Source organism: Ahaetulla prasina, chromosome 1 (assembly GCF_028640845.1).
Source record: "Ahaetulla prasina isolate Xishuangbanna chromosome 1, ASM2864084v1, whole genome shotgun sequence".
Taxonomy (NCBI): Eukaryota; Metazoa; Chordata; class Lepidosauria; order Squamata; family Colubridae; genus Ahaetulla; species Ahaetulla prasina.
In genome coordinates this window covers 338,051,158-338,301,715 of record NC_080539.1, presented here as the reverse complement: position 1 = coordinate 338,301,715, position 250,558 = coordinate 338,051,158, and the positions used below count along the sequence as shown (strand labels likewise).

Genomic DNA, 250,558 nt, shown 5'->3' with positions numbered 1-250,558 from the left:
AACCTTTGAAAGGCTGGTGCTTTCCTACTTGAAAACCATCACGGATCCGCTATTAGACCCCTTGCAATTTGCATACCGAGCAAACAGATCAACAGATGATGCTGTTAATATGGCTCTGCACTACATCCTACAGCATCTTGAGTCTCCAAAGACCTATGCAAGGGTCCTTTTTGTAGACTTTAGTTCAGCATTCAATACCATCATTCCAGACATTCTTCTAACTAAGCTAAACCAGCTACAGGTACCGGAACAGACTTGTAAGTGGATCACAAGCTTCCTAACAAACAGGAAGCAGCAGGTGAAGCTAAGCAAGATCACATCAAATACCTGTACAATTAGCACAGGGGCCCCCCAAGGCTGTGTGCTCTCCCCACTTCTCTCTGTATACCAATGACTGCATCTCCAATGATCCATCTGTTAAGCTACTGAAGTTCGCAGATGACACAACAGTGATTGGTCTCATTCGAGACAATGACGAATCCGCATATAGACGAGAGGTTGAACAACTAGCCTTGTGGTGCAGCCAAAACAATCTGGAACTGAACACACTCAAAACCGTAGAAATGGTGGTAGACTTTAGGAGAAACCCTTCTATACTTCCACTTCTCACAATACTAGACAACACAGTATCAACAGTAGAAACCTTCAAATTTCTAGGTTCTATCATATCGCAAGATCTAAAATGGACAGCTAACATCAAAAACATCAAAAAAGGACAGCAAAGAATGTTCTTTCTCGCCAACTCAGTAGCTCAAACTGCCCAAGGAGCTGCTGATTCAGTTCTATAGAGGAATTATTGAGTCTGTCATTTGCACCTCTATAACTGTCTGGTTGGTTCTGCAACCCAACAAGAAAAACATAGACTTCAGAGGATAATTAGAACTGCAGAAAAATAATTGCTACCAACCTGCCTTCCATTGAGGACCTGTATACTGCACGAATCAAGAAGAGGGCTGTGAAAATATTTATATCCTGGACATAAACTGTTTCAACTCCTACCCTCAAAGCAGCTATAGAGCACTGCACACCAGAACAACTAGACACAAGAACAGTTTTTCCCGAAGGCCATCACTCTGCTAAACAAATAATTCCATCAACACTGTCAGACTATTTACTGAATCTGCACTACTATTAATCTTCTCATAGTTTCCATCACCAATCTCTTTCCATTTATGACTGTATGACTGTAACTTTGTTGCTGGCAATCCTTATGATTTATATTGATATATTGACCATCAATTGTGTTGTAAATGTTGTACCTTGATGAACGTATCTTTTCTTTTATGTACACTGAGAGCATATACACCAAGACAAATTCCTTGTGTGTCCAATCACACTTGGCCAATAAAATTCTATTCTATTCTATTCTATTCTATTCTATTCTATTCTATTCTATTCTATTCTATTCTATTCTAACAGAAGAGAATACTGGTTTCAGTTCTGGATGTCTTTAAGATTGTTCAGGGAGAAATAAGATGCCCACATATTTTCCTTGCATACATCTTCAGGTAGTCCTTGAGTTATGACCATAGCTGAGCCCAACATTTTTGTTGCTAAGCAAAACATTTGTTAAGAAAATTTTGCCCCATTTTACTTTCTTGTCACAGTTGTTTAGTGAATCGCTAACCCCTGTCTAACAACTTTGACATCAACACACACCCACATGGTGTCTGCCAGGACTCACTGTTCAAGTGGGGTCTTCTCTCTACTCCTCAGTGTGACTGTGGTGCTCCTCGATAAAATATCCATCACATTGTGTCCGAATGTCCATCAAGAGCCTTCACCGGCCCAATGTCTGATTTTTTCAGTTGAACTACTATAAGTCCATGTATTTACCATATGCTAAATAAATAAATAAATAGTGAATCACTGCAGGTATTAAATTAGTAACATGGTTGTTAAATGAATCTGGCTTCCCAATTGACTTTGCTTGTCAGGAAGTAGCAAAAGATGATCACATGACCCCAGGACACTGCAACAGTCATAAATGTGAGTCAGTTGCCATGAATTTTGATCACATGATCATGGGGATGCTGCAATAGTTGTGTGAAAAAAGGTCATAAGTCACTTTTTTCAGTCCCGTTATAACTTTGAACAGTCACTAAATGAATTGTTGTAAGTTGAGGACTACCTGTTTCGCATTCCTTTCCTGGCGAAACTGCTTGGAATATATGTTTTTCAGAAAAGGCATTGAATATCTTCACTGAAAATTCATGATATTTCAAATCTATTTCTATGGAACAGAAATAGCCTATTAAGAATATAGCAAGTAACATCAGATCAAAGCAGCTTGTATAATGAGAACCAGTGTCTAAGGAAGAGATTGTAATTTTTAAAATAAAGTAAAATCTGGAAAGATTTCTGGCCAGGATAATATATACATCAATCTTCCTAAACAAAGCCTAGATTGGTGGGTCTCTATTAGCAGCTTTGTTTACTAAAATAGATAATCTTGCTTTAATCTCCGTGGAGTGAGTGAGTGGAGGCTAATAATACTTTCTCTATATATGAAGGGGAATATGGAAAACCCTATAGCCTGATTTACTTTCTATCAGTTTTGGGAAATTCTATGCTAGGTATTTAGAATGAAAATTAACTTCTTTGTCTTGGGGGTTTAAAATAACCTCCCAAACAAGTCCAGAATTCAAAGTCTTCTGTATCTTATGTAGTTTGGTTCAGAAACATTTGTTCATGCTTGGAGATTAAGTCCTTCTTGAGAGAATTTGGGATATAATTGCTACAACAGCAATTGTTTTACAGTGGTGGGATAAATTATATACCACTGTCATCATGAAATACAGTGCAATTCCCTGAACAATCTAGTGGATAATATTCTGCAATATCCCCAGGAAAAATAGCAAAACAGGCAATCTTCTCCGGTTGGATATCCTTTATTTATGGGGGGACTGCAGTGGCTCGAAAATCTTTCTACTGGTATAATCCTCACATATAAGGAAGATGCCAGATTTTAGAAAGCTGGTGCAAGAAATTTCTGTCCCATTGAGTTAAATGGAGAAAAACAATGCAAAAATATCCCACTCTTCCATGACAACTCATAATGACCTAACGGGGTATAGCATATGGCACAAAACATTGCTGAATCATTATCTCTTTAAATACTGTAGCCTGTTGTTAAAAGGTATGCTTTGGCAGAGAAAATAAAGGTCACGGTACACATGAAACTAAATGCATCTTGTGACATATTTTGCCCTGAGGTGGATCTCAAGATTCTAACACAATTTATCCCAACGTGAATTCAAAAGTCTTCAGGGAGAGAAATCACTTGACCCTGTGAATCACTTGACCCTCTGCATGTATAAACGTACAAAAATCCATTTGTGCATTTATCTGGTGTTTAGCAAACTGATAACAGGAGACATATTTTGAGAAATCAATCACATTTTCAAAGAGCAACTAGACATCAAAGATGCATCAACTCTATACCCAAGTCTTTCTGCTTATAATTTCTATCTTTTATAAAGCATTGACATTTAATGTAAGAGTAGAGAATAGTAATTCTCTACTCTTTAATTTAATGTAATTTAATTAATTTAATTTAATGTAAGAGTAGTGACTCACTGGAGAAGAGCCTAATGCTGGGAAAGACTGAGGGCAAAAGAAGAACGGGACGACAGAGAACGAGGTGGCTGGATGGAGTCACTGAAGCAGTAGGCATGAGTTTAAATGGACTCCAGAGGATGGTAGAGGACAGGAAGGCCTGGAGGAATGTTGTCCATGGGGTTGCGATGGGTCGGACACGACTTCGCAACTAACAACAACAAGAGAATGGGTCTTGCAACTCTCATAGCATTGTTTTCAAAATCAGATACAACAATTTTATTATTTCTGTATAGAAACAGCAATACCATGTAACAGATGAGAGACCAAACAGCAAGGAACATGGACAAACAACTAAGAATGTATAGGATTGATTCTACTTTCTCTTAATTCTGCTCCCATCCTTAGGAAATAAACTTTAATGTATGGGCATAATCCATAATCCTCAGGGGGGAAATTTAAAAATTTTCCCTACCGGTTCTGTGGGCGTGGCTTAATTGGTGGGCGTGGCTTGGTGGTCAGATGGCTTGGTGGGCGTGCCAATAACAATAAATAATAAAAATAATAAACAAAGTATAAAAAACAATAAGAAGTACCAAAAACCAACTTTCACACTTTACATACACACAACACAACTGACTCACACACAATGTAAAAGCAGCTGCAATTCACACTTCAATAGCCACAAAAAGCTCAAAAACCAACTTTCACACTTTACACACACACACCACAACACAACACAACTGACTCACACACAGTGTAAAAGCAGCTGCCCTTAATAATAATAATAATAATAATAATAATAATAATAATAATAATAATAATAATAATAATAATAATAATAATAATATTTTAATTGGTATACCGCCCTTCTCCCGAAGGACTCAGGCGGTGAACAATAAGTAAAATACAACCACAGTCAAATACAATATTAAAATTAGCCCTTAAAAACTTATTCAATTCTGAAAAATTTAAAATACAAATTACACCCATAAAATTACAGAAATTTAAAACCCAATTAAATAAATTAAAATTTAAAATCAAGCCAGTCCAGCCATACGAAATAAATAGGTTTTAAGTTCAGCGAAGGTCCTAAGGTCAGGCAATTGTTGGAGTACAGGGGAAGCTCGTTCCACAGGGTAGGAGCCCCACAGAGAAGCCCTCCCCTGGGGCCGCCAGTCGACATTGTTTGGCTGGCGGCACCCTAAGAGTCCTCTCTGTGGAGCACTGGGCGCTGGGAGATAGAAGACGGCAGTAGACGGTCCCGTAAGTAACCCGGTCCTAAGCCATGGAGCACTTTGAAGGTGGTAACCAATACCTTGAAGCGCACCCGGAAGGCAACAGGTAGCCAGTGCAGTCTGCGCAGGATCGGTGTTATGTGGGAGCTCCGACCCGCTCCCTCAATAACCCGCGCAGCCGCATTCTGGACTAGCTGAAGTCTCCGAGTGCTCTTCAAGGGGAGCCCCATGCATTGCAATAGTCCAAGCGAGAAGTAACGAGAGCACTTCATACTTCACATAACCACAAAAAGGTCAAAAACCAACTTTCACACTTTACACACACACACACACACACACACACACAATATGCCACATACAGCTTTCTGAGATTTTGTGTGTTTGTGTAGTTAGAGTGAAACACTACAGAAACACACCAAATCTCAGAAAGCTGCACAAATATTTTATTTTATTTTATTTTATTGTGGAATTCAAATCCCAGAGTTCCTCAGCAAAGCCAGCCAGTTGATCACCGAGGAAATAGATTAGCTGAGCGATTGATGCTGTCTGACTGAAAGTGAAACTAGAGCTTTGGGGCTGGAAAGAGAGCCATGCGTTCCTCAGTAATCAGGTAAGTGCCTTAAAATCTCTACTTTTACTTGTAGAAAGCATGTAAGGTTCTGCTGTTTTTTACTTTTAAAGACCTGTTTCGGCTGAAGCAAAACCGGCTTTTAAAAGTAAAAAAACCAAACCTCTGCAGACGGTGCGGTTCAGCAGAGGCAGGGAGGGCGGGGCCAGGGATTTTTGCTACCTGTTGGATTCGGGCAAAAACGAGGCAGGAGACCAGGATAGTGACAACAGCTCTTTACTATATGGTGAACCCAGCAGCCCGGGCTGGGAAAACCCTCTCTTTATATACAGTTTAGCCGGAGGCTTCATCCAATCAGCAACGTGCTTTTTCCCGCTCAGTTTTCCCTCCACAACTTTTAAAGATACATTACACTCCTTCCCTCCCAGAGAGCACTTTACCAATATATACATAGAATTAACATCTTATTTTTCAACGTAATCACGCAAGTAGACTGGGCGTCTCCTGACTCTTTCGGACCTGCGCAATTCATTTTCTGGGAGTGAGTCGAGCTGACCGGAGGGACTGTTTGTTCCTCTCAGCTCCTCCTCTAGGCCATCCGGCCCTGGATTATTTGCAGCGTCATCCCTCTTGTTTTCAGGAGGAACCGGTTGGCGTCGCTGGACTCCTTGGAACTCAGATAAGTCCCGCGTTTGCCCCGGGTTTGAGTCAGCTGTGGATTCAAACGTGGAATAGTCAGGGCCTGTTTCGTCTGATTCTGATTTACCGGTTATGCGTTTCCTTATTTGGTCTATGTGGCGCTTCCATACCCGGCCATCCTCTATCTCTACTAGATATGATTTTGGTCCTGTTATCTCTAGGATTTTTCCTGCTAACCAGATCGGGCCCTCGCTGTAGTTGTGTGCCCACACTAGGTCGCCTACTGCCATCCCTCTTGTTTTTCCGTGTGCCCCTTTGTAACCGTCTGGTGTGTAGTTTGGGTTTAACCGGTCTAGTGGGCACCTAAGCTTCCGACCCATTAATAGTTCTGCCGGGCTGCGGCCCGTTGTTACACAGGGGGTTCTGTGTTGGACTGCTAGGAATGTATCGATTTTTGTTTGCCAATCGCCTGGCCTGATTCTGGACAATGCTTCCTTTGCGCTCCGAGCAAGCGTTCTGCAAGGCCGTTCGTCGCAGGGTGGAAAGGCGCCGAGAGGACATGTCGGATGCCCTCCTCTGCCAAGTACCCCTCAAACTGGGTTGCCGTGAATTGCGGGCCGTTATCGGAGACTAACGTGTCGGGCAACCCGTGGGTTACAAATAGGTGCCGTAGGACTGAAATCACGGCCTCGGCTGTCATGGATCTCATGAGAATGATTTCCAGCCATTTGGAGTAGGCATCGACTACTACCAGAAAGGTTTGGCCGTGGAAGGGGCCGGCAAAATCGATATGGATCCTAGACCAAGGGCCCTGGGGTCTTTCCCATTCCCGAATCGGGGCCGTTGGGGGTAGCGGTCTGGACTCCTGGCAGGCCTGGCATTTCCCTACCCTTTCAGCAATTTCCATGTCCATTAAGGGCCACCACACATAGCTTCTCGCTAGACCCTTCATTCTCACGATCCCTGGGTGGCCTTCGTGAAGGAGCTCCAATACCTTTTTCCTCAATTTCTCCGGGATCACCACTCGATCCCCCCATAGCAGGCACCCCCCTTGAGCTGAGAGTTCCCCATGTTTTTTCACAAATTCTTTAAACCGCTCGCCCGGCGCAGCGGGCCAACCTCTTTGTACCCAACCCATTACAGTCCTTATTGTAATGTCCTTGTACGAAGCCCGAGCCACCTCTTTGGATGTGACTGGGCCAGAGTCCAAAGAGTCAATTAGCAGAACTGGTATCCCGGGTGGGGTCTTGATAGTCTCTGGTAGCGGGCATCTGCTCAGGCGTCTGCATGCCTAATTCCTTCCCTGGCCGGTGTAGTAGTTTGTAAGAATCGCGCTAGGAAGATAGTCCATCGGGTCAGTCTGGGCGAGAGTGCCACGGGCGTTGGGCGGTCGCCTGCTAACAGCCCTAGCAAGGGTCTGTGGTCCGTGATGATTTCAAAATCACGGCCAAAGACATATTCATGGAATTTCTTTACTCCGGAGACTATAGCCAGGGCTTCCCTATCAAGCTGGCTATAATTCCTTTCAGCTGATGACATGGTTCGGGAGTAATATGCAATAGGGGCTTCTGTGCCGTTTGGCAACCGGTGGCTGAGCACAGCCCCCACCCCGTAGGGAGATGCATCGCAGCTTAATACTAATGGCAACGTGCCATTGTACTGAATAAGGAGGCTGTCGCTAGATAGGAGATTCTTTACCCTTGAATGCCCTAGCTTCCGCCTTTCCCCAAGACCATGCAGCCGTCTTTGCTAGTAGTTTATGAGCGGCTCGGCTACTGTTGCCTTATTCTTAAGAATACCGCGTGAAATTGACCAGACCTAAGAATGCCTGCAACTCCGTTTTGTTCTTTGGAACCGGGGCCTTCCTGATGGCCCGTACCTTGCTTTCAGTGGGGTGAATCCTTCCCTGTCTATCCGGTAGCCCAGGAATTCCACAGACTCAACCCCGATCTGGCATTTGTTCAGTTTAACTTTGAGACCGGCAGACCGGAAAATGCCCAAAACTTTTCCGCAGCCTTACCCTAATTCCTCTAGATTCTCAGCGGATACCAGTACATCGTCAAAGTATGGTACCACCCTGGTAGTCCCTGCAATAGCCGCTCCATTAGGTTCTGAAATAACCCTGGAGCCACACTAACCCCAAACTGTAACCGGGTACACTTAAAAGCCCTCTGTGAGTCACAATTGTCTGCGCTTGGCTGTGCTGCTATCTACGGGCAGCTGTTGATAGGCTTGGGCCAAGTCTAGCTTGGCAAAAACCTGCCCTTGCCCCATTGAGTGCAGTAAGTGCTGTACCACGGGCGGGTAAGCACTCTTTGCAACGCTTTGTTAAGCGTTGCCTTATAGTCAGCGCAAATCCGGACCGACCCGTCCGGTTTGACTGGGGTGACTATAGGGTCTCCCACTTAGCATGGTCAACTGGCACTAGAATTCCCTGGTTTACTAGTTGTCCAGTTCCCGGTCAATCCTGGGCTTTAGGGCGAACAGGACCCTCCTAGCCTTTAAGCGGATAGGGGCAACTTGGGGTCTAAGTTAAAGAAATAGGGGTCCCGTGTACTTGCCCAGGCAGTCTCTGAAAACGTCCCCAAATTCCTTCATGAGTGCGTCTTTGAGGTTGACTTCGTTTCTGAAGATTCCAGTCACTCCCATGCCCAATGCTCGGAACCAGTCCAGTCCCAACAAGCTTGGCAGGGTCCCATCGACTATGGTGATGGGCAGAGTTTTCTTGTATTGTCCATACTCGGCGTGGACGGACGTTACCCCTCGGACAGGGATGCGATTCCCTTGGTAGTCTTGGACCTTTAATTTCTGTGGTCTCAGCTTGCGCTTTGCGATGGCGGGTAAGGCTTTCACGAGTGTCCCAGGACATGATCGTGATCGCTGAGCCGTGTCCACCTCCAATCGGCACGGCACCCCTCAATCTTTGTTTTGTAAAGATTTTTTTTCTAGGCGTGTTGTTGCGTGACCCACTCTCACGACAGTCTGATTCAACCGCGCCTTTTTGAATCGACCAATCACGGGCTGCCGCGTTCCGCTCTGGTTGGTCAGTTTGAATTTTGGCGGGAAGGTTGGGGTGCTCGACAGACCTGTGCTAGGTGCCCTTCCTTTCGCACCGCCGACAAGTCGCATCCTTAAATTTGCATTGTTGTCGTTGGTGTTGCCCTCCACAACTCGCGCAGTCACCCGGTCTTCTTTCTCCGGCCTCCCGGTGTGGAAGACTCCTTCCTCCTCCTCACCGTCCGACTCGGCCTGGACCTCTTCATTGTGGACGGGGTTGATTTCGCACCAGCCGTTGGTGCGACCTGCTTTTGTAGGGTTTCCGCCGCTTGGGTAGACATCTCGTGAGCCCTGGCTTCATCCAAGGCGTTTGCCAGCGTTAAGTTGCTTTTGGACAGCAGCCGCCGCAAACGGATGTCCCTGACCCCACGGATGAGTTGCTCCAGCAATGCCTCTTCCAAGTCTCGGAACTCGCAATGGTTCATGGCTTTCCTCAGGGCTGCCATGTATACGCTGATGGACTCGCCTCTTGCTGCCTCGCTCCTGAATAACCCGCGCAGCCACATTCTGGACTAGCTGAAGTCTCCGAGTGCTCTTCAAGGGGAGCCCCATGCATTGCAATAGTCCAAGCGAGAAGTAACGAGAGCACTTCACACTTCACATAGCCACAAAAAGGTCAAAAACCAACTTTCACACTTTACACACACACAACTAACACACACACACACACACACACACACACACATACACAATATGCCACATACAGCTTTCTGAGATTTTGTGTGTTTGTGTAGTTAGAGTGAAACACTACAGAAACACACCAAATCTTAGAAAGCTGCACAAATATTTTATTTTATTTTATTTTATTGTGGACTTCAAATCCCAGAGTTCCTCAGCAAAGCCAGCCAGTTGATCACCGAGGAAATAGATTAGCTGAGCGATTGATGCTGTCTGACTGAAAGTGAAACTAGAGCTTTGGGGCTGGAAAGAGAGCCATGCATTCCTCAGTAATCAGGTAAGTGCCTTAAAATCTCTACTTTTACTTGTAGAAAGCATGTAAGGTTCTGCTGTTTTTTACTTTTAAAGATACATTACACTACCGGTCCTCCGAACCAGCCGCTGCCATCGCTACCGGATCGCGCGATCCCCTCCGATCCGGTAGCATTTCACCCCTGATCCTCCTCCTTTATAAGGCCATTCTAGATTCAGCTGTTAGTCACACTACATGGTGGCAGATGATTAGAAAAATGTTTATAAGCCCTCCTCCCACGTGCACACACACACACACACACACTCACACACAAACGCACTTCTATCATCTAAAATAGTTTGAGGTTTGAAGGGATATTATGCATCTCTTCATTATCTGTTTAAGCATACCATTTTAGTATGAAAATCGACAGTAATACCATGTAATAGCAATACCACTTGGACTTATATACCTCTTCATAGTGCTTTTACAGCCCTCACTAAGCAATTTACAGAGTCGGCATCTTGCCCCCAACAATCTGGCTCCACATTTTACCCACCTCAGAAGGATGGAAGGCTGAGTCAACCTTGAGCCTGGTGAGATCTGAACTGCTGAACTGCAGCTAGTGGTCAGCTGAAGTAGCCTGCAGTACTGCACTCTAACCATTGCGCCCGCTCGGCTCTTATTAACCAAGAGGAATAATCTTTACTTGTTTAATAATAATTATTATAATAATACATTTACATGCCACCTGATTTCCAGAGACTCTGAGCAGTTTACAGGTGTTAAAATGTTTAAAAAATGGAGAACAAAACAAAAACAGCATGAGACAAAATAATAATGATGGTAAAGAATCTGCTATTCCCAGAGAAAAGAAAGGAGCCAATGAGAGATCAAGGAGAACATGGAACAGAATCCTGGCTCTGCCATAGTCATTTCCCTGGCCATTTTCATAACCCAGGAAGGACCCTGATCCAGTAAAAAGTAACCAAACTAACAGAAGAGAGAGCCTTGTCCCCTTTTTCAAGAATCACTGACTCAAACTCCTAGATCATACCACCAGACCAAACCCTAGGCCTGATTCTCTACATCTGAGGTGTCAAACTGGCGGCCCACAGGCCTGATGCATCATGTGCAGGCCATGCCCTCCCCAGCTCCAGGAAGGGGAAAAACATCATGAAACATCACATGCCAGCAATGTGATGTGGCGAGTTTGATAACCTGTGCTCTAGGTTATCACCACAGATCTGAGATGTGCCATTTTGAGTTTTAGATTAACCTTAGCAGAGACCGAGCTGAAGGAAGAACTCATTGAATGTGATCACTATGCTGCTACTGTTCATGACTGTGACTTAGTTCTGAATAATGGACCTTCGGTTACCAACTTCCAGCTGCGATCTGGTTTATACTTCACACTACCAGAACCATTTCATCAGTGGTGAAATGTAAAATTTGTTACTACCGGTTCTGGGGGTGCGGCTTGGTGGTGGTGGGGTAATGTGACTGGGTGGGCGTGGCCAACTTTTTTTTTACTTTTAAAAGCATTTTTCTCCATAAAAAATGCTTTTAAATAGTTCTGACAATCCCAGCTGAGTTGCCTGATCATCAAAGGCCTTTCTTTTCTTTTAAAAGCATTTTTTTTGCCGTCAGAGGAGCCTTTTAAACACATTTTTCTACAAGTTCTTCAGCTGAAGAGGTTGAAAAAAAATGCTTTTAAAAGTAAAAAAAACCAAACCCTCTGATGATCGTGCAGCTCAGCTGGGCATGGGGGGGCAGGGATTTTTGCTACCGGTTCTCCGAACCACCCACCGCCATTGCTACCAGATCAGGTGATCAAGTCCGAAACGGGAGCATTTCACCCCTGCATTTCATGGCTTCTTTGGTTTAAGCATGCTATGTCAATCCAGACAATTGTGGTTTATTCTACAAACAAGAATTAAGATTTGTTCTGATATCCTTATTTCTAAAATCAGATCTCTGAGGATCTAAGCACTCCCATTCTACAACACCTTCTCAGTGGTGATAAGGAGGCAAGATTACTCAGAGACAATGATCCTGTTATGATATTTTGGCAGGTCAACAGCAGATGACATACCGTATATTAGAGTGGAGCCACTATAGGACATAATAGAATATTACAGTTGAATAAAATATAATTTATTCAGGCCAACCAATGAATGTTGAAGGCGTGTTCTCCACTCTTCTTTTCTGCAGGAGTTATAAGATGATAATGCATGTTTATTTCTACTCCTGATTATACATTCACAGCATGAAATGCAAAGAAAATGGATATTTTATGTGTTGCTAGGACATCATGCAAAGCATTTATTTTTATTTTCAGGCAATGGGTAATAGTGTTATTGTTTTAAAGATGTTTGAAATATTAAACACCCATAACATATATAGATGAGAAAAATGAGTAAGCAGCTGTGTAGAACCAAAACGATTTGTCTAAAAAATGAGATTGGTTTGCAAACTGCAAATGAATTATTGATGCCGTTTTATTCTTGGATCTGCAAATCAGACCTCAAGAGAATGCTAGATAATGGATACAGAGATTTCTGTCTCTAAGTAACTAGCTCATGAAACTGACTTTATGACAGCAGGCCATGTAAAATTAACTATCTCACAGTTTCATTCACAAATCAGTCCAACTGCGGTGAGATTTCATACTGACCGAAAGAAGGTATAGAGCTGTTAAGACGCAGTATATAAGAGTTGGATATAAATATATACCTATTTGAATAATATTTACATTAGGTAAAGATAAATACGGAATTGAAACTATTATAACATTCTACTTTGTTTCATTAAAAAATATTTTTATGTTTTTTCTTGAAAATGAAAGTATTAGCATAATAATTTTCTTTATTTTGTTCTTTTTTCCTATTACAGATAATCCTTCTGTTACAGGTAATCCTCAAGTTACGACCACAATTGAGCCCAAAATGTCTGTTGCTGAGTGAGACATTTGTTAAGGGAGTTTTGCCCCATTTTATGATTCTTATTGACATAGTTGTTAAGTGAATCACTGCGGTTGTTAAATTAGTAATTGTTGTGGTCTGTCAGCAGCCTATGAAGCTGGCAATGGAGTTGGACAGCGATGAGGCTGAGGTGAGGCCAGGGCCATCGGGAAGTGAGGTGTGGACTCCAGAGCCTCCAGAGACTGATAGTAGTGAGGCAGAGAAACAGGAGGAGCCTGTTCCTAATGCATGCATGAGAAGAGCTGCCAGAAGGCAAGAGCAGCTCAAGCAGAGAGGACAACTTGGGAGTAGGGCCAAGAGATGATTGGCCCCTCCCTTAAGGCAAAAAACAGACCAGCATTGGCGTTTCAGCTTTGCCGGAAAACAACGTTGTAGCTGCGTCTTCTGCTCCGTCTTCTGCTCCGTTTTTGTTTTTGTGGCTTCTGAATGTTTACCAGGAAGGGCCTTTGGCAGTTTGCCTAATTGGACTATGGTTTGTGAGATAACGGAGGAATTTGTGTTGGGAGGCATTTGTTTTACTTTGCATTTGAATGACGCTGGGAATGAAGTAATTCTCAGCTGTTCGAATAAAGTTTGTTTTTTCATGGACTGAGTTTCTTACTACCTACTTGGGCCTGGGTCACAACAGTAATATAGTTGTTAAGTGAATCTGGCTTCCCCATTGACTTTGCTTGTCAGAAAGACTCAAAAGATGATTACACAACCCCAGGATACTGCAACTGCCATAAAGATGAATCAGTTGCCAAGCATCTGGATTTTGATTACGTGATCATGGGGAAGCTGCAATGTTGTAAGTGTGAAAAGGGTCATAAGTCATTTTTTCCAGTGCTATTGTAAATTCAAATGGTCACCAAATGAACTGCTGTAAGTTGAGGACTATCTGTACTATTTAATTTAAAATAGAATAAAAATAATAATAAAAAAGACATTGAATGGTCTGAGATCAAGGGAGTGCAGAACAAGCTGAGCTGAAGAATACTCTCACTCTCATCAGGAAAAAAAATTCCTATGGCAAATACTGTTCAAAAATAGAACTTGCTGCCTTTGGTAGATGGATAAACTTTCCTTGGTTGGATGTGTTTAAACAGAATTTAGTTTATCATCTTTTTAAGGGATGTAGTAGTGGATCCCAGCACTGAGCAGCAGATTGGATCAGATGAGTATCAAGATGCTGTCAACACTCACATTTTATGATTCTATATTATAGAACAGGGGTCTCCAACCTTGGTCCCTTTAAGACTTGTGGACTTCAACTGCCAGAGTTCAACTTTAAGACTTATGGACTTCAGCTCCCAGAATTCCTCAGCCAGCTTTGCTGGCTGAGGGATTCTGGGAGCTAATCTAAGTCTTAAAGTTGCCAAGGTTGGAGACCCCTGGTTTAATAAATAAAATAAAATAGCTATGTTGCACGTTTACAAAATAAAAAAGGAAAAAGATATAATAATACTAAAAGTCTGTAGAGATTCTCAGTCATCCAGATCATGGTTGTCCCAAAGGTGCTTTTTCAGGAGGTAACTGGACTTTCTTCTTTTTTCTTTGAAGACATTTCGCTTCTCATCCAAGAGGCTTCTTCAGCTCTTCCATTCCCCACTATTCTGTCAGAGCTGAAGAAGTTTTTTGGATGAGAAGCGAAATGTCTTCAAAGAAAAAAGAAGAAAGTCCAGTTGCCTCCTGAAAAAGCACCTTTGGGATATAATAATGTTCTAACTACGAGGATAGAAGTCAACTGTATATCAAAAAGTGTTGATATGTGTCATCTAAGTTATTATGAGCACAGACATTGCAAAAGTATGACTCCATAGATTGGCAATAGTGTGGCATCTAGCACTTCAGCAGGAAAGAAGCAAAATCTTCAGAAATGTTTGTGTTACATTCTGAGGGGAAAATATTCTGTTGGATGACATGAATCAAGGGTGAAATCCAGCAGGTTCTGGAGAACCGGTAGTGGAAATTTTGAGTAGTTCGGAGAACCAGCAAATACTACCTCTGACTGGCCCCAGAGTGAGGTGGGAATGGAGATTTTGCAGTATCCTTCCCCTGGAGCGGGGTGGGAATGGAGATTTTGCAGTATCCTTCCCCTGCCATGCCCACCAAGCCACGCCCACAGAACCGGTAGTAAAAAAAAATGGATTTCACCACCGACATGAATGGATGGGTGGGAACATGACAAGAGAGTACAGGGAGTCCTTGCTTACTGAATGCCTGTTCAGTGAGTATTCAGAGTTGCAACAGTGCTGAAAATGGAGATGTATGATTGGTCCTTGAAGTTGCAACTGTTGCAATGTCCCATAGTCATCGGATTGCAATTTGGGCAATGGCAACTGACTTGCAATTATGATGCTTGCAACATTCTGCAGTCATGTGATCTCTATTTGCAACCTACACAGCTGGCTTCCCACAAGCAAAGTCAGTGAGAAAGCCAACAGGAAGCCGTGGACATGTGACATTACACTTAAAGACCCTGGGTGATTTGCTTAATGACCACGGTTGGAACAGATGATATAAGTTGGTGTGGTCATGTGACATTTTACTTTACAACCAGGTAGCTCAGTGGATGAAGTTGCTGGTTGATAAGTGGCGGTTGATAAGTGAGGACTATTGTTCCGAAAAAGTAATTAGGCAACTGGGGACCCCAAAATGAATGACAATGGTAATTGTTCAGTCACTATTTTCTTAGAAAAATATCTTTTTCTTTGGAATTTGAAATTTATGCCTGAATCTATTCATCACGTAAGATGAGAAAGAAATGAATATTAAAGAGCATGATTAATTTGACTAATTATGGTAAAAGAGAAAGAGGCCATTTTTGGTATTGTCAAAAGTAGATCTTGGGAAAGAGTGTACATAAAAGAAGAAAAATAGAAGTGAAATAAATAAGATTCAACCAGACAGCTAATCAAAATTTCAGACTTCAGTAGGAAGGGAGTAGAATCCATATTGAATGCAAAACTCAAGTTGGGATTGGGTGGGAGTGGGGGAGGTGGAGAAACTTCTCCAGGTTTGACCAATAGAATGTCCCAAGAGCAAGTTTGACCAATAGGTTGTCCTAAGTCCTATCCTTACAAGCAAAACATTGTCTTTAGACATAGTATAGGAGCAAAATTGAGTTTCCCTGGGACTAGAAGTGAGGAAGAGTGGGATTCAGATCTAACAAAATCTTCAAGGAACAGAGAATAAAGCCTATTTCCATACAGAGGAGGCAAAGATCCTAGATCAGTGATGGCTAACCTTTTTATCATTATGTGATGAATGTGCATGTATGCGCAGGCAATAGCACATGTGTGTGCCTGCACCCATAATGCAATGCATGCATGGATTCCCTGCCCCCCATGCATGCGTGCATGACCCCCACATTTTCCCGCCTCCTGCGCATGCATGCATTATTGTTTTTGATCCCAGGAGGCTGCAGGGAGGCCTGCTAAGCCCAAAATGGGCCACGGGGGTGTCACACCCCCTGGTCCCCCCGCCCCCCGAGCATATGTGCATGTCTCCTGCATGCGCGACAGAGATCCAAAAATTAGCTCACTGGCAGAAGTCATGCATGCATGCAGGGTGGAGTTGAGCTGGGCTATGGCTCGCGTGCCCATAGAGAGGGTTCCATGTACCACCTGTGGCATGTATGCCATAAATTTGCCATCACGATCCTAGGTGGGCAGAATGAATTGCATGGAGCTCAAGTTAAGGGAAAGCTAAATGTCCCTAGTATGAGGGAGAAGGCATCAACAAAATCTCTCAGGAGTCAAAAGGACCTAAGGAAGAATAACTTAGAAAGTTTTGATTGAAGATTGTAGCCAATGGTATCCTCAAAAGGAAGTGCTAAGAAATTTAATGAACAAAATGCAATCAGTAGTAAGTACACATTCATATTTGCAGAAAAATATTACACTACAATATGTAGAGGTTGTGCTATTGTTTGTTCTGTTAGGGATTAATTGAAGCACAGCATTTGACTGGAGTAGAGGCACTTTTCCATAAGACTGTGATGGAAGCAGGACTGGTATGCAGGACAGGAAAATATTGACAAATATATTGAACAGTGTTGTAAATTAGATCAGATATTTATCAGATTATAATAAGCTAGGTTAGACAAACTATTTCATGCTCAGGTTTGTAATTTCTCCAGATTACTATTTCTTACTCTCTCCCAGCAATTTGCATAACATTGTTCACCTCCAAAGAAAGGCAAGATAGGCACGTATGGAAAACTGTGTGGAAACGTATGTGCGGAAATGGGTGTGTTGAACTCATTTAGAAGAAGCATTATTTCATGTGATGTTTTCCTTTTCAGGAAAAGTAAACATACTTGAAGCTAAATCAGAACAGCATACAGAAATTCCTATTGAGGCTGAATATGCATGTGTCCAAGGAAAAAGTAACATACTACAGACTACAGTAATTTCCTTGCTGAGGAATGTCAAATATCTCTTGATAACAATCTTTTCTAAACAAATATTTTCTGCATATTTTACTACAATAACTATTCCTCCCACTAGCCTATGTAGTTCAACTTATTTGAAGGAAAAAATATTCTTTCTGCTAAAATTAATTATTAAGACTTCAAAACTCACATACACACTCTCTCTCCCTCTCCCCCTCCCTCCCTCCCTCTTTCTCCCTCTCTCCCTCCCCCCCACACTCTCTCTCCTTCTCTCTCTCTCTCTCTCTCTCCTTCCCCATCTCCCCCTCTTCGTGTAAAATTTGTCTGAATTTCCATCAGACAAAATAGTTAGTAGATATTATTTGCCATATAGCTCATCCAGAGGATTTAATCAAAGAGTAGCTAATGCTTCAGCTTTGACTGAGAAACTCAACTTTAACAAAATAACATTTAACTTAAATATAGCAGAAGCAATTTTAATATAGAGGATGACTCACATGCCATTGTGATGTGGCATGTGTCATTCATGTTTTTAGATTAAAATATTTTAATTTCTGCTATATTTGACATATTTCCATTAACGAATGAGTTTCAGTGTCATTGTGTTAAATGGTAAGTTACCAATTCCTTGGATTTATGGATATATGCTGACAGCCAATGTGTTGTACAATACTAAGATTGTGGAGTCCTTGGTTCTCTCTGAGTTTGGCAACTAAATGTTTGCAAGCAAACAACCAAACTCAGAAAGCAGAGACTCCAACACGGAGCTTCATATATTCTCTTCTTCTGTTGCTACGACTAATATTTCATAACACCGACCTCTAGCGACAAGTGCTTGTTCTTACAAAATTCAAACTTTTTTTTTTGGTGCATAAAAGACCCATCTAATTTCTAGTCCTCACAGCTATATTAAAGTTCATTCTTCCCAACCCCAAGTCAACAGGAAAGTATGTTGCCATAATATCCAATTTGCTGCTCAGATAGCCAAATTCTATCCTGTGACGAGATTGGCAAATGATTTGTTTGTTTGTTTATCTAATTTATATATAGTCACCCATCTCACAGAACAAGTGACTCTGGGTGGCTTGCAACAAGTTAAAACAATCAATAAATACCCAAAATCATTACAATTATTAACAATTAAAACATCTAAAACTATTAAAAAACTGAACTAAAGTAACAAGTAGACAAAGGGAAGTTAACAATAGTGGAGCCACCTTATTAACTCACTGGTCCTCTGGCGTTCCCAGATCTACTGCCAAACCAAGCCTTGAGGGCTCTTCGGAAGCTCAGAAGAGATGAGGCCAGAGGAGACAAGATTCACAGAGCACCTCAGAGAAGGCCCAATGCTTAGAGTTTGCTAAATGTAGCCTCCAAGATGATGGAACCTGTAATATGCCCTGTCTGTTGAACCTGTAGAGATGGATAATTGAAGCTGAGAACAGGCAGCCCCTCAAATAACCTGATCCCATGCCATGAAATGCTTTAGAGATCAACATCAGCACCTTGAATTGGACTCAGAAACAAATTAGTAACCAATGCACCTTGCGGAGCAGAGGTGTAATGTCTGGCCTGAAGGAAACACTAACTGCATTTTGTATCAGTTGAAGTTTCCTGATATACTTCCAGGGAGATGAACGGGGCATGAGAAACCATGAGTAAGGCCCCTCAGTCAAGGAATGGGTGCAACTTGCACACAATACAAATTTGTGCAAAGATCCTTCTAGCCACAACTGTCACTGCTCATCAAGCAGGAATTATGAGTCCAGGAGGAACCCTCCCACCCCCCGGAGATTGCACACAGAGTATGCTTAGGGGACTGCAACTCCATCCATCCACTACCAAAGATGGTGGTCTCAAAACTCAAAGCTGCTCAGTCTTGCCAAGTTTAAGTTGAAACCTGTTGTTCCCCATCCAAACCCTCACAGCCTTCAGATATAGGGATAAGGTGTCCATAGCATTGCTTAATTTGCCAGGGATAGAGATGTACAATTGGGTATCACAGCATATAGGAGATCATCAACATACAGCATATAAGACCTCACCCCATGGCAATGGATAAGCTTACTCAACAATCTCATGTAGAAGTAAATAGCAGAGGGGAGATCACCCACCCCTGCAACAGGGGTGGTATTCACTTACCTTCCCTACTGGTTTGCAAATGTGCCTGCATGTGCATATGTGCTTGCTAGGCTCGCGTGTGCTGCCTCCGCATATGCACAAGGCCTTCCACACATGTGCAGAGCCTAGAAAATGTGAAAAAATGGGACGTCATGACGTCTGCATAGGTGAGCGGGGCATCCCTCAGTTACCCCTACCAGTTTGCCCGATCCGAATAGAACCGGCTGAATACCATCACTGCCCTGCAGCATCCCATACAATAGGGGCTGGAGACCAGATGAGATCTCTCTTTTTCAATCACCACTGACTGAAGTTGTCCCTGGAGAAAGAAAGTGATCAAGCTCAGCACTGTACTGCCTACTCTCAATCCTCTGAGTCAATTCAGAAGGATACCATGGTTGATAGCATTGAAAGCCATGAGAAATCAAGTAAGGCAAGGCAGGATGCACAACCATCCATGCTAAAGATCATTAAGTGTCATTTCAATTCCATATTCAGGATTGACTCCTGACTGAAAATGATCTAGGTAATCTGCTTGATCCAAGGTCCTCTGAAACTGTTGCACAATCATATTCTAAATCACTGTTTCCAAAAATGGGGATTTGGATACTGGGCAAAAAATTGTTTAAGATCCTGGGTTCCAGCAATGGCTTTGATCTTCTTAAGTGGTAAAGGAACAGTCCCCTCACTAAAATAAGAATTCATCATCACCAGAACCAATTCACATGACATGCTCTCTGGCCTGCTTTCACAAGCTAGGTAGGGTATGGATCTCAGAAGCATCGGTCTATCGGTCAACATCGGTAAATAAACAGGGGTCCAATGGGGCTGTTCAGCGGGCGGTCCAAACCTTCCTCCCTACTATCTGTTGTGTCTGCGCCCCCCTGAGCTGGGCCCCCTGCCAGAAAGTGACTCAGAAAGTGAGGGGGAAGGGCCATCAGGACTTACCTCTGGAGATTCAGCGTTCCATCCGGCCATTAACGGAGCAGTTGAAAGAACCAAAGTCTTGGTGGAATGCTACCTGAGATGCTATGTCAACCATCAGCAAATGGATTGGGTGGACCTACTCCTGTATGCGGAAGTAGCATATAATAACGCTGTCCCTAGCAGTATGGGATTTACCCCATTTCAGGTAGTCACAGGCCGGGGGTTTGTGCCAATACCAGAATGTCGCAGCATAGAGCCGACCAATGTGGGGCTCAAAGAATGGACAAAACGAATGAGAGGCGTGTGGGGGATGGTAAAAAAAGCCCTGAATCAAAAGCCCTGGTTCTTTCAACTGCTCCGTTAATGGCGGGATGGAACGCTGAATCTCCAGAGGTAAGTCTTGATGGCCCTTCCCCCTCACTTTCTGAGTCACTTTCTGGCAGTAGAATACAAGAAGCCAGCGGACAAAAAGAGATGTGCCCCACCAACGTTCAGGGTGGGTCAATCAGTATACCTTTCGACTAAGTACTTGAGACTACACCTACCTTGTAAGAAACTAGGTCCTAAATATATAGGCCCATGATGGTGAACCTATGGCAATGTGCCACAGGTGGTACACGTAGCCATATTTTTGTTCAAAAAAGTTTTATTTTGACATTCTTATCCAATAACATATCCAATAACATATTTAATGTACCATCATATACAATTAATCGGATCTGCCCAGTCACCACCCCCTTCCTTTTCCCTTTACTCTCCTTCTCTACCTTTTTCTACTTTCCATACCATCCTCCCCCTCTCTTATCTACATCCTCTCCTCTTTCCTCCCTACTCCTTTCTTCTCCCTCTTCCTCTCTTCCTTCCTTTCCTCCTCCTCCTCTTCTCTTTCCTCCTTCTCTCTTCTACTTCCTTCTTTCCCATCATTCTAAAGTAGTAGCCAGGCAGGTCCGATCTTACATTAATTATACATCTTCAATCATCTTTGTACATTAACTATCAATCCATTTTCTGCCCCTCCCCTCCTTCCCTTCCTCCCCACCCCCAGGACTTCCGAGAACCGAATACAGGGTATAAAACTAACAACAAAAATTAAAATCTAGCACAAATCATAATCCATAGTCATTCCTTAAAACCTCCACTCCCCTTCCAAAGACAAAGAAGATACTTTTCTTCCAATCCATTATATATCAGACCATTCCACTCCTAGAGTTCTCAGAAGTTTCCGATTGAGTTAGTGTTTATTCTTGAATAAAGTACATAGTTTTAATTATCCAACCTTCATGAATCAATATCAAAACAACGTTCCATCTTCCAATATTCACCAAGGGCTCTTCTAAAATGTCTTTCTTTCCTAAGCAGTCTCTCAAAAATAGTTCATATTTCCAACTTAGTTTCTTTAATTTTTCTGTCCAACCTTCAAGGGTAAGCAATAGTCCATCTTTTCACATCTTTAACATTTATATATACGACAAATAATATTACAAATATCCAAAGTATCAATTGTAGTAGTTAAAATCTTCACTTTACCTTACTTATATCAAATAACATTATTAAAATTACACCTATAACTTATCCAAAATATATCTATTATAACAATTACATTCTAATTAACATTACATCCATCTCTTAAATATAATATTTAATCCAAATTCCTAAATTTTACTATCTATCCTCCAAAATTAAACAATATTCCATCTTCCTATTCCTTTATACCTTAAATATATCAAATAGTACCCCTAAAATTACACATTTATATCCACAATAAATCATTTACAAAAATTAACCATAATCATATATAATAAAGTTAAACATTCTCCCTCCCCTTCTTCTGTCTTACACATTTTCAACCATCTATTCACCATTCAACTTAACATCTGTTAACAAAGGATTCCCAATCTTTAATACATTAGTATAAAAATCTCGTGCTTTACAAATTGTGTTGAGAAAATACTTTCTTCCTTTATAATTCAGTGTTAAACCAGCTGGAACCTCCCATCTAAAATATATCTGATGTTTCTTAAGCTCATCCACCAGAAAGGCAAATTCTTTTCTCTTTCTTAACATTTTAGGAGGAATTTCCTTCATCATTATTATATCTTGTCCTAATATTTGAAATTTATTTTTATAAAATGCTCGCAAAATTCCATACCTAATCCTCTTATTTGTAAAATAAATAACCACATCTCTCGGTAAGCACTTCTGCCTTGCCCACCAAGAATTATACACGTAGCCATATTTGTGGGCACGTGAGCTCAGCTCCGCCAGCTGATTTTTGGGCATTCTGGGCCCACCTGCAATAGGGAAACAGGCTGTTTCCTTCCTCCAGAGGGCCTGGTGAGGGTGGGGAAGGCCTGTTTTTTTGCTCTCCTCAGGCTTCAGAGCCTTTCTAGGAGCCTAGGGGTGGTGGTGAAAACGGCCTTCCCCACCCCCCTGGAGGCCCTCTGAAGGATGAAAATGGCCCATTTGCCAACTTCTGCTCCCACAGGTAGGCCTGTTTTTCACTCTCCTCAGGCTCCAGAGCCTTTCTAGGAGGCTGGGGAGGGTGAAAACGGCCTTCCCCACCCCCCAGAGGCCCTCCAGAGGCCGAAAATGGCCCGTTTGCCAATTTCCAGTAGGACTGGAAGGCTGCCAACCCCCAGATGCACAGTGGGAAGGCCCGCTTTCACAAGTTAGGTAGGGTATGGATCTCAGAAGCAGGTGGCTGAGCTTACAATCCTAAGGATTGTTCCTCAAATCCAACAGGTTCAAACATTCCCAGATAACAGGACAAGACTCACTTTAGGCATGTCATTATGTTTGCCAGAAATTATGGTTACTGTTAACTCAATAAAATGAGCCTATAAACTGGAGTAAGAATCAATTAACAGATACTTTCATACCCATCAAAATTAGAAAGAATCATGGTTACTCTTAATTTCAGAAATGACATGTTTGTAGACATCCTACTGTATTGGTTTATTGGAAGGCATGTTGGTCTTCTTTTTGCAAATCTCCTTAGCTTGTCTGCCTAGGATGATATTTACTGAGTTAAATAAATAAAGCCTTCATCTGAAGGAAAGCCAAATTTTCAATGGAAAAGGATTTTAAAAGGTAGAGGAACTTTTTCATAATACACAGCACTGACAATTTAATTTTACAGAATGTATAATCAATTAATTAGATAGATAGAAACCTACTTTTACCAAAAAAAAAAAAAAAATTAGAATTGCCATCCTTTGGAAATTCAAACTCAAAATAAACGGCTCAGACTGGTAAGACAGTCTGTTATTAACAGCAGCTGCTTGCAATTACTGCAGGTTCAAGCCCCACCAGGCCCAAGGTTGACTCAGCCTTCCATCCTTTATAAGGTAGGTAAAATGAGGACCCAGATTGTTAGGGGCAATAAGTTGACTTTGTATATAATATACAAATGGATGAAGACTATTGCTTGACATAGTGTAAGCCGCCCTGAGTCTTTGGAGAAGGGCGGGATATAAATGCAAATTAAAAAAAAAAATACAGGAACTTCAGGAAATCTAAAATATACCTGTAAGGTTCTGGCTGATTCTATCATGCCAGGGCTTTGTCTGTTTCTGGGCTGAAGTCAAGCACAGGTTTTAAAAACTATGAATGACTCAGATTATCTCTAGGAATACTTTCCTGGTGCCATCTTCAGAGGTGATATCAAATAAGATGAGTTGGCAGGCTACAAGAGAATGGGCTTCTCAGCTGTAGGGTTCCACCAAGGGGAAGTCTTTGGTATGGTAGGATTGTGTAGGGTAGGATAGGGTGTGGTAGGATAGGGTAGGGTCGGATAGGATAGGATAGGATAGGATAGGGTAGGGCAGGGGTGAAATCCAGCAGGTTCTGACAGGTTCTGGAGAACTGGTAGTGGAAATTTTGAGCAGTTTGGAGAACCAGCAAATACCACCTCTGGCTGGCCCCAGAGTGGGGTGGGAATGGAGATTTTGCAGTATCTTTCCCTGGGAATGGGGATTTTGCAGTATCCTTCCCCTGGAGTGGGGTGGAAACGGAGATATTGCTGTATCCTTCCCCTGCCACGCCCACCAAGCCACAACCTGCCCACCAAGCCACGCCCTCAGACCCGGGAGTAAAAAAATTGGATTTCGCCATTGGGGTAGGGTATGGTTTGGTATTAATTATAAATAATAGTAACAATATAATTTTAAACCCCCTAAACCTCCCAGTCATTTTGCAATTGTGTTGATTAGTTTTTTTTAAATGAGCAAACAAATATTATTTTTAAACTGAATTGCTCTGTCAACTTTTGGCCATTTTGGTATGTACACCTAAACTTCCCACATGCAGTGTTTCTGCTAGAAGAGATGATACCCCAAGCAACCCTAAGTCTTTAATGTTCCCTTCTTTTGGTAACTGTTGGGTGGTTTTTTTTAAAAAAGTGCAATTGTAACTATTGCAGTTCCTATATATGGCTTGTGCTCATAAGATTGACCCCTGTAAGCATTAAATTATTGTGTATTCATACTATCTGTTGAACGTGCAATATCAAAAAGTCTTGTAGTGATATAATAAGAATTAGCAAGACATTCATTTTTGCTGCCAAATTTACACATGGAGATGAGACTTCTGTGCTCTTTCTTTCAGCTGTTGTTTAGCTAGTAGCAGATGAGTTTATATCAAATATGTAGGGGCATTCTCCCTGGAATGAAGCAGAGTAACTCCATAACTTAAAAAATCCTCACATGGAAGTCCTTCAAAATCCTATCCTGTCTGTCTTTTCCATTCTGACCACCTGGCCACCAAATCTCTTTAAAGTCGGTTATCTTAAATTTTCATGATACCACCTACCTTGTCTCTTCTACTTGATCCTCAAAGTATGCATTTGAAAATCGTGTGTGTGTGTGTGTGTGTGTGTGTGTGTGTGTCATTGTGTATGCTCCAGCACCTTGATATTTGCCCACCCTCTAAAAATATCATTGTGAACTTCTAAGCTAAATTCCCATAGGATTTAAAAATGTGACTCACTAATCTCGTGTAAGGAGGTATTAACCACACTAGTCGCAGAGCTCTCTACATTTTACCGAATAACCTGCCTTCAGACAAACCCTCATATTTTTTTCTTGAGTTATTAGCAATGTTAGTCTCAAGACTGATGGTGAAAGTTCATTTGAGGCTAAGAAGTTCTCTGTCTCTGTCTCTCTCTCCCTCTCTCCTTAAATAATTCCAGTCGTATTCACAACTCTTCCGCTAGAAGAGTTTGGCAATGTTTAAATTGTAGCGTGATGCCCAGAAATATTAGTTTTTTGAAGAGGCCAGCCATACTTTGTTTTAAGCTAGATTTTTTTTCTCACATTCTCTTTGGAATGAAAGACTCGTCTTGATTCCAATTTCAGAATTTACCATAATCTATTCTCAAATGGGAGAGCAAAATACTGGAAATCATATTAGAAGTGTAACTTAATGAATGAATGAATGGATACACATAGCAATCATACGCCTATATGTCTTTGGTACTAACATTTCTTCTCCAAGCTGGCACCTTTTAAATTGATTGGGAGTCATGCCGGCTAGGAATTCTGGAAATTTTCAGAAATCCTATCAGCATGACTAGACTGAGTTATGATACATAACAGCAATTTTGAAAAACAATTTACAGTAAAACCTGAGGGCACTTCCAATACGGATACATGTTCTCTTAGCACAGCACAGCTTCTTTAAAATCCAATAGACATTCTAGCAAGGGATTGTCCACATGAGCAAAAGTCAGTGGTTTCAAAAGAATACTTGCTTGTTTTTAAATGATCACACCAGTGGTGGGCTGCCCCCGGTTGGGACCGGTTCTATAGAACCGGTAGTAAAACTGGCGGGAGGCTCTGCCCACTGACGCGAACATCATCAAAAGTGATCTGCGCATGCACAGAAGAGCACGCGCACGCGCAAGCGGACCAAGCATGCACATGGGCACGACGCAAACTGGTAGTAAAGGTAAGTAGAACCCACCCCTGGATTACACCCAGGTTTTATCATATATTGTAATTAGTGAGATAAAATATCACTATCCTTTCTGTCTCAGAATGGATTATTTTTTCATGGGAAGGACCAGTGATGGGTTTCAAATTTTTTTAATACTGGTTCTGTGGGTGTGATTTGGTGGGTGTGGCATGGCATGGCTTGGTGGACGTGGCTTGGTGGGCATGGCAGGGGAAGGGTACAGTAAAATTTCCATTCCCACTCCACTCCAGGGGAAGGTTACTGCAAAATCTCCATTTCCTCCCGATCAGCTGGGACTCGGGAGGTGGAGAATAGATGGGGGGGGGCAGTCAGAGGTGGTATTTAGTGGTTCTCCGAACTACTCACAATATCTGCTACCGGTTCTCCAGAACTGGTCAGAACCTGCTGAAACCCACCTCTGGGAAGGACTATAGGGAAAAAACTTATCTCAGTTTTTTAAATATGTCAGCCAAAGTTAACCTCTCATAATATTGCTGTGAAAATAAAATAGAAAAGGAAGAGAAGAACGATCACACTTAGATATAAGCATAATATAAATAGTTTTTAAAAATCTGCTAAAAGTATACAAAGGTTAATATTTGTTGATGTTCAGTCACTAAGTTGTGTGTGATTCTTCATGACCCCAAGGACCATAGCATACCAGCCTCCTCCTGTCCTCCGCTAACCCCCAGAGTTTGTTGACATCAGTGGTGAGTTTCAAAATTTTTTACTACCAGTTCTGTGGATGTGGCTTGGTGGACGTGGCATGACTTGGTGGGCATGGCTTGGTGGGCGTGACATGGCTTGATGGGCATGGCAGGGGAAGGATACTGTAAAATCCCCACTTCCTCCTGATCAGCTGGGACTTGGGAGACAGAGAATAGATGGTGGCGGGGCCAGTCAGAATTTTTACTACTGGTTCTCCGAACTACTCAAAATGTCCACTACCGGTTCTCAGAACTGGCCAGAACTTGCTGAAACCCACTTTTGGTTGACATTATCTAATCATCTCATCCTCTGCCACCTCCTTCTCCTTTTATCTTCAATCTTTCCCAACATCGGGTCTTTTCCAATGAGTCCTCTCTTATTAGGCGGACAAAGTATTTGAGCTTCAGTATCTGTTCTTCCAAAAAATAGTCAGAGTTGAATTTTAATATTAAAAGAGAATAAATGAGTATAATGGTTACAAATGTTGGATTAAGACTAGGAAATTCAGATTCTACTTTCCACTCTCTCCAGTAAGTCATGGTTTATTTAAAAGATGATTGTTGAGTGGCTTCCCACAATATTCTGAAACAAACAGTATATCTATAATCCATGTTTTACAAACTACAGTGGTTGAATTCAGGCAATGTGCTAAAACAAAACCAAATAGACCACATGATGGCTTACTTTATGCAAATCCTGTTTTATTTCTCATCCAAACTTAACTTCTCTCACAGTGTTGCTTTGAAGATAAAATGGAAAAAGAAGAAAGAATTACAAATACAGCTTATTATTTAGGTCAACAGAGCAAATAAATGGAAGATTTCACAGAAATTGAATTTTTTGTTTGTTTATTTCCACTGCATGAGAAATAGAGCAAATACTAATGTCCTGATCTGGTATCATCAGCAAAGGAGTCTACAACAATTTCTGGCTAAAAGGTTTTTGCTTCTTATGTTGTTAAAAGTTAAAGTTCCGGATTTGGTAGTGAACTGGTAGTGGTGCGGCAGCAGCAGGAGGCTCTGCCACCCACCCGGACGCTTCTGCGCATGCAGAAGGGTTGTTTTTTCTGTAATAATTCCTGCCTTTTGGAACATCCTTCCCTCTGAAATCCAGCAGGCCCTGGCTAGATTCTGCATGTGCAGAAATGCGCGCGCGCCCTCACAAGCAAACCAGTAGTGACTGGTTTTGAAACCCATCCGAGTCATATATATTTTAAATACTGATTACAGTTGTCCATATTTAAACAATTTGAACACAACGGCTCTCTGCTATTCATTACAAAGCCAGTCTTTTTCTGGCTTCCATCTAGCCCTGAAAACAAGGTTCCATGGTTTCAGGAATCTATTAAAATTCATGCAACTGTTAAAGCAGTAGTGCTCATTTTAAGCCCACAATGAATCTTTAAAAAAGGCTAAATCTCCTTTAATGAATAGCAGAAAGATGCTGCAATTGCATGAGGTCCAAAGCATTTCTTCCAAATCTTTTTCATGATTATCACAAACTTTTATGGAACACAGTTTGGTTCTCAGGACTATATTCTATGCATCTGTGATCCACATAAGCGTATAAATAAAGCTTTGTTGCCTTTGAAATGGCACAAATCTTTTCTGCTATTTATACTATTGAGTCCTTTGGAGCAGGGGTCTCCAACTTTGGCAACTTTAAGTCTGGTGGACTTCAACTCCCAGAATTCCCCAGCCAGTCCACCAGGCTTAAAGTTGCCGAGGTCGGAGACCCCTGCTTTGGAGGACCTTCATGTACTAATCTAGATAACTTCACATTCTGGTTTTTTTAAAAAACCTGTGTGAAGTAGCTTTCACATACCTAGGCACACAGAGGCAGAGTTCCAGCGTTCCTTTTTACACACTGTGTGAAATATAACAGTGAAACTGCAGCTGGAATATATTCCGTTATAGCTTTTCTGTGAATTCCAAGTTGTGATTTTTCCAGAAGAAATTAGTCATCCCATTGTTTTTGCAAAACCCATTTACTGGTTTTTATTGTTGCAACAAATTCTCACTATTCATATGATTATCTTAATGAAGAAGCATTCCTTCCCCAATATAGCGCATCAAATATCAGGCTGATTTTAACAAAGTTCTGAAAACAGCACCAACAACTAGTTATCCTAGTAATATAACTGTATCAGCTGCATGCAGAAATGGAAGAGCAGTATGGCCCTGCACAGCTCCTCGCAAGAAAATATGTCATAATGTGCCATATGGCACATGGAAATGCACATTATAAAGCACAAATTAAAAAAACAATCAGAAAAAAATTATTCCAGGGTTAACATACTCTCACAACTTTTCCAAACCAGAAATCTGACCAGTTATGAAAGCTTAATCACTCTTCTGCAGACATGTTTTTTAAGATTCTTGACTTGTATTTATGAGAATTTAGCAAAATTTTTGTAAACTTTCCTCCAAGAGAAAAAAGTTCCTTCTGTTATTAGTTTAATATAAAATTCAAAAGCCTCCTAAGTGGTAAGCTGAGATGCCTTTCTTTGTAGTCTTAAAAATACATACTTGCTCTAGGACTTGCTGAAAGAATAATTTAATGGAATGCCTAGAGAGCTGCAATACTTGGAACCAAAAGACTACAATCCTTCCATCCAGCATCATAAATTATGCAGCTAAGTACTAGAAATTTTTAAAACCAATATTATTATTACTCATAATGTTTTTTAAAATTCCACATTCTCTTGCAAAGAGAAGAAAAGAAGAGCATCAATAATTTTTACTCACTCTCTTTATATTTGCAACTTCCCTTTCAGAGGTGTTCTTCCAAGTAATAATAAGCTCTAACATGAAGTTTTGAAACATGGCAACCAATGCAGATTAGAATTCTAGTCCTCCTGGTCCTACCCAGCAATAAATAGGTGGTTTCATTGGGATACTGGAGCATCTTATTTTGCCTAATGGAGTCTGTAGCCAGATCAAGATGTCTCAGTGGTAAAACTAGGTTGGATTGTAACCACAGGGAGGCTGTGTGGGGTTGCCCAAGAGGTGCCCCACAGGTCAGAGATATATGGGGGGTGCTGAATTGGGAGGGTGTAGGTGTGTAACAGTGCCATGTGGGTTGGGGAACACGGGGAGAGTGGTGTGGGCTGGGGGAGTATACAGGAGGGTGGAGAAGGGTGCTGTTGTGACTCCAGCCCCCGAACCTGGCCCCATGCCCGAAAGTGACTCCGAGAGTGAGGGGGAAGGGCTGGTAAGGCTTACCTTGGGAGCACCGACGCCTTTGGCCCAGCTCCAGGAGCCAGAACCAGGCCAGTCAGAGGACGTAATAAGACCTTCATCCCCTGATTCCTCCCTTCCTCAGGCTACGCCTTCAGACCCAGCTGATAATAATAATAATAATCAAGTTTGGATTAACCCACGCTTCAGAAGATTAGAGAGGCGGCGTCAAAGGGAAGGATATATAAGGAGCTTTGGGACTGCTCGCACTCCACGGGGAGCAAAAGATTAGCTGAACCGTTTCAAAGAGAGCTGAAGTCTTACTTTGCAAATCATTTGTTTGAACTTTGGCAAGCAGCTGCAATTTCTCTGCCAGGACTGATAAGAGCCATGAATCCACTGGCTGAAGGCCAGCTCATTGCTCCGAAATGGGGAAGGAGACAGAACAGGTGCATGGAGTGGGTGGGTTCCTTCCAGTGGTGGATTGCTACCGGTTCCGCCCGGTTTGGGAGATCCAGTAGTGGAGATGTTGAAGTGACGGATGACGGTTTGCTCTATCTCCCATCGTCCGGTACGCTCCCACAGAGAGGGACTCCTCAGGGTGCCGTCAGCCAAACAGTGTCGACTGGCGGCCCCCAGGGGGAGGGCCTTCTCTGTGGGAGCTCCGACCCTGTGGAACGAACTTCCCCTCGGACTTCGACAATTACCTGACCTTAGGACCTTTCGCCGCGAACTTAAAACTTATTTATTTCATATGGCTGGACTAGCCTGATTCTTATTTTTATTGGATGGGTTTTTAAAATTGTGTTATTTTACAGGGGAGTATGTTTTTTAACATTTTGGGCATTTAAATTAGTTCTTTAAGGGTTGTTTTAAATTATTGTGTGTATTTATATTTTATCTGCCTGTTCACCGCCCTGAGTCCTTCGGGAGAAGGGCGGTATACAAATTAAAATATTATTATTATTATTATTATTATTATTATTATTATTATTATTATTATTATTATTATTATTATTATTATTATTATTATCTGGGTCATCTGGGTCCACCTGCCCAGATGACGGTCACCCTGCGCTATACCTATCTTTATTCCTCCATTTTTAACCCACCTAAAAGGCGTGGCAGAGCGGATTGCATTGCCTCAGCAGTTCAGCCAGTCAATGCGCTTGCGCAAAGTACAAGTTTGGCATGCATGCGAGCGAAGCGAACTTGTGGTAACACCAATTAGAACTCACCATTGGGTCCTTCCTCCTATTTCCTCCCAGAAATGGATTTCTGCTTGCGAGATGTGACTTTCTTGATTCTTCCTTTCTGTGACTACTCAAGTGCATATTAGGCTACTGTCTAAGAAAATTTCTAGAGTAGCTTGAGGCAGAATATTTGAGCCAATGCCAGGACAAGACAATTAGTTGATTCTTATTGAGGGGGAATTTGAATTTGAAAATTGGGATGCCATTTAAAATAAGTAAACAACCTTTTGTGATCTCACCAAGCACTTATCTCTTGATCCCTTAGCATTAATGTTTTTTGACTCTAAACTGTTGAAGACATGTAGAAAATCACCAGTACATTAAAAGGGCCCAGGAAAAAAAAATCTGTTCAATCATTATTAATGTGACCTTGAGAATCGGAAAGGAAGTTGGCAGTATTTCAGCGTTCCAGAAATCCCCCTTCCCAAGTAAAAACTATTTTGCAATACTGTACTTTCCAAATGATTGCTATTACACGTTAGACTCTAATTAGGCAGTGAGCAAGGCATCTATCAGATTAGGTGGTAGTGAGACAGCTGATCTATCAGCTTCTAGAGTCACCTGAGCATCTGGAAGTAATGTTGGATCCAAGAAGCTTGCCAAAGTGACTTCCTCTTACACAAGGCGATGTATCTTCTACTTACCCAAGGTATGCATACTTTCCTATACCTAAAGTCAGTGGTGAAATTCAATTTTTTTTACTACCGGTTCTTTGGGCGTGGTTTGATGAGCCTGGCAGGTGAAGGATACTGCAAAATCTCCATTCCCACCCTACTCCTGGGTGAAGCATATTGCAAAATATCCATTCCCACTCCACTCTGGGACCAGCCAGAGGTGGTATTTGCCGGTTTTCCGAACTACTCAAAATTTCTGCTACCGGTTCTCCAGAACCTGTCAGAACCTGCTGGAATTCACCCCTGCCTAAAGTTCACAATTCAGACAAATGTAGGGACTTTTGAACCGTTTGAAATCAAGGACACTCTAAAATAATTAGGATTATGCTCTCAGACACATTATTTAGATTTTCCTTTTCCCTTTTTAGCACACTTAGAATTACTTCTAAATGAAAGCAATCCTTTCCCCCTTCAAAATCATAGAAATAGAATAGAATAGAATAGAATAGAATTTTTATTGGCCAAGTGTGATTGGACACACAAGGAATTTGTCTTGGTGTCCCTCTGTCTGTGTAAGTATATGAAAACATACAAAGAAGTAGTTTTTGAGAGCTTGTATGTATTACGTATAAAAATTGAGTAGTGGAACTTTTTTCCTACTTGTCTCTTTTGAAGGGAAAAAGAAAAATGCCAACAAAAAGAATTTAAAGTGTTTAAGAATGTCAGCGTCAGATAGTAAAGGCCAGAGAAATGCATTATCAACTTTTTAAAGTATTACAATTTTGACAGTCTCTTAATCCTTTGACTATGTGAAAAAGAGACACTCTTTGACGTCTTACATAATTTAAAATACAAGCTTTTTCAGGGCAATTGGTGCTCTATTCTCAGTTGCTTATTAAAAACCTCAAGTTCTACACAAATCTGTTTTTGATCTTTCTCCCTCGCTACTACAGAAAATTGACAGAAATCCTTAAGAATTATACTTTTTTGCAACGTTAGTATTCTGAAACAAGGAGATGGGAAAGTGACCAATGCATTTTTTTTTATTTGGCAGCAGTGGTATTGTAAATCATAAAGAGCTCTTTTGATTTTCATGTCATTCTGTCATGCATAATGCACCATTTTAATAAAATAGTAACTAGCATCCTATTGCCATTATATGGACTACTATTTATGCTGACAGAATGGCACTATCCAAAAAGAAGATACAGTTGTTCCTTATGTCTTACAACCTAGGATAGTATTTCTCAGTCTTGTGAACTTTATGAAGTATGAACCAAAGGTGGATTTCAGCAGGTTCTGACCAGTTCTGGAGAACTGGTAGCGGAAATTTTGAGTAGTTCAGAGAACCAATAGTAAAAATTCTGACTGGCCCCACCACCATCTATTCTCTGCCTCCCAAGTCCCAGATGATGGGGAGGAAATGGGGATTTTGCAGTAACCTTCCCCGGAGTGATGTGGGAATGGAGATTTTACAGTATCCTTCAGCTGCCACGTCCACCAAGCCATGTCCACCAAGCCACGCCAGCCAAGTCATGCCACATCCACCAAGCCACACCCATAGAACCGGTAGTAAAAATTCTTGCAACTCACCACTGATATGAACCTCAACTCCCAAAATTTTGGGAGTTGAAGTCCGCTCATCTTAAAGTTGCTAAGATTGAGATTTACTAGTCTTTGGGATCCTGAATTTGATTTTGTTACAGGTTTTGAAAAGAGCAATAACGGCAATAAAGAGGATGATTCAGTTGGACAAATGAACATTCTGTTACAACTTCAGAAGCCAGAATGAATCAAGTTGTTCAAACCACATTGCTTTCCAACATCCTACTTACTGTAGCTGGAATGTAGTCAATTATACCATTTAAAAATATGTCATATCCTCTAGGATATGTTAGATGCCCCACACCACACAGATTAGGTTCAAAAGAAGAATGAAACTTTCAGCTAGGGGGGCTATTAATTATCACGAACAGATGAGTGAATAAAGAGAAGAGTTCCAACATATGAATGAAGGATAAACAAGCCTGTTTTGAAACAAAATATTTTCCAACATTTTCCATAAAAGGATAGATAGACTTTAAAGAGTCCAGTAAAAATAAAGATTCTTATTTTTAATGCTAAATATAGACAGTTCTATAGTTTCTAAACCAGAAATCTAGGCACTAAGAGTAGAAACATTATGATGGGTACTTATACAGTTGTTGAAATTGGTGAATAGTACAGTCTTATTTTCGGGGAAACACAGTAACTACATAAACATCATAACTTTTTAACATTTTGTTTGTTTCATGCATATTTTTTAAAGTAAATTTACTGCTGGGCACCTACCTTTTAATGCCCAAGCAATCTGCCTTTTCTCCCAGACAAGTTCATTTATTGTCTCAATTATGGGAGAAGAAAGACCAACAGGGTAAGAAGGCACGCAAGCAGAGGTGTTTAGCATTGCTTTTCCTCTTGTTTAGTCAGCTTCTTTTTGCTAGATGTGTTTAAGTACATAATGGATCATTTTTAACATAACATAACATAACATAACAACAGAGTTGGAAGGGACCTTGGAGGCCTTCTAGTCCAACCCCCTGCCCAGGCAGGAAACTTTTTTTTTGAAGAATTCTTAAATCTGAATTCATACACTGAGCACAGTGTTAAATTTGATGGCCAATAGCTTCTTCCAGTCCTGATTCACTTACATTAATTAGTTAGACACATCTTTCTATCTATTCAAAGTGGCTTATACAAAATATTATCTATATAAAAAATACACTCTAAGAGTAATTTTAAAATAGCAATTAGAAAAACAGCAACATAAATAATAAAATAAAACATTTGAAACATGTTGGAGAAGAAAATCCCAAAGACAAAAGATGACTCAACCATTAGTTTGTTGCAGGGGTGAAATGCTCCGGGTTCGGACTGGATCAGCCAATCCAATAACGATGGCGGTGGGTGGTTCGGAGGACCGCTAGCAAAAATCCCTGTCCCCCCATCCACCCATCCCCACCTAATCGCCCGGTCGCCCCCTTCCCCACTTGCCACTTCTTTTGAAAAATGCTTTTAAAAGGTAAAAAAAGAGAGGCTCTGACGATCACAGCTGAGCCGCATGATCATCAGAGCCTTTTTTTAAAAAATTTTAAAAGCATTTTTTTCACAACCTATTCGGCCAAATAGGTTGTAAAAAAAGTGCTTTTAAAAGTAAAAAAAGATTGCATGCCACAGCTGATCACCTACCTTTAATGCCCAAGCAATCTGCCTTTTCTCCCAGACAAGTTCATTTATTGTCTCAATTATGGGAGAAGAAAGACCAACAGGGTAAGAAGGCACGCAAGCAGAGGTGTTTAGCATTGCTTTTCCTCTTGTTTAGTCAGCTTCTTTTTGCTAGATGTGTTTAAGTACATAATGGATCATTTTTAACATAACATAACATAACAACAGAGTTGGAAGGGACCTTGGAGGCCTTCTAGTCCAACCCCCTGCCCAGGCAGGAAACTTTTTTTTTGAAGAATTCTTAAATCTGAATTCATACACTGAGCACAGTGTTAAATTTGATGGCCAATAGCTTCTTCCAGTCCTGATTCACTTACATTAATTAGTTAGACACATCTTTCTATCTATTCAAAGTGGCTTATACAAAATATTATCTATATAAAAAATACACTCTAAGAGTAATTTTAAAATAGCAATTAGAAAAACAGCAACATAAATAATAAAATAAAACATTTGAAACATGTTGGAGAAGAAAATCCCAAAGACAAAAGATGACTCAACCATTAGTTTGTTGCAGGGGTGAAATGCTCCGGGTTCGGACTGGATCAGCCAATCCAATAACGATGGCGGTGGGTGGTTCGGAGGACCGCTAGCAAAAATCCCTGTCCCCCCATCCACCCATCCCCACCTAATCGCCCGGTCGCCCCCTTGCCCCCTTGCCTCTTCTTTTAAAAAATGCTTTTAAAAGGTAAAAAAAGAGGTTCTGACGATCACAGCTGAGCCGCATGATCATCAGAGCCTTTTTTTTAATTTTAAAAGCATTTTTTAACAACCTATTTGGCCGAATAGGTTGTAAAAAATGCTTTTAAAAGTAAAAAAAAAAGATTGCATGCCACAGCTGATCACACACCACCCCCATGTGTACCCCATGCCTCCTTTTGGCATGCACTGCACGGGCGCACACCTTGCATTTGGTCTCCTAATGGTGACTTTCTCGTGGAAGGATGATTTTTTTTTTTTGCATTTATATCCCGCCTTTCTCCGAAGACTCAGGGCGGCTTACACTATGTTAGCAATAGTCTTCATCCTATTTGTATATTATATACAAAGTCAACTTATTGCCCCCAACAATCTGGGTCCTCATTTTACCTACCTTATAAAGGATGGAAGGCTGAGTCAACCTTGGGCCTGGTGGGACTAGAACCTGCAGTAATTGGAAGCAGCTGTGTTAATAACAGACTGTCTTAGCAGCCTGAGCCACAGAGGCCCCTGTGATTTGAGATAAGCTCCCTCTGATTCATCTGTTCAAACTAATTGAGAGGATGGACCTTTTGTCTTTTGCATGCCTTTGAAGGAAGAACCACATAATGAGCATAAATAAGAATTTGAAAAGTGAGAGCAATTTGAAAACCGGAAATGACTTTACCAAGAATGTCATCTTGCAAATCTTAGAGTCAAAATCTTACAATATCTGGTTTGATTTTGGTGGGGCTCCATCTAGATATTAGCATGTTTGAAGTTAGAAGAGAAAACTAGTAGAGGGAGCTTTTTCAGGTGTTATGCCTCTCATGGAGCATGGGTTGGGGACAGAATTTTTCCCTCCAAGGTTTTATTTTTAGACACATGGTGGTTTATCTTGTCTTGGCCACAAGTGGGAGCCCACGGGGCATGATGAACGACTAATTGTGGCTTAATTAGGCTGGAATTGAAGAACCTTGGAGAGCACCAAGTACAATAGTTGTCATAAGATTTGCAGTTTAACAAAGGCTTTTTATCCCTCTTGGGCTAGACTAAATATAATTTCCAGGCTCCATTCTTCTCTTCAAGAATGAAGAATTTGAAATATATAGTTTGCATGCTTAAATTACAGCACTGCCCTAGATTTTTTTTTTCTAGGGGCTCATCTGAAAAGGGCACCTACAAACTTGAGGCACAGTCTAGCTTACATTGTAGGAGGACATTTAAGTTACTTAATGGCAGGTTCAAATTAGGAATCTGGAAGCACCTTTTCCAACCAACAGCTTGTGCTGTTTCAATAAAAGGCTTATGTCTTTCAATAAAAAGTTTTTGGAAAAAGTGTCAGCAGAGTTTAGTTTAAATTTAGGATTGCGAATTGGGGTTTAACACTACTTAAGGTTGTTTTTCCTGTTTCAGCTGCTGCCCCCTAGTTGATACCCAGGATTAGGATTGTACAATATTTGTGCTATTAATATTTTATTGCTCACTTCAACTCCAAATACGTTGGAAGGGTCAGAATTCCAGAGTGGAATAACCATATATTTGACAGTTTGAGGAAATTATACCTCCAATTTATTCCAAATATATCTGATTGGGAAAGGTTATTGCATATGATCTTAGACTTTTGTCAGAATGCTAATTCTTTTTTTAAAATGTTATTTGCCAATATCGAAAGAATAAAGGTCTAGCCATTAAAACATCCGATCCTTAATAAGAGATTTTCATTTATCTCATAACCTTTTTTGACCAACTCCTGCAAGATGTCCTTGCTTTTATTGAAGCCAAAACTGCAATTCACATCAGTATGGGATGCTAGCAAGAGGAGTTATTTAGAGAGCTCATCCTGGTAGGCAAAGAGCAGAAAATTACTGTGAGGGGAAAATAATTTGGGAGCGACTCTGAAAGAGACAGAAAGAGAAATGAACACAGTAATGCAACAAGGAGGCAAAATGGGATGAATGCAAACTGTATGTCCCAGCCCTTTCACCAATGGAGAGCTTCCATGGCAGATCTTCAGATGCTTCTTGGTGGACAAGTCAAGTGCTTAATAGAAAAGTATTCCTGGCTATAAAGATAAAATATTTGATGTTACATATATTAACTGTGGCAAGGATTGCTTTTGCGCAGTATTGGAAGAAAGATAATATATTGCCAGACAGATTAGTTATTCAAAAAATATTTGATTGCGTGGAAATGAATAAGCTCACATTAAAGTTAAAGGGAAAGGATGACTCGGAATATTATGCGGTATAGGAGAAATGGTATGAATAGAAATAAGGAATGGAAATGTACATAACGGTATAAAAAGTTTAGAAATAGAATGTAAATAATGTACTGAATATTGGTTCTAGTTGTATGAATAATGTCATAGAACTGTTAAATATATAATAAAGATAAGTAAAGAGAAAAAATGCAATAAAAAATATTTTAAAAAAGTGTTCCTGGAAGAATTTTTTTTAAAGGAAAAATATATTTCTAGGAAATGTGAAATTTGGGGCAGCAATTTTACTTATTTAAAATTTTAGTAATGGCAACACAAAAAACTCAAAGTAATTGTATGTTTAAGTAAATGTATTTTTGAAAATATGGTGCATTAATATGTATTACTAGTATTACGGTATTTCATAGTAAGCTACTTACAATAGTATATACTTAATGTACAAAAATATGGTACTTTAAAAGCAAAACATGGTTTTGGCAGGCAAGAACCTCAGGTCTTTGAACCTGAGTTTGTTCATTGCCTTCATTTCTAAGCCTTGCAAAGAATGCAAAAGAGGCTTGACCTTCAAATACCTGTGGCTTGTATGAGATTTGCATTTCTATCATGGGCATCAAGTGGGCGTTGAGGGAAATGACATTTGCATGATGACCTCATCATGCAAATGCTGCTACTGTATGTTGCAATGCCTTATACAAATACATAAGTACGTAATTATGACATTTGTGTAACAACATCACGTTCTCTTACCACAGTTTGTTATGGATGCCACTGTTCCTTATGTTTTTCTTTTTCTGCGTTTTTGTTTCCCTTTCCTCTTCCACAAACACTTTCTGGCATAAAACAAAATCTTCTGTGATTTTTTTTTTTTAAAAATCCTGCATGATAATTGCAAGAAATAACTCTTTTAAATTCCCTGAGTAAATGCCACTGAAAAGTTGATTGAATTGTTTAAAAGGAGAACTAAATGGACTTGGAGGAAATGTTCTTTGCCTTCCTTGAATAGCTTTACAGTTTCTCTAGACTTACTATGAGAGGCTTGCCCCTTCACAAAATATCTGCAACACTGATGTAGCCAATTTCAGTTCATTGACTGGTTATGTGTTATCAAGTTGTTTTGGATTTCTATCAACCACAGAGATAGATTTTCTTCATGACATCTGGCCAGTAAAGAACACCACTTGATCTGAAGGTGAAATGCTTATTCCGTGCTATATTTTAGTCCCCCCAAAACATTTCCTATCAAATCCATCTTTTTTCTTGGCAGGTAGGCACAAATAATTCATTGAATGACAGTCAATCAATGCTCTTCCTAGTCTGTGATGTCCAGACCAATCCAATCAAGATGATATCATTTGACTATGAAAGTTTTCTCTTTTCTCTTTCTCTTTGCACTGTTGGCTAATGTTCAGTTTGTGAGCCATAAAGAAATCTGTATTCTTTTTGCATGTACAATTGCTTGATACTGTATGATTTTTTTCTATCTGTGCTCGTGTCTTTTATTTTTTTCTACCCAAATTTAGGACTGCATTTATTTCTGTTGACATTCATCTTGATAGATTTTGTTCTATATTCTAGTTCATGAAGATTATCTGAATATTTTGATACTTCAAATACTTCTAAAGTATTTGACATATGTCCCTCCCTCCCTCCCTCCCTTCCCAATGTATACCCAATGTGGAGACTAAATTTAAAAAACTTGAGTCTCCATTCAAATGTCAATAAATGAGTCACTTTGTTCTGCATGGACTTGCAAAATATTACTAGTATACAAGACAGCTAAAACTTTCTGAACACTTCATGGTTTAAAGATTGGTAATACTTGACTTAAGCACCTTTTATTAAAGGCAATCATTGTAAGCTGGGAGAAAGTAATGCTAATAGCAAATTATTATTTTGGAACTAATGAACACACACGGAGGCCACCAAAGTTTCAAATCCCTCCTGTCTGCTACTTTACTTACTGCCCCCGTGAAATCTGATAAATTTAAATTCATCAGCTCTAGATTAGACAACTGAACAAAACTGACAAGTTCTTCAGTGGAGCTTAGTACCTACTACTCTGATGGCATTCAAGGGGATTTGACATATTTTTGTTTTAATTGAAAAATAGTCCAATTATGGCAAAATTAAATCTGGATTAAGAGACCTGATTTTGAGTTATCTCAAGCTTCAAAATATTTTCTTTCTTGATAGTTAGAACTAGCGTTTTCATTCCAATGAGGCCATAAGAACAACTGCATTTTCTCCAGCTGATGCCATCTCAGCAAAGATTTTATAGTTAAGGCACAGGGTTGTTGTTGTTTTAAAAACAAAAGTTAGAGCAATACTTCATTGTTACGTATAAAAAAGAAATTTTAGCCTACAATTCTAACCCTAGAATACAATTCTAATGAATTGTAGCAATTATAATGAAAGAGTTGCTAGGCTGGAGCCTAGATGAACCATTAATTTTTACTGAACAATTAATAAGAAGGTAAACTAGTCAGTTAGAAGCTGAGAATCTACCTCAAGAACCAGCAGAGAGAAAAAAAATAAACCAAAGCCCTGCCACATTTCATCCTGTTGTAAAAGATTCAGAGCTCGAAATGGAACCGAGGGCACCAGTCCTGCTCCAACTAATTTTTTACTATTCACAGATTCTGTATTTCAACCTGCCTTTTTACTTCTCTCTCTGCCCAGCTAAGCATGAACATTTTGTCTTGGAAGTACTCTTTAATTCTATTGGATTAAGGCCCTTTAAATTTAAGAGTTTAAGAAACCCGTGGCAGAATATAAGCTTTCTCCTTCTTCTCAGTGTGATGATGCAACTTTCCCCCTTTATTTGCATTGGTTGTTGAAATTAACTATATGTAAGTAACTTTCAGAGGGACATGGTGGTTCAGGGGCTAGGACGTTGAGTTTGTCAATCAAAAGGTCCACAGCTCAGCGGTTCAAATCCCTAGTGCTGCCCTGTAACGGGGTGAGCTCCCGTTACTTGTCCCAGCTTCTGCCAACCTAGCAGTTTTGAAAGCACATAAAAATGCAAGTAGAAAAAATAGGGACCACCTTGGTGGGAAGGTAACAGTGTTCCATGTGCCTTTGGCGTTGAGTCATGCCGGCCACATGATCATGGAGACGTCTTCAGACAGCGCTGGCTCTTCGGCTTTGAAATGGAGATGAGCACTGCCCCCTAGAGTTGGCAGCACGTATGTGCGAGGGGAACCTTTATCTTTACCTAAGTAACTTCCAGACTTATAAGATTCTGTTAATGTAAGCTAGTAGTGCTGGTTGTTTTTATTATATGGAATACATTGGAAAGCTCACAACAGTCTTGCAAATCTTAAAGTACTTCGCCCTTCCTTTATTTTTACTTTTCTGAGATGCTTTCACCATCCTTCCTCCTTCAGGTTCTGATTTTGTTTATCAGACTTATCTAGGCTGCAGCTCTTCCTCCTGCCTCTCGAGTCATTCCTATATACATTACACCCATGGGCAGATGGATGCTTGCCATGAAGTTTTGTACAATAAATAGACTAATTAGGATGCTCTTCTCCGGGTTCTTTATGGATACGGATGATTTCTGGCATGTAGTTAGAGGCCTTCACCCTAATCTTGTAGGCAGTTCTGTTGAGTGTCTGGTTGTTGGCAGTTGCAAGATTGCCCCATAATGTCCTCTTTCTGTTGGTTCAAGGATGGGCTGCTTCCCTATTTATTGGGGATCTCCAAGATAAGAAGTGGCAAATGAAATACCTGGCATGTCCATGGAGTAAAGTGGGATACCAAACTGACAAGCCATGGGCATGAGGAATTTGTACTGCAGGCTACCTCTGCTGATTGCCAGCTGTCTGCAATTTGGCAGTTCGAATCTCACCAGGCTCAAGGTTGACTCAGCCTTTCATCCTTCCGAGGTGGGTAAAATGAGGACCTAGATTGTTGGGTGCAATATGCTGACTCTGTAAACCACTTAGAGAGTATATAATCCTGAGATTGATACAGAGCTGAGAGTACAGGACAGGTTGAACTGGATTTGATTGACATGATGGAAGACTTTAAATATTAGAAGGACCATCAAGTTCAAGGCAGAATGAAACGGCTCTTTGCTCTATGTCAAAATTAAAATTTATTTTGTCATCTCCCAACTTCAGAAGATGGATGTTCATCTCAGGAATGTAGATTCTGCTGTCAATAGAAAGTTTGATTATAGTAAATAATTTTCAAATTTTCTTCAGTTCTATAGATTGGTGATTCTAATGCATGGATAAATCATGTTATAACTACAGTAATGAAACATACTTTAATTCTTATCACTCTCTAATATCCCTTCTTATTGAGTGTTTGCTTGGGTAGACCTGCTAATCTTTACATTTACTTTTAGAGAAAAAAGATCCATTTTTCAGATTAGCCCATTTTTTTGGAAGAATATCATGGAACTCGTATTTAATGTAAGAGATTCTGGAAAATTTCATTTATTGCAAATTTAAAAGTGCACAGGTGTTTTGTTAAAAGATCTTGGAATGAGAAGGGACTGAAATAAGTAATGCTGTCCTTATACTATAAATTTAATGCTTGTTTTGTAGGCTTGATTCCAATGATTGTCTCACATACTTTCTGATAATCTGATGATCATTGGACTCATACTTATTAGCAGAGATCCAATGAAGCAAGGATGCTCTTCAATCAAGTATTGATTGATCAATCTCATTTAAACCTTGCCACAGTCATACATAGATTCTCAGCTACTCACAATGTAAAAAAAAGAAGAAGCAACAATTGCGCCCCATAACAATTGTCTATTGGTAGTAATTAAAAAGAAGAGCAATTAAAAAGAAGATAAATGGGAGAGGAAGGAGAGAAAGAAAAAAAGATAGGTAGGTAGGTAAGTAAAATAGAATATTAGATAGGAAGATAAATAGGTAGGCAGGTAGATATGGATGATAGCCATTTGTGTAAAGGAAAAACTGATTACTTTCATTCTTGATGTATCCTGTCAAATTTGAGTCAGATTTTTTCAGGTGCAAAGAGGGGGCATAACAGGAATTTTGAGAAAAAGAGCTTGTCCAAAGACTGCTATGATAGGTATGATCAAGCAAACAACACTCTTACCTGAAGGCAAACTAGTACCCCACACTGGATCCATCTATCTCAGTACAACCTTCACAAGAACCAAGGGCATTGCTAAAAAATATGATGCTCTAAATTGATGTAAGCTGGTACTTGACTTTGCAGCCTATCAGCTTCCTATTTCACATTTTATTAAAAGACTCTTTTAAAAAGCCTTTTAGAAATAATCAACTAGGGCAGGGGTCTGCAACCTCAAACACTCAAAGAGCCATTTCGACCCATTTCCCACTGTAGGAATTTAGCACCTACTCCCCTCCTAGAAGAATGAAATATTTTAGAAAATATTTAAAAAGGCAGAATATTATATTTCCCTGGATGAGAAATGGAGAAACATGTTTTAAAGACAAAGCAGCTTCCTGCAACTTCCTGCCACCCCCCACCTTTGTCAATGGGCCATTAAAGCCTCAACCAAGCTCACTCAATCCCCCCACCTTTGTCAATGGACCATCATTTGCAACACAATACAACAGAAACTCACCACATGGCAAGGCTCAGGCAAGCTTGAGGGACAACCTACAATGTTAGCTAAGACCCCTAGACCACCTGGGAGTCTGACAACCAATCAGGATACTCTTCCTGTGCCCCAGGAAATTCAAAGCTCAGAAAAAGCATAAAGCCAGGGAGCGCACAGGATCTCGCCCTTTTCTGTTCAGGATCTCAAGCCATGTGATCCTGGCCACCATTAAACCATCTTTCCAAGCAGCCTCCATGTTTCCAGTGTCTTTGTCCCCACTTGGAACTGAACCCAGATGGATATTTCTTTCAACACCACAGAAAACACCCCGAGCCACAAAACTCTTCCCGTGCCTGACTATTTCTTGAGCGGCCACAAAACTAGCATTTGTAGTTAAATTAAACGTTCTGTTTTCTTCTGAAATTTTTCTTTTCTTGGTTGGCTTATTGGGGATTGAAAAGCTCAATAAATCACATGCCAGTGGGTGTCGCACATTGGTGGTTGTGACGCATATTTTGAGTGACAGGGAGCTGCAGCAGAAAGAGCCACATGTGGCTCCAGGTTGCTGATCCCTGAACTAGGGACAATCCTCATAAGCATCAAAGGAGGTAGGTATGTGAGGAGTAACTGGTTCTCATGGAAGTAGGTTGCCTATTTTTGGTTATTATAGAACTTTGACTGAAGTAATGTTTCAGAAAGAAATCAGATAATTCTAGCTCTTTTGAACTTTTATAAAAATCAACTTTTTACCAGCCTTGGGAAGGTGATACCCTATATATGTTAATAGATTGAATATTTTATAATTCTCAAGTAGAATGACCATTTACCCTGCTTAACTGAAAATCAAGAGAACATCAAACTGAAAAAAACTAGCTCCCAATAATAAAAATTCATTCTTCCGTTTAAAGGTTTTACGGTAATTCAAGGAAAAAGGAGAACAGTAATATAGGCCTAATTCTCCTCAATTGGAGAGCAGTTGTTGTTTTCCCAAATAAATTGTTCCTTTTGTAACAAGCATAACTTCCTCCGCTTTTCCTACTTTTGGACTTATTTTGATTGCTGTTTGGAATTGTATTCATGTGTCTGAGGTACAAGCTGTTCTCTATCATCCACGTGCTGCGAATCTGGCTGACAACAGCCTTGCACTTCCTGCTAGTCCTTCATAACAACCGTGAAATCAAATAGCTTGAGATTTTTGAAGAACTTCTTTTCCTCCTTCAATCTAACATCATTTCTAGGACAGCTTTATCTGTTGCTATGGGCCTAGTAAGTCAGAGGGAAAGAAACTCACCTCAAACTACCCAGTGGTTCAGTTTTGGAGGCAGCAGATAAAAATCCACGATTCTGGAAAACATTTAGGTTTAAGATCGCTAGTAATAGCCAAGTTGCATAGATGTCAGAGAAACCATAAGTAATGTTATGGAACCTGTCAGGAACTGCTGACCACTGACACTTGTGGAAAGTAAAGTCACTGTAGATGATCAAGGCATGCCAGTGTTTTTTATTTTTCTTTCAAAGTTTTTTAAATGTCCCTACTCCCCATGGATACAATGCAGTATTCAGTAAGTATGGCTAAATAAGTCTTTGCCTCTAATCTTCTCCTTTTTTAACTTTGCTCTTTGTGATCTTCCCCAGGGCTAAATGCAGACTGTAAGATCCTCAGAGCAAGCATATTCTTTTGTTGGCATATAGAATGGTATTATAATAATTAATAGTTTTTAATGTTTACCCAGAAATAAGCCCCATTGTGCTCAATAGAATGAAAGGTAAATAGGCTTATACTGCAGTCGTACACATATTTTGGGCAAAACTTACAGAACTGAATTTTTCTGTCTGCATGACCTCATAGCAAAATACAGTTATACTGTATTGGAAGAAGCCAGTTATTCCTGTTCAGAGTAGAAATTCAAATCAAAGCATTCCCACTAGCTTCCACTTGAACACATCTAGTGAAGAGAAACACATTGTTTCTCTGGATAATTGGCAATTCAAATGATTTTATTATTAGGTCATTATTTTCTAACATTCAACTGGAATTGGCTTTCTTATAACAAATGTCCCTCATTGCATGTTCTTCTTCTTTATGAAACAATGGATTATAAGTCTTGACTTTCTTCTGATGATACCGTTTCAGGTATTTCAGAAGTGCTTTTTCTACCTTGCGTCTAACTCTTCACTTCTCAATGCTAAAAATATTCAGCTCCTTCTTCATAGGATTCATTGAGTCTTAAACCCTTTGTTCATAGATCTTAATTTCTAATCTCCCTAGTAAATTCTTTAAGGAATAAATGTCTTGACTACTTACTCTTCTAATCATCTTTACTGCCCTTCTCCAAAGCTATTCCATTTTGGCTATATCCTTAAGCTACAGTGCCATGAACTGCCACAATGCTGACCTTCGGTGGGATATTGCTTCCCTTGATTTGGAAACCGCATTGTATCTGTTGAATGAGGCTAGAATTGCATTCCTTTATTCTGCAGTTATTTAACAGTGCTGAATTACATTCGGCCTACAGTTAATTACTAATCCAAAATCCTTTTTATGACTGCTTCTATCGAATCATACATCCCCATCAGAGGTGAAATCCAGCAGGTTCTGACAGGTTCTGAAGAACCGGTAGCAGAAATTTTGAGTAGTTCGGAGAACCGGCAAATACCACCTCTGGCTGGCCCAAGAGTGGGGTGGGAATGGGGATTTTACAGTATCCTTCCCCTGGAGTGGGATGGAAATGGAGATTTTGCAGTATCTTTCCCCTGCCACGCCCACCAAGCCATGCCCACCAAGCCACGCCACACCCACCAAGCCACGTCCACAGAACTGGTAGTAAAAAAATTTGGATTTCACCACTGATCCCCATCCTATACCTCCCCACTGAATTCTCTTTAGTGAATAACTTTGCCTTTGTCTTAGTTAAGTTGCCATCTGTAATTTTCTGCCATTTCTCTAAGCTGTCAAGATCCAGTTGAACGTTATTTTTATCTTCTAAGATATTAGTTATTCCCTCTATATTTGATAAGCATTCCTTCTACCTCATCCTAATAAAAATGGTGACAAATATTAAGTAGGGTGCCAGTTGTTGCACCCCACTTAACACCTCATTCCAGTTTGATGAGAAATATTGATGAACATTTTTAAATATTTCTAAATAACAACTAACAAGCTTGACTATCAGGTTACTATGAGGTATCTGACACTTTGATGACTTCAGATTTATTTCATGTAGTCAACATTCCCCTAGAAGTTACCCATTCAAAAAAGCTGAAATCAGGCTAGTTTGTCAAGATCTATTCTTGATAAATCCATGCTGATTACTGACAGTTAACAGGTTGCTTTCAAGATGCTTGTACAGCAATATTTTTATGATCTAACTTTACAGACTTCTCAGGTATTGATATCAGATGAAGAGTATTGTTTTTCTCCAAATTTTCCTTTCTCCTGCCTTTTGAAGGTGCAGATACAAAGTTTTCTTCTTCCAATCACTTGGCATTACCAGTTCCCCTGCATTTTTCAAATATAATACATATAGAGTTGTTGGGATCATGAGAATGCTCTTCTTTATCTAGCTCTGGGGAGATTTAAATTAACTCAGATAAGACCTGAGCATGGTTCTGTTAACCTCCGGCTTCAGAACTGGTTCATCTTGCCTTCATGGTTGTTTAGGTGAAATGTACCTTTTTGTTGGAGCAAAGCAGAAATAAGAGTTCAGCAATTCTTCCTGTTTATCATTGCCTGCTAGCATTCTTCTCTCTTCATTGAACAGCTGATATAGAGATTCTTTCTATTGGGTTAATTTTTAATTAGCCCTTTAAATAAAAAATTACACCATTACATGAATTTTTTTAAAAAAAAGCTTTAATATATATATGAAAAAAAATGCAGAAACAAAACAAACAGCAAACAATGTAGCTGAAACGTGCAACCCCCTTTACCAGCAGTTACCATAGGAAGTATCATTTTAAAAAAATTTTGTGCAATGAATAAATATGAAATAAATATGACATATATTAGTTTGTACCGTATAATTGCCTTGCGTTGCATAGGTGTTTATGTATGCACACATTACAAATGCCAAAGATGTGTGCATTACTTGGAGTCAGATGACCAGAGTGTTTAAAATGGAACATTCCCAACTGCTGCTCAACTGTGTCTCCCATAGAAATGTCCCAAAGGTGCTTTTCCAAAAGGCAATTGGACTGGGGTTTTTTCCCTTGAAAATGTTTCACTTCTCATCCAAGACGCTTTTTCGGTTCTGAACAATGAACTAAGGAAGCTTCTTGGATGAGAAGCAAAACATTTTGAAGGGGAGAAAAACCCAAGTCCAGTTGCCTCTTGGAAAAGCACCTTTGGGACAACCATGACCTGGATCATTGACATTCTTCATAGAAATTCTTCCATAGAAATGCATTCTGGATTTTTTCACCCCTCCTCTGCAGTCAATGGCTTGATCTGGCTTATTTTCAGGCTCTACATTTCTTTTGTTGTCTTCTTCTGCCATATCTAATTCCTCTCACTCTGTGGTTTTCGGAAAGTTATCCTGCTGATAGACAGAAAGACAGAGATAATAAACAAATGAAATTTCTCTCCAACATTCCAAGGAAGTGGAAAGAATAACAAAATAGAGAAAGCATGCAGAATAGGCTTCTAGGATTATTTCCAAATCCTTTACCACAGTGGACATCGGAGGCATCTGTATTTTTTTAAACATAAGAACATAAGCATTGCCTCGGAGCCATGGCCTATCTAGTCCAGCAGGGGCCAACCAATTGCACAATAAATGTCAGATGGCATTAAAGCTAATAACCATTGATCCCCATGACCTCCAGGAAATGGTCCAATCCCACCCCCCCTTTTTTGTTAAGTCAGAGGAATTGGCATCCAACACCAGCACCTGATTCTCTACGTAACAAAGTAATTTATTGCTTCTCTGTGTGTGAGAAGGAAGGAAAGAGGAAGATTTACTTATTTACGTATATGCTGCCCTTCTCTGCTTATGGCTTGCCTCTAATGCACATTTAATCAGGGTGCAAATGTGTTGCTTCTTCACTGTGGATCATATCACAATGGAGGAAAACCTGGAGTAAGACTGAACCGTTAGCACAGGGGTTTCAAACTCAAGGCCCGTGGGTTGGATCCAGCCCTCAGGGTGCTTAGATCTGGCCCGCAGGCCTGCCCTGGAAATAGCAAAGGACTGGCCCACGGTGCCTCTGCCAGTGGAAACTGAGTTCGGGAGTGCAATGCACGGTCCTCCCGGGCTTCATTTTTGGCCGCAAAGGCCTCCTGCAACCCTCTGCCAGTGAAAATGGAGCTTGGGGAGTCTGCATGCGGCCCACCCGGGCTCTGTTTTCACTGGCAGAGGGCTGCAGGAGGCCGTCGTGGCCAAAAACAGAATCTCAATGAGTGACGGTTGAATTGGTGAAACAAAACCCTGATGCAGCCCTCAATGAAATTGAGTTTGACTCCCCTGTGTTAGCAATATAACAAACTCCGCTGGTCTGCTCTAGTGGTTAAGGCACCGCGCTAGAAAGCAGGAAACTGTGAGGAGCGTTAAGTAGGATTGCCGCATTGAGTTATTTATAAAAAATAATAAAGGCAGGAGAAAAAAAATCTTTAAAAAATCTCATACCAAGCTAGTACCAAACTGTTTTCCTCTTAAGGATGTGGAGGGGTATATTTTCCTCCAGGAATTTTTTCCTCTGCACTTTCAGCCATATCCGGGGTCAATTTTGACCATTCTATTTCTTTTGCTGGCTTTCACACCACACCGAATTTGATCCTGTTGTGTTCCATTTGTGGAGACTAACCTTGCTGATGGATTATTCGTGATTTTCATGATTTCTTTCCAACATTATGTTGTACTGAAAATACTATAAAAGGAGAAAAAAAAAAAGAAATCGTTACCGGACAAAAAAAATACATATGCTGATTCAGTTCTACAGAGGAATTATTGAGTCTGTCATTTGCACCTCTATAACTGTCTGATTCGGTTCTGCAACCAACAAGAAAAACACAGACTTCAGAGGATAATTAGAACTGCAGAAAAAATAATTGCTACCAACCTGCCTTCCATTGAGGACCTGTATACTGCACGAATCAAGAAGAGGGTCGTGAAAATATTTACAGACCCCTCGCATCCTGGACATAAACTATTTCAACTCCTATCCTCAAAACGACGCTATAGAGCACTGCAGACCAGAACAACTAGACACAAGAACAGTTTTTTCCTGAAGGGCATCACTCTGCTAAACAAATAATTCCCTCAACACTGTCAAACTATTTACCAAATCTGCACTACTATTAATCTTCTCATCGTTCCCATCACCAATCTCTTTCCACTTATGACTATATGACTGTAACTTTGTTCCTGGTAATCATTATGATTTATACTGATATATTGACCATCATTTGTGTTGTAAATGTTGTACCTTGATGAAGGTATCTTTTCTTTTATTACACTGAGAGCATATGCACCAAGACAAATTCCTTGTGTGTCCAATCACACTTGGCCAATAAAAAATTCCATTCTATTCTATTCTATTCTATTCTATTCTATTCTATTCTATTCTATTCTATTCTATTCTATTCTATTCTATTCTATTCTATTGTGTTCTGTTCTATTGTGTTCTGTTCTGTTCTGTTCTATATAAAAAACAGCTTTTAGATGTTTAATCAGTGTGTTAAACCTTGGTCAAAATCATTAGTATTGATCAGTCTTTCCATTACATCCATAAAAAGCCAGTTTGCAAGCATGGCATGAATACCAGAGGTGGGTTTCAGCAGGTTAAGACCAGTTCTGGAGAACCTGTAGCGGACATTTTGAGTAGTTCGGAGAACCGTTATTAAAAATTCTGACTGGCCCCACCCCCAAGTCCCAGCTGAACGGGAGGAAATGGGGATTTTGCAGTAACCTTCCCTTGGATTGGGGAGGGAATGGAGATTTTACAATATCCTTCCCTGCCACGCTCACCAAGGCACAGCCACCAAGCCATGCCACGCCCACCAAGCCACACCCAAAAAAACAGTAGTAAATTTTTTTGAAACCCATCACTGATGAATACATCAATCCAAAATTATAGCAGTGTCTTTCCATTATAAAACAGTAAACTCTGAAATGTCTTTAAATGATATAGGGTCTCCTGTTTGAGCAGACCTAGAAGACCTCCAAGGTCCCTCCCAATTCTGTTATTATCAAGTGAACATTTTGTTAGTTTGTTCTGTTATTATCATTTTCTCTATACTTCATGCTTGATAGATCCATAGTTATCTATCACATTCACATCTTAAAATATATTACTTTTTGCAAAATATTAAGGAACTTATGGCTATGAAACCAAAATGGGACCATAGTATGGCAAGTCCATAGAATATGCACAAGCATCCTCATTTCTACTTCCAGTATAAGTGAGTCCTTTTAAAACATCTTCTGAATTGTTCAATAAATATGAGAAAATATTTTTTGATTTAATGTCATCTTCAGATAATAGGAAACATACATTTGTCAGGAATTTTAATCCCTGTTTGTTATTATCAGGATTTCCAATTTTTTATTCAAAAAATTCTTACAAATACCATGTCCATTTTAACAATACTTTTTAATTTGGAATAATCTTGAACACATTTCAGTGCTTACAGTAGTCAGGAGTTTTAGATCCTGCTAATGCAATTGGATTAACCTCTGAAATCCAAAGTTGTTATGATTGGATAGATTACGATCCCTTAATCTTAGATATCTCAATTCCTCTTGCAATAATTTGAGTGTTTAAAAAACTTGATTGGGAATTAGCATAATCGCAGTACTCCTCCTCCTATTTAGTCTATGAATCAAAAAAATAATTTTATCTGTAGTTTCTAGATTATGATTATTCTGAAACATGTTTATGATATGAATAAAAGTCAATGTTACACTTCTATTCTGAATTCTTTTAAATATGACCTGTAGTCTTTAATATTGCAAATATGGCATTGACTAAACTACTCAGTTATAGTCTGGCTAGAATACAAGTCTTTTAAATAAATAAATAACCAAATCTCAGTGCCAAGATATAAAATCACTTTTTAATTGCACCTATAATGGTTTGGGACTTCTTCAGTTGGATTAAATAAAGAAATGAAGTTAAAATACTTTCCAGTGATAAAGCCAAAAGTTATGAACATCATAACTCTGTTGTCATAATTTAAAGAATATTTTCAGATTCATCTTTCCCATAAAAATTTTCTTACAAAATCATTTTTTGCCACATATTTCTGCTACTTCCATTCCCTTGATTAAAACCTCCCCTTTTCATTTTCATTGCCTTATTTATTTGGCAATGAAATAGGGAAAATAATGTCCCCAGTAAAATGTGTGAATTTAATGAATGAAACCATAATAGAAGATTAGAGCGATATATATAACCTTGTTTTATGGCACTTTGCTTTAATACACTTCTCAGATATTTCATTTTTTTACAGGACCCTACACCAGCAAAAAGATTATAATTTATTGAAGGTTCAGATGATGATTGGCATTTTTTTAGTAATAAAGTGTTTTTTAAAATTAATGTACATTGATTTTTTTTTAGACATAATTTTTTTTGTTTGTTTACATTTATATCTCGCCCTTCTCTGAAGACTCAGGGCGGCTTACAGTGTGTAAGGCAATAGTCTCATTCTATTTGTATATTTACAAAATCAACTTATTGCCCCCCCAACAATCTGGGTCCTCATTTTACCTACTTTATAAAGGATGGAAGGCTGAGTCAACCTTGGGCCTGGTGGGATTCGAGCCTGCAGTAATTGCAGGCTGCTGTGTTTTAATAACAGGTTATCTTACAGCCTGAGCCACCACGGCTATTAATACAAATTAATTAAAACAAATTATTAATACAAATTAATACAAATAGTATAAACATAATTTTATATGTATTTGGAAACACAAAAATTATGTAACTTGCTTTATTTATTGTATAGTCATTTATTGCTCTGGCCAGGAACTAAACCCGCAGTATCTCTAAGACATGCTTATTATACATATTATCTCACCCCCTTCTTTACGTGTGGTGATATTTGGGAACAATCCAGTATAAGCTGTGAGAATGTATCTGTGCATTTACCTGGAAAATAAAACCAAGCACTGTAGGCTCCTATCTGTTACCTCTCATGTAGATTACAGGTAGTCCTCAAGCTATGACCGATCATTTAATGGTTGTTCAAAGTTACGACAGAAAACACCCCCTCCCCAAAGTTCAGCTCTTAAAAAAAAAGTAGCTTAGAAACCTTTTTGTTGCCTGCCTGCCTGCCTTTAGGATTCAGCTTCTGCATTTGGTGAAAAATTGTGCTGTGGCCGCTTTTGCTTTTGGTCTGAACCTTTTTATTTTATTTTATTTTATTTTATTTTATTTTATTTTATTTTATTTTATTATTTTATTTTATTTTATTTTATTTTATTTTATTTTATTTTATTTATTTATTTATTTATTTATTTTTATTTATTTATTTATTTATTCATTCATTCATTCATTCATTCATTCACTTTTTATACTGCCCTTCTCCCGAAGGACTCAGGGCAGTTAACAGCCAAAATAAAAACAACATAGACATAAACAAAAATTAAAAACATATTAAAAAACTGATTCTAAAATTTGGCCAAATAAAATTAAAACTATCGTAAACCTTCATAAAAAAACCCATTAAAATTTTGTTAGGCTAGCCCCGCACGGCGGAATAAAAAGGTCTTGAGCTCGCGTTTGAAGGTCCGGAGGTCGGGGAGTTGAAGTCTTCAACTTCTCAACTGCAAACAGCCTGCAAAGAGATTTCCTTAGCTTGTTGGCTTCCTTTCTTCTACTGTACTCAGCCTGGTTGCTCATCAAGGCAAGTTATGTCACCCTCTTTCCATGCGGGCAGCTGTCTTCCCCAAAGGCTAGCAAGAGCCAGGGGAGATTTGCAGTCTCCCAATGGCCAGCTGATTGGGGTAGAGACCCATCATACAAGCTTGGCATCATCGGTCAAGCATGGAAGCTTATTTGGAAGCCTCTCCGGCATTGCAACGCAGTCCTGAGCCCTAATCTACAGTAGTGGCCAAAATTGTAGAAATCTTTTTGGGAAAAGTGTCTAAAACTAGCTAATAACACCACTTTTTTTTTTTGGAGTAGTACCATAAAATTATATATCAATGGAAAGATAATTTAATAAAGAATGTAATGCAATAATTTTTATGAAGGATTTGTTATTAGAACAGCAATTACAATATAAAGAAGACAAATGAAAGTTTTTCATGTAGAAAAAAATGAGATATACAAAAATTATCATCGTAGAAAAAAATGAGATATACAAAAATTATCACCATAGAAAAAAGGAGATATACAAAAATTATCACATCAGTTAACTTTTAGTTGGGTAACCTTTACCATGAATTACGGCCTTACAAGATATTCCCATGGAGTGAACCAAATCTTTTAGTTCTGCAGCTGTTATAATGTGAAACGAAGATTGAATGATTGCTTCTATTAACTGGATTTTATTGCTGGGTCATTTCTGACTAACAAGTTTCTTTAGTCTAAGCTACACTTGATCTTAGCCAAAAGGCCGAGAAGCAAACTCAAAATGTGTAATTAGAAGTTATTGGTTAAAGGGATTAAGTAAAATGTGGAATAAATTTGTTAAAATTTTAATTCCGGATATAATCTTTTTGGGGGAGACAATTGGAAATTGGCCGATTAAAAATAATATAAAACGTAATGAAGTGATTAAAGAGGAAAATATAGAAATTATTAGAGATTGGATAAAAGTTATGGAAAATGAAAGGAGGAATAAAGAAATTATTGAAAAATTAGGGTTAAATTGGTTTGAAAAATACAGATAGAAAAATGGACAAAAATTAAGGAAAATTATTGATAAGTAGATGTGAAACTGAATTTGAATATTTAGTATCTCGGATTATGAAAGATGAAATTGGGCTAAAGGGACTCGTTAGTAGGGTTTATAAGATTATAAATTCTGATGAAAAATTACAAAGAGTGATGAGGACAAATTGGGAAAAAGATCTTAATATTGAAATACCAGAGTCAGATTGGAATGTGAATTGGAATAGTAGAATTATGAGAACTTTATCTATAAGGATTAAAGAGCATAATTATAAAGTTGTTTGGAAATGGTATTTGACTCCAGTAAGATTGTCACAAATGGATAAAAAAATTAGTAAAAAATGTTGGAGATGTGAGATGGAATTGGGGACTTATGAACATATGTGGTATAAATGTGATAAGGTTAAAAAGTTTTGGCAACAATTGGAGAAAATGATATTTGAAATGATGGGAAAGTAATAATATTGAGAGTGGAAACTATATTATTGTTGGTAATTAAGGAAATAGAATTAACAAAATATGAAAAAGAATTGATTAGAATTATGATTATAATAGGTAGAATTATAATAGCTAGATATTGGAAATTAGATGTGATTTTTAGAATAGAAGAGTGGAATTCTGAAATGTGGAAATTAGCTTTAAATGATAAAATGACATGTGATATTAAAATTAGAAGTGGTGTGTATAAAGAAGATATTTTCTGGAAGACTTGGAAACCATTCGTGGACTATGCGCTTGGAAAATTGGATGCTTCGGTACCTGTACCTCGAGAACGTGGATTTTGGCAATCATGAGGACATATCCGAAGACCCAAATCTTCCTTTTTTTTATGTATAGCACAAGGGTGTAATAATGTATTTTCTTTTTGTATTGCTGGGTCATTTCTGACTAACAAGTTTCTTTAGTCGGCTCCATAGATTTTCAACTGGGTTAAGGTCTGTGCTATTCCCAGGCCATTCCAGCTGTAGAATATGATTATCTTAAAACTCCCAAAAAAAATATTTTTTTTTATGGCATTATTAGCCATCAAACCTCAAAAATACACTTTTCCCAAAAGGTTTCCACAATTTTGGCCACTACTGTAGCGTCCCTTCTTTCTTTCTTTCTTTCTTTCTTTCTTTCTTTCTTTCTTTCTTTCTTTCTTTCTTTCTTTCTTTCTTTCTTTCTTTCTTTCTTTCCTTCCTTCCTTCCTTCCTTCCTTCCTTCCTTCCTTCCTTCCTTCCTTCCTTCCTTTCTTCCTTTCTCAAGTGTGATTGGACACACAAGGAATTTGTCTTTGGTGCACATGCTCTCAGTGTATATAAAAGAAAAAAAAATACACTCATCAAGAATCATAAGATACAATACCTAGTGATAGTCATAGGTTACTAATAAGCAATCAAATCATACTAGGAAACAAACAGAACAATATAAATCGTAAAGATACAAGCTACATGGTTATAGTCATTAAGTGGGAGGAGATAGGTAATTGGAAGGATGAGAAAAAATATAATAGTAATACAGTCTTAGTAATAGTTGAAAGTGTTGTGGGAATTAATTGTTTAGCAGAATGATGGCATTGTGGAAAAAAAACTGTCCTTGTCTAATTGTTCTGGTGTGCAGTGCCCTATAGAGTCATTTTGAGGGTAGGAGTTGAAACAATTTATGTCCAGGATGTGAGGGGTCTGTAGACATTTTCACAGTATACATCTGACTTGTCAAGTAGTATTTGTTTTAACTTTCCATATGCCTTACATAGAGATGTTGAGGGTTTCCTCTGTGGGAGATTAAGTGTAGGGAAGAAGTAATATTTCTCAGCGATGGCTCCGATGCTGTGAAACAACCTTCACCTTCTGGTAGAAATTTATGCCATTTCATTTCAATCCTGCCTTATTATTTTTATAAACAACTCAAGGTGGCAAACGTATCTAACGTTCCCTCCTCCTCCTATTTTCCTCACAATAACCCTGTGATGTGAGTTGGGGTGAGAGAGAGTGAAGGGACCAAATGCCTTCTCTCTGATATTCAGGAAGGCAAAGCAAGTTCGTCAACAGAACTTCCAATACTTTGTGGGAAGGAGGGGCCTCCTTATGATGGTTTGTTGTTATGTATATGTTGTTTAATTTGGTAGTGCAGTATAAAATAAGAAAAGCAATAAATAAATGTAAGTAATTGGTTTGATCTTTTCTTTAAAAAAGTGATTTATTCTAAATAGACATGCATAGAATCATGCCGAAACATGACACAGTGTTAATTATCAATAACTATCTGATTGATACTGTTTGGTATTCCTTGCATGGTCTATATTTTAGCACATTTTGTTTAATGACCGATTGAAGTTACAACAGTATTGAAAAAAAGTGACTTATGACAATTTTTCACATTATGACTGTTGTAGCATCCCCATGGCCAGGTGATATGCATTTGGATGCTTGAAAACTGGTTCATATTTATGATGGTTGCAGTATCAAAAGGTCATGTGATTAACTTTTTGCAAACTTCAGGCAAGCAAAGTCAATAGGGAAGCCAGATTCACTTAACAACCATGTTACTAACTTAACAACTGCAGTGATTCACTTAACAAATGTGGCAAGGTAAAATGGGACAAAAGTCACTTAACAAATTTCTCGCTTAGCAACATAAATTTTGGGGTGATTTGTGGTTGTATATTGAGGACTACCAGTATATAGATGTAAATTATTCTGTATCTATTAAAATAGCAGAATGTAAAAATTATACATGTTATTTTAAGCTTGTGTCGATTTAAGCCAACAAATCGATTCATTGGTTCCGACCCAAGCGCCTGATAGACCCGAAGAGGTTTCTGACGGAGCTTGGGCCACTTTCTGAGGACCTGGCTCACGGCTCGGCGGAAGAACTAGTTGCTGCCTGGGAAAGGTCGGTGGCTGGGGCTTTGGCTGAGCCGTGCCTTTGCGGCCTCTGACCCGGCGCCGATCCCGACCAGCTCCCTGGTATTCCGAGGAGCTGAGAGAGATGAAGCGCCGGAAAAGATGCCTAGAGAGTGATTGGAGGGCTAGCCGTTCTGAACCTGATCGAACACTAGTTAGGTCCTATATTCAGACCTACCTGTTGGCGATAAGAGTGGCAAAACGTGAGTATTTTTCCACTTTTATTGCATCGGCAGATAACCTCCCAGCCTCCCTGTTTAGGGTGATTCGCTCCCTACTTCATCAGGGGGCGCGGGAGGACCCCTTGCAGGGTTGTGCTGAGGATTTTGGTCATTATCTGCATGATAAAATCGCTCAGATTCGGGATGGGCTGGACTCTGATTGGGTGGATTCAGGTGGGATGACGGAGGCTGTTCTTGGTGATGTTATCTGGGATGAGTTTGATCCTGTGGCTCCCGAGGACATGGACAGGATACTGTGGAGGCTGAATGCGACCACATGTTTATTGGACCTGTGTCCCTCCTGGTTGGTATTGGCCACACAGGAGGTTACATGAGGCTGGCTACAGGGAATTGTTAACGCTTCTTTGAGGGAGGGTGTCTTCCCGTCCACCTGCCTGGATCCAACTGTTTTATCAAATTACCGTCTTGTCTCCAACCTTCGTTTTTTGGCGAAGGTTGTGGAGAGTGTGGTCACACGACAGCTCCCTCAGTACCTGGATGAAACTGTCTATTGAGACCCGTTCCAGTCCGGCTTCCGACCTGGGTACAGCACGGAGACGGCTTTGGTCGCATTGGTGGATGATCTCTGGAGGGCTCAGGATAGGGGCTGTTCCTCTGTTCTGGTCCTATTAGACCTCTCAGCGGCTTTTGATACCATCGACCATGGTATCCTGCTGCGATGATTGGAGAGACTGGGAGTGGGGGGCACCGTTTTTCAGTGGTTCTCCTCCTATCTCTCTGACCGGTCCCAAACGGTGTTGGCAGGGGAGCAGAGGTCGACCGTGAGGCGCCTCATGTGTGGGGTGCCGCAGGGGTCGATTCTCTCGCCTCTCCTGTTCAACATCTATTGAAGCCGCTGGGTGAGATCATCCGTGGTTTTGGGGTGCAGTATCACCAGTAAGCTGATGACACTCAGCTGTACATTTCCACCCCTGACCACCCCAATGAGGCCATCAAAGTGATGTCCCGGTGTCTGGAGGCCGTACGGGTCTGGATGGGGAGGAATGGGCTCCGACTCAATCCCTCCAAGACTGAGTGGCTGTGGATACCGGCGTCCCGGTACAGTCAGATGGTTCCATCGCTGACTGTGGGAGGCGAGTCATTGGCCCTTATGGAGAGGGTTCGCAACTTGGGTGTTCTCCTGGACGCTCGGCTGTCATTAGAAGAACATTTGACGGCCGTCGCCAGGGGACCCTTTTATCAGGTGTGCATGATTCACCAGTTGCACCCCTTCATAGACTGGGATGCCTTGTGCACGGTCACTCATGCCCTCGTCACTTCCTGCCTGGACTACTGTAACGCTCTCTACATGGGGCTCCCCTTGAAGGGCACCCGGAGGCTCCAACTGGTCCAGAATGCAGCTGCGCGGGTGATAGAGGGAGCCACAGGTATCACACCTCTCATGCGCAAGCTGCACTGGTTGCGGTGGTCTTCCGGGTGCAATTCAAGGTGTTGGTAACCACCTTTAAAGCGCTCCATGGCTTAGGATCGGGCTATTTACGGGACTGCCTGCTGCCACCAATAGCCTCCCATCGACCTGTGCGCTCCCACAGGGAGGGTCTCCTCAGGGTGCCGTCAGCCAAACAATGCCGGCTGGCGACCCCCAGGGGGAGAGCCTTCTCTATGGGGGCACCTACCCTCTGGAATGAGCTTCCTCCGGGGTTATGATCACTCCCCGACCTCCGGGCCTTCCGACGCGAACTCAAGACCCTTTTATTTCATCGCACGGGGCTGGCCTAATGGGTTATGGTTTTTAATTGGGGTTTTACTATTGATTTTTAATAGTTTAATGTTTAGCCAAATTTGAATTAGATTTTTATAGTGTTTTTTAATCTATTTATGTATATTGTTTTATGTTGGCTGTAAACCGCCCTGAGTCCTTTGGGAGAAGGGCGGTCTAGAAATTTAATAAACTAAACTAAACTGAAATAAACTAAACTTGTGTGAAGACAGTTGTACAAGGGAGAGAAAGACAAGAAAAGAAGAAATAAAACATAATTTTGATACTGAGACATTTTAATATTGCCTTATTTGCAGAAAGACTTTGCAATGTGAGCAGAACTTTGTCAGGCCTAGAGTCCTTCATTCTAATCATGTTGAAAACTGATCTCTAAAAATGCCCAATGCCTAGTGAAATTGCTCTGATGATTCATCTGGAGAAGAAGCCGAGATAAGGCTGGGGTCAGATAACTCCGATTTGCGTAGAGAAGGGAATTTCCCAAGTTTTTTAGCTAATTCTTTTTCATGGACGGGAAACATTTTATAGTCAATAAAATCAAAATATTTGACTCTTAAGGAATCTGTTAACAGGATTAGACCAGCAGTGAGCTTCAGGCTATACAAAACTGCTGTTTTTCATAGACCTACTAAATATGATGCAAAACATGATGAAAAATGCACCCAATGTTTTTTTCTGGACGAACGTCAGTATTTTAAATTTGCAAGAGACTGGGTATGGCTTAACACAATGCACTATTCTGAAACATGGTTGCCTTGGTTTTGGCCTAAAGGACCAACCTGGGCTTAATGATTCCTGGATGTTGGACTGGATGTTACATTTGTAAATCAATAAATAGGCCTCTCTATTTATATTATGCATCATCATGAAAGGATGAAAGGAGAGAAAATGCAGAAAGGTAGAATATAAATGCTATATTAGCAAATGAAATGGCTTCCAGATTTCGGGCAAAGCCATTATTGTTTACAACTGTATCAATCAGCCTGTAGATAATGTGTTTGTTTAAAAGAAGTGATGACCTCATTTTTCTTATAGCCATTCACGTGGAGGTGCTACTATCCTCTCCAATGAAATTATCTTCCTAGGATTTGGAAGGCTATTGTTCCAGCATGCTTCCAAGGTCTTTATATAATTGTGTGACAGCATACATCCTTCCTATGCTGAGGTTTCAGGTTCAGTCCTAGCCATTTTTGGACAGAAACCCTGAATGATTGATTGTCAGTACTGGTTGAGGATGGGCAAACTTCTCTCTCTCTCTAAGGGTCACATTTCTTTTGCAGGAAGATGCAAGGTAGGTCACAGGGAAGCCAAAAATACCTCTGGTGCTCTTCCCCCTCCCTCTTCTGGAACTCCTCTTACTCTATGCTCTTCTCTGTTACTTGTGGAAAACAAGCTCTTCCTGAGTATTTGGAATTGCTCGCTTGCAGAGCCCATCTGAAAGTAGGTCAAGGAGCACCAACTTTGCTGGGATTGCTCATTCCTGCGGTAGACAGGAGGGAGCTGGACTAATAATCTGACTTGAGATAAGCAACTTTCTGCAAGACCAAAGAAAAGTACAAATTATGGCCATCCCCAATATTACCGTAATGCACATTCTTATTTAGGTATCTTTACCTAATTCTCCCTGTGTAGTTCCAGTAATACTTTTACCTGGTGCTTTCCTGACAAAGAGTCAACAAATACTTGCTATATTTTAATTTAGAAGGCAATGGATTTTTTTTAAGTCAGCTGTCAAACCTTTTGAGTACTTTTTGAGTAATTTTGGACATAGAAAATATATGTAATTCAGTCTGATTATTATGTTTACTGTTATTTTAACTCTCTGCTATGAGAAAGTTAAAGTTTGCAGATAAAATGGGGCATAACTCACTTAACAAATGTCTCATAGCAACAGAAATGTTGGGCTCAATTGTGGTCGTAGGTTGAGGACTACATCTATGTGGTGAGATTTCCTTTTCAATAAATTGCCATTTGTAAAAAAAAATACGCATTAAAGATGAAGTTGCAATGCATTATTAAGTTTTCAAATTACCAAATTATTTATTACATTCATACTCCATGTATCTGTTTATACAATGTTCAAGAAAGACTGCATATTTTAAAAATGATAAAACATAATAAAAAGAATGAAATCACAAGTAGTTTAACAATAACAAGTTTGATGAAAGATATGAGTTTTCATAATTTTCCTAAATACTGGAAGAGTGTGGACCAAATATACTTCCTTGGGAGTGTTTCCCTTATCCTGAAGGCCACAGGAAAACCTTTTCTTGTTAAGTGAGCTTTAAACAAAACAAATATACGAACACTATTTATTTGTTTGTTTATACAAACACTCTTGGTTTATTTGTTGCTTGTTTCTTCCATGATTTTTTCTTAATTTTTTTAAAAACAGTTTAAATATGCTTTTAAACATCATTTCTTTGGAAAAACTTTCTTTAAGATAGCTGGTTACATATTATTCACTAAGTGATATTCAGACCTAAAACAACGAGTGGCAATTTTGCCTTACATATGTGAATAAAATACAAATGCTTCGAATCTTCCATGTCAAGGTGCCTTAAGTTTGTATAAAACTCCTGCTTCTCTTTTCTGCTGACTTAACTCACTGTGTGGCCTTGGTTAATCCATCCTTCCCTTAGTCTTATCTTTGCATCAACAATATGAAATTGATCCAATTATTTTTTTTAATGTTGCAGAATTCATTGAAATCATGTATTTGGCAGCCAATTTGTTAATCTGATTTATATATCAATCTAAGGCAGGGTTTAATTTGCTGCGAACTGATTACAGTACAATTGGTTGGCTATATAAATGTGAGGAATAAAATAAATTCACATGTCACACTCAGCCATATACTGCACAATGGCTCTGGTAACATAAAACCAAACATATAATGGTCTGCCAGATTGTGTAAACCATATAGCAGAATTCCCTTGGGATAATTTATTAATTGGACTTAGTCTTAAACACAGTTTATAAATCTAGTCTCTCAATCTAATTTAAGTTGTTTCTATTCAGGTTGATGATTAAGATAAATTGGGGGAGGACAGCACTTGCCACATCTGGCCTCATTAAAATCCATCCAGCCACCCATAATGGATGGGTATTCATTAAATGCATCCGATGCTTAGAAATATGCTATATAAATCTTATGTTTAAGTACTTTAGTTCCATTCTTCATCTCAAAACAGATACTGTAGTCTGCAACTCACAACAGCTTCTTCAGTGACCATTCAAAGTTATTAACAGCACCGAGAAAAGTAACAGGGGCCTCTGGTGGCTCAACAGATTAAGTCTGTCTGTTATTAACACAGCTGCTTGTAATTACTGCAAGTTTAAGTCCCACCAGGCCCAAGGTTGACTCAGCCTTCCATCCTTTATAAGGCAGGTAAAATGAGGACCCAGATTGTTGGGGACAATAAAAAGTTGACTTTGTATATAATATACAAATGGATGAAGACTATTGCTTAACACTGTGTAAGCCGCCCTGAGTCTTCGGAGAAGGGCGGGATATAAATTCAAATAAAAAACAAAACAAAAAAACAACAACTTATTTTTCAGTTATGACCACTGCAGCATTCCCATGGTTATGTGATCAAAATTCAGAAGCTTGGCAACTGACTCATATTTATGACCATTGCAGTGTCCCAAGTTCATCTGATCACCTTGTGCCATCTTCTGACAAGCCAAGTCAATGGAACAATCAGATTCACTTAACAACGATGTTACTAACTTCACAATTGCAGTGATTCGCTGCAAACTGTGGCAAGAAAGGTCATAAAATGGGACAAAATTAAGAAATGTTTCACTTAGCAACAGAAATGTTGGGCTCAGTTGAAGACATAAGTCAAAGACTTCGTGTATTTAGAGACTGTCAGACTGCCTCTGATTATATTTAGGAAAGAATACACCTTGACTTCATTTGAAAATAAAGAAAAGTACTTTTACTAAATACATCCGGACAACAGCAGTGTAAAGTTGGATCTGAGACAAAATATGGCTAACATCCCATATCCCCTCGTTAGTCCCTCCTTCCCACAAAAGGTCAGGCAGGCCTGGTCCAATGCCAGCTCCTTCTCGCCCCCCCCCCCCGCGTGGTAATTTTCTTCCGAAGGTCTCCGGCAGTTTCTTATCTCAGGAATGCAGGGTACGTTGGAAAGCCCGCGCGTCTGCCGTTTATGCTGATTCAAACATTTGCTGCCCTCTCCCCTCCTTTTATGTCAGACGACACTCTTAAAGAGCCCTTTTTAATCTGAATAGGATAGTATACATCTTAGGTTCATGGCTATTTTACATTTTTTTTTTGTTTGAATTTATACCCCGCCCTTCTCCAAAGACTCAGGGCGGCTTACAATGTGTTAAGCAATAGTCTTCATCCATTTTTGTATATTATATACAAAGTCAACTTATTGCCCCCAACAATCTGGGTCCTCATTTTACCTACCTTATAAAGGATGGAAGGCTGAGTCAACCTTGGGCCTGGTGGGACTTGAACTTGCAGTAATTACAAGCAGCTGTGTTAATAACAGTAGTCTGCTGAGCCACCAGAGGCCCTTTAACATACTGACACTGCAATCTAACTACTGAATACAATTTGCACACATATAACACAAATAGAGTGAAACTTGGAGTGGAGGCTGACAGAGACCATGTTTTTAATATCTCTACCAGGAGCAAGAAACTGCTATTTTTTTTGTTTCAGGAAAACAAGGCTTAATGCTGATGTTTTATTGTGCTCATTGGATGTGTGTGCTGTCAATAAAAGACCGAAATGCACCAACGAGGCACATGTTTGTTGTGTTGAAACCACTGGCTTTTATCCATATATACATGTGCTAAGCTGGTGCTTTTTGCTTATGCTTGCTTCTCTAGCAGATTCCAAAAATGAAGTGAAGGCGTTTTGAAAGTTTTATGTAAAGGAGGCAGAACTTCTAATGTCTTTTTCTAGCAGAGGCTTGCTGTACTAAAATAAAAAAGGTTAGACGCTTCCTGGTAACTGGGTTCATAAATCACAGTAAGTGATGTGGTCTGTTCTTCATTTAGTGCAAAGATTATACACTAAGCAAGACACGACTTTGTGCGATATACGAAACTAGCTAGTATAATATTAAATTGCAAAAGTAATTAGTAGGATTGCTGTGTTGGAATTTCTCAATTGTTGTATGGTATTATGGCTGAGTGTCATGGTGAATAGCTTATACCCCAGTGCATTATTAGAAATTATTGCTTAGGCATGACACTCTACACATGAATTAACATTAATCATGATTTAGCAAATGTGCCAGGGATATCACACCACAACTCATGACAAACTGACACTATTTCGCTTTTAAATATATCTCCAAACTAAAATAACAATGTGGCCTGATCAAGACAGGATAATCACATGGTTTTGGAAGTGTTAATACCCAACCTTCTATATTCTACATCCGTGATGGCGAACCTATGGCATGTGTGCCAGAGGTGGCATGCAGCTCCCTCTCTAATGGCATGCGAGCCGTCGCCCCAGTTCAGCACTGCTGCGCATGTGTGCGCACCTCCTACCAGCCAGCTAGTCTTCCGGTCTCTGCTGCGCATGCATGAGGGGACGGGGCACGGGTGGGGGGGCATGTGCACATGTGTGGGGATTGGGCGCATGCAGGGGCAGCGTGCACATGCATGGGGCATGTGTGGAGGCGCCACATATGCATGCGTGGGGTGCATACAAGTCGAGAGCATGTATGTGTGGGGATGCACGGTGCATTGCATTTTGGGAGTTCGGGCGCGTGCTTAGGGCACTTGGTCTGGAAAAGGTTAGCCATCACTGTTCTATATAAAATACATTCTATGCTCAAAATGAAGAAGTCCAGACTTATTATCTTTGCTAGTCTTAAGCGAGGCCTAAACTAAAATAATTCCCATGCCACACAATGCAAGACTGCTGATGTTGCTCACACAGCCATCATTTCTACATTGCCCTGATGGTTGGGATCCTTACCAGTAGTAAACCAAACGTTTGCAAACACCAGGTTGTAAAATGCTATTTTATTTGGCATTGCTAAAATATAAAGTCATTGCAACAAAACATGAGTGTGTTGCAAGCCTTTTGGATGAAATGTTTATTCCATCAATCTTTCAACATGATGGAACTGAGTAGCTCTACTAAATCCAAATAAATAATGCTGCTTTGAGGGCTAAAACAGATATAGTATCTTTCATGCAATTAATAGTTCATGAATGTTTTAAAACAATAGATTCAGGCTAGATTAGAAACAGGGGTCATAAGTCACATTACATATGTTTATTTAATATCAAGTATTCATGTATTTGCTAAATATATATCTATACTGGAAGTAGGTCTATGTCCCAAAGGTGCTTTTTCAAGAGGCAACTTTTTTCAAGAGCACCTTTGGGACAAGCATGACCTGCATGACTGAGAATCTCCATGGACAAGTAGGTCCATGCTTTCTTCCTGGACTTCTGTTCTTTCTTCTAGTTCAGGATTGGAAATGTAACTAGAAATTTCAGGAAGCAGCTACTTTATAAGACAGCTCCTAAGGTTCTGCAGCGCAATTTTGTTATTCAGATTCCCTACCGAGCCATTATGGTTGGTGTGGTATTACACCAACCAGGAGACGGTTCCCTGGATGAGCCGTGGTGGTGCAGTGGTTAGAGTGCAGTATTGCAGGCTACTTCTGATCACCGGCTGCCAGCAGTTTGGCAGATCGAATCTCACCAGGCTCAAGGTTGACTCAGCCTTCCATCCTTCCAAGATCAGTAAAATGATGACCCGGATTGTTGGGGGCAATATGCTAACTCTGTAAATGGCTTAGAGAGGGCTGTAAAGCATTGTGAAGTCTAAGTGCTATTGCTATTGCTATTTAAAGCAAATGGGTCCAACCGTTGGCCTGCATGTGGTCCTGGGCAGCTAGTAAGGATGCCCCACAAGATAATAAACTTTATATATAACACACAGTCACTATATTATATATTTTATATACAACCCAAGACAATTCCTCTTCATTCAATGCAGCCTCAGCAAGCCAAAAGGTTGGACACGCCTGATTTCAAGTAAAAATTCTCCTCCACAAGAGCAGAAGGAATGCAATTGAGTGGGTTGTGGTTTATGGCTACAGCAGCCTTCTTGGATTTATTGCCCTTTGGATATACCAGATCTGTTGATCCTCAACCTCCAGAATTCTCAGAATCAGCCTTGCTGAAGATCACAGATGCAACATATTTGGAAGATACCAAAATTAATGCATGTCCTCCTTCAGATCTTATTTAGGAGGGAATGTGTCTGGGATAGTTACATTCTTTATACAAGAAAAAACAAAATCACTGGGGATGAAAGCACTGTCCACCATGTGTGTTCCTTAATAAATTAAGAAAAACTATATTAAATTTCTTTAAATTGTTTTCTGAAACTTGCTGGAAATGGAACATTTGGAAATAACATAAGGCATGTAGGTTTTTTTCTTCTTACCATATTGTAAGTCTAATTTGTCTAACAAAATCTTGGGGATGCTTCTTCATAGGGAAGGAATCCTTGTGTTGCTTTGGGCCCTATGGAAGAAATTTAGAGATACAATTATAATAAAGGAAATTGAAGCATGCCCAAGCAAATTCAACATCTATTTTGGTCAAAATAACAAAAACCAAAACCTGAAACCAATCACCGCCCCCCCCCCCAAATTGGTATTAATTCAGGTCACAGATATATACATTTAGTGGCACCCCGGCTTTTGAGCTCAGTGATGAAATCAACAGATGATTTGCTTGAATGCTGTTTTCAAGTGCAGATTTCATTTCAGCTTACTCAGATGTGTAACTATTATTTATCTACTCATTAATCTTCTACTATTAATCTACTATTAATCTTCTCATCATTCCTATCACCCATCTCCCCCACTTATGACTGTATGAATTTAACCTTGCTGCTTGTATCCTTACGATTTATATTGACTGTTTCCTAATACAATTTGATTGCTTATTTGTACCCTATGACTATCATTAAGTGTTGTACCTTATGATTCTTCATGAACGTATCTTTTCTTTTATGTACACTGAGAGCATATCCACCAAGACAAATTCCTTGTGTCCAATCACACTTGGCCAATAAAGAATTCTATTCGATCTATTCTATTCTATGTGTTATTAACTAGCCAAGTGGCATACTTCTTTCTGCTTAAGAGTGAACGCATCAGAAGGAAAGGTGGGAATGATATCAGTTGGGTAAAATTATAACCAGTGGTGGGATTCAAATAATTTAACAACCGGTTCTCTGCTCTAATGATTTCTTCCAACAACCAGTTCACCAAACTGCTCACAACCAGTTCTCCTGAAGTGGTGCGAAATGGCTGACCATATAACCATTGGTTATAACAAATTAATGAACGAAGATCCTGGATCCAAATTTTATAGGCTGGAATAAAGCTAGAATCCAGAATGTCTACCTTCGTTGGGTTTAAAGCCAAAGACATAACCTGTGGACCATATAAGGATCCTTGAATATATCAAGGGAATAGAATAGAATAGAATAGAATAGAATAGAATAGAATAGAATAGAATTTTTTATTGGCCAAGTGTGATTGGACACACAAGGAATTTGTCTTGGTGCATATGCTCTCAGTGTGCATAAAATAAAAGATACATTCATCAAGAATCATAAGGTACAACACGTAATGACAGTTATAGGGAAACAGTCAATATAAATCTTAAGAATACAAGCAACAAAATTACAGTCATACAGTCATAAGTGGGAGGAGATGGGTGATAGGAACGATGAGAAGATTAATAGTATTGCAGATTTAGTAACTAGTTTGACAGTGTTGAGGGAATTATTTGTTTAGCAGAGAGATGGCGTTCGGGAAAAAACTGTTCTTGTGTCTAGTTGTTCTGGTGTGCAGTGCTCTATAGCGTCGTTTTGAGGATAGGAATTGAAACAGTTTATGTCCAGGATGTGAGGGGTCTGTAAATATTTTCACAGCCCTCTTTTTGATTCGTGCAGTATACAAGTCCTCAGTGGAAGGCAGGTTGGTAGCCATTGTTTGGGATGAGTTTGACCCTGTGGCTCCCGAGGACATGGACAGGTTGTTGGGTAGGTTGAATGCCACCACGTGTTTACTGGACCCGTGCCCCTCTTGGCTGGTGCTGGCCACTCGAGAGGTGACACGAGGCTGGCTCCAGGCGATTACGACCGCTTCTTTGGTGGAGGGTGTCTTCCCGCCTGCCTTGAAAGAGGCGGTGGTGAGGCCCCTCCTTAAGAAGCCGTCCCTGGACCCGGCTGTTTTAGGTAATTATCGTCCGGTCTCCAACCTTGCCCGGCGAAGGTTGTAGAAATATGGTGGCATATCAATTTCCCTTGCACCTGGATGAAACTGTCTATCTAGACCCGTTCCAGTCCGGTTTCGGCCCGGCTACAGCACGGAGCGGCTTTGGTCGCGTTGGTGGATGATCTCTGGAGGGCCAGGGATAGGGTTGCTCCTCTGCCCTGGTCCTATTAGACCTCTCAGCGGCTTTCGATACCATCGACCATGGTATCCTGCTGCGCGGTTGGAGGGATTGGGAGTGGGAGGCACCGTTTATCGGTGGTTCTCCTCCTATCTCTCCGACCGGTCGCAGTCGGTGTTGACGGGGGCAGAGGTCGGCCCGGGCGCCTCACTTGTGGGGTGCCGCGGGGTCGATCCTCTCGCCTCCTGTTCAACATCTACATGAAGCCGCTGGGTGAGATCATCAGTGGTTTCGGTGTGAAGTACCAGCTGTATGCGGATGACACCCAGCTGTACTTTTCTACACGGACCACCCCAACGAAGCTTTCAGTGCTGTCCCGGTGCCTGGAGGCCGTGCGGGTCTGGATGGGAGAAATAGGCTCAAGCTCAATCCCTCCAAGACAGAGTGGCTGTGGATGCGGCATCCCGGTACAGTCAGCTAAATCCGGCTGACCATCGGTGGCGAGTCATTGGCCCCGATGGAAAGGGTCCGCAACTTAGGCGTCCTCCTGGATGAGCGGCTGTCTCTAGAAGATCATTTGACGGCCGTCTCCAGGAGGCGTTCTACCAGGTTCGCCTGGTGCGCCAGTTCGCCTTTCTGGACCGGGATGCCCTATGCACGGTCACTCACGCACTCGTGACGTCTCGCCTGGATTACTGCAATGCTCTCTACATGGGGCTCCCCTTGAAGGGCATCCGGAGGCTGCAGTTAGTCAGAATGCGGCTGCGGGTGATAGATGGAGCCCCGTGGCTCCCGTATAACACCATCCTGCGCAGGCTGCACTGGCTACCTGTGGCTTTCGGGTGCGCTTCAAGGTGCTGGTGACCACCTTTAAAGCGCTCCATGGCATTGGGCGGGTTACTACGGGACCGCCTACTGCTACCGAATATCTCTCACCGACCCGCGCCTCACAGAGAGGGTCTCCTCAGGGTGCCGTCAGCGCGGCAATGTCGTCTGGCGGCGCCCAGGAAGGGCCTTCTCTGTGGGGCCCCACCCTCTGGAATGAACTACCCCGGTCTTCGCCAGCTGGACCTCCGGACCTTCCGCTGGCTTAAAACACATTTATTTAATTGTGCAGGGCTGAGCTAAATTTTAATTTTAAATTACTGGTTTTAAATTGGCTTTTATTTTATATTTTAATTTTAAATTAATAGGCGTTTAGAATCGTAAGGATACAAACAACAAAGTTACAGTCATACAGTCATAAGTGGAAGGAGATGGGTGATGGGAATGATGAGAAAATTAATAGTGCAGATTTAGTAAATAGTTTGACAGTGTTGAGGCAATTATTTGTTTAGCAGAGTGATGGCCTTCGGGGAAAAACTGTTCTTGTGTCTAGTTGTTCTGGTGTGCAGTGCTCTATAGCGTCGTTTTGAGGATTGAAACAGTTTATGTCCAGGATGTGAGGGGTCTGTAAATATTTTCACAACCCTCTTTTTGATTCGTGCAGTATACAAGTCCTCAGTGGAAGGCAGGTTGGTAGCCATTGTTTGGGATGAGTTTGACCCTGTGGCTCCCGAGGACATGGACAGGTTGTTGGGTAGGTTGAATGCCACCACGTGTTTACTGGACCCGTGCCCTCTTGGCTGGTGCTGGCCACTCGAGAGGTGACACGAGGCTGGCTCAGGCGATTCGACCGCTTCTTTGGTGGAGGTGTCTTCCGCCTGCCTTGAAAGAGGCGGTGGTGAGGCCCCTCCTTAAGCCGTCCCTGGACCCGGCTGTTTTAGGTAATTATCGTCCGGTCTCAACCTTCGCGGCGAAGGTTGTAGAAATATGGTGGCATATCAATTTCCCTTGCACCTGGATGAAACTGTCTATCTAGACCCGTTCCAGTCCGGTTTCGGCCCGGCTACAGCACGGAGCGGCTTTGGTCGCGTTGGTGGATGATCTCTGGAGGGCCAGGGATAGGGTTGCTCCTCTGCCCTGGTCCTATTAGACCTCTCAGCGGCTTTCGATACCATCGACCATGGTATCCTGCTGCGCGGTTGGAGGGATTGGGAGTGGGAGGCACCGTTTATCGGTGGTTCTCCTCCTATCTCTCCGACCGGTCGCAGTCGGTGTTGACGGGGGCAGAGGTCGGCCCGGGCGCCTCACTTGTGGGGTGCCGCGGGGTCGATCCTCTCGCCTCCTGTTCAACATCTACATGAAGCCGCTGGGTGAGATCATCAGTGGTTTCGGTGTGAAGTACCAGCTGTATGCGGATGACACCCAGCTGTACTTTTCTACACGGACCACCCCAACGAAGCTTTCAGTGCTGTCCCGGTGCCTGGAGGCCGTGCGGGTCTGGATGGGAGAAATAGGCTCAAGCTCAATCCCTCCAAGACAGAGTGGCTGTGGATGCGGCATCCCGGTACAGTCAGCTAAATCCGCGGCTGACCATCGGTGGCGAGTCATTGGCCCCGATGGAAAGGGTCCGCAACTTAGGCGTCCTCCTGGATGAGCGGCTGTCTCTAGAAGATCATTTGACGGCCGTCTCCAGGAGGCGTTCTACCAGGTTCGCCTGGTGCGCCAGTTGCGCCTTTCTGGACCGGGATGCCCTATGCACGGTCACTCACGCACTCGTGACGTCTCGCCTGGATTACTGCAATGCTCTCTACATGGGGCTCCCCTTGAAGGGCATCCGGAGGCTGCAGTTAGTCAGAATGCGGCTGCGGGTGATAGATGGAGCCCCGTGGCTCCCGTATAACACCATCCTGCGCAGGCTGCACTGGCTACCTGTGGCTTTCGGGTGCGCTTCAAGGTGCTGGTGACCACCTTTAAAGCGCTCCATGGCATTGGGCGGGTTACTACGGGACCGCCTACTGCTACGAATATCTCTCACCGACCGTGCGCTCTCACAGAGGGTCTCCTCAGGGTGCCGTCAGCGCGGCAATGTCGTCTGGCGGCGCCCAGGAAGGGCCTTCTCTGTGGGGCCCCACCCTCTGGAATGAACTACCCCGGTCTTCGTCAGCTTCGGACCTCCGGACCTTCCGCGGGCTTAAAACACATTTATTTAACTGTGCAGGGCTGAGCTAAATTTTAAATTTTAAATTACTGGTTTTTAAATTGGCTTTTATTTTATATTTTTAATTTTAAATTAATAGGCGTTTAGAATAAGTTTTTTAACTGTTTTTATATTTCTTACATTGTATTTATGTGTTTTAAATGCCTGTACACCGCCCTGAGTCCTTCGGGAGATAGGGCGGTATATAAATTTGATAAATAAATAAATAAAATAATAAATAAATTGTTTTTTCTGCAGTTCTAATTATCCTTTGAAGTCTGTGTCTGTCTTGTTGGGTTGCAGAACTAAACCAGACAGTTCTAGAGGTGCAGATGACAGACTCAATAATTCCTCTGTAGAACTGTATCAGGGAAAGACAAAATCATGATTTTGGCCTACTGTGATTCAAGGACTGAAGTTAAAACTATGTATATATTTAATAATTAAGTTATTTTGTAACTACCACTGGCTTTCTGATTAAATTCTAAATGACAAATTAAACATTTTACCTCTATATGCCTGTTTTAATTTTATGGGGAAATTGCCTAGGGTTACTTTTTAAATGTACTTTTTTATTTTTTATAAAAGTTGTGCTTCTTGATAATACAATGGTTAAGAAAAATTGCACTGGGTTGTCACACTTGGTGGCCACCATGTAGGGTTTATGAGCCAGAACATGAGGCTGGAAGAACACAAACCAGTCTGTGCAGTTTTCTGGTGGCATGGGAAGGGGCAGAACAAGCATAGCTATGGGATTTACAAGAGTGGTATTTTAAAGTGATACTACCCTTTTTCAGTTGAACTGGAAAGCTTTTTTTTTTTTAAAAAAAATGTGTTCAGAAGAAGATAATGGTTAACTGCTTCCAAACTGTTGCAAAGCAAACAAGATGGATGTGTCCATGTAGCCACTATATGTGAGTTAGGCAAGTTAGCATTTCTCAGGCCAAATACTGTGCAGATATTCACAATCCCTATCAAGAGCTAAGCAGAATCTATTAATTTATGGAAAGGACGGGGAAAAAAATGATTGGTTTAAAAGCATTGTAAAGTGCAAGAAGATGACTACCCATTGCTATTCAGGGAAAGCACAAGCAATGGTTTCATTTTGGCTTCATTCACATCTTCAGTAAACAGCCTTTTGTAGCTGAGCCATGCTTATGAGATTTGTGCCAAGTCCTTACCTAGGAGTCATGTCAAGCCCTATGAAGTCACGAGATCTGTGATTCACTGCCAAATCCTGGTACAGGAGCTTGACATCATGTGGCATTACCTCACCAACTTTAAAATCTTTAAAACAATAAGCAGGGTCAGATCTGGTTTCTCACTGCATGGGAGACCAACAGAAATTAGTACAGGTAGTCCTTGACTTATGACTGGTGGCTTAGCAACTGTCCAAAGTTATAATAGACTTCCATGGAGGTATTTATGATCCAGTTCTGAAGGCCAGCCCTCCACCCACAGTCACGTGACCACATCAGGTGTTTGGCAACTGGCCCTCATTTACATCTGTTTGCGGTGTCCTACAGTTGTGTGACCACATCTCACAATGCTTTTGCTGAAAACTGACATTTACAAAACCAGCCCATAGCCAATCGTTGATTTGCTTAATGACTGCTGCAATAAAGGGTTGTAAAAGTGGGCTGGTCATGTGGGTGACCTGTTTTATGATCATCACAACTATGATGGTGATGGGCAGGCTCCATTATGGTCATAAGTCGATAACTACCTGTACAAAATCTAAGGCTAGCCCAGTGCTTCTTTTCTTCTTTATTACCCCAAAGCCGCTTGCCAGAAAGTCTTTTATTTAAATTTTGCTGTTTTGATTGGATAATGAATTCATGTCTTATTATCCCAAGAAAACCCCATCTTATCTAATTTTGAGTAATGCACTTAAAGCGTGAGCTACACTAAGTGAACAATCCCCCAGGAAAGCAGTTTCTACAGGTGACCAGCATGTTACGAAGAGCCAAAATGTTGGAAGTGGCTTCCCAGTCCCAGCCCCAAACCTTTTGTACATGCAATGCTACATTTGTCCCTTTTTGATCCCTGGCTCCCATGGACACTGCTGAGTAAAACCACTTCCTTATTGTTGCCAAGAAAATGAAAGGGAAGTGCTCATGTAATTCCCAGGAGCTGAGCTTGATTCCAGGAAGATCCTACCTCAATCTTTTCTGGCTACAACCCGATTTCTGAAATGGTTAGCCAGCAGCCGTATGAGAATTCAGGGTGACTCAAAACCCACATAACCTACCACTATGTTTAGAAATGTGAGTTTTGGATTATAGCTTACATGTTCAAACACTGCAGTTCTGTTGGTGGTCTGGTTGTATTTGACTGGTATTCTTTATTATATAAGGTCTAACTATACAATAATTATAAATAATACATAAATTAGCACTTGGGTTTGAGTAATACCTCTTTGCTCAATTCAAGTAAACAAAGTGCTCTGAAGATAATAGTGAAACAAGTACTGATAATAGCTCTTAGCCCAGCTGTAAGCAGTTGGCTGCCCAGATTTATTAAGGTCACGTTGCTTGGAGTAAAGCAGTTTTTTTTAACATGGGAGAACTATGGTAAAGCAAGCATATTTCCCACATTAATAAAACTAATAATGATCAGAATCAACATAAGGAACCTAGAAAAATGGAAAACTGCTAGGCATTTTTAAAAGTTTTGTGTATATCATAGCAATCCTTTGTAGGGAGAACAGGTAAGAATATCAGATTTTTTTATTCTTTCCCTCTTTCTAAAACTTTAGTATCTGCTGACCTGTATGTGCAATGTGAGCTAAGAAACAATTCCCTGCTACAATGCAACATATTATTGTTACTTTAAACTGTATGCCAACATTTGAAGTTGTGTGGCGTAAGATTAAGAGACCTATCCAAACCATAGCTGTGCAGGCAAAGGGTTGTAACAGAGAAATTTTACAAGCAGCGCAACTGCTCCTAAATGAGATTGGAAACATCCTTTCGTATCACTTGGCATCAGTTCTCTTCTGTAAGACAGTTAAGCTAACTGCCTTTTCACAACACTTTTACTCACCTCCCCCCAAAGATTACTCATGTTAGTACCAGAAATCTGTGGAGCAGGTAACCGTTCATCAGTAACCACAAAGGACAATATGCTGATAAGATGTGATGTAACCAAAGCCTCAAAGATTACTCGATGTGTGTAGTTCTTTTCTGGGAGAAAAGGGGAGGGGATGAAAATAGCCCACAGATATTTAGAGGCATTGTCTGGGAATCCAACTATTCCTCTTGCTCAGCCCACCCAGCAAGTTCAAATAATTTACAAATCACAATCTTTTCCCTTAACAAATCTATCCAACACTGATGTATATGAGGATATTTTTGGCTTTCTTTTCACATCTACATATTCAGTATAGGATGATAGTAGCAAATCCTGGAAGTCTATCCCCCCCCCCAAAAAAGCCTTAAGAATAAACAACTTAATTTCTAGACTTGCAACCCCAACTTCTGGGTTGAATAAGTAGGCTTCAAATGCATAGCAATTCCAGAATTCTAGTTGCATAAACTTTCCTTGAATGGGGAGGGAGAAAGTTTTTGGGACTCTATTTCATTTTTTAAGCCCCCGCAGAGTTCATAAAACAGTGGTTAGAGTCTCAGAAAATAAATCATTCTTTGGTTTAACAAACAATGGCTTAGCACAACGGGCAAACCCTTAAAAGCTCATGTCACAAAATAAACTTGTCTCTCCCACCATATCCAGAGGTGTTATCAGGTATTCTGTCTTCCAAGGTGGATAAACCTGCATATTTCCTAATTGGGGGCAGGCAGTTGAAACTTCCGTAGAGCTGATAAGACAAAACCCTCTGCCTTATCAGAAGGCAAACTGGAGGAGGCTGCTTAGATTGCCAGATCCCCCAGTTGTGTCCATCCCCCCCCAAAGTCGTAGAATACTGACTCCTTCACATCCATCAAGACATCTTCTCCTTTGCTTACAAGTGGCTTCTGATCACACCCATTTGGGAGCAACTTCCTCAAATCAAAGGTCTGAGCCACCCTGGAAATGTTCCTTAAAGCTCTTATAAGTGGCCGCTAGTCCACATGAAATAGATGTGCAGTAGTGTAAACCATGTTTTCTCAAGGTGGGTCCCTCCCCGGCTATTTCTCCCCACCTGTTAGGACCCTCATTAAACCAAGTTGAGAAAGTTGTCACACCTCTGGAGCCTTAATCTCTTTCCCTTTTTGGTTAGAAAGATCCAAATGAGGCATACTTTATTCAATCATCTTTATTAATAATGTTATAAAAAGCTCATAAAAAACAGGTATTTTTACAAAAAAAGAAGAAAGAAGCTCAATATACCACCAGCTCAGAAATCACATAAATAGACTTGTGGGGTGTTTTTTGTTTCTTTTCTTTTTTGTTTGCTTTCCTCAAAAACCCAAACAGGCAATTCTAGCATCTTCCAATTTCAGACTCGGTTTCCTGGTGCTCCAAAACCATTTCGAAACCGGTCATCATAAAGAAACGCTAGAACTCCCAGCCAAGGTTTTTGCTAGGACAGCGGAGAGAGCTAAATAAAATAAAGAGAGAACACACACCGCTTGGGCAAGCGAAACTTCTCTCCAACAGACACACGTGCACGGCAGAAGACCGTTCCCATCGGAAACACCCGCGCACACGTACACCCGAAGCCCGCACGTGCACGCACACGCTCAGCAACAGGCCCTCCATAAAAACCAGGAAGCGCGTTCCCCCCCCCATTTCCCCCTCCCCCCCCCACGCAAGAGAGAGAGAGGGAGAGAAAGGGAGAGAGATCTGTTCGTTGACGCACGCAATCAGGAAATAAAGGGAAACAAAACTGCACGTGGAAATGGATGTCAATAACAAATGCTGGGCAAATCAACATGATTTGAATAACGTCTCGCCTGAAAACTCACACAGAGCCTCTCGGGAGTTACGGAAAGGGGCGGGAAAGGAGAGCGAAGCAGTTCGAGCTGCCGCTTTCCTTCCCGTTCACTTTTCCCTCCGCCGGGGAGTCTTTCTTACACCTGGACGACGACGGTGCTGGGCCCGGCCCGGAGGCTGCTCTTGTACTGGTCGAGCCAGCGCCTGAGTTCGGAGATCTTGTAGCCTTCGGGGCCCCGGCCGCCCTGGTACATGACCTTCCGCTCCTGGATAATGTAGATGCGCTCGAAGTACGCCCCGTAGGCGGCGCTCGAGGCGTTGTCCATGGTGTCCACGGCCAGCGGGCAGCCAGGCGCGCCTTCCTTCATCAGCTGAGCGGCTCGCAGCCGGTCCTGCAAGCACTGGTGCTTGGGGATGTCGTAGGCGGCGTCCGAGCTGACCCAGCCGTCGGAAGGGTGAGCCTCCTCGATGTAGACCAGCAAGAAGTCGGCGATGTCCACGAAGCGCGTGGCCAGGCGCTCGAAGGCGCGCAGGCGCGCCATGAAGGGCGGTCAGGTGCAGCTGCCGAAGTTGAGGATCAGCGGCCTCTTGCCCCGGGCGTAGTCCAGGATGCGCAGCCGCGTGCGCCCGTCCAGCTGGACGACCTCCGGGTTAGGCGCCGTCGCGCCGACGTGCGCCGCCTTGAAAAAGTCCAGTTTCTGCCCGTGCCACACGGCTTTCAGCGACTCCAAGGTGAACATGCGGTTCGAGTCGGAGACGCAGAGCGGAGGGTCGTCCGGCGGGCAGGTCCTGTCGCTCGAGTCGCCGTCCTCTGCCGCCAACTCTTGCTCCTCACTAGGTGTCGCCGCCGCGGCGGTCAGCAAGAGTTTCTTTCGGATGCAGAGAAAATCCAGGAGCCAGAGCATCACAGCGGTCAGGAGAAAGCGGGGCAGGAGGAGCACGGCGGCGGCCACCTGGCTGAGCGCTTGCAAGGTTTGGGCGCCCACGGAGTGTAGCATCGCCGCGGCAGGAGTGGCAGCTCCGCTGGGCACCCACGCTGTGGTCCCGAGCCTCCCCCGCCGCCGCTCACTCCCACCGCTCCTCTGGGCGCCTCAGCTGATGAGATCCCGCTTCTCCTTAAACCCATTTTATAGTCGGGGATTTAAATGAAAAAGTGACTCCACCTCCGGCCGGAACCCGCCTCCTTTGGAACCTGAGCCCGGGGATTACCTACCCCTCCACTCGAATGACCTAAAAATATACTGGCCAAGAGAAGGGGAAGGAGAGGCACCGGGGGTGGGGTGGGGGGAACGGACCGAGGGAACGCGCAAGCGAGCCAGCCCCAACCCGGCTTTGGAAGGACGGGGGACGTGCTACGGCGCAGGGAACGGCCGCTCTCAAGCCAGGCAGCTTTAGGGCACGTCCGGGTCTTTTCCCGGGCAGGTCGGGCTGCCGGGAATAATCGACGCAACAGGCGCCCTTGGCCGCCGCCGCCTCCTCCTCCAACATTGTTCACTTGGGTATAAACGTGGGGAGCGAAGCGAAGGTAATCAATGAAACGCTCGGGACGAGGAGTGGCTCCCGCGCCGACCAATACGCGGATTCCCCCCCCCCATTCCCAAGCACCTTGGGGCAAGTAGTCACCCCTTTCTTGCCTCTTCTCTTTTCCCGCGCTCGCCATCCCCACCCCAGCCCACCAAACGTGGATGAAAAGCGAAGCCGAAGTGAAATTCTTCCGAGTCTCTCTCTCCCCCCTCCAACCTCCGTGCACGCAAACGCCTCGGAAAGCAAACCTCTCGCAGAAAGCAGCGTCGCCAAACTTTGCCTAAGTCTCGGAAGAGCCGACTCGAGCCCCACCTTCCCCCTCGAGGGTTTTTGCCTCCGCCCGCTCGTCCCGTTTTTGCCAGCCTGTGAGGCGCGAGAAGCGACGGCTGGTCGGTAAAAAAAAAAAAAAAAAGTACCTGGCTGGGTCTTTCTCCTGCTTGGGAAACGGGCGCCTTTCCTTTTTGGCCTTCGGGTTCTGGGACGTCATCCAGGTGGTCACGGAAGGAGAGCCGTCGTTATCCGGAAACACAGGAGTTAATGCTTGGTTGATGACCTCGTCTCAGAGTTACCGCGCTGGTTAAACCTGTTGACCGCGGCGAAATCGACGGCGAAGTTTAAATGCGCAAGATAAGTTTTGTTACCCGCAGCAGCCACTAGGGGTAGCTGTTGGCCGAAGGGTGAAATCGGTAGAGCGAAGCCCTCCGCGTGTCTAAACTCCGTTTTTAACCGACGACTTGAGAATATTTGGAGTTTAGCAGCACAAGAAACCAAAGCTGTTCACTAATTACATCCCCAAGAGTATAAAAGTTCAGGATGGTATTCTCACTGGAGAAGAGCCTAATGCTGGGAAAGATTGAGGCAGGGGTGAAATCCAGCAGGTTCTGACAGGTTCTGGAGAACCGGTAGCGGAAATTTTGAGTAGTTCAGAGAACTGGAAAATGCCACCTCTGGCTGGCCCCAGAGTAGGGTGGGAATGGAAATTTTGCAATATCCTTCCCCTGCCACACCCACCAAGTGACGCCCACAGAACTGGTAGGGAAAAATTTTGAATTTCACCCCTAGATTGAGGGCAAAAGAAGAAGGGGATGACAGAGAATGTAGTGGCTGGATGGAGTCACTGAAACAGTCGGCGTGAGCTTAAATGGACTCCAGAGGATGGTAGAGGACAGGAAGGCCTGCAGGAATGTTGTCCATGGGTCGGACGTGACTTCACAACTAACAACAACATGATATATAAGATGGAATGAATACACCATCTGAAATTATGAGTCCTTAAAAACAGCTCTAGGATTCATTTGTTACACAGGCACATTGCATACAAGCACACATTTTCCCCTTACATTAGAAGTCATTCTGTTCCAAAGGGGACTGTGTTTATTCTGGGTCTTAAGCAAAAGTCTTTCCTTTCACCTGCTAGCATACTTCTTTCAGCTGGAGATGCCTTCAGTAAACTATTAACAAAACTAAGATCTCTCATGCCATCATCAGCACATTAATATTATGCAACACGACTTTCACTTTGTGGTTTTGCTCTGTGGAATACTTGGAAAATGATTTAGAAGCATGCCATGCACAAGCACCTCCCTGCTGTTTATTAAAGGAGCCCATTCTTTTTCAAGCTTCTGTGCAAGCCCGAAAAAATAGACCTGGTGCTTTTAAAGCTTGTCTTAATGAAGTAGCAGCAACTTTTTAAGGCTCCAACCTTTAAAACGGGTGTCCAACTTTGGTCACTCGTGCTCATAAAACTTGTGGGCTTAAAGTTAAAGCATGGCTGGCTGAGGGAATCTGGGAGTTAAAGTCCACAAGTCTTAAAAATTGCCAAAGTTGGACACCCCTGCTTTAAAATATCAGGCTGCTTTGATGGTGTAAGAGAGGTCTTGTGTTTGGGAATGTCTGAATCATGGCTTCTAATATATTTCAAACGGTGTTGGCCCTGTTACGCAAGATAAATTTTGGATAGTGTTATACTGTATATTGGATCCACCTGTTGTATAATAAAATAAACCAACCGAAAAAGAACCAATCCTGAATGGAGAAGCTTCATATTTTTCTAATAACTTGGTAATTATAAAATGTTGAGGGAGAATGGACCAATTGTAGTTGGTAGTTATCAAGGATAGCCCCTTATAGAGTGCATTACAGTAATCCAAATGGGAAGTGACCAAGGTGTGAGTGACCCTGACCAAACCTGGTTAAATGACGAAAAGCCATACAATTTGAATTTGTAGCCCTAAGCTGCATTTCTGGGTTCACTACCAGATTGGGGGTGTAAGAATATGGATGGCCAGTGGATGGCAGCAAAGCAGTACAGAAAAAAAATGTATTTAAAACATTTATATAGCTTCCCATCTTATTTAGCATAATCTTGAGCATAATTTTATGAAGAAAAATAAAAGCATAAACATCAGCATAAAAACTCATAAAATGAACCCTTTGCTCCTATTAAGAGGTAGTGTGGGTTTTTAATTTCAGTTTTAATTTGGGAATTTTTCCCTAGAAAAGGAGACAGTTCCAAATTTTAAAATATGGAATTAAGTAGATTTAAGTAGTGCTCTCCAGATGTTTGGCTACATCTCTCTTAATCTCTAGTGGTTAGTTGTGCTGGGAAGCCTGAGAACTGAAGTCCAGAATATCCGAAAGGCACTAGATTGCCTATCCCTGATCTAAGGATCCCAAAAACAAAAGCAACCCCCCCTACAGATACAGAGTAAATTAAAACCTTCAAAGCTGGAGGTTTTAAGTTACTTTCAATCAGCCAACCAATTTTCTGGAGACCCTGGAGATCAGTGAACGCTTGTACATTACTGAGCACTTGGCTTTGGAGACTATTGATGGCAAGAGGACCAATAAGTGCAAGAGAGTGAATATATTCAAAGAAATAGAGCAGTATTTCTCAACCTTGGCCACTTTATTGAAAGAGTTTTAAAAAACAAAAACATTTTCCCCCCTTTTTCCCCCCTCCCTCCCAAAAAAAAAAACAAAACATTTTCCCCTTTTTCCCCTCCCTCCCCCACCCCCCGGCTTCCCGGGTCAATCACAAGGTATTATTATACATAAACCAAACATAGAATAAAATTTTCCCTTCAATCCAAATAACCACATCCAAAGCTTTTCATCTCCCAACCCCTCCCATTACATAAAATAACTTTCTAATTATTCAAAGGCAATCTGATATTTCTTAATCTGATATCTGTTTTGTAGATAATCAATCCATTTTTTCCATTCAATTAAATATCTTTCCTGCGTATTGTCTTTTAAAAACGCTGAGATTTTAGCCATCTCAGCCAAATTAATAACTTTCAGTATCCATTCTTCTATTGTAGGTATCTCTTCTTTCTTCCAGTATTGTCCAATCAACAGTCTTGCTGCTGTTATTAAATTCAGAATCAATTTAGCCTCAATCCCTGTACAATCCGTTATAATTCCCAAAAGGAAAAATTGTGGCAGGAACTTTATCTTCTTTTTCAGTACATTTTGAATAATCCACCAAATTCTTATCCAAAAGACCTTAATTTTCTTGCAAGTCCACCAAATATGAAAATATGTAGCGTCATCACAATCACACCTCCAACATTTCGCTTGGATATTAGGATACATACATGATAACCTTGGCCACTTTAAGATAGGTGGCCTTCAACTCCCAGAATTCCCTTTTAGGGCTCCAGCAGAATTTTTTTTATTTTTTATTTTATATACTTATTTATATCCCATCTTTATTAGTTTTACAAATAACTCAAGGCAGCAAACATATCCAGCATACCTTCCTCCTCCTATTTTCCCCACAGCAACAACCCTGTGAAATGAGTTGGGCTGAGAGAGAGTGACTTAACCTAGGCTCACCCAGCTGGCTCTCATGACTAAGGTGGGACTAGAACTAGAACTCACAAACATCAAATCAAACTGGCTCTCCTTGTAGCTGGGGAATTCTGGGAGTTAAGAGTCCACCCATCTTAAAGTGGCCAAGGTTGAAAAACCCTGGAAAAGAGCAATATAGTATATCTACAACTTTTAAGGCTTTGTAGTGTAGAAAAAAAAAGTTGAACAAGAAATTATGAAATAGCTACAAGCAATTACAGTATGGTATTAATGAACTATGGTGCTGGAGAAGATTCCTGCGAGTCCCTTGGATTGCAAGGCGATCAAACCAGTCAGTCCTAGAGGAGATCAACCCTGACTGCTTTTTAGAAGGCCAGATCCTGAAGATGAAACTCAAATACTTTAGCCGCCTAATGAGAAGGACGGACTCACTGGAACCTTTAAAGGGGTGTGTGTGTTAAACATGTTCATGACAATGGCTCCTGGAATGGCTCACAGTTCTGCGTCAGCACATTATCTCTAGTATTGTGAGAACATTCTACTTTATACTAATCACTAAAGAAGAGAATGCCAGGAGATTACATTCCTAACCTGCTTGTGGACTTTCCAGGAACATTTTATTGGCCACTTTAGGAAGATAAAACTGGCCTGGATCACCTATGGAAAAAGCCAATACTTAACTATGCACTTTGTGAAGAAAATGAGCTTTTCCCCTGTTATCTTTCTCCACAACTTACATACTTTATGCACCTCTATTATGTCCCTCAGTTTTTTAAAAAAGATCTAAGGTACCTTCAAATTTAGAACTTGTCATCATAAATGAACTTAATGTTCTTTGGTGTTCAATGGTTTCTCCCTTGGTTGTTGGTATTGTTTTTGAACTTTGATTGTTTTTCTCTTATATAAGTCTCTTACATTTGTAACTTTATTGTGTTTAATCTGAAATACCAAATGTGAGCAAGAGGAAATAGGTCACCCCCCCCTTGAATATGTATTTATTTATTAATTAATTAATTTATTTATTTATTAAATTTTTATACCGCCCTTCTCCCGAAGGACTCAGGGCGGTGTACAGCCAAAATAAAAACAGAGTATATACAATTAAGACAACATTTAAAACATAGAAAATTAGAAAGGCTGATAATTAAAAATTTAGTTTTACAATTTTAAAATATTAAAAAACCCAATTAAAATTCAACAATATTATGCCAGTCCCACTTGAATGAATAAATACGTTTTGAACTCACGACGGAAGGTCCGAAGATCAGGCACTTGACGTAGGCCAGGGGGAAGTTCGTTCCAGAGCGTCACAGCCCCCACAGAGAAGGCCCTACTCCTGGGGGCCGCCAGCCGACACTGTTTGGCGGACGGCACCCTGAGGAGACCCTCTCTGTGCGAGCGTACGGGTCGGTGGGAGGCAAAGGGTAACAGCAGGCGGTCTCGTAAGTACCGGGTCCTAAGCCATGGGCGCTTTAAAGATGGTAACCAAAATCTTGAGCGCACCGAAAAACCACAGGAAGCCAGTGCAGACTACGGAGCAGTGATGTCACGTGGGAGCCACGGCTCTCCGTTACTACTCAGCGCAGCCGCATTCTGGACTAACTGCAGCCTCGGGTGCACCTCAAGGCAGCCCATGTAGAAACATTGCAATAATCCAGCCTAGGCGTAACCAGGCGTGGTGACCGTGCATAAGGCATCCCGGTCAAGGAAGGGGCGCAACTGGCGGACCAAGCGAACTTGGTAAAGGCCCTCCTGGCGGCGCCGCCAGATGTTCATCAAAGGACAACCGTCCATCAGGAGGGCGAAGTTGCGAACCACCTCCTTTGGGGCCACTAACTCGCCCCCAACAGTCAGCTGCAGATGCAGCTGACTGTATCGGGATGCCGGCATCCACAGCCAATCCGTCTTGGAGGGATTGAGCTTAAGTCTGTTTCTCCCCATCCAGACCCGTACAGCTTCCAGGCACCGGGACAGCACTTCGACCGCTTTGTTGGGGTGGTCCGGGGTGGAAAAGTACAGCTGAGTATCATCAGCGTACAGATGATAACTCACCCCGAAACCACTGATGACCTCACTCAGCGGCTTCATATAGATGTTGAACAGGGTAGGCGAGAGAATCGACCCCTGAGGCACCCCACAAGTGAGGCGCCTCGAGGACGACCTCTGTCCTCCTGCCAACACCGTCTGCGACCGGTCAGAGAGATAGGAGGAGAACCACCGATAAACGGTGCCCCCCACTCCCAATCCCTCCAACCGGCGCAGCAGGATACCATGGTCGATGGTATCAAAAGCCGCTGAGAGATCTAATAGGACCAAGGCAGAGGAGCAACCCCTGTCCCTGTCCCTGTCCCTCCAGAGGTCATCCACCAACGCGACCAAAGCCGTCTCCGTGCTATAACCGGGTCGGAAGCCGAACGGGTCTAGATAGACAGCTTCCTCCAGGTGCCGGGGGAGCTGCCATGCAACCACACTCTCTACAACCTTCGCCACAAAGCGAAGGTTGGAGACTGGACGATAATTTCCCAAAATAGCTGGGTCCAGGGACGGCTTCTTGAGGAGAGGTCTCACCACCGCCTCTTTCAAGGCGGCGGGGAAAACCCCTTCCACCAAATAATCCCCTGGAGCCAGCCTCGTGGCACTTCCTGATCAGCCAGCACTAACCAGGAAGGACATGGGTCCAGTAAACATGTAGTTGCATGTAACTTCCCCAGCAACCTGTCCACGTCCTCGAGAGCCACAGAATCAAACTCATCTCAAATAATCTCAACAAGACGCGTCTCTGTCATCTCGGTTGGATCATCGCAATCTTGGTCCAAACTATCCCGAAGTTGAACAATTTTATCGTATAGATAACCGTTAAACTCCTCAGCTTGTCCCTGTAAGGGGTCATCCCGTCCCTCTTGATGAAGGAGGGGTCACCCGAAACAAGGCGGCCGGGCGGTTATCTGCCGATGCAATGAGGGTGGAAACGTAGGAACGCTTCGCCTCCCTCATTGCCACTAGGTAGGTCCTAGTAAAAGTCCTCACTATTGTAATGCTCTCTACATGGGGCTCCCCTTGAAGTGCACTCGGAGGCTTCAGCTAGTCCAGAATGCAGCTGCGCGGGTGATAGAGGGAGCTACGCGTAGCTCCCACGTAACACTGCTCCTGCGCAGACTGCACTGGCTACCTGTGGCCTTTCGAGTGCACTTTAAGGTGTTGGTTATGACCTTTAAAGCGCTCCATGGCTTAGGGCCTGGGTACTTACGGGACCGCCTGCTGTTACCACATGCCTCCCCCCGACCGCACGCCTCACAGAGGGACTTCTCAGGGTGCCGTCCGCCAAACAATGTCGGCTGGGGCCCCCAGGAAGGGCCTTCTCTGTGGGGCTCCCACTCTGGAACGAGCTTCCCCCGGGTTTACGCCAAATACCTGACCTTCGGACATTCCGTCGCGAACTGAAGACACATCTTTTCATTCGCGCGGGGCTGGCTTGAACTGAATTTTATTAATTTTAAATTTTTATTAATTAATTTTAAATGGGGTTTTTAGTCTAGTATATTTTAACCTATCAGGCTAATTTTAAAATAAGTTTTTTAATCTGCATTTTAAATTTTAAATTGTATATTGTATTATCTGTTTTATTTTTGCCTGTACACTGCCCTGAGTCCTTCGGTATAAAAATCAAATAAATAAATAAATAAATAAACTAGTGTCCGATCAGCCTCGGAACGGCTAGACCACCAAGTACTCTCTAGGCGTCTTCTCCGGTGTTTCATCTCTCTCAGCTCCTCGGAAAACCAGGGAGCCAATTGAGATCTGCACCGGGTCAGAGGCCGCAAAGGCACGACACGGTCCAAAGCCCCAGCCGCGGCCCGTTCCCAGGCCGCAACCAGTTCTTCAGTCGTACCGTGGGTAAGATCCTCAGGAAACGGCCCAAGCTCCGTCAGGAACCTCTCCGGGTTCATCAGGTGCCTGGGATGGAACCAACGCATTGGCTCCGTCTCCCTGCGGTGGTGAGTGGCGGTCCGAAAGTCCAGGTGAAGGAGAAAATAATCCGACCATGACACTGGTTCCGTCACTAAATCTCCTAATTCCAGATCATTAATCCACTGTCCAGAGATAAAAATCAAATCTAGGGTGCCTCCCCCCGTGTGTGTAGGGCCATCAGTTACTTGAATCAGGTCCATGGCCGTCATGGAAGCCATGAACTCCTGAGCTACCGTTGATGACAAGCCGGCCGATGGCAAGTTGAAATCCCCCATGACCAAAAGCCTGGGAATCTCAACTGCCACCCCGGCAAGCACCTCCAGCAGCTCAGGTTGGGCTGTAGTCACGCAGCAAGGAGCCAGGTACGCGATCAACAGACCCATCTGATTCCTATGGCCCCACTTCACAAGGAGGGATTCACAACCAGCTATCTGAGGCACAGTGGACTCCCTCGGCTCTAGACTTTCTTTAATCACAACCGCCACCCCCCCACCCCTACCTTGGGCCCTCGGCTGATGGAATGCACGGAAACCCGGAGGACACAGTTCTACCAGGGGTACACCCCCCTCTGTGCCCAACCAGGTCTCCGTAATGCCCGTAAAGTCCGCGGACTATTGGATCTCTTTAGTTCTAGTACTGCTGCATCACACACAAATTAGATGTTTCTATCCTTAAATATATATTGATGTTGATATTGATTCTTTCCTGATTGCTTATTTGTAGCCTATGACTATCATTAAGTGTTGTATCATTAAGTATTAAATTTGTACTCCATGACTATCATTAAGTGTTGTAAGTGTTGTACCTTGATGAAGGTAACTTTTCTTTTGAGAGCGTATGCTCCAAGACAAATTCCTTGTATATCCAATCACACTTGGCCAATAAAAAATTCTATTTTATTCTATTCTAAAACCATCCATATATTCATGTTTCCTATTCAAGAAGTATAGACTGGAAAGAGAACATCCTACTGTAATGTATTTGTGGTTGCATCTTAATTCCTTAACAAGTAGTTGTTTGTGCTATATTTTGTAATTTTACGTTGAATTGAGCAATGGGAAATGGAATGTGCCCATAACAGAATTTCAGCCTTGGAAGAAATTTCAGTTACTGCTCTTACCAAGTCTATAGATCAAAAGGGATTGACCCTCAATTGCTTAGGCAGTATTTATGCATGCTTAACTTGTTTTTTGGATTTTAGTGGAAATGCTCCTACATAAACTTGCTCTAAGAGTTACTGATATTTCAGATCAACCTTGACTTGGGTTTTTGTGCAGAGTTGAATCCTAAGCTTGGCTATATTTTTGAAGTCTAGATTTGATTCATATTTAATGTCAAGCATTTAGGAAAAATGGCATGAAAACCCTGAAGCCAAGCATTTTCTGGCCTCTTCATCCATCCCTAAACCTACTAGATTATCCACATGCCTTGAGGGACATATAAGTTATATTGGGATAGGGTTTGATATCCAAACATTGAATAGCATAACATCTGTTTTTACTCTTGGCATTTATAAAATGAAACAAATCTGAAGTAAAAGCATGCTGAAAATGTATATAATGTATAGCCTCTCACATACTGATAATGTTACATAGCACTCAATGAGTTCTATACTGCTCCACAGAGAATAAATTAGTAATCCTTGCTGGAACATAACATTGCAATAAAAGAAAAATAATACTTTTGAGAAGTAGAGATGATGGTCCCTCTTTTGTAGGACTAGGGTCAATTAAAACTCTTACAAAGGGAACAGCCCCCTTAGAAATGCACACAATTCAGATCTTTGCCAGTTTAGCAATCCTGCCTGTATTGAACATTCAAAGCAAGTACATTGGCGTTCTTCCATCTCAAACTTCTAATCACATAATTTTTCCAGACTCCCATCCCCCCTGGTACTCCCCAGTTAGATTGGAGAGAACTGCCGATAACAGTTATGTTACTGGGGAAGCCATGACCCTCCCTTTATGGTTAGATTTCAGTTTCTGTTATTCCTGGCTGTTAGCCATTTTACCTAGAATCAATAAAAAGTGCAATTTTGGAAGGTCACAAGTTTTTTTTAAAATAATTCTGTTTAAGCTCTGAAAAACTGTTGCCATTGGTTTAGGTGTGTGATTGTCTTCCTTGTACCGCCAACAAAGAACTCTCCAAAATGCCATTCCAGCAACAACACATTAGAACAGAATTCTAACTTTTTTGTACCATGGATCCCTTTGAGAACCTATAGACCAGAGGCCATAATAATGTGGTTGCTTACATTCACTATTGAACAACAAGTTACATTTCAGTTAGAGGTTAATGAAAATAAGATTATATATGGATGGTACATACATATACAATCCTGGATGAACTCACAGATACTGTAACATCATATGTCAGCTTCTGTGAAGAGCTATGTGTACCTACAAGGAACTTGCGAATATACAGTAACAACAAACCTTGGTTCACACCTAAACTTAAGCAGCTACGACATTCCAAAGAGGAGGCCTACAGAAAAGGTGATAAAATGCTGTACAATCAGGCCAGAAATGCACTAACAAGGGAGATCAGAGCAGCAAAAAGAAGCTACTCTGAAAAGCTAAAGAATTAGTTTTCAGCAAATGAACCAGCCAACGTGGAAAACTCTTAAAAATATCACTGGCTATGGCAAACCTCCTTCCCAGGCTGAAGGTAATCAACAACTGGCAGATGACCTGAATGAGTTTTACTGCAGGTTTGAAATGAAACTACAGCCACCTATCTCCACAACCCCCATCTCAGACACACCAACAACAGCCAAGCCTCCTACAACTGACCCCATTTCATTGGGTTCACAACCCCTAGTGATCACAGAAAAAGAAGTGCAGGACCTATTTCACAGACAAAAGCCAGGAAAAGCTCCAGGCCCAGACAAGATAACTCCTTCTTGCTTAAAAGTCTGTGCTGACCAATTGGCCCCCATCTTCACCCATATTTTCAATAAATCACTAGAGATGTGTTATGTTCCTTCTTGCTTCAAACGCTCTACCATCATCCCAGTGCCGAAGAAGCCCACCATCAAGGAACTGAATGACTACAGACCAGTTGCTCTAACATCTGTAGTCATGAAAACCTTTGAAAGGCTAGTGCTTTCCTACTTGAAAACCATCACGAATCCGCTGTTAGACCCCTTGCAATTTGCATACCGAGCAAATAGATCAACAGATGATGCTGTTAATATGGCTCTGCACTACATCCTACAGCATCTTGAGTCTCCAAAGACCTATGCAAGGGTCCTTTTTGTAGACTTTAGTTCAGCATTCAATACCATCATTCCAGACATTCTTCTAACTAAGCTAAACCAGCTACAGGTACCGGAACAGACTTGTAAGTGGATCACAAGCTTCCTAACAAACAGGAAGCAGCAGGTGAAGCTAAGCAAGATCACATCAAATACCTGTACAATTAGCACAGGGGCCCCCCAAGGCTGTGTGCTCTCCCCACTTCTCTTCTCTCTGTATACCAATGACTGCATCTCCAATGATTCATCTGTTAAGCTACTGAAGTTCGCAGATGACACAACAGTGATTGGTCTCATTCGAGACAATGACGAATCCTCATATAGACGAGAGGTCGAACGACTAGCCTTATAGTGCAACCAAAACAGCAATGGTCACGCTGGTTGATGATCTCTTGAGGGCTCGGGACAGAGGTTGTTCCTCTATCCTGGTCCTATTAGATCTCTCAGCGGCTTTTGATACCATCGATCATGGTATCCTGCTGCGCCGACTCGGGGGACTTGGAGTGAGGGGCACTGTTCATCGGTGGTTCTCCTCCTACCTCTCCGACCGGTCGCAGACGGTGTTGAAGGGGGGACAGAGATCGACCCCAAGGCACCTCTTATGTGGGGTGCCGCAGGGGTCGGTTCTCTCGCCTCTTCTGTTCAACATCTATATGAAGCCGCTGGGTGAGATCATCCGTGGTCTTGGGGTGAGTTGTCATCTATATGCTCTATATTTCCACCCCTAACCACCCCAACGAGGCTGTTGAAGTGATGTCCCAGTGCCTGGAGGCCGTACGGGTCTGGATGGGGAGGAACAGACTCAGACTCAATCCCACCAAGACCGAGTGGCTGTGGATGCCGGCGGCCTGGTACAGTCAGCTAATTCCATCACTGACCATTGGGGGCGAACTATTGGTCCCCACGGAAAGGGCCCGTAATCTGGGCGTCCTCCTGGATGCACGGCTGTCTTTAGAAGATCATATGATGGCCGTCGCCAGGGGAGCTTTTCATCAGGTTCGCCTGATACGCCAGTTACGCCCCTTTCTGGATCGGGCTTCCTTATGCACGGTCGCTCATGCCCTTGTTACATCCCGCCTGGACTACTGTAATGCTCTCTACATGGGGCTCCCCTTGAAGGGTACCCGGAGACTCCAACTGGTCCAGAATGCGGCTGCGCGGGTGATAGAGGGAGCACCTTGTGGCTCCCGTGTAACACCCCTCCTGCGTAATCTGCACTGGCTCCCGGTGGTCTTCCGGGTTCACTTCAAGGTACTTGTTATCACCTTTAAAACGCTCCATGGCCTAGGGCCGGGATATTTACGGGACCGCCTACTGCCACCATTAGCCTCTCACCGACCAGTGCGCTCTCACAGAGAGGGCCTCCTCCGGATACCGTTAGCTAAACGATGTCGGCTGGTGACCTCCAGGGGGAGGGCCTTCTCTGTGGGGGCCCCTACCCTCTGGAACGAGCTCCCTCTGGGGCTTCGTCAACTCCCCGATCTCAGGTCCTTCCGCCGTGAGCTGAAGACGTTGCTGTTTCGAAGAGCAGGACTAGCTTGAACGTAGTTTTAAATTGGGGTTTTTAAATCAGGGGTTTAAATGGATTTTAAATTTGTATTTAAAACTTTTAAGGCATCAACTGAATTTAATTGTCTATTCTTTTTGCTGTTTTATATGTATTATATGTTTTCTGTTGTTTTATTGGCTGTGAACCGCCCTGAGTCCTTCGGGAGATGGGTGGTATACAAATATAATAAATAAATAAATAAATAAATAAATAAATAAATAAATAAATAAATAAATAAAACAATCTGGAACTGAACACACTCAAAACTGTAGAAATGGTGGTAGACTTTAGGAGAAACCCTTCCATACTTCTACCTCTCACAATACTAGACAACACAGTATCAACAGTAGAAACCTTCAAATTTCTAGGTTCTATCATATCGCAAGATCTAAAATGGACAGCTAACATCAAAAACATCATTAAAAAAGGACAGCAAAGAATGTTCTTTCTGCACCAAGTCAGTAAGCTCAAACTGCCCAAGGAGCTGCTGATTCAGTTCTACAGAGGAATTATTGAGTCTGTCATTTGCACCTCTATAACTGTCTGGTTCTGTTCTGCAACCCAACAAGAAAACCACAGACTTCAGAGGATAATTAGAACTGCAAAAAAAATAATTGCTATCAACCTGCCTTCCATTGAGGACCTGTATACTGCATGAATCAAGAAGAGGGCCGTGAAAATATTTACAGACCCCTCGCATCCTGGACATAAACTGTTTCAACTCCTACCCTCAAAACAACGCTATAGAGCACTGCACACCAGAACAACTAGACACAAGAACAGTTTTTCCCTGAAGGCCATCACTCTGCTAAACAAATAATTCCATCAACACTGTCAAACTATTTACTGAATCTGCACTACTATTAATCTTCCCATAGTTCCCATCACCAATCTCTTTCCATTTATGACTGTATGACTATAACTTGTTGCTGGCAATCCTTATGATTTATATTGATATATTGACCATCAATTGTGTTGTAAATGTTGTACCTTGATGAACGTATCTTTTCTTTTATGTACACTGAGAGCATATGCACCAAGACAAATTCCTTGTGTGTCCAATCACACTTGGCCAATAAAAATTCTATTCTATTCTATTCTATTCTATTTTCCCCAATTCCCAGGGAAAAAAAAACCACCCAGCTTTAGTCTGGCTAGCTACATCTTGTGCCAGTGATTGATTAATTATGTGCCATCAAATAATTTTTAACTTCTAGAGACCACATAGATTTTCTGTATGATGATCTGTAGTACAAACATAGTAATTGTTAGCTTTATAGATTAAAGATTCTTTCCATCTACTTTCAAATATTGTAGTTAACAACGTACTTGCAGTTCTTCAGGTTATCACAACATGAGTTCAGCATTGTTCTGTTGCTTAATTCAGAGTTCCCCAATCTTTCCGGATTTGCAGAACAGGAAGCGGGGGGGGGGGGCAGCCAGCAAGTGGCACATGCTCACTCACTGCTTGCGCAAGTGGGAATGTGCCCGTGCACTCGCGTGCCGCTTCCACGCTCTGGTTCTGAACGGCTTGTGGCCCAGTAGTGGTCCACGGCCCAGGGATTGAGCACCCCTGGTTTAATTGATAACTAAAGGGGTGCGCATAAGAGCACAAACATGCCTACCATTCCCTGTCCTATTGTTCTTCATTATATCCAATTAATATAGTTATTACATACTTATGCTCATATATATGCTTATATATATAATATAATATAATATAATATAATATAATATAATATAATATAATATAATATAATATAATATAATATAATATAATATAACAACAGAGTTGGAAGGGACCTTGGAGGCCTTCTAGTCCAACCCCCTGCTCAGGCAGGAAACCCTACACAATCTCAGTCAGATGGTTATCCAACATTTTCTTAAAAATTTCCAGTGTTGGAGCATTCACAACTTCTGCAGACAAGTCGTTCCACTTATTAATTGTTCTAACTGTTAGGAAATTTCTCCTTAGTTCTAAGTTGCTTCTTTCTTTGATCAGTTTCCACCCATTGCTTCTTGTTCTACCCTCAGGTGCTTTGGAGAACAGCCCGACTCCTTATAGTTATATAATATATAACTATATTATATCGTTATTTTATGTTAATGCTTATATATACTGTTATGACAAAATAAAATAAAATAAATAAATAAATAAATAAATAAACTTCCCTAGCAGTCTTATTATTCACTAAATTACAGCATGTCTCCATTGGCCATTTGAATGGGGAGATGAATATCACGCAGGAGAATTTAATACTGATAAACACAACATTGCTTTCTTAGCATCTTTGGATTTAACCAATCAATCCCTGTGAGTGCTTGAAATATAAGCAAAAACAGTTCAATAATTCTCAATTCATTTTGTCCTTGCTTTGTGCAGTAATTACCGAGACTAGGATTAGAGGATGGTCTAATGGAGAAATGTGTTGATGTGGGAAGTTTTTGACCTTATGCTAATTAAATTTAAGCTAGTTTATTTTTGTTACTGTTTTCAGTCATAAGATAAGGATGTCCTGATTCCTCTAGATTTTCATAATAGTCCTGTTCTGCAGGTTCCTCCCACTTTTACTGTCAGTAGCCTTACGTACTCTAGCATATGTGCTTTGTATTGTGAAGGACTTCCGGGAATATAGAACAAGTCACCTGTGAGGGGTTGGATAACTCGGCCTCTAGGTTAAATTTACAGAGCAACCTTCCCCAAGGATAGAAAAGCTGGTAATTCTTGTTTAATACTCTGAGCTCTGGAAATAATTTGCCAACTAGCTGTTCCTGGATATTGACTTTTTTGGCAGGTTAGGGTTTTTCAGTGTTTGAGTACTGAAAATTTGGAGGGTACTTTCCTGCAGCAAAGCTACTGTGAAGAGCAAGATATCAGAAGAAATGCTTAAACCTTTTGCCATCAGTTTTCCTCATTTCTACAACCTCCCCAGTTTTTCCTTGCTTGCTGATCCGGAAGCTAATGTGAAGCACCTTCTGCAGTGGAATGTAGGAATGATCTTGGGGGAAGGGGGGAAGAGATGCTGCCAAGGAAACAATTAGACGAGAGGTAGGAGCTCCCAGTGGTACAGTCCCCAGTAATCAGAGCAGGGCAGAGAAAGAAACCTACAAAGAATCTACCCTAAAGGATCAAGTAGGGTTATACCTGGTGGAGGGAAATTTTTTACTTTCTAACCTCAAGTTCCTTTTAATAAAACCTTACAATAAAGTAGATTTAGCTCATCTGGTCGTATTTTCTGCCTAGTTGGGGCCAGGACCGCTGGCACCCACTTCCCTGATGCCTTGCAAAATATTCTCTTGATTATATTCCAGGAAAGAAGCTTTGTTGTGATTGTTCAGTGTAGGAGATTGGCCTATGGAGGTCACAAACTTGTTCCAGTCCTGGTTCCAGTATGCTCTAAAACTAGTCCTTCATTCCTTAAATCAAAAGGATAATTTCTTCTTGGCATTTTAAAAGGCCCTTAAGGCTTTAAATGATTATTGCTATTAATTAGATTTTATCTGCTATCTTGATTTTTTAAAATTAATTTTGATTTTATTTTTTTCATTGTAAGCTGCTGAGAGACATTGGTAGTTGGTACTAAATTAAAATGTAATAATAAAAACAAAGAAACTGATCCAAACTCCTCCAAATTGAGTCATGTGCTACTGTTGTAGAAGAAAAAAAATTAAGGTCAAAGACTAGGAATGTTACCTTTCCATTAAGCTATAAAAGATGAGGGCAAATAAATTGAGATAATTTTCTAACTTCGATGCTTGGGTCCTATATAACAGGAGTCTCCAACCTTGGTCCCTTTAAGACTTGTGGACTTCAACTCCCAGAGCCCCTCAGCCAGCAAAGCTTGTGCACTTCGACTCTGGGAGTTGAAGTTAAACTGAACAGTGGGGACAGAGAATTAACTGATATAGAAAATTTCTGTCCCCAGCAATCGAAAACTAAAAGGGTTATCAGTGCATGTAACATAGATGTCTGGGTAAGACTATCAACCATGCTATCAAGCAAAACCAAGCATTTAACAGTGAGTGCCGTACCATGTGCACTAAACCAACAGGTGGCAAGAAAGTAGGGGCAGTCAACACAGGTTACATTGACAGTAAACACAAGATCAATCCAAATGGACTCAAATGTCTATACACCAATGCACAGAGTATGAGGAATAAACAGGGTGAATTAGAAATCCAAGTAAATGAGGGTAGATATGAAGCCTTTTGCTATAATCTGGGAGAAAGTGGGACATTTTCCTCTCAGTGGTGAAAATCAATGTGTTGATGGAGAAATTTCCTGACAGTTAGAACAATTAATAAGTGGAACGACTTGCCTTCAGAAGTTGTGAATGCTCCAACACTGGAAATTTTAAGAAAATGTTGGATAACCATTTAGATATGAGCCAGCAGTGTGCAGCAGCTGTTAAAAAGCCAACACAGTTCTGGGCTGCATAAACAGAGGATAGAATCAAGATCACGTGAAGTGTTAGTACCACTTTATAATGCCTTGGTAAGGCCACACTTGGAATATTGCATCCAGTTTTGGTGCCACGATGTAAAAAGATGTTGAGACTCTAGAAAGAGTGCAGAGAAGAGCAACAAAGATGATTAGGGACTGGAGGATAAAACATATGAAAAACGGTTGCAGGAACTGGGTATGTCTAGTTTAACAAAAAGAAGGACTAGGGGAGACATGATAGCTGTGTTCCAATATCTCAGGGGCTGCCACAAAGAAGAGGGAGTCGGGCTGTTCTCCAAAGCACCTGAGGGTAGAACAAGAAGCAATGGGTGGAAACTGATCAAAGAAAGAAGCAACTTAGAACTAAGGAGAAATTTCCTGACAGTTAGAACAATTAATAAGTGGAACGACTTGCCTTCAGAAGTTGTGAATGCTCCAACACTGGAATTTAAGAAAATGTTGGATAACCATTTAGATATGAGCCAGCAGTGTGCAGCAGCTGTTAAAAAGCCAACACAGTTCTGGGCTGCATAAACAGAGGATAGAATCAAGATCACGTGAAGTGTTAGTACCACTTTATAATGCCTTGGTAAGGCCACACTTGGAATATTGCATCCAGTTTTGGTGCCACGATGTAAAAAGATGTTGAGACTCTAGAAAGAGTGCAGAGAAGAGCAGCAAAGATGATTAGGGACTGGAGGATAAAACATATGAAGATCGGTTGCAGGAACTGGGTATGTCTAGTTTAACAAAAAGAAGGACTAGGGGAGACATGATAGCTGTGTTCCAATATCTCAGGGGCTGCCACAAAGAAGAGGGAGTCGGGCTGTTCTCCAAAGCACCTGAGGGTAGAACAAGAAGCAATGGGTGGAAACTGATCAAAGAAAGAAGCAACTTAGAACTAAGGAGAAATTTCCTGACAGTTAGAACAATTAATAAGTGGAACGACTTGCCTTCAGAAGTTGTGAATGCTCCAACACTGGAAATTTTAAGAAAATGTTGGATAACCATTTAGATATGAGCCAGCAGTGTGCAGCAGCTGTTAAAAAGCCAACATGGGTTTGTCAAAACAGATCATGCCAGACTAATCTTATCGCATTCTTTGACAAAATGACAAAATTAGTAGACCAGAGGAATGCTGTTGATATAATTTACTTGGACTTCAGTAAAGCATTTGATAAAGTAGACCATAACCTACTACTAGATAAAGTAGACCATAACCTACTACTAGATAAAGTAGACCATAACCTACTACTAGATAAAGTAGACCATAACCTACTACTAGATAAAGTAGACCATAACCTACTACTAGATAAAGTAGACCATAACCTACTACTAGATAAAGTAGAAAAATGTGGGTTAGACAGCACCACCACCAGATGGATTCGTAACTGGCTGACCAACCGCACTCAACGTGTAGTCCTCAACGGAACTACATCCACATGGAGGAAGTATGCAGTGGAGTACCCCAAGGCTCTGTTTTAGGCCCAGTACTCTTCAACATCTTCATCAATGACTTGGACGAGGGATAGATGGGAACTCATCAAATTTGCAGATGACACCAAGCTGGCAGGAATAGCCAACACTCCAGAAGATAGGCTCAAGTTACAGAAAGATCTTGACAGACTTGAACATTGGGCGCTATCTAACAAAATGAAATTCAACAGTGAAAAAGTAAGGTTCTACATTTAGGCCAAAAACAAAATGCACCAGTACCGTATATGTGGTACCTTGCCCAATAGTAGTACCTGTGAGAGGGATCTTGGAGTCCTAGTGGATAACCATTTAGATATGAGCCAGCAGTGTGCAGCAGCTGTTAAAAAAGCCAACACAGTTCTGGGCTGCATAAACAGAGGGATAGAATCAAGATCACGTGAAGTGTTAGTACCACTTTATAATGCCTTGGTAAGGCCACACTTGGAATATTGCATCCAGTTTTGGTGCCACGATGTAAAAAGATGTTGAGACTCTAGAAAGAGTGCAGAGAAGAGCAACAAAGATGATTAGGGACTGGAGGATAAAACATATGAAGAACGGTTGCAGGAACTGGGTATGTCTAGTTTAACAAAAAGAAGGACTAGGGGAGACATGATAGCTGTGTTCCAATATCTCAGGGGCTGCCACAAAGAAGAGGGAGTCGGGCTGTTCTCCAAAGCACCTGAGGGTAGAACAAGAAGCAATGGGTGGAAACTGATCAAAGAAAGAAGCAACTTAGAACTAAGGAGAAATTTCCTGACAGTTAGAACAATTAATAAGTGGAACGACTTGCCTTCAGAAGTTGTGAATGCTCCAACACTGGAAATTTTAAGAAAATGTTGGATAACCATTTAGATATGAGCCAGCAGTGTGCAGCAGCTGTTAAAAAGCCAACATGGGTTTGTCAAAACAGATCATGCCAGACTAATCTTATTGCATTCTTTGACAAAGTGACAAAATTAATGGACCAGAGGAATGCTGTTGATATAATTTACTTGGACTACTAGATAAAGTAGAAAAATGTGGGTTAGACAGCAGGATTCGTAACTGGCTGACCAACCGCACTCAACGTGTAGTCCTCAACAGAACTACATCCACATGGAGGGAAGTATGCAGTGGAGTACCCCAAGGCTCTGTTTTAGGCCCAGTACTCTTCAACATCTTCATCAATGACTTGGACGAGGGATAGATGGGAACTCATCAAATTTGCAGATGACACCAAGCTGGCAGGAATAGCCAACACTCCAGAAGATAGGCTCAAGTTACAGAAAGATCTTGACAGACTTGAACATTGGGCGCTATCTAACAAAATGAAATTCAACAGTGAAAAAGTAAGGTTCTACATTTAGGCCAAAAACAAAATGCACCAGTACCGTATATGTGGTACCTTGCTCAATAGTAGTACCTGTGAGAGGGATCTTGGAGTCCTAGTGGATAACCATCTAGATATGAGCCAGCAGTGTGCAGCAGCTGTTAAAAAAGCCAACACAGTTCTGGGCTGCATAAACAGAGGATAGAATCAAGATCACGTGAAGTGTTAGTACCACTTTATAATGCCTTGGTAAGGCCACACTTGGAATATTGCATCCAGTTTTGGTGCCACGATGTAAAAAGATGTTGAGACTCTAGAAAGAGTGCAGAGAAGAGCAACAAAGATGATTAGGGACTGGAGGATAAAACATATGAAGAACGGTTGCAGGAACTGAGTATGTCTAGTTTAACAAAAAGAAGGACTAGGGGAGACATGATAGCTGTGTTCCAATATCTCAGGGGCTGCCACAAAGAAGAGGGAGTCGGGCTGTTCTCCAAAGCACCTGAGGGTAGAACAAGAAGCAATGGGTGGAAACTGATCAAAGAAAGAAGCAACTTAGAACTAAGGAGAAATTTCAGATTTATGGGATCTACCTGATCTTTTACAGAACTTCCATATTAGTTGGAATCTGATGCCAAAGGCTCTCAGGAACTTTTCCTTGTCTGATGTGAATATTTTCACATCTAGAGACTGGGCTTCCATCTAATATTTTAAGAAAATGTTGGATAACCATCTGACTGAGATGGTGTAGGGTTTCCTGCCTGGGCAGGGGGTTGGACTAGAAGGCCTCCAAGGTCCCTTCCAACTCTGATGTTATGTTATGTTATGTTAAGTCTTAAAGGTTGGAGACTCCTGCTATATAAGATTATTATCTTTATATTTTAGATATACTGTATATCTTACAAAGGTTACATTACAAATGTTATAAAGGCCTCCATGAAGCCTTTATTTTTATTTTCCTAATTCTTAAAGCTCATCTGTTTCACTTTTGGAATTTGTCTCATTTTTAAAACCCAGAGGCTATAAAGCAAAACAAAGACAGCTAAAAGTATGTCGACAACTTTGCTTAGTTTCTGGAATTGATGCTAAAATTATCCTTTTACAAAGGCTTGTTTCTTTATTTACTATTTTAATTTGCATTTTTCTAGCCATTTTAAGTGTTTACAGGGTAGATATGAAGCCTTTTGCTATAATCTGGGAGAAAGTGGGACATTTTCCTCTCAGTGGTGAAAATCAATGTGTTGATGGAGAAATTTCAGATTTATGGGATCTACCTGATCTTTTTACAGAACTTCCATATTAGTTGGAATCTGATGCCAAAGGCTCTCAGGAACTTTTCCCTTGTCTGATGTGAATATTTTCACATCTAGAGACTGGGCTTCCATCTAATATTTTAAGAAAGCAGTCATGTTTGAAGTAGGGTAGTCCAGAAAATTTTTATTGCAGCTTCTGCTGTTTGCAGGAATTTTGCCTAATCCCATCACAGATTAAGGCAACAGGATAACATTGGTTCAATATTACCACTCTGTAAGAGCTACTTCTGCATACAAAGGCACATAATTTCAATTTTGGGTAGTCCAGAGTCACTTTGAAGGTTAGCTATTTTATTCCAGTGTAAAACAAACATAATGCTTTTTTTCCAAGAAGCACTAACATTCCTTGCTTTGCTCAACATTATCAGGTAAGCTGAGACTATTTTCTCACATAATAGAAACCTTTTCTAGTATTTCCCTCCCCCCCATCCCTGGCATTTATATTGCTGCTAATTATCCTTAGCTAGATAAGATGACATGAAGACACACCATAAAAGGGATGTCTATCAAAACTCTTGTTTTCTGAATGTATCTTCTTTTCTTTTCTTTGGGAAATTAGTTTTTCGTTCTAAAAAGTAAAAGAATGTATCACTTCACTGAGGTGAAGTCAAGAGAAATGCTATTTAGTTGTCAAAAATCAAGAGAGGTATAGCTTGTTTCTGCATAAGTTCATTAAAATAAAGAATAGCCTGCTACTTACAGATTTTCTTTACAAAAACCCCCTCAGAGTGACCAAAAATAGTTTAATCTTTTACTTTTTAAAATACAGGAACAAGAGCCCTCTTCCTCTTTTAATGCCTACCAAAACGTTGAAAAAAAACAAATTACTGTTTCCGGTTCATATGGCATGTTAAAACGGGTTACACTGATCTATTAATTTCAGTTTGGGGTGGCTTTGTTTTTGTTTGTTTATTTCCACTGCAAAGATTTGGATATGTTTTCTGACTGATTCTGTTACCAAAGAGCCAAGAAACTGCAAGCAATTAAATGCTTTGCCATTTATTACTCGGCATCTGACTGGTTCCATTTTTGTCCTCTCTTGTAGCACATTCTTTCCTGTTCTACATCGGGAAAACCCATCCATCAATGTTTCTTGAGATTTGTATGCATTCCCATTTCTCTGTTGGTTGTCAGTTGCTGCTAATTTTAAGGGATAGAAGTCTATGACAACGTGATGATGGTGTTTCCAGGCTTTTATTGTGTGGTTAGCCTGCCTAATCTTCAGTGCTGAGCGAAAACATGACTCTTCCTTGCAGACAAGAATGAAGCCATAGGCATAGATAAGATTTCCATTATTGCAGTGCACGGAAATCAAGGTCTGTATGAGGAATTGTGCTGCAAGGTTTAAATGCTAGGTTTCCCCTCCAGCCCTTCCAACTCAGTGGATACTTGCCTCTTCTCTTAATGGCCTTGGAACACCTCATCAATGTAGACAGAATAGTCCTTTGTAGTTCCCGTCTTGCTAGCTCATTCTTTATCTTTACAAGCATCTCAAATGGAGCTTCTCATATCCTACTGGAACTTTAATTGACTATATAACATCATTTTTGACTTTGTGACCACATCTCCATGACTGTCCTAACCTGGTCCTTCAGGCCTTCCAATGGTGCACTTATTGCCACTGTAACTGACCTCATTCACCTTGCCTCCTACTATTAAATGAGTCTTTTGCTGAATTTCCTTAAATTATGCAGAAAAGAGCAAGAGTTGTAGGTCTATATGTACTTGCAAAAGTTCTTGACTTTGGAAAGTTCAGCAATTAACTTCAATTACATGCACATAAAAAAATGAACTAGCCAAACAGGACATGCCCAGAGCCTCTTCACAAGTGACTTAGAAAAGCCAAGCAGAAAACTTTGATGTAAATAAAACAAGTCAAATGCTACATACAAGAGAAGAATCACATAATTCTTCATTCCTATACATACATATACATACATACATACATACATACATACATACATACATACATATATATATATATATATATCTATATATCTCCTATATATATACAATATATATGGCTTTATCTAGATTCTTCATACTTAAAAGTCACACGAAATTGGTCTGCTCTAAAGGTTCCACCCAATTGTATCTTTAGTTGGATTTTAATTGAAAACTACTTTTATCCAATCTTGGATGAACAGGGGGAATTTAAATATGAAGAGATGTTGAATTGATTCCAGAGAGATCTGATGGATATCATTTAATATGAAGACAATGTCATATTTTTGTTTGCTGAAATAAAAAAAAGCAGAGTGAGGAAACTATGGAATCAATGAAAATTAAAACTAGGGGAGTTAAACTGGTGTTCAGTTTCTTTTGTTCTAAATATTAAGATGTAGTCTGTATGACAAAAAATAATAAATATTCAAAGATAATAACAAAAAATATGACTATACATAAAAAAAAAGAACTAGAAAGAATAACGGGATTTGAAATAGTGAAAAAGGTTAAATATTTAGGAGTATATATTACAGCTTCAAATGTGAAATTATATAAAAATAATTATGATATGTTATGGCAAAAAGTACAGAAGGAAATGGGGAATTGGAAAAAGTTACAACTATCTTTGCTGGGAAGAATAGCAGTAATAAAAATTAATGTTTTGCCTAGGTTTTTATTTTTGTTCCAAATGATACCTATACTAAAAAAAGATGCAAATTTACATGAATGGCAGAAAGGGATTAATAAGTTTATTTGGATGGGTAAAAGACCGAGAATAAAGTTGAAAATAAAACAGGATACACTTGAAAGAGGGGGTCTTAAAATGCCTAATTTAAGATTATATTATGAGGCAGCTGTTCTGTTGTTAATCAGTGATTGGTTTAATTTAACAGAAGAAAGAATATTGAATATAGAAGGTCACGATTTGTTATATGGATGGCATGCTTATTTATTATATGATAAGAAAGTGGACAAGATTTTTAAAAGTCATATACTTAGAAGTGCTTTGCTGCAGGTTTGGAAAGGGTATCAATATAAATTAAACTACAAAATTCCTAGACATATGATAGAAAACATAAATATAGAGCAAAACCAGGAGGTGGTTACTTATAAAGAGCTTCTTTTTAGGGAAGAGGGTAAATTACGATTGAAACCTTTAAAGGTAATGAATGAAGAGAGGATAAATTATACCTGGTCTCAGTATGGACATCTGCAAGCTAGATGGAGAGAAGACCAGAAAATTGATATTATGCAAAATGAGGAGAATTTGGTAAAACAAATTAGAGATCAAAGTTAATCGCATATTAAAAGGTTATATAATGCACTGATAGAAATAGATTCTGAAAGGGAATTAGTTAAGGACTGTATGATAAAATGGGCATAAAATACTCAGCAACCTATAATGATGGAAACGTGGGAAAAAATTTGGGTTACAAATGTGAAATTTACTCAGGCACAAAATTTAAGAGAAAACTTCTATAAAATGTTTTATAGATTGCATTTAGATTCCAAAAAATTGGCGTGTATGTATCCGAATTTGCAAGCTAAATGTTGGAGATGTGATTGTGATGATGCTACTTATTATCATATATGGTGGACTTGTAAAAAAATCAAAGCGTTTTGGATAAAAATTTGGTGGATTATGCAAAATATTTTGAAAAAGAAGATAAAGTTTACCCCGCAACTGTTTCTTTTGGGTATAATTACAGACTATACGTCAATAGAGACTAAATTAATTTTAAATTTAATATCAGCAGCCAGACTATTGGTGGCGCAATATTGGAAGAAGGAACATTTGCCTACTATTAAAGAATGGACATTAAAAGTAATGAACTTAGCAGAAATGGCAAAAACTTGAAAGATCATTCACAAGAAAGATATATATTGGAATGGGAAAGGTGGATTGATTATGTTCAAAATAAATATCAGACTAAAAAGTATCAAATAGCTTATGAATGAATAGAAAGTAATAACTGTATCTGTATATATTTTTCTTGTGTGCATGGGAAAAGGGAGTTATGGTTCTATGGGAGGGATTGGAGTTTATGAATAGTTAGCATAATTTAACTTACGATTGTTAGATGTTATACCCTGAATTTTGCTCTGGGAAATCCAGGAGTGGGAGTGGGGGGGTGAAGGGGCTGGAGGGGAGAGGGTGGGGGGTGGAGGGAGGAGGAAGGCATGTATTTGTTAAAATTTTTTGTAAATCTTTTCAATAAAAAAATAATAATAAATATTAAATTCCAGATACATTCATAGACGTAAGGGGTCTTAGAGTTGGATCCTTAGCGAAATGTTTTGTAATGATTAGCTATCAGAATAAATTATAATATCCTGCAGTATTTTTTTTTACTTGTCAGTGATATCATGGAGACACACTAATAGTACATAACTTTCAATCTGTTGCAATATTGATTTAATAATATCAGCCACTGCAGTGCCAAGCAAAGCAGCTGTCACTTTTCAGCAAGATAATCATTGCCAGTTGCAGACACAGAAGAGAAAATTCTAATTAAAAGCCTGCTTTGAAATGCAATACAGATTGCAGTCCAAAGGCTAACCAGGTTCTCACAAAATTGGTCACAGGAAGGTGTTGCAATTCTTTTTAAGAATTGGAAGATTCACAGTATTAACCTGTTTATATGTGTCAATTAAATACAGTATTCTTTAATTAGCTTGAGTGGTGTTTAATGCTCAACATGTTAAGGAATTTGTGTGCCCTTATGGTAATCCTAACTTGCTTCTAAAATTGGTGATTTAGTTGATTTCTGTGTTAATATTTCATAGGTATTTAAACTTGTACATAATTCATGTGTCAAACGCATCCAACCATCCAATCTCTAGCATCTTGAGAGATCTTGTCTTTTCTGGCTCTTTCCATTTAAATCCTTAATCCAGCCTTTCCCAAATTGGTACCCTGGATCTGTGAGCAAAGCAGTTTTCCCTAAGATTCTGTCCTTCAACACACAGAATAAAGGAAGTTTCTCTGGTTAAACAGGCTACGAATGATGGGACTTGGAAGTCCAACACATCTGGAGGATAAAAGATCTAGTATGGCTAATATTATTTAGCTCAGGGTCTCCAACCTTGGTCCCTTTAAGACTTGTGGACTTCAATTCCCAGAGATCCTCAGCCAGCTTTGCTGGCTGAGGGACTCTGGGAGTTGAAGTCCACAAGTTTTAAAGGGACCAAGGTTGGAGACCCCTGATTTAGCTTACTCTTTTAACTATGTTGCTTATCTTTTTTTTAAAATTAACCATCTTCTCTATTGACCAATTTCTCTTAGTATGTATTTTATTTTTTTCCACTTTATCTCATTGTCCTTTTATTTTTCCCATGACCCACTTTTAATCTTTTCAAGTATGTGATCTTCACTTGGGTGACCACTATATTTATCTCTTCTATTGTTTCACAGCTTTTTTTAAACAAGTTTTGACCAAATTTATACAAATCAAAATTACTGGCAAGGAGGATTTTCAACTTTTGCCAACTCTAGGCAATTCTTTTTCGAATATCAGTCTTGGTTTTCCTACAGAATAGCAAAACCAACAGTCATATTATTGCTCTATGCCATTTGGAATTCCATAGCACAGTGGAATCATGTTGGGGTCTTCATTCATCCTTCCCTGGCCATCATTTCCATGGTTGAAGATGAGAGAGGCTGTATTTCAATAAATGGATAGACTACCAGTTTGGGGAAGACTGATCAATCTGTTTTCTTTTGCCTGACATTTTGCTTATTTCTTATTTTTTCTGCTCCTCATTTTGTTCTATACTTAGTACGTTGTGGGAACTCAGTAGGTTTACATATATTTTTAATTCTCTTAATTGCTTAATGGTTTATTACTTACATACGCTTTCCCCAAAACTTTTATTTTTGTAATGAGAAATATATTGGAATAAATAAATCCCAGATTCTGATAGGCATGCTTTTGAAATTTAATGGCAAAAATGATGTTAAGTAGTATGCAATTTCCCCCTTTATTTTATTCTAGACTGCTTTGGAAAACCAAGGGTTCAGTCTATACTGGACATATAGAACATTAGGAAAGGAGATTTAGTTCCCCTGAAATTTCCCTCAAAAATGGTCTTATAATAGCATCTAATTAATTAAAAACCCCTCACTGACACTTTAAAAAAAATTGCTAGCCTCTGTACTGGGATAGTCATTGCTTAGCTGGAAGATCTAATTGAAGGATTAAAATGTCCTCGTTAAAATGTTGTGAATCTGATCTGGATCAGCCTCTCTTAATTTTTTTTCATAAAACAACTAAAAAGGACACTTTTTTTATATTAAACATAAATTTTTTATATTAAACATAGTACAACATGTACTATGACTCTTGAGTTCAAACAATTGAAGAGGTTGGATTTTGCTTTGATGTTCTGTTTGCGAATTTAGAAGACTTCTGGTTTTCCATTCTGGAGAAACAAAATGTTGGGTTAACTGATTTTATGGTATCATTTAGTAGGTATTTTCTTACTTATGTTAATGGTTTTACTGCACAGGAACTGCATGGTTCTTATTTTTTATTCTGCATTCTCTTGGAGATGCTGTTGTTCATATACAAATGTTCATTAGCAATTATATGCTGATCTATTTATTTTTCTCAATTAAATAATCTTTGTGAATCCTCTCTATTATGCATTTACATGACCTTTCAGACTAATTAAAAAAAATAAAATGTCTAATTTTTCTACTTTTTTCTTGTCAGAGGTGTGCTTCATTGTAGGAGTTATTTTTATTTTTCAGATTTGTGACTATTATGTCATTGTATCTCTTCTTTCTGTTTCCATTGTCTCTCATCTTTAATCTAAAGAGTTTGGACAGATATTCTGTCTCTCCTTCCCAATATTTTTAGTGCAGTTTCTGCCTATCCATATATGAGAATTGAGGAACCTGTGACCTTCTAGATCAGGGGTCACCAACCTTTCGGACCTCAGGGACCATTAAATTCATAATTTTAAAATCTCGCAGACCATTCATATGAATTTTTTAAAAAGAAAAATAGTATTTAGTGCAATATAAAAATGCAAATAATTTTTCTGTAGACCACTAAAATTTTCGTACAGACCACCAATGGTCCACGGATTGGTTGGTGACCACTGTTCTAGATCAATGTGTCTCAGGATTGGCAACTTGACATTCTGGGGACTTCAACTCCCAGAATTCTTCAGCCAGCATTGCCAAGGTTGAGAAACACAGTTATAGATAGTCTCTGAACAATATCTCCTAGCATTTCTTCCTATTGACCCTGTTCATAATAGGAAAGTCATACTGTCAATATCTGGAGGGCCATAAGTTTTGCATGCCTCATCCTAAATCCTTCAGATTTTGTCATTATTTAATTCCGAGAGTTGTTTAAATATTATTTTAAATCTAAGTCTCTCAACTAAAAGAACAGATTCTATAAAAAACAGTTGTATTCCAAGATATTTTTGCTTGATTTGTGCTGTCCCATTAAAATGCCACTTTGATGGAAATGCTTAATAAAAAGTAGACAGAACACTGGAACTTTTGTTCTAAGTTTTACATTAACTTTTCAAATTTCTCTGTCGGTCTCTCCCTCCCTCTGAGAAATATAACTAGAAGGGCCAACGTTAGTAATTTTTCAGGTCCTTTTTATGTTCAGCTCATATTTTCAGTATAACTCTAACGAATCAGAATTAAGTGGGTATTATTATATATTTCCAGTTGTATTTTTTTTTCAGTCCAGCTCAGTTTTCTTGGCTGTCCTGTTACAGGGAAGAATAGACCTGTTTTGGGCCTTGGACAATTTGCTATATTTTTCCATGCTGTCAGACTTGCCTTTCTGGTTATAGCTGCATCAAGTTGGGGTTAAATGGTGAACAAAAATATTAACTTCAAGATAAAAATAATACTCTTTTCTCCCATTTGTTTGAGGGTTTTCAACACACATGTTTAGCATTAAGAATAGGCAAATCTGCCAATTTCAATTTTTCTCAGGTCTGCATTTTTAAAAGTTTGCATTAAATTGTCCATTATTTGGGTGGATAGTTTTCCAAACATATGTGTCTCAGTTCACAATTTCCCTAATGTAGACAGCATTTGGAAACATTTTTATATAAAATGATGCATTTTGTACATTATTCTTCTGAATACATATATATCAATGTAAACTGCAAGAGAACTGCATTTTTTCAGTATCATCTAAATGTATTAGATTAGGGTTTGAGACAGATAACTTTACATATAAAATTAATTCATTTCTCCCCATCCTTATTTCAAGTTGAAATATTGAACTATTTTTGTTCATTTATTTATTTTAAAATATTCTAAGATAGTCCTAATGTATTTTCAAGGTGGTATATACCACCCAATGTTAGAATATAAGGCATTGATGACAACAAAAGGTAAACAATGCTCACATTAGAAGAATCAGAACAGGGAAACAATCACATATCAGAGCACCAGAAAAATGAAATTCACAAAACTCAGCAAATCCTGAAAAAATCCTGGTGGCGCTTCATTGAAAATAAGATCAATTTCCCAATATTTAATAATTCTCCCTCCCTCCCTCCTTTACAAGCAAAGATGAAGAAGAACCTTTCTATAGAAAAATAAAAATATGCTAGCATGAGAAATTGAAAAAAAAATTCTAGAAGAAAGCACTGGCAAATCATTTCTATATTGTTTGCAATCCATAAAGAGTTAAGCTTGACATGAAGCAGTTTTTACTCGCACTAAGTATGGACTGAAGACAATGATCTTAACACCCAAGTCAATGAATACTGAGATTAAACCATAATCCTATACCGTCAAAGAAATAAGCAATCACAAGAAAACAACATGGACAGTGTCTATATCGGCACTAGAAGTTAAACTGCACCTGTTCTAACCTACCCAACCTTGGCATCTTCCAAAAATTCTACAAGTTCTGTCATAAAAGTTTCTTTATGTACGCTGAGAGCATATGCACCAAGACAAATTCCTTGTGTGTCCAATCACACTTGGCCAATAAAATTAATAATAATAATAATATTTTAATTTTTATAAATTAAAATTCTATTCTATTCTATTCTATTCTATTCTATTCTATTCTATTCTATTCTATTCTATTCTATTCTATTCTATTCTATTCTATTCTGTTGTTTGAGGATGAAGAGAACTTCTTTCTGCTGGTCATGTTGCTTGGAACTCTTCTGCATTTAGTGGAAGAGTTCTGTTTTACATACTGTTCTGACCTAGGCTTCCTTAGAAAGTATACAGCACAATCTTAGTCCCGGCAAACCTCTTTAATTCATACGGCTGTGAATTACTGTCATTCCCAGTCCGAAAGGCTTCTCAAACAGTCTTTCAGGGGAGTGTTTACAAATGCCCACCTTATCTCCCTTGGAACGCTGCCAGAGAACTAATTGCCACACGCAGGGCAAGGCCAAATTTAGCACAGAGTCAAACAGAACTTTTCCTAAACTTTTACCAATCAGATGAACTAATTGCTTCCTGCAAAAGCTCACGTCCGGTTCGTTTCTCTTTTATATCTTATGGGAGGGGCCCAGTCATCTCCAAGCCTTATTCCCAAGTTGACCCTGTTTTCTTAATTGTTCCTGTCTTCTGGCAGCTCTGTGCATGCACACACTGGGAACAGGCTCCCACTGTTCTTCTGCCTCACTGATGTCAGACTCTGAAGACTTCGGAGGCAGCAAAGAACTACCAGATGGCCTTGGCCACGTGTTTGCCTCCGACTCAGAGCCCTTGTCCGAGCCTTTCCCAGACTCCAAGACTAGCCCAGACTCCAAGACTAGCCACATTCCTTCCCAACCTCCTCACTGTCCAAATCTGCTGTCACACAACACATACAAATGACACACATACACACATTTTGGCTTTCTTTTAAAGGGAAAGATGTTTATTCTTTTTGTATCAGCTCAGCATAAAGCTATAAAACTCAATCTTGCTGATAATTAAATTCCCACAGTCAAATTTATTTAGCTTTTTATTTGCTCACAACTTTTACTTCTCCCTCTTCCTCCTTTTTTTATATTCAGTGCCAGATTCTGGCAAAGAGGATGATCCAATTGATTGATCATGCCTGTTTAAGCCTGACCTCATCAGTAAAGTAATTATACATTTACCTAATTAAACATGTTTTTTTAAAAAAGTTTCTCCAGTTTTTTTATCTCTATGGCACTTAGACTTAGATACAGCTTCACAGTGCTTTACAGCCCTCTCTAAGTGGTTTACAGAGTCAGCGATTGCCCTCAACAATCTGGGTCCTCATTTTACTGACCTCGGAAGAATAAAACTCTGAGTCAACCCTGAGCCAGTGAAGATCGAACCCCTGGCTATGGGCAGAGTTGGTCTGCAATACTGCATTCTAACCACTGTGCCACCAAGGCTCTTTGGCCCATGCATGTGAAGCTCATGGTGCATTCATAGTTAAACTGTTTTTTCCCCCAAGTTTTTATTTATACATTTTTCTTGAACATGTATAAGTATTTATTGAAAAAGTTTTACAATAAAATTTTTCCCCATTACATCCCAGCCCCCTCCCCCCACCCCCACCCCGCACCGTTCCCCCTCCACCCCCCTGACTTCCCAGAGCAGAATACAAGGTATACGATCTGACAATCATAAGCTAGAATACCCTAATTATCCATAAATTCCCATCCCTCCCCTAGAACCTCAACTCCCCTTCTCCATAAAGAAAAACAAAAGAGAAGGAAATGTTCGTTCATAAAATATTTGATGTTTCTTCATCCAATAATTATTCTAAATATAGTCAGTCCATCTTCCTCATTCTAGTATATTTTCTTGTGGGTTTTTTTTTTTGTTTACATTTATACCCCGCCCTTCTCCGAAGACTCAGGGCGGCTTACAATGTATAAGGCAATAGTCTCATTCTATTTGTATATTTTTTACAAAGTCAACTTATTGCCCCACCAACAATCTGGGTCCTCATTTTACCTACCTTATAAAGGGTGGAAGGCTGAGTCAACCTTGGGCCGGGCTCGAACCTGCAGTAATTGCAGGCTTTGTGTTCTAATAACAGGCTTCTCTATTGCCTGAGCTATCCCGGCCCCTATTTTCAGTCTGATACATTGAAGTTTCCAACAAATTCAATATTTTCAACCTCTAGTCTTTGATAACAAACATATAATCCATCTTCCAATGTTACACTAGCATCATCACAATAAGTTACAAATATTTTATAACCATTTTAACATTTATGCTGATTTACGCTGTCTGAGCGGCTTTAACAGAATCACGGGGGCAGCGGTTCGAAACGGCCGTCTCCAACGTGCACGGAGCCACCGGAAGTCCCCATAGTTAAACTGTTAAAGCACATGGAACAACGAGGAAATAGAAGGGTGTCTCACGTGTTCCACAGGACACATTCATGCCTGCAGCAACTTCTGCACTGACTTCAGAAGCATGTGTGAGGAAAGAGTTCAGAGACTGTATTAGTAGCAACATGCAGACCAGTAGAGCTATTTAGAGAGCAAAAGAAGAAACAAGCATGCTGAATGGAAACACCCAAGGTTTGCAGAATGACAAACTCCCCTCCCCTGCTCCCTAAAAACAATCCAGTGTGGATTGGGTAAGGATTAGCCTGATAAAATGAAAACCAAAAACCCAGGTCGGCATGGCTAGAACCAATGGAATTGGAATTCTGATTGACACCAAGAGATAACTTTCAATCGATAAGATTTATTTGACAATGGAATAATGGATTCCTTATTGTCAGGATCTAAGCAGGAAATAGACAGGTTTCTATGGTGAATATTATGACATCCTTTATATTGCACAGAACCTGGACTAGATGACCTCAAAATCTCATTCCAGATGTCGGTTCTATGGGGCAGATAGCCAGGAAGATGAAGTCACTTTACTCACAAACAATGCTTTGTTATTTGTGAATCAGAAAATTTCCCAGCTTGAAACAAATCAGCCCAGAGGAAGTCTGATATATTTTTTCTTTCCTTTGGTGGAGTTTCTGTTCTTTACTAGCAATTCAACTGGTGACATTTCTTTGCATTGGCCGTTCAAAGCTATTGATTGCTTTATCCCTGGAGCTTTTGTTAGAGGCTCAATTTTCTTTACAGACTGATTTTAGGCACAGACTGACTTAGCAGAATTCAGTCCCAGTTTTGCAGTCTTGCTGCATAAATCAAGTTTTTTTAATCTTTGGTGTTGATGCCTTGGTTTTAGGATGAGGCATTCTTAACCAAAATATCCTTTGGATGTTAATAATGTTAATAATAAAAAAGTAGATAATTCCTCTGTAATCTTTTGTCCTGAGTTAATAGCCTAGCATTTAAAAATGTATATATTTGAAGAATCAGAAGCTTTATGCATATAGTAATATAACAGTGTATATTTGTGCTATATGGACATAAATCCACTAGGGACAATACTGACACCAAGCTTTCAATTCCTTAACCTGAAATCCCTCAAGCAGTTTTGAGCCCCTGTTTTTCTATTTGCTTTTCCACCGAAAGCATTGACTGACTCCTTAAATAATTTCCATCTTATGTGTATGGTCTATTTTGTCTGCAATGATACCTTAATTTTATTTATTTATTTATTTATTTTGTCGAGTATGTATTAGAAATATATATAAGTATAAGCATGAATTGAATACATAAAATGAATACTCAGGCTCAGGCTGTAAGATAGCCTGGTATTAAACACAGCTGCCTGCAATTACTGCAGGTTCTAGTCCCACCAGGCCCAAGGTTGACTCAGCCTTCCATCCTTAATAAGGTAGGTAAAATGAGGACCCAGATTGTTGGGGGGGCAATAAGTTGACTTTGTATATAAATATACAAATAGAATGAGACTATTGCCTTACACAATGTAAGCCACCCTGAGTCTTCGGAGAAGGGCGGGATATAAATGTAAAAAAAAAAATACAATTAAAGGGAACATTAGGACAGGGACGGTAGGCATGCTGGTGCTCTTATGCACGTCCCTTACAGAACTCTTAGGAATGGGGTGAGGTCAACAGTAGACAGTCTTAATTTAAAATTTTGGGGGATTTGGGATGAGACCACAGACTCTGGTAGTGCATTCCAGGCATTAACAACTCTGTTACTGAAGTCATATTTTCTGCAATCGAATTTGGAGTGGTTCACTTTAACTTTGTATCTATTGTGTATTGTTGTGGTTGAAACTGAAGTAGTCATTGACAGGTAGGACATGGTAGCAGATGATTTTATGAGCTATGTTCCGGTCATACTGAATGCGGTGTAGTTCTAAATTTTCTAAACCCAGAATTTCAAATCTGGTGGCATAAGGTATTTTGCTGTGAGCAGAGGAGTGAAGGACTCTTCTTGTTTTTTTTTTTATTATTATTTGCATTTATATCCCGCCCTTCTCCGAAGACTCAGGGCGGCTTACACTATGTTAGCAATAGTCTTCATCCTATTTATATATTTATATACAAAGTCAACGTATTGCCCCCAACAATCTGGGTCCTCATTTTACCTACCTTATAAAGGATGGAAGGCTGAGTCAACCTTGGGCCTGGTGGGACTAGAACCTGCAGTAATTGCAGGCAGCTGTGTTAATAACAGACTGTCTTACCAGTCTGAGCCACAGAGAAATATTGTGAAATATTTCTGGACACGCTCAATTGTATTAATGTCCGATATGCAGTGTGGGTTTATGGCAGATGATACCCCATCTTTCTAAATTTTTCCCTTGGGTCAAAACTGAGAAAGCAACGGAATTATAAAGAACGAAGAACATCTGTTCAAAATGTCCCTAACTAGAACCAGTATTTCTCAAACTTGACAACTGTAAGACTTGTGGACTTTAACTCCCAGAAGTCCCCAGCCACCAGTCCACATTGCCTTAAAGTTGCTATTTTTGAGAAACGCTAAACTAGATAATGTTTAATTACAAACATGATGATGACACAAATATTTTCATGTTACCTAATAAAGTCCATCCTTCCCTGTCAGGTTGCAAGCATTTTGCAACTTGATAATCACAGCACAAGATTTTATCTAGTACATCACAGGGGCATCCATACATAAAAAACAGGTGGAGCTTTGACTATAGCCATTATTTTGATCATGCCTTGTGGGCATCCAGAACCACATCTACCATCCTTGGATTCTCTTCACCATATCACCTCATCAGAATTTAGCTCCAGCTTTTGTACTGTGTAATCAGTCCTTGTTGCTGTCACAATAAAGGTCAATTAAAGGCTACAGAAACATGATGACTTTGAAGGCAAATGCAAGTTCCTCAGGGTGTGGGATGGATTGGGACATAAAAATTTATTAAAGTAGAATCCGAAATAGTGCCACTTTGCCCGTAGACTGAAGGATGGAGGGGAAGCATGCAACAATGTGCTTTCCCACACATTTGCTGTACAAATGCTGTTCCTGAATTTCCATCCACTTCCAAAAGGCATTCTAAAACTTGCATTTGGAGATGCAGAAGAAGTAATCATGTCACATGCTGGTCCCAGTTCCATTTTTTGTGGATAAAAGAGCAAAGAGTCATATTGTGGCTGGTTTTGTGTGGCGAGATCAGTGAAATTGTTATTAATCTGGGTTTATTAATGCATGTACTGTATGTGCATGCCCAACAGCAGCTAATACCACTTTTTATTATTTATGTAGTATGGGCAGCTGCCGGTTGATCGTCAGTGTGGTTTTGGCAACTCTGCCAGAACATTTTATTTACCCTTGTTGACTGAAGAGTTTATGCAACTTATTTATCTTATTCTAATCTTATTAATCATCCAGTTTCCTTCAGTGAAGATTGCCTTTATGAACCAGGGACAATGCATAACAATACGTTTTTGTAAATGGTGCTTTAGTATACAGGACCAGTGAAAGAAAAGGTGTTAAAGCCTATTTTTAGTCACACAGAATGAAAAAATAAAATGTGTCCAAAAGAATATAATCATCCTGTAATATGAGTATGCATGTGTAGATTGACATGTAGATGTGGTTATTTAGCCAAAGGCAACATTTGACGTATTGTAGTTTCAGTCTGTTCTGGATGGGATTGTAGGATGCTTAAAAAGATCAAGCTAGCAAGTCAAGATTATTTTCATATTTATATTTCCAGAAGGATAACTCTTTTTTTTTCAGTCAAGCAAACAACATGGGGCTTTGCAGAAAAACTTATTCCATAAATATAAAATATATTTGTTTATCTTCAAGATGTCATCAGATTCTCTGAGGATTTCCTCAAAAACATTTTACAGTTATGGAGCAGCGACTGTTCTGATGATAAATCACTAATTCATATCAGAACAATTACTGCTGGCAGAGAGATGCTATAAATCTCTAGTTTGGAAATGCTTTTCATTGCCTTTAAATTATAGATATGTCTTGAAGAGAAAGTAATAACTTCTGAAGTTTATTTTTTATTTCCAAATTGCTTACTTGTCCGGATGTATGACATGGTGGATGAGGATGAGGGGTCTGCAGTTCAGCATATTTGGAAAAATATCAGGTTTGGAACCTGATATTTTTATATTTTTATATTTTATATTTTTATATTTTAGCCAGCTTTCCTGGCTGGGGAATTCTGGGAGTTGAAGTCCGACAGGCTTAAAGTTGCCAAGGTTGGAGACCCCTGCACTAGATTGGATTGGATTGGATTGTTATTGTAGATCTAACACAGGATTAATAGCTTGAATACTCATGAAACAATAATCTTGTGACCCTCTGGGAATCCTTTTATGCCAACATGAATTTTAGGGAAAGAATATATAAGATAACCACATGCATTGTATTAAATGCCCTTTATCCCCAAGTATAACATTTTTAGGGCCTAAAATCTACTATACATATAAAAGATTTTTGGAACTCTAGAGTCTATTAAATAACAGCTTATTTAATGCTCTAACTAAATTCCCCCATCTTTTAATGACCCCATAATCCCTTGCATCGGGTGGAGTCGGGGCAACTGAATGGAGCTGAGTATTTACTGGCCAGATGCCCTTCCTGTCGACAATGCGGAGTTCACTGCAGGTATTTTCTCATTGAGCCCAGAGAGAGAGAAATATCTGCCGCTACCTAGGATTGAACTCACAGTCTCCTGATTCTTCCCCTCTAGACCACTGCACCACTCAATGCGCCAGCTAAATACATAAATAAAAACAAACAAACAAACATACACCACTTTAATTGTTTTTATAAATAGTCTTTTCACATCTTTGTTTTATAAGCTCTAATTTTTATTTATTTGAATTGTGACCAACTTTTTGTGACTTTTGGCACTACGCTTCTCAATTATTTTTGCTTTTAAAACCAAACTTCCCAAAGGGGTAGTCCATGATTACGTTAATTAATCACATTCACATCCTTCTCTGTTTGTAATTATTTTACATTATTATTATTATTTATTTTATTTTAAATTATTTTAGATGGGGAGAAACAGGCTCAAGCTCAATCCCTCCAAGACGGAGTGGCTGTGGATGCCGGCATCCCGATTCAGTCAACTGCAACCCTTGTTGACTGAAGAGTTTATGCAACTTATTTATCTTATTCTAATCTTATTAATCATCCAGTTTCCTTCAGTGAAGATTTCCTTTATGAACCAGGGACAATGCATAACAATACGTTTTTGTAAATGGTGCTTTAGTATACAGGACCAGTGAAAGAAAAGGTGTTAAAGCCTATTTTTAGTCACACAGAATGAAAAAATAAAATGTGTCCAAAAGAATATAATCATCCTGTAATATGAGTATGCATGTGTAGATTGACATGTAGATGTGGTTATTTAGCCAAAGGCAACATTTGACGTATTGTAGTTTCAGTCTGTTCTGGATGGGATTGTAGGATGCTTAAAAAGATCAAGCTAGCAAGTGAAGATTATTTTCATATTTATATTTCCAGAAGGATAACTCTTTTTTTTTCAGTCAAGCAAACAACATGGGGCTTTGCAGAAAAACTTATTCCATAAATATAAAATATATTTGTTTATCTTCAAGATGTCATCAGATTCTCTGAGGATTTCCTCAAAAACATTTTACAGTTATGGAGCAGCGACTGTTCTGATGATAAATCACTAATTCATATCAGAACAATTACTGCTGGCAGAGAGATGCTATAAATCTCTAGTTTGGAAATGCTTTTCATTGCCTTTAAATTATAGATATGTCTTGAAGAGAAAGTAATAACTTCTGAAGTTTATTTTTTATTTCCAAATTGCTTACTTGTCCGGATGTATGACATGGTGGATGAGGATGAGGGGTCTGCAGTTCAAGATATTTGGAAAAATATCAGGTTTGGAACCTGATATTTTATATTTTAGCCAGCTTTCCTGGCTAGGGAATTCTGGGAGTTGAAGTCCGACAGGCTTAAAGTTGCCAAGGTTGGAGACCCTGCACTAGATTGGATTGGATTGTTATTGTAGATCTAACACAGGATTGAACTCACAGTCTCCTGATTCTTCCCCTCTAGGCCACTGCACCACTCAATGCGCCAGCTAAATACATAAATAAAAACAAACAAACAAACAAACATACACCACTTTAATTGTTTTTATAAATAGTCTTTTCACATCTTTGTTTTATAAGCTCTAATTTTTATTTATTTGAATTGTGACTTTTTGTGACTTTTGGCACTATGCTTCTCAATTATTTTTGCTTTTAAAACCAAACTTCCCAAAGGGGTAGTCCATGATTACGTTAATTAATCACATTCACATCCTTCTCTGTTTGTAATTATTTTACATTATTATTATTATTTATTTTATTTTAAATTATTTTAGATGGGGAGAAACAGGCTCAAGCTCAATCCCTCCAAGACGGAGTGGCTGTGGATGCCGGCATCCCGATTCAGTCAACTGCAACCGCGGTTGACTGTTGGAGGCGAGTTATTGGCCCCAAAGGATAGGGTGCGCAATTTAGGTGTCCTCCTGGATGACCGGCTGTCGTTTGAAGATCATTTGACGGCCGTCTCCAGGAGGGCCTTCCACCAGGTTCGCCTGGTTCGGCAGTTGCGCCCCTTCCTTGATCGGGATGCCTTGTGCACAGTCACTCACGCGCTCGTTACCTCTCGCTTGGATTATTGTAATGCTCTCTACATGGGGCTCCTTGAAGTGCACTCGGAGGCTTCAGTTAGTCAGAATGCAGCTGCGCGGGTGATAGAGGAGCCGCAGCTCCCACGTAACACCGCTCCTGCGCAGACTGCACTGGCTACCTGTGGCCTTCCGAGTGCACTAAGGTGTTAATCGACCTTTAAAGCGCTCCATGGCTTAGGGCCTGGGTACTTACGGGACCGCCTGCTGTTACCACATGCCTCCCACCGACCAGCACGCTCTCACAGAGAGGGACTTCTCAGGGTGCCGTCCGCCAAGCAATGTCGGCTGGCGGCCCCAGAGGAAGGGCCTTCTCTGTGGGGCTCCACACTGGAACGAGCTTCCCCAAGCTTACGCCAAATACCTGCTATTGTGGTTTGAATTAACTAGACAAATTCCTTGTGTGTCCAATCACACTTGGCCAATAAAATTCTATTCTATTCTATTCTATTCTATTCTATTCTATTCTATTCTATTCTATTCTATTCTATTCTATTCTATTCTATTCTATTCTATTCTATTCTATTCTATTCTATTCTATTCTATTCTATACTTATTAATTGCCTGCTTCCATGTCATGTTCCTTTTAATCAATCCTCTCCCTTCTGGGACTATCATGCTTTCTAGAAGGACACCCAAATGATTACAGTATACGTATAATAGATTGTCTTCTTTGTCCAGGAAGAGGCACTGGTATAGAACGATTTTATTCTTGGAAACATCTCTTTTGTGCGCAGAGACATCTCTACTACCTTTTGAGGAAATCATCAAAGGAAGAGTAGTGGTGTGGTGAAAATAATGACAAAATGGAGTTTTGCAGAGGTCAATGAGGGAAGGTGCTAGATTTACTGCATTCAAAGTATTGCTGTTCCCTGATCTAGGTAGCACCATGAATCAACAGGTTCCAGATTTGAGAGGTCCTGATCTCAAGGACCAAGTCTCAAATGACAAGGTTATTGGTTTTGGGTTAGGGTAGCATTCCAAACAATACTTTGGAAGCTATGTCCACCCATTTTCTTACTTTTCTGCAATACTCCCTTGTAAATGGTGCAATCTTTGGGCTTTGATAATCTAAGCATAGGATTTTTACTAATTTATTTTTTACTTACCTAATTTCTCAGAATGATATGTATGCATTTCATAAAAAATGATTTAAATGTGATTGACTAAATGATTGGTAAATAAAGAATTGGAAGACCTAATGCTGATTTCCACACCTTAAGGAGAATAGAATAGAATAGAATAGAATAGAATTTTTTATTGGCCAAGTGTGATTTGACACACAAGGAATTTGTCTTGGTGCATAAGCTCTCAGTGTACATAAAAGAAAAGATACGTTCATCAAGGTACAACATTTACAACACAATTGATGGTCAGTATCTCAATATAAATCATAAGGATTGCCAGCAACAAGTTATAGTCATACAGTCATAAGTGGAAAGAGATTGGTGATGGGAACTATGAAACGATTAATAGTAGTGCAGATTCAGTAAATAGTCTGACAGTGTTGAGGGAATTATTTGTTTAGCAGAGTGATGGCCTTCGGGAAAAAACTGTTCTTGTGTCTAGTTGTTCTGGTGTGCAGTGCTCTATAGTGTCGTTTGAGAGTAGGAGTTGAAACAGTTTATGTCCAGGATGCGAGAGGAGGATTGGATAGTTGGTTGGAAGGATTTGAGAGGTCCTGATCTCAAGGACCAAGTCTCAAATGACAAGGTTATTGGTTTTGGGTTAGGGTAGCATTCCAAACAATACTTTGGAAGCTATGTCCACCCATTTTCTTACTTTTCTGCAATACTCCCTTGTAAATGGTGCAATCTTTGGGCTTTGATAATCTAAGCATAGGATTTTTACTAATTTATTTTTTACTTACCTAATTTCTCAGAATGATATGTATGCATTTCATAAAAAATGATTTAAATGTGATTGACTAAATGATTGGTAAATAAAGAATTGGAAGACCTAATGCTGATTTCCACACCTTAAGGAGAATAGAATAGAATAGAATAGAATTTTTTATTGGCCAAGTGTGATTTGACACACAAGGAATTTGTCTTGGTGCATAAGCTCTCAGTGTACATAAAAGAAAAGATACGTTCATCAAGGTACAACATTTACAACACAATTGATGGTCAGTATCTCAATATAAATCATAAGGATTGCCAGCAACAAGTTATAGTCATACAGTCATAAGTGGAAAGAGATTGGTGATGGGAACTATGAAACGATTAATAGTAGTGCAGATTCAGTAAATAGTCTGACAGTGTTGAGGGAATTATTTGTTTAGCAGAGTGATGGCCTTCGGGAAAAAACTGTTCTTGTGTCTAGTTGTTCTGGTGTGCAGTGCTCTATAGCGTCGTTTTGAGAGTAGGAGTTGAAACAGTTTATGTCCAGGATGCGAGAGGAGGATTGGATAGTTGGTTGGAAGGGATTTGAGAGGACAAAAACCACCCTCAAATGATAATGAGCCTGATATATTCCTGGGTTTTAGCACTCTTAGTAGCTGCACAAATGAGGTAATAAGCAGCAAATCATATGAAGGAAGCATGAAGGCTCAAAGGGCCCTCTGACTGAATTATTTAATTTGATGTTGTTTCGATGAAGATTACAATGGTAGTTTATTTTGCTCATGAGGTTTATGGCAAAGAGAGATTTAGTTTGATTTGGCATGACTCAGTCAGAGCTCTTAATCATTGCTTCTCATATAACTTAGTGCCATCAACTCAAGTAAATTTTGGGCTTCAGCCAGTTTGGAGTATATAATACTTATTTATTTATCCCATATGATGAAAGAAGAGTAAAAATACAAGATGTTCATGCTGAGCTATTTAGAAAATCAAACTGTGATTTAGAAATGCTTTTTCATTTTTTTTGGTCCTATTTTCCAGTTTGCTAAAAAGAAGACCAACATGTTAAAACAGTTAATGACTTAACAATAAAGATAATAAATAAATAGTTGCTGGTACAGATATCAGCTGGGACTTGAAAATATTATAGGTAATTTGGGACCATTATTTCTTTGGTTAGCAAATATTTCAATTTAGCCTGTTGCCAAACTAAGGCATATGGGGATGCTGATATGTTATTTCAGGCAAATTAGACCAGCTCATGATACAGATTGCAGAAAAGAAGGGGTGGAAAAAAGGTTATGCCTGTAACCAATTATTTTTTTAAATACACATTTTTAAAAGTATATTTATTTTTATTTTTAATTAATTAATTAAATCAAAAATTAAATTAATTTAATTTTTCTTATTTTCAAAGTTTTATTTTTACGTCATTATACTTTTTCTGTTAGATATATTTCATTTTACACTTTGATAGTTCTTAGAAGAACTTAAATCTTTTATGTTAAGTTCGGGCAATGAAGAGGCAGGAGACGATACAAGTGACAACAGCTCTTTAGTTTATTGTGATCCCAGCGGAGAACAACAGGCAAAACTTCCTCTTTAAATAGTAATTTGGCTGAGGCATCAGCCAATCAGCAACGTGCATTTTCCCGCCCAAATTTCCCTCTTAAAATTCAAATACATTACACTTCTCCCCTCCCAGAACACATTTTACCATATTTACATAATTTTTGCATAACATTTGCATGTTATTTTTTCATGTAGTCACACAGTTAGACAGGGCGTCTCCTAACTCTTTCTGACCTGCGCAATTCATTCCCTGGGAGTGAGTCGAGCTGGTCGGAGGGACTGTTTGTTCCTCCCAGCTCCTCCTCTGGGCCCTCCGGCCCTGGATTATTGGCAGAGTCGTCCCTGCAGTCCTCTGGAGGAGCCGGTTGGCGTCGCTGGACTTCTTCAGACTCAGCTAAGTCCTCCGATCGCCTCGGGGTTGAGTTAGCTGTTGGTTCAAATATTGGGTAGTCAGGGTCTGGCTGATTGGTTTCTGGATCGTTTTATATTCTTTTTCGTAATTGATCTATGTGGCGTCTCCACACTCGGCCATCCCCCATATCCACTAAGTACGACTTTGGGCCCGTCACTCCTACAATTGTTCCCCTTAGCCACGCTGGCCCCTCACTATAGTTATGTGCCCATACCGGGTCACCTGTTGTCATTGTTCTGGTTTTTCCCTTCGTGCTTTGGTACCCATCAGGGGAGTATGTTGGGTTTAACCTATCTAGGGGCCCCCGGAGTCTTTTACCCATTAATAACTCCGATGGGCTGCGGCCGGTGGTCACACAGGGAGTTCTATGTTGGGCTGCCAGGAAGGTATCAATTTTGGATTGCCAATCTCCTGGGCTAATTATAGATAGCACTTCCTTGGCACTGCGTACGAAACGTTCTGCAAGTCCATTCGTTGCCGGGTGGAAAGGTGCTGAGAGGACATGTCGGATGCCCTCTTCGGCCAAGTACCCCTCAAACTGGGTGTGAATTGTGGGCCATTATCGGACACTATGGTGTCGGGCAATCCGTGTGTCACAAATAGATGCCTCAGAACTGTGATTACAGCTTCCGCTGTTGTGGTTATCATGAGTAAGATTTCTAACCACTTCGAGTAGGCATCTACCACAATTAAGAAGGTCTGCCCATAGAATGGCCCAGCAAAATCTATATGGAACCTGGACCAAGGACCCTGGGGTTTCTCCCATTCCCTGATGGGGGCTGTTGGGGGTAGTGGCCTTGATTCCTGACAAGCTTGGCATTTCCCTACCCGGTCGCTAATGTCTTTATCCATTTGTGGCCACCACACATAACTTCTTGCTAGGCTTTTCATCTTCACAATCCCTGGGTGGCCCACATGCAATAGTTCCAACACATGCCCTCGTAATTTCTCCGGAATAACCACTCTATCCCCCCATAACAGACAACCCCCTTGTACCAACAGTTCCGAACGCTTCTTTGTAAACTCTTTGAAACGATCCCCCGGTGCAGCGGGCCATCCCCTCTGCACCCAACCGATCACAGTTCTTACAATAATGTCTTTCTAAGATGCCCTAGTTACTTCCGTGGATGTGACTGGGCCAGAGTCCAAAGAGTCAATTAACAAGACAGGTGTCCCTAGGGTCGGGTCTTCAATAGTCTCTGGCAACAGGCATCTACTTAAAGTGTCTGCATGTCCCAAATCCTTGCCCGGTCGGTGAGACAGTTGGTATGAATATGCTGCCAGGAAAATAGTCCAACGGGTCAGCCTGGGTGATAACGCAACCGCTGTTGGACGGTCCCCTGCCAAGAGTCCCAATAAAGGTCTGTGGTCTGTGACTATTTCAAACTGCCACCCAAACAGGTACTCGTGGAATTTTTTAACCCCAGAGACTATAGCAAGGGCTTCCCGGTCTAGTTGGCTATAGTTCCTTTCCGCTGCGGACATCGTGCGGGAAAAATATGCGATAGGGGCTTCTGACCCGTTCGGTAACCTGTGGCTGAGGACAGCCCCTACCCCGTAGGGTGACACATCACAAACTAGTACTAGTGGCAACGTCCCATTGTACTGAATTAAAAGGCTGTCGCTGGACAGAAGATTCTTAACGCCTTCAAATGCCTTAGCCTCAGCCCTGCCCCAAGTCCATACTGATTTTTTCGCTAGCAGTTTATGTAGCGGTTCGGCTACCATTGCCTTATTTTTTAAAAATACCGCATAGAAGTTTACAAGCCCCAAAAATGCTTGTAATTCTGTTTTGTTTTTTGGGGGTGGGGCCTTTCTAATGACTCGCACCTTGCTCTCCGTTGGGTGGATGCCTTCCTTATCGATCCGGTAACCCAAAAATTCTACAGATTCAACTCCTATCTGACATTTGCTGAGTTTAACCTTAAGCCCTGCAGACCTGAAAATGCCCAAAACCTTCCGCAATTTGACCCCTAATTCTTCCAAGTTCTCTGCTGATACCAGTACATCGTCGAAATATGGAACTACTCCCGGAAGACCTTGTAGGAACTGTTCCATTAGGTTTTGGAATAACCCGGGGGCTACACTAACTCCAAACTGAAGTCGAGTGCATTTAAAAGCGCCCCGGTGTGTAACAATCATCTGTGCTTCGCCTGTTTCGTTGTCAACTGGTAGTTGTTGGTAGGCTTGAGCCAGGTCTAGTTTGGCAAAAATCTGTCCCTGTCCTAACGAGTGCAACAAATGTTGGACTATGAGGACGGGGTAAGTGCTCTTCTGCAATGCCCTGTTAAGTGTTGCCTTATAGTCAGCACAAATCCAGACCGATCCGTCCGGTTTGACTGGGGTCACTATTGGTGTTTCCCATTTTGCATGGTCGATGGGGACTAGTATTCCCTGGTTTACTAGTTTGTCTAATTCCCTGTTTATCCTGGGTTTGAGAGCGAACGGAACTCTCCTAGCTTTTAATCTCATGGGAGCTACCTGGGGGTCCAAATTGAATGAAATGGGGGTCCCCACGTACTTGCCCAGGCTGTCTTGGAAAATGTCCTCGAATTCCTTCAACAATTCGTCCTTCAGTTTGATTCCATTGCTGTGGATCCCGGTTATGCCCATTCCTAGGGCTCGAAACCAGTCCAGTCCCAGTAAGCTGGGCAGGCTCCCATCAACGATGGTGATCGGCAGTGTTTTCTTGAATTGTCCATATCTTACTCTGACCGTTGTGGCTCCTTTAACAGGGATCCGGTTTCCCTGGTAGTCTTGCACTCTCAGCTTTTGGGGTTGCAGCTGTCGTTTCGCGACTTCTGGCAGGTCCTGTGCGATTGTGTCCCAGGACATAATCGTGATTGATGAGCCGGTATCCACTTCCATTTTACACTGTACTCCTTCGATGTAGGTCTTGGTGAATATTTTCTTTTCTAGTCGTGTCGATGCGTGGCCCACTCGCACAGTGGTGTGGTTCGACTTCGCGCCTTTTTTGAACTGGCCAATCCCTGGTCGCTTTGCGGAGCCAGTGCCCTGTTGATTGGCCGGTTTGAATTTTTGGCGGGAAGGTTGGGGGGCTCGGTAGGTCTGAGCTATATGTCCTTTCTTTTCACACCGCCGACAAATTGCGTCCCTGAACCTGCAATTCTGTCGTTGTTGCTGGCTTCCGCAACTTGCACACTCGTCGCGGTCGCCTCTTTCCGGCCTCCCGGTGTGGAAAACCTCTTCCTTTTCTTCCTCTTCCCAATCTGCCTGGATCTCTTCGCTGTGGACCGGCGTTGCTTTCGCTGAGGGACTTTGTGCGTTCGGCTTCTGTAAGGTTTCCGCCGCTTTGGTAGACATCTCGTGTGCCCTGGCCTCATCCAGGGCTATCGCCAGGGTTAGGTTGCTTTTCGACAGCAGCCGCTTCTGTAGTCAGATGTCCCTGACCCCACAAATGAGTTGTTCTAATAAAGTGTCCTCCAAGTCTCTATACTCACAGTGGGTTGCGGCTTTCCTTAATGCGGCCATGTACACGCTTATCGATTCGCCCTCTTGCTGAACTCTTTGCCTTAACTCGAACCGTTGCACAAACTTTGACGGCACCGGCGCGTAGTGTGCTCGTAGCATCGTCTGTAGCGCTGGCCATGACACCGACTATACAGGCGTTGGTTCCGACAGCGATTCAGTGGTATCGAAGACTTCTGGCCCATAGTGGCTCAGGAAGTAAGCGCGCTTCCGATTATCCGATACTCCTTGCAGTTCGTTCGCTTTGAGGAAACACTCGAAGCGAGCCATGTACGACCCCCATTTCTCCTTGGCTGGGTCGAATGGCGCTGGCGGTGTATAGCTCGACATCGCTATGTATCCGCTCTGGATCACTGGCTGGGTTTGAAACTAAGTTGCTCCTTCAGCTCTTTTCCTAGTCTCACTGCCTTCAATATCCCATCCTCGTCGCCAATGTTAAGTTCAGGCAATGAAGAGGCAGGAGACGATACAAGTGACAACAGCTCTTTAGTTTATTGTGATCCCAGCGGAGAACAACAGGCAAAAACCCCTCTTTAAATAGTAATTTGGCTGAGGCATCAGCCAATCAGCAACGTGCATTTTCCCGCCCAAATTTCCCTCTAAAATTCAAATACATTACATTTTAAAAAGCATATTTTGGCTTTAGTTGTGCAATTGGGAATAGACTGAATCATAAACTTTTAAAAGATTAGGTTCAATGCTGAAATAATTTTAATGTTGTCTTTTTTAAATCCAGGTTTCTGGGCAACAGTAAGTGTTTAATCTTTTTCTGGAATTTTAAAAAAAATTCCATCTAGTTTCCAGTTTTGGATTTTTGTGGTAAGGATTTCCCACTCAAAGCAGTTGATTCTGCATAGCCTTTTTTACTTAGCCAAAGTTTAAAAAATACTCATTTTAAATTGTTGAGAATAATTTGCAGTTCAGTCTGGATGTAAGCATCAAGTTGGGGAAGACAGATTTAGAAATATCAGAAGTTCTAGTCTAAGGACCAGTTTGAAGGACAGCCAGCTGCATTCCTTCTGGGAAGCCCTCCAAGAGGACTTGAGGGCAATAGCCCCTCCTCACTGCAAGTACACACACATTGCAAGGGATTCCCTGAATTTATAATTCCTGGAAAATTTTGGCTCAAAAAAATATTTAACTGGAAACCTGGTAAAGCAGACCAAGTATCGCCCTTATTTAGAATTGTTTTCTATAAGTGATAGTGATTTCAAAGTAATTTTAATTTCATTTCTAAAAAACATCTGGGGTTATTCCTGGTTATTTCACCAAAGTTTATTTTTTCAAAAGCTGGCCATATGGCACCCATGTACTTGTGCTATTTGTGCAATATAAATGAAAGCCAACACTACATGCTTAGTTGTGGATTAAGACAGGGGAGTCCTATTCATTTATAAGAAACAAGGATGGTTGTGTCACTCCATTAGGAACAATAAATCCAGCTTGAAAGCTTGAACATGCTTCAGCGTCATTTGGTTGGTCCTAATAATGGTACATTCATACTACTAAGAATTTTTTTCTATACACAACAATACCTATTTTATCTATAAATTATTAAACATACACCCCACTTGTCTTTTAAGAACATATGGTGACACACAGAGTTCTCCCATTCCTATATGATCCTTAAACAACTGTGTGAGATGTACTAGGCTAAGATAGGGTGTGGACAACCCAAGCTCTTTGTCTGCAGCTGTCAGAAGTCTTTCTGATACTGTAATGATGGATGAAAATGGATAGCAGAGTTTCCTATTATTTCTGAGGCGGAAATAGCAATAGCAATAGCACCTATATAGCCCTCCATAGTGCTTTACAGCACTCTCTCAGTGGTTTACAAATGTCAGCATATTGCCTGCAACAATCCGGGTCCTCATTTTCCATCCTTGGAAGGATGGAAGGCTGAGTCAACTTTGAGCTGGTCAGAATTGAACTTCTGGCTGTGGACAGAGTTAGCCTGCAATACTGCATTCTAACCACTGCGCCACCACAGAAAATAAACACATAATTAACCTTTTATAAGGTTCAAAAGCAAAGGACCCTCCCCACCACTTCAATCTGCCATTCTAAATCCTGCCTCATCCAGATGTATAATGTGGCCTCACTCAATTTAACTCCCCCGTGTCAAAGAGGATCTAGTCCACCAAAAGGTTGACCCTTTCTGTGATAAGGGACACCGGTTGGGCTAAAACATTCATACTTTTCTGCCTACTCAGAAGGTTTTTTTAAAATATACAGTCAATTCTTGGTTGAATGAACTTGGCTGAATGGACTTTGGATTTGATGGACAAAGTCTTGTCCTTATACTGTTTGGTTCTGCACATGTATCAAATCATGTTTTAAAGTTTACACATGTATAAAATGTTTAACATACACCCCCCCCAAATTCCATTCCCTTTCCATTTTATGCATAAAATATGTAAGCATAAAAATTCATTTGGATTTATTTCTTAATGGATGCTCCTTTGCTCCATTAGTCCATTAAATCAAGGGTTTACCATATAGACCTTTGAATTTTGGGGTGGCATTTTGGAAGAGATGGGAAAAAATGTAGTAAGCAGATCATACACAGTAATTAAATGGCTGATGCTCTATGTATGTATTAAACCAATGTTCCTTCAACTCCAATTAGTTTGATGACATCAAGACAGACCCATGTCCTTTTCTTGGCTACTATACACATGTGGCTTGCCATTGCCTTCATTAGGGATTTCCCCCCCCCCCCAACATCCTAGTCTACTCTGTAGCTCTGGTATTTCCTGGGGGTGTCCAATCAAAGGGCTAATATGGTAATTGTAGAATACAAAAATGCATTTTAGCATAAAATATTTGCCTTCAGGTGTGGTTGGATTGACTTCATCTTCCCTTATACCTGTCCCAACAGTCAGCTGGGTAGTGATACTACAAGTCCATGTTTCTGCATACCCATGAAAATGATATGTGACTTTCAGAATTCCTTCCTGCTGCAATGAACTAAGGATTAAAAAGATGAAAACAACAACAACAAAACCCAGCCTGTCAGGTTTTTGCATAACGAACATTCCTTAGAAAATAAAAACTTCGAAATCTTCCTGGAATTGCAGATTTATGAATTGCCACAGAAACCCATTGGGGCTGCTTCAGCCTACGCCTACAAAACTTGGTTTTAAAACTATGGCTGCCACCACAGAATTCATTCTTTATGACTAATTTCCACTGCAATGCTGCACTGTCTGCTCCTAGACCAAGGACAGGATGCTGGAAGGAAGATTTAACCAGAGGCCAAAGAGTAGAAGAGTTATTAAATAAAAAAGAAAGAACAAAGACTTTTGTGGGGAAGATATCAGAGGGTATTTTTACATCAGGGGAAAGTATATTGGATTAGAATGTGGGAAAGATAACAAGAAAGAGTGAGAGTTCAATTTTTATACTTGATATAAATTACAGAAAGAAACCTCTTTTGACTTTTTTCCCTTGCTACCTCAGGCAACAGTTGTCACTTACACCAGGTCAGATATAGCTTCCTCAAAATGTATTTATTCCAAATATGTCCCATCTTTCTGCCAAAACGCCCAGCCAGGATATGTGGCAAATACATCCTTGTCCTCAAAAAGGCTCTTATGGCCACTACTCATCATCTGAAACCATATTCTGTCCAGCTGCATGGCTTTTCTGCTGCTGCCTGAGCACCACTGCCATTGACCAAAGGGGTATATCAGGTTTTGTGTAGTAAATCAAGAGCACATTCCAGAAGTCAGCAGAGCCTATTGTTGTGGTCCATGAACAGCCTGCAGACCTGGCAGCGGAGTCGGACAGTGAGGAGGCTGGGGAGGACAATGGGCCAGTCCTGGAGTCAGGGGAAGGTCTGGACAAGGGCTCTGTATCCAAGGCAGAGATGGGGCCAGGGCCATCTGGGAGCGATGTTTGGACTCCAGAGGAGCCTGTTTCTCGTGCACACATGAGAAGAGCTGCCAGAAGGCAAGAGCAGCTGAAGCAAAAAGGACGACTCAGGAGTAAGGCCAGAAGATGATTGGCCACTCCCATAAGGCTTAAAAGAGCAGCAATGAGCTGTTGGGTTCTTTGTGGAAAAGCAAAGTTGATTCCAGTGCTTCCAGCAGCTCTTGAACTGGGGGTTTTGCCAAGAAAAACCTTTGGCACGTTGCCAAAGACCACAAAGGTTGGTGATAAGTCTGAAGGACTGTTTATGAAGAATTTGTTTTGGACTAAGCTGAGAATGAATGGATTCTCAGCTGTTTTAATAAAATAAGTTTGTTCAGGACTGAATTGTGTTTGGTAATCACTACTTGGACCTCGGTCATAACACCTATTTTGTTTTGTTTATTTCTTTTTCCAAGTTATATAGTCCCCCATCTCACAAAACAAGTGACTCTGAGCAAGGTGGTACAAAGCTAAAACAATGAACTGCTTAAAACAATTATCATTATCATCATTCATATTAAAAACATTAAAAACTATAAAAACAAAGCTAAAAAAGTTTTGGGAAGGGGCTTCAGGAATTTTTAAAAAGTGAGACCAATGCTTTAAAAGCATGGATAAGAAATAAAGCATTACTTTTGATCCTTTAGATTCAAAATGGGCCTGCTTTGGTTCTTTTCATACTGGGAGATTCTGAGGATTGCTAATAGAGCTATGATGTCCCTGGATCAATTTTTGCAAGGCTGATAGAAATATAAAAAGCTACCAGTATTTTGTTCTCAGAATAGTGAGCTGATGTGTCTAGGAAGCCCTTAAGCCAAGCTGAAGCACATAAGTATCCTTCCTTCATGTTTTTATGATTTATCACTTGGAAATGTACTGGTTCTGATCCTGCTGGAGCTAATATGTTTACTCATCACTGTTTCTCATATCAATACTGAGGTCACTGATTACCTAATATCAACATATGATGTTTTATAGTACTATAAGTGCTTCATTTTCACATTGTAGGTGTCGATCTCTCCTGTGCTCTAAGTATGGTAGCAATTTCATTACTTTTCTATTAAGAAAGTGGTGCAGGGGAATTAGACCCAAGTACTTTTACATTCTGTTTTTTTAAAAATAGTAATTTCTTATGACATTTTTGTTAGGTGAGATAATTGGATGAGATTTGCAATCATGGCTACTCTTTTTCTAGGATTCAAAAATTAATTTTAGGTATAGGTATATACAGTATCTCTGTGTGTGCGTGTATATGTGTATGTATGTAAGAACAGTTTCAGGGGAAATTTCCCTAATTGCCTTTTCTCAAGGGGCAACATTTAGGAAACTGCGGACATTCTAAAGATGTCATTTGGTACAGTTATGAATTCAACAGTTTGTTAAAAACAAACAAACAGGAAAGTCCATAATTTTTTGATATTAGATAATATGGATTGGAGAACAGCCAGTGAAGTGTTGCCTTTGATTAGAAGAGCTATTGAACAATCACGTCTATTCTTGTTTTCCTTTTCTCTATGCCATTTTATAAAATGAGAAATGAGAATTAAAATTAGAAGGGTTTGGGTTAGATGTTCTGTTTTGTGGCTGATATTTTTGCTTTCGGTAGTGGTCCAAAATAATTACATACAAAGTTCAAGTTGCAATTTAGGTTTAGCTACCTCGGTGAGATTCCCTTTACACTGTCTAACAAATCAGTATGAAGTAACTCTGTTTGATATGAGACTCAGAAAAATCCCCATACATTTGAAGGTAGGACAGTCAAACATTGGAACCTCTACTTTTCTAGGGTCCTTGTAGAGACAAAGAACCATCCACTCTTAATCTTTCTCCTACTTATTGTTACAACCATAGTTGCCTTCCAATAGTCTTTTGCTTTACAACTTCCTGTTTTTTTCTCTTGCTTGAGCCCATCATTCCTCTGTGTTCATTGGTTGCATTAAATGAGTAATGTGCTTATTTACATGAGCCAATGTTTTTACACACATTAAAATGCCTAGTGAACACATTTGAGAAATTGTACCCAAACACCTTATTCAAGCTACTGTTTCTGTACTAAACATGAATCTGTTATTCACATAAAAGTTCCATATTGAAATACCTCAGAAGTTAGCAGCTTTAAGTTTGCCTTATTTTTCCCTTTTCTTATGTCTCCTCTGGTGAGCGACAGTAAAGCTCTGACAGTTTTTCCTTGATATTTAATTATAATGATTTATTGGTATGTTGTAGAGCCTGATAAATAAAATCTGAGGAGGCTGAAATCACGGCTTCATTTTGTGTGATCTATGAAGAAGAGTTGATGCCAAAGCAAAATAAAGTAAGGGTGCTGCCTTATTAGATTTCAGATTTTACCTCTAATCTGGAGGGGTCCTACAGTATATTTTTTAAAAATCCAATTTAAGAATTTATTTGAAACCTGGAATTATATTTCCGATTTTAAGTAAGGATTTTCAGTGCATTGCCAACAGGGATCACAGCATTCCCCAGTTTCTTAGTCTATCAATAGCTTCCTAATCATCATTAGGACTCATAATTGTGATCATGTAATCACCAAGTAGTTTGAAATGCTGACATGTTTGTACATAAGACCTTTCAGTGTTCATTATGTGAATGCATGTGATTTTGGGAGTAAAATCATAAGATTCTTGCAAGATCTTTCAAGACTTGGGATTATGAAGCTTTGTGAGCAATGTTCCTGACTTTCAGTTCAAAGAATTACTCATTTCTTCAAATGCAACAGGAATACAATCTGAGACCTAAAGTATACATTTCATTTATCCAATGCTTATTTAAAACCTTGTTCATTTTAATGTCATTCTTTAATTGAAAGTAATATGTTCTGGTGATGTTAATTCAAGCAATGTTTTACTTTGCAGATGATTCCTTTTTTTTGTGATAGCATTCATCAACATACACTGCACTCCCTGCTTGTTTGCTCTTACCACCCTCTATTGTTTCCCAGCTGTTCATTTAGACTATAATCTCCTTGGGAACTAAATTCTGTCTATACTGCTTATGTAACACAGGCAGTTTGATTGCATATATCAACATGTCATAACACCAGGTTTATCCTAGGTTACTGAGAACAAGTTCACAGTGATAGGATATTGATCAGACCAGGCTTTTGTTAAGCTACTTCAAATAATGGGATTTTATGAGAGGTCCAGAGGATGTCTTCCATCATCTATTACTCTTCTGCTTTCTCGTACCATTTTCCCCCAATTGTTTTGCTTTCCAGAAACAAAATTCATTCAGGAGGACAAGAGGGAAAATATTTCTAGTTATATACTAGAAATACTGCATCCAGTTTTGGTCAACATAAAAGATGCTGAGACTTTGGAAAAAGTGCAAAGAAGATGATTAAAAGCTGGAGCCTAAAACATATGAAGGATTTGAGTTTGGCTAGTCTAGAGAAAAGAAGGATTGGGGGGGGGACATGAAAGCAGTATTCCAGTATTTGAGAGGCTGTCACAAAAAAGAGGGGGTCAATTTATTTCCAAAGCACCAGAGGACAGAACAAGAAACAATGGATGGAAACTCATCAAGAAGCAACCTGGAATTAAGGAGAAATTTCCTCACCGTGAGGACAATTAACCAGTGGAACAGCTTGTCTTCAGAAGCTGTGGGTGCTTCCTCACTGGAGGTTTTTAAGAAGAGACTGGACAGTCACTTGTCTGAAATAATATAGGGTCTCCTGCTTGAGCAGGGGGCTGCACTAGAAGACCTTCAAGGTCCCTTCCAGCTCTAGTCTTTGAAGATTTGGTGTCATCCATCATGCTAAATTACAGTTTAATTTAATGTGATGGGCAAACGGGTTGGTTATGAAATTATGACATATTTCAAAACAGTCATGCTTGTTGTTGGTTATTGACTGAAACTGTAGCTAACCATGATTTGGAAACAAGGACAGATGATTTGATGAGGTTTCCTAGGGAATATGTGTCTAAATTTCAACCAATCTGTATAGCTCCAAGACAAGAATAACTAAAAAAAGAGAGGAAGCAAAAGAGAATTTGGTCAAGACTGTTGAGATCTTGAGCTGTCTGTTACTGATTAAATCTCTTATATGTGTGTGTGTGTGTGTGTGTCTATGTGTGTGTGTATGTTTAAAATGACTATAATACTTATCTTTTTATACTTTTTTGTTACACTTACTTCTTGTGAGGTGGACAGTTGTATAAATTTGATAAATAAACTAACAATGATTATCTTGCTCATTTGCAAGATTGACTGTTAATTTCTGGTTCAATCAACAAACATTGGTTAAACCAAATTATGCTTAGTATCATTGGCTGAATCAGGGATATGTATAATTCTGATAACCAGATTCATTAACCATAGTTTTGAAATACCTTAGTTCAAAGGGTCCCTAACCCCTGGGCATGGCCCATTATTGGACCATGGCCTCTTTGGAACTGGGCCACGTGAGAGGCGGGATGGCGCATATGCGCAGGTCTACTTGCACAGTGGGCCGGTGTGCAAACACATACACACTGGCCCGTCACTTGCATGGCCTAGTTCCCCTCTCCCCCGAGCTGTGCTGCCAAGCCACAAAGGTTGGCTGCCTTAGTTTGAAAGAAAAAGAAATCTGTCCTTAATGGGATAATTGACAATGGAAGCAAATGGTTCCTGACAGTGACATGGCCAAGTAATAGGAGAGGAAGATGCATGCACGTGATGAAAAATTGATCTCATGTTGAGTGCAAATAAAGCCGTGTAGACAACAAAGTGTTTACCAATGACATATATACACTTATTCATAAATAAAAAATAAACAGAATGCCTGGATTATGATTTTTGTATTACATTCAATTAATTTACATGGACAATGTCTTTTGCATGTTCACGGGGGTCTCCAAGTCCATGAGAGAAAACTGATATATCAGGATACTATTTACTCTGCATGTTCTTTTTATTTTTTCCCTATTTCATGATTGTTAAACATATTGAATTTTTTTTCATTCTTAAAAAAATATTTATCCAAGGACCTTGGTATTTAACTGAGAAGTATATCAATATGTTCACTTCACACTCACAAACAATGCAATCTACTGCACCCAGTCGTTGGAGAGAAAATATATTGATTTAAGTGCTGCCTTGCCTCTGTTAATCTACATGGTGTTTTTACAAGGTACTGTTAAGAATAGGAAATTTAGCAATGGACTTGGAGTGAAAATGTAGTATCAAATTTTGCAGAAACACTTAAAAGTGCATTGAAATCTGTCCAACCCTTTTGTCATTTTAAAACAATACTTCTCTATACTGTAACCAAATTTTTGTTTAAGATATTATTTGGTTGCTTCTATTCCCTTTAGTTGAAATGAGGTGAAATATTCTTAAAACTCCCTCATCTGTGAAAGGAATAAAATTGCAGGCACCTACTTTGCCTTATTTTCTTTCTGCTTGGGCCTTTTTCCCAGCAAAGGTTGCTAATAAAGCTGCAACCTTGACAAGCTTGGGGTACAGAGTTGGGAGGAGACGGGACAAGACTTGTGTTTTGGAGCTAAGCAGTCACCAACAGAGTGCAGCAACCAAGGAATTTTTACATCAGGAAGAGAGGATGGTCCAAAAGAGAAGAAAAGAAGCATAGCATCCCATCAAGACAAAACACATGTCACTTTTGTCTTTTTTTTTTTACAAAATAAAACATCTCTTTAACCTTTATAAGGAGATATAAAAAAACCCACCTGTCTAGGATCCAGTGCTTTTGCATCTCTTTTTAGTCTGGGTCAATCTAACTGGGAAAAGTTTTAAAAAAGACTCTGCTGTCAGGAAAATATAACAGAGTCATCTCAGACATTAGACCTGTAAGTCCTTTGACATTAAAAAGGTCTCTGTTATAGTTAAAGTAGCTTGGGTAGAAAGGAAACGTTGATTCTTATGAATGTATGCCAGAAGAGATAGGATTTGGCTTAAGGAGATTGTTTCATATGCTATCCAGCTAATGCAGAGGCCAAGTTGTTATTTCAACAGATTTAGAGTGCTGGCCAAGAGTTACAAAATCAAATAGATAAATAAAACCCTAGTATAATTAACTGCAGTGGGCTCTGCGTATTGCTAGGGGAACTTGATATCAAGTAACGGTCTTAAAAAGTTGAATTCCCATGGACTTAAACACAAAATTGTGATGGACTGTTATTTAATTGGTTAGTTCTGCATTTTTAAAATATTTAGTTAATGGTCCATGATTGCAGAAAATCTGAGAAACGCTGTGCTAGACCATTCTTGTTTTAACTGGGCACAATAACCATCTGCTTCAGCCAGATTGGGGCTGTTTTTATTGCTTTTAATTTGTAATTACTTCACATTTTGTCCTACTAATGTTGCTTATGTAAGTTTTTCTTAAACTCTAAGTGCAATTATTGTTTTGGTGGTATGTTTCTAATTATTGCTGAATTTTTAAAAAAAAGCAGATTATAATATCAAAAAAGTAGAATACTGATACATTGATTTAATAACAATATGTTAAAACCAAGTTGTGTGTGTGTTTAAAATAAATTAAGCCATGTTTCTGATTTACCAAATACTGGGGCTAGTTGAAAATCTTTTATTTTCTCTAGACATTTCTTACCCCAGTTGAAATGAATAATCAACCTAAAAAATTGCCCTGATGTTTTTTAAATAATATCTTGTAGACTTCCATGATAATTTCTCAAGATTCACACTCCACAATCTGAATATTTAGTGGGATGGCTATCATGAAATCATCATGAAACAAAAAAGCAAAGAAAGAATCTTAGAGAAAACAGGCCAAATCCTGCCATTCTTGTTTTGAGAAATTGATCCATTTTTTTCATTCATTTTATAACTGTATACTTTACTTTTACACAAGCTGTTGATATTTAAAAGAAAAGTTAAGGATTTAACAACCTCATGGTAGAGAAAAAGCTACATAGCACACAAATACAGGACAGACCCTGAGTCCTCATATTTGCCAACCTTGATACTAGCCAACTATTGTGGCCTAACTCTTTAGAATTGTTTAATGTATGAAAGTAAACAGGAAACAAGCCTTTTGCAAAACAAATCTCCCATTTCAAACTACATTCTCAGTAGTGTCTCTGAGTTCCATATATAACCCAGTAAAATTCTCAGGAAATAATGCTATGTTTGCAACCCAATGCTTTGCTTGCCTCATGGAAGATGGTTGTTTTATGATTGGAGCCAGTCAATTTTAGAGCCAGTTTAATGTAAGAGTTGAGGGCTAGGAACCACAAAACCTGAGCACAAAGCCAGATGGGTGACTTTGGACCATCACTCTCATCTCAGCCCTAGATAGAAGAAAACACCGTTTCTGAAAAAATGCTGCCAAAAAAATTACAGGAACTTTGCTTAGACAGACTGACTGACTGACTGACAGACAGACAGACAGACACACACACAGACACAGACACAGACACACACACAATGACTGGAAACATCAGAGTAATAAAGGGAAAGTTGGAGTTGGATAGTGCCTAAATTGAATTAAATAATTATCCATAGAAATAAAACTATGGGTCAAAAAAGTTTGGGCACCAGTGACTATCCATTATGTGGTGTTTGCACTTCAGATGGGAAATAAGGAACCACCTGATTTAATAATCCAACTCAACAGTGCTTTTCTGTTCTTCAAGGGAAAGAACAAATTTTATCCTTCAATATAGCAAACAAACGACATAGCACATCTTTTTCTGGGCCAGGGTGAAAGGAAACCTACCCTGAAAAAACTTAATGGGAGGGAAGGATAATAAATTGGACTTAATTGTCCTTTTAAATTAATTAAATATTAATTAAATATAGTAAAATCCATCATATATTATTGTTGTTACTTTTTATTATTATTGCTAATTTTTCTAGCTTCTGTCACTGGGAAAAATTCAGTAAGCTTCCTAATATATTATCAGGTATAGACTGGAAAATATCTGCTTTTTTTTACATAGAGTGATAAAACTTGCATCCATAAATAAATATAAAAATACTACCTTTCAGATCTCCATGGAAATATAAGTTATTTTCCATTGTTAAATATAAAAATGTACTAATTATTTTATAACAACACTGTAGTGAATAGGGTTGTTTTTTAAAAAAAGATGAAAAATTATGTCCCAAATAGGAAATCTAAAACTGAAGAAGATATCATTTCATAGGACTGTATTTGTTGAATTATTTCTTTTTATTATTATTTCTTTATAATTTTTATTTAAAAATGTGCACAAGAAGATTAAAAAGTGGTATTAATTAATATAAAGTATGTAAGAAAAAAGAACAAGAAAGAAAGCAAAGAGAAAGTGAAAAGGGCAAAAAAGAAGGAAAAAAACCCTCTGAAAGTAGAAAAGAAAAAAAAAATAGAAATGGCTTCATATTCTTCATAGCGGTTATAAATACAAATATATGTCAACATCTTTCTCTCTCTAAACTTACATCATATTACTCTTTTTTTTTATAATCTATTCTGTCTAATCATCAAACCATAAAGGACAAGTTCATTTTTTACATTTTTACACAAAAAGCCCCCCAAAATCTTCCAATCACCAGTAAATGTGCTGTACATAATATCTTTTTTCTAATAAAAAAGGTGATTTCAGCAAAATTTGTTAACTTTACCACCAATTCCTCCATAGTGAATTGGGTCAAATCTTTCAATCTCTGTGCATACAGCAATCTCACTGCGGTAATCATATATTGAAATAATCTTCCATAACTTTTTTCTTATTCTTTACTCATTAATTCTAAAAGGAAAAGGTCTGATTTCAATTGAATAATTGAATTTAACATTCAGTTAAAGATTGAATTGCTTTTTATCATACATTATTTAGCCCGTTCTTCCTCTTTCAAATTTCAACACGTTTGTATGTTTTAGCAGTTACATGTTCATCAATGATACATAACTATACTTTAAATTCTTACTTTGCTCCATGCCTTTTTATCTTTTTAGTCATTTTAAATCTTTCAAATGGGAAAACCATCAACCGTATCCTTCTGCTCTTTTGATTTGATTTTAAATTCTCCTTGATAGTTTCCCGATAAATCCTAGTATATCAACCATTTATTTTTGTCTGCCAGTTCTCGTCTGTAAAATGCTTCTTGGGCTGATATCTGCAAAAGTGTTTTGGGATGCAATCTGGGGTTATACAGTATCTATTCCATATTCTCAATGTTATTTTATCTAATAATTTTTTTTAAAGTCCACATTAATTTTAAGCTTGTCATACTATAAATATCCATGTCACCCAAACCTCATATTGTGATCTTGTTTCTTGTTTCTCAGCAATATCCATTTTTTCATCCACCCAGAAGCATGCAGCAAAATACAGTTTCAAGTCTGGTAAACCCAATCTAGCACAAGCTAGAAGTATCCTTGTTACTATTGTATGTTATTTTCAGATATGAAATAGTAAATACACCCCCCCCACCAGCTAAATTTCTATAGCAATATAAAGAAGATCCAACTTGTAACACTTTATATTTAACTTGTGGTTTGTTTCCTTGCCATATAAATTTAGATATGTTCTTTTTCCCATTGCTTAATTTGTTGAATGGGTTCTACATGAATTGTAGATATTATTATATTTCTGTTCTGCTACTTCTTTACACCATTGGCTCCGTATTTCTTCCTCTAACAGGTCTGCAAAATGTGCTAAATTTAGAGAAGCAACTCTCTTGGTGAGCTTCATTCTTTTTCACTTTCATTTTTAATAAAGTGACATTTCTGCATCTTAAAAAATAAGTTTTTTCTTTCACAAGTTTTTTTGGATCAAATATATGTATGTAGGGGTAGCTGGATCTTCTTTATATTGTTATAGAAATTTAACTTTGGTGAGGGTATTTGTAATTTTCATATCTGGAAAATTACATACAGTAGGAACAATGATACTTTTAGCTTATGTAATAATTTTAAAAAGTACTGTAATTCCCAATTAGTTTAGAAGCAAAAGGTGAAATTGTACCAAATCTTCCATTGCTCCCAAAGTTCTACCTCTCAGGACAGGAGTTTTGAACGCATAATTTGGCTATTTCATTTTTTAAAGTCTTCCTTCACTGAAGTCAATGGGGAAAATTGGCTTGCTCAGCTCAAACTAGTGAAAACTCCTGGGTTAGGAGTGGTTGGGATATGGAGAATGGTGGAATTTGGAAGGTGATGATTTGGTGATAATGCATAAGCTTTGGATACCCTTTGTCATTTTTGATCTCCTCTTGGAAGATCCTTGTATAGAACTATTGTCAATCAGAGTGGACCACACTTAGTTATATCGGATAGGATAGGATAGGATAGGATAGGAGAGGATAGGAGAGGAGAGGAGAGGAGAGGAGAGTTGGAAGGGACCTGGGAGGTTTTTTAGTCCAACCCCTGCTTTGGCAGGAAACTGCACACCATTTCAGAAAAATGGTTGTCCAATTTCTTCTTAAAAACTTCCAATGTTGGAGCAGTCACAATTTCTGGAGGCAACTTATTCCACTGATTAATTGTTCTAACAGTCAGGAAATTTCTTCTTAATTCTGGGTTGCTTCCCTCTTTGATTAGTTTCCATCCATTGCTTTTTGTCTTGCCCTCAGGTGCTTTGGAGAATAGTTTGATTCTCTCTTCTTTGTGGCAGCCTCTGAGACATTGGAAACTGCTATCATGTCACTCCTAGTCCTTCTTTTCATTAAACTAGACATATCCAATTCCAGCAACCATTGTTTATAAGTTTTAGCCTCCAGTGCCCTAATAATCTTTATTGCTCTTCTCTGCACTCTTTCTAGAGTCTCAACATCCTTTTTACTCCATGAATGTACATGAATCGATGACAAAACAACTTCCTGTGTTTCTACAGCAGGACCTTTGTTCTGTTTTGTCCTTGCATCAGAAGTGCTTAATTGATCCATTATAGTTAGTGCAACATTTTACCTTGGTGAAGGTTACCTATTCTGAAAGAGTCACTGACCTGGAACAGTCTTCCTCCAATCAGTTGGGGGAGCATGATTTTGCCTTGTATTTAAATGGGATGTGTTAATGATTCAACAGTAACTAATGTGGAAATGATACAATAACCTCCTTTTGGCAGGGCCTGCCTATTGCAGTATTGCTTCCTTCCAGTAAGGAAGCTCATTTGTTTGTAAACACAATTTATTTTTAGATAGAAATCAGAATGGGAAAGTTTGACACTCTCTATGAGGCATAATTTAGTACAGTAAAGTAGTTAGCACATAGAGATCCAGCATCTATTGTATATATACATAGAGAGGCAAGGTAAGGTAAAGCAAGGTAAGGTATGAAAGGCAGAATCTCTATGGGGATTCTCAATAATCCAGGTCATGGTTGCTCAAAGGTACTTTTCAAAGGCAACGGGATTGTCTTGTTTTTTTCCTTTGAAAACATTTCACTTCTCATCCAAGAGTCTTCTTCAGTTCTGAAGAAGCTTCTTGGATGAGAAGCAAAACATTTTGAAAGAAATTCCAGTTGCCTTTTGAAAAGCATCTTTGGGTGTGAGAGGCAGTTTGGTATAGTGGCTAAGGCACCAGACTAGAAACCAGGAGACTGAATTGTAGTCCCATCTTAGGCACAAAGCCAGTTGGGGGACCTTGAGTAATCACCCTCTTTTAGTTGTAGGAAGACGGCAATGGGAAACCACTTCTGAAATCCTGCCAAGAAAGTAGCAGGAACTACTTTACCAGCCTAGGCAATCACAGCTCAGACATGGAGACTTAATAAAGGTTCTTAGTTCAAGCTCTTTGTCCACCAGTTGATCTGACAAGTGGTCTCATTTGAGACACCAAATCTGCATACAGACGGGAGGTTGAACAACTAGCCTTGTGGTGTGACTGGAACAATCTTGAATTAAACACTCTCAAAACCGTAGAAATGGTGGTAGATTTTAGGAGAAACCCTCCTATACTACCACCTCTTACAATACTAAACAACAAAGTATCAACAGTAGAGACAGTAGGTTCTATTATATCTCAAGACTTAAAATGGACACCTAACATCAAAAACATCATCAAAAAAGCACAACAAAGAATATTCTTTCTGCACTAACTAAGAAAGCTCAGACTGCCCAAGGAGCTGCTGATTCAGTTCTAGAGAGAAATTATTGTGTCTGTCATCTGCACCTTTATAACTGGTTTGGCTCTGCAACCAAACAAGACAAATGCAGACTTCAATGGATAATTGGAACTGCAGAAGAAACAATTTTCTACCAACCTGCCTTCCATTGAGGACCTATATACGCATGAGTCAAAAAGAGGGCTGTGAAAAGATCTACAGACTCCTCACATCCTGGACATAAATTGTTTTAACTTCTACTCTCAAAATGATGTTATAGAGCATTGCACACCAGAACAACTAAACACAAGGTTTTTCCCACATAGCATCACTCTGCTAAACAACTAATTCCCACAACACTTTCAACTATTTACTAACACTGATATACTATTATTCTTCTCATCCTTCCTATTACCTATCTTCCTCTACTTATGACTATATGCTTGTATCTTTACTTATGACCTTGTTGCTTGTATCTTTACGATTTATATTGTTTTATTTAGTTTCCTAGTATGATTTCATTATTTATTTAGTATCCTATGACTATCACTAAGTGTTGTATCTTATGATTCTTGATGAATATATTTTTATGTACACTGAGACCTTATGCACCAAAGACAAATTCCTTATGTGTCCAATCACACTTGGCCAATAAAGAATTTTGTTCTGTTCTGTTCTGTTCTGTTCTGGTTCTGGTTCCGGTTCCGGTTCCGGTTCCGTTCTGTTCCGTTCCGTTCCATTCCATTCTATATTTTCTCTGAGCCTGTCCACAAGGCTGAACCGAACCTCTGTTCCCATAGCAATGTATTGTGGTCCTGAGCAAAATAATATTTTGAGGCACTGATAAGGATCAATCAATCAAATCTTTATTCAGTCATCAGCATTACTGACTAGGATGAAAACTAGGAGTTGAGAGTATTTTTCTATTTTCTATTTTATATAACTTTTGAGAGTTGACTGGTAACACTGTGAAAGAAGAAATCACAGAATTATTAGCCAGCAAGGACATTGCTGAGAATAAATGAGGTAGAGATTCATGCATCTGGAGGGTATTTGTGTTAGAAAAGACTGCCTTAAAATTATTTTCAAAACATCAGACAGTTTTGTTTTCATAAAATGGTAAAGTGGTCATGGACTTCCAAATCAGTGTTCAACCTTGTTTCTCTAGACAACAGCCCCTTTTGAATATTCAAGAATATTTTTTTCTGTCATTCTGCTTTTCTAACTTTCTATTCTTTCTTGTTGACTCTAATAACTTTTCATAAAAATGTTATATTGGTTCTATCGGCTAGACACATTTTGTCTTTGGAATAGTGCCAGAGCTGCAGTAAGAAACAATCTCTTCCAGTATAATATTTAAAGTATAATAGTCATTTATGTTCTCAGAGAATTTAATTTGCAGATGTGTTTAGAGGAGCAATATTAACAAATAATGGACTACAGTTAAATATATACAGAAAAGCAAATATTTAGAATGGATGGAATTGAATATTTCATCTTAATCAAAAGTGTTAAGCATTCCACTGAAAAATAAGTGAGTAAACTCTTGTTTAGTAACTTTTCCTTCTCTCCTTTCCCTCAGTTGCTTTTAAAAAGCATATATGTCTTTATCTTTCAGATAAAGCATATCCCAGTTATACTTTATCTGAAGGCAGATGAAAGTTTTAATGGCACAGGTGATGGAGATAGAGAAGCTAGGGCAGTTGCATGTTGCAAATTAACAAAATGATGGTGAGGGAAAATAGAGAATTTTTAAAAAAACACAATTTCTTCTTGGAATTACTGGGTTAATTTCATTAAATATTGGTTAAAATGTAATTTCTCTACTCCTTTAAATAAAGAATAATTCCAACTATTAGTTTGTAGTTACCACATAATAGAAAACATATATATGCTTATACCTTTATATACTATATAACCTTTCTGTATGATAGTTACATATATTGTTGTGACAAAATAACTAACTAACTAAATAAATAAAATAAATAAATAAATAAATAAAACATTAGAATAGAACAGCATATCTTGCAGAAAATTGTTAATACGACCAATCATGAATTGTAGTTCACATGTAATTCCAACAAACATCAGCCATCTTCTGTTATTATTTCAGAGTGGCACCCACTTGAACCTTAAAATGCAGCTGTTACTGACTAAAGTTCAATAACTTGGATTGCATTTTTGTTCCCTTAGCAGAATAATTTTAACTGAACACCCAGAATGTGTCTGGGTACATGATAAAGTAACAATAATAGTGCATTGGATGATCTACAGGAAATACCATTTGCCTGCAAGAACTGGGGGGAACCATCAAATAAATAAAGTAATATGAAATGAAGAAGCTAAAATACTTAGCTAGACTTTAGAATTCAAACAGACCTGCTGCACAACACACCAGACTTAACAATCATTGACAAGAAAGACAAAAAAGTCTGAATAGTGACTGTGGTAGTACCTGGAGACAGCAGAACAGAAGAAAAGGAACTGGAGAAGATAACAAAATACAAAGACCTGCAAATAGAAATACAACTGTGGCAAATGAAAGCAAAGGTAGCACCAATAGTAAGAGGTGCCTTGGGTGCAATCCAGAGGTGAAATCTAAAAAATTTCCCTACCGGTTCTGTGGGAGTGGCTTAATTGGAGGGCATGGCTTGGTGGTCAGGTGACTGAATGGGCATGGCCAATAATAATAAATAATAAAAATAATATACAAAAGTATACAAAACTTGGGAGCTCACCAGTCTACCTTCTTTAAAAATAGAGGCACTGGTCTACTATCCACCTACAGAGCTGATCACCTGTAGTGCGGCCCTTTGAAGCGCTGCAGCAGTCATTTAAGGCCGTTTGCAGCTATATCACCACCGAGGGCTTCAGGAACAGAGAAGAGGAACAGTGAGGCGTGGGCAGTGGGAAGGGGCAGGGTTTTTTGCTACCAGTTCTCTGAACTATCCGCCCCCATCACTACCGGATCATGTGATCTGATCTGAACTGGGAGCATTTCACCCCTGGTGCAATCCCAAAGCAACTGGAACACCATTTGAACACCATCAGCATTGGCAAATTCACCATTAGTCAATTGCAAAAGGCTGCTTTACTTGGTTTACATTCTGTGTTATATCTGTAACACCATCACACATCCACATCTGCCTATCCCAGGTCCTTGGGAAGAACTTGATAGGCAGACGAAAACACCAAATCCAGTCTGAACATCTGGCTGACTGAGTGATGAACTGTAATCATAATAATGATGAAATTACTAATAAAACTACAAGCAGCTGCCAAAACATCTGCCAATGTTACATTGGACAGGTCTAAAAACCATATTTGCTTAGGATACTGTTTCTTAATTGTTCTTATCTCAATAGGCTTTCCACTATTGAATCATTACAAAAAAAAATTAATTGAATTTTAAAAAATCTGGCCTATGAGTCCCAGGTAACTCCCCAGGGTCTCTTTATTGGTTAGAACTCCTCAAATCTTTGTGGTTTTGTTTTGTGGGTCTTTTTAAAGGACTTATAAAAGCTTATGTAGCCAATTCCTCTTTTAGCCTACCAACCCTTTCCCACAGAAATATCCTTGAAGTCAAGATTGTATCTACAGCCGCCATTTTGTCTTTTGGGGATTGCTCCTGTGGATGCCCCTGCTCCTTCACATCTGTTTTGTTCTTAATTCCTTCTGGAGTGTATCAATCATAATGTAACAGAGATAATGCTGGATTCCTCCCATTGTTTTTTTTTTTTACTTCAGGAAAGCTGTAGAAATTTGGAGTGAAATATTATAGGAGAAAGAAACAGAATAACAATAAGAGATTTTATTAACAAACATGTTGTAAAAAATAATAAAAAAAATAAAGGATTCACAGAATTGGAAGAACTGCAAAGACCTATCCATGGTAAAGAAATTGAAGAGTTGCCAGAAATAGCTCAAACTGTAATGCAAATCAGATGGGGTTGATAGTAGAGGAAGCCAACATAGCTACTGAATCATTTCATTCCCAAACTAGGCACCCTCTCTGCTTTGTCCTCAGAAGGAACAAAGCCCTTTAACTAAAAATTTAAAACAAGAGGAATTGAAACAAAGAATATCTGAACATCTAGAACAGCAAAAAAGAACAACAGAATAAAATTGTCTGAATAGAGGCTTATTCCAAAGAAAAAGCTAGTATGTAATAAAAAATGCCAATATGTAATATCAAATATAAACACCACATCATTGCAAGGAACATTCAATTACTGTACATTATGGTTGCAATTATATATAAAAAAAATCACCCAAACAGTGCACCACCAAGATGAAAGATGAGGTTGGAAAATAAGGTCAGATTAGATGCAAGCAAACTGGGACAGATGAAAGAAAGGAAACTGAAGAACAAGAAGACTAAATCAAGACCTAATCAAGAAATATCACCTAGAAACAAAAAAGCACTGGAATAAAGCAACAAATAATAGCTTATAGCCAAGAAGATCAGCTGATATGAAAAAACAGGCAGAATCTCCAATATCAGTCAAATCAGAAACTTTTTGCCAATCTATCTATAGAGAAACTGCAACGAACCAGCCAATACCTTAACAGAAAAAGTTGAAAGAAACATTGCAGATCTTCTATTCCAACTGCTTGGTGAGGCAGAGAACCTTATAGCATTTCAGACAAATGATTGTCTAATCTTTTCTTACAAAACTCCACTGCTGGACACCCACAACTTCTGGAGGCACGTTATTCCACTAATTTTCTAATTGTCAGGAAATTTCTCCTTATTTCTAGGTTAGTTCTCTCCTTGATTAGTTTCCATTCCTTGCTTCTTGTCCTGCCTTAAGGTGCTTTGGACTAGAGAATAGGTTGACCCACTCTTTGTAGTAGCTCCTCAAATATTGGAACGCTGCTATCATGTCACCCCTAGTCTTTCTTTGCTTTAAACTAGATATAACAATTCCTGCAACTGTTTTTCATATGTTTTAGCCTCCAGTTCCCCAATCATCTTTGTTGTTCTTTTCTGCACCCTTTATAGAATTTCAACATCTTTTTTATATTATGATGATATTTTACATTATGATATTATGATGACCAAAAGTGGATGCAACATTCCAACTGTGGTCTTACCAAGGCATTATACAGCAGCATTACACTTCACACATTCTTCACACATTGATTCTATTTCTGTATTAATGTAACCTAGGACTGCGCTGACTTTTTTGGTGGCTGCAGCACACTGCTGGCTCATATTTAAGTGATTGTCCACTAGGATCCCCAAATCTCTCTTGCAGTTACTGCTATTGAGCCAAGTACCACCTGACAAAGGAAAAAAATAATGCAGTTCTGAGAACAGCCATGGGACAATCCAAACAAATATCATAAGAATGCAGCTTGGATGAAGGAAGTAGAGAAGAAGAAAAAAAGAAATTGAAAGGAAATACCTTGAAATGACATCAGTAATGGTGGAGAAAAGGGCAAGGAAGGTCAAGAGGTCAGCACCAAGCAAATATGAACTGCATGTTTTTTGGTTGAAACATTTGCCAATCAATTTAGCAATATATGCATAGAGGTGAAATTGAAGAATGACTAACATCTTATAAAACTTATCTGATAAGGAAAGATCCAAAAAAGTGCCACACCAGGCAACTACAGGCCAACTACCTGCATACTAACAACTTTCAAAATGGTAACTGGTATTGTAATTGATGCAGTCCAACAGCATCTAGTTGAAAATAAGCTCTTTCCACCTGAGCAAAACAGTAGTGGGACAAACAGCAAAGGGACAAAAGATCAGCTCCTAATTGACAGAATGATTTTGGAAAACTGCAAGAAAAGGAAGACCAATATGAATGTAGCTTGGATTGATTACAAAAAGGCATTCAACTCCCTGCCACATGATGAACTAATCAAGTACTTAGAAATAAGAGAAGTCAATAGAAACATCAGCAGCTTTATGCGAAGATCAATGGCCCAATGGAAGACACAGTTGCTTGTCAAACCTGATAGACTTGGAGAGGTTAATATCAAGAGATAAATTTTTAACAGGAGACTCATAATTGCTATTAATTTATCATTGCATTGATCCATCTGTCAGCAATCCTGAATAAGTTGGGCATGGCTATCAAACATCAAAAACATCTATCAAACTACCCCACCTCCTTTACATAGATGGTCTGAAGCCGTATGTAAAAACACCATCTGAAATAGAATTGTTGCTCAATCCTGAATATAGAGCCAAGATATTGCAATGGAGTTTGGACTGGACAAATGTGCCACGTTTGCCTCAACAGGGGAAAAAATAATAAAACTGAAGGAATCTAGATGTTCTATGGAAATAACATCAAGTGTCTGGATGAAGGAGATCACTATAAATACCTGGGCATCCTTTAAGACGACAACACCAAGTACACTGAAGTCAAGTGAAGTCACTAAAGAAGAAGGTTAGAAGTGAGTACATCAAGTAAGTGAAGATCTTAAAGTCCAAACTGAATACAGGAAATACCATCAAGGAAATAAACACTTGGGCAATTCCAGTCATTAGATATATAGCCAGAATAGCGGACTGGATTCAAGCTGAATTAAAACCTTTAAACAGGAAGAACAGAAAAATCATGACGATGAACCTTTATCATTTATTTATTTATTTATTTATTTTGTCACACAGTATATATAAGCATAAGCATGAAATAATTATACAATATATAAGCATATATATGAGTATGAGTATGTAATAACTATATTAATTGGATATAAGGAAACAATAGGACAGGTACGGTAGGCACGTTTGTGCTCTTATGCACGCCCCTTACAGACCTCTTAGGAATGTGAGGTCAATGGTAGATAGTTTTTGGTTGAAGCTTTGGGGATTTTGGTAAGAGACCACAGAGTCAGGTAGTGTATTCCAAGCATTAACAACTCTGTTACTGAAGTCATATTTTCTGCAATCAAGATTGGAGCGGTTAACATTAAGCTTAAATCTATTGTGTGCTCGTGTATTGTTGCAATTGAAGCTGAAGTAGTCTTCGACAGGAAGGACATTGCAATAGATGATTCTGTGAGTTAAACATAAGTCATGTCGAAGGCGGCGTAGTTCTAAATTTTCTAAACCCAGGATTTCAAGTCTGGTGGCATAAGGTATTTTGTTGTATTCGGAGGAGTGGAGAACTTTTCTTGTAAAATATTTCTGGACACGTTCAATTGTATTGATATCAGAAATGTGGTATGGGTTCCAAACAGTCGAGTAATGTTGACAGATTCTACTTACCAAGGAAAATTGGTTGGTGTAGAATGTTTCAAGTACACATACAGTTGAAGAAGAAAAAAGAAGATTGGAAGAGTATCTGAAGGACAGTGAAGAAGATCCACTGAAGCTAGTACATCACGAAGGCTATTTGAATACCCCAAAAACCAAAGTGGCTCACAGGAAAGAACAGAAAGGAGACATGGCAGGGCAACCCGCTACATAGCCAGTAAATTAAAAAACCAGCAGACAAAGCAAATAACAAGATGATATGGAAATGGCTAAAAGCAGGAAAATCGAAGAAAAAGACAAATGGGCAAATTTGGGCGGGAAAAGACCAAGCCTTAAAAACAAATGCATATAAAGCTGGAATTGAAAAGGCAAACAGCAAATGTTATATCTGCAGAGAAGTTGAAGAAACAATGGATCATCCAATTAGCTGTTGCAAGAAAATTGCATAAACTGCAAATAATGGCAATCAAAATCACCATCAATCAATTGCAAAAGGCAGCTTTATTTGGAACGTACATCCTGCAATGATACCTTTAACACCCACTAAACAACAACATTTGTCTATCCCAGGTCCTTGTGAAGATGATAAAAATACAAAATCCAATCCAACCTTTGACTGACTGTGCGACCAACAATAATGCACCAAGAAAATCTGCAAAAGCACTTAAAAATAATAGAAATGGAGAGAATCTCAACTCAATTGCCAAAAGGTTTATTACTTGGACTAGCACATGTATTGTGATAATCTCACAGAGACACTTGCTGAGATGGATGGCTATAGAAATCAAATAAATAAAAACATAAATAAATAAATAAATAAATAAATAAATAAATAAATAAATAAATAAAAATATCTTTTAACCATCGTAGATGTTTGGAAAGATCTATGGGAAGTCAAAAGTAAGCAAATCCAGTTAGAACTATTGGTAGATTGCATAAATAACAATACAAAACAACAACAATATAATATAAACAAATGAAAACACTAATTTAAAGTGATTAAGGTATCTCAAAACTCCTTGACCAAATGAAACAAAGTCATTGCTATGAGTTCCTGTAGCATCGTGGACCCAGTGCCCAAGAGAAAGGCCAGGTCATGAAAGCCTTCTGGAAAACCAGCAGGATTAGGACCATCTAAATCTCATGGGGGAGGCTGTTCCACAAGACAGGTTTCATAGCAGAAATGGCACACATCCTGGATCCTATTAGATGACATTGTTTCAATAAACCCATAAGAAATGAAGGACATAATCTGGCACCTCCTTGGTGTGTTAGGCTGCAACAGACCTTCCAGCCTAATATGGGTGACCCCAAAGCACCAGGCTGAAAAGAGTTTAAGATTCAAACTATAGTCTTTCTTACTAGGAAGTAAGTTCTGTTGAACTGTGTAGGATTTTATTTCTGAGTAAACATGTTCAATCTTGGTCTGTAAATCTTTCAGTACTCTCACTGCCAAATAAATTTTAGCAATGGTGGAAAATATTTGGAAAATGTCACTGATGTGGAAAAGGGGCCAACAGAAGCAAGTAGGAAGGAAGTCAGGGTGAAACAAAAGTGAGGGATGGCAACACAGCTGTCCTGTATATGAGTAAAATTTCAACCAGTAGAAAAAAGTGTATACCAGGCAATAAAATAAAGTAATTATGGATTCAACTGAGTGAATCTGTCTCCTCCCCTAGAATATTCTGAGTAAAATTTCGTATGCCTATTAAATATTTTGGCAGTAATTGGGGTTTTGGTATTAGTAGGGGGTCAGTTTGCTGAAGTAATTGTTGCAACTGTTAGAGCTTAACATGACAAAAGAAGCAACAATCCGTTCTGGACGCTAAACCTTTGTGAGGAAAGGAAAGAAAAAAAGAAGCAATTTAGCCAATCATGTAAAGGGCTGGAGGGATTCTGGAAGAAGGCAACACAGATGGTATTAAAAATGTTTGGCAAGGCATGTCATCCAAGAGGAAAGGTTAAGATAACTTGGCATCCCTTGCCAAGTTCAGAAGAACAACACACGGGGGGGCCACGAGAACAGGAAGCATAAAGGAATGTCATAAAGAGGACAAGGATCAATTATTCTCATTAGTCAATGAGGGTGGAACAAATATAATTGGACTGAGAAGAAAGGGAAGTTTTAGGTTAAATATTCAGCAGGGTTGTACTAGGTCGGTTCAACAAAGAGGTAAATTGCCAGAGGCTGTTGTATAACTGCCTGAGCCAGAATTATGCAGAGCAGAACCCACATTTTCAGGAATAGTTATAGAATAATTAAACCAATCCTGTCACTGAGGAGGTAAGTGAGTGAGATCTGTTCTAAAACCAGTAGCTCTGAAAGTCTAAATAAAGCAGATTCTTGAGGGGATAAAAAGATGTTTCAGTTAGGTTTGAAGCTGTAATGCTATTTTTTCAAAATTAATTATGCTCTTCATCCCAATGTAGATTGTTCTAAAAATGATTTTCTTACCTAGGTGTTGGTTTTATAAATTATTAATTATTGTTCTAAGTTGTTCTATCTTATTGTGGATAGAATTTGGAATCAAGGAATCAAGGTTGTAAAATACAAATTAAAGGGCCAGGGAACATAAATTTGTGCTTGATTATGACTCATTTGTGAATGAAGTGTCCTGTGACATTCTGATACCCAAATCAGAAATTTTAACTTATGCTACATGGCAGTATAGTAGGCACATAAAAGATAAGTAAGGATAAATTAAATAATTAGTGGTGTGGTCCTTCAATTATATTTTGAACAGTGGCTAATAGAAAAATTCTCCTAAAGCTTTTGTCATTTAATTTGATGAAAAAGAAAGTTGCTGTTAAAATTTGTTTAAAGAAGACAATTTCACAGAAATTCTCAAGAAAGGAGTATGGTGCACTTGGCTAATTTAATGTGGGAGATGTGGCCAAGAGATATGTGAATGTTTTACTATATAAATCTCTCTCCAGTGGTATAAAATTTTTTCTGGCAACTTAAACGTCAATTACATTCTAAGGGAGAACATTATGAGAGAATTTTTCCTGTTTGTAATGCAATCCTACTGCTGCTAAACTGTCAAATAATTTCTCCTCTTTCTGAAGAAATTCAAATAAGCCATCAACCGAGTTTCTCTGCCCAGAAATTTTGGGAAGAACTTTGAAAGGTCAATTTCTTTCCCTTATTTTCCCTAATGAGAAGGTTCAGATAATTATAATTTGCATGTGATTAGCCCTTTATTTCTGATTTTGTATTATTATTGTTGGTCTTCTTTCAATCTTTGTGATTAAATTTGTTCACTGGAATGGGGAATTTGTTCACTGGAATGGGGAATTTGTTCACTGGAATGGGGTAAAATAAACATCTGTTTAAAGAATTTCAAGTACAGAATTGTAATTGGTTCAAGAATTCACGTTATTAACAAGTTGAAGTGCATGTGTGTATGTGTGTGTGTGTGTGTGTGTGTTAAACTTAGCAGACAATATGAAATACAGACGATGTATATTTTATTAAAATCTAGTACATCTATGTTTTTTGAGGATTTCCAGGAGTAGAGAATTTTAAAAAAAGAACAATAACCCAGACCAGTTATTGTTACTTCTAATAAATAATTCTTTCAGAATTAAAGAATCTGTTGGATCTTTCATCGGCTTTTGATACCATCGACCATGGTATCCTGCTGCGCCAGTTGGAGAGTTTGGGAGTGGGAGGCACCGTTTATCGGTGGTTCTCCTCCTATCTCTCTGACCGGATGCAGACGGTGTTGACAGGGGGGCAGAGATCGACTGTGAGGCGCCTTACTTGTGGGGTGCCTCAGGGGCCGATTCTCTCGCCTCTCCTGTTCAACATCTACATGAAGCCGTTGTGTGAGGTCATCAGTGGCTTTGGGGTGAGTTATCAGCTGTACGCTGATGACACTCAGCTGTACTTTTCCACCCCGGGCCACCCCAACGAAGCTGTTGAACTGCTGTCTCGTTGCCTGGAGGCCGTACGGGTCTGGATGAGGAGAAACAGACTCAGACTCAATCCATCCAAGACAGAGTGGCTGTGGATGCCGGCACCCCGGTACAGTCAGCTGCAACCGCTGCTGTCTGTTGGGGGCGAGTCACTGGCCCCAATAGAGAGGGTACGCAACTTGGGCGTTCTCCTGGATGGACGGCTGTCGTTTGAAGATCATTCGGCGGCCGTCTCCAGGAGAGCCTTCTACCAGGTTTGCCTGGTCCTCAGGGTGCTGTCCGCCAAGCAATGTCGGCTGGCGGCCCCCAGGGGGAGGGCCTTCTCTGTTGGAGCACCTACGCTCTGGAACGACCTTCCCCCCGGTTTGCGCCAAATATCTGACCTTCGGACCTTTCGCCGGGAATTAAAAACTCACTTATTTATTCAAGCGGGACTGGACTGACTGATTTTTTAAATTCCAAATTTTAAAGTTTTAATCCTTCGTAATTTTATATGGGGTATTTTAGGTTAGGTCAATCTGACGGTTTTAATTCGGCCACTATTGAATAGGTATTTTAAATTGATATTTTAACTTTGTATACTTGCTGTTTTTATTTTTGGCTGTACACCGCCCTGAGTCCTTCGGGAGAAGGGCGGTATAAAAATTTAAATAAATAAATAAATAAATAAATAAATAAATAAATAAATAAATAAAGGGAAAACAACGCTAAAATCAACAAGGATTTGCTGAAACACAACACACATACCAGAAAACAAAATCCTTAAAAGAAAACCACAGAAAACAAAGGTGGTATGTAGTGCTATACTACTAGTTGTGGACATTAGTTGTTCATTGGGAAAAATGGGAAAAAACCCTGAGTGAAATGGAACAGCATGAAATAAAGCAAATGTGACTGGCAAAATACCAAACCAAAAGAGGTTTGTTAAAAGATGAACAAAAGGTGCATTAGAATTTGGTTTCCACTTGATTTGGGCAGTTTGACAGAATTATGTTGTTATATTTATTAGGATATTAATCAGTCCCAGGCTTTATTTTATGTAATTGAAAATACCAATTCTGGAGAGATAATGCACACTATAGTTCATTTATTTATTAAATTTATACAGCCACTCATTCCATAAGAAGTGAAAAAAGGCAAGGAATATAATGTATATGTAAGTAATTGGCAGTAAGAATACATAGGCCAGCAACCTCATTCAGATTAGCTTGCATCCAGTGAACTATGAACTGAATTTCGTTTTCACATGCTCCTTTCCAAGTACATGTTGAAAAGCACCCATAATGGCAATAATGATTACTACTATATACAACAACTTGAAAAAGTCTTTTAGAAATGACAAAGATAACACTATAAAAGTACAAAATTATAAACCAAGGAACCATTAAAACCATATTAAAAAGTGACATCTTTAAATCGGTGACAATCATTAAAGGCTCTAAATTTTGAACAAAAAATATATTTTAAGCAGTAACAAAACAGACACACCAACAGTGCTTGCCTTGATAAACCCGAAAAGCCAAAGACTTCCATCATTGAGAAGGCTTCTCAAAGTTTCTGCACACTAAGATCCTCTATGGGTTTTTTTCTTCTTCTCATGGCTAAAAAGAGTTTCTGTACTTTTTCTGGGCAATAGAATGTACTCTTGGTGGAAAGCAGTGTGATTCCTTTTGCACAAGCTAAAATATGTTTTGCTCATGCTAGAATATTTTGGAGCTAAATCATTATTGCTTTGCTTCATAATTCAACGCAAGAAGTCCTAGATGTTACTTTCATTTTTTTTATGCTAGTAATATATAGTCCTACATAGGAAAAGATTATCCTGAAATCAGAATCTGAAACTAATAATAACATTATGACTGATAAGTCTAGGTGATGTGGTAACATTTGAATTTGGGGCTTGATGGACTACGCTTAGAGGGCAGTTGATTATATCAGGTCTTGGTAATTTTGTCCCCACTCTTTAATAGAAAAAAGTCTAGTCATTCAAAGACTTCTGTGGGTGGCAACACTTGGTGTAATCAAACATTCTGCCCAGTGTTTCTTGGAAATTCATTTCCCTTCTATTTACCATATATTACATTTAAGCATTAGTAAGTTTTTAACCTTCAGCGACATCATCAAAAAGTCCAGTCAGTTCTCATTACCTTTGCCAAAACTGAGCTTGTTATCTGCAATGGTCTATCCAAACATATTTGGCCCACCACAAGGAAGCTTATTCCATCTGTCAGATAGGAAGTTACTGGCTGTGGAGATTGGCACCATCTGTCAAGTTCAAAAGAACAGTATAAATGATGGGAAATATGGAATTATAAGAAAAATGTGAATTAAAAACAACCCTAAGCACTCTAGAACTCCTGCCTGCCTTTGTGGTTGCCATTCCTTGTATCATCCCTAAGGGCTAAACAGATGTGATCCTGATTGCATGGATGCAATTTGTGGGTAGACTGCAGCAGTCACTTATATGTTCACAGCCGTACAAGTTGGCCCTCAGAAAAATAGAATGTTGTAGTTAAAAATTACAACACAGAAATGAAATACTTTTGTTTAGAATTCCAAACTAAAAATTTATAACTGTGTTGAATAAGGAGAAGGAACATGCAAAAGGAAAGGAAAAGGTGAGAGAGCTGGACACATGTTCAAAAAAATTATTACAATAATTTTGAGCAATATAACTGGAAGTTATAGACTGATTAAATAAAAATACATTTTCACCCCAAAAAAATTATTTCATTCTATTGCCAAGCAACTCTGGGTTTTTAACAAAACTAAAACCAACCAAAGGAATACAAATAATAAAAGTTCAGAAAAGGAAAAAAGTGACCATAAAGAAATACATATAAGCACCAGCAGACTAAAAATGCAAGACCATATGGAAAGAGATACACAGAGAAAAGAAAGCAGATGTCAAATAGCATATTTTAAAATGTGCTTTAAAGAAAGAAAGGGAAGAAGCAGCAGATATCAGAAAAACAGGGGAATAGGATTAAAAAAATTAATGAGGTATAGCAAAGAGGAAGGTATTGGCAAAGGAAAAATGATAATTGACAACACAAATTAAAGGGAAGAAGGAGCAAAGATTTAAAAATACAAAAACGTTGATTAAAATGGATCTGTAAAGAAATAGATATCACTGAATGTTGCAAAACAAAGGGTACAAAACAAAATGTAGATGCCAGTAAGTAAAGTTTTTAGTAATTTTTAAAACTGAAAAATGGCAAGTTGTTGCAATACATTTGGTTTTGATAAATAGTGCAAAAGAGTGATTAAAAAACCCTCATTAGATCCTGTACCTGAAGCTATACATGAAGGAGAGTAAACCAAAATCTCAGGTTAGCTAAGGAGATTTTTCAGCTGCTGATGGCAAAGCTGTAGGAGGTGTAATTAATAGTAGCTGTCTTTTTCAACTTTAAAATGTGCTCACACATCCTTTGACAGCTGCTTGTGAATATTGTTCCAAAAACGGTATACTGAAGCTTTTTCTTTGCGTTGCATGTATATTCCAACTTTGCTTATAAAGCTCAAGATAACATGTTGAAGAACCACTCTAACGAACATAAGATTTGGTTGCTTAGGTTTAGCATATCTGTTTGATCATATCCTTTCAGCCCATTCCATAGAAAGACAATCTTGCACAGGACTGGGAAGTCTCCAACCTGCAACTTAATCTAGCTTGTGGACTTTCCACTTCCCTATCTGATCTGTAAGCTCATTTGAGAACCAACACTTCTCTCCAAGCAACCCACCCATTGTCTCTATTGCCTTTTCCTAAGTGATGACTCCTTCTATACAAGGTTCATCTGTAGCACATCATCAGTGCTCTGTCCTATCTCATTCATCATCATTCCTTAAACTTGAAAGGGGATTTGACTCCTTGGCCACTGCAACATCTGAGATGAATTGGACCTTTTTTAGATGTGCAAGAGAAAGAGGATGTATCTGCCCTTAGGTTACTGTTATCAGTTTCTGGCTCTTGATGGATTTACAATGTTCTTGAGAGGACCGTAAAAGAAAAGTAAGTGGCATGCTGAGGGAAGCGTCCGAAATTTAGTTCAGATATGTCTCCAGAGCCTAGTCATGACAGAACTTACAGCACAAGCATTTGGAAAGGGGCCACTGAAAACAACTTGTCCTCATTCCAGTTGAGCAACTGCTAGCAGAATTTTTTTCAGCGTGGGCCATTTAGGGACAAGATGAAGAAAGAGAGAATGACACTAAGAAGAAGAAGAAAGAAAAAACAAACCCTCTCTCTTCTTAAATAAGATTCGGGAAGATCGTTCAGCATGCATTCATATTTTTATTTAAGGCAGTTCTCATTCCCCTTATCCATTTCCAATTTTCCAATCTCTATTCCCAGTAGAGAAGGCAAAGAAAGTGCAAGTGACAGAAATTCTATTTATCTTACAGTAGTCTGACAGCTAATAGAAGGAAACTGATAAAAGACACTAGTTGGACACATCTGCCACAAAACAGCCTACAGGCTAAAAAAATGCATTGCTAAAAATCTTTTTTTTTCAGTGTTCACTGATTTAAATAATGAGCGTGTAAAAGGAGCAAATTGTATGCATATTTACTCTGAATAGAACCTGAGCAAAAGCTGTGAAGTATTTGTAAGTTTGGCATTGGTTACTATTTAGATGGAAGAGGTACTCCACCCCCATATTTCAATGGACGAAGTTCAACTGAGGTGACTACTTCAGAATGAAGCATGCCACACTTGTGCCAGTCACTCAGGTTTTCTGTAACCTGCGACTGACAAGCACTGGAATCACATCCGGTATCTACTAGGAGTATCAAATTGTACAGAGAGGAGCAGGTTGGAACAAAAAGAGGTTGGCTAAAGGACAGGATGATGGCAACCAATGAAAAATAGGCTAATCAAGCAATTTGCATGCTATTATTTTGCATAATTCTGATAGCCAAGGAAAAAGATATAAATAAAATTATACTCCCTGCTTTGGGAAAAATCCATTCCTTGTGTCTTTGACTTCTGAATGTCTATTGACCATTGTCCACTGTTTTAAGCTCAACATGAGAGCCAGAAGCATATTTACCATAGCAAAGAAAAATGAGATTTTCACGACGCTGAATTTTTTGCTACATATATATTTTGAGCTTTGTTTTGTCCTTACACAAAGCTGCCTCTTCAAATACATTTAAGCATAAGTAGATTGGCATTTTCTGTAGTTTGTTAGGAATTCTACAGTAGTTTTACGATTTAACATGACACTGGAACTATCAAATGTTACTGCTCTTCTGTTATATGGTTTATGGGTCTGAATGAATATTTGAAGAAAAAATGCTAGCTATTATGTGCACTGTTTGCACACAAACTCATCTTTGATTTATTTCACCTCATATCCTTCAATTCTATACCCAAACTAGACATTGGCCTTTGAAAGATTTCATGGAAATTGATTTGATCAATGAATCATGCATTGCATGAAGATTGAGGCTTTTTGTCTGCCTTGAAACTCTTTTCAATTTTATTGAGTAAATTTTGAGTAAGTTTTGTTATATGCAGATTATTTCATCTTAAACCAATGCTTATTTAAGATAATTTTTAATTTACAGCTAAAATGTTGAAAGCAATGTATTTACATTTTTTTAAAAAAAATAGTTATTTTAGACTATTTTTGACATTTTCTCAATATAGGATCATAACAATAGCACTTATTCACTATTCACAGTGCTCTGTAGCTCTCTTTAAGCAGCATACAGAGTCAGGATATTGCCCCCAACAATCTGGACCCTCTTTTTACCAACCTCAGAAGGATGGAAGGGTAAGTCAACCTTGAGCCTGGTGAGACTTGAACTGCTGAACTGCTGGCCGCAAACAGCAGAAGTAGCCTGCAAAATTACATTCTAACCACTGTGCCATCATGGCTCATAGTTATGGTAAAGTTTAAAGCTACTTGAGGAACCATCTCACTGCAATGAGACTGGCCCGCCCGACCCATGCTAGCAGAGGAGATGTGTTACTGACCCTGTTGGTCAAGAAATTTTGGCTGGCTGGCTGGGTCCAGGAGAAGAATCTTTTCTGCTGTGGCTCTGGCCCTTTGGATCATCTTGCCCCTGAGGTGAGATTGGCTCTTACCTGCATGACCTTCCTTAAGAGCCCTGGGGCCTCAGTGGGGGAGTATCATGCTGGAAATGGCTGATGGGCAAATACCAGATCTCCTCCTAAATTCTGCTCCCCCATTCCATTTTTAGCTATAACCTTTATTTTTATTGTAATTTTAGTGTTTATCTATTTATATCTACTTTGCTACTTTATGCACTCCCTCTCTCTCTCTCCCTCTCTCCCTCTCTCTCTATTTCAGATATGGCTTTTATTGCCTCACAGATGGGCAGCAAATAAATTTAATAAATAAATTTAATAAATAAAAGTAAGATCTTAGTTGTATAATTTTGAATAAAAGGAAGCAGCACTTGGTTAAGAGATTGGTGGTCCATATGCTATCCTCTGATTACCTGAGAAGGGTATGCAGGTAGTGAACAAATGCAGCTTCTCTTTACAGTATTGGATTTTTCACTTAAATTGTACATTTCTGTTTAATATGTTCTGTGTGTGCCTTGCTGTTAATATTTTGAGGTGAAAAATCCATAATCTCAGGAGTCTGCTCTGCTTTAAATCTGCAAAATTAAATTTATTATAATCTCATCAGAGAAACTTAATTATTTAAAAAGTATTGAGGAACATTAACATGAGACGGGAATTAATGTAAGCCAGGAATGAAGTTGAAAAATGTCTTATTTGCTGGTCATTCTGCATTCAGATGAAGTATTGTAATTTGCTGACTGAGCAGAGTTCCTTAAAAAACTATACATTGTGACTGGAAGGAAGCCATTTTGTATCATTTGGGGTTAAATGTCTGGGATTCTGGAGCATCTTTTTGCATATGCTCAAAGCCTGCTGTGGCTCTAGTCTGCTGGTTCCAACCATGAGTGAGAGAGGTATGGTGTACTGGGAAATTCCAACTTTTAATAGAATCCAGGCCAGCACAGAAAGTTTTCTCTTTCCATATAATGCAAGATTAATGGCAAGGCAAATGCACGATCCAAATAGAAGCCACATAACATTGAGACAAAGTGAGAGGTCTGTCCGTGCCAATAACCTTATGCTAGGAAGATCCCTTACTTCTCACAGTGAGGAAACAGCTTGCTCTTATTATTGTTAGAGCCTGGGATTCAGGCAACACCAGCATAGAATCCCTGCTTTAAATTCTGTTTCCAATTTAGTAGTTTGTTTATACATGCCTACAAAAACATTTCTTAATCTGAAAGAAATTTTGTCAGGCAATGTGGGTATCTGGAAAGATTATTACCGCTCACTGCCGCCATCCTCTGTCCTGCGTATGACAGATTATTATTTTGAGCTCATAACCATTCAGGACATAACTCATAGCAGGACATGTGCTCTGTGTAGAATGTTGCTGTTTACTTCTACAAAATCTGCAGTAGCTAGGCATTGTATCAAAGGTAAGTAAAGTGCCAGGGTTTTGATCCAAATAGTGTATTGCATGAACAAGCAGTATACGTGCTTGACTTGACTTTATATCTAAGCATACGAGACCATAAAGTGACACATTTCCCTGATTAACAGATTAACAGAGTTGGAAGGGACCTTGCAGGTCATCTAGTCCAACCCCCTGCCCAAGCAGGAGACCCTACATATAAAATAAAGTTCCACAGTGAAATCTTCCCACTACAAAAGCTTCCTAGAAGGTTGTTGGTAGGACAGAATTATTCATTCCGCACAAATCTGGGGAAAGCCCTTTGAAGTAGGTTGGCTTACCTCAATTTAATTTTTTTATTGGAGTTGTGGTCCCAACAGGTGTAGAAATAACAAGCTGGAAAATGCCTTTTGATGTCTTAAACTTCACACCAGATATTGCGTGGATATGAGAAGGATTGGAAGGATAGGATTGCTTTGGAAGGTAAAATGAAAATAATTCATAATCAGATTATTTGAATAGATCAGTATTTTCATTTTTTTTTGAGTGCAAGTCATAGGCTCTTGGCTCCAGATTTCCAAATGAAGGAACCAAATTGCCAACAGAATGGAGAGTTGCGAAAATGATCAGAATGATTCAGGTTCTTTCAAGAAATTTTGCTACTAAAGAATGAAATGGTTCATGCACTCCTCTTATTCCATATTCAGAAATCAGCCTTTGGCCTTTGAATCTTATTCTAGTACAGGTGATAGGACACAGCACCTGAGAGAAAATATTAGCTTATCGTGTGTAGTCCATTTTCCCATTACTGATATAGCGTCGTCTAGTGTCCTCTACCAACTGCTGAGGTGATATAAAGCTTGTCCTGTTATGTAAACACAGTAATAACTGGATGACTATAAATCAGCACTGAGGAACGGATCATAGCTTGCATAGTTCCATCCTCCAGAATTAGGAGCTTGTATGATACTGTCAGTGACATTTTCAGAGTTCAGGACAAAATAGTCTCACTCAAAATCATCCTGCTGGAATAGTCTATATTGGCTCTGCTATGCTGAAACAAAACTCAAAATGGAGTGTTTTGGTTTTGCTTCAGAACCAAATTTTTGGTCATATACATTGAGTTCAGAACATGTGACATGTTAGGAAGTCATAATTAGAGATTCTTTTCTTTGTCCAGAAACCTCAAAATGCTATCACTCAAAAAGATTTGAACTTTGTTCTAAGCCTGAAACATTTTATACATTCCTATGTGTAACCTTGTCTTCATTGATTAATTGCTGCACCTGTTTGTTGCATGTTCAAACACAACAGTGCCAACACTAGTGTGTCAGAATCAAGCAATGTGTGTCTGTGCTGGCTATCCTATGTCTGCTGGAGCATATGATCTGATTAGTTGGATTTTTATCTGTTTGCTCACCTAAGCATTTCCCCCAATATTTATGAGAAGTTTTGGAAGATTTCTGGGTGATACAGCTACTCAGACCAACAATGGAACAAATAAGCATAATTTCTACCAGGTTTCCAACTTAGGAAAATGGAAATGTTGGGGCATTGAACATGGAATTACCACTGGAGACTCCTGCAGATCCAGCATCTTCTTGAGTAGCTAGTTTGTCCATAACAAACTTGATAAGGTACTATATGAAAAAATACATTTTCATCTGCAGAGAGATGATTAAGATAGATGATCTTTCTGCACATTGTGTCCTATTTTTACTACCTCTCCAGTGCTTTTTCCTTTGGTTTAAAATATCTGAAAATGCCTTACCAACTTATTATCACATGATGTCTATCAATAACACTGAATTATTTATTTATTTAACTAATTTATTTATCACACTTCTTAACAGTCCATCTCCCTCAGAGATCCTAGGTTGCCAGATGTATTTTTAATACCTTCCTAAGTTGCAAAGTGTATTTTCAAATATAATTCCTTCTCTAAAGTAAAATTAAGACTCTGACTCAGTAAAATCACCCCCTTTTCCTTCAAATTTTCTTTGGCAGTTCCTCCCCTTGTAACCCTTTTAATTGTTTGCTCCAGATTTTTAAAATCTGAGAACTGATTGTAGAAGAGCTTTTCTCCAATCATTTAAGTTTAAAGATGAAGAATGAAATAGTTTGAAGATTTGGAAAGTGATGTTTTACATCTGAGAAGATTTAGATCATTTCTGCATATAACCAGCAATAATTCTGAATTACCACCCTAGTATTTAAACTATGAAAATTCTATCCTTGGCTGTGTCCATTTTTCTTGTTAATTTTTCATTATTCATTATTTCCTCCCTGTATAAAATCTCTCTATCACTTTTAAAAAAATAATTTTGGGCTGGAAAATTCTTAAAGAGAAGCAAGAATCAGGGGATTAATGTAATTAATGTCATCAGAAGCTGACTGTTGCTTTGAGAAAGAAGACCTGAGGCCTTCCCTCTGTCATAACCCAGTCCCAGCCCTAAGTCTCCCATAACAAAATCCCAACCTCCATGAATTCACCATGACAGAAAAAAGAAGCCCCATCTACTCTCTTCCAGTGCCTTCATCCTCATCCCAGGGCACTTGTCCCCTCTGTAAGCCCCTCCATCATTGCTGGCTCAGCAAAACATCATAAATCATACAATTCATTACATGACTGAAATTTTTCTGAAATCATATTTGAACTTTCAATATTAAATAACTATGCTTACTGTAAGTCATGTTGCCATGCAGCAAAATCTGAAATTTGTGTTTATCTTATTTATCTATTGTGTTTATATTATTTGACCTCCAAATTTCACTTATATGATTAATACAGAGATATGAAATTCTTTTAGCAGGAATAACGGGGGGAAAATCAAAAATCAAAGGAAAATGATTATGTGCTATTAAGTTAATTTTGACTTTTGTAATCGCATAGATAGAAAATAGAACAAAAAGGAAAATATAATTAAAAAGTCAGACATGCTGTTTAAAAAGATGGTTTTTTTTAATCCTGACTGAAATTTGAGGGAGGGGACTTGAAGCGGTAGCCCAGTGGTAGTCAACCTGGTCCCTACTGCCCACTAGTGGGCGTTCCAGCTTTCATGGTGGGCAGTAGGGTTTTTTTCTGATACTGAAGCACTTTCCTTTTTTTAAATTTAATTGACTTTTAAAAAATTTTTTGTAGCATTATTTAAAAACATTTTCATTAGGTTTTCATAAAATTCCCCGTGACAATATACATTTCTGAAAATATACTATTTGTATTGCCTGTGCATAAGTTTAGTTCACGTTACGTAAGTGAAACTAAATGGCACTATAGTGCGACCGCAAACAAAAGAGCCTTGTCCCAGAATAGCTCGCGCATCTCGCCCCACATCACCCAGCTGTAACAGACAAGCAGAGCTGTTAGCCGGCGCCCCCCCAAACCCAATCCACGGTGCGCGAGAGGCATGCGCAGACGACAATACATGGCGCATTACTGTGGAACCAGTGGGCGGTTAGAAAATTTTACTACTAACAAAGATACAAAAGTGGGTGGTAGGTAGTAAACTGCTGTAGTCTATTGCCTCTCGAGTCTATTGCCCCTGCTGTAGTCTATTGCCTCTCGAGAACATCAAAATGAAGAATGCTAATGAGGATTTGTTTTGCATAAAGCAGAACAGAAATATCAATTCAATTAATCCCCTTCAAGCATAACCTTAATTAAAATCTTAATCCAGCAACAGTCATTCACATGTTTCTTTGCAAATATGAATTAAATCTTAAATATGAAAGTTATTTCCACTTTTCAAGTAGGAATATATTTCAGCTATATTCCAGGCATTGTCCCCATTCCCCATCCCCCACCCCCAATGCCAACCCCCAAGAATTGGGTGTATTTGTAAAATCTGCACTGGAACAAGAGTTTAGTAGGTTCGAAAAAATGAGAAAATGAATTTAAACATACTAAAGGCAGGATTTATTCCCAGAATTAAAGAACAAACCTAAAAAATTACTTTCTTTTGCCTAGAAAGTGATTATTGGGATGAATCATTTGTGAGAAAAAAATATTTGTCTGAAGATTGCTTAGGGAGCATACAGACATCCCAGTATAACAATATTGAATTAAGCATTTGCTATCCAAAAGACATGATCTAATAATTGATGACACTAAACCTTATCACTGTGAAGCTAATAAATCAACATGTGTGATTTGCAATCCATGAATAATTGATAAGCAGAACTCTCCCTCCCTTCCCAAGTCTTCCAACAATTTGGCATAATCATCAGCTTGTTATACAGATTTTATAGCAGTTTTGAGTTATGGGAGGTACACTTCTTATTCCTCTTGTGAGTGCAACTTTCTATACAACCTACTACATTCAAGAATCCAAGAATTCTCAGTCAACATGGCCACAAACCAGTCTTTTTTCTAAAACAGGGGTCTCTAATCTTGTCAACTTTAAGACTTGTGGACTTCAACTTCCAGAATTCCTCAGCCAGCTCTTAAAGTTGACAAGGTTGGAGACCCCTGTTCTAAAACATTCTTTAATGGATGGAACAAGCTTGATTTGCGATATAGATTGATGAAGGAATGTACTGGGCCATGAAGCATTGCTACTAAAACGTATGTGGTTCAAGTTTCCCAGTTTCCAGACTATCTGAGACCTTTGGATTTGTATAGAGTAATGAAGATAACCTTGATGGAGATATTGTATCAGTTACTAAGTTGATAAGGGATATTTTTTAATCCTTATTTCCCTAGTAATGGATAATGCATATCTCTGATAAGGTCGTCTCCCTTACTCTCTACAGAATCCTATTATAACCCTAGTGCAAGCACTGGAAATGCAGTAAGACATTACTTCAGAAATAAATTCAGCATAAAAATGAATTAAAGTTTAATTTGAAACAAGCCCAAATAAATTTATTTAAAGGGCACCTATTGTAAGCCCAGACTAAGAGAATTTATTTATTATGAGTTGCTGGTATGATGAATCACAAACCTCTAATGGGCTCAAGATGGTATACAGGAGTTTCTCTTATTTAATCCTCACTAGTCTGTAATATGTGGGCTTGGAGATAATGATTAATCTAGAGCATCTAGTTATCTAACAGAAAAAGAAGAACTACCACTACTACTAACACCACAATAACAAAAGCCAGCAGAAGAAAACAAAACTGAATGCTTAGCTTGGTATTCTGAAAACATCTGTTCTTATAATCTGAAGTATGATCTTCCTCAGACACAAAAACAAATAAGCAAAATAAATATTAACATTATTGCAGTATGTTTTTAAAAATAAATGCTAACCTTCAAATATTGGATTTATGTAATTTTTTTTAAATATAGTAACTTCTGAAGATATAACAATCAACATGCATACAGTATTATCTAACTTGCAAATTTTTTATGTTGAACAAAATGTGAGTGGCTCATTTTTAGAACCATGTTGTCATCCTAAGGTGGTAAGAATAAAAGCCTTTTAAAATACTATCTGCTCTCTAGGCTAAAGGAAATGTACTATGATGTAAGACTTTCCTACCTCTGCCAATTTTAATCACCTGCAATTCTCACTGGCTACTCTTGAGAATCCTTTAATACAGGGGTCTCCAACCTTGGTCCCTTTAAGACTTGTGGGCTTCAACTCCCAGAGTCTGGGAGTTGAAGTCCACAAGTCTTAAAGGGACCAAGGTTGGAGACCCCTGCTTTAATATAAGATCCTTCCACCTGATTTCTGCCCCTCCTAGTTTAACTCCCCTCTGACCAGTCTAGTGCTTTTTGTAATGGTTCCTCCAATCTTCAGGAGCAGAATTGGGGAGATTGCAATGGAAAAGATTAAATACAAAAATCTGACGCAATACTTTTACTACTACAATGACTTTGGCTATGTTGCATCAGTTGTACACCATACATGGACATTCTGCAAATAGAAATCAAACTTCCAACTCTTTCTAAAGCCTCTGTGTGCTACCTATTAAGGTATATGGATACGCCCTATCCCAAACTAGCAATGACCAAATGTGTTAGCCTCAACTTATTATATGTTGATTAGAAAATATTAGGTTGAGGGAGGTGCCTTCACACAATCCTATTTGAGAGCTTTATTTATTTGTTATCAAGAAAAACATAAATGGCCATGACTCTGCTGGGCCCTGTGAAATGCCTCAGTGATTTTGAGAGTTGTGTAACAGGTATCTCCTGAACAATCTTATGTTCTGTTTTGGTATTGTTTTCTTTTAACCAGCAACAATAATGAGCATATTCTTTAAGTGTCCTCCAGATCTGAAATTAATAGTATATGAAAAAGTGACATATTCTGAAGTCAGTCAACAGAGACCAGCTCAATCGCTGTTTGAGAGATTGAAGAAGAAATAATAAAAGCCTAAAGTTGTTGCCTAGGTGATTCACAGAATCCTGCTCCATTAAGGTACCCTGAACTTGTCCATAACAGCAAAAACGTCATACTGAAATTAAAGCTTAGCCATACTTTTCTAAGGTTATTAAGAAAAATTGTACAGGGAAGTTTTTTCCCAAAGTGAACACATTTTATCTTTTTAAAGTATGATCTTTTTTTGCTCATATCATAGGAGGACCGTTCAGTCCTCCATAATTTATCCTTGCTGAACACAAAAGTAAATATGACCATGCTAAGAAATAGATTATCTACATGCTGGGATTTACCTTTGAGTATATACACTGTAGTTTTAGAGTAAAAGCATCATATTATAGTTTGAAGACAACTTTTTGTAAAATATATCACCTGGACACCTTCAGCCAAATTGATGGCTGACTAGTATATAAATCGTGAGCTCCAAAGCTATATGAATTCCATAAAATAACCTTCTCCTCCTCTCCAAAAACCCATGTGATTGAATTTCTGCCGTTTGTACAAAGAAAACTCTTGAAATTGCAATAAGAGCCACAGTGGTGCAGTGGTAAGAGTGCAGTACTGCAGGCTACTTCTGCTGATCACTGGTTGCCAGCAGTTTGGCAAATCAAATCTCACCAGGCTCAAGATTGACTCAGTCTTCCATCCTTCCGAGGTTGGTAAGAGAGGGCTGTAAAGCACTATGAAGCAGTATATATGTCTAAGTGCTATTGCTATAAAATGGCTTAACGTTGTTTTAAAAATGAAATTAAGCCTTGTCTCTGTGCATGACGGACTTCTTCCTGGTCTGTGTCATCACAAATCAATTGTTCCTTGCTCATTCCAAAGTTACCAAATGCAGCCTTTGACTCCCAAAAGATTATCCACTTCTGATATAAATCTATCAACTTCTGATATAAATCTATGTTACAATGCATATTGCATCTGACATATTCAAGGTAGCTAAGCCACAGTTTTCAAGTGACAACAGACACTGAATCAGGAAAAATGCTTGTCACACAACCTAATGTCATTCTTATGGCAAGAAGTTCTAATGTTATGCCTCTTATGTCTCCAGTCGAAATAGTTGCTTCCCTTCTTCCAGGAAAACCGTTTCTCTAGTCTCGTACTTTAGAGATCTTTTAGACATATAAACTTGAATTGAGGTCAAAGAACACGAGACAGACCAAGAAGAAGATGGAGACACAACTTCAAAGACACATTGTAGCAGCATCAATTAACAATGATTGAGGCTGCCAGAAGAGCAGGAACCAGAACTTTATACCTCCCTTGGCACCCGAAGTAGTAAAAGAGGAAGTAAAGAAGAAGAAGACCTAACAATAAATTTGGGCACAGGTCTTTCCCAGCTCTGGTGTCTGAGATCTTTTCAGTGGAATACATCCGAGAGTTAAATATCTACAAAAAATTATAGAGCACTTTTGTGAGAGATGGTAGTTGTACCATTATTAAAATCTCATATAAATCCTTGAGATTATACTAGCTTTGCAGTTTTTCATGAAGACAGGGAAGAGATTCAAAAGCTAGAGCAAAAATATTAAAAAACAGAAGACATGACCAAACAATTGAAGGAAAGTTGCAGAGTAATTGTCCAATATATCTTAATTTGGTTTCAACTCTCTGTTCTTCTTTCCAAACCTCTGATTATTCTTCTGCACTTAGATGTCTTTATTCCTTGTTTGTTTTGCAAAAAAGGGGATGAATTTTTAAGTTCTGGCCAACACTGGAGACTTTGGTTTTGCAGCACAACATAAACATTCATGTATATGATGTTATTAGCAGACATATCCTAATATTACTAACTGGAGGAGATCTTTCAGAAAACGGACTAAGAAGAAGTACTGAGTCAATTACAAACTGAAATTAGAAGAAGAATTTGCCCACCATTAACAAACTGCAGTTTGGAGAATTTTGTGCTGACATTTTCCCATGCTCCTCTAGTGGCACAAGAGAATCACTATTAAACCATCTTCAGACTGTAGTATGCTATATACTTGCCTAATGAACTAAGTTCATGTGTTCCAAGACTGAATCCTGGTAGTTAAAATATGTTCAGAGAACAACCTTTGGTTTGCATAAAAATCAGTTGTTTGTTTTTGTTTCATTTTTGGAACATCCTTCTGTTATAATTGTAGAATTACTTCTGACTGGCAAGAAAGTTCTTTGGTTAGAAGCTCTTTGGCTGTCTCCCAAGAGATGACATCACATCATTCCCATCTAGCATCATGTTCTTTTAGCAACGCTTGGGTAAGTCATTAGTTCATCAGCTCCATTTATACTAAAATAACCAGACACATTCCATTGAATGTCTCAGAACTCTTAATGATTACGGGAAGCATCAGACTTTTATCTGGTTTCCCACTCTTTTGCCCTAATGTGATGGGTCAAGGAACTAAATCAGACATTCAGTAGCAAACATACACACTCACACAATGCTTCAGCAAGAGCCAGTGGGAGTCTTTTGGTCATTATTTTCTCAGTCAGAAGAATGTAACCATTCTCAGAACTGACCAGAAAAAAAATGCTAAATTGCCACAATTCAGACTTCAGACTGTAAAGATATTAATTGGACCTCATTAAAGTTATTCAGATGTGGAGAATGAAAAACTGGAAGTGATGGAAGTTTAAAAAGGATGAAGCATGTGTTAATTCACCGCAGTTGTGTCTTTGCGGGCCCAGCGCAACGTGCAACATGTTCATACCGGTGTAATATAATATAGTGTTATATACATATATGTATATGGGAATGTGTGCTAGTTATTACTTATTTGGGTTTAGGGATTTCTTTTTCTTTTATTTATTGAGTTATTGAAATGTATTCTGTGCTTTGGGGGAGGGGTCTGCACAGTGGTGGGTTGCCCCCGGTTTGGACCAGTTCTATAGAATCAGTAGTAAAACCGGCAGGAGGCTCTGCCCACTGCCCCAAACATCATCAAAACTCTTCTGCGCATGTGCAGAAGCTTCTTCTGTGATCAAAACACACACAAAAAAGAAGAGATCAAAACTCTTCTGTGCATGCGTGGAAGAGCGCTCAGGCACAATACGAACCGGTAGTAAAGGTAAGTAGAACCCACCCCTGAGTCTGCATCAAGGAAAGCTCATTTAAACTTATTGTACACATGTTGTGCATTGACAATAAAGGTTTGATTTGATTTGATTTGAATTTTAAAGATTGAATTGTACAGCTACCCATTCTGGATAAATCCTAACTTTCAACTACCTTCCATTTATCAATTCTTTGAAACTAGCCTAGCATGTTCTAGGATACTTGCGTAAGAACCCTCCAGTTCTCTGTTCTATCTAAGAGTGCACCATAAATATGCAAAACCGGGGGCTTGTATGATGCTCTGCAGTCTTGGTGTTTTTGTAAAAGATCTGGAAATACCATGATGCCAAACTCTGTCCATTTGCGTTATCCTAATGCATGTTTTGGTATTTGCCTTTCCTTTCTCTTTTGTGAATACCTGTGTTGTGGTGTTTGTGTGCCCGGGTGGCCTATGAAAATAATAGAATAAATTGCTGGCAACTGAGAATCAAAGGCCTGGCTTTTTAATGAGGTGAAGCTGTTTTTAATTTATTTTAAAAGAATTACCGGCCAATTGAGGGAAATAAAACTATGGTATTTCCTTTTTTCTGCAGGGGATTATTGCGTCAGATGAGAAATGTGGACTTCATATTTCTAAAAAAAACCCAGTTAATTCTTCCAAAGTATGAGCTCAAGAGTCTCTTTGGACTCAGGGTCATTTACTTCTTGGTTTGCACATTAACTATCTAATATTTTCTGGCTTGCCCAACTCTATGAACTTTCCTCCTGTCTCCTAGCCACAGTGGCAACACTTTTGTCCATGCTGCGATGCAATTCTTCAGGGCCAATGTGCTGAGTTTTCTCTTTATGGGAGTCTTGTGCTCTTAAAGATATAAAAACCTTGCAAGCAACTTGGAAGTTCTTACAAGTAATGTTTGCTCTTTAATTGGAACTCAGTCTTACTTCATGAAGGCCTATATGAAAGAATCTGCCAAATAAAGTTGGCTAAGATTAATTTCCTCAGATTGTTCTTTGTCCCATTTAATCCTGCATGATTAGTTTACTTCTCGTGGGAGAAAAGCATAACCTTGGGCTTGCGGTATTATGTCCTACCAGCCCAAATTTTGACAATGTCAGAGTTTGAGAGGGCTGTCCTAGACAAATTCATAACCTGGATTTGGAGAAAGGCAAAAATGAAGCACTTCATTATTATAATGATGGTCTCAGTGGTAGATTGTTCTTACTGAATTACATATATAATTTCCTTTCCATCCTTTGCAGAAGAGTACATTAGCCAAGCTAAACACATTACTACTTATGATCTTGGATGGAGGATTCAGTGATACTTAAAATTGCTTTGGCTTTAACTTTGGCAATATCTGCTGGCTGATTTATCTCTATTCTAATGGTTTGTGATTCATTTATTATTTTCCTTTCTCCCCTTTCCTCTCTTTGTTTAATGAGACTGTACTGCTATTTTGATATTTGTTGTTTCTTGTTAGTTGCGAAGTTGTGTCCGACCCATTGCGACCCCATGGACAACGTTCCTCCAGGCCTTCCTGTCCTCTACCATTCTCTGGAGTCCATTTAAACTCATGCCTACTGCTTCAGTGATTCCATCCAGCCACCTCGTTCTCTATCTTCCCCTTCTTCTTTTGCCCTCAATCTTTCCCAGCTCTTCTCCAGTGAGTCCTTCTTTCTCATTAGGTGGCCAAAGTATTTCATTTTCATTTTCAGGATCTGGCCTTCTAAAGAGCAGTCAGGCTTGATCTCCTCTAGGACTGACTTGTTTGTTCGCCTTGCAGTCCAAGGGACTCATAACATATAACATAACATCAGAGTTGGAAGGGACCTTGGAGGCCTTCTAGTCCAACCCCCTGCCCAGGCAGGAAACCCTACACCATCTCAGTCAGATGGTTATCCAACATTTTCTTAAAAATTTCCAGTGTTGGAGCATTCACAACTTCTGAAGGCAAGTCGTTCCACTTATTAATTGTTCTAACTGTCAGGAAATTTCTCCTTAGTTCTAAGTTGCTTCTTTCTTTGATCAGTTTCCACCCATTGCTTCTTGTTCTACCCTCAGGTGCTTTGGTGAACAGTCTGACTCCCTCTTCTTTGTGGCAGCCCCTAAGATATTGGAACACAGCTATCATGTCTCCCCTAGTCCTTCTTTTTGTTAAACTAGACATACCCAGTTCCTGCAACCGTTCTTCATATGTTTTATCCTCCAGTCCCCTAATCATCTTTGTTGCTCTTCTCTGCACTCTTTCTAGAGTCTCAACATCTTTTTTACATCGTGGCGACCAAAACTGGATGCAATATTCCAAGTGTGGCCTTACCAAGGCATTATAAAGTGGCACTAACACTTCACGTGATCTTGATTCTATCCCTCTGTTTATGCAGCCCAGAACTGTGTTGGCTTTTTTAACAGCTGCTGCACATTGCTGGCTCATATCTAAATATGAGGAGTCTTCTCCAGCACCAGAGTCTTCTCCAGCACCAGACTCGCAGGAGTCTTCTCCAGCACCAGAGTTCAAAGGCCTCAATTCTTTGGCACTCAGCCTTTCTTATGGTCCAACCTTCACAGCCATACATTGCAACTGGGAAAACCATAGCCTTGACTATACACACTTTTGTTGGCAGGGTAATGTCTCTGCTTTTTAGTACACTGTCTAGATTTGCCATAGCTTTCCTCTCCAGGAGCAAGCATCTTTTAATTTCTTGGCTGCAGTCCCCATCTGCGGTGATCTTGGAACCCAGGAAAATAAAATCTGTCACTACCTCCATTTCTTCACCATCTATCTGCCAGGAATTGAGAGGACCGGATGCCATGATTTTAGTTTTCTTAATGTTGAGTTTCAAGCCAACTTTTGCACTCTCCTCCTTCACCCGCATCAAGAGGCTCTTTAGTTCCTCTTCGCTTTCTGCCATTAGAGTGGTATCATCTGCATATCTGAGGTGGTTGATATTTCTTCCGGAAATCTTAATTCCAATTTTTGATTCATCTAGCCCCGCCTTTCTCATGATGTGTTCTGCATATAAGTTAAATAGGCAGGGTGATAGTATACAGCCTTGCTGGACTCCTTTCCCAATTTTGAACCAATCAGTGGTTCCGTGTCCAGTTCTCACTATGGCTTCTTGACCTGCATACAGGTTTCTCAAGAGACAAATAAGATGGTCTGGTACTCCCATCTCTTTAAGAACTTGCCACAATTTGTTGTGATCCACACAATCAAAGGCTTTAGCATAGTCAATGAAGCAGAAGTAGATGTTTTTCTGGAACTACCTAGCTTTCTCCATGATCCAGCGTATGTTGGCAATTTGATCTCTACTTCCTCTGCCTCTACAAAATCCTGCCTGTACTTCTGGTAGTTCTCGATCCACATACTGCTGGAGCCTAGCTTGTAGGATTTTAAGCATAACCTTACTAGGATGTGAAATGAGTGCAATGGTGCGATAGTTTGAACATTCTTTGGCATTGCCTTTCTTTGGAATTGGAATATAAATTGACCTTTTCCAATCCTGTGGCCATTGTTGAGTTTTCCAAATTTGCTGGCAAATTGGGTGTAGCACTTTTACTGTGTCGTCTTTTAAGATTTTGAATAGCTCAGCTGGAATACTGTCTCCTCCACTAGCTTTGTTGTTGCTCAGATTTCCTAAGGCCCATTTGACTTCACATTCTAGGATGTCTGGCTCAAGGTTAGTGACCACCCCATCGTGGTTATCAGGGATGTTAAACTCATTCTTGTATAGTTCTTCTGTGTAATTTTGCCACCTCTTCTTAATCTCTTCTGCCTCTGTTAGGTCCTTGCCATTTTGGTCCTTTATCATGCCCATCTTTGCATGAAATATTCCCTTCATATCTCCAATTTTCTTGAATAGATCTCTGGTCCTCCCTATTCTATTGTTTTCTTCTATTTCTCTGCACTGTTCATTTAAGAATGCATTCTTATCTCTTCTAGCTATTCTCTGGAATTCTGCATTCAACTGGGTGTATCTTTCTCTTTCTCCCTTGCCTTTCGCTTCCCTTCTTTCCTCAGCTATTTGCAGAGCTTCCTCAGACAGCCATTTTGCTTTCTTGCATTTCTTTTTCTTTGGAATGGTTTTAGTTGCTACCTCTTGTACAATGTTGCGAACCTCTGTCCATAGTTCATCAGGCACTCTGTCTATCAGATCTAATTCTTTAAATCTATTTGTCACCTCTACTGTATATTCATCAGGGATATGATTTAGTTCATACCTGAGTGGCCTGGTGCTTTTCCCTACTTTCTTTAGTTTAAGCCTAAATTTTGCAAGAAGCAGCTCATGATCTGAGCCACAGTCAGCTCCTGGTCTTGTTTTTACTGACTGTATAGAGCTTCTCCATCTTTGGCTGCAGAGCACATAGTCAATCTGATTTCTGTGTTGACCATCTGATGATGTCCATGTGTAGAGTCGTCTCTTAGGTTGTTGGAAAAGAGTGTTTGCTATGACCATTGTATTATCTTGACAGAATTCTATCAGCCTGTGCCCTGCTTCATTTTGTACTCCAAGGCCATACTTGACTGTTATTCCGGTTATCTTTTGCTTCCTACTTTAGCATTCCAATCTCCCATGATGATAAGGACATCATTTTTTGGTGTTAATTCTATCAGGTGCCGTAGGGCTTCATAGAACTTAATTCAATTTGACTTGACTCAACTTTGTCTTGTACAGCAGCAAGGTACTGGGGAAGCCAAACATTCTGTGTCATAGAATCTAAGATTTTATTTTAGTCTTTTCCAGCCTTAAGGTAAAGGTTCCCCTCGTACATATGTGCTAGTTGTTCCTGACTCTAGGGGGTGATGCTCATCTCCGTTTCAAAGCCGAAGAGCCAGCGCTGTCTGAAGACGTCTCCATGGTCATGTGGCCGGCATGACCAAATGCCAAAGGCTCACGGAACCCTGTTACCTTCCCACCAAAGATGGTCCCTATTTTTCTACTTGCATTTTTTATGTGCTTTCAAACTGCTAGGTTGGCAGAAGCTGGGACAGGTAACAGGAGTTCACCCCGTTACACAGCACTAGGGATTCGAACTGCTAAACTGCCAACCTTTTGGTTGACAAACTTAGCGTCTTAGCCACTGAGCCACCACGCCCCTTTTTTGCCAGCCTTACTGGAGTTCTTTTATCTTTTTCTTATAAAACTTACTTACCAAACCACTAACTGTCTCATTTCTCTTCCCAGGATCATCTACAGTATATTCCTACTTGCTGAATTTATTATTTGGAGTGGTTGATATGATGTTAAAGGGAGTTACAGATCACTTTCTGGTGACTTTGGGGTTAACTGGCACCAAAATTCTCCATAGGGAAGTGGGGCCAATTCAAGCAATACATCTCAGGCACTTTATGGTTGCATTTGAATTCTAGATGACACTTGGGGAATTTCCCAGCAACCTTAAGACAATTCCCTTGAGAGCCTTATCAACTTCTTCAACAGGAGGGCTCTTGGTAGGATTGACTCTGAATGTCCTCTCTTTGTATTCTAATCACAGGTTGTTCATTTGATCTATGGATCAAAAAGATTTCATTGATTTATGGAGAATCTCCAGCGGATGAAGTGCTTCGTTCTATCAATGAAGTTGATAGAAGATAAAAAGAGAATTTGACTAGACATGACTATGTTTCCAAGCTGAGACTTATAGTATGACAGTCAGGACAGTGAAGTATAGTTATTTCTTCAACCTTATTGCTTATGTGGAGTTCTGTCTTGCAGCCCTTTTCATATTAACCTAAGCTTTTTTAGGATATGAGGGCCTGAAAAATTGTTTAGAGGACCTCTATGAAATATTAACTTGATAAAGTCAAGTGGATTCATTTTGAATTGGAAGTCAGCTGAGTAGATCTTGAGGAGATAACTCAGATAATGCTGTGGAACGTAATTGAGGAGGAGCTTAAACCTGTTACTATTGAAGAAGAGGACAGTTTTTGGTGAGATGGTCACTTCTGGGCTGGATACCTATTCTATCTGGCTTATACTGTATAAGATCTCAGGGAAGGAGCAGGAAGCATATAAGAAGTCATCAAACTTAAAAAAATAGAATAGAATAGAACAGAATAGAACAGAATAGAATAGAATAGAATAGAATATTGGGCAAGTGTGATTGGACACACAAGGAATATGTCTTGGTGCATATGCTCTCAGTGTACATAAAAGAAAAGATACGTTCATCAAGAATCATAAGGTACAACACTTAATGATAGTCATAGGGTACAAGTAAGCAATCAGGAAACAATATCAATATAAATCATAAGGATACAAGCAACAAAGTTACAGTCATACAGTCATAAGTGGAAGGAGATGGGTGATGGGAAGGATGAGAAGATTAATAGGGCCGTGGGTGGCTCAGGCTGTAAGACAGCCTGTTATTAAACACAGCTGCTTGCAATTACTGCAGGTTCGAGTCCCACCAGGCCCAAGGTTGACTCAGCCTTCCATCCTTTATAAGGTAGGTAAAATGAGGACCCAGATTGTTGGGGGGGCAATAAGTTGACTTTGTATATAAATATACAAATAGAATGAGACTATTGCCTTACACAATGTAAGCCGCCCTGAGTCTTCGGAGAAGGGCGGGATATAAATGTAAATTTAAAAAAATAGTAGTGCAGATTTAGTTTGATAGTGTTGACAAATACAAAAGAAAGCAGCACACACCATTATGTGTGTTTGCTATATAGGTTATATTTCACATGTAGCCTATGTAGGCATAAAAATAGTTGTAATAAATAAAATTAATAAAATAAATCTGGGTTTCCTTCCCAAATTTAATTTTCCTTTTATGAAAAAGCAGAAAAAATCTATTGGCCAATCAAACAGACAGAAATCAGGTAAGAAAAGAAATTTCTGAATTTCCTCTGTCTAGTTAAATACTTCTGCAGCAATTTATTTAGGACAAGGCTCAGACACTTTTGAAAGAGATCATCCAGCTGAGTATTCAGGTTTCCTCCTGAGCAAATTCATAAGCCTAATCATTTTAGCAGATTCTTACAGGCAAATTCATTATATATATCTGGAAAATTAAACGAAATGTCTGGGTTTGTGGCCTGGATATTATTTCCAGAACAATCTTCCTGACCATTGTTAGAGACTGAATTGGTCTGATCTGGCAAGACAGTTCTTAGGCCCATATGGCCCATTACAGGCTGAATCATTCAGTTATGTGACTTATTGACCCAATGTCTGCTGCTAAGGAGAAAAACAAAATTCCACATTAGGAGTGATTAAAAAAAAGAGTAAAAATAAATGAAAGAAACAATATTATAATACTTTTATAAGGACCAAGCATTCTTCAAAAACGATTCAGCAGGAACACATTACCTTTAAAGGAGACCCTCATTTTTTCAGGTTCCTTCATTAGCTGGAAGATAATTAGCTGCTTTATAGAATCTACTTGCTAATGTTAGTGACTTTTAAACCAATGAAACTTTCTTCAGGCAAATACTTTCTTCAGGGGCCTCTGTGGCTCAGACTGCTAATGCAGTCTGTTATTAACAGCAGCTGCTTGCAATTACTGCAGGTTCTAGTCCCACCAGGCCCAAGGTTGACTCAGCCTTCCATCCTTTATAAGGTAGGTAAAATGAGGACCCAGATTGTTGGGGGCAATAAGTTGACTTTGTATATAAATATACAAATAGGATGAAGACTATTGCTAACATAGTGTAAGCCGCCCTGAGTCTTCGGAGAAGGGTGGGATATAAATGCAAATAAAAAAAAATATAGGAGCCAAAAATAGACTGGGCTCCTTTAATGAATCATGAAAAGATGCTATATTCTATTGGCAGAAGGCTTTCAAAATGTGCACCTATCCATTTAGTCATTGGTCTGACCACTGTAGAATATATTTTATTCACTGCATTTCAAAAAGAATCATATAGAACTGTAGAAAGGAATATGCGGGGGCAATCAAACTGATCAAGGGACTGCAGTGATTCCATAGAAAGGAGATGTTCAACAACTGGACTTTCTGCTTTGAAAAAATGTTGAGAGGTGTATAAAATTTTTCTTACTGTGGAAAAATTAATTAGGGGAAGTTTTTCTCTTTTGGTCTGTCTGTTTTGTCTGTCTTTCTTTCTCTCAGAATAGGGAGCCATTCAGTGAACTTGAGAGATAGAAAATCTATGAGAAACAATAGGAAAGATAATTTGTAACTACAGTTTTCTGACTGTCTATTTCGCTCTTAATATCACAGGACCAAAGTCGATGGAAAGCAACAACCCTAAACATGATATCTATTTTTTCTTCTTCCAGTAAGAAACCTTCTAAAACACATTATATTACATAGATGAAGAGATGACATAACATATGAACACATATCCTTAAGTACATCTATCTAGCAGTTTTAATCCCAATTTAATTATAATGTTAATTTTTATGCATTGTTTTATTTATTGGCTACTTTATATTATACATCAACCAAAGACCCTCTTTGAGGGAGATGGGTGGTTTAGAAATATGAAACATTAAATCAATCAATCAATCAATCTGGGGAATAACTTTCCCCACAGTTTCAGCCTATTCTTGTCCATTCAAATTACACTAACTAAATAAACAGAATGTATTTCACTTATGGTTATTCAGTCATTAAGAGTACTAAAGAACTATGAATAAGCACATCAAGTTTTTGTATTGGCAAGACAAGCTATGTCTTCTCCTCTCTAAAATATGCCTGGACTTCTGGTGTGGTGGACTTGGCAGCAAACATCTGAGCTGAGCCTCTCTACAGCAAGATGACACCTCAGCCCGTAATGCCCACGGAAAACACCAGTGGGATGCTTAAAATTCCTCCAGAACAAAGGGGAGGGGAGAATATATCCACACAGTCCTCAGATGGCTGCTTCTCTTGTGCAAATTGCGAAGTGAAAGCTTTAGTGGTTAGCTGGTGAGTGGAGTGTCTAGTGGATGAGAAAATAGGATCTGTTCAAGGCTGAGGTGCACCATTTATGGACAACAGAGCTGTCAATCCACATGACTAACCACTTTTAGAAAATTATTATCTACAGCCAAAGAGAGACTTCTGTCTTCTGAGGATGTACTTGCTTTAGAACATTTTCTGTTTTCGGGGGAAATTATAATCGAATGGGAGTGATAGAATGGAAAAGAATCTTATACATAGTTACTGATTAATAATATTAGAGTATAGTTTTTAGTTAAGTTTTCTTTGTATGTCTGTAAGACATGGTAAATTCTATTTTTGGAGATAACATTCTATTTCTTCCAAAGAGATCTCAGATCTTTTATATAAATTGGAATAGTAATGATGAAAGGGTTTTTTTGTATAGCCAGATTATTATTTTTTATTTACATTTATATCCCGCCCTTCTCAGGGCGGCTTACAGTGTGTAAGGCAATAGTCTCATTCTATTTGTATATTTACAAAGTCAACTTATTGCCCCCCCCCAACAATCTGGGTCCTCATTTTACCTACCTTATAAAGGATGGAAGGCTGAGTCAACCTTGGGCCTGGTGGGATTCGAGCCTGCAGTAATTGTAGGCAGCTATATAATAACAGGCTATCTTACAGCCTGAGCCACCATGGCCCTGGTGTTTGTTTTTAACTGTGTCACCATGACAACCATGACCTGTCCCACATTATTGAATTTTGAAGAAATAATGCACTCTAGATCTGATTTTTTCTTAGTATAGTTGCAACGTGACCTGATTTTGAAGGACATTCCAATCAGTCTGTGGCCATGATCAAGTAACTCTGTTTCTTGGCTTTCTGGGCCAGATGCCATGGCCAGCTTCAACTGAAAGAACTAGAAGATAGTACTACTGATGCTTTGGATGAATGCCACAAATAGCTGGAGGAGTAACTGGATGTAGGACTTTCCTCCATTGCTAAAGCACACTACTTTCTGGCAGATAGGATATTCAGATTTGCTTGAAGTTGGACTATAACTGGAGAGTTCCTGGAGAAGAGCCTTGGGCAGAGTCTTGTAGGGTTATCTAGAATACATTTATAGCTGTCTCTTAAGGAAGTCGACATGTTCCTCTAGTCTATCGGTTCAGCCAACTTTTTGTCAGAATCAGATCTCTCCTGGTTGGGCAAGGAATGACCTTTTAATTGGATCCATGCAGAGACATCTTCTCTGAGAAAGGGGTTGTCTCCTCAGCCTTAATGGAAACCTTGATATGCTGTTGCTAGACCTAATGATTTTGAACAATTTCCACTTAGTCTCCAAAGGTCCTTATTTAGGGAAGATGGTTGAAAAGGTGATTTGGCTTCAGCTTCTAAGAATCCCAAAGAAGATATATTATCTGGATCCATTACTGTTGGGTTTCATCTGCCTTTTATTTTATAAATAGATACAAATAAGAAACATTCCATTTTGACTTCCATTTTGAATCAATAACTGCTTTCTTTTAACCTCAGTGAATTCACTAGGTTTCATGAATATGTATGCACGTAGCCCAAAGCTGATTTTGGCTATTTATAAAAGAAAATATTTCTGTACCTGGTATGTAAAAACAGGTCTCTTATTGACTGTGACAATTCACACATTATTTTTAAATAAATTCTAAGATTTAACTAATCTTCCTAACCCCCTCATGGCACAACAAAGATAGAAAAAATTATAACAGTTTCCCCAGTTATTTTAGCAGTAAGTAAACATCTCTTCTGTTTGATAGACTCTGCAAACTCCTCTGAATTTTCAGCAGCGACTGGGTGTTGTAATCTGCATTAGAAACTGGAAGAGTTTACTGAAATTTCTGCAGGGTTTGCCCATATTAGTCTTAATTTGTCCTATTATTTTAAGCTGCTAATCGCCTGCTGCGACCGAATACCTCTCACCGACCCGTGCGCTCTCACAGAGAGGGACTCCTCAGGGTGCCGTCAGCTAGGCAGTGCCGTCTGGCGACACCCAGGGGAAGGGCCTTCTCTGTGGGGCTCCCACGCTCTGGAACGAACTCCCCCCAGGACTTTGTCAACTTCCGGACCTCCGAACCTTCCGTCGCGAGCTTAAAACACATCTATTCATCTGCGCAGGACTGGATTAGATTTTAAATTTTATATTGGTTTTAATGAGTTTTATTATTTATATTGTTTTTTAAAAAATTGGGCCATGTAGAATAAGCTTTTTAACTGTTATTTTATTTTGTATTTATATGTACCTTTTTTATTTGCCTGTGAACCACCCTGAGTCCCTAGGGAGATAGGGCGGTATACAAATATGATAAATAAATAAATAAATAAATAAATAAATAAATATTGAAGAATGCAAAAAGCACTGCTATCTCTCACTCTTGAAAATTACAGGAATCCAGTTCTGCCACACTGCATCCCTTGATGGTGGGGGGCAGGTAAGGGAGGGCAAAATTGGTTTTCTGAGACTCCTGATCCTTCTGGCTGCTCCTATGATTGCAATTCACCTGGCTGTTTCCACCCTCAGCCAGGGAGGCAGAAGGGAAATGGCGAGTTAGCTTCACCAATCAGAAAAAGATGAGGTGGGGGACAGGCATGAGAAAGTGCACACTGATGAACTGCACAGTGGAAAAGAAACCCTGAAAGAGGGGATGTGAGCAGCAGGTAGAGATTGGGGTAGTGTAGATTGAATCTAAATCCATAAATCTAAACTAAGCTGAAATCTACAGTTCGCAGCTGCTGATTGCAGAGAATTGACATGTGGTTTTCAATTAATTGAAAATTGATTCCCTCAACACTGTCAAACTATTTACTAAATCTGCACTACTATTAATCTTCTCATCGTTCCCATCACCAATCTCTTTCCACTTATGACTGTATGACTGTAACTTTGTTGCTGGCAATCCTTATGATTTATATTGATATATTGATCATCATTTGTGTTGTAAATGTTGTACCTTGATGAACGTATCTTTTCTTTTATGTACACTGAGAGCATATGCACCAAGACAAATTCCTTGTGTGTCTAATCACACTTGGCCAATAAAAAAATCTATTCTATTCTATTCTATTCTATTCTATTCTATTCTATTCTATTCTATTCTATTCTATTCTATTCTATTCTATTCTATTCTATTCTACCTTTATTACTGGAGTGGGTGCAGCAAACAACGAAGGAGAATTGATTTAATCAGTTCCTCTCCTGCTTTGGTCCTAAGAAAGTTTCCCCTCTGAAGCTGGATATCAGGAAGACTTCCATCAGGGGCATCAATGGAGGGTTTCTTTTCAAAGCAAATTGCAGCTTCCAGGAAAGGAAAGGAATTTCAACTAGAACTACATTGGGAAAGAAAAAATTAAAATGCCCCCCAATTCTTTCCTTCTCTCATACTGCTGTGAAAGAATGTAATTTCAGTTCTACTCCAATGGACTTTCAAAGCTGTCTCTTCACTTTAGATTTACAGGATGTACAGTGCCTCAGATGGAGGAGAAAAAGGCTAATGTAGCAGAAGAATCTATGGGCTTTTTTTAAAATAATACCCAACCACCTGAAATCAAGAGTGTTTGGGTAGAGAGATTTATGCTATGAATAAAAACAAGATGTTTCTGAACATATGCTACACCCCAGGACACTGGTATGTTCAGTTCCATACCCAAGCTCAAGAGTCTTTCCCAAGCCAAAATCCATTCCTATTTTTCCCTCATGCAACTTTTCCAGCCATTTAATTGATGAGAGAAAAACAAACTGGTGCTGTTCCTATTCTTGTAAATTGCAAATTTCCCAGAGATCTGCCAATAGATTTCAATTTACTTTCCTATCCTTGTTTCAGCTTATTTTTACCACCAAGAAGTTTTTTTTAAATGCTGGGGGCGGTGGTGACAGGCAATATTACAATGACGTTTTAAAAAAATGATTAGTCATGATTGTCCAGGGAACTGGACTATTTGTCTATTTGCCTAGGGCAGCACCAGGTGAGAGTGAGAAGCTCTTATTGCCATGAATAAATTGTGGAACTGTATCATTCAAAAAAAATATTCCTGCCCAGCTTGAAAGATTTTAGTGCAATAGACTAAGTGTCAGCGTTTCAGAAAAATGCCATCTCCATCTTATCTGCTAGTTCAGGATTTTACAAGAAGTGTCAATATTTGAAAAAAAGCACAAGTATTTTATTACTCCATTTAGCATACCGGCAATAAAATAAAATATCAAATAGAGTTAATTTTTGAACCGCTGTGGCCATCTGAAAATCCAGAAAGAGTTTAAGATCAAAAGAATACTTCCAAATTAGGAAACTATTTAAGTTTCTGTCTGAATATAGTTTTATTGAGCTCACTCAAGATAACACTGGCCAAAACATTATTAGTTTTATAAAATATGGAATGGATGACTAGTGCAAATCTCGAATGAAGAATGACATCCTTCTACCCTGAAAGTGCATCAAAAACATTAGATTTAATGTAGCCATGCCCCAATTTGTGGTTTGTAAATTATACAAAATTGACCTATGATTGGATCTGAATTTTTTTAAAAAAAGTTCTGAATTCAAGTATATTATAGATTAAGCTTTTACATTAGATTATTTTATTTTATTAGTACTGCTAAATGCATCGGTGAAACTCTGGCTCATGTGGCAAAAACATCCAGTAACAAAGGCCACAATTCCATGATAAAAGTCAACACTTTATAGGAGAAAAGTATAAACAGACTAAAGGTGTTTGACTTGAAAAATGTTTATAGTTAAAGAATTTCCATAACTAGACAGACACTGTGGAATATAACTGAGGAAGCTATAGGCCAATAACTGTTTTTTTTTTGCATTGCACCATCAGGCCAGCTGACTGAGAGAAGTGGGAATGTCGGGAAGTTCAAGCTGGAGTTACTGCATTAAAGCTGATTTTCCTCCTTGCTTGGAAAATCAGATGATATCAGAGAACTGATGGCCTTGTGTAAAATAAAGTATCCAGATCAGCTGCACTCTCCCAAATTGGGAAGCATGTTGTTGGGAAGAAGCCAAAGCTGGAGTCAATATATTAAACAATGCCTTAGATGCCAGCATTCTACTATTATCCATAATGTGACACTCCCTTGTTCTTCCCTTCAATTTATTTTTAGATCTTTAATTGCAAGCTATGCTGAATGACCAGATCTAGATGTTCTTTAAATGTTCCAGCATGCTATGGAGCAATGCTTTATTAGGAAGATCATAGCAATTATAAATGGCGGTTTTATGTGGTTGTCTACTATGGTTGTGAGATTACAACTATAATCTCTTAAAATATATAGGGCTTAACCGTAGTAATGCCTCCACTAGGCATTCTTGAATCAAAGTCCCCTCAAATCTAGAACCAACTCTGGGGGGAAAGTACCACATTGTTCAGACACTTATATTATAATTTGTCTGTTTGTTGGATCTCATGTCTACAGCAGACATGCATATAATCTGATTCTTCTTTGCTTACTTATATTTTCACTAAATAAATGCTAGCCCAATTCACCCAGATACCTGCTATCTAATATTTTAAAACTGACATGCTGACAGGAAAATTGAAAGTTTGAATTTGAAACATTGGAATGTTTCAGTATCCAAGAAATGTAGGGAAAGGTTTTAAGTAGATTTCATAGTACTAAATAGGAGGGAAAATAGAATTCGTTAAAGAAATATTTATGGATAAAACTATTATATTAAAACTCCCTATTTCAAAATGAAACAAAGAAGTACTGTGCTTCCAAGATGAATTCAATAATTTTCTGGCTTTCTGTTTAATGGTAACAGAACTATATATAAGCTATATAAACAGCTTATATTTATTTCATGTCTATTTGTCTGCTTTGTCAAAACCAGTCATTGATCAGATATCTAGCCTAGAGAAATCTGAGCTGATCTCATCAGATGTTCTCAGCAGGAGCATGAATCACAAAAGGAAGAACAACAGCAGCAGTAACAAAAATTACAAAAAGTACAAAAATCAAAAAATTTGATCATCTGTTAAGGATACTTCTTTTCTGGAACATCCAGCCAGGTTTTCTTGGAAAAATTTTGGTGACAATATCAAAATATTCATAATAATTATAAACCTGATATAATAGTTTCACTATTATAGATATAAATAGCAGTTTTTGTTCCTTGAGTTAATTCTGTCCATCTGCAATTTCTGGAAGATGCTCACAATCAGTATCTCTAGCTGCCTGCATTTATTGGCATAAGATGTAAGGATGCAAGCAACTGAATAGACAGAGGAGGAAATTGGGAAAAAAAAATTTCTGTGAAGGAAAGTGGGAACAGAAGGGTCTTGTGATCTATATGGCTGGACTCATGTATTTTAGTAAATATAATCTGAAAATCAGCTCAATAATTGTTTAATTTTAATTTTTTGTTCTTTTATTTTTTGTTTCCCAAATCTATTTTTTTCTGAACTGTTCCTTTTTCCTTTTCTATGAAAATTGCCTTTTAGTTCCATTATTTATATTTAGTTTACTCATGTTCAGATTTCATTTTGTATTTATTAAACCTTCTGTAATTAAATACAGAGAGGACTGTTTTCCTAGGACGCACACTTCTAGTAGATCATTTCTGTTTGTAGAAGATACCTGAAAATACTTGGAGTTACATAAAGCATTACAGGCTAAGACCAATACTTTGAATTCCACCTAGAAACCTGTTGTAAGTCAATGCATGGCCCATTGCATTGGCATTACATGCTAATAACCAGCGGCTAATTCTTGCAAGAACTGAACTTTCAATGGCAGCTTTATGTCTAACACGTGATGCTATGAGAATGAATTAACACTGCTAAATTCTCTGCTCCATGTGAAATCTCAATTAGTATATCAGCTAAGGGTGACCTTAGACACAACCTGCTCTTTTAGGGAGAGTCTCAATTAGTGATGTGCTCCTTCAGAGGTATGCTTTCACATTCAAAGTTAATATTGGAGCAGACATGGAACTTTTATGCATATTGCTAAAGTTCACCTTCTACCTCTAATGCCCTGTTTAGACCCAACAGTTTCCAAGCTCAGAGTCAAGACTTCTAGAATATCTACTTCAGCTTCAATTTTAACAATACATGAGCACACAATAGATTTAAACTTAATGTTAACCGCTCCAATCTTGATTGCAGAAAATATGACTTCAGTAACAGAGTTGTTAATACTTGGAACACACTACCTGACTCTGTGGTCTCTTCCCAAAATCCCCAAAGCTTCAACCAAAAACTGTCTGCTATTGACCTCACCCCATTCCTAAGAGGACTGTAAGGGGCATGCATAAGAGCACAAGCGTGCCTACAGTTTCTGTCCTATTGTTTCCTTTCATTATATCCAATTAATGTAGTTATTACATATTTATGCTTATATATATGCTTATATATTGTATAGTTACATGCTTATGCTTATATATACTGTGTGACAAAATAAATAAATAAATAAAAATCTGCAGTTTGGATCAGGATCAAAATACATAGTACACAATTAACTTTGAATAGTACATTGTACAATAGTACAATAGTACCTTCCCCAGTCTCATGGATGATTTCTCCCAGGAATTTCATGTAGATATTAGGAAGGTGAGGACTAAAACCTCAGACTACACACAGATGTCCACTGAGCTGACCTTTCATTCTTATTGTTAAGTTCGGGAAGTAACGAGGCTGGAGACCAGGGTAGTGACAACAGCTCTTTAATATAGGGTGAACCCAGCAACAGGCTAGGGGAAAAACCTCTCCTTTTATACAGTTCTGTTGAGGTTTCCCAATCAGCAGCGTGCTGATTTCCCGCTCAAATATTTAAAGATACAAACATAAATACATAACACTCCTCCCCTCCCAGAAAACACTTTGCCTCTATTTACATATTTATTTACATGTTATTTTTCGACGTAGTCACGCAAATAACCTGGGCGTCTCCTAGTTCTTTCTGACCTGCGCGGTTCAGTTCTGGGTGGTGTTTTGAGCTGGTCGGAGGGGCTGTTTTCTCCTCCCAGCTCTTTCTCTGAGCCAACGGGCTCTGGATTATGGGCTGACTCTTTTTCTTGGCCATCCGGCCTTGGATTACTTTTGAATTTTCCTGCTGTTTCCCTCGGGAACCTGATGGCGTCGCTGGAACTCTGGGACCTCAGCTAAGTCTTGCGCCTCCCCCGGGTCATTGTCAGCTGTGGATTCAAATTGGTATTGGTCATGATTTGTTTCATTTGGTTCGGTGTGATCAGTTATTCGTTTCCTTAACTGATCTATGTGGCGCCTCCACACTCGGTTGTCTGGTAGCTCTACCACGTACGATTTTGGCCCGGTTATCTTTATTATTTGTCCTGAACCAACTAGGGCCGTCCCCATAGTTTCGGGCCCACACCCGGTCGCCTATGCTCATTTCCCTTGTCTTTTCTAGTTCCCCCTTGTAACCCTCTGGTGTGTAATGGGGATTCAAACGGTCAAGTGGGCACCGGAGTTTCCGTCCCATTAGTAATTCGGCTGGGCTTTTCCCGGTGGGCCTGCGTGGGGTTCTGTGCTGACGGCTAGGAAAAGTCTATCTTTGTTTGCCAGTCACCTGGCTTGAGCCTGGACAATGCCTCCTTAGCGCCCGGACGGAACGCCTGCAAGGCCATTCGACGCAGGGTGGAAAGGCGCAGAGAGGGCATGCCGGATCCCCCCCCCTGCCGGTTTTTCTTCAAACTGGGCTGCCGTGAATTGAGGCCCATTGTCGGACACCAGAGTGTCCGGCAACCCGTGAGTTGCGAATAGGTGGCGCAGGGCTGCGATTACTGCTTCGGCCGTAGTGGATTTCATGAGTATGATCTCCAACCATTTAGAGAATGCATCAACAACCACTAGGAACGTTTGGCCGTGGAAAGGGCCAGCAAAATCAATGTGGATTCTTGACCAGGGCCCTTGGGGTTTTTCCCATTCCCTGACTGGGGCCGTTGGGGGTAGAGGTCTGGACTCTTGGCAAGCCTGGCATTTCCCTACCCTCTCAGCAATCTCTGCGTCCATGAGTGGCCACCACATAGCTTCTAGCTAACCCTTCATCCTTACGATCCCTGGGTGACCTCGTGGAGGAGGTCCAATACCTTTCCCTTAACTTATCAGGAATTATTACACGATCACCCCATAACAGGCACCCCTTGAGCCGAGAGCTCATCTCGTTTTTTAACAAATTCTTTGAACCGTTCGCCTGGCGCAGCGGGCCACCCTCTCTGTACCCAACCGAGTACAGTTCTTAACACAATGTCCCGGTATGATGCCCGAGCCACTTCCTTAGATGTGACTGGGCCAGAGTCCAAAGAGTCAATAAGTAGGATGGGCGTCCCCGGGGTGGGGTCTTCGGTCGCCCCTGGTAGTGGGCATCGGCTTAACGCGTCTGCATGCCCCACTTCTTTTCCTGGTCGATGCTGCAGCTTGTACGAATAAGCGGCTAAGAATATAGTCCATCGGGTCAAGCGTGGCGAAAGTGCCACCGGCGTTGGGCGGTCGCCAGCCAGTATTCCTAGTAACGGTCTGTGGTCAGTCACGATTTCAAAATTCCGCCCAAAGACATACTCGTGGAATTTTTTAACCCCTGACACAATGGCTAGTGCTTCTTTGTCTAATTGGCTGTAGTTTCTCTCTGGGGAGGACATCGTTCTAGAGTAAAAAGCTATAGGGGCTTCTGTGCCATTTGGAAGTCTATGGCTGAGTACAGCCCCCACCCCATAAGGGGAGGCATCGCAAACCAACACTAGGGGTAATGAGTTGTGATATTGTATGAGCAGGCTATCACTTGAGAGCAGGTTCTTTACTGCTTCGAAAGCCCTATTTTCTGTCTTTCCCCAAGACCAAACAGTATTTTTCCCTAAGAGCCTATGCAGCGGTTCCGCAATGGTTGCTTTGTTCTTTAAAAAGACCGCATAGAAATTCATCAATCCCAGGAATGCCTGCAGCTCTGCTTTATTTTTAGGCGCTGGAGCCTTCCTAATTGCCTTGACCTTGCTCTCAGTAGGGTGAATTCCTTTCTTGTCTATCCGGTAGCCCAAGAAATCGACGGATTCGACCCCTATCTGGCATTTGTTTGCCTTGACTCTTAATCCGGCTGTCCGGAAGATTCCCAAAACCTTTCTCAAACGCTCCCCCAATTCCTCCATGTTTTCCCCTGAAATTAGGACATCATCGAAGTAGGGGACTACCCCTGGAAACCCCTGCAGTAGTCGTTCCATTAGGTTTTGGAACAACCCTGGTGCCACACTGACCCCAAATTGCAATCGGGTGCACTTGAATGCCCCTGTGCGTTACAATTGTTTGGGCTTCTGTGCGGGCGTCACGGCAGTTGTTGGTAGGCTTGGGCCAAGTCTAACTTTGCAAAGACTTGCCCTTGCCCCAAAGAGTGCAATAAGTGTTGCACCACGGAACCGGTAAGCGCTTTTCTGTAAGGCTTTGTTAAGCGTCGCCTTGTAGTCAGCGCAAATTCTAATTGACCCGTCCGACTTTATTGGGTGACGATTGGCCTCCCACTTTGCGTGATCGACTGGCACCAAAATCCCTGATTTATGAGCTTGTCCAGCTCCTTATCGATTTTTGGTTTTAGGGCAAAGGACTCTCCTCGCCTTAAGCCTAATGGGGGCTACCTGGGGGTCTAAGTTGAAGGAAATAGGGGTCCCCTTGTACTTGCCCAGGCAGTCCTTGAAGACATCTTCGAACTCGTTAAAGAGAATGTCTTTCAGGTTACAGTCACTTCTGTAGATGCCAGTCACTCCCATGCCCAGGGCACGAAACCAGTCTAGTCCCAACAGACTGGGCAGAGTTCCTTCGACGATCGTGATGGGCAGGGTCTTCTTGTATGGACCGTACTCGACTCGGACGGAGGTGGTCCCTCGAACAGGGATGCGATTCCCCTGGTAGTCGTGGACTCGTAGCCGTTGTGCTTGCAGGTGGCGCTTCGCGACGGACGGCAGCGACTTCGCCAAAGTGTCCCAGGACATGATGGTGATCGCTGATCCCGTGTCTACTTCAAGCCGGCACCGACTCCTCTATTTTGGCTTGGTGAAGATCTTCTTCTCCACTTGGGTGAGGCGCCTATGACCACAGTTGTTTGGTTGAATCCGCGCTTTTTGTTTGAGCCAATCGCGGTCGCCTTGCCGATTCCGCGCTCTGATTGGCCGATTTGAATTTTCGGCGGGAAGGTTGGGCCGCTCGACAAACTTGAGCTAGGTGCCCTTTCTTCCCACACACCGACATATCGCGCCTTAAACTTGCAGCGTTGGCGCTGGTGTTGACCCCGCAGCTTCCGCATTCGCCTCGGTCCCCTTTGTCACGTTTCTCGGTGCGGCAGACCCTTCCTCATCTTCACCGCCGGATTCGGTCTGAACCTCCTCCTGGTGCACCGGAGTTGCCTTCGCCGCCTTCTGTGGGACCGGCTTCTGCAGTGTCTCTGCCGCTTGGGAGGACATTTCATGTGCTCTGGCTTCGCCCAGAGCGTTGGCCAGCGTCAGGTTGCTCTTTGCTAGCAGCCGCCGCAAACGGATGTCTTTGACCTCGGATGAGTTGCTCGAGGAGCACCTCGCCCAGGTCACGGTATCCGCAGTCCTTGGACGCTTCTTAGGGCGGCCATGTAGTCACCGATGGATTCGCCTCCATCTGCCTTCGCCTCCGAATTCAAACCGCCGCACGATTTGGACGGCGCAGCGGCGGTTTTTAGTAAAGTCTGTAAAGTTGGCCACGACACCGACTGCAACGGCGTTGGCTCTGCCAGGGCTTCCGCGATGTCAATGACCTCCGGACCACAATGGCTTTAGAAGTAAGCCCTTTTCGTTATCTGAACTCCTTGCAGTTCGTTGGCTTCTAGAAAGCTTTCGAAACGGGTCATATACGTTCCCCATTTCTCTTTAGCCGGGTCAAACGGTGCGGGCGGAGTGTAACTGGCCATCTCCGCTTTTCTGCCCTGGGTTTGCTGGGTTCGGGTCTAACGTGCTTCAGCTCGGTTCTGGTTCTCCTTAGCCTCGAGATCCCACCTTCGTCGCCAATGTTAAGTTCGGGAAGTAACGAGGCTGGAGACCAGGGTAGTGACAACAGCTCTTTAATATAGGGTGAACCCAGCAACAGGCTAGGGGAAAAACCTCTCCTTTTATACAGTTCTGCTGGAGGCTTCGTCCAATCAGCAACGTGCTGATTTCCCGCTCAAATATTTAAAGGTACAAACATAAATACATAACACTTATCACCACTGTCTAGAATTACCCCAATATACAATAGAATGGAATTACTGTAAAACAATGCCATAAAACCCTACCCCATGCAAGCAATCCAGAAAAATAGCAGGACTAATGGTCCTGCTTGCTGTTGAGAAGTCTTAATAGGAATAGAAATATTGCATTATTGATGTTCAGGTCCTGAAGCAAGTCATAACCAGGAGCAACTAAATACTGTTCCTATCCCTTGCTGAGGCCTGAACCTTGACTGGGAAAGGAAAAGGATGTTTTGCTAATGATGCATCATTTTCTTCTTGCTGTCATTCTCTCAAACTATTAGGTTAGACCTAGTAGTATAATATGGTTTGGTCTAAGGAAGTCTGCTTGTTGAGGTCATGCACTGCACCATCCTTCAAGACTACTTTCATCACCCTCCCTTTACAAGGTGTCCAGATACAGATAAGGCATTTTTTACGTCATCATGTTTCGCCAAACCCACTTAGATACTTTTGATCAATGTCAGTGTTCTTCTGTTTATAAGGTCTTCAGGTGTGGGTATGTCAAGGGAGGGTCTTGTGAGGGTCTGAAGCCCTTATGAACAGAAGAACACTGATACTGACCGCCCCTAAACTCTGCTGAAGATGTTACCTAGCCTGTTAACGAAACATTTGGAAACCAACCCACAACCCTCAGAGAACGAACCTTCACCCTCATCCTACACCCAAGCTACAGTTATTCGCCACTATTGCAAAAATTTTGATCAGTCTTGGCTTCATGCCAGAATCAGCCAGGAATGTGCTGATGCTGGGGCAAGCTTTCTTTATATCTTTCCTGCAAACTTAAACTCATTCACATGTGGGTGAATGCCTGCACTGACCTTCTATGCAACCATAAAGATAAACCAGAGGAACATACTGTATAGTAGAAAAGAGCTATCAAGAGCTTCTCTTGATCCTGTTGTTTATGTCAGCAGTGGGCAATCTTTTCTAGAGAAATAGTCACATGCATGTAAACTGATTTAGGCCAGTTGACACACTCATAAACAGTGGCAAAATAAAAACTGAATTTCATTTTTTTCCCTTTTTTTCCCTTTTTTTATTTGCATTTATATCCCGCTCTTCTCCGAAGATTCGGGGCGGCTTATACTATGTCAAGCAATAGTCTTCATCCATTTGTATATTATATACAAAGTCAACTTATTGCCCCCAACAATCTGGGTCCTCATTTTACCTATCTTATAAAGGATGGAAGGCTGAGTCAACCTTGGGCCTGGTGGGGCTTGAACCTGCAGTAATTGCAAGCAGCTGCTGTTAATAACAGACTGTCTTAGCAGTCTGAGTCACTCAATTCCCTATCCCAATCCCCATCCCTAACCCAATCCCTATCCCTATCCCTATCTCTGTCCTTGTCCTTGTCCTTGTCCTTGTCCTTGTCCTTGTCCCTTTCTCTGTTTCTGTCTCCAGTGATGTATGTAATAAATTTCTGCCTCTCCATAAACTGGGAAACTTTCTCGTATGAAAATTACAGACAAAATTACAGCTTCATAACAAATATTGGAGTTCTCTCTACTCAGAGAATATTTCCAGATGGCATTATGTATGAGTTATTTTTTTAAAAAAAGAAATCCAAGTATATAATAGTTAGGACATCACACACCAAACAATTGTATTTTCTCATCCTATGTGTATCATGCAGTACATTGACCAGTAGGGGGCTACAGATCATCGAGTGACTAGAATAGAATAACAGAGTTGGAAGGGACCTTAGAGGTCTTCTAGTGACTAGTCCAACCCCCTTCTTAGGTAGGAAACCCTACAGCACTTCAGACAAATGGTTATCTAATGTCTTCTTAAAAACTTCCAGTGTTGGAGCATTTACAACTTCTGGAGGCAAGTTGTTCCACTGAGTCCCCTAATCATCTTTGTTGTTCTTCTCTGCACTCTTTCTAGAGTCTCAACATCTTTTTTATATTGTGGTGACAGAAATTGGATGCAGTATTCCAAGTGTGGCCTTATCAAGGCATTATAAAGTGGTATTAACATTTCATCTAATCTTGATTCTATCCCTCTGTTAATGCAGCCTATAACTGCACTGGCTTTTTTGGCAGCTGCAGCACACTGCTGGTTCATATTTAAGTGATTAAGACCCAAGATCTCAGTTCAATTCATTCTCTTTTGTATACACTGAAGTTATGAATGGAAATTGCTAGCATCTATTCTTCAGAACACAAAATTGTAATGACTTTAACTCACCTTTTGCCAAATATCAATACAGCAATAGTTTAAAGGTTGTTGTCTGATTTGCATGTGGGAATATATATTATTTCATGAAAGATTGGTACTTGAAGGGTATCAGCAGGATGCCTGAAATGTTAGTTATGAGGGACATTACGGTAAGTGATTCAATTATGTCATTATGAATATGCCATGCATCCTGCCTAGGTTGACCCAATGAACTAAGCCTTAAAACCCTTGATTGCAGTTTCGTATGAATGTGTGTGTGTGTGTGTGTGCAGGATGGGAGATAAGCTTCCAAATGGCCTCAGTTGCCTTTAAACTGACGAGTTACATTACATTCCAGCATTATCTCATTAGTCAGTTTCTCATATGTATAAAGGAGGGATGTGGGTTCTTTTTGTCATTAAGAGAACCATGTTTCCTCATGTGTAACTTTCCAAGGGCTGATTGCCAGAGATAGACAATCCGGAAAGGGAATCAATTGTATACTCTCTTAAAGAAACATGTGTCAACCCCACCTCCCATTTTTGCCTTTGGTCTCATCCATTTCTGGATAGAGGGTTTGGTATGTTTTATGTATATATATACATTTATATCCCGCCCTTCTCCGAAGACTCAGGGCGGCTTACAGAATTATATGAATTCTTATATGAATTCAACCAGCTGGTACATTCATTCCAAGTTACTGACGTGTGCTTGTTTTGTAGTCATTAAAAAACAATGACCTTGTAATATGGGAAACAGAAGATGCAGTCTGAATTGCATTTAGTCATTCCTACTAGGATTTCAGAAAATAGCTTCTTTTCAGTCCAGTGTCCATTGAAATGTGTATAGAGCTTTGGAAGTCCAGATGCTTTTAACAACTGGTAGCAGCCAATAAATTTTTGAAACAATCTCATCTGTGTAGGTTTACTAAGAATATCTGATTAATCATAATACATAATACATGTAAAAACAGACAGGATTTTAATTTCATGCTGTGGCTGCCATCTTGATTTTTTTTTTGAGTGCTCTGTGGCTATCCGTGATCTTTACTCAGATCATATACTGTCACTATCCTGTAATCAGGATTTCACCCAGAAAACTAGAGAGTCTTATTCCCATTGCATATATCTGAATTATTCAGAAATGAACAGAACTAGGTTGAAATAGTGGTTAAGAGGCTGCCTAGAAACCAAGAGACTGTGATTTCTTGTCTTGCCTTAAGCATGACAGCTGGCTGGATCACTTTGAGCCAGTCTCTCTCTCTCTCTCTCAGCCCAACTCACTTCACAGGTTGTTGTTGGAGGGGAGGAGAAAGAAGGAGTATTATGTGTATTCACTATCTTGAGTTATTTATAAAGTGACAAAGGCGGGATAAACATCTAATAAATAAATAAATAAATAAATAAATAAATAAATAAATAAATAAATAAATAAATAAATAAATAAATAAATAAATAAATAAATAAATAAATAAATAAATAAATTTATTTTATTATTTTATTTTATTTACATTTATATCCTGCCCTTCTCCGAAGACTCAGGGCGGCTTACAGAATTATATGAATTCTTATATGAATTCAACCAGCTGGTACATTCATTCCAAGTTACTGAAGTGTGCTTATTTTGTAGTCATTAAAAAACAATGACCTTGTAATATGGAAAACAGAAGATGCAGTCTGAATTGCATTTAGAGTCATTCCTACTAGGATTTCAGAAAATAGCTTCTTTTCAGTCCAGTGTCCATTGAAATGTGTATAGAGCTTTGGAAGTCCAGATGCTTTTAACAACTGGTAGCAGCCAATGAATTTTTGAAACAATCTCATCTGTGTAGGTTTACTAAGAATATCTGATTAATCATAATACATAATACATGTAAAAACAGACAGGATTTTAATTTCATGCTGTGGCTGCCATCTTGATATTTTTTTTGAGTGCTCTGTGGCTATCCGTGATCTTAACTCAGATCATATACTGTCACTGTCCTGTAATCAGGATTTCACCCAGAAAACTAGAGAGTCTTATTCCCATTGCATATATCTGAATTATTCAGAAATGAACAGAACTAGGTTGAAATAGTGGTTAAGAGGCTGCCTAGAAACCAAGAGACTGTGATTTCTTGTCTTGCCTTAAGCATGACAGCTGGCTGGATCACTTTGAGCCAGTCTCTCTCTCTCTCTCTCTCTCTCTCAGCCCAACTCACTTCACAGGTTGTTGTTGGAGGGGGGGGGAGGGGGAGGAGAAAGAAGGAGTATTATGTGTATTCACTATCTTGAGTTATTTATAAAGTGATAAAGGTGGGATAAACATCTAATAAATAAACATGTGTATATAGCTCTGTTAGAAAACATTGCTAGAAGATATAGCTCAACAAACATCTAGTTAATAGGTCACATACCAAATTATCATATAAAATATTAAATAGTCCAAAATACTCTAGATTATGTTGGATTGCATTTATTTATGTATAAAGATAGGCACATCAATTTAATACACTAAGAAAAATGACTGCTGAAAACAAAGGCCTCTAAGATGACATTCAGTTAGATTAGTTTTTCTCCATGTCAGAGCCTTTAAAATGTGGAGACTGGAGGATGTGCATGCTGACTGGAGAATTCTGAGAGTTGAAGTCCACTTATAATAAAGAGTCTGAGATGAAGAAACACTTAGATAGGTGAAAGCATTGCCTGTGTGGTTATATTTATGATTACCTATTTGCATGTTGCTCACTTAAGTAGACTGAATGTAAAGTGTGACATTTTTGACTAGCTTTAGGAAAGCACTATGAAATGAAAGGGGAAAATAAAGAGCATTTTTTTTTCATATTTATAACAGAAATAAGAAAAGATCTACTTTGGCTTTTACCAATAGGCACCTGATGGAAAGGATACCTATCTGGAATTACAGAATCTGGGATTAGTTTGGAGTACTTGAACTGGATGGAGTTTGCAGTTCTGTATACAAACTTGCTGCTAACATCCCAGTTTGCTTTATAACTTTTATGTGGAAAATGAATATTTTGTTGTTACCACTGTTAAATATTGTTAAACAAACATTCAACCCATGGTGATATTTTTTTACATAAATTTTGCACAATTTTGTACCTAGGTGAAATGGACATGTTATTAAGCCAACAATATTCATGAAACATATATAGAACATGACCAAATACACTTTGCACATACACCAACAAAATTAACAAGATTAGAGCTAAATAAAGTAGAAGTGCAATAAAATTAAATTAAAATAGGAGACAGGCTAGCATATAGCATAAAGCCTTCTAACTTTTTTGAACCTTGACATCCATACTAAACTATCAATGAAGCACAGGACTGGAATACAATATGTTGTCAGCTGAGTGTTATTTTACCGAAAATGATGTCTTGAACTCAGAGAAATGGTATAAAATTTAATGAATTCTAAAATTTATTTGGAATGGTAAAGCTGGAATGGACAACTGAGGTTAAAGGCAATGCCTCTCAGCCTCACCATTTTCATAGGATTATTCTGAGGTAAAAAGAAGACAAGATTTTTTCTACCTTGGTAAATCATCATTATTCAAGAAATAAGCTTCAAAAAAGCTTATGCCTTTTTATATAAAAAAAGTTATTCTGAAAAGGAGCTACCAGATTCTGAGTTTTAATTACAATAGGCTACAGAAATGTAACTTTCCTACTATAACATCTTGTGAGGGAAGAAATAAAACCCAAGTTGTCTTCTGCTAAAAATCAGACGCAGATTGCTCATGTGGGATAACAGAATGGCTAAATCATGCACCTTTGCATACATAAGATTTTGTGAAGCAGCACATACTCTTTTGATTTTGTTGATTTATATGTGCTGTTTATAGGCTTCCCCCAACCAAAAGACTTCTGGATGGTTTACATTGTAGAGCAATAGAATTAAATAGCATATTATTGTTAAATTCATCCCAGTGTGGCAAATGAAACCAATCCACAAAACAATTCCTTTTTTTTCTCACAGCTTATATTATAACCTCATATGGTTTTCTGTGCATGGACAGCTTCCCAAAAACATTCTGTGGGATCCTATGGGACATATGTTGATACTGAACACACAACTTTCCTACTATGAATAGAGAAACATTACTAAATCTGTCTGATCATTTTAACTAGATAAAACTTTCTCTTCAATAATATTTCTTCTGAATTCACTTGGCTTAAAAAAACAAGTTTGCACTCGTCTTTCCAGCCAGAGGCTGATCTAATCAAAGATATCATTTTACCTTCTCAAGTAAATTATATGGTACACATTTAAAAAACGTCCATTTTTCCATATCAAAATAAAACAGATTTCAACTCTTGTCTTCAGAGGAGACCTCCCACAAAACAGTTTATAGAAAATGATTCAAAGGAATTTAAGGAGTGTGACACATATTTAAGAAGTGTCAAATAGCACTCTATGTTAACTTTTGTTTTCCTGGAACAATCTAGAGCATACTTTTCTTCTTGATGGGGAGATATTTCTGGCATCTGTGTGGTGAACTGGACATAATGACAACTCAACTATGAAGATAGCTTTCCTAGCTCAGAACTAGATACTATTAAGGATACAATAGAACAACTTTCCTCAATCTGGTAACCCCTAATATTGAGACTGTTGTTTAATATTAGGAATTACCTAATTGGGAAAGGCTGTTGTACCGCCATTTTACATTATATAACATTTCCAAACTACTTTGACTAGAATTGTTGAATTTCCACAAAAGCAAAATAAATGTAAACCACACTACATATTTTGTTAGTTTAGTAGTCCATTTTACATTGGAATTGGAACAGTTAACACTTAGAAAAATTATGTTTCTAAACACAATTCAGCTACGTAGTGCCAGACTTTCTAAAGGGCCACTTCCATTCACATGAATCTATCTCTAATTTCCATTATTGGAATTGATGTTATCTCCTATCACATTAAAATTTTAAGCTGACAAATATAAGAGCAGGACTATTTCAATAACAAAATTTCAGTTGTGAAATTCCCACCAAGCAAAGTTATGTCATTCCTTCTTTTACTTTGCATTGGATGACCAATAGTATGTGCTTAATAAACCTGTTTGATTTTTATACAAAATCAAACTCAAAACATTTGATTTTATATGACATTTTCTCGTTTCCTAATTTGCCTTTGCATGGTATTTTCTCCTGTTGCCCCTTCTTTTTTAATATCTTTTAATTTGTGTATTAATTCAGCGTTTAATAGGAGAATGCACAAGACATACATTTCATATACATCTGCACACAGATGGGACATAGAATAACAGAGTTGGAAGGGACCTTGGAGGTCTTCTAATCCATCCTCACCTTGAGCAAAAGACCCTGTTCCATTTCAGACAAGTGGTTGTCCAGATACACTAAGCAAGCTGGCTGGCTCCTATGTTTTTGAAGGCGACCTTTGCATTTGCTAGTGAAAACTTTCCCAATGTGGGACCCACAGTATTATCTGCTAATGACTTCAATTCACCTGTAGTTTCATCCCAGCCTTTGCTTTTGCTTAGAATAGAATAGAATAGAATAGAATAGAATAGAATAGAATAGAATAGAATAGAATAGAATTTTATTGGCCAAGTGTGATTGGACACACAAGGAATTTGTCTTGGTGCATATGCTCTCAGTGTACATAAAAGAAAAGAGTTTTATTATGCAGTCCAAATACTTTTTTCAGCATCTCTATTGAAATTCTGAGATTTTGGTTACATCTCTGGCACTATAAACTGTCCTCATGAATGGAAACCATGTTGCCATAATCTCTTGATTTTCTGTACTTAATTTCTGCCAATATGACCTAGGTGAAAGTTGAAAACAATAACCATGGAGGTGTCACATTTGGCATGGGATGTCTGTCTATGAATTCAGTAAAAGTACTAATATAAAGAATTCACTCATAAGGTTTATATTGAAAAATGGAATATTAAAAGCTAAACAACTATGTCATGAGACATGGCAGTATTCTATTATGTCCACTTTGCATAAATTATTTTTAATTTACATGAAAATATATAGTTGCTCAATTAATACAGAATCTTGTATTAGGTGAGACCAACAGTATCTCAATACTTGTGAGATGAAGAACTGTTAACAACCGTTAGTACAAAGTAAAAAAAACAGAATGATATCAAATGTCAAGTTTTCTTGATAATTCATTTTCCTTCAATAGTCTGGATTTTAATAGAATTTCATGAGAATTCTAGACTTTCTGAGAATTCTGTTTTAATCAAACCCCCAAAAGTACTTTGGTATTTTTAAAGAGTAATTGTGTGAGTGAATCTTTCCTAACAAAAGGAAGGTGCCTTACAGGGAAATGGTTTGCTTCAGCTTCTATATCTCCATAAGGATCAGTAAAGAGGAAGGCAAAATGTACTAAGGAAAAACACTTTTTGTTTGTCATTTCCTTTCATTTTTCTAGAATAAATACTTCAGAAAGATATTTTTTAACAATTGGAGAAAACCATAAATCCCAAATCTAAATTGTTTTTTTTTAAAAAGAGTTATGATTTTTAATTCTATCAAGGGGGTTGTAATTGAAACATCCATTTTAAATGTCACTGAAAAATTGTTCCATTGAAATACATCAACTCCTCTCTCCATTCCAAAAAAATGTCTAAAGATATTTTTCTTAAAAAAATGTCTTTTTCTTAAATTTGTCAAGACAGCTGTGATGAGGCCTACCAAAGTGAGCAAGTTTCCATTTCACGTCTGAGAGGCAAGAGATTTCTTGAAAGAAACTGAGGTTTTTATGGCTCAAATGCAGCTGCCTTTCCTACATTTGGAAGAAAAGCAGACTTTTTGTCTTGGGATGTTTTTTGGATAACTCACACAAGAATGCAATTCACTTTGCTTTACATTGATTCAGAAAGAGATAGTTAATTTGCATATCAAATTCATAAGAAAAGTGATAAATGTTTTAGCTCTGACAAAGAGCAAAAAGCTTAAAATAGCATTTTAATAACCATCCTATGAATGGTTTCATGTTTTAAAGGACTCCAAAGATATTTATAATTCCCTGGGCAGCGTCTTCATAATATGATTCATATCTTTTATTCATAAAATTAATCACATAATATTGTATCACATCTTTTATAATATGAATCACATCTTTCAGACTGACTTTTCTAAAGTGGTTTTGGTAGCAAGTATTTTTAAAAAGGGCATCTCTGCTGAAGTTTCAGGTAAGTATATGAGCAGAGAGGAAATCCTTCAAATATGACCCACACCATTAAAAGCAAATGGAAGTTGTGTGGAGGTAAATCTTACAATATTTCACAAACTCAGGTTTTATCCAGATTATGCAAAATTTATGGCAGATATCCCATAGCCTCCTTAACTGTGCAAAAAGCTATTCTGGTCTATGACCATAAGAAAGATTTGATTTTATATATAAAGAACATTCACCATTGATCTTAAGAAAGTACCCTGTTAATTGACTGGTAGGTTTTTTTTTTATTACACTGGATCCAGGGCCCTTCAGTCATAAGTGTGCAATTGGAGGGTACCATGTATGTGTAGCAAATATATATTAGCCCTTAATTGGGGACAATCAACCATGCATTTTAATTTGAACAAAAGTAAAATTTAACGTAGGGGTATCTAAATGTCTTTTGATGCAGACATTGATTCTTGTGAATGTCCATGCATGTAAAATAGAAAGTGAAAGTGAACTAACTTTAAAACTGAAAGTTAGTTAAAACATTTGGTATTCATACGCATGATGGTAATCATGGCAGGAAAGTGACATCAATGTACTTTATTAAAGAAAGCCTGTTCTTAGTCAATAAGTTTTAAAATGGACAAATTGCAATTTAAAATTAATCAACAGCAAATGAAAAAAACATACATTTGTCTATGGCAAATGCCCATAGGTTTATGAACAGGAGGCAATTCTAAATTTAGTCATTTACTCTCTTGACTTTTTATAGTAGGCTACCCAACATAATACCAACAAAATACATTCTTTCCTGAATTAAAGTGTGGAACAATTACAAATGTTTCAACTGGATGAATTGTGCACTCCATTCAGTTTTGGAAATCATCCCCCCCACATTTCTCTCCTTTTCCCCTCCCCCTGTCTCTATATATGCCATCCATAGGTTCTGTTGTATAAATGGCTCTATAATGCAAAACACATAGTATATTCCTTTAAGAATGAAGTCTTCCCATTTTTGTTTTAAACCATGTGAAGTTTAAATCAACCAAGGCACTATTTTGGGAAAGAAAAGACCCAGGATGAAATACCCTTAAAAAAATCTTGTGCAGATAATTTGGGGGGATTTTACTCTGTCCAACCTATGCCACATTTGTCAGGTGCAACACACAGCTGAAATCCAATCAACAGAAAAACAGAACCCAACCACTATTGTAGCTAAAGCTTTCAAAGACTGCATTAGGAATGTCATAGATCAATTTTGAGTAAGTCTCTTAAGTCTTATAGAAATCTGTGGGGTTTCTTTTTGACAAATTAGAATATGATACTGGATTCGTTTCACTGGATTATGAGGCACCAGGCAAAACATGTGACAGGTGCCCCAAATTCCTTTTTTATATTCTGCAACAAATCCATATGGCTCTTGTTCTGAAACAGCCCAGTTGATTTTGCTGGGAATGATCCAGCTGGTAATGTCAACATCATTATTTTAAATAAATCCAAACGTTTGCAATGAAACTCTCTCTTAAGTCTGGAATAAATGTAATAAAATAAAATGGGGGGGGGGGCGGACGTTGGGCCAGTCACTTTCTCTCAGCTCTAGGAAAATGGCAATGGTAAACCACATTTAAGAAGCCTTGTCAAGAAAACTGCAGGGACTTGTCCAGTCAGTCTCTAAGAATCAGACATAATTGACTGGGGGGGAAAGGGATTTAGGAAGGCATAAAATAATCTAAAACAAAATACCATATATGATATATATAAATGAAAATCTTCCCAAAGTACCCGTGGTGATTATATCTTATGATTCCCATTCTTATTATTTGCATGATACCACGTGAAGAAAGGCTCCTCGGGTCAAATTCAGAAGGCAAAAACCACAACCAACCAACCAACCAACCAAGAGCGGCGAAGAAATATAAAACGCGAAATTACTAAAGCATCACAAATCCCAATCCAGGCAAAAAGCAGTGGCTTTCCTTGGAAAGTCAGAAGGGACCATCCAAGTCTAGTTTGAAAGGGTTTACAAAAGGCGGGAAACGTTTCCGCGAACCTTCGAGATCGAACTCACGGGGGAGCCAGGACCCGCCAACGCTCGGCTAACGCACCCGCACCAATTGTTCCCTTTGTTTGTTTGTTTAGTTAGTTGGTTGGTTAAGCCGTCGCGTTCCGCGTCGATTGGGAAAAAATCACCGGACGTTCTGACTTCGAACATTCTCGCGTCAAGGCGACGCGTTTCGCTTTTTCTTTTTGATCTTTTTATAAATAGCTGGACGGGGCGGGTAGAGGAGAAGGGAAAGAGCGACGCTCTACGACCAGGACGGCTCCTTTATGGGGCTGCTGCTCATTCCCAGCTGGGCATAATGCAGCCCTGCGGTCATGTTCTCCCCGCCCGGCCCGTTTGTTTTGCCAATTAGTTGACAGGGTTCCCTCACACAGCTGCTGTTCATTTGGTCTCGCCTGTATTTCCTTCCTGAGTGAGAAGATACGGAAAGCGGTCGCTTCACGCGAAACACTCACCGGGCCGGACACACCCGCTGCAGTGTGAGGATCGTGGCCCTTTGACCGGATTCCTTTCTCAACCCATTGAATTTTCCTGCGATCTAACTTCGTTGTGCTTGTTATTTTTTTAAAAAAAAAACTAAACGGAACGCGTTATTGTAAAGACTGATATGGAATAAGTTTTTCCCTCCCGGCAGTTGTAGGGGGGAAAAAGGCATAAGCAATTTCACTTCCATCGACGTCTCCCCCCAAATCTGACTTTTCATGATCTCATCTGGCAGCGCTGGCTTCGGTTTTAAACTTTAAAGGAGGGTGCGAGCCACAACGGAGAAAAGGTTTATAGTAAATGGGTGTTCCTTCTTTTTTTTCCCCCCAGCAAATTAACGAGGCTCCCGGCCCCTTATCACACTTTTCATCCTTATGACTTGATAACTCACTATTTTAGAAAGCCAGCCGTTATTTTATTTCCCCTCTTCCAAACTTTGCCATATCAATCGTTTAGCGTGAAGATAGAAGCAAAGCAAGAATCAGTTTGATCTTCTCATTCCTAGGAGGTAGATTTTTGGTCACCCATGGACCTGCCCTGGCTAGCGTCTAGTCTTGCCTAATGGGAGACCACGAGGAAATCTCAAGGGAGTAGGTTACATGGAAAAAAAGAATCGTCCCTAGTAGTTTTGTCCCCTAGCATCCTTCTCTAGCCCACTCCCTTCCTTTCGCTGGATGCTTTCCTTCCTTTCTTTCGGACCCTATTAACACTTGTAAAATTAAGATTTGTATTAAGATATTAAGATTTGTAAGATTTTTTTTGAGGGGGAGGGGGTAAGGCCCGCCAATATTTGCGGAAAACGTCGGGCAACCGATTTGATTACCCCAGCATAAGATATTACTGCTCCAGGTATATATTGTGGTTATGACCGCCACAGATTCGGATCAGATTTGGTTTTGACCCGACTCATATACCCGGGTCTAATCCATCGTCTTGAGCACTGGATGCCAGGATGGGTGAAAAGCACTTGTAATAGGCTACGGGGGCGGGGGGAGCCAATAACGGAATAAATTGAAAGAAAAAAAGACGAGGGGTTTGGAGGAGTTGGGGCGAGATCTGGGGGGAATATGAGCCAGAATCTCCCCTCCTGTCTCGCCTATCCTCCTTTGGGGGACACTGTTAAATCGGAGTTATTCCGCACCACACACACACACACCGCGGTTAATTAGATGCCCGAGTGTAGCAGCCGTCGAGAGGTGAGGCGAAGGCAAGGGAAAAATGGCCTCGCCGTGGTCACCTCCGGGCAGCGGCAAAATACTTTTATTCTGTGGTGAGTCATCCTGACTTCAGATTTTAGAAGATTATCGTGGCGACTCACACGTTAAACACTAACAGATGTATTGTGTGATCCGTTCTTATTCATTTCAAATGATCTTAGCACTACGGTTAAACTCTTCAGCGCGCTTATTGGGAGGGAGGGCAGTTCCGCTGTAAAGGCGCATAAGGCTATATACTGCCGAGCTTCGTTGGGAATTAAAAATAGGCTTTATTTCTAGTACAGTAAAAATGGTCTCCAACCTTGGCGACTTTAAGCCTGGCGGACTTCAACTCCCAGAATTCCCCAGCCAGCTTTGCGGAGTTGAAGTCCGCCAGGCTTAAAGTCGCCAAGGTTGGAGACTCCTGGCGCTAGAGTGAACTGTGTATCTGTCTCCAACACACCCTGTAGACTTTTGTTTTGCTGCATGGAGCTAACCTTCTCCCCAATATAGCAGTTTGCCTAAAAATCAAGAGTAAGAAACAGGTGCTTTTTAGCAGGGGCTCTCAGAGAAGTCTAAGCCTTAACCTTCTGTCCTCAGAGATATGTTTCCCTGAATGTAGTTCACATGGAGGTGTGTAGGATTGCGGTTCCAGGGTCGTCGTAGTCTTTTATACCCCCCTCCCACCGCGCCCTATTCTTGCTTGTCCCTCAATGGCGAGGTTTAATGCGAGGAATGTCAAGCTTCCCGGCATGATTCCCTTGGATCCCTTGTTGGCAGTTGAAGCGAGCTATTCGATGCCCTGTTGATTGAACGCATTTGCGTCAGGACGGGCGGCGAATTTTCCAACTAGGGCACAGCTAGTCTGCAGGCAGAAAATAACATAGCAGATCTGAACTCTTGTAATTTGTCCTTCTTCTCTTCTCAGTTCCGGAAAAAAAAAAATCGGTCTGAGGAAGAGTTCTTTAGAACGGGCCCACGAGACGATGAAGCAGGCTGCCTGAATCGGATGCTGTAATATACTTCATTCCTAGCTTTTAAGCTGACAGAAACTGATTTCGCCAACAGCAGCTCCTGTCTTCCGGTTGGTGTAGGTAGCGGTTACCCCTTACTTCTTGGGGTAACAATAACCGAGTTGGAAGGGACCTTGGAGGTAATCTAGTCCAACCTCCTGCTCATGCAGGAGACCTGTACTTAGGGATTCGAACCGCCGACCTTTCTGATCGACAAGCTCAGTATTTTAGCCACTGAGCCACCTAGTTAGACAGGCCAAGTGTCACAAAACCCGCCGCTCGGTTTTTCCGCTGAGTTTTCGGAAAACTTCCCAGGAGGGGAGGGAAGGATCAAGCTAAATCAACCAACTCCCATCCTTCTGGCCGATTAACTAGCCTTCTGGAACCGACCTCAGGAAGTGAAGCCGAACTTACTCTAACGTCGAACTTACTTTAATGCCAAACACACTCCAAAAACTTTGGGAGCGATGCATCTGTTTCCCTTGCGGCGGCGGCGGCGGCGGCGGCTGGGGGAGGGTGGGGGAGTACTATTCGAGAGGACATTCAGTCCTCCTCTCCCTTCAGAATCCTTAGAAAAAAGGGAACGTGAACTAAAGGAAATGATTAGGAACCGGGGTGGTTAGTACCCCTCTGCACAGGTGCGGTTATAAAAAGGCCCACAAACTTGGCTGGATATAAAGCAAAGTCGAATTCGACTTCTGATGACTCTCCCTGAGGTTTTCCTGGCAACAGGACAGAATCGGTTTGCTCTTTTGCCTTCTTCCGGACCTTTTCCTGCCTAGCTTGAAGCTATTCCCCTAGATGAGAACCTTGGCGCCGAAGAGAGGCGCTGAATTCTCGAATCGCAGAGCTTTTAAAGGGACCTCCTCGCCTCCGCTCTCTCCCGTTCCCGGCAGGGCGCCTAGTTCATCTCAACGCGGCGTCCTTGCTGAGCCCAACGCAACCTTTCCCTCTCCCGAAGAAATGGGTGTTTGCCACCCAAAATAAAGCTGCGATCCTAAACGTTCCCTCTTGGGAATAAAGCTGCAATTACTTAGGCCCAAGTATTATCTGTGGAGAGAACTATCCACAACACAGGATCGCGCGCTGCGTGTTAGTTTCTTAGCTAAAGATCGCCTTGCAGCTGCAAGCCTGTTCTTGTCTACTCAGAAATAACGCCCGTTGGTCTTAATGGGGCTTGCTGCGTAGCCTCAGGTAAGAGCCTAAAAGCGTGAGACGAACCTAAGTGTGAGGGCCACGACATTCAAGACAAAATCCCAACTGAAGAATCGAACACTCTTGACGGGGAGGGGGGAGGGCGGAATCTACCCGAAGGGAACCCTATAGATTTCAATGAATCTCACTCCCAGATAGAGTAACAGGTTCTACACACCTCTCGGCTTGAAGGAGGCTGGATGCGTCCCTCCGATTCTATAAGCGTGTACGTTTTTTTTAATCACCCTGGACCTCCTTTTTTTTTATTTCCAGCGCCAAAGCAGAATATATGAATACTTCGCACAGCGTTTCATCCTGAAACTAACAATGGATCGAGGGTACCTGCCTGCCCGCCCTGAAGCGACTTGAAGAAGCTTCGTGCGCTTCTAAACGTAAACGAATTGCCGGTTCCTCTCTCGGAGAGTTAGAAGTGGAGGAGCCTGGCTTCTCGATCAGGGGACTGGGACTGGGGCTTTGGGGAAGGAAGTGAGCAGGACTGAGCTTGGGGGCCGAAAGGAAACGGAGGCAGGCCGGGTTTGAGATGATTCGGGGGGGAAAAAAAACCCTTCTCTCTCCCAAAAACACGACGGTTTAAGAAATCACTCAGCTGGAGTTTAAAAATCTTATTCGCAAGCGCCCCGGGAGAAGAGCGAGACATAAGAGCGGCGGGAAGGAGGCGGAGGCGGCAACCGAGTCATCTGAGGATAAAGTCCTTATAATCCCAGGCAGAGCTACGTACGCGCTCGCCCGGCCTCCTTTCTCCCGCTTCGCAACCAGGGGCGGTCCGAGGCTGCAACGCCGCTGAGTCAATTTTTCTCTCCCTGCGGAGCAACCCAGGACTCTTGACAGTCGGCATTATTTCTCAAGCTTATTGATTAGCATTGCTCCAACAGAAGGGGACCAATTCTCCCTCACCTATGGGTGGGTGGGGGGCCGGGGGCGTCTCTCTTAGGAAATTAAAGGAACTATAAAAAAAAACTAAGCATGTATCCTTGAAATTGGATTAATATACTGTGACTATGGTGTTCTGATTGTTTACTTAGCAATGTGACTCATTGTACTCAGTGGGGCTTTGAGTAGACACGTGCAGGACCAGGGATGGGATATACTTCCTATAATTCAATTTATAATTATAGATGTCTGCTGGATGTTTATTGAGGTTTGTTTTATGTCTATCTACACACACATGCATTCTATTTATAATCCAACTGCCAAATGTAATACACTGGATTCAGTGGTTGCAATCCTATGCATAGGGTTCCATGTTTATGGGATGTGGAATGAACACTAACATTTATTACCAAATGTTCTGTAGCAGTTGCGGAAGGTATTTTACCTCTTAATGTACTGCCAAAATTAGAGGAAGACATATTAATGCAAGCTGTCCTGTAGATGAATGTTACTGATGAGAGTTTGGGTTACAGAAAAAAGTTATGTGCTCTTACGTAAGGGGGAGGGGTCGCGGTCTCTGAAAACGGGTTGTTTTCTTGCAGACGTTTCATTATTCAAACTAGGCAACACCAGCACTAATGACGTTACTTAAACTGGGTATTGAAATATCTGCAAGAAAACAAGCTCAGAGAGCATCAAGGACCTCTCATGTCAGGGGTTGCTGCAAATATTTTTTTATTGGTATTCTTAAATAAATTAATAATTTTGAAGCTGCAGCTGCAAATTGTTAAGCAATGTGTCAATAGCCATCACTGAAAGTCATAGGGTTCAGGGTGCCATTCATCTTTGACCACATGATCAAGATCCAGGACCTGTCTGGCCTTTCTCACACTTCTCTTTATTATGCCTTTAATTTTTCAGCTACAGAAAGGCCTTTATGCCTCCTCATAAGCTCCTGTTGAGTTTGATTCTCTTGGGAAGGGTTGGCACCCAAATCCCTGTAAATTCAAATCTATTTGCTTCACTGTATCTACTGAGCCTGTTTGTGTGCTGAAGCACTGCAGCAGGAGGAAGATATTAACATTAATAATTTTAATTTAATTTTAATTAGTGGGAAACCTGGCCAAGCAAGTAAGTACCACCTGATGATTCAAATCACTGCTGCATCAGGCCCACTGTATCTAGGTAGTAAGAATCAGGTTGACCACTAGATGACAGCAAAAATACAAGGACAAAACTCTCTTTTTGCTGTCATCTAGTGTAGGCAGCCAAGATTCACAGGCTAGGCTAGGGCCTAGGCCCACCTTAACTGGCCACTTAGACCCAAATATGACCCTATGCTACTTACTTCCTGTTAGAACCAGGATATTTACTTATGGGCAAAATTAACCCCTAGGCTTGCTTGATCCCCCTCTCCCATCTATTTCTGTTTCCCCAGTATCAAACGTTAGATTAAGGGAAAGCACCATTCCCACTGAAAGTGCTACATAAACGGTTAGAAATATCCATCAGTTCCAGACTGTCCCCACGCCCACTCTTCATTATCCAGGAGGTGCCCTCTCCAACATCCCTGATCGGGTCCTTCACGTGTAGATTACTGCTGGGATTGAGTCACTTTCTCCGGTTATACAGCGTTTTAGCACGACGCCCGAGCTCAAAAAGACAACCAGGAAGAGGACTGGAAGTCGAGCCACAGTCGGGAGGATCTTGGAACCGGCTGGCATGACTCGCAGTTAAGCAGGTGGAAGTCGAAGCGCACGAAATTAGCGGAGGCAGCCGAGAGAGGACGAGGCACAAAGTCGCGAAAGGGAAAGGCGCAAAAGGCAGGTTGGCAAATGTATCCGACTGGAGGGGAAAAAAAAGAAAAAAGGGGAGGCCGGGGTTCCTCAAGAAACCTCTTCGGGAGGGTGGGGTGGCCTTTCCTTCCTCTCGGAGCGCCACGGCCCCGATGGAATCGTATTCATAGGCAGCAGTAACGACTTTTGCCGAAAGGGCAGGCGAGGGCACAACTCGCTTTGACGCCTGCCATCCCCGCCCCTTCCGTCACTCCAGCCGGGTTCGGTCGGCCCTCCCTCCCTTTTTCATGGCTGATCGGGGATAAGCTTGTTAGATTAGGTAATAATTATGACACCTTCGGCCAAAGGGAATGCGGGCTGCTCCCGACTGACGCAAGATGACCAGAGGGCACTCATTTCTCGAAAACAGACTCCTTTTTCACCGGGAACAAAGCGGGCGTACCCAGCGACCCCCCTCCGCCTCCACGACCCCCCCCGCCCCCTCAGGAGAAGCAAAAAAACCACCGACGCGCCCGTTTGCGTGGCTCAGGCTTTGCTTTCCTGGGAGGGAGGGAGGGAGGGAAGGGGGCAAAGAAGAGGGGGAGGTGTTCCTTCTTTAAATCCGGTTTCCATTCACTTTCAGCAGGAGTCTGGCCCAGGGCCTAATCGAAAGTGGCGGAAAGCGTCCCGCCGAGGGGGCCGGGGCTCGAAGCTCTCCACCACAGCCCCGGCCTTTCCTTGCCTCTCCTCTCTTTTCCCATTCCGGCTCCCGCTCACTTAAAACCCGGGCCCCGATGACCAAGACCTCTGCAGTGTTAACCCTCCCCATAACACACACACGTCCCCGAGGGAAGGCGAGAGCAAGGTGGCAATCCCCTGCCTTTACTTACAGAGGAATGTGTCTGGTTGAGGCCTGCTAAGTAATTCTGCGTGGGATCGGGCCGCCTGAGCGCGCCTCCTCGACGCCGCTCGTTTCGAGGGCTCCCACCCCTCCCTCTGTCTGGGGGTTTGTTACCTCCCCTTAGTTCCTTTGCTTCCCTCGGATCTTACCTCTCCCGGCTGCCTGTCTTTCTCCCTGCGGAATGATTATTTAGGGCTCCCTCCCTCCTCCCCACTTCAAACGGGTGGGGCGGAGGGGGGGGGAGAAAGGCAAGGCTCGTAGCATCTCTGTCTCTATATGCCTCCAAGGAGGGAGGGGGCGTTTGCCAATCTGCCTCTTTGCCTCGCTCATTCGCTCTCGCCTCTCCTCTCCCTCCCTTTCTCCCTTAGCCTTGCGCGCCCCCGGCTCCCTCTGCGGCAGCCAACGAGCCGAGTTCACGCGAGGACAAGCGGCAGCTCCCAGCCGAAGCGCGTCTGGCTGGCAAGGGCTCCGGAATAGCGCTTGCTGCTGCTGCTGCCGCCGCCGCCGGGTAGCGGAGGCGGAGCCGCCCTCGCCGCTGACTCGTGACGGGCTCCTGAGGCCTCGGATTAGTCGGCCCGGCCACAAGGCAAACGCGAAGGGCCGGGCTACCGCCGAGCCGGAATGCCGCATCTCTCTCCGGTCAGGTGGCTTTAATCTTCCACAGTTCCCCAATGAGAATTGAACGTTGTCAGAGATTGTATCTTTTCTTCCGTTTCAATGAGCCCGGCTTTAAATGTTAGGTGCGTTGGTCTACACCAGAGGTCTCAACCTTGGCAACTTTAAGACTTGTGGACTTCAACTCCCAGAGTCCCTCAGCCTCTGGGAGTTGAAGTCCACAAGTCTTAAAGTTGCCAAGGTTGGAGACCCCTGGTCTACCTTTCTCTGGCGCCATATATCCTTATAAAAAAAAACACCCTGCCAAACAATATTTCTAATAATCATGGAGTCTTCACTCCCATGCTGAGGTTGGGGCTGTAGCAGGCTGGAGAGTTTAAATCCTCTGCACACATCAGAGGCATCTTTGCACAAAGCTATCCTGGACAGTATACTTTCCCTCCAGCATCTTTATGAGTCCCTTTTCATTGGGGTTGAACACATGGCCACACTCGGTTCCTATCCTAATGCCCAAATGGAATTTGGAGGGAAAATATAAACTAGCATCCTAGTTTATTGTTGTTGTTGATTGTGAAGTCATGTCTGACCCATCGCGACCCCATGGACAACGTTCCTCCAGGCCTTCCTGTCCTCTACCATCTGGAGTCCATTTAAACTCATGCCTACTGCTTCAGTGACTCCATCCATCCACCTCATTCTCTGTCGCCCAGTTCTTCTTTTCCCCTCAATCTTTCCCAGCATTAGGCTCTTCTCCAGTGATGGATCCTAGAAATTAGACTGCAACTGCAATCCATGACATTCTCTTATCTCAGTGGAAATCTGACCATATGAATAATCAGTAATGCCTCAGTGGAAGATGAGCTGGAAGATAACGCCAGAGGCATTTGCATTGTCTGACACTTGTCAAAACGATGGCAGCATGTCATGCTGTCTGCTCATGACTTTTGTATTGCGTGCAATGTTACAATGCACATTGGAAAAGCTGGAGCTTACGTTGCAATGGTGTGATGCTACTTTTGTCATTTGCCTCCCTGCCCTGCAGACACCTGTTACAGATGTGTTCCAACCCCTGGCTGGCTGCTGGGCACTGTGACTTTTACCACTTTCTCCTGGCTGCTGTATGAGAACCTGGATTCCTGCCTTCTGTTGCCTCCTTTTTCCTTGTTTGAAGAAATATCAGTTCCCCTGGGAATCAGTGCATCTCAGTGGAGGTCAACACACTCATTGCAAACCTGCTGCCTGTTGTACTTTAGTGTTAAATATGGTAATGAACCTGTATACTTAGGAGGATTTATGTATAGCTGGAATAGTTACACTATCCAATGACTCAGCTGAGTGGTCAAATGACCACTCATTTGACCACTCAGCTGAGTGGTCAAATTTTAAATGCAATAGTTTCTGGCCGGTTGCATCAAATGAGCCTTCTCAAAGCCTTCTCTAACACCAGCGCAGAATAGCATTTTGGGAGCTATAATTCCAACATAACCAGAAAAAGGTTGTTTAGGAAAAGTTGATTGCAACAAAATACTCCTCCCAGTTATGTACTTTCCCTATAAATAAAAGTGGCAATTCAGGGCTGGCCAGAAGTATCTCTGAGGTCTGATTCTTACATATTCTTCCTTCTTAAGTTATACAAGAATTATATGTCTTATACTTATATGTTATAGAAAAACAAAGGGGGACTTTCTTTGTGTAATGTATTGGTGTTAGAAGTTTCCCATGCATGGATTAAAAACTATTGGGGGATTTAATTGAAATGGCAACTATGCAAGACTGAACTGATAACGGTAAGATTCTGATATAGAAATATTAAAACCAGAATAACATTCCAGAGATAAAGAGTCCTTCAGACTTCCAGCAATACTCACTGTTATGATTGAATTCCAAATCCCCTAAAAACAGACCAGGGCAGTGGGGAGATTAGAACAGAGAAGCAAAGATGCTAAAACAACACTGATCATGCCAACTGTGGAATGAAACCCACTGCTATATAATAAAGACCAATACCTTTAAGAGAAGGCTTTTTTTAAAAGGCATTATTCAGTAACAGTGTAATCAATCATCTTGTTTATTGTGGCAAGCTGGGAACAGGACTCTTTCATTGTTGTTTTTGGCATGAAGAAGAGTCTTGCTGAATGAACAATAAGATCTCCAGATAAGGACCATGCCATGCTTTGTGCATAAATACAGGTATCCAGACCCCAGTGGAAGCTGCTTGCTGCGAAAGCAGCTCCAGGAGGTAGGATTTGGAACAGGATATTAGCAAGAGTGAAAAGTGAGTTAATTCTTCTTCTATTGGCCACATGTTATTGTAACTCTCTCTCCATGTTCCAGGATACAAGGCATCTGTTTTCTTTCAAAGATGAATTTGAGGCATGATTTACCTTAGCTATTTCAAAGATGATTTCAGTTCTCTATGTTGTTGTTTTTATGAATAGGCAATTAAGAAAACAAAGACAAAATAGTATGTGGTTGTATATAAGTGGATATGGGGAGCATCGATTTCTTTTATAAAACTAGTCCTATAAAAAGGAAAATTCTAAGTATAGAGACATTTTTATGGACAATTTATTCTTCAGTGCTCTAGATATCAAATATTCATCTGGTAAAATTGAAGTTTACACATCAAGGTTAAATGAGTTCCTCATAATTTGCATATATGAATAGCAAGGCAGAAAGAACACGTAAAAGATTAAAAAAAAAGTTCCTGTTTGGATTTATGTTTGTTGTATTACTGGCAAGTTACCCATTTCTAGCAAGCTGTAAAAGATGTGGGAACAATGGCTTTATATAAGACAGTTAGTCTGCCAAATAATATTACAAAATATAATTAGTCAATAGAACAACTAGTTCCTATGCTAGGATAATTGTGGAAGTTTGAGATAAATTCAGAAAGATACCTAGTTTGTTCATATCTCTGCCTCAGTTACATATAAGATTTTATTATATCAGATTTACAGCTTGGAGTAAATGCAGTATCACTATCAAAAGAAGTAATTCTGTTTTATGGATAAATACAAACTTAAAATTGGACTCCCTTTTCTTTATATCTGATTCACATCAGATCAAGTTTGCAAAAGAAGTATTATTGCCTAGGTTAGCTCGGTATTCATACATTCCAGGCTAAGAAATCTAAAACTCTTCTAATGCACAATTTAGAAAAATGACTTAAATTGGATTCATCAGGTGGAACCTTCATAGAGAATGCTGAAAAAGGTGACTGTGGAAAATGTAAGACAGTACAAGTGATGAAATGCACATTATGATATTGTGGTGGGAATGCTATCCCTTGCAAAAAGTTGACGTAAGTTCAAAAGAGTGAGAAATCACATAGTGATGTCACAAAGCACTTTTCCTCATGTTGCCACTACACTTAAGGAATGCTGAGAGCTGAGCTGGACTCCAGTTGGAGCAGCCCAGAAGCCTAATATTCCATTCATCCAGGGGTGAAATCCAGCAGGTTCTGACAAGTTCTGGAGAACGGGTAGCTGAAATTTTGAGTAGTTCGGAGAACTGGCAAATACCATGTCTGGCTGGTAGGGGGGAGGGAATGGGGACTTTGCAGTATCCTTCCCCTGGAGTGGAGAGGGAACGGAGATTTTGCAGTATCCTTCTCCTGCCACGCCCACCAAGCCACGCCCACCAAGCCACACCATGTCCACCAAGCCACATCCACAGAACCGGAAGTAAAAAAATTTTGGATTTCACCACTGCATTCATCCAAGAAAAAAAAAGAAGTAAGCCTTACTCAGAAGTAACTGAGTAGTTTAAAGAAAATGAAAGGCAAGACAGTAAATGGAGACAAAAATAGTTAGCCTTGTACCTCAAAATAATCCTGATATAGATTCTGATAATCAGTAATCAATATATATTATTTATTATATACGGATTAGGTAATAAAACTCTTGTCAGTCTCAGCCAATTACACATTCAACTCCCACCCTTAGCATTCTCAATAAATGGAAGCGAAGCTGCAAATTATATATTTTTATTTATTTATTTATTTATTTAATCACATTTTTATACCGCCCTATCTCCCAAGGGACTCAGGGCGGTTTACAGCCTATTAAAAACACAAATACACAAATATAAATACAGAAATAAAACACTAATTAAAAAACTTATTGAATAAGGCCGAATTAAAATTTATAATTAAAATAATAAAACCCCATTAAAACTACATTTAATTAAAATCCTAGCCCAGTCTTAAGCTCGCGGCGAAAGGTTCGAAGGTCGGGAAGTTGACGGAGTCCCAGGGGAAGTTCATTCCAGAAGGTGGGGGCCCCCACAGAGAAGGCCCTTCCCCTGGGTGTCACCAGTCGGCATTGCCTGGCGGACGGCACCCCAAGGAGTCCCTCCCTGTGAGAGCGCACGGGTCGGTGGGAGGCAGTCGGTGGCAGCAGACGGTCCCGTAAGTAGCCCGGCCCTAAGCCATGGAGCGCTTTGAAGATGGTTACCAAAACCTTGAAGCGCACCCGGAAAGCAACAGGTAGCCAGTGCAGTCTGCGCAGGAGTGGTGTCACATGGGAGCCACGAGGGGCTCCCTCTATCACCCGCGCAGCTGCATTCTGGACTAACTGTAGCCTCCGGATGCTCCTCAAGGGAAGCCCCATGTAGAGAGCATTGCAGTAATCCAGGCGAGATGTCACGAGAGCATGAGTGACTGTGCATAGGGCATCCCGGTCTAGGAAGGGGTGCAACTGGCGAACCAGGCGAACCTGGTAAAAGGCTCTCCTGGAGACGGCCGTCAAATGATCTTCAAAAGACAGCCGTCCATCCAGGAGAACACCCAAGTTACGCACCCCTTCCATTGGGGCCAGTGACTCACCCCCAAAAGTCAGCCGTGGCTGCAGCTGACTGTACCGGGGTGCCGGCATCCACAGCCACTCTGTCTTGGAGGGATTGAGCTTGAGCCTGTTTCTCCCCATCCACTTTGATGATTTCTTTCTAAGGGGAAAAGATACAGAAATATTATTTAAAATCAAACACAGTCTGTAAGAACCCCGAAAGTATTTGGTAGTCATACAATTGAAGAACCTGACTTCAAACTTGAGTCCATTTTTCAGTTCGCAAATCTGTTTTTGGGGGGATGAGTTTATGCATTGTCAAAATGAAGCACCCTCTTTCTCCCCCACTTTTTTTTCTTCCTTGAAACAGAGAAGAATTTCTAAAAGCATCCAAAATTGGAAAGGGGGAAAAAGCTTTTAGAAAATGCACCATGCTTCTGCATAAGATTAGAAAAAGATAACCAGGAAGTTCAAAAACTATTGTAGATTTTAAACATATGTGTTGCACATGTAGACTGGCCACAAAATAATAGTAGACTGCATTAAAACATAAAAGAAATTGTATTATATGAAAATTACATTATGCAGCATACTAATAGCCCTTTTAAAATTGGAATTTGATGCAAGAGGCTTGCCATGTCTGTCAAATATCCCAATTTATAATTCCTAAGTCATGGAAGGAAATTCAGCACTTTAAAGAAATTACATAATCAACCCAGACTTTTTTGATGCAACATAAAAATAGCTAAGTCAAACGAGATGCTGCGAGAGAAATCAGTATTTGCAAAAAAGTAAAAGCTCCCTACAAAAACAGTAGAGAAAATATCCTATATTTTTCTAAGGGAAAGAGTAAATTGTTGGCTCAAAGCAGCAATACAGTATATACAGTACTGACCATTACTGCATGTTGACCTTCTTAAATGTGACCTCAAGTAATTCCACCCTTCAGTCTCTCCTTGCAAGCCTTCATTTTCTGACTTTCTCTCATCCTTATCTTTCTGGACATAAATTCTGTGAATTTTCTTAAAGTACGGCACCCAGAATTAGGCATAGTAATCATGGTAGGATCTGAACACCGCAGAATAAACTAAAACTATTTTGATATTGGTGATACAGAAATGATTTCATTAAGGCAGCATATGTCTACAATGGCCATCTTTTATAGCCATATCGTATTTTCCAGTTTATTTATTTTTATTTTTTAAAATTTATTTATTTATTTATTTATTTATTTGTCACAACAATATAAGCATAAGCATGAAATAACTATACGATATATAAGCATAAATATAATCATAAGTATGTAATAACTATATGAAATTGGATACAATCAAAGGGAACATTAGGACAGGAAAGGTAGGCATGTTGGTGCTCTTATGCACGCCCCTTACAGACCTCTTAGGAATGGGGTGAGGTCAATAGTAGATAGTTTTTGGTTAAAGCTTTGGGGATTTTGGGAAGAGACTTGGTAGTGCATTCCAGGCATTAACAACTCTGTTACTGAAGTCATATTTTCTGCAATCAAGATTGGAGCGGTTCACATTAAGCTTAAATCTATTGTGTGCTCGTGTATTGTTGTGATTGAAGCTGAAGTAGTCTTCAACAAGAAGGACATTGTAACAGGTGATTCTATGAGTTAAACTCGGGTCATGTCGAAGGTGGCGGAGTTCTAAATTTTCTAAACCCAGGATTTCAAGTCTGGTGGCATAAGGTATTTTGTTGTAATCAGAAGAATGTTGTAAAATATTTCTGGACATGCTCAATTGTATTAATGTCTGAAATGAGGTATGGGTTCCAGACAGGCGAGCTGTATTCAAGAATTGGTCTTGTGAATTACAATTCTTTGGGCTTACTCATATAAAATCTAATGTATATGTGGTAGCCCTTTTTCAAATATTTTGTTTACATGCCAAAAATTGATGGGCAGAAATGAAATCTGATTGAACAGAAATGAAATTTTGCATACAGGAAAGATGATTCTAATGTTCTGTGTCTGTGAGAACCACTGGTGGTATCAGAAGAGAAGAAAAATAAGATTTTCATTCCTTCTCTAACCTCATATTCCAGGGAAACAGTAAGATCTCAGTCATACGATTTCTCACATTGACTGAAAACTTCTAGTCTGAATAATTGCATAACTAGCTTCTTGCAGAAAGCTAACTGAGCATCAGATAATATGGATCAGCTGTAATATATCTTGTCTAGGTGATGAAGAAAGAGTTAAAATTCTCCATTAAGCGTATTAATTTTAACACCAGACATTCTGGCACTTTCTTATTGCAGTATTTGAGGAGACAGCTTTGTTTGCTCACACTTGTCTCTCCTAAAATTCATATCTCAGCACTAAAATCTATTTTCCCCACTTTAACAGCTTGTGCTTAGTTCCCACGGAAGACAGAAGCTTGATCAATTTGTTGCTGCAAATTATAATATGAAATCCAAATTTATTCTAAACAAGTTGAGGCAACAGGGACAATTAAGGCTGAATCCTCCAAGAGCTCCACTTGTGTAAGTCTTATTAGCTGGGTTCTCACATTGTGCTAAGTCATAATAAGTTTTTTTGTGTGTGTGTGGGGGGGGCTAAGTTGATGTATGAAGCCAATAGTTGGATATATCAGATCACAATAGCTCCTTCAATAATGTGCGTTAAAACTGTGGATTAGTATTGCACATTAACTATATTTGCAAAAAATATATAGCTATATTAACTATGTTTATATACTATATAATCTTTTTATATGATGTTGTGACAAAATAAATAAAAATAAAAATAAAATAAAAATAAACTAGGTTACTAAGATGCATATTGCCCTACAAGGGTTGAATGGCAACTAATATGTTTTCTTATCATTGCTGAAAATTGGTGTCAGTCCTTCCCATTCGACTGAATAAATGCAAAAGGAGAAGGAAAGGACAGGGATACATACCCCTTTCTTCATGATGCAGCCTGTTGAGGTGTTTTTTCAGGAGCCCAGTACTGGCTTCTCTGACTAAAAGCAGATCTCTCTTGGCCCCTGCATCAGTAGTGAGTTTCAATTTTGTTCACTGCCATTTTGCTTGTGGGTGCACATGTGTACGCGTGATACTTCTGTGCATGCGCAGAGACGTTTGGGCGGGTGGGCAGAGCCTCCTGCTGCTGTTCATCCTATCTTGGGCAAACCGGTAGCAACCCACCACTGCCCTGCATGTATCTATTACCCAAACATTTAGAAACATTTAGAAAGATCAGGATGTGATCTTAGATTTCATTGCGCACAAAATATAAGTAGCATTGCAAATGTGCACAACTTGAGATCCAATATTTGTTCCTCCTGAAAGTTTTAGAGTGTCTCAGATCAACCTCCCCCCCACAAAATTGCCAGCCAATGGTCATGTTTTAATACAACAGAAGGAGAACTACAGTGTAGTCATCACATGGACTTTGTTTAATGAATAACATTGATTTTAACCTAAATATACACTAAATCAGGAATCTCCAAGCTTAGCAACTTTAAGACTTGTGGACTTCAACTCCCAGAATTTTGGGAGTTGAAGTCCAGAAGTCTTAAAGTTATCAAGGTTGGAGACCTCTGCACTAAACTAAATCATATGTAATTTTTGCTTTAGTTCTGGTCTTCCTACCTTCCCTCCCTCCCTCCCTTCTTCCTTCCTTTTATCATAATGGGGTCCTTCTCTGATTCAGCTTCATCAGCCAAGCTAGCACCAATTGTTCAATGAAAACAAAAACAAACCAAAACGAAAAACACACTGCAGTGAGAAATGTGAACAATGTGAGATCTTATTTGACCCTTAATGTTTTGGAGCTTTAAAAGTTTTATAAACTTAATTTTATGCTTGTTTTAAAGCTAATTTTAATAAGCTTAGAGGAATGTGAAGCACTTAGCAAAGCCTCATTAGTTTCATTATATGTTTGAGGGCAATGACTGAATTTTTAAAAGCATATCCTCTTTGTGAGTTTGCATTTTCCTGCCGTGTTGTTCTTTTTTTTGGTTCTGCATTATATTTCTTCGTGCATTGTGATACGTCATGCTGAGTGCTGAGCTAAATCAGGGATGGGATAGAAAGTTTAAGCAGCAATAAGAATAAAAAAACCATCTAAGCCTAAAATAGAACCTAGATAGATTATGCCACTCTTCTTAAATATTACATGCCCAAATTTGACCAGCAGATATTTAGGGAAGCTCACCAAACAGGACCTTATGTTTATAGCCATGTTCCTTTTTGTCATCAATGTCTGATATGAAGAGTATTTAAAAATTGAGATTATGCAACACAGAGAGCTCATATTTAGACACCAAACCATATTTTCTTTCAAAGTATCTATTTTACATCTCTTTATTGATTTCCATGCTGCTTCTAGCCACAACAGGTTTCTGTGATCATTGAGTGTGTCGAAGTCTATTAAGGTCCCTCCTGCAAAGTTTTAAAATAATTTTAAAATTCTGGAGTATTCCCATCTGCTGATAATTTACTCTGCCATTTTGATCATATTAGGGTTGTCATTCAAAAAGGAAAGCTGTTTAAAAGATCTTGCTTTCATAAGAATATTTGGTATTCTGATCCGTCATGTGATTTTTATCACAGGAAAGAAAACTGAGATGTATGTGGTATTTCCCACTATCCTAGTTCAGTTTAATGCTCTCTAAGTCAGTGAGCCAACACATTCATGCAGGCTGTTAGTGTGATTTAAAACTTTCTACTTTAAAAAGATTCCTCCTGAACACTTCTGCAAATAAATCACAGAGGGAGATGAGAATCACAGTGAAAATGGCAACAGAAGGGGTAGGGAATAATACACTTATCCATAAACCTTATCATATCAGATCCTAATTGTACGGGGCATTAGAATATCTGAACAGAAGCTATGAATCATCTCTTAAAAATCATGGTACTTCCTGTAGGAACTATCATTTTAAGTAGTGTAGAACAAGGGTCTTCAACCTTGGCAATTTTAAGACTTGTGGACTTTAACTCCCAGAATTCCTCAGCCAGCAAAGCTGGCTGAGGAATTCTGGGAGTTGAAGTCCACAAGTCTTAAAGTTGCCAAGGCTGGAGACCCCTGATGTAGAATATAATCTTTGAGACTGGACTCGTCTCTGAGAAAGAAGAGGGAAAATGTCATAGAGGAAGGTGTCAGTTTTAGAACATAGGCCCATTAGCTAAACTCAGCAATTTAATTTATTCTTGGAAACCCAGGAGTGAAAATCCTGTTCTCTTTCAAAGGCCAGTTACTCATAGTAGCAATAGAGTTACTACATTCTGCACAGCATTTTTCCTTTTTTATAAAATTGAAATACTTGTGAAATTCAAGAAGAATCTGAAAAAAAATGTGGCGATCTCAAGATTTGGTCATTTGATTAATGGAAGGAAGATGTGAAATCAACAGTTCTTCTAGCTTCATGTTTTCTAAATAAACTGAAATATTGTTCACTCAGACAAACATTCAGTTCTTATTAGCCTAATATGGATTATATTTGAAATAGAACATTGGGAAGCATATATGTAATCTTTCTTATCCAAAGTATGTTTGTGTATACTTATCTGTCCTAAACAATAGCTAATCTTGCCTTATTGGTCTGATGATATCATTCCCATTTGGGAAATATAGGACTACCTGACAAGATGCTATACTAAGAAATGTTGAGTGTCATAGTTTATGCAGAAGTCTAATTACCATCTAAGATTTAATCTTTGCTATGATCAGGTAATACTGAGGTGTCTCTTGTCTGAAACTTAGGTGAGCTACTACTATTCAATAGCAATAGCACTTAGGCTTATATGCCACTTCACAGTGCTTTACAGCCCTCTCTGATTTAGAGAATCAGCATATTGTTTCCAACTGGATCCTCCTTTTACTGACCTCAGAAGGATGGAAGGCTGAGTCAACCTTGAGCTGGTGAGAATTGAACTGCTGAACTGCTGGCAGCTGACAGTCAACAGAAGTAGCCTGCAGTACTGCACTCTAACCACTGTGCCACCACGGTTCTTATGCTAAAAATATCAGTAGAAGGACCAAATATTCTAACTCGGCATAAAGCCATTTTCTATGACTGGTAATTACATTATGTTAATGATTGGAAGGTAGCATGTTCTGTGACAAGGCCAATAAAAGAGGCTGGAATTAGATGGAATTGGGTTTTACCTGAAATAGTTTTAGGCCTGTTTCTCTCAATATTGACAGAACACTCTAAATCTGATTCTAAACACATTCGCTTATTGATGGTCAGTGGATTTTACTTCTAAGTAAACATGTTTAGAATCAAAGTAGCAACTTCTGGTTGGAAAGCCATCCCATTTCATGTTTCTGGTAAAGGTTGAATAGTGCATATTAAGTAGTAAACTGCTACACAGTGTGAGAATTCCATGTTTAGATAATTTAGAATTTCTTGGTGTGGTAGGCATAAAGGTCTAGATTATTTAAAAAGTTTCCATGTTAGTCTAATGGATTGTGGGTAACTATTACTCTTGACATTGGTCAACAGTAAGTGTCTTCTACAATTTTCCACTGGTAGTGGTAAAATTATTAGTATATCCATTTATACACAACCAACAGGAGTTTCCTAAAACTCTTTCTGCAGATCAGCTAAACTCTGTGTTACCACTCTAAAGAAGGACTTTGGGAACCTAAATGTAATTGGCACTGAGTAACGATAACCACAATGTAAATTGTGGTGAGGCTAAATATTCAAAGTACTGCTAAAAGTACAAGGAAAATGTTGTTGCTGTACTCAGTAAGGAAGAATAATATTTGAGATGGATTCTAGACAAGATGAGCTGTATTTATTTCATTACTACACTGTATATGTTCTTACTATGCTTGAGGAGGGCTTTTCTAACAAGCTAAATGCAGCCAACATTGGCATTGCCTCACAACAATGACAACTACAATTCAGTAAAGCAGATTTGATTGAAAGACTGTGAATTGATCAGAAGAATGTCCAGTCTGTATCAAAAACATCTATGTCGATATGCTACCCTGGGTGTTAACAAATTGTTGGATTTGGCTTGAGAAAGGCCACAGTTCAGTGCAGAGTACACACTTTGACCATGGCAGTTCTTGACTGAGGGTGTATCCTCCATTGTTCCCAATTAACAAGAAGTCAAATAGCAGAGTGGAGAATGACTTCTTTTGAGATTTGAGAATGTTGTTGCCCCTTGGGTCAGAAGAGGCTAACTAGACAAACAAGAGAATGAGGGAAAAGGTAAAGCATGTTCAACTATATTAGATGAAACCTCTCATCTCTTGACCTACATCTATTTAGTTATTCTGGCTTTCATGTACAAGTGACTTTTTATTTCTGCAATGAAATGTTGAATAGACTAGGTAGACTTGAAGATGCATTATCCCAGAGAGTTAATTTGTCTGTATATCATTTGCATGTGTTATATGCAAACAATAATATCCATATATGTAAAATTCAGGCTAACTATTCATTGCATTCAGCCTATAATGCAGGAATATCTCCAGATTGCTTGTCTTCTCTTGGAAACAGATCCCATATTTCTCTGAAAATAAGACCCTATCTTATATTTTTTTGAATCCTGAAATAAGCGTTTGGCCTTATTGCCATGAGCTCAAAAGCCCGACTGGGCTTATTATCAAGGGATGTCTTATTTTGGGGGAAACAGGGTAGATAAGGTTCCATGGGGCTTGAGGGTAGGGGTCAATCTTGGATCTCTACCAGTTGTGCAAGAATTCAAGGCTAATTTCCTACCTAAGCCTCCTCCCTGTCTGACTGGGTGTTTCCCAAAAGCGTGGAAATGAATTTTCAGGGCATCAAGTAGAAATTCTCTAACTCCCATTTACCTATCAGTAATTACACCCAGAATGTTGCACATGGAAAACAATGCTGTCACTAGAACCTCTGCTAAACACATTCTGTTTCAAAGGCCACCGAACATGCTCATATCGCCCTGGTCTGCTGCTTGATATATATATTTTTCTGCTTCGACAAAGCTTGCAGTTCCTCAGGTATTGGCAGGACCCTCCTCTCCTTTCTCAGAAGAATGATTTGAGTTACATAACCACTATAACTCAGCCTCTAAACTTATTCTTAATATAATTGATTTGAAAAAAAAATAACCCATTTTTAAAAATAGTCATTGGGAAAAATAAAGTCATTAAATAAATCTCTATTATAAAAATGAGTGGAATGCAAGTTTTTAATTTTGACCACATTGTTTTATTTATACACACAGCATAAAATAGGTAGGTAGGTAGGTAGGTAGGTAGGTAGGTAGGTAGGTAGATAGATAGATAGATAGATAGATAGATAGATAGATAGATAGATAGATAGATAGATAGATATAGCACAAAGTAACATGCCAAACATGCCAAGGAAGATGTGCCATCCCTGTTGGACCTGGTTCCAACTCCTCCTACTCCAAATTGGCCTCCAATGGGAGTATGACAGATAAGTACTCAGAATAAAATTGAGTACAACCAACTCTATCTGCCAGGTATGCCTATTTGCTGATGGAATCACATGGTAAGATCCAATCTAGCATTCATTTTCATAACAGATGCAAAACAAAACTCTTTGCAGAAGTGAGGCATCAGCTGGATTATTCAGGAGCCACCAATTTGGAGGGTGTGAGAGATGGAATCCTGTATGCGTCAGTGAGAAAGAAGAATGTACTGTCATTTGTATATCTCTTTTCCTTTCTTCTAAATTCCACCAATTAATATGGATAAATGGTTTGTTTTTTCTTCTTCTTGAAAATACCAGGTTACCAAGCCTAGTTGCACAAGTGGCTAGATAGAGACTATTGGGAGTTTGGATGTTGGCTTGCTGAGTTTTCAAATGTCTCAGTAGATGGCAGCACCTGGCTGACCTTGTTTGGGCTTGGAAGCCAAGCAGGATTGAACTTGGTTGGTTCTGGGATGGTTGGTTCAGGGAACTTCAGGGCTGGAGGTTAATCTAAAGAATCAAGAAACTTCAGGGGAAAAGCTAATGTTAAACTACTTCTGTATCATGTCGACGCCTTTAGTTGGCTTTCAAGACTTTCCTTTTTTAGGAATGTTTTCAGCTGTATCAGTAATTCTAGATATTTTCAATTAAAAAAGACTGTTGATCATCCTGCAATTTGCTTCCTGTTTCTTCTGAGAGCCAGTTTGGTGTAGCATTAGGCTAGAACCCAGGAGACCAGGAGTTTTAGTCCTGTTTATATACAAATCAGTTGGATGATTTTGGGCCAGTCACTCTGTCTCAGCCCTATGAAGGAGGCAATGACAAATCACTCCCAAAAAACCTTGCCAAGAAGACTTCAAGGACTTCAGATAATTGCCAGCAGTCAAAAACTGACTTGAAAGATATCCATCCATCCATCCATCCATCCATCCATCCATCCATCCGTATTGTATTGTTTGCTATATATTAAGTTTTAAAAATGCTAAATAATAAATGTAGATAATTTTGAAGATTCAAACTTAATAGTACCTAGAGAAGAACCATTGGCCCTAATTTTAACTCCATTTATTTCAAAGGGGACTTAACTCTGTATAGAGAACATTTCATTTTATATATTTTATACCTGTCAATTTTGTTCCAAGATTCAAAAATGATTACCAATGGTTTATTTTACCCTTATGCAATCTTCTGAGGTAGATTTAATTGTTACCTAACAAGTTTTCAGATGAGGTTGGACATAAACCTAGTTCTTCCCAGTCTAATGTTCTGACCACTGAACTGTGGCAGCTATTGGAATACTTGTTAGCATTTGCAAGATACTAGATTTTCATTAGCATCAGTCTAAAGACTAATGGTTAAAAATGTGGAGCAAATCAACTTAACTGGATAAAAAATAGGGAGGCTGAAATATTTTCACTAAAACCGTAGATTCCGGTGAAAGTGCTGAGGGAATGATGGGTCCTTTGCTCCAAATTGTCCTTTGCTTTGCTGGATCCTTGAACTTTCTAGCTGACCTATATAATTCTATATGACTAACTTATCTTAAATAAGCATACCTTTCATTCTTGACTTTAGCAGTACAACCCATTACAGTAAATCCATACTGTAAATGACCATTTGCCTTTGATGATACTGTATGTAGTAATATCATCCAAAATTCATTCCTTTCAACTTGTCAGAACAAGTATCTTGAATCAATGAGGGTATTCATTTGAGGTAAATTGTCTTGATTTCCTAAGTGCCCTACGCCTGAGAAAATAATCCACTGCATGCATACATCTACAAAAGCAAATGGTTGCTATACGGTTCCTTTTTCAAATTCAATACTATTGTTTTCAGGTTAAAATAAAAAGGATACTTGGATAAATATACAGGAATAATAGGAAAGGAGACATTAGATTTACTAATCCCCTCTTAGAAACAGGATGTGCATCCAATATAATGGGAACTCTAGAACCAAAATTAATCACCAAAAAGCATAGGTTTAACCAGAGAACTGATATAAATTCTGTGGGAGTTTCAGAATTAAGCTGATACTGCCTCAAAATTCCTGCTTTTTCTTTCCAATCATCCTGAAACCTACACATTTATAAGAGGCAGAACATGGAACAAAGCCTTAACCAGATTCAAGCCAAGTTCAGGTTCAAGTTCCTTTCTTCTGCTGATCAAACCAATATTCATTTTTAAACTGGGTAATAAATGCACAGTATGGCACACATTGGAGCATATAGGGGGACAACTAAGTGTAAGTGAGAGAAAGCATTTTCATTCCATGCACTGTAATATTTTCAGGCTTGCTTGGTGAACTTCACTCTGGCTAAATAAAATATTTGATAAATAAGTAGGTGTCCTATTGATAAATAAATCTTACTTAACCATTACTAATTGTTATCCCTAGCTTTTCAGGTGACATGAAAATACCTAAATAACCTCAGACAACAGTAGGCATATGCTGTATAAGTTGGGGCAGCAGTTATGGGTTAAATAAAGGCTTGTTTGTGCCAGTGGATATGGGTAAAATAGTCCTGTTGGAAAATCATGACCTATGGTCATATCAGTTAATGCAGAATGCAATCTCTGATCATTGCTTCACACTTGTAGTTAATCATGTTGGTTTGCACAGATAATATAGGGACACAGGAAACTGATATATAATCATTACCTCCCTGGGACTTTTTACAAAAAACTCTGTGATGAGCCACTAAACCATAATACTAAGAAAGATATTGACTTAGGGGGTCCATGTGATTCCAGGTTGTAAGATGTGCATGTATAGCATTCAAATTCCATCTCTTTTTCTTTCACAAACAAGCCTAAGCACATTCATACATACTATCACTTGCAAAAGAGAAATCAGATCTCTGCAACAGGTCTTTGATCAACTGATAGTGGAGAAAAGTGAGCAGAAAAGCTTGGAAAAAAAATTAAAGTATTGAAGAAGAACTTATTTTTTTAACTACAAAACATACAGCCAGTCTGGAAAACTTATCTATGGAAAAGAAAATATAAAATATAGAATCTTTGTTGAGACAATCAATTATGTCTTACATTTTTTGCACTTTTCCTCTTTAGCAAAACAATATCCATTCCTGTAAATTCTCTAGAGGTTTCTTAGGATTGTGAACAGAAAAGACTGTTCTGAATAGAAATACTGTAGTTTATATACAGGTGGAACTTGTTTAATGACCATTCATTCAAAGAGAGTTTGAACTTACAATAGCATTGAATGAATGGTAGTTACAACCGGGCATTGTACTTTATGGCTGTTGTACCATCCCTACAGCCACAGATCATTATTGGGGTGCTTGGTGCTTGGCTTGCAATTACAATGTCACAGTATCCCATGATCATGTGGTCACAATTTCCAATGTCCCCTGCTGGGGATGACAAGGAGAAGAGTTTAGCATGCCCCAAATCTTCTCATTAAAAAAAAAAGTCCTTCCATTGAAATAAAATCTAAGACCTAAATCCTGCCAATAGAAGAGAGTCATTGCTATGGTAAATGCAATCTATCTGGTGCTTCAAATATCTCATGTAAAATAGTCTATTATCTTCCCAAAGGGATTATCTCAGTGGAGAAAATGGCACATAGGAAAATAGAAATGGAAAAGCCTTCCTATCTCTGCTGTCATGCCCTCATAGTTATTTAAAATAACTAAAGTTATTTTAGTTAAAATTAAAGTTATTAAAGTTAAAATAAAATAAAAACAACTATTTTGAAATATAGTTGCACAATTCTGGTATCATGTTAATTTTGACCCAAAGATGACAATTCTATACATTATTTATATTCCAAAAATTATCTGTGTGCTAAATATTTTATAAATCTGAGCAATACATGCCAGAACAAGGCAAAAAAAAAAAGTTGTAAATAATAGTTGGACATGGTGAATGGGCAGCCAGACATTCTCCAATAGCGCTTTTGTGCTAAAATAGTTAACAACAGCAATTTCTTATTAACCACTAAGATCAAAACCAGCCAAATTAATCAAATGACTTGCAAAGGAGCAACCAAACAAAAGCTTTGTATTTCTTAATTTTTAAACATGTTGGTAACTTCCTTAGTGCAAGTGAATGAACTTTGCTTTATGAACAAACAGGTTATTCTACAATTGTCATTGTCAATATTCAAGTTATTTGCCTGATGCATGATGCCCCATCAGTTTTTTCTATAGAGTAGAAGCTACTGTTTTTTACTACCAATTGTTATGCAGGTTATAGAATAGGAAGCAAGTTAAGTATTTTCCCATTTTAAACGTTTGACTGCTGAAGCGAATTTGCCATTGCCAAGGTTATTTCAACAGTATGAGATCATGCTTATAATTATGTTGATTTATCCTTAGGCAAAATGGTGTGTCACAAATGTGAGATCATAATCAGAAATATTAATTCAATACATAAATGAATAAAATGAATTCATTTAATTATCATCATCTTAATATTCTATTTATGGATGTAGGCAATCCTTGACTTATGACCACAATTGAGCCCCAAATTTAATTTGCTAAGAGAGATACTTGTTAAGTGAATTTTGACCTATTTTATGACCTTTCTTGCCACAGTTGTTAAGTGACTCACTGCAGTTGTGAAATTAATAACATGGTTGTTAAGTGAATCTGGTTTCCCCTTGACTTTGATCGTCAGAAGGTTGCAAAAGGTGATGATATGACCCCAGGACATTGCAATTGTCATAAATATGAATCAGTTGCCAAGTATTCAAATTTTGATCATCTGACCATGGGGATGCTGCAATGGTTGTGTGAAAAACAATCGTAAGTCAGTTTTTTCAGTGCTGTTGTAACTTCGAATGGCTACTAAATGAACTGTTGTAAGTCAAGGTCTGCCTGTATACTCCAGACTTTGCTTATTCTGGTGAAATATCCATTGAAGTATTATTTTAAAATGGTGCAAACAAAACCACCAATCATAAACAATAATAGTTGTGTAGATTTTTGAATGTTGTTGAATTCTTCATCAGAGTGAATATAAAAATTTTCATTTTGTGAATGCCTGAAATTTCTAGGAATTGGCATTTTAATATAGTACTATTGAAGGGATTCATTTTATAGCATTTATTGCAACATTGCATTACTTCAAACTTTGAATGACATCTGGCATCTTAACCTCCTTTCTGGCTTTCGAGGAGAGTATTTAGTCATCTATATTTTTCAGAATATATATAAACTCTTCATGAGCTATTTAGTTTCAAGTATGTATAATTAATGTATTGCCTGAGGCTTGTGGTTAGACAAGAATATAAGGCCTCTCTGCTCATCCCATTGCCTTTTTTTTTCCAACAAAAATTATGCTTGCTAAAATAGTTCAATTTCTCTGCGCATACTATATGTTAAAGACTGATCAGTGCTTTTCTTTTTTGGGGGAGGACTTCTTTAAGGTAACTTTTATAATGGGTAACATGGGCAGGCTTTTGCAATTTTTTTTTGCTGAATACAAAGGGATAACTGATCTATTTAAAACATAACTATGATATTTAATCTGTGCCAGACATCTACACAGACAGACGACAAACAAAGAATATTTGGAACAATATAACAGGCAGTTTCTCAGAGGCCAGCAATAGGATATACAGCAAGCTTTGATAAATAAAGGTCAGTAAGCTTGCTAGAAGTTTTATTATTTAAACACCTGGGAGATAAACATTGAAGGCCTGAAGTCACATATTTGACCAAGGGGCCCAGGAGAACTTGAATTTCTGAATCCCTGTTGCGCTCAGCTATGGAATATGTTCCCTTAAACTCTGGATGTTTTTGCCCAATGCACGAAGTTAGCATATTGGAATATTTGCTAACTTATGCTGCTATTCCCTTGGTGACAGAATTTCAAAGTTGCTGCTTATTTAACCAAAGCAAGAAGTCTCAAACCTTGGTTAAAATGCAGCACAAAATGTATATGTTTATTTGTGCTGAAATGGCAGCACTTTAAAAGAATTCTCTGCTTGACTGAATCATGCAAATGTAGCCAGTGTAGGAGAGTCACTCCACAATGGCTAGTGATTATGGCTACCATGACAGACTTGGGTCCTTCCCAGCTTAGCACAGATAATAGAAATACCCTGGGATAGAAATGGCAAGAAAAATATCAGGCATTTGGGCTTTAGAAACTCTGAAGCAAAGTCACTGAGTGGAAGAGAAGGAGACTTAATGGAAGTTTATTAGAGTGCTCTAATGGAGGTAGAGGAAAGTGACTATTTACAAACACTAGACTATAGGCGATCCAGAGGTAGTATTCTGACCAGTTCTGGAGAACCGGTAGCAGAAATTATGAGTAGTTCAGAGAACCGGTAGTAAAAATTCTGACTGGCCCCTCCCCCATCTATTCCTTGCCTCCCGAGTCCCAGTGTCAGCCAGACAATGGCTTCTGAGTTTTCTTTATGCAGAAGAGGTTTTTCTGGAACCTTGACACCCAGCTGATCGGGAGGAAATAGGGATTTTGCAGTAACCTTCCCTTGGAGTGGGGAGGGAATGGAGATTTTATAGTATCCTTCCCCTGTAGTGGGGTGGGAATGGAGATTTTATAGTATCCTTCCCCTGCCATGCCCACTAAGCCATGCCATGCCATGCCACACCCACCAAGACACGCCCACAGAACCAGTAGCAAAAAAAATTGAATCCCACCTCTGAGGTAGTCCTTGATGTATGACCACAATTGAGCCTAGAATTTATGTTGCTAAATATCCCCATCCCTGTCTAGCAAATAATGCCTTAGTCCGGTAAAATGGACTCCAGAAATGCAGAAGAAAGGGAAATAGTAGTATTCAGTAGCTGAAGAAAGGCGCATCAGTAAAGATAATTCATGCCCGCCACTATATTTAGGGCAGGATTAGAGCAGAGATACACAACTCCTTGAGGGCCTGTGGGTAGATGCCAATGGATTTATAAACTTGAATAGAGAAAAAAAAAGTACAAATTTATTTTCACTAAGCTCTAACTAAAATTTAGCTTTTCATCCAACAATGTATATAGGCAACAAAGTAATTCATTGTCCCTTAACTCCAAAAATGTTTGTTAACTCAAATACATTTCACTATCTAAAGTTATTACATATGAATGAAATATACAGATGGTCCTTGATTAGCTGTTATCTCATTTAGTGATTGTTTGCAGTTATAATGGTGATGAAAAAATAATTTTAAATCCAATCCTCACATTTATAACCTTATAAATGTGTTAGTTGTCAAGCATCTGAATTTTGATCACATCTCTGTGGGGATGCTGCATGCAACAGTCATGTGAAAAATGGTCATAAATTACTTTTTTCAGTGCTGTTGTAACTTTGAACAGTCACTAAATGACTGTAGGACCAAGGTGCCAATCCCAATAGTGGTCATTAAATGAGGCCTACCTGTATTGTCTTATTTTTGAATGAATAAAGAAACAGATATATTACTATGTTATATCTTTGATGCATACATATGCGTTTGAGCATAATTGGTTTGCCTCAGTGGTGAAATGTAAAATTTGTTACTACCGGTTCTGTGGGTGTGGCTTGGTGGTGGGGGTAATGTGACTGGATGGGCGTGACCAACTTTTTTAAAAATTACTTTTAAAAGCATTTTTAATAAAAGCATTTTAGTAAAAAGGTTCTGATGATCCCAGCTGAGTTGCCTGATTGGCAGAGGCTTTTGTTTTCTTTTAAAAGCATTTTTTTTGCCTTTAAAAGAAAAAAAAAGCCTGTGACGATCAGACAACTCAGCTGGGATTGTCAGAACCTTTTAAAAGAATTTTTCTACCGAAGGCTCTGACAATTAGGCAACTCAGGTGGGATCATCAGAGCCTTTTAAAAGCATTTTTTTTACAACCTCTTTGGCCGAGGTTGTAAAAGGCTCTGACGATCCCAGCTGAGCCGCGCGATCATCAGAGGCTTTTTTTTACTTTTAAAAGCATTTTTTCGGCCAAAGAAAAAATGCTTTTAAAAGTAAAAAAAACCCCTCTGATGATTGTGCAGCTCAGCTGGGCATGGGGGGGCAGGGATTTTTGCTACTGGTTGTCTGAACCACCCGCCGCCATCACTATCGGATTGGGCGATCCGGACCGAACCGGGAGCATTTTACCCTTCCTTTGCTTTTAATGTATGCTGTATCTATGTATTTTATGTATTTTAAAATATTTTCCAGATGTTGGGTCTGTAGGTTTTACCAAGTTCTTAAAAAGGTCCATGAAACAAAATGGTTCACTGTGGTCCCACAAACTGCATACTGCCCACACATTACGCAGCTCGCACATCACAATAAGCAATAATTCCTTGTAAGCATATCTTATGGTATATATCATTGTGGTGTATGTTCATTTATAATACTGCCGCAAATCATGGTTCACACAAAATCATTTTGCACTATGTCAAACCTAAATCAGCTCTGCAGCAAACAGTGTCTAGAGTATGACTAATGTCATAGTGCTAAATTCTGTTTCTAAGTTCCTTTCGCCAGGTGGGAAATTTAATTTCCCTCAAGTCACTAAAAAGAATATTCTGTTTTGAAATAATTTCTTAAGAGAATTCAGCTTGGAATTATGTTAAAAGCTTGAGTATTACTTAAGGCTGGAAAAAAGAAAAGAAAAGATATAGGCCACTGTTTATGAAGCATTGCGTCAAGTCTTTTTGGAACCAGTTGGAAACTTCAAAATATGCTTGTGATCTGCCTGAAAGCAGCAGGCAGCATCCCCTCCTTCTTGTCAACCTTCTACTGTCTGTATCTAAACCACATGTAATTGCATTTTAGATATTTTCCTTTTGAGGCCAAAAATAATTAATCACCGGGGTCTTTCTCCATTGAAAGCTTTTCTTCAGGGACTGCAAAACATGACTAATAATGTTTGAGTTTAACAGCCTGATTTGAAGGTCATATAAGGATATTGTTGGAAGGATTAAAAGATTTTTTGTTACTCCCAGTTCTTTTCTTTAAAAGAAATCACGCTCCCAGCAATTTAATTAAAAAAAAATTAAATAAGGAAATATTTAGAAAACAGGACATGGTAAGAAAAGTACAACAGTTGTAAGAAAAGAGGGACTGAAACCTATATAGCAAGCAGCTAACACCAAATGAAAATTAAATATATAGTCAAAGCGAAAGTAGAACTAAGTTCATGAAAGACAATTTTGTTAGGAAAAAAATATTATGAGTTAAAAAACAAGAAATAGCTATTTCTCATGCATGATGCTGATATTCTATCTGTAATTTGGTTATCATTTTTAAATGTGTAATTTCTATTTAGTTATTTAATCAGTTCCAAGGCTTTTACAATATAGAAATGGAGTAAATATTTTAGATGCCTCATCTGTTGCGGAGATAAAGAATGAACATAGAACAGAGAAGGTCATCTAGTCCAACTCCCTGCACAAGCAGGAGAGTCTAAACCATTTCAGACAAGTGGTCTCTTCTTGAAAACCTCCAGTGATGGGGCGCCCACAACTTCTGAAGGGAAGGAATTCCACTGGTTGATTGTTCTCACAGTTAGGAAATTTCTTCTTGATTCTAGGTTGCTTCTCTATTTGATTAGTTTCCATCCATTGCTTATTGTCCTGCCTTTGGGTGCTTTAGAGAATAGACTGATCTCCTCTTCTTTGTGGCAGCGCTTTAGATATTGGAACACTACTATCGTGTCACCCCTAGTCCTTCTTTTTACTAGACTAGACATACCCAATTCCTGCAACCATTCTTCATATGTCTCTTTGAATTCACATCCCACAAATGCAGAATGGTAAGATGGTAAGAGGTAACTGTGTCCATATTTTTAATTCCATTTTTATTTGTGTCAGTGCAAAAAAAAAATGTGTTGAAAAGGAGAGCTATGGCTAGCATGGAGAGACAAAGAGGGAGAAGGGTAGCAACACTCAGTTTCAGGTGATCATCAATTTGGGGGGAGACAACATTAAGGGCCAAAGGACACAAAATCATAAAACAGAATCATAAAGGGCATATATACCCAACTCATCATTGTGGGATGTGAATTCAAAGATAGTAGCTCAGTACAAGAGTTCAAATTAAAGCATCTCTGACAGATGGCAGAATAGCCTTTGCTGGAATACATTCAGCGAGGAGAGTCCAACATTTGTCTGGATAATTGGTTCCACTGTTGAACTCTTTTTATACTTAGGAAGGTTTTTTCTAACATCCAAGTGGAATCTGACTTCCTGTAAATTAAATCCATTATTTCATGCCCTGCATTTAGAAATGACAGAAAACAGATTCCTTTCTATCCCTCCCTCAGTCATTCTCGAAGTGACCTCAGGGCACATTTTTCTGTTCCACTTCCAAAGCACACTTATTCATCTTGAGTGTTCCTGTCTGTTTCAGACAGCATGCTTCAGTCTGATGCAGGCTAACCCTAGAAGTTCATTAGCTATTTGCAGAAGAAAAAATGCCTTTCAATTGAGTTAGTGTTTACCAAGCTTTTAAAAGCTTCTATATTTCCCTTTGGTAGCCAGTTTGGTATAGTGGTTAATATACCAGGCTAAGATCCAGGAGACCATGAATTCTAGTCACACCTGAGGCACAAAACTAATTGGTGACCTTAGGCCAGTCACTATCTCTCAGCCCTAGGAAACAAGCAATGGCAAACCACATCTGAAATCTTGCCAAGAAAACTGCAGGGACTAATCCAGGCAATTGCCAGGAGTCAACATTGACTGGAAGGCAAAAACTCCACACACAAACAACTCCATTTATCAGTGCTTGAAATACAACAGTGGTTATTTTTTCCCCTGACATATAGAAGGTTATCTCTTTAAAACGCAGCAGAAACTATTTTATTATAATATTTTTCCTGAGCTAAATAATTTTCTTCAAGTTCCCCCCCACTTTAGTTCCCATCTATCTCAGATGACTGGAAAAATATGTAAAACATAACCAAGTACAATTTAAGAATCCCCCCCCAATACCATTACATTAGGGATTCTTCTGTTTATATGATTTTTATTTCCCAACTGAAAAACTCTGACCTGTCTCAAATTTTTATTCTGCCTGTTTTAGCTTATTATCCCAACCTATCAAGATTACTTCAGTCTTATTTCTATCTTCCATAGTATTAGCTATCTACAAAGTTGCTAAATATTTTCTCTCCCTTTTCACCCAACTAATAGTGGGCCCAGTACTAAAGCTTGTAGCTCAGTATTTCAGTCCTGTTGAATGAAGAACCACTTATGATCATTCCTTAAATATAATTTTTGAGCAAGCTTCATATCTACTTAGTTGTCATATCATCCAGCTCACACTTAACAAATGAAACTGGCAGTTAAAATGTATTAGATCTAACTCTGTTGATGACAATAGAGTTACAGAAAATCTATCCACTTTCAGTCCATTAGCACCAGCTATACCAAATTCAGTAGCTGCATGCATGGGGTGAGATACTAATTGGGATAGATCCATGATCATCTTGATAAATGTGAAATCTTAATGAAAACCTTCATATGAAAGCTTCTTGAAAACAATATATGTTTGCCCAACTTTTGTTATCCCCTAGAATACCTTGATTAGACTGCAACCTAGGAAGAAGAAAGACCAGTCAGTGGACTTTCTTTCTTGCAGTGGCCAAGTGTAGTAACCTAGCTTTTCACCCCTATTAGGCATGACTTTTATATTTGCTTTCAAACTAAACTTTATCTTCACTCACCACCTTCTCCCAAAAATATCCCATAAAGCCATGCAATAATTTAAAAGACAGCAAAAAAGTGGATTCCTCCTATGTGAAATTCCAAACTTCCATGAACACAAGTTGACTCCTAAAAGGAAAACAATACATGTATATATTTAGACTTCAAGAACATTATAAGGATATTATGAACAATTCTTTAATTTCATTCTTGAAATGAGTTATGGAGTACAGCCAAGTCTATGTGATTCATAAAAATTCCTCTGTCAAATCAATGTGCTTTGATGTTTTGAGGCACCGACTATATTTCCTTGTTGATGTTAAGATCCTGTCCTAAGCACTGACAAAGAAATGAAAATATATTGATTTGTAATCATCTTGACTGAAAATAGAGATCCTTTCCTAAGAGTATAATAATAATCAGTTACAAATTTCAATAGCTATTTTCATGCCTTTAAAACAATGTTATAATAAACCATGATTCACAAGCAAAAATGAATATAAAGAAAATTAAAATGAAGTTTTAGTTGAACCTTTTCTCTATATCACCCTTTTTAGAGATTTATGACTTTGCTGCTATGTTTATAATTGTATTGAATGCTCCAGGAAGTAGAGTTTTATTTGTAAGAAAGAAGATTGGATGTGATAATGTTATGCTATCTCTTGACTGGTATACATTTGCACAGTATTTTATAAAATGGTAAACATCTAGCAGTATGAATCTGAAAACAGCAGCTGGAAAAGTGGACTTTCAGACTACAATCTGATGTGCCTTATACCCAGCACCTAAGTCATAAAGCATGGCTTATAAACAAAATTTACTGAGTCACACTCTAAACTAATTTCATTACACAACATTACACAAAAACACATAATACAAAAGAAAAAATGAGTCCAGCCTAACAAAAATAGTATCATAAAAGACAGATTCAGAATACAAGTCAAAATAGACAAGAGAATGGTAAGACAATGCCTATCCACTCTAGACAAGTTTAAATAACTAGGACCAAATGGATTACATTCCAGGGTTCTGAAGGAGCTGGTATGTATGATCTTGGAACCATGAACCATAACTTCCAAAAATCCTGGTGCACAGGAACTACAGTAGTAAAGTAGGAACCACAGTAGTAATGGGAGACTTTAACTACCCTGATACCAACTGGGAGACAAACTTTTCAGCAAGTGGAAGATCAAACAGATTCCTAACCAGTTTAGCTGACAACTTTGTCATCCAAAAGGTAGAAGAGGGAACTAGAGGAAAAACTATACTGGACCTAATTCTTACTAATAGAGAAGAAGAGATAGAGGGAGTTGAAGTTGCAGGAACCTTGGGCGAGAGTGACCACGTCATATTAGAATTCAATATAATGCTAACATAAACAATAGAATATAATCCAACCAGCTCTTTAAAAGAGCTGATTTTAACAATCTCAGAGAGAATCTAAGAAAAAAAAATCTAAGAATCTAAAAAAAAGGGGCGTGCATAAGAGCACCAGCATGCCTACTGTCCCTGTCCTAATGTTCCCTTTAATTGTATTCATTTTATGTATTCAATTCATGCTTATACTTATATATATTATTTAATACGTATTCGACAAAATAAATAAATAAATAAATAAAATAAATATAAATTTCATGGATAAAAATCCTAAAGGGGAAAACAAATCAAGAAGCTTGGGAAACTCTGAAAAATATGATCATAAAAGTCCAGTCCAACACTGAAAAAGAAAAGAAACAAGAAGAAACCAGCATGGTTGCACAAAGATCTCTTTGATAAACTGAAAGACAAAAAGGATAGGTACAAAAAATGGAAAGAGGGAGACATAGCGGTAATTAAGGCAGAATATCCACCTGAATCTGCAAAGATGAAGTTAGGAAAGCAAAAGCTCAGAATGAACAAATACTTGCAACAAAAGTTAAAAGATAATTTTTTAAAAAAGTTTCTTTCAACATATAAATAACAATAAGAAAAAAGTCAAGGAAACTGTTGGTCCATTAAAGAGAGAAGATGGCAAGGAAATAACAAACAGTAGAGAGAAAGCAGAGCTGCTTAACTCATTCTTTGCATCGGCCTTCATGCAAAAAGAAACTATAGCCCAACCTATCAAAAGCATAACTATAAAAGACAGAGAAGAAATAAAAATTAAATGTTGTAGTACTAAACAATGGGAGGGGCAAACAAATTTCAGGAGGAGGAAGAAAATCTCAGGGGTTATTTTAATTATTTGAAGAACGCACAATCCCTTTCAAAAATGAACTTCTCATGAATAATAAAATATATTATATGCTAAATAGCTTGAAGTAGGGTTTGATTTCATCTCTCTCTCTCTCTCTCTCTCTCTCTCTCTCTCTCTGTCTCTCTCTCTCTCTGTGTGTATTTCCTCTATTGATATTTAACATTCAGGAGAAATATAATGATGGCAGGACTCATAAATTGCTGAAATTTTGAACTAATTGTCCATCAGGATGCTAGAGGAGAGAAGCAGGGAATCATTTCATACCATGAAGTTTATGTTATTTATCTGATATAAAAAAAGCAATAGAAATACAACTGCATTTTCTACCTTACATCATAATTCTGATTCTGAAAGCACTGAATGTTATGTTTTTTAGTTAAACATTGTACTATTATATGACTTATGTCACAATAATCACCATTAAGTCAGGGTCAAATACTAAATGAACCATGTTAAAACTACTTAACTACAAAATCCCCAGTAAAAAAAATATACTTAAGATACTTATCATTCTTCAGCAGACTTGGCCTTTGTAAAATAAGCTTTATGTCTTGCCAAAATAATTACTGGAAAATCTTTTTTCCTCTAACACAAGTACGCAAAGGAGGGTAGGAGGAAACAGTTCCTTGAGCCTTACTAAATCTCATGGCTACAATCCTAAATCCACCTTTGAAGAGGTTCATTGACTTCTGGGGACCCTACTTAAATAGCTTTAAGAATAGCTTTAAGAACACAACCAGCCTTGAAAAACCTTGCATAATATTTGTCACAATATTTGCTTTCAGAGGCATATTTCTTGAAATGTAAAACAGGTGCCTATTTAGACATACTCTGGGGATGAAAAAGTATCTGGTCAAAGCAGGCAAAAGACAATTTTACTCAAATTCATAGAACATGTGTTCAAATGTTTTGACCTATAACACATTTTCTCTCCCCACAACTGTATATACAAATGTATATACAAATGTAACACTGAATTGTTTTGGACTGGAACCAACAACAGTAATCATTTTTATGATAGAAAGTAAATATATAAAATGATGTTGTATTAACAGCAGGAGTATCAAGTGACCAGAAGAAAATGTGCATAATATGTTCAAAATAAAATAAAATAAATCAATATATTAACTGTTCAGTAAGAATGACGAGAGGGGATCAATTCCTATTTTGGTTCAGTCTTCTCTGAGAATAGGATATGGCTTCATACTCCACTCAGTATCAAGGATGCAGCTGTAGAAATATTCTTCTTCCAGTAGATGGCTCCCTTGCTCCCAATTCGAGCATTCCATAGAATATAAAATAACCAGAAACAACTGATTGTCATCCAGTCAGGGGAATTAGAGATAAAGTTTAGAAAAGCAATTTCTCCCAATAGTCACTTTTCACACTGTTTTATGGCTTCTCCAGGCTTTCTATATTTTAAATCATCCTTTAGGTTTTTCTTTTATTTCTAAATCTTTAATATTCCTCTGTAGTTTTTAGTCTTTAATTTTTCTCCATAAATCCAATTACCACTTTTTTTAGTATTTGGAGATCATTTTTGGAACTTTAAGTTTAAGTTAAGTCTCTAAGGTAATAGTTAGAAATTTTCTCACCCAGTTTCACTGCTCTGTCAACACACCGCTCCAGCACAAGATCTTAGTGTCCCGGTTGTCCCAGCTTGTGACTGACCAAAAATGGCCATCGTCCTTGCTGATGTTCAGGAAAGCTTTCTTCAGATCAGCAAGGAAATTGCGTTTTCCTCACAATCAAAAATCTCCTTTCTTCACCTCCCCTCCCAGAACGCTTAACCCTGTAGGGTCTCCCAGCAAGCAGTTCACGGAGTCTGGCAGAGCTCCACTATTTTCCAGCCATTCTTGCCACGATGTCAACCGGAAGTCATCCTGACTAAGCATTGTACAAAATCCAAAAGGAAACGAAGAGAAAGTAAATAACATCTGGAAAATTACCTGATCTTGACTTTATCTTAGTAGGCAATTGGAATGCTGTGAAATATTTACTAAGCTTCTTGAAGATTCAGAAGGCAAATTAAATTAAACACTAAAACTCTACTGGAACAATATACTGAAAAGCGGATTTGAAAGATTGGAAGAAACTTGGTGGTCTAAGTTGGATTTGAGTTATTAACATTATATGATAGATTATCTTATGAAGCAAAAAAACAAAAGTGCAGAAGGGAGAAAGAAAAAAAGAAAAGATAAATAAGATTTTAAAATCTGGACAATTGGGAAAGTGTAAATTGGGAAGGTGTAAATTGGAAATTATAAAGATTGTAAAGCACAAATTTATAGATATTTTGGGGACTTGGAGAAATAACTTCGGGATTGATCAAATCTTGCTAATAATTAATTTTTGGGGGAGTTTTTAGATATTGGGATACAGGGATATTAGAGAGATATTAATTTGTTACAAAATGACCCAGCAGGAGACAATGAGCTATAAGAAGTTGATGGGAATATTTAAAGATAAAGATGTGAAAGTAGAGGGCACTCAACAAAAGGTGGGAAAAGATGAATATGATACACAGAAGACAGCTGAGAAATTAGAAGGAGTGGTGGAGGGAACAATGCAAAATAAACTACAAAAAGATAAAAATAAGTTAAAAGCAGAGAAAAATACTGAAATGGCAGCAATGACAGATACTAAAAATCAAATAGACAACCCCTTAAGAGCTTATAATAGAATAGAGGAGCTCATAAAAGCAAAGAAAGGGTTATGGATGGATATTCAAAAGATGCAGCAGAAGGAGATAAAGGATAAGACAGAGGGAATAATCAGTTTGTGTAAAAATATTAGAAAGACATACAGGATTCCAAGAGAGAAATATAAAAGAATCACCAAAAAATCAATAAATGATGAAATTCTAGAAAGGCTGAGAGATGATGGCTAGAGAAACAATATTTTGTAGGGTAGTAACAATATTGAAAACCAATAGAAATAAGTAGAAAGTTCAAATTGGGAAAATGGTAGCACATATACATAATAGAATTTATTATAAATACAGATGGAAGACTTTGTTGTTGTTGTTAGTTGCGAAGTCGTGTCTGACCCACTGCGACCCCATGGACAACATTCCTCCAGGCCTACCTGTCCTCTACCATCCCCTGGAGTCCATTTAAGCTCACGCCAACTGCTTCAGTGACTCCATCCAGCCACCTTGTTTTTGTCGTCCCTTTCTTCTTTTGCCCTCAATCTTTCCTAGCATTAGGCTCTTCTCCAATGAGTCTTTCCTTCTCATTAGGTAGCCAAAGTATTTCAGTTTCATCTTCGGGATCTGGCCTTCTAAAGATAAGTCAGGGTTGATTTCTAGGACTGAACGGTTTGATTGCCTTGCAGTCCAAGGGACTCGCAGGAGTCTTCTCCAGCACCATAGTTCAAAGTCCTCAATTATTTGGCGTTCAGCCATTCTTATGGTCCAACATTCACAGCCATACATTGCAACTGGGAAAATCATAGCCTTGACTATACATGTACTTTTGTTGGCAGGGTGATGTCTCTGCTGATGGAAGAGTAGGATTAGGTATATTTAAAAATATTATGATTAACAGGATGGAAAAAATATATTGGAAAATATACCCTATAAGAGTGATGGCGAACCTTTTAGATAATGAGTGTCAAAATTGCACTTGTACGCATGTCCAAACTGAAAGACATGTGCATGCACAAATGCACGCATGGACGGGCACATTCATGGACATGCATGGACATGTATGCATGCCCACGCATGCGCAGCAGAGACCTGAAGACCAGCTGGGTGGTGGGAGGCGGGCCATCTGAACACTGGCAGTGTGGCAAGATATTTTTCTTTCATGAGCTTCTGTTTCACCATTTGCAGGGAAACAGAACGTCATGAAAAAAACACCACAGAGATCTGACCTGGTACGACGGCGTGCGTGTCAGCAGAGAGGACTCTGTGTACCACCTCTGGCACATGTGCCATTGGATCGCCATCACGGGCCTATAAGGACTATAAATCCAGGGGACTTAGAGATATAAACTTGGGACTGATTAGATCTTACTGATAATTGGTTTTAATGGTGTTTATAGAAGATGAGATATTGAAAATGTGGTGGAATACTGAGTGACATCTATAATATTAAAACGTTAGGATTTAATAAGTATATAAAAGAATATATTACAATTATAATGTGCATATTAAGGTTAGAAGTTCGAAGATAAAAATTTTGTATATGTAATTGTATTATTACTATGAACACTATGTGAAAAATATGTTAAGCCAATCATTACACTGTCCACAAAAAATGTGGGTTGTTAAAGAAAAACTGCAAATAAAACTTATACCAAAAAAAAAAAAAAAAGGAAAAAGGATGCCGCAGTAGAGGTAGTCAACAGTATTATATATCAGGGGGTCCAGATAACTAACAATCTGAACTGGTCTCTCAACACGTCATCCTTAGGGAAGTGTGCAAAACAGCATCTGCATTTCCTATATCAGATGAGGAGAGCACATCTTTCTCCTTCTATCCTTGCCACTTTTTACAGAGGCAAGATTGAGAGTGTTTTAACAAAACTGCATCACTATTTGGTGGCAGCAGTGCATCAGATAGAAAGCCCATACAGAGAGTGGTAAGAACAGCCAAGAAGATTATAGAAAGCTTACTTCCTATCATTTAGGATACTGCTTATAAGTGCTATGTGCTTAGAGCTCAAAGCATTGTTAGAGACCCCACACACCCACTTCATGGTCTGTTTCTGTTGCTCTCTTCTGAGAGAAGGTTTCAAAGTATTTCTAACAAGACTTCCAGATTCTGTAACAGCTTTGTTCCCTATGCCGTCCATCTGGTAAACTTGCAAGATACATTTTTCTCGCCACGTACATGTATACATCCGAACTAGGCTGTGTTGTTTCTCTGTGTCATATGTGGGTACATGCATATTTATTTATTTATTTATTTATTTGTTTGTTTATTGTCATGTTTATGTTTGAGTTTATGTTTGAGTGGAGACCCTTTGAGAGTTGTATGCAACATAATTTCATTTTAATGTATGCTGATTAGTGTACATTCAAAGTGACAATAAAGTATCCTATCCTATCCTATCCTATCCTATCCTATCCTATCCAGAATACTTTTTTGAAAAAATCTAATCCGAGTAAAGGTAGATGGAAGCAAAATCAGGGAGTGTCTACTGACCTAGAATGATTTAAATTTTAAATTTACTATAGGACTGCATCCTATAATACCAAACAATATGGTCTGATCTCTATTATTTCTGTAAGAATACTGGGAAATGTATAACTACCAAATCACTGGGAGCAGACAAATATACCTCATCCTTTAAAAAGTGAAAAAAAAAATACAGATCTGAATATTAAGGGGTAAGTCTGTAAGTGCCTTACTAAGTGCTTTCTAATGATCCCCATTGATTGTTAAGAGCAAATGTTATCAGTCTGATCAGCTAACTTCCTTAATAGATACTGAGAACATCAAGGGCGTAATCTTTATCTCAGCAAAGCATTTGATAAACTGCTACATAATATGTTCGTTAGCCAACAAACTAGTTAAAGATGAGCAAGGTAGCAGTCCGTGAATCCACAAATAGTGCTCATCAATGGTTAATCATTAAACTGGATGAGCCATGAAGTAGGTTCCTGTGTGACACAGTCTTGGGTCTACTCATCTGATGAATTAGAGAAATGGATTAAAAATAACGGACTGAAGTAATCAGGCAAATGTAAAGTTCTTCATTTAGGGGAAAAAAATTACCCGTAAATGTACAGATAAAGTCACTGAAAAGTACACTGTTTGTCAAAGGAGCCACATTGTTGAATATTTGTTAATGCAAAATTCCCTGCAGTTTTTAAAGGTTGTCAGGGTTGCTAGCTTTATTAGTGAAGATGAACTGTTACTCTTGAACATCCAAGGCCCATTACTAAGTTTTAGTAGGACTAAGCAGTGATGACATCTGCCCCTAGGACTTCTGCATCAAACAAATGACTATATAAACGGTTGTTTTATTTTCCCCAGTGATTGGAATGACAATACTAGAGTGGAGTACTATAGGAAATAAAATAGCATCTGCCAGCTGTTTTTTGATCGCTGTTGCTTCTAGCCAGGAAACATGAAATGCACCATGATTTGCATTATTTTTGTTTTTATAGCTGAGTGACTGGATTATTAGACAAAGCATATGGCAGACACTCTCAAATTCTCAAGTTCCCTAGATCAGGGGTCTCCAACCTTGGCAACTTTAAGACTTGTGGACTTCAACTTCCAGAGTTCTGGGACTTGTGGACTTCAATTCCCAGAGTTCTGGGAGTTGAAGTCCACAAGCCTTAAAGTTGCCAAGGTTGGAGACCCCTGATCTAGATCACCTAGCTCCAAACATGCCTTGATTGCAATTAAGTCAAGGAAACCACAGTGGTTATTTATTTCAGTCCCATATCGGAACATGATCCTTTATTTGTTTGATGCAGAAGTCCTTGGGGCAAATGTGGATTAGTGCAGGGCTGTCAAACTCCCAGCCCACAGGCCAATGTATCACGCGCTGGCCGTTTAGCAAAGGGGAAAAAAGCCCGATACGACACATGATGCTACCATGACACCCTGAGTTTGACACCCCTGGATTAGTTGGTTAGTTTTCTCTAGCATGAAGATTTAGACATGTTTGAATTGCTAATCCCAGAATTCCCAGTCAAATGACAACACTGTAAGAGATGGCAAATTGGGGAAGTAGACCATCCTTTGAACTGCTAGTGTAATAAAGCGTCCTTCAAATCAAGTTCAATCCCAGATAGAAATGTAGTTTTCTTGCTAGTAATATTACTTCTTGCAAAATCTACACTCAACATCTTTGAACATGCAGACAGATGTTTGAGCAGGGCTTAATGTTCCTAGAGTCACCTGCAAGGATTCTGGGAGGTGCAGTTTCCCCCAAAATAAGACATCTCCTGATAATAAGCCCAATTGGGCTTTTGAGCGCATGGCAATAAGGCCAAGCACTTATTTCAGGGTTCAAAAAAATATAAGACAGGGTCTTATTTTTGGGGAAACACAGTATATGCGGATCTTGTTGCTTAGAATGCTTGCTCTACTTGCTTTGGATAATACTTCTATTAGTTGCTTTCTCTAGGGTTCACTGATGTTATTGTTCATGCCTTTTCTTGAATCATAGCAAATATCAAATTAAGCTAGTTCTTTTCAGGACTACTTTATTTTGAGTCCTACACTTAAGGTGATCCTTAATCATCAACTGGTAGACATAGCCTCAAGTTGTATTGATTGACAGCTCTACAACAAAGGCTGTTTGTCAGGCTATTTGATTTAATAAATGGAAAATTATAACTGATGCTGAGAAGTAATATCTTGGCCCAGACGGATTTATTTAAAATTTCTCCCTCATTGGTACATTAAATATCCATATTCCTCTGATATGTTTAACTTGGATAGCAAGAGTAGCAAGTAACTTTATTAAGGCAAATGTCAAGGTATTACAGAAAGTAGACCACCATAAACATGGTAGCTGAGTGGCCTCTTAAGCATAATTGACAAAGGAGGATATGAAATTGTTTGAATTTTATTCTTCTTAAAAATATACATGAATAGATGCATGTTTAGAAATAATTACCATAACGCTTTAATAGAGACAAAGCACATGTGTTTGTAAGCTAGCACGGCCTATGGCTCAGATGCTATTTCTTTACGGGCAGCTTCAAGGGCTTCATTCTTTTAGCTTATAGAATATAATATAATTTTTTATTGGCCAAATGTGATTGGACACACAAAGAATTTGTCTTGGTGCATATGCTCTCACTGTACATAAGAAAAAAGATACGTTCATCAAGGATCATACATTATGATGAAAGGATCATACATTATGATCCTTTACCTCTAAAATGGACTTTGGTTGGAAATCCCTCAAAGAAGGCCTATGATGTTTGTGAACTACAAATTTCAGAATACTCACTAAGCATGGCTTGGAATATGGTAATTGGGAATTATGTGATGGAGGCCTTCTTTAAATAGCTTACCTGTAATATTTAATCCCTTATCTTTAATGCCTATATTTTAAACAATTGTGATATTTATAAAAGACAAATCGCTTCTTTAATTTTGCAGAGTATTTCATATTATTTAATGATATATTGCAAAGGGGACAGCAAACTCATTAGAATTATATGGTAATATTTTGGTTAAGGGCCATGGTGCGCTTGCTGAACCTTCTATTTCCAAATTTTGTATGTTGAGTGAGAAAGTGATATATCAGTTGTCAACGTTCCAGAAAACCCCTCCTGCAGAAAAGACTCCGAAACCAACGTCTTTCAAAGTTCTTTTATTAGCATAGGTAAACTGGCACAGTTGGATGAAAACCGAAAATGGGGATTTCAGTTCGTCCCTCAGTAATACAAACCACAAAATTTCCACCTCATGACCCCTCTGCCGATCACATGCTCCAATCCTCAACCGTCCCATGTCGAAGCATCACTCCAGCCATTCCTTCTCCAGATGCAAACCCAGCCTGACCTTGACCGCCAGAAAAATGTTGTTATGTCTAATCATCCCCCCTCCTCCCCTCCTTTCCCACAGAGGAGAATTGTGGCAGCGTATGGAAGCCTTTGGCCTAGTATGGCTTCCAAAGCTGATATCATTCCTCCTTTCTCTGCCACGTTTTGCCCTTTTGCTGAAATAATCAATAACACACCTCTGGAAACACTGCTTCAGTTTTAGAACGGTCTTCTCCCCAGTCGATTATTTTGGGACATGTTGTTTATAATTCTGGCATTCCTGGCCATCTTGGCTACAGGTATGCCGCAGAATAGAATGCTGAGGAAGGCTGCTTTTGTGGATTCTATTGCTTCCTTCTATTGGTATGGAAGATGAACTTTATTTTAGTTTGAAATTTATTACTGCAATTGTTTTTTGAGAGAAATATTGCTTTTATTGTTTTAGGTTATTATATTATTATTGTTTACGATTATTATAAACTGGATTGAAATGTACGAGAAAGGTGCATAGTTAATGCTTATAAATAAGAAATAATATTTATTCAAGTATATTTCACTGGTTATGTCCTTATACTTCCTATAATATTGTGAACTGTATGTCCTGTATTAAATTACCTTCTGTTATTAAATTAGTTATTTCAGAACATTTTATTATAGTTATGCTTAATAAGGTTTTTGAAGCACTATTGATTACTTATGGATATAAGTGAAATATTTGGTAATTGCATTTGAAATGATCTTCTGCTGAAGAGGTTTATGGCTGAATGTGTTCCTCAAGAGTCTGTTTCAAATTATAAGTTCTGCGTGAATGATTGTTATTATTTCTGTAGAAACTCCTTGATTGAATTTTTAAAAACTGTAGGCATAGTCATGTTATGATGGGAAAAAAATTGCCTCTTTTGGAAGGCAGGTATTTATTAGCTATTTAGAATAGAATAGAATAGAATAGAATAGAATTTTTATTGGCCAAGTGTGATTGGACACACAAGGAATTTGTCTTGGTGCATATGCTCTCAGTGTACATAAAAGAAAAGATATGTTCATCAAGGTACAACATTTACAACACAATTGATAGTCAATATATCAATATAAATCATAAGGATTGCCAGCAACAAGTTATAGTCATACAGTCATAAGTGGAAAGAGATTGGTGATGGGAACTATGAGACGACTAATAGTAGTGCAAATTCAGTAAATTGTTTGACAGTGTTCAGTGTGCAGTGCTCTATAGCGTCGTTTTGAGGGTAGGAGTTGAAACAGTTTATGTCCAGGATGCGAGGGGTCTGTAAATATTTTCACGGCCCTCTTCTTGATTCGTGCAGTATACAGGTCCTCAATGGAAGGCAGGTTGGTAGCAATTATTTTTTCTGCAGTTCTAATTATCCTCTGAAGTCTGTGTTTTTCTTGTTGGGTTGCAGAACCGAACCAGACAGTTATAGAGGTGCAAATGAAAGACTCAATAATTCCTCTGTAGAACTGAATCAGCAGCTCCTTGGGCAGTTTGAGCTTACTGAGTTGGCGCAGAAAGAACATTCTTTGTTGTCCTTTTTTAATGATGTTTTTGATGTTAGCTGTCCATTTTAGATCTTGCGATATGATAGAACCTAGAAATTTGAAGGTTTCTACTGTTGATACTGTGTTGTTTAGTATTGTGAGAGGTGAAAGTATGGAAGGGTTTCTCCTAAAGTCTACCACCATTTCTATGGTTTTTTGTTTGTTTGTTTTGTTTTTTATTTGAATTTATATCCCGCCCTTCTCCGAAGACTCAGGGCGGCTTACACAGTGTTAAGCAATAGTCTTCATCCATTTGTATATTATATACAAAGTCAACTTTTATTGCCCCCAACAATCTGGGTCCTCATTTTACCTACCTTATAAAGGATGGAAGGCTGAGTCAACCTTGGGCCTGGTGGGACTTGAACTTGCAGTAATTGCAAGCAGCTGTGTTAATAACAGACAGACTTAGTCTGCTGAGTGTGTTCAGTTCCAGATTGTTTTGGTTGCACCACAAGGCTAGTCGTTCGACCTCTTGTCTATATGCGGATTCGTCATTGTCTCGAATGAGACCAATCACTGTTGTGTCATCTGCGAACTTCAGTAGCTTAACAGATGAATCATTGGAGATGCAGTCATTGGTATACAGAGAGAAGAGAAGTGGGGAGAGCACACAGCCTTGGGGGGCCCCTGTGCTAATTGTACAGGTATTTGATGTGATCTTGCTTAGCTTCACCTGCTGCTTCCTGTTTGTTAGGAAGCTTGTGATCCACTTACAAGTCTGTTCCGGTACCTGTAGCTGGTTTAGCTTAGTTAGAAGAATGTCTGGAATGATGGTATTGAATGCTGAACTAAAGTCTACAAAAAGGACCCTTGCATAGGTCTTTGGAGACTCAAGATGTTGTAGGATGTAGTGCAGAGCCATATTAACAGCATCATCTGTTGATCTATTTGCTCGGTATGCAAATTGCAAGGGGTCTAACAGCGGATCCGTGATGGTTTTCAGGTAGGAAAGCACTAGCCTTTCAAAGGTTTTCATGACTACAGATGTTAAAGCAACTGGTCTGTAGTCATTCAGTTCCTTGATGGTGGGCTTCTTCGGCACTGGGATGATGGTAGAGCATTTGAAGCAAGAAGGAACATAACACATCTCTAGTGATTTATTGAAAATATGGGTGAAGATGGGGGCCAATTGGTCAGCACAGACTTTTAAGCAAGAAGGAGTTATCTTGTCTGGGCCTGGAGCTTTTCCTGGCTTTTGTCTGTGAAATAGGTCCTGCACTTCTTTTTCTGTGATCACTAGGGGTTGTGAACCCAATGAAATGGGGTCAGTTGTAGGAGCCTTGGCTGTTGTTGGTGTGTCTGATTTGGGGGTTGTGGAGATAGGTGGCTGTAGTTTCCTTTCAAACCTGCAGTAAAACTCATTCAGGTCATCTGCCAGTTATTGATTACCTTCAGCCTGGGAAGAAGGTTTGCCATAGCCGGTGATATTTTAAAGAGTTTTCCACATGTTTGCTGGTTCATTTGCTGAAAACTGATTCTTTAGCTTTTCAGAGTAGCTTCTTTTTGCTGCTCTGATCTCCCTTGTTAGTGCATTTCTGGCCTGATTGTACAGCATTTTATCACCTTTTCTGTAGGCTTCCTCTTTGGAATGTCGTAGCTGCTTAAGTTTAGGTGTAAACCAAGGTTTGTTGTTACTGTATATTCGCAAGTTCCTTGTAGGTACACATAGGTCTTCACAGAAGCTGACATATGATGTTACAGTATCTGTGAGTTCATCCAGTGCAGTCAAAACATGCCTGTAGCTTTAATTTTGATTCCTCCGTCCAGGTCTTTACTGATTTAATTATTGGTTTTGTGGCTTTAAGTCTTTGCCTGTAAGCAGGTACAAGGTGAATCATGCAATGATCAGAGTGTCCTACAGCTGCACGTGGTAAAGACCGATAAGCATCTTTTAGTGTTGTGTAGCAATGGTCTAGAGTATTCTTGCCTCTGGTGGGACAATTGACATGCTGAAAGTATTTTGGTAGCTCTTTCCTTAAGTTTGCCTTGTTTAGATCTCCCAAAACAATGGCCAGTGAATCAGGGTGTTTGGCTTCAGCCTCCATGATTTGGTCAGCTAGAGTTCATAATGCCTTATTTACACTGGCTTGTGGTGGGACATAAACAGCAATTAGAAGAAATGAGGAAAATTCACGAGGTGAATAGTAAGGTTTGCAGTTGATAATTAGAGTCTCTAAATTATTGTCACAGAATTTGTAAATTATTTTAAAATCTTGACACCAGTTTCTGTTAATATATAGGCATAAGCCTCCTTCTTTCTTTTTACCAGATGTTTCTGGAATCCTGTCTGATCGTTCAATCTGAAACCCTGGAATGTTCAGGCTGCTATTTTCAATTGATTCATTTAACCAGGTTTCAGAGAAGCATAGGACTGCTGAATTGCGAAAATCAGAATAGTATTTGTTTAAGAGGAGTATTTCATCCATCTTATTTGCAAGTGAGCGTATATTTGTTAGGAAAATTGAAGGCAGAGGAGTTTTAATGCTATTTCTTAATCTGTTTAAGATCCCAGCTTGTTTACCTCTCTTCCGTCGCTTTCGTTGTTTGTTTGTTTTTGGTAATCCATGGCTCCGTGGGAATTGCTTCCTTCTGTATTAGAATCTCCTCCGTGTTTGTAAAGACAGGCGGGGGTGAGATCAAAGAAAGCTGCTCCTTAAAGAAATGTTCCTTAATTTTTAGCAGATGGTCTCGTGAGTAGGAAATCCGTAGTGAGTCACAGAGAACAATTAGAAATAAGGAACATTTTTTCCTCTGGGAGTCAAAGACATTTAGACTACACCTGAAGAGGCATGACTGGGAAACATCTCCAGTTGGGATGGTATACAGGTCCTCAATGGAAGGCAAACCACTATCTGACAAATTGAAAGACAAAAAGGACAAGTATAAAAAGTGGAAAGAGGGGCAAATAACTAAGGCAGAATATCAGCAAATAGCCCGAGCCTATAAAGATGAACTGAGGAAAGCTAAGGCTCACAACAAACAAAGGCTAGTGACAAAAGTAAAAAATAACAAAAAAAGCTTCTTCCAACATGTTAAAAACAAGAAAAAAGTCAAGGAAACAATTGGCCCATTGCTGGGAGAAAGTAGCAAGAAGATGACAAGCAACAGGGAGAAAGCAGATCTACTTAACTCATTTTTTGCATCTGTCTTTACACAAAAGGAAAAAACAATCCAACCTATCAAAAACAGCGCCACAAAAAACAGATTAGGAACACAAGTTAAAATAGGAAACAAAATGGTAAGTGAACACCTGTCTACCCTAGATGAGTTCAAATCACCAGGACCGGATGGATTACACCAGTACACAAGGTTCTGAAGGAACTGGCAGATGAGATCTCAGAACCACTGAACTATATCTTTCAAAGATCCTGTAGCACAGGGGAGCTGCCAGAGGCCTGGAAAAGAGCTGATGTAGTTCCCATCTTCAAAAAAGGAAAAAAAACAGATCTAGGAAACTACAGACCTATCAGCCTGACCTCAATACCGGGGAAGATTCTGGAAAAGATAATCAAGCAACGAATCATTAAACACCTAGAAGCAAACAAAGTAATAACCAAAAGCCAACATGGGTTTGTCAAAAATTTATTTATTTATTTATTTATTTATTCGTACTTTTATACCGCCCTATCTCCCTAGGGACTCAGGGCGGTGTACAGCCATATAAAAAACACATAAATATACAAAGTAAAACATTCATCTAAAAAACTTATTATATAGGCCAAATATTTAAAATAGACATATAAATAATAAAACCCAATTAAAAACCAAATCTAAAATTTAGACATTTAAAATTTAAAACTCTAGTCCAGTCCTGCGCAGATAAATAGATGTGTCTTAAGCTCGCGGCGGAAGGTCCGAAGGTCAGGAAGTTGACGAAGTCCTGGGGGAAGCTCGTTCCAGAGGGTGGGAGCCTCCACAGAAAAGGCCCTTCCCCTGGGCATCGCCAGTCGGCACTGCCTGGCCGACGGCACCCTGAGGAGTCCCTCCCTGTGAGAGCGCACGGGCCGGTGGGAGGCATTCGGTGGCAACAGACGGTCCTGTAAGTAACCCGGCCCTATGCCATGGAGTGCTTTGAAGATCATTACCAAAACCTTGAAGCGCACCCGGAAAACCACAGGCAGCCAGTGCAGTCTGCGCAGGAGGGGTGTTACATGGGAGCCACGAGGGGCTCCCTTCATCACATGCACAGCTGCATTCTGAACTACCTGGAGTCTCCGGGTGCTCCTCAAGGGGAGCCCCATGTAGAGAGCATTGCAGTAGTCCAGACGAGATGTCACGAGAGCATGAGTGACCGTGCACAAGGCATCCCGGTCTAGAAAGGGGC

The 250,558-nt window shown here is 39.5% G+C and overlaps 1 protein-coding gene across 15 annotated transcripts; it reads right to left on the bottom strand.

The window, feature by feature from the left end:
- Window positions 1-47,652: 47,652 nt before the first annotated feature.
- DIO3 (iodothyronine deiodinase 3) lies at window positions 47,653-208,823 on the bottom strand. Of its 15 annotated transcripts, none has more exons than XR_009152671.1 (7): window positions 208,544-208,697; window positions 176,657-176,765; window positions 159,620-159,752; window positions 153,969-154,086; window positions 66,958-67,037; window positions 49,606-49,668; window positions 47,653-48,341 (listed from the first exon to the last, which is right to left on the bottom strand). XR_009152671.1 is itself a non-coding variant. In XM_058162714.1 (4 exons), the coding sequence occupies exon 1, from the start codon at window positions 77,817-77,819 to the stop codon at window positions 76,959-76,961; it is 861 nt and encodes a 286-aa protein (XP_058018697.1). In that variant the 5' UTR covers window positions 77,820-78,581; the 3' UTR covers window positions 47,653-48,341; window positions 49,606-49,668; window positions 66,958-67,037; window positions 76,854-76,958. The 15 variants fall into 15 exon arrangements, 1 of the variants encoding a protein (XP_058018697.1); XR_009152676.1 differs by lacking the exon at window positions 176,657-176,765 and adding an exon at window positions 73,128-73,233; XR_009152678.1 differs by lacking the exons at window positions 159,620-159,752; window positions 176,657-176,765; window positions 208,544-208,697 and adding exons at window positions 73,128-73,233; window positions 208,704-208,823.
- Window positions 208,824-250,558: the final 41,735 nt, after the last annotated feature.